The following is a 239,964-nucleotide window of genomic DNA, read 5'->3' as shown; positions in this document are numbered from 1 at the left end:
ACTACGAGTTGCAGGCACTACTTGAAGAGATTCCTTTCGTTTACCTGGCGAAAGTTAGAAGATTATAGTGGGTCGCTTACGTCCCAAAGATGCCGGACGACTGTGCAGTGAAATCCATTCTCCTCAAGAACCCCATCGGCACCAGGAATAGAGGGGCCCAACTTGCTAGATGGCTCGACCAGGTTGAAACCGACTTGCGTGTGTCGAGACGCTCAACGAAATGGCGATGCGAAGCTCAGGACCGAGTACAGTGGCGAGGAATTCTTGATAGGGCAAGCCACCCCGGTTCTCTTAAATGTCAATGGTTTTCTGTTTTGGAGTTGACCCTTATAAAGTTTTCCGGTCGATTTGTGCCGTACCTTACACTAAGACATAGTCCAAAGTCATAACTTCTCCCTTTATAAAATGGTTCATTTTGTAAAGTTTTTAATTCAAAATGCTGAGCCGCTATCCGACCTTTTGTATTTTAAAATAGCATCAAACATTGTTTTTTGATTGTTTCTGTTAAACCCGGCCCTGAAAATGTCCATATTGTGTGAGTTTTCGTGCAATATGACAAAGCATCTGACATCATCTTGGATTTATTTTCGATTTTTTACAATTTAATCAAATTTGTGTAATGTTTCTAATATATGTTTGAATTATGACCACGGATTGCAGTTCCAAAAGATAACTATTTAATGTCAGTTTCAGATTACATATGTTTGCCGCTCTCTTAAACTAAAACTGTTTTGGAAAGGATTTCGGCATTAAATCTATGAACTCTTATTGATTCCCACAAACCAAGTGTACTTACCTACCAAAAAATAATTACAAAATTTCAAAACTGTAAGAAGCCTCTTCCAATAATTGTGCTGAATGTTATTTTTTTTTTGCTGAATTACGGAAAGAAGTCTCAAACCAACGTGATTCCAATATGAATTGACCTCTGCGGAGATTTTTTTTCGGCGGAATAAATCAATACCTACCCACATTCGGCGCTAATGTATCCCTTAATAAAGCCCGTGCTTTAAGTCGATAAATAAACACTGGCTTTCCACACCATGTAAACAAATCGGTGCAGCTATACATTACGTTAATAAAATCATAACTTTTATCCCCGTTTCGATCCTGTGCCACGGCCGACCGCGTATTGGTTGGACTCGACTCAAGTGAGCAGCAGCAGCAGTCTGACACGATAGGGGTGCGCAAAAACAAGACCAAATACAAGGGAAAAATCCTTACAACTGCCTCTTTGGCAGTAATGTTTGCTGCACTGCACTTACATAGATTTTCATTCCCGCATAGTGGAGTGTAGTACCGAGTGATTTATCGTGCGTAAAGACTTGCTCTTAGCAAAACGATTCCTTCGTAAATAAATGTTTTTACTGCCTCGATGAAATATGACAGCGGGACAATTTATATCCTTTCAGCCGGGAGAGCAAAGAAAACTCTTTTCTGCCATTATTCGCTTCGAGATAAATATTCGTTGCAAAAATAGTGGAAGAAGAGCACTTTATGCTATATTTTTTCTGTATTTTTTTAAGATCTTCCCCATAGAACCCGAAAACCACTTGATAACACCCCGGGGAGAACTTTCTGCTTCGGTTTGTCACAGGCAAGTACTATCTTGTCATCGGGCATTTAATTTTTCCCTATCGTATTCATTTATCGCCAGCGCGATTTACATCATCACTCTGAAATAGTAAAAAAAGAAGTTGACACAAATGGGGTGCGGGCGAGAAACGACAATAATGAAATACGGATGGGAATAATAAAAACATTAAATTACGAGTTAATGACGCCTGGAAAATCAACTCGAACTGCCCGAGTGGTTGCGCATTTTGGCGTGGTACGGTCTAACTTTTTGAGGTTCATAATTACTTTCGAAACGCGAATGGTCCATCGAGGGTGATTATCGAGCGGGAGAACGAAAGCGGAAGACTTTTTATGATGTGCCAGATGTGGATGGATGAATTGGTTGAAATTTATGGCTTCAGGAGTTTGATGAGAGATAAACGAGTTTATTTGAACAATATTACATTTATTTCCGATAGTCTGTTAGTTCCGGATTCGTCAAACAGATTGGTGCAATAAAGCACTGCTTTTCTGCTTTTGAGAGTTATTATTTTAATTACGCACATCAATTATTAAAATTACATGTGGTTAAAGCAGACTCTAGATAATCATAAAATGAACAGTATTTTATATCTAATTTTTGAAATTTTCATCCTATCAGAGCTTCCATCAGCACCCCACACCCTACTTTATTAGCTTAGATTTCGTCAGTAACTGCCCCCTGGGGAACAGCACAATGAGAGGCACTATTGCTTTCCAGTTTAGCAACTCATTTCCTGCCGCAGTCTACAATTAATTTGAAACGACTCAAATCCAAATTACACCACATAAATCTGCAAATTACCACTGCCACTTGAGCGGGAGAGAGTTCCTGTTCGCATTTATTTGCACCGAGCCAACCACCCGAGCTTACCACGGTAATCCCTACTTGTCACCAAATGGCGGTATCTTTAGTCATCCTACTCCTATCATACAGGCTAAAAGACAGAAATTTCAGGCATTTTCAGTATCATAATTATGGTGTGGCAGAAACATTCCCCCTCCGGGTTTTCGCTATGGTTCTCCTTCCGCTGTGCTGCCCGCACGCTTATGCATCATCAAACAATCGATGAAGTCAACAGTCCGGTGATGCTGCGTGTCATCCGAGCCGAGAAGTTTGATCTCGATCCTTTTATCCTTGTTCGCAGCTCGTCCTCCTTTCAAACGTAGCAATTATGATTCCGTACATCGAGGCGCACCGACTGCTTCGGCAATTCCATCTCAATGGATGTGGAATTGTTTTTCCGATATAGCTAGCTGATAATAAACAAAATAAATTTATTTTATTGCTTGATTTCTTATCTGATCCACAAGATCTGCGTCGCGGGCTGCACTTCCATAAAACAATTTTTGTCTGCCTCTGCACATCTCAATGAAACTTAATGAAGTGGGACGGCTGGATGTTTTGCAGTGCTTGGCGGCTGTAAGAAGGGTGAATAAATTACAGATCCTTTCGCTGCCATGGTAAATGAAGATGAATACGTAGATCCTTCGCTCGGGATGACTAAACGGGAAGCTGCATTTCAGCTCGACGGTTTCTTCCTGCCGAGTGACGTGTTTTGATGATCTTCATTGAACTGATGGGATGATTGTTGTTTTGCATTCAACCACCGGGAGGCCTGCTACGGTTCACCGCACATGGACAAGTTACCGTTGATTGGAATTTGTCCCAACGAACAGTGATTAACGGAGTGTGATAAAAATATGTCTCATTTCTCTATATTCTTAAAAATTCCCATAACTTTAGCTGCACGCTTTAAACGGCATTAGTTTCGATGGCGAATGTCGAATTTGTCTCTTACATTAAAATTTATTACCAGCGATAGATAATTTTCAACGCTCGACTGACTCCCCGCATTCAATTCGCTCAATCTACTCAAAGGATCTCCCCGAATCAGACAAAAAGCGAACGGAAAAATCTTCCAGTCGTAACGAATCGTTGTGAATCGATCCCACCAAACATAAAATCTGCAATAAATATAAACAAATCAATTGCTTCCATCTTTCGGTTTGAGATTTTCACCCTCGCTGTTCGATTTCTGTCTTTATCATAGGAGATATAATATAGGCACACAAGCATAGAATAAAACATTTGTTTTCTCTTTTGATGCTGACTACTGATTGCAGAAAGTAAACTCGAGTCGTGTAAGAAAGCATAATTCAGACAAATGTGCTGCTCGTTGGGTCTTTCGCCTCTTTGTACAATGTTGCTGTCTCAAAACAAGAATAATTATTTCGGTGTAACCTTTGTTGAAACGGTTTTCAAATTATAAAACTTTTGTGCTTGATTTGTTATAATGGTTATAAAATGAGAATTATATTTTAATAACTCGAACTTCAAGAAAGTAGAATTTCTAACCAACCTTGAGATGTACAGGGTGGTAGGTAACGTGGTGCAAATATTTCAAGGGGTGATAGAGGATCATATTTGACGAAAAAAATTGTCTGCGCATATGGTCAAATCATTACAGAGTTGGGGTTTATTTCTAATTCCCGTCGTAGTAAGTAAAGCCATTCTAATTTTCAACATTTGTTGGATGGGTTTAATGAATACAACAAACGTTCTTGTGTTGATTTGACTAAAACACACTTACCTTCCGATCCGTGAACTTTGAAATCACTGAAAAGCGATTATTAAAGCATATTATTGAAATTACGCAACTGACTTTATTTCTTAAATTCGTCGTACCGTTTTAAAATCCGTCCATTAAAATTTGTCATCGTCCAAACTAAAATTCACAACAATGTTTACGAAGCTAACGCGCATGTATTTGTGGAGGATGGCATGAAAAATGTTATTCTGCCAAATTTCTGCAGGTTAGGCAAGTTTCCCTGGCTGTAGAATAACGACAATGCCTTGCGTGAGCTATTGTCATTTATGAATGACGGAAATTAAAACAATTAGTCGACATTTTCTTCTTCGTCGCACGAAAAAACGTAGGAAATTTGGCTGGTAGGACTTCTTTAATGATAAAAAGCATTTAAATAGATCTCAGCTCACTTTGATTGATCGCGTATGATAGACAACAAACTAAAATATTAGGGAATAACTAGTTTTGCATTGTGTGTCATAAAAATGCTGATATTTTTAATAATTTGCGGTGGATAGGACGGGAATAAGCAATTACAACGAAGCAGCAACATATCCTATTAAACATTTTTAGTTTAGTTTTTTTTTAGGTTCTATGTGCATTAAATTACAAAAAGTATGCCAGCTAGTTCAATTCTGTTGCTTTCTTTTGAAAGCAGAGAAAATTTGTACTGAAAATTATCAAACTTCCTACTTTACGAAATTTAGACACTTTTTAGAAGTAAGGCGCTTTGAAATAAGTAACGATCTACAATTTGTTTTTTAATGAGAAACGGATATATTTTTTAGTTTCGTTGCAATTTAATTTTAAATGTATCGTTTTCGGTGCTGAATTACTATCTGAAAACCGCACGAATTCATACATCACGCATAGCACGCGGCTTATAACACGGTTAATTCATAACACCTGCTAGTGTGATATTGAACCGGAGACAGGAAATACCATCGCCTTGTCGAAGTCTTCTGCATGTCTCAAACGGGTTTGATAACGTGCCCGGTATCCTGACACAGCTCTGTACACCATCCATCGTGGCCTTAATCAGTTTTGTCAGCTTCCCGGGAATGTCATTTTCGTCCATAATGTTCCATAGTTCTTGACGGTCGATAGTATCGTAGGCGGCCTTGAAATCTATGAATAGGTGGTGCGTAGGGACTTGGTGTTCGCGACACTTTTAGAGGATCTGTCACAGTACAAAGATTTGATCCGTTGTCGATCGCCCGTCCACAAAACCAACTTAAAAACTTCCCATGGATATACTTGCTAGCGGCGATAGACAACGAAAGATGATCTGAGAAAACACTTTATAGGCGGCGTTGAGAATGGTGATCGCTCGATAGTTCTCACATTCCAACTTATCGCCTTTCTTGTATATTGGAGTAATATGCCTAATTGTAGTAATATCTTCCTCCTTCCACTCCTCCGGTAGCTGTTCTGTTTCCCAGATCCTGACTATCAACCGGTGCAGACAGGGAGCCAACATATTCGGGCCCACCTTGATAATCTGTAGCTAGTCATTAGCCCTGCTGTCTTGGTATTCCGATTCCGCGCCATCCAGGTGCTCATTGTAGTGCTGCTCCCACTTTTTGATCATATCACGTTCATCCGACAAGATCTCTCCGTCTTTATCCCGAGATGCTCCGACTTGTGGCACAAAATCTTTCCGGAATACGTTCAGTTACTTGTAGAATGTACGCAATTCTTGAGAAGGATACAGCTGTTCCATATCCTAGCACTCTTTTTGTTTCGCTTCGGCGGCGCTTCTTATCCCGGAAAAACTGGGTTTCCAGCCTATATCACTCCACCTCGATTCCTTGCTAAAGCATCAACGCCCGCACTGCATTCTTCTCGTCTAACGTCCTCTAGCATTCCTTGTCGAACCAGTCGTTACGTCGACTCCTCTAACCCAACCCAACCCAAGCTAACCCAATGGCACTTTCCGCTGCGCCGTTGATGGCTGCTTTAACGTTCTTCTAGCAGTCCTAGAGAGGGGCTTCGTTTAGCTCTCCCTCACTCGGCAGCGCAGTCTCAAGGCGTTGGGCGTACTCAGTAGCGACCTCAGATAACTTGAGTCATTCCAGATTGTACCGTTTGCACCACGATAAGTTCCAACGTTGATGATATCCGAGAAGTGCCTTCCATCAATCAAATTGTGGTCGATTTGCGAGTTCGTCAGTAGTGGTGATCTGCAGGTTTACCGATATGGGAGGCAGTGCCGAAAGTAGGTACTTCATATTACCATATTTTTGGAGGTGGCGAAGTCAGTTTACGTTCGTAAGCGGGTTTGCGCTGAACTTTCCAATAGCAGGTCTGAATTCTTCCTCCTGGGCAACCTGAGCTTTAAAATCTCTGATGACGATTTAGATGGCATGTTTTGGGCAGTTGTCGTATTCACGCTTAAGCTGCAGGTAAAAAGCGTCCTTATCGTCTTCATCACTTCCTAGGTTTGCACGTTGATAACGCTAATGTTGAAGGAAGGATCTATAATCCTCAACTTGCACTTGCCACCACCCAATCACGCGCTTATACATGTCGCCTATAACGATAAAAACTATACCCAGCTTGTTTGTATTGCTCTGGTAAATGCTATATCCATTTCTATACGAGTATGCCGTAGACCCCTTCCAGCATACCTCCTGCAGCGCTACAATGTCGAACTAACGGGCCCTCAATGAGTCGGAAAGAATGCGGGAAGTTCCCAGAAAATTTAAGAGACTTGCAATTCTATGTTCCAAGCTTCCGATGGTTAGTTCTATTTCGTTGCCTGGTTCTATGCCGATTGTTCCGGTTAAAATCAAAGCAAATCCATGAGTATAAACGTCCTTAATAACTTGACCCTTCTTTAACGACAAACGTGGCAATTACGTGGCTGATGCAACGATCCCACTGACTCTATAAGCAGCACCGCACAGTCGAGATTCGAACATACGATGACTGGTTTGTCAAGGCCAGAATCGTACCTTGAAAGTTGAAACTAACTGGACAGAAATGCTTGGCGACGGTGACTGAGTATTTGTGAATTTAGCTATTTGACAAATCAGGGTTGCTGATGCACTGGTGCACTTTCCAATTTAATTTTCGTTAGCTCGCCAATAACAGTGACGACTAACCTCTCGTTGTATACCAGAACAATAATCGATGAAAAGGTTCGGCGTAAATAATGAAATGGCAAAGCTTACAAAAATGTAATGGACATGGGATGGGATGGTTGTACCTAAAAAATGTTGGAATAAAACAAGGGCGCAGTTGCTACGGAGCAAGTCAACGCAACAATCAAAATGGCACCGTGGAAAGAGGAAGAAGAAGAAGAAAGCACAGCATCCCGGATGGCTCGTTAAAATAAACAAGGATAAGTTAACGCATAGTGGACCCTCTACCTATAATTGACCCTCGGGTGCAATATTTCTGAGGATATAGGTAACAGAAAGTAGTAACTCACATTTTAGTTTATACATTTTTAGCTGCATTTGATTACTAATGCTAATTACTAATGATATTTTCAGCAAGTGAGGGTCCATTATACGGTTAACAAGGCAAAAATGTCGTCATGTGTGGCCTTCTCCATGCAAAATACATTAGAATTCCTAGAATGGAATTCCAATTACGAAGCGAGGATTTCTAGTTAGACAATGCTGACAATCCTAAGGGTACATAAGCACTTAAAAATCAATATTTTGAAATCCAAATATTGAAAAACGACCAGGAAACCCTTAAGTTATTAGTGTTTACAACATGACTTCTTTTTGAGTTAGATTTTTTGGAATGACCTACCTTAGGCCTTGCTAAACCTTGCCGTAAGACGTAGAGTCTTAAAATTAGCAACCATCTTCGATTTGGTCGCCATATTGGATTTAACAAGACAATCGCCTTTTAGCTATGAACGCACCAACCGGTTTTCAATTTCTAGCTCACCATTGGAAAGTCGAAAAATATATCAAATTTCAAAGATCCTTTGAAAATAATCCGAAACAGCGTCCACAAATAACACTTCTCCAGATTTTTGGGCACAATTTAAACTATTTAAACTATTTAAGCTACATTTTTTGGTTTTTATTTTGATTTTGCAGTTTTAAAAAAACTTCTTGAAAAAAAACAAAATTTTTTTAAAACTTTTTTGAAATAATGTTTAATGGAAAATGAAGCCTTGCGTGGTTTCCAACATATCAGCAAAATTTCATTCCAATCAAAAATGATCAAGACAAAAATGGCTTTTTTTCGGCGTTTTGAGCAGGAATGGCTCTATTATGATGGAGATAGGTTTATTGTCCAGTTGATGAAACTATTTTTGCTGCGCTCATATGAATTAAAACGATTTCCACCATTGATATTAACCCACCCCCCATCTTGATTATAAATCTCCCAGCATATTACGTAACCATAGCAGTAGCCAAACCTGGGCTGGCATCACTCAACCACTGCTGTAGCAAATGCTACGGAATTCGAGAACCATCGCAACGGAGCAACGAATTCATTCCGACGCAATCTACGTAAATGATATCTAAATTACCTTCCATCCAATCCATTTACGACAAAACACCATCAAAAGTTACGATTGCGATCAGCATAACTTGAGGCCAAGAACGTTCGAGAAAATGTGCACACACCGCAGCTATATGTAGCTGACTTGGGTCGAATAAAGATATCGAAAGATGAGGCAGGCTCCTTCCAGATCTGCCGCCATCGAAGCGAGGAGGGCAAAGCGACAAGAAAAATAATGGAAAAATCACACAAATAAACGCTAAGAATAAAACTGCTCGCAATAAACGCGGCGCCCAGTTGGCGGACAAGTTTTTCACGCTGTCGCTTCTTTTCCCCGGAGAAGTCAACTCACTTGAAAGGATGCTTCGTGGTGCCGGCCGCGCCGCGCCGCCCCGTGCTGGCAAAGATAACTATTTACAACAAGCTGGAGATGGTTCGAAGCGCCCGGGACCGGGACGACGACGACGACGACGACGACTCTAACGTCGAAGGGATTTCCCCAATTGCATGACGCGCGGTTGTTTTGTGATCCCACGAAATGGTTGAGTGGTGGCTTTATGCGCTGCTGAACATGTTGGTTATTGAACTGGAAGTAATAGATCCTGAGTTTCATTTCAGCCGCCAGCCGGACTGGGGATATGTAAATTTTCCAATTTATAGCCTAAAGCTATTTGTGGTAGAGGTATTATGCATGGCTCGAAACGGAAATGAACAAACGGATGTTATTTCTAATAAAATATTCTTTTAGTCAATCAACAAAATGCCAGTCGAACCCGTTGCAATTAGCACGCACGTGACCATTGGAATCCGGTTGGTCAGTTGTAAACATTACGGGCGCCATGTTGGCTGGGATCCCAGTCAGGCGTCTCATCATGACCTCCGGGAAGGTCATTGTCAGGTGAGCATGCGTCGGTTTATGTTGGGGACAAAAACGTGACGCCCTTTTGAAATCTGACCGTACTCTTATCTGGATGGAAAAGTTTGCAGCTAATGGGATTTTCATGATTTTTTTTTTATCTCCGATGGGTAATTTATGTATCTGAGTTTTGGCTATATTTTATCTATTATACGGCTGAGCGAAACAAAAATATTTTTTTCTCGGTAGAAATATCTTCTCAAATAAAAACAGACGCTATTGTAGTCCTACAACGGGGAAGTTTTCCAAAGGAAGTTGCAGAATTTGTACGCACATAAAGAAAATTTATAGTTCTGAGTAAAGTTTATTTACTGTTTCCTTTGGGGGCAACGTTTGTAAATTCCAGTTTCTTTTCGGCGGCTGCAGTGGCTCCTGTATTATCTCTCTTATATGTCAGTTTGTCTATATATAGTCAAGGGAACCCATCCTCCCGGAGGGAGGAGATCTTTTATGTTTCGGGTTGTGAATTCTAGTCTGCATGTGCGCAGCATAGCATTTTCCTCGAGGATGGGGGAAAATTCGGCTGCCATTTCCAACGTATTGTTCTGCTCGCTCGCTACTGGATGTTTCCGCGATTCGTTTTATCTAGCAACCATTTTACCTTGTTTTTTGTTTCGTGAGTGTTCTACGGCAAACGTTTACAGCAGGGTGAGCCACTGCCAGGCAAGGTGTTCTCGGTCACTTGTAGGCTTGTGGAATGGTGGCTAGGAGACATCAATGCGCAGGTAAGCGAGTGATGTGGTTTGAAGCGCTTTGAGATGTCGATAACATTTGAGGAAAACAAACATGCTTTCAAACACTGTTTCACAGAAGCTCTATTCGACACACAAACTTGTGTATTTGCTATAAATTTTATCGTATTTCATGGTAAAAAGTTGATTCAATTCGCTGCTTCGTTTCGCTTCTCTTGTACTTAAAAAATACCAAAATAAATCACAATTGCTTGATTATAATTCTTTAGTATTTAAGCATCATAAATTACTTAAATAAAAAGAAGTACAAACATTCTAGATAAGTAATGGATTAAAATGCAATCTTCATAAAAAACTTTTAGCAATGAACTACAAAAACAACTAATATCTTAGACCAACAAAAAGCTCATTATGATTGTTATTAATTGGTGAAATTTAGTTATGGATGAAGCACTTACATATTCTTGAAAGACATTTTCATTGCTGTACTATAGAGAAGGTCGGGTCTCGGGCTTAGCGCAAAAAATTCACCCGGGTTTGAGCCGGGATGGAGTTCGAGTAATGAGAAATCGGATCATCTTCATATTCAACTCGTGTAAAAAAATTAGATAAGCACTAATTTAGTGACATTTAATATCACTCAAATATCAGCTACACCGGACTGGTCGCTTGTTACGTGGATTAGATTTTGACATGGGACTACATCTTTGTTTATTATACTGGGACTGGGTAGCACTTTGTGATTACGAAAATAGAAGTGTAACGTTTGAATGAAAGATTTCAAATGGTAATAACTACTAAACCACTGAACAAAACTGAACAATTTATATGTCGTTGGACAGATAAAATAATCAGCAATTTTATGGAGGGGGTAAGAGAGCAATTTTATGATGGGTGGAAGGGGGGCTCCTATACAAATGAAGCACAAATTTCTTCAAAAATCGAGAACTAATCAAGCAAATGGAACCAAATGTGGCATGTGAGGGTTTTAGAAGGCACGATTTTTTTCTATGGTGTACTGAGATCCTTTCCCTTTCTAGGAGGGGGGGGGGGCTTCCATACAAATCAAATACAAATTTCTTCACAACTCTAGAGCTAATCAAGCAAATGAAACCAAATTTGGCATTGGGGGTTTCAGAAGGCAAGAATTTTGTCTATGGTGAAATGAGGGGGAGGGGCTCCCATACAAATGAAACACAAATTTCCTCACAATTCTAGAACTAATCAATCAAATGGAACCAAATTTGGAATGTGGGGTGTTTGGAGGCATGAATTTATTATACGATGGTTTGAGACCCCTCACCTTTGTGGAGGATAAGGACTCTCATACAAATAAAACAAAAATTTTTACGTATGTGCCATATTTTCTGCTATGTAACAAGCGGTAAGCTGTGAAAGTAAACTAGTAAAACCTTCTTGGAGCAAAAGACAAGGAATCGACGGCACTAACTTACATGCCTGTTGCCATTCATTTCAAAAGAGAAGGACATTCGAAGGGTAGGGTATGTTGCTACATCGTCGTAATTGCCTATTCCCGTCCTATCCAACACAAATTATTAAAAATATCAGCATTTTTATGACACACAACGCAAAACTAGTTATTCCCTAATAATTTACTTTGTTGTCTATCATACGCGATCAATCAAAGCGAGCTGAGATCTATTTAAATGCTTTTTATCATTAAAGAAGCCTTACCAGCTAAATTTCCTACGTTTTTTCGTGCGACGAAAAAGACAATGTCGACTAATCGTTTTAATTTCCGTCATTCATAAATGAAAATAACTCACGCAAGAGAGTTATTTTCATTTATGAGGGGCTCTGTAGCCGCAAGGTTACCGAGTCTGCTTTGACAAGCGAAAGGTCATGGGTTCGAATCTTAGTAGAATCAGGCCATTCGATGTCAAAGTGACTTTAGCATGGGTTTATTCTCAGGCCCCTCATCGCCCTTCCTTCATGCTGAGTTCTATATTATCCCGATATGGCCTATTGACAGTGCAAAAATGAGACCCTTATAGTAAAAATGCACTGGTTTGCTACGCCAGGGATGACTATAATTGGGGACTGTGCGCTGTCATGTGGAACGAGGTGGGTAAAGTAGAGTAAAGTATTGAAAGAAGGGTACCCAATTACACACAAGCACGCATAAAAAAAAAAAAAAAAAAAAAAAAAAAAAAAATTCAATAAGCATATCGCTCACTCAATAGCGACTATAGCCAAAATAAATGCAGTGCGGGTTATACAACAAACACCCGGGCGATATCACAATAGATCTAACCATAATGGTCGCAGTGATGAGTCCATACAGGAAAAAAAAAAAAAAAAAAAAAACTCACGCAAGGCATTGTCGTTATTCTACAGCCAGGAAAACTTGCCTGACCTGCAGAAAATTTAAAGAAAAACATTTGTCTTACCGTCCTACACAAATACATACGCGTTAGCTTCGTAAACATTGTTGTGAATGTTTAGTTCGGACGATGAAAAATTTTGATGGATGGATTTTAAAACGGTACGACGAATTTTAGCAATAAAGTCAGTTGCGTAATTTCAATAATATGCTTTAATGGTCGCTTTTCGGTGATTTCAAAGTTCACGGATCGGAAGGTAAGTATGTTTTAGTCAAATCAGCACAAGAACTTTTGGAGTATTCATTAAATCCATCCAACAAATGATGAAAATTAGAATGGCTTTCCTTATTACGACGGGAATTAGAAAAAGACCCTACGTCATATTTGCGATGAACGTGCTTTGGCTTATTTGTAACCAATGGCCCTTTTAAAGGCCACAAGCGAGTTAAAGTAAGATTATTGAAACCTATCAAGCTACGCATAATCATATTTCATATAATAATCTGTGGGCTGGTCATTCGTTACTATTTCAACCTTTATGTGTGTAACATAAGTGATTTTTAAAAGCAATCGCTGTTTTAATGGTTGTAGGCGTTGTACTTATGAACCCCCGTCCACGTATTTTCAAAACCACCATTGCATTGTATTCAATGAAAAATTGAATCTGCATATTTCGCTCTTCTCTTTCAAACATTCACTTAAACAATGGCACTCACAAATTGTTATAAACATGTACAGATACATATGCCAGAAAAGCAGTTTACATTAGTCTGTTGGTGTCCGTATTTTGAAAACTGTCTTTGACCATTAGATACCGTTATCTATCTATACCTATAATAAAAATGGATTTCTGTCTGTCTGTCCGTATGAATCAGAATCGATTGGTGTGAAAATTTGCATGTAAGGGTTTTTGGGGCCGGGGAAGGTTTTCATGATGGTGAGAGACCCCTTCCTCTAAGAGGGGACGCTCCCATACAAATGAAATACAAATTTCCTCATAATCAGAAAACTAATCAACCAAATGGAACCAAATTTGGCATGTGGGGGTTTTTGAAGGCAGGAATTTTTTTTAAGATGGTTTTAGACCCCTCACCGCTGTGGTAGGGAGATAAATTTTTCGGCTCGGGTCGTGTTCGGGTTTGGCAATTATTTGAAACCCGACCATCTTTTACTATTACAATGTTGTTTCAAACTTGTCGCAAATTATTCAAAGTTTATATTGGTTTCCATATTATAAATTGAAACCTTAATTACAACATTTTCGCTTGTTGCTTGTTGCTTCGTAAGGGCACATAAAACCTATGACCTCGGTCAATTAGGCAAAGATTTATAATATTTTTGTTCCTGTCTCTTCGCCAAAAACGAATAACCGACGGTATATCAACGGAAAATAGAACAGCTTGAATTTGCGCTTTTTGTGCACCAATGGATTTGATCCCAACCATAAATGCAGCAGATATAGCAGTACTTAGTTGAGTAATATGTTATTTGTATATAATAACTAGCTGACCCGACAAACTTCGTATTGCCACAAATTAACCTGTGTTGTACATAAATCATGAATCTCGGATGATCTTTGTCACTTCTCGAGTTTTGCAAGCCCCCCAGTGGGCGGCGCTTCCGACGGCGGGTCACCGGCAACACTCGCGACCGGCTCGTCCTGAATGATCTAGTGTTACTATAGATAGTTTTTGTGGTCTTGTTATTGATTAATGTTTTATGGAAGAGTCTCGAATTTCTCGAGTTGGATTAGTTTTTGAGTTTCGCAAAAATTTCTGTTTTATTTGTATGAGAGTCCATATCCCCCTACCACAGGGGTGAGAGGTCTCTAACTATCACAAAATAAATTCAAGACTCAAAAATCTCCTACATGCTAAATTTGGTTCCATTTGCTTGATTAGTACTCAAATTATAAGGAAATTTGTATTTCATTTGTATGGGAGCCCACCCTCTTAAAAGGGAAAGGGGTCGTAATACACCACAGAAAAAAAATTCTGCCATCTAAAACTCTCACATGCCAAATTTGGTTCCATTTGCTTGATTAGTTCTAAAGTTATGAGCAAATTTGTATTTCGTTTGAATGGGAGCCCCCCCCTCCTAAAAAGGTAAGAAGTCTAATTCATCATGGGAAAAATGGTTGCCTCCAAAAACACCCACATGCCAAATATGGTTCCATTTGCTTGATTAGTTCTCGAATTATGAGGAAATTTGTATTTCATTTGTGTAGAAGCCCCCCCTCTTGAAGTGTGGAAGGATCCTAATTCACCGTAGAAAATATTTTTGCCTCCAAAAACCTCCACATGCCGAATTTGGTTCTATTTGCTTGATTAGTTCTCGAGTTATGGGGAAATTTGTATTTCATTTGTATTGGAGTCCCCCCTCCTAATGTGGGAAGAGGTCCTAATTCATCACAGAAAAAATTCTTGCCTCCAAAAACACCTACACGCCAAATTTGGTTCCATTTGCTGAATTAGTTCTCGAGTTATGAGGAAATTTGTATTTCATTTGTACAGGAGCCCCTCCTCTTAAAGTGGGGAGGGGTCCTAATTCACCATAGAAAATTTTCTTGCTCTCGAAAACCTTCACATGCCAAATTTGGTTGCATTTGCTTGATTAGTTCTCGAGTTATGAGGAAATTTGTATGGAAGTCCCCCCTCTTAAAGGGGAGAGGAGTTATAATTCCTCTTATAAAGAGGGGAGGGGTCTCAATTCACCATAGAATAAATTCTTGTCACCAAAAAAAACACCCACATGCCAAATGTTGTTCTATTTGCTTGATTAGTTCTCGAGTTAGGAGGAAATTTGTATTTCATTTGTACAGGAGCCCCCCCTCTTAGAGTGGGGAGGGGTCCTAATTCACCGTAGAAAATTTTCTTGCCCTCGAAAACCTTCACATGCCAAAGTTGGTTCCATTTGCTTGATTAGTTCTCGAGTTATGAGGAAATTTGTATGGAAGCCCCCCCTCTTAAAGGGAAGAGGAGTTACAATTCCTCTTATAAAGAGGGAGGGGTCTCAATTTACCATAGAATAAATTCTTGTCACCGAAAACACCCACATGCCAAATTTGGTTCTATTTGGTTGATTAGTTCTCGAGTTATGAGGAAATTTGTATTTCATTCGTATAGGAGCCCCCCCTCCTAAAGTGGGGAGAGGTTCTTATTCATCATAGAAAACATTCTTGCTTCCAAAAACACCCACATGCCAAATTTGGTTCCATTTGCTGGATTAGCTCTCGAGTTGTAAGGAAATTTGTATTTCGTTTGTATAGGACCCCCCCCCCTCTTAAAGTGGGGAGGGGTCCCAATTAATCATAGAAAAAAATTTTGTCTTCAAAAACACACACATGCCAAATTTGGTTCCATTTGCTTGATTAGTTCTCGAGTTATGAGGAAATTGGTATTTCATTTGTACAGGAGCCCCCCCTCTTAAAGTGAGGAGGGGTCCTAATTCAACATAGAAAATTTTCTTGCCCTCGAAAACCTTCACATGCCAAATTTGGTTCCATTTGCTTGATTAGTTCTCGAGTTATGAGGAAATTTGTATGGAAACCCCCCCTCTTAAAGGGGAGAGGAGTTATAATTCCCCTTATAAAGAGGGGAGGGGTCTCAAATTACCCTAGAATAAATTCTTGTCACCGAAAACACCCACATGCCAAATTTGGTTCTATTTGCTTGATTAGTTCTCGAGTTATGCAGAAATTTGTGTTTCATTTGTATGGGAGCCCCCCCTCTTAGTGGGGGGAGGGGTCTCTAACCATCACTAAAACCTTTCCTGGCCCCAAAAACCTCTACATGCAAATTTTCACTCCGATTGGTTCAGTAGTTTTTGATTCTATAAGGAACACAGGACAGACAGACAGACAGACAGACAGACAGAAATCCTTCTTTATAGGTATAGACTAGCTGACCCGACAAACTTCGTATTGCCACAAATTAACCTGTGTTGTACATAAACCATGAATCTCGGATGATCTTTGTCACAATCTCGAGTTTTGCAAGCCCCCCAGTGGGCGGCGCTTCCGACGGCGGGTCACCGGCAACACTCGCGACCGTCTCGTCCTGACTGATCTAGTGTTACTATAGATAGTTTTTGTGGTCTTGTATTGACTAATGTTTTATGGAAGAGTCTCGAATTTCTCGAGTTCGATTAGTTTTTGAGTTTCGCAAAAATTTCTGTTTTATTTGTATGAGATTCCATATCCCCCTACCACAGGGGTGAGAGGTCTCTAACTATCGTAAAATAAATTCAAGACTCCAAAATCTCCCACATGCCAAATTTGGTTCCATTTGCTTGATTAGTTCTCAAGTTATAAGGAAATTTGAATTTCATTTGTATGGGAGCTCCCCTCTTAAAAGGGGAAGGGGTCGTAATTCACCATAGAAAAAATTTCTGCCATCTAAAACTCCCACATGCCAAATTTGGTTCCATTTGATTGATTAGTTCTCGAGATAAGAGGAAATTTGCATTTCATTTGTATGGAAGCCCACCCTCTTAAAGGGGAGATGGGCCATAACTCGCTTTCTAAAGAAGAGAGGGGTCTCAATTCAACATAGAAAAAAATCTTGCGTCCAAAACCACTTACGTGTCAAATTTGGTTCCATTTGCTTGATTAGTTCTCGAGTTATGAGGAAATTTGATTTTCATTTGTATAGGAGCCCCCCCCTCTTAAAGTGGGAAAATCCATAGAAAATATACCACAGCAAATATTCTTGCCTACAAACACTCCAGAACTAATCAAGCAAATGGAACCAAATTCATCATGTGGGTGATAAATTTGGTTCCATTTGCTTGATTAGTTCTAGAGTTATGAGGAAATTTGTATTTCGTTTGTATGAGAGCCCCCCCTCTTAAAAAGGTAAGGGGTCCTAATTCATTATAGAAAAAATGGTTGCCTCCAAAAACACCCACATGCCAAATATAGTTCCATTTGCTTGATTAGTTCTCGAATTATGAGGAAATTTGTATTTCATTTGTGTAGAAGCACCCCCTCTTAAAGTTGGGAGGGGTCCTAATTCACCATAGAAAATATTTTTGCCTCCAGAAACCTCCACATGCCAAATTTGGTTCTATTTACTTGATTAGTTCTCGAGTTATGAGGAAATTTGTATTTCGTTTGTATAGGAGCCCCCCCTCTTAAAGTGGGAAGGGGTTCTAATTCACCATAGAAAATATTCATGCCCTAGAAAACTTTCACATGCCAAATTTGGTTTCATTTGCTTGATTAATTCTCGAGTTATGAGGAAATTTGCATTTCATTTGTATAGGAGCCCCCCTTCCTAAAGTGGGGAGGGGTACCAATTCATCAAGGAAAAAAATTTTGTCTCCAAAACCACCCACGTGCCAAATTTTGTTCCATTTGCTTGATTAGTTCTCGAGTTATGAGGAAATTTGTATTTCGTTTGTATGGGAGCCCCCCCTCTCAAAGTGGGGAGGGGTCCTTATTCACCATAGAAAATATTTTTGACCTCGAAAACTTTCACATGCCAAATTTTGTTCCATTTGCTTGATTAGTTCTTCAGTTATGAGGAAATTTGTATTTCATGTGTATAGGATCCCCCCCCCTCCTAAAACGGGGAGGGGTCCCAATTCATCATAGAAAAAAATTTTGTCTCCAAAAACACCCACATGCCAAATTTGGTTCCATTTGCTTAATTACTTCTCGAGTTATGAGGAAAATTGTGTTTCTTTGGTACAGGAGCCCCCCCTCTTAAAGTGGGGAGGGGTCCTAATTTACTATAGAAAATATTCTTGCCCTCGAAAACCTTCACATGCCAAATTTGGTTCCATTTGCTTGATTAGTTCTCGGGTTATGAGGAAATTTGTATGGAAGCCCCCCCTTTTAAAGAGGAGAGGAATTATAATTCCCCTTATAAAGAGGGGAGGGGTCTCAATTTACCATAGAATAAATTCTTGTCACCGAAAACACCCACATGCCAAATTTTGTTCTATTTGCTTGATTAGTTGTCGAGTTATGCAGAAATTTGTGTTTCATTTGTATGGGAGCCCCCCCTCTTAGTGGGGGGAGGGGTTTCTAACCATCACTAAAACCTTTCCTGGCCCCAAAAAACCTCTACATGCATACTTTCATCCCGATTGGTTCAGTAGTTTTCGATTCTATAAGGAACATACGGACAGACAGACAGACAGACAGACAGACAGACAGACAGAAATCCTTCTTTATAGGTATAGATTAGTAATTCATCGCCGTAGAAAATCGAAAATATTCCTATGAAGTTTTTTGGGGAAACAGGGGAGCTCAAATTTTTCAAATATTGTTTTAATTAATAAGCACTCCCAAGTAACAATTTGGGTTTTATTACACACTTATGATGGCATTTAAGACCAAAATTGGTCATGAAGACCGCCATGAGAGTACACTACTTGGGCTTGATACACATATACTATTGGGGATTTTTTTGGTCACTGACAATTGAAACTCGAAAAAGTTGTTAATAATGTAAAGTCTATCGCTGGTGCTATTTTGTACTGATTGACCAGCATTGGCGTAGCTAGAAAATATCCCTGGAGGGGGCCTAGCGATGTTCTTCCAAAAAAAATTCATTATGGTCCTGCACAAGGCTTTATAGTTTTGTAGGTTTTTTGAGTCCCACATGGTAACTTCATGAGGGCTCACGCAACTACGGACTAGATGGTTACCATCCGACAGATCTTGTAGAAATGTCGGTATGTCGGGAGTACAACATGCTCACGCATCACATCTTTATTGATTTCAAAGCAGCATACGATACAGTCGATCGAAACCAGCAATTACAGATAATGCAAAAACACTGTTTTTCGGATAAACTGACGCGACTGATCAGAGCTACAATGGATAGAGTGCAGAGTGGTGTTTTGCGTGCGCTTCTCGGGGACACTTTCGACTCCCTTTGAGACGCGGCGAGGATTACGACAAGGTGACGGTTTATTTTGCTTGTTATTCAACATCGCTCTTCAGGGGGTGGCTCGATGAAAGCGGAATCTAGGAGGATTGAGCTAAAAACGAATGCGTCGAAGATCAAATAAATAAAAGAAAGAGACTCAAAGGAGATAAACGCATGCCTTCCACGACAGTAACTGTTGACGGCGACGAACTAGACGAGGTAGATGAGTTCGTGTATTTGAAATCGCTGGTGACCGCGGACAACAACACTAGTAGGAAGATCCAGCGGCGCATTTAAGCGGGAAATCGGGCCTCAAATACCATACTCCGCCGTACAAAGAATAGTTCTTTATGGACTTGAAGCCGTGACACTGTTCACGGAGGACATACGCGCCCTTGCCGTGTTTTCGTGGAAGGTACCGCGGACAATATTTGCCGAATACAAACTGAAAGCGGAGAGTGGTGGAGACGTATGAATCATGAGTTACAAGCACTGTTGGAGAGATGCCCATCGTGCATTTGGCGAAAGTCGGTAGGTTACGTTGGGCCAGACACGACGTAAGGATGCCGGACGACGACAGTGCGACGAAAATGTTCTCTTGAATAACTGCACCGACGCCATGAACAGGGGGGGCTCAACATGCAAGATGGCTCGACCAGATCGAAAGTGATTTGCGTGACGCCTGAGACGATTAGGAAATTGGCGACAAGTGGCCCAAGTTGAACCTACACAAGTGCTTGAAACAGCATGCGCCGAAGTGGCTACTAGGCTACAGGGTAGCTATTAAAAATACATCCACGCAGTAGGAACATATACATTGATTTTTTCCGGTTTTTAATTCTAATGGGGAAAATTTCTAGTGGGGGCCTGCAGGATTCTGCAGGGGGCCTGGTTCCCCAGGCACCCCCTCTAGCTACAGCAATGTAAGTAAGTAACTGATCACATCTGTTCTTTAGCGGCATCTTAGTATTTCTCCTGGCACTATCAAGACGCGGTGAGGTATATCGTTTAACAAACGGATATCACCATTGGCGGTGGCAGTTTCACCTTCTTCGGATGGAAGTTAGTCCATGTTCTGTTATCCCACCTGCCACCTCCAATCTTGTTTAACAGGCCTCTTTGATTCGGCGCATCGTAAATGGGCAGCTGGCTTAGCTGCTTTGTGCTAACTCAATGCCTGCCTACGCCTCGCGATACTTCGATCGTCCATCAAGTTTCATTCGGCTTTATCACGTGACGAAGATGTTCTTTGCTGCTAGTACATTGTTCTTCTACGGTTCCACCAAGTGACAGCTCCGAAGTTGTTTGACAAAGGCCCGTCGGCAGACGTCGTAGCGAATCTAACTTTCTCTTCCCGTCGTTGATCACGTGTAACGCGTTACCGTAGCACAGCGATAACAAGGTGATGGTCCAATGCAATATCGGCGCTGCACTTGTTACGTACATCGAGAAGGCTCCTACTCCGCTTTCGCCAGATGTAGATGTGGTCAATTTGGTTTGCTGTTCGATTGGCGCGGGAAACAGACGTGACATTTTGTATTGGTGTATAGTGGAAGAGCGTTCCGTACGATGGGAATCTCTCTAAGCAGTGGCTGTAGCTCGTGATTCATACGTCTACGCCACTCTCTGCTTTCCGCTTGTACTCCACCAAAAACAGTCCGCTACACATTTCGTTCAAATACGGCAATATGGCACGTCTTCCGTAAGCAAAGTTACTGTCTCAAGTCCGTAGAGGACCGGTCTGATTGCTGTTTGTGGCATCACTGGTAAAATTCCAGCTGGTAATTTGAATTGGAGCTCTATTTTTGTATCTGTGAACATGGTTTTGCCTATTTCATGAGTTTCCTGATCAGCTTCATTAATTCCAAAACTTGATTCGAAAGACTCCCGAGCCTGATTGGTATTGATGGCAATTGATCCCGGAGAATGTTTCTCCATCATGAGGCTCAGTGTTTCATTACAAGGAATAGTGAAGGATGCGTCGTGCAACTTTTTATTGCATTGTGCAGTCGCAATGTCTTCCGAAAAAGATTTTTGTAACCTTGCAACCGCTATATCTAGTTTGCTTTGCTGTCTACAGTTCTGATTACGTTATTATTGCCATTAATATTTTATTCTCAAGATTTCTTGCAAAAGTATCCGATTTTGGCAATATAAAATAGCTTGTCTACCAAAAACATGTTAAAATGATAACCCCTTTTATTATGTGTATTCTAAAGGAAACAAAAATCCATGATTTTATGATCGTGCTTACAACAGATAAAAATTTCAATTTTTTAGGAAGAATATAATTGCTATTTCTGTTCTATTTTTTATTAGTTTTAAGTTATATTAGTAGTTCATGATTCGAAATCGAAAATATTCTTATTCAAAGTATTGTAGCAAAAATTTCCCTAACGTAGTCTGGGCATCAAATGGGGAAGGCAACTAGGAAAAAGCACCCAACATAGCTCTAGCCATTCCAAGTCCCTGCCTTGCGCCTCCACGTGGCCATACCTGAAAATACTTCAATTTGTATAATTAAGTAGCCAAGCTTGGAGGTGCGGCGTCGTGGTGTTCCTAACCTTACAACTATAGTTTTAGGTAACCATTGAACCACACGGTTTTATTTTGGCAGACTAATCTATTTCCAGAGCTGGCGGAGTATCACTTAACCTAAAATAGCAAAGATACTCCCAACGACTGTAAACAAAGCCTTATCTATACATGAAGCGTTTGGTACGGGAGATCCACGCTTTCTTCTTTTCCCTGTATTTCAAGAAGTTGAATGGAATTAGGTATTATTTCTGGTTCCACTTGATGCCTCTGCAGTACATGCTGCGCAGTTGGCCTGGCAGTTTAAAACGAAATGATTGATTGAATGAAAAAGGATTGATTCAAGTAATCCTCATTTTCCAGGATGCTTTCAAAAATTGGCTGCGTTAATGTGAGATTAGATTAGATTAGAAAAATTTGTCTAACGTAGTCCAACGTATACAAAGATGTGGATATTGAAAGGCGACTAAAACACGTCAGGCTATAATGGGGTGGCCACGGAGCAACAACAATATTCAGCAGAGAACCCGACAGTGCCGGCGGCTTCGAGGCTAGACCCCATTCCCGTTGGACGGTTCCTGAATTCGGCACAGATTCGATAAGCGGATTGTCGCCGAAGAAGTGAAGCGAGTAAATTCTACGTCAAGCATACGAGTTTTCCAGAAATAATCCTAGAACAACAGAAAAACGCAATCGTGAAATGTTTGTCACTGAAGAATAATAAATCAGCCAATTTAGATTTGTGGAATATTCAGTTGAGTCAAAATAAATTAACAAATGATTAAGAATGAATAAATGAATCGACGATGTAAAGAGATCTTTTTACTGACACACATGGCACGGCGATGTAACAATTATTTGTTTTACGGGAATCTTGGCATGATATTAAATTCTGTGATCCCAAAAGCAAAAACCCGAATTAATCCACCTAGCGGCGTGACCTAGCCTTTCTACTGTCACAATAATCATCATTTAATTTCTCAGGAACATCTATGTATAATTAACTTGACTATATTTTTAAATATCCGTTCCGTATTCCTCAAAATCCTTATTTGCCAGTAAAATTCACAACGTATTGCGTAGAATAATTAAATTTTCTTTCCTTGTGTGCGTAAATACTTGTAACACCTTATTTAGTTTTATAATCGGACGGCCTAAACTTTCGGGCTTCAGAGCCACATAGGAAACTTGTTTTGAATTGACAATATGAAATATGTGTTCAGAACAGATTTTTTGATAATTAATTAATACCATGTGTTCAAAAGTTAGCATCTTTGAAAAACAAGAGTTCAGAAAAATTATTATTATACTTCGCCTTTGAAGACAAAGAATATCGACAACAAAATGATTAATCTCAAAATTTTACTATTAGTTTGCTTGGCTTCAATTTTGCAGTATATCTGAATTAGAAAAAATAACTGAATAGAGCATTAGATATGAAAAAGAGAAATTGAACTTTTTCTTAGCTGACGCTCCTTCAGATAATTATTTTTGCATGAAAATCAAAACTTATGCTTTTTTTTAATGTACTTTCATGAAAAGATAGTCATTAGCTCGATCGCATCGTTTTTACAATGTTGGAGGGTTAGGAAAACAAGAGGGTTGCAAAAGCTGCGCCTTAAACATGCTTGAGAATGGGAAATATGATCGATATGATTTTCAGTGCTTGTCATTTTTGATTTATTTGTTGAAACATGATACATGACATAAGACATCTGTCCTTTAAAATGTCATTAACGAAAACAAATCTTACAAAATTACTACCGTGCAACGTTTACTTCCTATTTTTCATATAACATTTCTAAGCTCTAGTATCTATTGATTGAAAAGAGCATCTATTGATGCGCAAAATTTGTTTGAAATTTGTATAAATTTATTTGGAAAAATCAACTCATTTTCAATCCTATACACCACCATGAAGGTATGCTTAAATTAACTGCTTTTCTTCGCTGTTTGCTTTTCGTGTACAATTGTGAGTAACAGCAAGTGAACAAAATGACAATTGAAATCTGAAATCAAAGAAAAGAAAAAGCTTTTCGATTGAATCCCATTATTTAATATTTATTTGCAACAGATACGTAGTTCGCCTACGACGTGCAGGCTTCAACAGCGTCTTATTTCAAAGCGTATACGTATCTGTTGCGAATAAATATTAAATAGTGGGATTTAGTCGGTAAAAGTTTTTTCTTTTCTTTAATTTAAAATTTCGTATTCCACTAAGAGGCTTCAAAAATTTCTGACAATTGATTCAGAAAAGTGAGAAACATCTTTTCTTGAATTTCAATGCAAATTTAAAAATTGCAAATTGTCATCCCAAGTAACAATTTGAGTTTTATTACACTCTTATGATGACATTCAAGACCAAAATTGGTCATGAAAACCACCATAAGAGTACAATCAAACTCACATTGCTGCTTGGAATCACATACACACACATACATACATACATACATACATACATACATATATACATAATATATACATAATATATACATACATACATTCATACATACATACATACATACATACATACATACATACATACATACATACATACATACATACATACATACATACATACATACATACATACATACATACATACATACATACATACATACATACATACATACATACATACATACACACATTGAATATAATCAACATTTGTTTTGAATTCACACGTTTTAACGGTTTAATATACGGTGCTTAAGTGTTAAAGTTTAAATAACTTTTGAATGAACTGTCCGATTTTAAATAACTCGGTTTCGTTTGATAGATCTCAGTAGTAATTTTCAAATAATAATAAAATGTGTGATGTTTTTTCATTGAATTAATGCTTATATGTTACAAAAATATGTTTTAAATACTATTTTTTCACATTTCTTTATGTAACTTTCAAACTACAAGGCCAATCGTCATGAAATTTGGAAGTTAAGGGTTTGCAAGGCTCCTCTTTCATATGCAATCAATTTTGTTCAAATCGGTTAAGGGACCTATGAGATAATGAAGTCCCATATTTTTCATATTTTTATACATAACTTTTGAACTAAAAGTCCGATCAGTATGAAATTCAATAGCGACCAATGGGACACCTAGACCTTTCATTTGACACTAAGAACATTAAAATCGGTCCAGCCATCTCCGAGAAAAGTGAGTGAGATTAAAAGCGTCACACACACACACACACACACACACACACACACACACACACACACACACACACACACACACACACACACACACACACACACACACACATACATACACACACACAGAAAATGCTCAGTTTTCGAAACTGAGTCGAATGGTATATGACATTCGGCCCGCAGGACCTTCTTTCCATTTCCGGTTTTCCAAGTGATTTCTATACCTTTATACTATATATTTATATAGTAGAAAGGCAAAAAGAATATGGAATATACGCTAATTCCAACTGGTAAGTTGCTTCAATTTTTAATAAAAAAAATTGGTTTCTTTGGTATAGCTTTGGTAAGCAGAAGAATGATAGTAAAGGAAAGAGTTGAATCCAATAGTTATCATTCGTGCACTTCAGAGAACTTGTTAAACTAATTTTATTTTGTTTTTAAATTCCGTAAACCTTATATTTGATCATACAAATCTACGACGTGCTTACCTTGATATTTTTTTTTATGAAATTACGTGATATCGTGGTTCAATGGTTAAAATTTCAGATTTACATTGTATAATTATGGTTAAAAGTATGAATTCTAAAACAAACGTGCAAAAGACAACTCAGAATTAAAAAAGCGAAAACAAAGAATAATTTATTTCCTATGAATTTTAGCCTTTTAAACCAATTTTGGAAACTCCTTCAAAACTGTGCATCCATTTTAAAATAGGAGTAAAAACAAAGATCTACTTATATACGGCCCCGATCTTCTGTAGTAAATGTTAATTTTTGTAAATTTAGTTCAATTAAATTCTGAAAATTCGTTGCCTTTTCAGAATTTTTTTTTGTCAGTTCCTATCGAATGGTTATAGATTTTTATATTCTTATCTTATATTTAAGCTGTTAGAATCATTAGAATTTTATTGAGTTCGAAGAAGAACAGCAGATAAAATATAATAAAATGTAACCTCTCCTGAACGTTTGCGCGCAGCTAAACCCTCGTGCAGCCGGACTGCGAGTGTGCGAGTGTGTGTGTGTGTTCGCTTTTGACGTTCTCACCGCTGTCAGCGGCAATATCGATTTTGACGTTCCTGCCCTGTTCACTATATTCATAATTTCACCTACACAAAGCTTTTCGGCGGACTGTCGGCGCATGAACCGTGCGCACACCAGTCGGCACACATCGACATCGTAAATACGCGTAATTACATTCATGCTTTGCTCTCTTTCTGCCCGTGGGTATTGAATGGAAAAAGTAAACATTCAGCAAAACACAACACTACACTGCTGCGAGAGAAGCGTTGATTGTGTGGAAGAACGACATGAAAAAAATAACTACTGAAGGATTAAAATCAGCTCGTCTGTGTGTATTGTGAATGCCAGTTTTAAGGCGTTTTGTGTCAAAGTGGTACTATTTCCGTGTTTTTCCTGCAAAAAAAGCCGAATGGCTCGCTAAAAAAGGTACGTGGACATTTTTGAAGTGCAAATCTAAGCATGCTAAGTGTTTTACCAGTCGGAATCGGTGAAGAAACGCGTAAATTTAGCGTCAAATTTTGCATCTGGCTGGTACCGATCGGATCCGAACCAACATCATCCGCCATTTTTTCCTGTCTCTTTCCGATCTCGGTGTGTACTGACAGAGGTGCTTTTTGCACAGACAGGCAGTTTTTTTTCCGCTGAGAAAAAATATGTGATAAAAATGTTAAAAATAAATGGCAATATTTTACGACCGGGTTCCGTGCGGCTGGAGTGCTTACGTAAACAGCGAACGGTGGATAAAAAGTCCTCTTTCGATGGCGAATTTCTAACATTGCCGCTGCTAGCAGCTTTAATCGATTCGCAAATATGTCAATTTACGGTAAATCTCCGATGGGTACCTTATTTGGACACGGAACGGTATGTTGTGGGATGTAGCTCCAGTAAGCTGGTTACTTCCTACCTCTAATGTGTATTGCGCTTGATACGAACTTTGATACGAAAACAAATGAAAAAAATAAGAATTCCTATCGCTTTCGCCGAGAAGTTCTGAGGCAACTGCTTTCTATTCCAATAGGAAAATCAGTATGCTTTTTTTTTCACCCGTGGCTAAGCGGAAGTGAAGTGATTCATAATTCGCGTCATAAAATTGTGATTACTACATGTTGGCATGTCATCAACAAAGAGGTACGATACAAAATAGTAGCTTGAAGTAAAAATTTTCGGTGGTCGCTTAGTTTGTACAAACAGCTTCGCTGTTTGCCCTCATTTCTGGTTATCGTATACGTATCTAGGTGTATGATGTTGCAAAGATATCATAGAAAGACTACATTAAGTTTTAAAATGCTGATCTAAATAGCTGCTATATGTTCTTCCTACTGATTGATGTCGCGGTGAGAACAGTTTTTGTTGAAATATTAAACTTAGAAATCATTTTTCTTGAAGCTCAAACATCAAATAAGCCACTTGATTGTTTATTTTGATGCAATGTTTACATTAGAAGTTCTGTTCTACAAATAGAACGGTAGTTTTCAAGCAAAGCAATGCTCTTTCGACTTACGCACTCTCAGTACACACTAACAGGAAACCCTACTATAAGTCGGCCCAGATGCTATTTCACAGAATTTTAGATTTTTGTTTGTCTCGTTGACTCAGGTTGAGATAAATAATTCCAATATGAATTCTGCTATCACGGTTTATCTTATTTCTATAAACGTTTATATTGACAAAGCCAACTTCTTAGCTTCATTCTTTAATTGATGACAAATATTCTTGATAAAAAAAATCTTGCGGCGTCTTCGAGCAGCAGCAAAAATTGAATGAAACATCGTTACTGGCGTCCGTCGTTGGTACAACGAGATCAAAACGACTGAGCGCCGTCGCGTAGCTTGGCTTAGTGCTACCGCTACGTTTAATTATAGACGAATATGAAATCATTTGCGGTTATTTTTATCTCGGGGTCAGAACCAATTCAACACCAAACTTTAATTCGATGTATTACGCATACGTACATGGTTGTTGATAGGTGGTTCTTTACATTATGTGTGTTCTAGAGATTGTAACCAAAAGGAGGTTGAAAAATTGGAGATGAATTACGTGGCAATTTTTGCATTTCTGCATTCAAAGAAATTGAACATCGTTGATGGGCCAACTGTACTTGCGACGACTGCAACTACTGCCTGTGGAACCCCGAGAGAAACAGGACTATCACTTTTTGCGACAATCGACCGGTTTGCCTTGTCAGGGCCGCCACCGCTGGCTGCTACACTGCACTGTTCCAGTGCACATGTTTTCGTTCCATTTGTATTAACGCTTATGACCAAACGAACCACTTTCCTTCACCATATGGGACACGCTCAACTCACTTGTGCATTGTGCACTTGGTGGCTGGGCTGGTCGTTATGAATGGAGCTGATGACTTTTCCCCCAGATCGGTTGGCCAGATTTATCTGAGAGCTTGGCGATTTCGAACTCGGGATGTGGTGAGCAGGGGATGAGCGTCAAGGTGGTGTTAAATTCCGCAACCGCACTCTCCACAAACTTGCACTTGTGACCGTGTGTGCGAGTATTGATCCAAAACTCGATCAACAACCCACTTGATTGCAATCGTTGCAGCGAATAGTGGGTAACGGAGCAAGAAACGTACTCTGAAAGAATAGTATTGTTTTCTTGCAGCAGAAGCGTGACTCACAATCGTACTATTTAACCCACTATCCAATGTCTGTAGGGGAAAATCATGTGCACGACTGGTTCGGTGAAATTCCGCGAGAAAATCGTTCCATCCTCGCTATGGAACGAAATGAATTCCGGGCTTGGAGGCCCGGAATTTGAAAACTAGAGCCAAAATCCTACTCCCAATCGTGAGAAATTGAAGCGTAGGTCAAACTAATCAACCGATTAATGATACCGTGTGAAGCGCAGTGGTTACAGGCGGTCATGACGATTGTCCCTCCGCGATTAATATTTAGAGCCCAAAATGGTGAGATGAACCGCCGACGAGTTAGTCAGTTCAAATGTGTCGGAAACGACGCCTGAACGTCGTTGATGACGTCGCTCGTCTCGGCTAAGCGGAGTGGTTTTGCAAGAATTGCGATGATATCATGCTATCCGCTGTTTAATGATTGTATATCGCTGATCACTTAACATTTTTTACGCGCGGTCATGAGCACTCACTGGGGAGACAAATCATTTCGTACGAATGGTTGTTACTGCAATTAGTGATTGGAATGTAAAAGCATTTGTCATAGGTTGGGCCGTTACTGTTGCTGGTGTGTTTATCAACAGTAAACTATGTACTCATTTTTATGCTAATTATAGCAAAGCATTGCTCGTTGATTGCATCTTGTTGTGTTTAAGCTTGAACTGTTATATAATTTGCTCGGCTCGAAATCGGACGAGTAGAAAAGTACATGGCTGTGTGTTTGTTTGTCCCGCCGAAGCATTTATCGTTACTATCGGTATCTTGAGTTTGCATTTTATTGTCGGTAGAGTGATTTTCTGGTTTTGCATAATTCATATGATTTCATCTGTTATATAATATCAATAGCTAAAAGTTTAAATATATTTTAACGTTTATCATAAGTTTGTAACTAAAAAGAAACTGATAATAATTCACATTTTTCCGGAATTCAAAAGAAAAAGAAATTTTCAAATTCGGAATAATATTATCTGCACTAAAAATTATAGCTTATAAAGCGAGCAACGTTGAATAGGTTTATTTTGATGGATGCAAATTTACTCTGCAATTTAGAAAAAGAAAATTATAGAAATAAATTGCAAATAAAGTGCAAGAAGTAGGCAAACAACTTAAGAAAACTGCTGGAAAAACTTTCTCTCCAAATAGATTGCTAAGTAAAGCCTTGGGTACATCCGTCTTTAGACATTACCCTTTTTATCGATAGACTTCGCACCCGATTATTAGAGTACAGGCCAATTGCGGGGAAACAATTGACTCTAGCAGCACCTTCCAGCCGAGATTCGAGCATACGACAACTGGTTTGTTAAACCAAGATCGTATCTCGAAGCTAACTACGTGGGCCAAATAGATTGACAGCTACCAATTTAACTCAATTTTGCATTTTGCATCAACATTGCATTTGATATGAAGATAGAATTTACATAGATATTATACGGAGCTGATCATTCCAATATCGACCATCGGCAATATCGAACCTCAGCTATTCTCTACAGTTTTAAACGACGTTTGTTATTATCATCCCAGGAGGATGCCGACGATCACAAACTGTTTCTTGTGATACAATCCATTGTAGACGATGTTGAACTCCTACGGTATCTTGATGGTGCGTTTAAAAGGTGCTTCTACGATTGGCTGATCCTCAAGGCCCAGAAAAAAACATCCCAAATTGGGGACAAGAAGCAGAAGAAGCCATGCTGTAAGGAGCGATAGAGGCCTAACATTTAAAATATTAGCTTGTCGTAAAAAATAAAATGGTTGGCTTCTTTTACCGATGGTCGTTCTTCTCCGTTCGGCGCCCGCTCGCTGAATAACACACAGAAAAGTTTTTCTCCTTGCCGCAACCCTCTGCATGATTCGAAAGGACTCGAGAGTAACACGCACTTAGCACATCACTCGCTCCAGGATATCTTTAATTAACCGCGTCAGTTAGTCCGAAAAGCCGTTCTCGTGCATTAACTACTATAGCTGATCGCGCTCGACTGTATCGTATGCTGCTCTAAAATCCACGATGCGTTGGACATTGTACTCCCGACATTTCTGCAGGATTTGTCCGACAGTGGAAGCTTGATCCGCAGTACCAGGGGCCCCCATAAAACCAGCCTGATACTGCCTTACGAAATCTCATGCTGTTAAGATAGACGACGTAACCAAATCTGCGAGTGTTCCTTCTGGCGGCGTTGATCAGCGTAATATCATGGTAATTACAGGTCGATTTCCGCGCGCCCTAAATGGTGATGTTCAAGAAAAACCGGTCATCGATGAAAATATGATAGAATTGGTTTAAGGCTTTGGTAAGCTGATCCCCAGGTGTTTTTATTGTGACTATGCTTGCGGGGCAAAAAGTGCTTCTGATTATCAGGCTTCGGGAGGCAGCAAAGTTGATGTTTCATCGGTCGTTATCATTCGTGTCGGTGTGGACATTCATATACTCGACGACAACCTTCACATCCTTTGATGAACAGCTGTCTTAGATCGTCCCGAACTGCGCGTAGAACGCTTCCTTCCCGTCGTCCGGTCTACCTTCGTGTGGACAGTGTACATTTACCAACTTGTTGGACGCTTCACCATTCCGATAACATTGGTCCTTGCCCTTTGTACCTTCCCGCCTGCACGATAGATCTTTTGCAGTGCTACGATGCTGAATTTCAGGAGTTCTAGCTGTTCGGGCAGGACCCTGTCACCAGCTACAAAATTCAGTGATCTGCAGTTCCGGGTACCATGCATCCATATCATATTCTCATTTCGTCGCCTTTGTCCATACCGAACCCATTTTTATTGATTGTTCATTACCTCATTATGGCCACGTTACCGATTCTCATTACGGTACACGTTTCTTAATTTAGCCGCCCACTCTGGATCAGACGCTGCCCTGAGCCGCTCATTAGGGTGAGGAAGCGTGAAACCATCAAGAACCGTTCTTAATATGGTTACAGACACTCATGGCTACTGCTCGTATTAATACTCGGTATTCGCACGGGCGCCTTCTTTCCTGTCCGTATAAGATCATAGTTTCCTCCGAGGTTGGTTACCTCTCCACAAAGTTTGCTCGTACTGCATAGGAGAGAGGGATAGGAATTGCTAGATAAGAGGCTAAGGACCATTCCTACAGGACCGTATTGGTGAGGAAGTAAAATCGGTGCCATTGGTCCATTTTTGCACGAGCCGTCTGCATCTGTTTTAAGGTGAATGTTTAACTAAAACATACTAAACTTTATCCACTACGGACGTAATTGGACAAACACTTTGATAAAGTATTCATTTCCACCCGAAAAGTAGTGAATAGCAAAAGCTCGGTAATACGGAAGAGGAGGGGGTTCCACGTGGGAACCTTGAGGGAAACCGGAAGTAACTTCATTCGAACCTTTTAATAAATCCTGGCTCAAAATCAATCTTTGTAATTTAAAGAGAAATAATTTTTTGTTTGAAAACTTTAAATTGGTAAATTTTCCAACTTTAATATAATGATACAAGTTTTTCTTGCGCACGCCTGTTTAAGCTTCCTAGACCCACCAAACCATTTCGTAGACCTCGCAGAGAAATAAGGAATTTTTTGATGAAGTAATATTGAGACTGGCGTGCAAAATATTTCAAGCTGACGCTTTGGCCTTTTTTATTTTCATTTGGTCATATTTTATTAAAGCTCGTTCTTGCCTGTTACTCCATTAGATCATAACCACCAAATGCCCCGCATATCCATGGAAAGCGTAGGTTGCATTAAGGCCAACAAAGGCCCATTGGTTATGTACAGTGATTTCACCGAAAACAAGGTTGTGTGTATGAAAATGATGAGCGAGTGAGAAAAAACCGCAATGTATTAATGAATGATTGTGCAAGGATTTCATTAACCTTTAGCTTTTGTTACAAATTCTTTTAAGTCAAAAGACTGAAAATCGAAAAAGAGTCTCCTTTAATTCTTTATAAATTTACTAGCTAATTGCTCCATCTTACTTGGGGACCCTTTGTGTGTCAGTCGCTTGTAAATCTGTTATTGTAACGAAAATTCTCATAATGCAAGAAACAAAACGCTTTTTCTTCATTTGAATATGTCTACCCTTTGTCAGTTCCACCCTTTTGTTGTCTTCCAGCTACTTGTATATTTGTCTTTCTCTCGGTAATCCCCATTAAGCAAGACAAAGCTTTTTATTACGTTTTTGAACCTCCCTCTTGTCAATGGTCATCCTATTCGCCCCTTCCAAATGCAAATGCAAATGTCATCCTACTGCTATCGTTCCAAATGCAAAAGAAACGCACCTTTTAGCCATTTGAACCTTCCTCCCCACTTGTGGGAGACCCCCTCCCACTATTGTCAATACCCTTGCATGGCCCAGCTAGTACCAACTCGTATATCAATGTACGAAAATTATCGAAAATATCACAAATTTGAAATCGTAACTAAAGCTTGAAAAAGTGGGCCCAAGTTGATTTTCCATCGTATATAAAGATAATAACTGACATACATACGATTTTCAGCACAAAATTGTATAGCATTACGAAACGAGTCGCGCTTAATCGGGTATTATCGTATATAAATACTTATAAATACGCTTATAATTATTTCTAATCACGTATATCGCCTCCAAAATAGTACGGATATGCCAATTTTGCGCATCAAATACGATTCATATACATGCTAAGTACATCTGTACGTAATGCTGATTTTCATCTTTTATATACATACTAGTTGAGCCCGGTTCTTACTATCCGGAAAATATAAATGTCTGTTCAGAATTCAGAAAACTGCCATTGGCCAGTGTTTGCGAAGATATTTAATCTTTGTATTAGTTCTTTTATTTCTTATATTGCATAATAGAGCTCTAAGATGTTGTACATAAAAGAGTCAAAGCCGGAAACTGCAGCAAATAGTTTTTATGCTCACATTGGATTTTATTTTACTGAATAAAAAAATTTTGCGACTTGGTCCGGTATTATTTAATACCGACCATATGATATCGCGACAAGCAATCGAGTTGAGCAGGCGAGTCGAGCAGTCAAATCAAGCAATCGAGTCAGTTGGATCGAGCAGTCTAGTCGAGCAGCGGAATCAAGCAGACGAGTCGAGCAATTTAATCCAGCAGTCAAGTCGAGCAGTTGAATCGAGCAGTTGAGTCGAGCAGTTGAATCGAGTAGTCAAATCGAATTGTTTAGTCAAGCAGTCTAGTCGAGTAGTATAATCGAGCAGTTGAATCGAGTAGTCGAGTCGAGTAATCCAGTCGAGCAGTGGAATCAAGCAGTGGAATCGAGCAGTTGAGTCGAGCAGATGAATCAAGCTGTCCAGTAAAGCAGTCCGGTCGAGCAGTCGAATCGAATAGTCCAGTTGAGCAGTTCAATCGTGTAGTTAAGTTGAGCAGGCGGGTAGAGTAGTAATCAAGCAAATGTGCCAAGCAGTTGAATCGAGTAGTTTAGTCGAGTAGTCCACTCGAGCAGTTAAATCGAGCTATTCAGTCGAGCAGTCAAGTCGATCTGTTCAATCAAGCAGTTGAGTCGAGCAGTCGAATCGAACAGCTCAGTCGAGCAGTTCAGCTAAGCTGTCCAGTCAAGCAATCAAATCAAGCAGTCTAATGGACCAATCCAGTTGAACCATCGAGCAGTCCAGCAGTCGACCTGTGAGGTGACTGAGAATACAACCCATTGCCCCGAAAGCATGACGTCCTGTCAAGAATCTGTTTTAGTTACCGATAAGCCTCTTATGACGTCCTGTCAGAGACCTGGGGTGACATTTCGATTCTCGTTTCGAGTGATTTTGGTTCGTTTCGCCCATTCGTTTAACGTGGTCGAAACGAACCAAAATCACTCGAAACGAGAATCGCAATGTGACCTCTGGTTTTTGGTACAGACAAGCCTCTTATATAAATAGATAGAATGAAATGCCTTTATTCCTCGTCCCCCTGTAGGGTATCACGTAGCTAATTATGCATCTATTTGCTCTATGAAAACTCCTTTAGCGGAAGAGAAGCAAACCCTTTTCTTCATATATCCCTCCTAGAGCCCCCCCCCTCCTTTCTAACCCCCCTCTATAGGACCCCCATTGATAGGTAGCACTCTATTTTGTTAACCCTCCAGTGTTGATTATCTTATGTCAAAGAACATGTGTCAAGTTTGGTGAAGGCGGTTCAATCGTTCTGGAGTTATAGCGGAACATAAAACATACTCACGTTCACTTTTATATATACATAGATTAAGATATCCATTTTCATCCGTTTTATTTCTAAGAAAGCTTCGTAAACACCTAGCAGCAAAGCCATGGGTATAAACGGCCTTAAAAACTTGACCCTTCTTTAGCGACAGACTTCGCAGCCGGAGTACACGCATTAGAGTACGGGACAACGATCTTACTGACTCTATTGGTAGCACTGCCCAGTCGAGATTCGAACATATGACGACTGGCTTGTTTGGTCAGCATCGTACCGGAGCTAACTGGGCCGTAAATACCTAAAATCATCTAACTAGGTTTTCTAAAAACTTTTAGAAATGCTAAATTTGTTTAAGATAGAGGGGATGGATACTTAGACAGTTTTTCCCAAAAAATTATCTACTATTTTAACATTTGAAATCAAATAAGAAATGAAGAAATTGTACTTACTTACTTAAATCTAGGAATACTATTGTTTTGGGAATGAACCAAGTGAACTACTAGTAACTTTCGAATTAGATCCAACGAGAATCTAAAATATATTATCTATCGACAATTGCATATTATTTTTTTTAATTATGAAAACAAAGTTTAATTTCACATAGAATAGCGTAATGCGAAGAAGCTGCGCATGTCTTATTAGACCGCTAAAGTTTGTTAGAATAATCAAAGACATCTCCTAATTGTTTTGCAGTATGATAACCCTGTCTCACGTATGTGTAAACATGGCACAAACGATAGAGTAAATATTTTGCAACACGGTAAATACTCTCCTTGTTTGCATTATTTCAAATTATTACCCAATACTCTTTGCGAAGTTTTTGGCAAATAATAAAATTTTTTATCGCAGGGAAATTTTAATCCAAACCACCAGAGTAATTCAATTATGCGGTATTTTATGCTATTTCTTAATCCTAAACACCAACGCAAATGCTCCCAGGGGCTCAGCCATTGGATCTAAATGTTCATTCGAAATGTAAACTAGTCGATAATGTAAATCAGCCCATATGGAACAGAAAAAATAATACTTGCAGTCCCAGATTCCATACGATTTCGTGAACTGATTCCGCCTGCACAGCGTTTTCACATATGTCTGGTCAAAGTCGTATCCGTGGTGTCTCTCAACGGCATGCACTGACTACACTCAGCACTTAGCACTCACCGCTAAGTCATCGCCGTCATCGCCGACATCATCGTCGCCGTCGTCATCGGTGAACGAGCGCGCATCATCAGCCAGTGCCAGTAGGACCTAAGTCACTTGAGCTCAAACCGCGCCACGCTCAGTAACTGCCAGCACGTTGAGTTAGTCGCGCGCGATTCTTGTACGGCTCCCGCTCCAGTTGGGTAGTGTTTATTCATTGTAGCCATTCGCTTCCTGCCCATCACCGCCACCCATCGGGGTCGGTTCACCCCCGCACGATCCCATTAGTGTGTATCCCGTGTCGTACGTTTTGACGGGGCGCGCGTGCGTGTGTGCTTAAATAGTGTGAAGCAATCGGTGCATGCCACCCGAGCGATAATAATTGTGATGATAGTGAATTACGGTCCTTTTTTTCTCAGCTCCAGAGTCGTTAGAAAAATGTGCCCTTGAACCGATCAAACTGCCCAGAAGGGAGTTGCCATCCGTTGGGTTATTGACGACAACGACGACGGCTGCACAGAGTTGTTATCGCGGCTGCATACTTACCATATCGCAACTCCGCGAGTTGTCAATATTTAGCTTTTAGTGTTTGCGACGTGACATCGCCCGCTGACGTCATTGTGATGTATTTTATTGTTTGATTTTGCGTTTTTAGGTTTCATTGCCAAGAAGTGATTTTTGTGCTGTCTTCGATGGCGCTTTACAAATGATTTTGTGATTTATTGAAGAAACGATCGCTGTAGTGTGTTGAAAATTTTGTAATTGATTGTGCCAGTGAGTGTGAATTTCGAAATTAAAAATAAGCGTGAAGTAAATCCGAAAGGTATCGGATCGAGTCAAATCAAATCACCTACTCCTACGTGCGCACACATATACCTACAAGTGTCGGATTTACCCACGTAAACATCAACCGAAGGAGGAGGGAACTTTGCGAGCCGAGCTGAGATCCTACCACGCACCAACCGGCGCGGCAGCGGAGGCCCCAAGGTAATCCGATCGACGAGCACTCGAGCAGATTGCGCTTAAAATTGGACCAAAATACGGTGAAAAAATTATCCCGTCCTATCGCGGTGCACATATGAGTTTACCCTGCAGCGGGCCAGTACCGGGTGCACACTGGCACTGGTGGCGAATTATTGATTTTCCACACGGCGGCGTCGTCGTTGCGAGGTTTCACATTATCCGGCCACCGGGTTTTTACCCGTTCCACTAACTCACTACCACCGGCACCACGCCGCCGCCGGTGTGGTCGCATTTGACTCTGGGTTAATCTTTTGTTTTCTACTTTGAAGTACGGTGCAATCGGGGTGATTCGGTTCGCCACCTGAGAGTAGTCGTCGGGGGGATCGTCGAGCTAGTCAATTTTTAGATAAATATACTACCTCCGTAAACTTCACCACAGTCAAGCAAATTAGAAGAGATGGATGCTCCCTCAAGAACATTAAAAACATCTCAGCTCAAACCGTTTGCGCTAGATGAACCCCTCGATGAATATCTGTTCTATTTTATTTTACGTTCGAATCCACCTACTCAAAATATCGGATCGATCCGGTCGAAAATGGTATAATATCAATGCAATAATGGTGGCAGCTGAACTGGTCAGTAGCATCGTTGCTGTTGTTGTAGTCGTTGATGATGATGATGATGCTGATGACGATGATGATGGGTAAAATATTTCGAATCGATCGGAAATGGATTTTCTAAAAACAAACTCACTTTCCGAAGAAGCACAAGCAGGGAACATAAACACGCCCACTGAGCGAGTGCGAACGGGCGGCAGTATGTCAGACCCCTGGCCCCGGTGTATGTTTGCTACTTTTTGAAGGTGCTGATATTTCTCAATTGACTGGGTTTATTATACCTAGGCTGAAGTAGCGTTCAGCAAACTTTCGAGTGGGTAGCGTAGATCGGTGACAATTTTGCGCTTGTTTGACAAGCTGCAGAGTTAGTTCGCTGCTCTGAGCTGAGCCTACAAGCTCTGCGATCGACTTTTAGCCATTTTTGCAGGGGCGTGCGGGGTCTGCGAAGCCATAAGGTAAACAGATATGAATGAGATGGTTTGTAAGTCAACTGCGTTCGCGGTAGGTATGTAAATATATGATATCATCTTTTTGGCGGTTGGCGATGAATGGTATTTTTTTTTCTGAGGAAACTGAATCATCTGCATCGGAAAACGATCAAACAGACATTTTTTGAATAAATCGATTTATTCATCGATTGATAGAATGTGAAAGTTAAATTAGAATATAACATATATTTATCTAATTTACATTCGTTAAAGTATAACACTGGTAATATTTCAATCACAAACTCGGTGTCGAGTGTGTCATAATAATAAAGAAACAGAAGAAGTTAAACGAATGCTGCACTTTTCTCAATCCTTTTTCAGCGTGTAACAAAAATGTAACGAACTTCATAACAAATAACATTACTGATGACGTCATAACACAATATTTTCAGTTGGATTGACATTAAAGTTGTGGAATTTTTCTAATATCAATCAAAGTTAATATTGTTGGGGACTTGCCACCACGACCATTATTTTGATCTATTGTGGTGTGTCCTCTTTTGTTTAATGCCATGTCCCCTAGCATTTTCCTATGCACATAAAAGTTAAAAATCAGCATTACGTACATATATACATGCTAATAAATCGTATTTGATGCGCAAAACTGGCATATCCGTGGTATTTTGGAGGCGATATACGTGATGAGGAATAAACATACGTGTTTCTTCGATATAAGTACCCGCCCGAGCCGCTCCGTACTGCTATACGATTCTGTGCTGAATATCGTATGTATGTCAGCTATTATCATTATATACGACTGAAAATCAACTTGGGAGGACTCTATTAAGGTTTAGCTACGATTCCGGATTTGTTAAGAGTTATTTACGATAATTGATTCGTTTATTGATGTACGATTTGGCGCTAGCTGGGTCGTATCAGTGAGCTAGCAAAGTTTGATTAACTACCTCTACAACTGTGGGCATTTATCCCAATCAGGTGATGCATTCCGTATGAAATTTTTCACCTAATTGGGAGCAGCATTCCAAATATCGCAGGGCTGAGTCAGCCCCATATCAAGATATCTACATCGTTTCTGATATAGTGCAACACAGTCGCACAACAAATGTTCGAAGCTTTTAATCTCATGATTACAAAAGCAACAGTTTTTTAGTTCATCGATGAGTTTCAGGTGATACTTACAAGAACAATGTCCTGTTATCAAACCGGTGTATGTATTCAAGTCGGATTTTGAGAGGTTTACTAGTTTTTGTGTATGAAGAGATGAAGAGATGACAGATACAGACGATTGGTTGTGTGCATCGTATGAATCACAATACAAACAACATGTGTGACCTTTTTTCTCGCAGCTAGGTAAAATGTAACACTGTTTGTCATTGGGGTGCTCCGTAGCCGCAAGGTTACCGAGTCTGCTTTGACAAGCGAGTGGTCGTGGGTTCGAATCTTAGTAGAATCAAGCCATTCGATGTTAAGTGACTTTAGCATGGGTTTATTCTCAGGCCCCTCCATTTCCCCTTCCTTCGTGCTGAATTCTATATTTAACCCTCTGAAGCCTCTTGACAGTGCAAATGTCCCTCCTATAGTTAAGTGTACTGGGTCAGAGGTACGAATGAGTCCTCGCCAGGGACGGCTATAATATGGGATAGTGCTGGCAGCGAGGAATAAGTGGGTAAAGTAGATCAAGCATTGAAGGAAGGGTAAACCCCAATACACGCAAGCACGCATACAATTTAAAATAAGCATATCGCTCATTCAATAGCGATTATAGCAAAAAGAAATGCAGTGCAGGTCATACAGCAAACACCCGGGCGATATTACAATAGATCAACTATACTGGTCGCAGTAATGAGTCCACACATGGAAAAAAAAACACTGTTTGTCATGATCTGTACGGATCGTGATCTGTGAGTGTGGCGATAACTCACAGATTTTATCAAAATCAAAATCCCTGACCTCAACCAATTAGCTTACAGAGTACTTTGCGAGTAATATAGAGGCCGTATATGTATTATTTATACATTTCTATAAATCAATCATTGTACGGGCAATGTGGCATGATACGCCATCTTGTTGAAACCACAGCCTCTCCACATTAATATCACTCAATTATGGTACAAAAAAGTCGGTGATCATGGCACTGTAGCGGTCAACATGAACTGTCACGTCAAGGTCAAGGTACGAAAAATTCTACAATAAACTGACAATAGCTAGCTTCTGGTGCTAGAGTAATCCAATGCCAATCAAAATTTAGACTTTATATTTCGAGTATCTAAAATTCTAAAGAGTTCAAAGATCCGTACTGTTCCTTGTAGCAAATTCATATTTTATTAATAATTATTCTGTACTTACCAATTACATTGAAAATATTTTTGTCAAGCAAGTGGGGGTGCTGTGGCCAAATATCCTCGCTCAAATTAACATAAACGCTGCTCCACGTGTCCTTCGCAGCGCAGAATTTCTTCGGCCGTATTTCAGAAGAACCGATTACGGACAAAATGAGCCAATTAGAGCTACGTGTTTTATGTTCAATCGTGCATATTGTCACTTTAATTTCAATTGTTCTGCTAATTGTTTTAGACACCGCTTGCAAAATTTAAACGTACTCTAGTTGATATGTATATTTATTTTAGTATGTTTTATTTCTGTAGACGCTGTTGTCAGATGGATTGACGTAAATAAGTGTAAATGGAAATGTAAATGTGATGTTTATAGTCCATACATACTAGCGGAGGTAAGGTAAGATGTTGTTAGTGTGCAAATCATTTAGCATCATTTAGTTGGATAGTAGCGGTGACGCGAGCAGGGGCGGACTGGGAGCCAATGGGCCCACCGGATCTTTGAGATTAGGGGCCCCAGTTTGCAATATTTCTCATGATAGTAAATTAACACAAAAAACGACATCTACTCAAAAGACATTTGCGTTACAAGGACAGTAAATCGAATGAATATGGGCTCTATTTTGTAAGTCATGTCGTGCAACTCGATTCGACTCAGGCACTGTCGAGTGTCGAGTGTCGAGTACCGGGAGAACGGGCAGCATAGCGGCTGGATGCTCGAAACAAAACAAACTCAGTCGTTATTAGGACCGAGTCACCAGCTTTTAGCAAATGCGGTTCACTGTACTTTAGTTCGGACGCATTTTTCTTCAACCCAATCTTCGCTACTTTGAGTTTTAGTTTGTTCAGCCACCACCACAGATGTTGTTCTATCGACAATATCCATTTCATTGGCAAAGCAGACGAACTAACTAGATTTGCTGAAGATTGTGCCTGTGTGTTGCTCCTTTCATAATAGCCTGTAGTGGCATGTTGAACAGCCCACATGAGGAACCATCACGTTGATAAAGTCCCCTGCGAGGTTAGAAGGGCCATGATTTTACGGTCGATGGTATCATACGCAACTTTGAAATCAATGATATAATTGTGCGTTGAATTCTGTATTCATGGACTTTTTGGAAGATCTGCCGCAGCGTGAATATTTGATTCCTTACTGACCGTCCTTCAGCCAACCCGGAAGAGCACTTTCCACATTTTGACGAGTGCCACTGTGCATCTTTCCCACCAATGCAACGTTTTCCTCATCTATCACCCATTTATATTTCTGCAGATTTTAAGTTATAGGGTTAATTACATGCAAAATTGCAGGTATCAAATATGATGATTGTATAAAAGATAGGATGTCCAAAGTTCAATATATATGAGTAGCTTACTGCGTCTATACGTCAGAACAGAACAGGTCATAGTGCAGACGATTCCCGTGCCTAGTTATAGCTATCCCTGAGATTCAACTCTTGGATTCTCCTATAAGAATCCTGCTTCTATAAGCAAGGTATTCTGTGCGAATCCTGTGCAGAATTTCTTCACACGATTCCAATGTGAGGAATCCCAGAGACTCTCCGCGAATCTTTTTGGTGCGTCCTGGTAGAGCTGCTGAAAAAAAGAACTCACCGTCTAAAAACGCCAGTACGAAGAGCACGTGCCCGCTAGTCCAGAGGAGAGGTTCACCACCCAAGCAACACAGCTTGTTATAGAACAGTATAATATTACATATATCAGAACTTATCTATTACCTGAAAAGCGCAAAAAAATTAAGTCTAATGAAACAAGTATTGAAAGAAGTATGTATCAGGTTATTTCGTACCAATTTAAAACGTTATTATAGCATAAGCTACAACTTGTTCTTCCAGTAGTTTAAATTTAGTAATGGAGACATAATAAAAACTTCGTGTTGACATGTTGACAAAACAAACATTATATATCTGATATGAGCTGTCAAATAAATTCATGTTATCCCAAAACATCTCAAAACTTTAATAATAACGACATATGTTTTCACAGTACGTTTATAGTATTCTTAAGCTACTACTTTCCACGAATATTATTTTCTAACTTGTTTTGTGTTTTACTTGGGCAGCAACGACAAACGGAGTTTCTACAAAACGGTCAGGTGCAAAAGCTTTGCCATAGGTGATAGGTGCTCTCCCTGTCTTGTGTTTTAGACTGAGATCGTTAGCGGAGTTCTTCGTCGGCGAGTACCAAGCTGGTTTTCATGAAGGTCGCTTCACGATGGATCAGATATTTACCCTGCATCTAGTAACTGACGAGTTTCGGGAGTACAACTTGCAGACTCATAATATTTTTATGGATTTTAAAGCGTCATACGATTCAGTCAAACGAAATGAGCTGTGGCAGTTAACGCTAGGACATGGTTTTCCCATAGAACTAGTTACGTTGATTCGTGTGACGCTGGATGAGTAAAAATTATGAGTCAGACTAGCAAATGAGACCTCACATGCTTTTTGATTTTGCGGATGACGTCGATATTACCGAAATCAAAAGTAGAGCAGGGAAAGAATCCTTTAGGTCATTTATTGAGAAATTGGGACTTACCATTAATACCGCCAAAACGAAGTACGTGGCGTGGAAATCCAAATGGTGTTGGTGCCGAAGAGGAACTGAATATATTTTGGTATGCTCGTGACATGTGACAACGATGTAAGTCGATGATTCATGCACGCTAAAACATGCTGATCGACGAATGCTTGGGATTTTTACGTAAAATTTTGCAAAATCCAAAATGGAGTGTAGCGCAGATGTATGAACCACGAGCTGTATTAAGAATGCAAATATGCCGTTATAATGAAGATAGTATAGTGTGGCAGTCTGCGGTGGGCTGGTCACGTGGCTAGAATGCCCGACGAAAGGGTAGCCAAAATTATTTTAAGCAGAGAATCAAGAAGAGGCCGTAGACTTCGGAGCAGACCCTGCAACTGATAAATGTGCGCTATCGAGGATGATGCACGTTCAATTGGTGTTCGAGGGGTTTGAAGAAAGGTAGCCCAGGATTGAGTACTGGAGGACCATAATTCATTCGGCGCAGGATCGATAACGATCCGTCGCCATTAAAGTAAACTAAGTATGGAGCCGACAGTTCAATATTTATGACTAGTCAAATGACTGCGCATGAAATACTAATTCTACCTTCAAAATTCTCAGAATTGAAGCTGGTAATATTTTCGGAGTTCGGACCCCAACAGCTCTACTTAAATGATTTCATGAATCATGGGGCCCCAGCAATTGAACATTCGTGAGTCGTAGAAAGAGTTTAACTGGAATACAAATTTTGAAAAATCTCATTTTGTGTAACGACGAAATTTTTACTGGGGTCTACCGGGCATTTGCCCGGTTGCCCGGTGGGCCAGTACGCCCCCGGACGCGAGTACATAAGACGATTTTAAATTGAACCTTTATCGAAGAATTCCGGAAAAATTTGTTCCTGAATGGATGTCTGTTCTCTGTGTTACAAACATCAACAGCGTGTGGCAAGTTTCTTTATTGAGCACTTATCTCGCCGGCTCATAAAGCTCACCAGACAGTGACATACTTTAGGGTTTTATCGTAAAGCATTTTCCATACGTATCCGTCAGCTTAGCTTCTTATATACTTACTTTATGTTACTTTTATGGCGTAGTCCGCAAATCGACCATACCGATTTTCCAATCTCCACGAACACTTGCTGATCGAGCATCATCGATGGGTTGCAGGGTCTGTTTAAAAGTCATCGGTCTTTTTTACTCCCTCTTTGGAATGCTGCCCTCGCTGGTCGTTCATCCGGCATTCTCCCTACGTGGTCAGCCCATTGTAGCCTGCCGTCTTTTACTCAATTCAATTGACAACATCTACATATTTGTCCAGCTTTCCACGAGAGGGAATGGCGTATAGCCAAATGTTTAGAAATATGGCAGGTATGTGAGGTAAACACGACATTTAGCAGAAACAGGATAAGAAAATGTGAGCAATAGCCAAACTGTTAAGGTAATCAGTGAGCTGAAAAACGGTAAGGCTGCGAAGATAGACGGCTGAACTTCTTAAAGCGAGAAGCGGATGGCTGTAAGAGACAACCCATCGGATCATTGTCCGGATTTGGAAGAACAAACTAATGCCGGACGAGTGGTTGGATGACCTCGCTTGCCTTATTTTTTGTTTGATTATAGTCACTTTAACAGCTTGGGTCATTCGTGACTTCTGTGGGGTTCGGATTTGAGCTCGAGTCCTCGAGGTGAGAGGCGTGAATACTAACCACTATACCAGGGTAGACCTCTGCCCTATCTTCTAAAAAAGGACGTCGACTCGAGTGTAAAAACTATCGAAGCATTGCATTGCTCACTGCTTTCTATAAGGTGCTCTCACGTATCCTATTCTGTAGACTGAGACCGTTAGTGAGGTCCGTCGTCGGCGAGTACCAAGCTAATATTCGAGAGGTAGTTTACCCTCCGTCAGTTACTAGACAAGTTTCGGTAATACAACTTGCAGACTCAGCATCTGTTTGTGTACTTTAAGACGGCGTACGATTCAGTCAGACGCCTTACATTTGTTGAATGGGCTCAAAACGAAGTTACACTTGATTCCGAATTTCACAAAAAAAGTTGCGTTCACCCATGAAGCTCATTTTTGATCAAAAGGATATCAGCCACTACTCGCATAACAGTCCCATTTAGGTTAGAAACTCAATAGAAAATGGGACTGTTAGTAGCGAAAAGCAGCAGATATGTCAATAGGGAAAACTGTTGCATTTGTAGTGAAGTGAATTCTCGTGAATAGAAAATACCAGGAATGTAGCGGAAGTGTAACATAAATGCAAAGGATAGAGCAATACTTAATTTAGCAATATTGTAGATAATAATCAATTCTACATATGTTCAACACAAAGCTTGACCAACTTTTGGTTGGCTGGGGCGCAAGCAATCAAATTCAAACTCAATGATAATGAATGTCAGTTTTAAAAAAGTTGTACCAGTTAGTGTTTTTTTGCTTTCTCTCAAATAATTGATTTGTCGGTAAAAAGCAACACATCAATTTCGCTCAGCGAGCAACTCATTTAAATGGATGCCATTAGAGGCTGAGGAACAAAAAAAGCTTCCTCTAGACATGTTCACCACTTTAACTGAAGGCTAACCCGACTGCAGCAGTCGCCCTCGTTCGTCGTAAGTAGCATATCAATTGCATAGCGATGAACCCACTGCACTGCCACGGCGCGCCGCTGCCGTTGGCGTCTGGTCGCCACGGCAACACATCACCCTGAGCTATGCCACTAATGCTCTTTTTTATCGTTGAAGGACAAACACGTCCGGTTGGATAGTAATTTCATATTTCAATACGAATACAATATCGCGCAAATTATTTATTTTCTTCTGCTGTGTTCGCTTTCCCTATGCTCCATGCTGCTGCAGCGCGCTGCGCTGGCTGGGCCGCCGGTGTGACCGGGCGAGAAAACTGTCAGCTTTGCTGGCTTTGCTTGATCCACGTATATTTACTTTATGGCAAAAAGATAAACATACTATCACATTTCGAAAAAGGGACTGTCTGCCCGGCTGACTGATTGACGGCGAGTGTCGAACCCGGTGCGGAATGCGACTACAGTCAGTCAGTACCAGTGGTGGGTTGCCGTTGTGCCGTACATATGCATTGGGTGGAAGCAATCTCAAGTGGTGGGTACAATGTTTTGCTGAACTCACGAATGTTCTGGTGTTTAGGTGGATGCGTTTCGTAATGTCAGCCGATGATAAATGAGAAGCATGCCCTTATGGTCTACAATGGTGGACTGATGAAGTTTTTCTAGCGATATTTTTTATTTGAATTCGTCATGATTAATCAAATGAATTGAAGTTAATCGTAACTGTTTGGACGCCAGAAATAGTCTTTCCAATTATACACGGGAATAGAAAACGGAAAAGGTAATTCTTTCAGTTCTGCTTGTAACACTACCCCAACGAAAATATTGTTTCAGACGCAAAGTAAACACTTTTCACTCATCACTGATTGCATCGGGGCAGACAGGTCCGTCCCAGTGCCAAGCTGCACGCGCAACTCTCGACTGGGCACACCAGCTGGAGTGCGCAATGTTGGCCCAAATCTGCCGGCACGGCGACCCGCTTGAGTAACACCAACTTCCGCTAGGCGGTTTCCCAGCGAAGACCGTGTGCGCGTTCGCGGGCGATGTTAAAAATAGACCACCCGTTTCAGGCAGGAGACCTCCTGAAGAATATAATTTTGTGCGTTTTTTTTCTTTCTACTTGCTCACTAACTAACCGTGTGAGGGGGAAAATCATGCAAAAAACATCAGCACTTCCTGCTGGCCTCATTGGCAGTTGTTCTGTTTCCACGTCATCAGCTGGTTGATGACAGACGGAACGGAGTGTCGCGTTGGTTGTGGTTCATTTTTTGCTGCGTCTGATGCAATTTGCGGTTCTTTATTTAATTAATTTTTATTGTTATTTTGTCATGCCATCACAGCATAGGTTGAAGTGTCGAATTTTAGGACTTGTTGGTTGATTCATTTCTTCGAGTGGAGAGCAATTAATCACCAAACAAATTTAGAATTTCTTACAGCAGATTTATCTCGGACCGATTAGTTCCACAACGTCACCGAAACGTATGACCCGCTTCGAAGAACCGAATATATCAACAATTAATGATTCATCACCCGAAATTGCTAACGCCGAGCTGAGAGCAAAGTCACATTTGACCGAGAGCCAAAACCAGCGAGCGTCACCCGTGTGATTCGCTGCTAGACCGTCTCGTGTCTGGCGGTGTCCATTGAAACGTGCTGCTGGCCTCAGGCCATCTATTTATATTTATACCAAACCATGGTAGAGTGACCGGTAAATTTTATTGCTCACTGACAATTTAAAGTCTTAAAAAGTGTTCTGAACCTTTAAGTTTTTATCTGCTGGACTAGCTTCAAGAAAGAAATCTTCATTCAGTATATTTACGTTTTGCAGGACGCCCTTTTGAAAAGTTGGTGCCGATTTGACCAATAATAGATGGTTATTCATTGCATACACTTTTAGATATTTTCATCCATAGATTGATTGGATCATCCCAAAATTGATGAAAACTATTTCGATTTTTGTGATAAAAAGACAGCTTGATTAAGCTAATTTTTTGATAACACAATCTTGTGAGAAAAAACTTTACCACATATAATCACAAAACTGTGCGCATCAAAATGGAGTAAACCATACACAAACGTTAGAAATTTCATTTCTTTCGTTAGGTGTATGATAAGAAAGTAAGATAAGTAGACACACAAAAGCATTGATAAACACCTTAGTTGTCTGATGCAATTTGACCAGTAATGCTTTGTTGCAAGCGATAATTAGATAAACAAGATAAAATAAAGGTAAAATAAGATAAATTTCAAACCTTATTCTTTTGAACGCCGCTGAAAGTCCCAAAGTAACAACAGACTACAAGCCAGCAGCGAGGGAGCATCGAAACATAGGTTGCATGCACAACTTCCGCCCTGCGGTGAACAGACTTAGATAACGTTATCGCTCTGCTTCGGTGTAAACCGATGTCATCGCCCGTAGTGTTCAATTATTCTATATTTATGACAGTCAAAGAATTCGAAAATACACTGGTATTGATTCGCGTGTTATCGCGTTTGTATATTTATGTTAAAAAAATCCATACCTGGAGTGGAAATCGGCTCTAGATACAGCACCCCGAGAACCATAAAATTTATGAATAGTTAAAATTTTTTTTTTTTGCAGAACAGCCTGCAACGTTGTTGGTGGCATACAACTCAATTACTTTTGTTCCGTAAGAGCAGGTACCACATCTGACCAAAACAGTACGGAACAATCATGTTTTGGCTTCAGGAAAGGGAGAATTTCAATTACAGTAACTTTTATGTTGCATAACTAATGTATATAAAGGGTGTCTCACATCAAATTGCGTCACGGAAGAAACGCTGTAGAAATAGGGTATTTTGTTTTGAAAATTAGGGTAGAAGTACAGGGTGTTCAATAAGTTCAAATACAACTTTTCATCGTTGTGTAAGTGCGCATCATGTGCATTCTGTGTATTGGTATTGATGTCAGCTTTAGCCTCATATATAGACTAACCGACGCGTAAGGAAGCTTCCACTGGTGTTTATCGAGAAAAACGTGAAAATCAACGCCGCGTACTATAAGACCGAGGTTCTGGAGAAGGTTGTGGCCCCGACACTTCGTGACCTCTACTGGAAAGATCATTACGTCTTTCAACAGGACGGCGCACCGGCCCTCACGGCGAATATCGTCCAAGCGTGGTGTCGGGACAATTTGACTGATTTTCTCGATAAGACTTTGTGGCCTCCCAGCTCCCCGGATCTTAATCCCCTGGACTTTGATGTATGGTCGTACATGCTGGCCAAGCAGAGCGAATATAAAGTGATCACTATGGACCAATTTAAGAAGCTCATTTCCAAGATCTGGGACGAGATGCCCATGGACCAGGTACGTGCCGCGTGTGATTTTTTTGAGAAACGACTCAAGCTCGTCATAAAGCACAAAGGGGAGGGTGCTTCCACCAAATATGCCGTATAGGTTCTCAATAAACACTGCTTCTATAAAAATCGACTCAGAAAAGAATATCTTGTATTTTCCTTTTTTAAACACATTTTTAAAGTGTATTTGGAATTATTGAGCACCCTGTAGTTTAGAGTGTATTGTTTACGCGGTCACGGTCAGTTTTTCGAAAATTGGAAAAATGGCGTCTCCCGAAAAGCAACGCCGCGAATTGATTTCGCGCAAGCAGCTGGAAAATCCTCAACTCTCTCATCATGGATGATGAGACTAACGTCAAGGCGGACTTTCGGCAGCCTCCGGGGCTACTGTACTTCATCGCCCAGCACAAGTTTGATATTCCAGAGGAAGTAAAGATGCAGAAACTTTCAAAGTTTGCCAAGAAATACATGATTTGGCAAGTGATTTGCTCATGTGGCAGACAGAGTGCGCCGTTCGTGACTACCGGAACTATAAACGGGCAGATCTACTTCAAGGACTGTCTTCAGAAGCATGTGCTTCCTCTGTTGAAGCAACACGAGGGTCCTACGATCTTCTGGCCGGATCTAGCTTCGTGCCACTATTCAAAGGATGTCCAGGAGCGGTACGAAGCCAACGGGGTTACCCTATCCCCCCAACGCACCGTAACTAAGGCCCAATGAAAAATACTGGCCTATTATGAAGGAGGCACTATGGAAGTATCTTAAAGAGGTCAAATATGAGGAAGACATGAAGAAAAAGTGGGTTTCCGTACAGAAGAAGCTGCAGCGAGACGTTCCACAAAGCTTGAAAAGGATTGGTCAATAGAAAATTACCTATTTCTACAGCAATTTTTACATGCAATTTGATGTGGGACACCCTTAAGACATTTTCTTAAGTAATGAGATAGCAAAACTTAAAAAATCTGTTTAAAGGGTTGTTAATCAAATGAAAAAGAAAAAAAAACTTGAAAAATGGGATGGACTAAAATTGTACTAAGTATGTGTTAGAATAAAACAAGGGCTACCTCTCCGCAGTGCTGCGCAGTTGCTGCGGAGCAAGTCAACGCAAACCATTGGACCATTGAACCATTGGCACCGAAAAGCAATGGAAAGCAACCAAAAGAGAAAGAAGAAGAAGAAGAAGAAGAAGAAGTGTTTCTGCACGGCATTCCGGTTGGTTCGTTACAATAAACTATAAATCATATTGTGCTCCAGTTTTCGATAAGTAGCTGTGAAATGGAAATTATGATGAACGCGTTGGTGCAGGAGCACTCGTTACTTGGTGATAAAGCATTTGGAACTGGCAGGTTTTGCCGTTTGCGAAAACAAGAAGGTTTCAAACCTATGTCATTTGCAGCTGATCACCCGTAACGACAAACAATTGAGTAAACTTCTGAATGGGATTGCGATTGACGAAGGTGATGTATTGAAGAACAATCAAGCCATTATGCTGCTAAAGGAAACCGAGAAGAAAGCCCGAATTCGTAACAGTGTTTTATCAATTACCAAAAACCGTTCTTTTCAAAACTAATACATTTGTATATGAATATATAAACAACCCTACTGATCGTAATGAAACTTTCAGTTTTTGGAGTAACAGACAGTTTTTATTGAAACACAACACTGAGGTACCGTATGTTTTGCCCTTGGAGAGGTACGTCATAGAAATGGAATCACCAACAAAGAATAATATTGACATTTGTGACATTTTCAACATTTTCGAATTTTTGGTTATTGTTACCAGTTTGACAATTTTCACATGTTTGAATTTTTTTAACATTTTCGACATTATGAAAAATTTTGCCATTTGTGGCAACTGTGAGTTTTCTGGTATTTTGTGTTGTTTTTAGCACTTTTTTTATTTTTGTATTTCTGAATTTTAACGTCTAGAGTATCTGTTTTCACCTCAAGTAACAATTCTAAGTTTTATTTCGTTACTCTATTGGTTATCATGTCTGAAAATGAATAAAACAGGAATTGAAAAACTTCAATGGTTTTCAAGACCAATTTCATAAAACCGCTAATAAAACTAGAAACCAGAGATTTTCGATGACCGCTATAAAACTGCGTTCCGAGGTTTTTTTTAACCAAACCAAATCCAAGGTTTTTTTAACCTCTATAAAAATCAGATTATAAGCTCAAATAGTCTTAGCACACTTGGCAGAAAGCAGAAATAAAACCGATTATGCTTTCTCTGTTTGACAGCTACCACCATAATTTAATTAAGCTTTACGCTACAAAGGTATAAAGCAAACAGCTTACTCCTGTCAAAAGCCGAATCCGTCTGGCAGCTTTGTTAACCCGTGAGCAGAAAAGTTGTCCGATCATCTTGATCAATTTGGTTTATTGTGACCGTGGTTAAATATCCCGTAGAATAATTAATAAATTTTCAGCAGTCTCCACTGATTTGCAGCATACGCGCATTAAATTTTATCGTGTATATTGAAATGATAGCTGGATAAAACCAACGTGTCATCGAAATTTTGCAATTTTCGAAAACTAATTGTTTTAACCAAATAAATATATTCAGTTAGTCGATCTCAATTTCTAGAAGAATCATTTTATTTTTCTGTGACAGGAAAACTTTTTTTCTGCAAAACACTTTGCAGAATTAGTAGAAGACGAACCTTGGAATTAAATAAAAAGAAAACTTATCCAATTAAATTCTACTATGTATATATTCTTGATAGACACGTATTTCGCCTACGACTTACAGGCTTCCTCAGTGTCTGTTTTCGACAGAGTTCGAATATATAGTAGAATTAATTTGGATAAGTTTTCTTTTTATTTAATTCCAGGTTTCGTCTTCTACTAAGATGCTCCAAAAAATTCAGTCACTTTGTTTTAGCGAATTTTTGTTTGTGAGCAAAACCAGATGCTACAATATGGCAATATGGCCTTACCCAAAAAACATGATTTCGGTGCTGAAATCTAATGTTCTTCATAATAGCCGCAATAAATCTGATTGGTGTAGGAGTTACGTTTTAATGGCTCTAAAAAATTAACAGATTTATTGCAATTTGACAAGCAATCGTAGTAAGATCAATTTGTATTGTATTGCTGCGCCACACGTATGGTAAGTTTAAAAGAGACGTGGAGCAGGCAACTAGTTTTATCGTGGTAATATAAGCAATCAGCTTAAATTTGCTTTATTAACAGTTTTATTATGGTTTTAGAGCCAGCCATAAGTGTGTTTTGACTTTTATCCTCTTGGTATTGTGTAATACCATAATAAAACCAAAAGTAATCATTATTATCGCCATAAAACCTTCATAAAATTCAAGTGAAACCAAGTGGCTTAAGAATTGTTACTCTAATAACCGGCTGCGAAGTCTTTTGATAAAGAAGAGTCAAATATTAGACATTTACACCCAGAGCTTTGCTTTTTTATTGAAGGGAAGATTTGAAGTACAATATTTGGATGCGGTAACATAACGTATATTATGATTAAAATTCTATAATTGACAAGGGTCAACCAACGAAGGAATTTTTGCCCATGAGAATGAATCACTAGTTGCCTCTGACAAAGCTGTATTCACGTTCTTGCTACAGAATACGTTTTTATAGAGATATAGAGCAGTGGTTCCCAACTTTTTTCTGTCTCGCGAGCCCTCTGGCGGAAAAACGTACACTATTTTGCTGCGAGCTAAATTTTGGGCAAACCCGCATTTGGGAAACGCTGGTTTAGAGCATTAAGTTTGTAAAACTGTTTGATATATGCGTCATTTAGGCAACTATCTTTTGTGTTTAGTTTGATTGACCATTTCAATATGAATAGATTGACAGCTGTACAACGCCTGTATACTGTACAATTGTGTCGAATTTTTGTGATGAAAACCATGGTTCCATTCGAGAAACTCATCGCGCTCTTCGTTCATTTTATTGTCGACTTAGTCATTCCTCAGCACAATTTGATCCAGCATCTACGTGGAACAATTGCGCACCAATTTTACTCTACAAGTTCCTTCGCCTTCCGCTCTAGAGTGTAGTACCGAGCAAGACATAAACATGTTCGGGCAGAACGTAACAGACAATCGACTGTTTTGTATCACAATTGAGTACCCTCTACGTGGAGGTACTGTAGTTTCAACAAGACAGTGCATCGTGCTAGACTGCGCGTTCCTTCATTGATTTACTTAAAGAAAACTTTGGCGAGCGAACAATTTTGCGAAAAAAGTCCGTGCTTTGGTTTCCAAGATGGTGCGATTTAACATCGTTGCATTGGAATGTTTGTTGGTATCGTTTGCAAAAAGTGATCGTTGTTAGAACAAACGAAGAATTGCTTAACATTAGTAGCGCTAGCAAGTTGGTCATAAAATCCCCGATCGAATGTATTTATTTATTAGACAAAAAATAATTCTTAAACTAGATAGGTACAACTGAATGCCTTTTCCGAAAATCATGAGATGTTTTTTAATTCAAAGTAAAACAAAGAACTACTTTGTGATCAAGATGATAGCTTAATCTTAAAATCGGGACAATGGGAGGTAAATTTGCATATCACCAAAAACAAGTCACAACCTTTGTTGTGACGAACCTGTTTGCTAAAATAAACCTGTTGTGCGTTGATCTGAGGCGCATTCTTCGGCGTAGTTCATTAAGATGCTATATCCATAAAAACGAGTTCCACACCCAAAAAACGCAGATTGATTTCATCATGTCTTTGATAGGCGAAATATTTTTCCCTGGAATATTTTATCCTGGATCTACTATTTTAATGTTGATATATCAGCAATAAATTGTGACACGCAAATAGTACAGAAGAACGCCTTAGCAAGCGGACAGTGAACCATATGCACGTTGTCCGGGCGCTTTACTTTTCGATTCCATACGCGAGCAGACGGTGGCCGATAAAACTGCCACAACAGCAAAAATAATGACAACGCGATCCGGTTACTTCGCTAAATTTGCTGAAACAAGGATTTAGTTGAACATTGAAACGACTGCGAGTGAGCGAGTGAGCGCGCCCGCTCGTTGTGCAATCCAATCAATTGACGGCTACGTGATGTCTTTGCGATAAACAAACAAAGCTCGTTGGTTTTTTTTCTATTTGGCAGATGAGTCGGCTCAGATCCGCTTTGTCTGCGTACAACGATAATCACTTGAAGTCACAATTATCCATCCTTCGTTAACATTTTGCAACCTCTTTGAACCTCAGACGCATGGCAAGAGACCGGCGAAGCCGGTTCCGCAATGAACTGCCAAAAGTTGCAAAATCTCACGTCGCTCGTCAGTCATTCGTGTCCCAACCCGTAGGTGTTTGGTATTTAAATAAACCGCTGCAATTAGCCAACGGTGGATTCTGTATGCAGAACGCTACAAATTTCATGCACTCGAAACGCTACTCAGGTGTGCAGTGCGATACGTACTTCATTAGCCAACACCCAAAGAAGTGGGACGCTTCTCTGATGAGCTCGGGGAGCTCCCACTAGTCTAGAGCTGTGCCGATCGCCACCACCAATCGGACACACAGCATAAAACCGGTTCAACAGCCGTTCGTTTGGGCTTTACCGAATCTCGAATGCCTACTGATCGAAGAATCGGAAGACCTTGGTCAGTAAACGGTTGCACCTGTACGTAGGCGCTGATGTCAGCCAGCAGCGGTTAGAACTGCGCCCATATGGTGTTTGGTTGTTCGTAAGCCAAAAGGTTGACCACCTCCGCCAAAGCCTTTGACAATTAAATCTGTTTAAAATGTTGAAATATGTCCCTATTAGTGAGGTGTCATGATACTGTGAACGTTTACAATTATGGTTGTCTAAATGACATTGGACAATAAGAATGGCATTGATGTTTGTTTCTCTGTTCAGCAGACACAAACTTCTGGTTAGATTCAAACTATCTCATTGGTGCGGTGTGGTGGACTATGCCGTGAGGTTCCATTTTTAACCGCAACTTTTCACATTGCGCAGGTTATGAACGAACTGTGTTTTCGAAACTGTAACGAAAGTTGAGAAACGAGACCGGCCAGACCGGGAGGACGCTAATATAGTGTTGCCGATTGGCCGTGTATTTTTGTTTCGTGTGGGAGGCCCAGAGAAGGAGGCCGACCGCAGAAACGATTATGCTACGCCAGAGGGAACATGTTGGCATATGTTTCATCTTCCCGACACCAGCTTGAGTGTTAAATAACTTCACATTACGGGAATGTGAAAATAAACTTCCGAGAACAAACTCGTACATTGTTATATTTATGTACAGAAATAATAAAATTGCAAACACGTTTTCCAGCACGAGCACTCTTCATTTCGCCTCCCGATTAGTTTATTGCATATTAAATAGTCCAGTAGCTCTGTTCGTGACCTCACTCACGCGTGTAGCGAAACCATCAGAAGCAGCTGCGGTGACCGTAATGAGGGCGGCACGGCACACCCCAACAAAGATTGCTGTCCTCCATCGTCCGGGGCCACCAGCCAGTCAGTCAGCTACCAGCGGTCTGGAATGCTTACTGTCGACACCGCAGTAAGTGAAGTGCATCGGCACTTTGCTCGCAATATGTTGTTCGCGTTTCGCCCCCTTTTTTCAATTGCCGTAGACACCTCCTGCTGGTGCGCCAGTATCCTCACCTCACCATTCCTCGGAAATCAGTGAGTGGCTTTCCGGCTTTCTGTTTGTCAGTTCGTTCTGGGTGAACCGATCGGCATTTTCGTTTTGCAGGAGAAAATCGGTCTGTTTGTTTGCCACATTTTGCTCTGGAAGGATGTGCGGCCGTAACGATAAAATAGATCGTTAAAGTGAATGTGTGAAAATTGCGCACCACAAAGTGGTGCAATCGATGTGTCGAAAAAATCACCATTTCAAGAGTGTACTAACCCCAATCCGGCATTGACAAAACTAGCATCGTCAGCCCTTGCTGTATCGGTTTGCTCAACCTGATACATCCGTCCTGTGTTGACTTTCCGATTTCGGGAGCAAACTGGCCCATTACTGCCAAGCCTGCCAGGCTTGTTTACTCTCATGTGATCCGAAAGGCTTTCACTAAGGAAATTGAAACCCACCTCCGCCTCCAGTCAAACGAACATATGCATTTGAGCCAGCAGCAGGACACTTGATGCCCCCTGTTGTAGTGTTGCTAATGAAGGTTCACCATACTGATTGAGTTCCATTCCAAATATATAGGTTGCCAGTAGCCGCAGCAATATGGCCGTGTCATTCTCCGTGTCCGACAAAAGCCACATACTGCCCACAGCTGCTGATGGACGAGACAATATCGGCGCAATTCTCGGTCACACAGTCAGTGAGCTGCCAATGATAACCATTATAATGTGATTGACAAATTGTCGTAGGGAAAGCGTGACCGATGGGAATTATCAAAATTTCTAAACTTTATGTATATTAATGGAAAAAACCCATACTAACATGGGCTTTAAACTAATTTAGTTTCAAATAAGACTTTGAAAAAAATAAACATTGACTCTTGAGTAGCTCATAAAAACCCAAGCTTCTCTAGCTTGCTGAATGATTTGTTCAATTGCGAGGTGTGTCGCCTCTAGATAAAAGCAGCGTATGTATACTGTAATAACTTTCCAGTTGCGGCCGTCCGCCGCCGGTATTGTAGCACATTTGAAGCAATGTCAATTGAAAGTGCGATCATAAATTAATCATCCACATACGCACACACATGCCCTCATGTGCCTTAAATGGGTTGAAACTTTAACTGTTTCCAACGTTTAATTGTGGTATTGTGCGTTATTGTTTGATTGTTTGACCGAGAAATTGACATCAGAATCAACGGATGCACTAAAACAACGCTCACGTAATTTCTCCTTCCGGGCGTCATAGATTCTATGCGTCGCCAAAACAAAGTGATTATTATGTTATGTTTCTAAATTTACCGTCGGACAAAAAAAGTAGAACCGTATTTAGAATTTTATGTATGTAAAACATATGGCTCAACTTTAATCATCCACTTGATATGAGTACAATAGTCGGAAGTATTAGCCTAGGAAAGGAAACAGAAATAGAAAAACTACTCTAAATCAATAAAAAAATTAGAGATTTGTGGAGGGAATTATTTGTATTAAATTGTGGGATATCAATTGTAATTTGACACCCTTTCGAAGTAACAAGTCCTATATCGCTGTAGGAGCACTTCTTGATAGTGAATTTGGCTTTAAACCTTTTCATCCTTTCTACATTTTGACTTTTTTCTATAGCCGTACAAACATTTCAGGTTTAACTTATGAGCCAGATAGGGTAAATTAACCTTTAGTGGACCAGTGAATGCTTGAGTAGATTTCTTCCACGAATTATTTTAAACTGGTAACGCTAAACACGCAACCGTTGACACTACAATGCGAGTAGCTTTCGATTAAACCTAAAAGATATCAATTTATGTTGCGAATTGGTAGATTGGAATGTCCGTTTTCATTTTATGGTCCTTGTGGTTTACAATAGGATAGCGACCGGGTCCATTATAGGAATTCTAGTGTATTTTGCATGAAGATGGTCCACTAATGGCGACATTTCGCATTGTTAACTATAAAATGGACCTTAACATGTTGAAAATGTCGATTTTAAGGCATTACTTATTGAATTCAGCTAAAATTTTATAAACTGAGCCGTGTGGTATGTTTAGTACTTGCTGTTTCATGTCATATATCCTCGAAAATAAAAAGTATAAGCTAATAAACGCTGAAATTGTTCCCGAAGTCCATTGTAGGTTAACTTACCCTAAATTTGAAAACGAAAATTGTGTAATAGTTCACACTATAATAGAATAAAATGATTTTTCATTAAATACAGTGGCTATTTTCTATAGTTATATTTCAGATTTAAGATTCAGTTTCATGCCAACTCGTCGAAGGGGTTGACAACACCCTCTCAGATTTCAATGAAGCTTTTTGTGTGTTAAGAGTTCATGTAAATAAAAAAAACTTTGCATACTTAGTTTTTCAAAAATTGGTCTAGACTAACTTTTGGAAAGGGATTGTTTTTTTCTTTTTTATTATAAAAAAATATAACTCGAAAATTATAGGATCTACAAAAAATGGCCTATGGCTGACTTTTAGAAAATCTTCTGAATTTTTATAAAAAAAATACTGAAAAAAATAAAAAATAATTTCAACACTGAGAAAAAAGCATTTTAAAAACTAAAAATCGAATTTCCAAAAAAGGCCATCGCAGAATTTGATGTAATTTGTTTTGAAGATAGATTATTATATGGCCTACAATTCTTCCATACATTGCAATTTCTATCAAAAACTTTTTTCGGAAAAGAGATATTTCAGTATTTTCGAAAATTATAGCACCTACAAAATATGATCAATAAATAACTTTTTGAAATTTTTTTGTATTTTCATAAAAAAATACTGAAAAAAAAATCATTTCTACGCTGAAACAAAAGTATTTTCAAAACTAAAATCCGATTTTCTAAAAAAGCCCATCTCGAAAATTGATTAATTTTTTTAAGGTAGATAAATATTTGGCTTACAAATCTTTTATACATTCCAAAATGGACATGTTTAAGGGAAAAAAGTTTTTAAAAATGCCTCAAATATGCCCATTTTATCATATATGAAAGACTTGTCGGTCATATAATTAGGCCATTACAAATATTTTATAAAGTTTTTGTCCTTCCGGTGTTCGGCCACTGAAGGGGGGGGGGGGCGAAAAAAAACAAAGTGAATTTTTTAATTGAGCAAAAAAACATGGATTTTAAGAATTTTTATTTAAGGTTTAAACGTGAAAACCGAATCTATTCTTGCTTATAATATATACGTTATTATTTTCTATGCAAAATCTACGAAAAAAAAAAGACAAAAACGAAGGAAAAATTTTTGGACGATTTTCGGAAATTCCATTGTTAGTATTTCCATTTCTGTTTCGTACTAGAAGCGTTAATTCAACTCGGAGACTCATTTTTCGAGTTTTTTAGACTGTAGAGCCCACAGACAACTGATTTTATAAAAAGAAATTTGACTCATATCCTACAAGTTATTTTGTTGCCCCCCCGATTTTTCAAGCCAATTTCCAAGGGGGGGGGGGGGTTGACAAATACTTTAAATATGATTTGCAATGGCCTTATCTATCTTAAAAAAAATTTCAACAATTTCCGAGATGGGCTTCTTTGGAAAATCGAATTTTAGTTTTTAAAATGCTTTTTTCTCAGTGAAGAAATGATTTTTATTTCTTTAGGTATTTTTTTATGAAAATACAAAAAATATTGAAAAATTTAGTCATTGATCATTTTTTGTAGGTGCTATAATTTTCGAGTTAAATTTTTTATAATAAATTAAGCCCTTTGCAAAAGTTAGTCTAGACCAATTTTCGAAAAACTAAGTATGCAAAGTTGTTTATTTACGTGAACTCTTTACACACACAAAGTTTCATAAAATTCTGAGAGGGTCATGCCAACCTCTGGTCGAGTTGTCATGAAATCCGTCAATACTAGCTGAGTGCCCAATCTTACTCGGGGCACCTTTGTCTCACAGCCACTTGTACATCAGTTATTGTAACCGAAATGCTTATAATGCAAAAATATAACGCTTGTTCCTCTTTTGAATAACTGTCCACTTGCGTATAAAACCCTATAAAGAAAAACAAACAAAGACATTTTGCCTATTTGCACGAACGAACGAACTGTTACGAACCCTACTCCTCTTATCAACCCCCATTGCTGATTCCCTTATATCAAGGAATATGTGTGTCAAGTTTGGTGGAGATCGGTCAAGGCATTCTGGAGTTATGGTGGTACTTACAAACAAACATAGTCTCGCTCACTTTTATATATGTTGCTGGTTATTCCCTAATATTTTAGTTTGTTGTCTATCATACGCGATCAATCAAAGTGATCTGAGATCTATTTAAATGCTTTTTATCATTAAAGAGTCCTCACCAGCCAAATTTCCTACGTTTTTTCGTGCGCCGAAGAAGAAAATGTCGACTAATCGTTTTAATTTCCGTCATTCATAAATGAAAATAACTCACGCAAGGCATTGTCGTTATTCTACAGCCAGGAAAACTTGCCTGACCTGCAGAAATTTAACAGAATAACATTTGTCATGCCGTCCTACACAAATACATGCGCGTTAGCTTCGTAAACATTGTTGTGATTTTTAGTTCGAACGATGAAAAATTTTGATGGACGAATTTTAAAACGGTACGACGAATTTAAGAAATAAAGTCAGTTGCGTAATTTCAATAATATACTTTAATAATCGCTTTTCAGTGATTTCAAAGTTCACGAATCGGAAGGTAAGTGTGTTTTAGTCAAATCAGCACAAGAACTTTTAGAGTATTCATTCAATCCATCTAACAAATGATGAAAATTAGAATGGCTTTACTTACTACGACGGGAATTAGAAATAAACCCTAGATAGATTTTCAACAATTCAACGATGATTGACTCAACTTTGATTCATTTGACAGTACCGTCTCAGCCAAGCAAAATTTGACAAAGTTATACATGGGATATTTGTAGAACCAGTTATTAACTACAATTTTGCTGAATAAAGTTTTACTGTATCTTTTGTATTTACGATGCTGCAATGCTAGTACCTCGTTTGTGACTAAATGAACATTCATTTAGTTACTAGTGACGCACTAGCATTGATTGTAGCATCGTAACTACAACAGACACAGCAAAATTTTATTCAGCAAAATTGAAGATGATAACTATAGTTCTACAAGTGTTTCACACACAAGTTTGTCAAATTTTTCCCGGCTGAGACGGGACTGTTAAATGAATCAAAATTGAGTCAGAGTGAACGAACTAGTCCAGCCAAAAGCATAAAACCCATTTAAAGCCATTAAACTGAATCATCGTCCGAATCTGCAACTAAGAAAGTAGTCTAGATCTTTTCGTAGGTCTTGCTAATAGCCCGTAAAGTCAGCGGGGCCAAATTGACTACTAGAAATTCGTACTAGAAAAGATATTCTACAGAGGAATCAGAGGATTGTAATCAGGACTGGTAGAAGGTCAATCAATGCAGGGCAATCGGAATGTATCTTTGAGAAAACCATGCCTTGAATCGCTTGAAAACATTTATCCTCAGCAGTGTTGTTGGTAATATGACCAATCGAAACGTCTTCCAGTACTGTCAGGAACATCTCACAGCCTATTTAGGTAGAAATAAAACCAACAAATGGTTTTTTATGGAAGGAGAAAGCTTCCCAAAGAATCAAATGTGATCCCCATAATTCTTCATAGACATCATGACGCTCTGTTGCTTCAGATCGTGCCAATAACAACTGTACTTATGATTCCGGATTCGTGTGAAAGCACAACATTTCATCATTCGGATACTTTTGGGAGAATTTGATTTTTTTCTGTTTGTGGGCGGCAGTCAGCTTCGGCTTGCCTCCAAATTTCTTCCACTTGATGTTTCGCGATAAATTCGGAATACATGTAACAAGAACATTTAAAAAGAATCAGGCTCTTAACGCACTAAAAATCGTATTGACCACACTTACGGCACACCAGAATAACTAGAAATATTTTCTGATCATCAGCATCACAAGTCTGCAACCGATAGCCAATAGCAAGTGATATCGTTAAAAACAATGAAAATTACATTGGTGCCATATTGCTACTTTGCGGAACTCCTAAGGTAATAGTGTATTGGTGAAGTAAGCCATATGAAGATTGAACGACTGAGGCGCAGAAGGCTGCCAATGTCTCTAATTTTCGAAATGTTAGTGTTGATTGATCCATCATGTGCACGGCTTACCAAAATGGAGGATATTTTTGTTTTTCTGGGTTGACGAGTAGTGGTGAATTGGATAGCAAGCGTCTGTTCGGAATGGAGTCCGACCTTTAATTTTGTTTCTGAATTAAAATTTGTTTTATTTAATTAAAACCATCTGCCTTTTTGTTTTTCACCGTCCGTGTTTTTTTTTTGTATGGGCTTATCACCGTACACCGTCCGTGTTACGGGTATTATTCTAAAATTGCGTGTGTCATGAAAAGTGATAGTTTTTTTTGTATGCCAGATGGGCATTGGGTTAGGTGATTAGGTTTTGAACGTTGAACTTTTTTCAATATTTTAAACACCGATCGATCGGAAAATCTTCTACACTAACTAATCCTCTAGTGCAGCGGTTCCCAACCTTTTTTGGTTCGCGTACCCCCTGACGGATTTCCCTATACTATTCTGCAGCGTACTAAAGTTTTGGCGAACCCCTGGGGGTTAGCAAATCTGGGACAAAACACATTCGGACAGAACGGAACAACATTGAATGATTGAAAAACAGATTGCTATTCGATCATAGTCGAAGTGCAGCTGCAGACGGACGTCCTTTTTCTTCGCGATTTTTCAACTTTCCAAGCACAAGCGTAGACGATACAACTATGCATCGTCTGACTATTTTGTCAATTATGAAACGGAAAAAATAGTGCGAGAGTGAAATTTCGAAACTCGGCATTCCCCGATTTATCATCTAGCAAAAGCATTCATGTTTGGAAATATAAATTAGCTCGTCTACCCTATGTACTCTAAAAGACACGAAAATTTATGTTTTTATAGTAAGCGTGAACAATTGTTAATAGTTTTGATTTTTTAGGAAGAATACAATATTATTTTCATGTTTTTACGCTATATTGGCTGTACATGGATCAAAGTTTTAAAAATCGTTTTTTATTCAAGGCTTCATACATTTTTTCCACATATTTCTTAACATTTTTATATCCATTTTTGGATTAGTTTTTAATAATGATTTGTACTAATTATTTCTGCACTATATTTAAGATATTCTTAAAATAATAAAGATTCACATTGATGGAATAATTCCATGAAAAACCATTACGGTTCTATCCATAATTTTATTTTACGATTTTACATTATTTTATTTTACGATTTTACAGTATTCCTGATCGTATTTCTCGCAATAACAAGTATGATTTCACCGGTTAACCATTTCGCTCTGCACATATAATTAGAACATTAATGCTGTTTAATGCAGCTTTATCAGAAGCAAAATAGTGATTCATTCTCAGAAGCAACAATTCGTCGATGTTATGCTGTTATCAATTACCGAATATTTTCATAGTGATTAAGCAATACTTCTCGTCGATTTGAACGAACCGCTGAGCTTTCTCTAAGGCAGCTCTTATCCTTTACTTCAATGCATTCAGGAGAAGATTGTCTGCGTTTATAATCTTGTCTTGCTTCAGAAATAATCGATATGCTGTGTAAGCCAAGTGTAACTTTAGTATCCCAGTAATTCCAATGTCACCAACTGGGTCTAATGTTAGCCAAAACGGCCAAAACTAATTTCTGTGCATCACCTTACACAAGTCTTACGCAACCAATATCCAATAGTAGAGGGACGTTGGTGAAAAACATTGCAAAACGCCATGGTCTCTCAGTGCTACCTTGCGGAACAATTGAGAAATTGCGATGAAATACATGCATAAAACGTATAAGACGTATAAAACTAAACAAAGCTGCCAAATTTTTGAAATAATAGCTTTGTGTCGACTTGATTCTAGCCGGTATATTGGAATGGAGTCGGTTAGTTACTTGAAAAACGCACTGATTTATCCTGTTCTGTTTCGTTATAAAATTTTTGAACCAAAATCATGGAAAATTGTTAAACTTTTTTGCAGTTGTTTGACGATTTTTAGAATATGTTTTGTTCTGTGACGACGGCCCATGGTTGTTGATTTATGAGGTATGAATTTTTGGAAAGAGCGAAGTCCAAGAAAATAGGAATATTTCCTTTGCAGTTTTTTTGGGAAAATTGGAAGCCTCGAATTTTTTAAGTGTTTTCGTTCATACTTGCACTAACTATGCACATGTACAAAATTTAACGAAATTGCGGGACCTCTCCTGAAATTGCCCTATTAAAAATTGACAATCTAAATGTCATTTCAAAAATTTTTCTTTCGGCAACGCTCTGACCGTGTTCCAATTTTTTCCAAACCTTGCGTACTTGTTTCTTTTCGGAAAATTGCAGATTCACAATTTTTTATTTGTCACTAACGGTCCTGCTTTGGAACCTCAAAAGCCATCCGTTTTGTCTTGAGATTTGTTTTAAAAATTTGTAATCTTGGGATTATGATTTCAATGATTTTGTTTGCAAATGAAAAGTATTTTGATAGGCTTTTCAGCAAAAATAAAGACTTATTGCTAACCTTTGCCCAATTATTTTCTTTTCTGTGTAATATCGTGAAGGACCAAAACAGCCAATTCTTTTCATATTTTCTTCAGAAAATCTGAGACTTTCTTACATAACATACCATAGATATAGAAACGTATTTTTTGTTTTTGAGACACATTTTTTAAATAAATGAAAGAAGTTCCGATGGTACAATGGAGGCGCAATGTGCTTTGGTTTTCAATGCAAATAAATTCTGGGATTTTATTACCAGATATATCTGTTCAATTCCACGTAAAATTAAAACAGCAGGCTATGACTTAATTTTATTAGTAAAATTTTCATTTGAAAGCTGTACGTTTAAAAGTGTTTGAAACTTCATTTGAACGGCTTGCATCGGTACATGATAAACTGCACTTCGTCGTTTCAAAGGCTGGCCGAACGTAAATTTGGTACTTCACAGCCAATGATTTACTTGCATTGAGAAAATTTGCAAGATCACCACATCGAAAATATAATCCAAAGTACAACCCCCAACCGAGCCAATCGTAAAATATTCTATTTACAACCGATAACGCATCATTGCCATCGGTTTGCGATTGTAATGTCGAACGATATTCCCAAATATATTTTATCATGTGCAATATAATCGTACTGTTATATTCTTACGAATCGCTTTTCCGCTCTCGAGGCAAAACTCTCTACATCATCGCCATGTGTAGCGTGCGCTACCCAACGGTCGAAATCGCATTAAAAGCTCTGCTGGAAAACTTGCTACACAGACCTTGGCCCGAGCCGAAAGCAGCGTACGGATTCCGGCGGATAAACGGGGCGTCGTCGTCGCGGGATGCTGTATATGCCGGCGCCAGCCAGACGGACGCCAGATAGTTGCTACGACGGCATCCTGATGGAATCTGGGTTTCCGATTTTGCTAGCAACGACACTCAACCATCTCCAGCAAAGCATCCGCACACACGACGGTGGAAGGGCGGCAACAGTGTGTTTTGTTATATGGGATCAGCCGGGCCGGGAATGATGGCGACTTGGGGATATGTTGTTTGGACGAAAAAAAAAGAGTGTTGGCGTGCGTGCTCTGCGCGTTAGTGGGGAGCTTTCCCGGTGGAGCTAATCTAGCAGTTAGTCACAAGGGCGTTCTCGCTCTTTGGCGACTTGCTATTGCGAATATTAATAGCTGTTCTAAGCTGCTCCTGTTGTATTCAGCTGTACAAAATAAAGACACTAAAACATCCTTTGTGAATGTCCAAAGTTCTGTCAATGGAATTTAATTATTCTGCTCTTACAATTCATTTTCATCAACATCTATTAAGGTATGATATCTAACAACCAAACTTTATTTCTTCTCATTGCAGAAATTCCACGAAACTAGAAAGTACCACCACTTGTAAAAAGTTAAAGCAATTCGTAACCATCCCCAGCGGTAGTAGCATCGACGATAGTACATAACATCATAGAATAGACACTAGCGAAACACGACAACGGAAAACAAAAATATCGACTCGGGTACAGCAACAGCACCAATCATCAGCGCAGGTGGCAGACAATTTTCATTACATCGAAGGTAGGTGGAAATTCGATCAACTATTCAACGACAGACAAACCCTCAAAGTTGGTTGGTGAATGTTTCCCGTCTATTGTTTTCTTCCCATTTGTGAAGCCATCACAAGGGTACAATTTTTATACCGAACTAAAACTTGATTGTATTATTTTTTCTCAATGGGAATAACTCAATTTTGTCCAGCACCTTTGGTGCGGAAAACATGTGATGAAAAATAGCCCGTCTTGCTGCCTCCTGATCGGCGCAAGCAACTGTATCGTTAGTAGCAACAACACGTCGGTCATGCGACCATCCACCAACAAACGCTCTCTTTGGGTGGCCTTCAGAGTGAAGCTAGTGCCACCCTAGCACAAGCTGCCATATATGAGATGCGACCGAATGTGCTTGCCTCGTTTCCTGGGTTCGTCCTTGTAGTGACCTGCGGGGGTGGCATAGCTCTGTACGAGCTCGGCCGGCTGTTGCGGGTGGTTGAGTTTCAGGGCCCGTAGCAGAACAGCCAGGACTCCTAGCTGGTGGCGCCAGGCCGTCGCGACACACAGCTTCCGAGTGGTTTTTCCAGCTACGCTGTTGCCGCTACTGGTGCACCACCATTGGATACTATACGGCAGTACGCTGCTGTTGAAACGGTGGCATAGTAGCTGACAGCATCATTTAATGGTATACGGTGCCAACCGACAGACTACCGAAGTTGCTCGGCAATGCAGCTTTTCACGGTAACCGTTGGCTTCTGGCGTCTACCAAATGGGGTGCTACTTCCGTCGCTACTACGCTACTGCATGTGAAAGTTTCGGTTGTTTGGGCTTTTAGCATAATTAAGTATTCCCGCTAATTTAAGGCTTGCTTCAGCGCAGCGTTCAAGTGGAACGAATGTACCCACCTGATCGGGTGTCTTCCGAACGGAGCGTTATCGGGAGATGAGAGTATGATTCTCGTGTAGCCTAAATTAGAATGGAGCAAATTCAAATCTAGATTTGAAAGACACAAAATAATGGCGAATAAAATATGTTGTTTGTTTCGAAAGCACTTAAAAGTGCCTTGTTTTTGGGGGACTATAGTTATTAGCGTTTATATTAAATTTATACAAACTTCTGCCGTATGTTAATTACGACAACATATTTTTCCGAACTCGATCCAACAGTTCAATGAACGGAACTAGATCAGGTAAAGTGTTGATATTTTTTGGATATGTTGTGCAATTATTAGGAAGGACACACGCAGTAGAAGTTTTCGATTTTTTCGTTTCTTCAAGGAAAGTTGTCTGGAAATTAAAAAATGACCACGTGTCGTAATAAGCACAGAAAACTTCAATTTTCAAAAAATATTTTTGGTTATGAGACCGAAAAGTTCCTGTCCTGTAAAAAATATATCAGCTCTCTAATTCATTTTTTTGTTAATGCAAATAGTGGAAAATAACATTTAAACTTGATATATTTTGTTTTATGTATCTTATTATGTTGTCTTTAAGAGGTTATATACAGTTAACGGGAGTCGTCGTATGTTCGAATCTCGGCTGGGCGGTACTTCTAGAGAGAGCCAGTAGGATTGTTGCACTAACCCCGTAGCTGTCCTATACGCTAATAGCCGGCTGTGAAGTCTGTCGAATAGCCGGTTGAAAGACGTTTAAGCCCAAGGCTTTGCTTTTTGCAGCTAAGAGGCCATTTTTTTCTAGAATTTATCTAGAGAAAACCGTTGAGCTGATTAACGTGAAAATATAAACACTTATTACAGCAACGATAGCCATGTACCATCAATTTTTCTGCGTGTGTACTGGAATACATGTACACATTTTTTTTTTTCAAAGTATTAAAAATGGCAAACGATACAAAATGATAAACTAAGAACATGAAATGAAGTGTTGGGCCGAATGGGACAAACATGTCAGAACTCAGTTAGAATTTTGGAAAAATGTGCTGCGTTATTCAAACTGATGATCTGATCTCATCTGAGCGTAAATAAAAAATCATGTTCATGTCGGTTATTTACTTATCCTGGTGCGATGTCCTTTACAATGTTCCGCCAATAAACTCGTTCTATGGCTGTTTGTCTCCAATTTCTCGAATGTCCCACACTTTTCAGGTCTTACTCTTCTTGGTATAACAATCGAGCACAACATGCACCCTTCCGGCTTAAGCGACTTTCTCGGTACGCCGAAGAGCTGCACCAGGTCGTTGTTTATCCTTCTCCTCCATACACCGTTCTCACATACACCGCCAAAAATAGTCCCAAGCACACGACGTTCAATAACGGCCAACGCTTTGGAGTCCCCGTTGAGCATTGTCTACGTTTCGTGCCCGCAGAACACTACCGGTCTTATTATCGTTTTGTACATGGTACATTCGGTACGGAGGTGAAGCTGGTATTTAGGCTTTTACGTCTGCGTATTTCTCTGCTGCAGTTGTTATCCGGCGTCATCAACGGGCCGAGGTATACAAATTCATCCACCATCTCTAACACGTTCCCTTAGAGTACCACACTATTGCCTATGCGAGCTCGATCGCGCCCGGTTCCTCCTGATTTTGGACGTATTCGTCACTAATCCAATCTTCTTTACTGCTTTACTGGGATACTGCTCAGCAACCACCTGGAGCATCCTTCCGAAAATGTCCACGTCGTCAGATAAATTGGCTGGATTTCTCGAAGGTCGTGCCCCGCATGTTTCATAACACCTTGTGGCACGATTATAAATAGGAGACCGAAAATACCACCGCGTTGTCGAAGTCCCCTACGAGTTTCAAACGGGCTTGATAACGGGTCCGAAATCCTCACACAGCATAGCTCTTGCCAGTTTCTCGGGAGGGCTGTTTCCGTTCATAATTTTCCATAGCCCATGACGGTCGATAGTATCGTAGGCGGTCTTGAAACCAATGAATCAACACCCGCGAGTCGCGACACTTTTGGAACATCTGTCGCAACACAAAAATTTGGGCTGCTGTCGATTGCCCATCTGCAAAACCGGCTTGATAACATCCCAAGAATCTACCTGCTAGCGGCGATAGATGATGAAAGATGATCTGAGAAAGCACTTTGAATGGTGATCGCTTGATAGTCCTCACATTCCAACTTGTCGTCCTCTTTGTATATTGGGTATATTACTCCCTCCTTCCACTCCTCCGGTAGCTGTTCTGTTTCCCAGATCCTGACTATCAGCCGGTGCAGACAAGTAGCCAACCTATCCGATACCACCTTGATAAGCTCCGCCTCGATGTCATCTTTACCAGCTGCCTTGTAGTTCTTGAACTGTTTGATGGCTTCGGTCACTTCACCTATTGTGGGGATCGGCACATCACCATCATTCACCGTACTGATGTAGTCATTACCCCTGCTGTCTTGGCACTTCGTCTCCCTGCTATTCAGGTGCTCATTGTAGTGCTACTTCCACCTTTCGATCACCTTAAGTTCATCCGACAAGATCCTTTCCGTCTTTATCTCGACATGTTTCGGCTTACGGCAGAAAGCCGTTGCGGGATACGTTCAATTTCTTGTAGAATTTACGCGTTTCCTAAAAACGATACTGCTGTTGCATGTTCTCGCACACCATTTCTTCTAGGCATCGCCCACGCCTACGCTGTATTCTTCTCGTGTAACACCGTCTGGCATTCCTTCTCGAACCAGCCGTTATGTCGACTCCTTTTTCCGAAGCCAATGGCTGCTTGCGCTGCGCTGTTGATGGCTGCTTTAACGCTATCCCAGCAGTCCTTGAGAGAGGCTTCGTGACAGCTCTCCCTTACCCGCCTCAAGGCTTGCACATACTAGCGACTTCAGTTAACTTGAGCTGTTCCAGATTATGGACTGTGGTGATCTCCAGGTGGCCCGATTAGGTACTATACCGAAGCTATTTTAGGTAAAAATCTTGAAACAAAAATTACGATGAAAATCGTCGTCTAAGACTTGATCCGATTCGTCTCCATGAAACGGTCACGAAACGAAATCATAATAATCTTTTGGGATCGTTTTCTGACAACTTTAGTAAACTCAGTTAGGGCGACATATTTTTTGTAGAACTCAGTCCAAGGTTTCAATGAGCAAAACTAAGTTAGGAAATTAGCAACTTTTACTGTAAATCGTGACTCTCATTTCGATGCCCGCTCGTTAGAACACTCCCTCTAGAGCGATGTTGAATAGGATAAGTCGTCACCTTGTTTTAACCCTCGCCGTGCCTCTAAGGGATTCGAGAGTGTCCCCGGGATTCACACGAAATACATCACTCAAATCATCAGCTGCCATAGCAGGTCGTGATCGACAGTATCATATGCTGCTTTGAAATCAATAAAGATGTGATGTGTGGGAACATCGTAGTGTCGACATTTCTGTAAGATCTGTCGAATGTTAAAAATTTGGTCCGAAAAGGGGGGGGGGCGCATGAAGTCCACCTGATAATTCCCTACGAAATTTTGTGCTGTTGCTTACAGCCGGCGTAACAGGATGTGGAAAAGTATCTTGTAGGCGTCGTTTACCAGCGTTATGCCGCGATAGGATCAGCACTCGAGCTGGCTTAAGCACCGTTTTTGTAGATGGGTCAAATCTCTGTTTCCATTTATTCCTCGGGTAGCTTTCTTCCTCCCGAGTTTTGGAATCAACCCAATGTAGCACCGTTGCCAACGTTTGTCGGCCAAATCCTTATCGGCGGTATTGTTGGTTTTCAGCAACCCGATTTCTTATTTGACTTCTTTGAGATCAGGTATTAGGACATTACCCAACAAACACCGAAGCTGAATCAAAATGGTACTGATTTGGTTACAGCTGATTTAACTCTGAATACAAGTGGTAGACACTGAATAGATTTCAGCAAAGGCCTCTGAATTCTATAAGTGTTTAAGCAGCCAACGAATGCGCTGTAAATCAGCTGCTTCAAATAATAGTGTCACAAGCAGATTAGGCGCAACTTCAACCTCTGCAGAACCCGTCAATATTCTCAATAATTGTGCTATACTAGCTGAATAAACGATTGGTCATCTTAATAAAAAAGCCCTATGCGCTGATTAAACATTTTAGCAGCCATTATTATTCAGCCATAACTGAATATACATCGAATAAAATTTATGTAAACAATTCTACAATACTTATTCAACCGAAATTGGAGAACTTATACAACTTATTTCGTTTGAGGCAGAATAAAAACACTTGTTAAGCAATTATATCGCCCTTTATATAACCTCTATGCGCCTTGTTTCCAGCTTTGCGCAAATTGGTTATTTAAAGACGCGCAAAAGCCTCTATTAAGATGCTTAAGAGCTGAAAAAATGTTTTGATTTCTAAAACTAAACCATAGTTTAGCCACAAGTTGAATAAATTCAGCTAAAAAACGTTTGACCAACCTGAAATTGTTACTTGGGTAGTTGTTTTCAAAGTTGCAATGGACGTTAATTCAGGCTTTTGCGTGTTTTAAATAATCAATGCTTAACAAGTGTTTTTTCTGCCTCAAACGAAATAGGTTGTATAAGCTCTCCAATTTCGGCTGAATAAGTATTGTAAAATGGTTTACATAAATTTTATTCGATGCATATTCAGCTATGGCTGAATAATTATCGCTGCAAAAATGTTTCTTCAGCGCATAAATGTTTCTTGGGTATTATTTTCCATGGGCACTCCTAGGTTAACTTTCATTGCGTATCTATCAGTATGGAGTCTATTTTATACCTAGAGTGGTTCATCGTACGTTGATCATGTGATCACCAGTTGACTTAGTAAATATATTTGCGTGGGAAAAGTTATAGCTTGTGTCGCTGTGCAGCTTATGGGGCCCTATCGCCGGTATATACTCTCTTCCCTTTCCTACCTGGACGTTCATATCCCGATGACGATCTTGATGTCGGTACGTGGCGTATTCGAAAAAATGCAACGGAAAAAAATGATTACCAGAAATTTATTTTATGACGGATAGTTTGAAATTCTTAAGGCCGGATTTCACTACGTTGCGGAAATTTGACAGAAAACCCATGTAAAAACTGTCAAATTGCCGCAACGTAGTAAAATTCGTATGCATTGTGTTTGAAGCTTTAAAGAATGAATTAATTCATTTTAGCTATTTAGCTATTTAGATGTTTTGGCAGAGTTAACTTTTCTGCAAGGCCAAATGCCCGTACCTTGGACTTAACGCTACCCATCAAATCCTGTGCAGCACTTGCGTCATCTTTCTTACACACTTTCATCCAGTGTTTTTACTAATCCTGGTCGTTTTTGAAGACCTTCCGTGTTTTCCGGAGCTCGCCCAGAATTTTTCTATTGGACGAAGTTCTGATGAGTTTGGTGGATCTGCCTGCTTCGGTACAAAAACAACATCGTTGGCTTCGTACCACTCCATTGCCGGTTTCGCGTAATGACACGAAGCCAGATCCGGTCAGGCGCTTCTGGAGGCATTCTACTGTATATATTTGGCAGTTGATGGTGCCGGTTGTAGTGTACGGCTTGCTGAATTTGCCGCACCCACAGATCACCTGTCACACCACCGGAAAGCGCAGGTGGGACTTACCGACGAACAACTCCAGGCCGGGCATCTGCTTGGCGTCCGCTTTAATGTATGTCTCATATCCAGAACGATGCATTTCGGCTTGCTGGCCCGAGATTTGGTAACTGTTTTTTGTTTATCGGTTTGGTTAGGCGTTTTCCTCACCTTCAAGGTATGAAGTCCGGCCCATTTCATTGTCTGCTCTACGAGCCAGACAGAAAAATGGACCTTCTTGGCTACGTCCCGAATCGAAAAGTTCGGATCAAGTAATCCCGCACCTTCCTTGCCTACACGGGTTGTCTCACTTTTCTTCCGCTACCAGCTCGCCGCTGGTTCGTCTGAGCCTCCAAAACGATTTTACAACAAAGGGCACGGTCGAATGGTCGATTCCCAACTGATTCGCAATTCACCATGCCCATGCCCATAATTTTTTGTCAAAGTATTTATTGCTTGGAAGCCATCTCTATAACCACTTGACAGATTGTGATAAAATTTGGCATATATAAACATTACACTCTAAGCTAGTTCTACTCAAAATTTCATAAATTTTACCCCGACACTAATGCACTAACATGTGTAATGTGTAACTAATAAAAGACAATAACAACAACAACAATCAATTTTTACCCATCCAATAAAAAGTTATATACAAAAGGAAACATTTTTTGAGGACAATCTTTAGCATTGTTCGAGCTGATCAGGCTTGGTATATGCTCCTTTTACTTCGATTTTGTTCTCTTGACTATAGCATCTCACTCAAACAGAATTCGAAAAGTGGTGTATAACACAATTGTAGAGATTGTAGAGTTGAGCCGCTCCTAACCTGGAGCGCAAGTTCTCTCTAGTCTGAGGAACGAGGAGCCGTCAAGAGCCGTCCCCAACGTCCCCGTTCACTAACCGTCAACCAAATACATTTATTTTTTATAATTCATTCTTTATAATAGAGATTTGGTAAAAGTTTTTTTTCATAATTCGAAATGTCTAGTCTAAACAACTAGATTTAGCGTCAGTGTCAGCACAGAGTAACTTTAAATCGCATCTAAATAAAAATATGATTCCATCAGAATGATAACATCCACTGATATAGAGATAACGTAAACATGAATTTTTAATTTTGTTTGACTTTTTCGGGGAAAACAATTCGCATATCAGTAACAGCGTCACAACAATAGATAAACTTTATAATTTATCCGTACCAAAAATTATCAACATGATACTCTGTACACCGCGAGACAACAAACCGCACACAGATAACTGTCAACGTAAATCAGCGTTGAGAACGTTTGAGCTGCCACGGGTGTACGCTATGTTTATCGTTTGTAGTAATGAGTAAATGACTGTTTTTTGTTAGGTTTAATGTCTAACTCCAAAGGTCAAATAATAAGTGTCCGATTGGTAATTTTGAATTAAAGTGCAATATGCACTCAAATGACACACTTAAATTGGTGATATACAATTGTGAAAAAGTTTGTGTAGAAAAGTATGTAGAAAAGAAAAACTTATCTTGATTTGATATAAATGAATGATTTGCAAATGGAAAAAACTGCATCAACAAATCTGAATCAACTTCATTTCATTCGAAGTTTACAAATAGTTTTTCAAGTTATTTTTACTAGCTAAGCTAATGAGAACATCAACCTCTATTAAAACAGTTGGCAATAGGCATTATTCGCAAATTTAATCAATCTATTTCTGCAATAAAAATTGTTCAAGACAGAGACACTAAATTATTTTTATCTTGTTTAACCATAAAACTGAGCCATTTTCGCAGACACTAACGACTGTATTCGGTAAAAACAAAATAATCAACTTTTTTTGGTTTATACCGATCCTCACAATTACCAAGATCAAATAAGTATTGTCCTACGTGAAATAGTTTTCCCTTCCAGGACAAGGGAAAAAAACAAAAAAACAATCCAATCCGTAGTGGGAGCCCCGCTACCAAACCAACCAAATGGCGAGCTTTTGGGACAGAGCAGAAGCACCAGCAGCAGCAGCAGCAGCAGCAGCGACCTGAAACAAAAGTGAACACCCCGCGCGCGCGAGTGAACATAACAGCGAGAAAACATAAATAGCCTGCAAAACTTTCATCAACCTTTCGGGGCTGGCTGGCTGGTGGGTTGGTGGCCTCTGGCGGGTGGATTGCTCAAAGCAGATTTACCTACCCATCTAGATTTTTGCTACACAGCCAACAAACAAACACCATATCAATCCGTCTTTGTGGCTTTATGAAAGCGAGAACAAACATCGCGAAGCTCCGTTCCATTTTTTTTTCTTCTCGTCTACTTCTGTTGCCGACCGAACGACCGTCGTCTGCTGAATGTCTTCAAACATGGGCATCCCATTATCTTACAACAGTGCGGGTGAGTCGAAAAAAAAGGAGAAACAAAAATGCATTATCATATTTTGACAATAAGGAGACTACTCACTAGGCTAGGTGGTGAGCGGCTGTGCGACGAGCGCGGTGAGGCGTTGGGAATGGAAACGAGGGTTGAAAGCATCGCCTACTGTCACCCACCACCAACAGCCCACAGCAACATTGTACGACGCCGTGCGTCGCGTTGTCCGCACGGACGGTACTACTCTGTGGATGACGAAAAGCGCTTGTATGAGTGACTAATGGGATTTTCTTTCCTAGTGTTTCTCAACGAGTCTGTATGTGTGTGCGTGTGTGTTGGTGAGTGCTTTCACCCCAATTTTTCCATCGCCAGCGATGGGTTCGCAAAGGGTAGTTCCGAAGGGATGATAAATCGACTTGTGCATGTATGTAATGCTATTACACATATCGGTTTAAATGGATGCAGAACGCCGCCGCGGGGACGAGGGAGCGATTGTAACGCGCCGTGGAAAATTCACTTCCTTGCACTGAACTAGGGTGACTCTTCGGTTAATGCGTGTGGTGGTGGTCGTGTGCGTATGTGTGTTTTCAGCAAGTGCAGTGTGTCGTCAGGGATGGTGCTGGTGTTGGTCGGGATGGCTCGCACTGTTGACAGGACAGATGAGAGTACTGGAGCTTAGATTACTTTCTAAATTTGGACTTACATGGCAGTATGTCTGGGTGGACACTAGGGGGAGTTCGATTGTGGAGGGAGATACGCCTGATACTGTGGATACGGTTGATGGTGTTGGTGTACTTGGAATGTAACGCAAGCGATTGTACTCTCTCTCTCTCTCACTTAATCAGGCCTTAGAAGTGCGCCTGTATTTTCGCTCTAGACAAGTAAATAGACGATAGATAGGAACGACACAGTCGGGAAAAGAATCGGAAAAACGTGAGCCCTTCGTCAGCATCCCTAGTCTACCGTCATTCTAGGCCTAACCGTTGTCCCGAGAGGACATTCTAATTTATCCCTGGCCTCACGGTTTCGTCCGGAGGATCTCCTTCGAGCCAAGTTCAAACAAGTTCAGTGAATCAGTTGTACGGTTGCCAAGTGCCAGACAAAGTGTGTGTTGTGTTGTGCTGGAAGGTCAAATTTTTCCACCGAAAGTGCCCAGTTGTTAGATGTTACGTTTTAAGATTTTAACTTCCTAGGAGTACTGTTAGTCCTCAAGTGCACTTATCGTTAAACACCATTTGATAGAGTTTACTGTTGTACAAGTGAGTGATGCTTTGGTGATTCTCCTTTGGTTTTCTGTTGTTTTTCTCACTATCAAACTTAATGTCTGGCCTGTTTGTTTCCAGCGAAAAGTGTCCTCCATTCTCTTTTACCGCCTACAAAAGGGACAAGTTGAAAATGGTTCAAATTAAGAATCAACCATGTGGAAATTGATTGTTCTCGTGATTCCGTTCCAAGCACCCGTCCTTCACTTTTCCGCTTGATGTCAATTGCTCGTGTATCCTGACGTGAGGGTGTTTCACTGGAAGTGGGATGGAAAGCGGAGAATATGCCTTTACGGACTTCTGCCTTTTTTTTCGTCCAAACCTCGGCCCGGTGGTTTCCTTTGCTGGCCACATAGAAAAGAACTCCGACGATAAAGGTTGCTCCCCAAGATAAATGATGTACCGTACAGTATCGGGGGAGCGCGAAAAACTTTGCACCACATTTTCCGACCCGGGTTCGGCCGCATGTGGAAACTTTTCACAGTGAAATCACAGAAGCGCTTTTCTAGGTGCTCTCGCTGTTAAATCACACACATTGCCCCTTCGCTTCGCCGGCTGAATGGGAGTGAATAAAACACTTCAAAACTAATTTACAGAATTTAATAAAACTTTCCTCACGTTTCGTTACCGCTCATCGGTATTTCGAAATCCGGGTGCAGCAATGCGACCCCCTGGGGGTAAAGCCATACGAGAGCGGTGAGCAGGTGGCGAGCCGCAGTGAAACTTGAGCAAATAGAACAGCCCGAGCTACACCTTCGCATTTGGGTTTCTACCGGGAAAATCGACGGTGGAAAGCCGGGCGGTAGCTATTGTTTGCCGATTTGCCATTTCATGTTAAAGTTTTTTTTTCGCCAAAGCTCGGAAATGGTGGATTTGGATTTGGAAATGTACGAAGGAGTAAGTTTTGAATTAAAATCCTCATGCAAGATAGTTTTTTTTAAAGCCCCAACAGTGATAATAGTCGATTGTCGCATTTCGGCACGTTCACAAAATTGAACCTGTTTCCTGCGGAAACGGACACCAACCGCACTGGACAAGTAATGGAACGAAGCAAATCTTTCGTCATGCACTGTCACGCGGAGCAATAAAAATGGCAAAGTTCAGCGCCACAATCATCCGTCTTCTCTGCACCGTGCGATTTCGCAATCCTTTGCAACATTCTGTTGCACAAAAAGGGAAGAAAGCAAACCGCGAAACAGTAAAGCCGGGACGGGATTCAGGCTCGCATCCTCGGTGGCATTCCGCTGCTATCAACGCAGGCAGCGTACCTACAATACAGCACGGCGACGGAACGTGACGAAAAGTCTGTGTACACTGCTTAGCAGGCATAAGAGTTAAGAAACCTTCCGCAGGAAAAAAAATATCTTCTTGATGGGCCTCAAGACTCACGGCGACGACGACCACGACGGCCGAATTGCCGTTGATCCGAGCGAGGTCAGATTCACACACTGACACATGCGACGGTACGAGATCCGTACCGAGAGACACACTCATAAAATTAAACAACTTTCCACACAAGTTTCCTTTTGTGGGCGGCTTAGGACTCTTCCCCCTTCGTTCAAATAGAACAATCGGAAAAACTGTTTGCTAAACTTTGACATCCTTCCGCTTTTTGAATTGCCATCGTTTTTTTCTCTCCCTATTTTGCTTCGCTTTCTTTCTTTCTTAACCGTTACGTCACTTCCACAGGTTAGAACGTTTGTTGGCGACATCCATGCGGATCAAGCGGTGTATGTTATATATGGGAATACTGCAGAGTGCCTTATGTTACATAATACTTTTTTGCGCGGAAATTTTCATCATTTCCCACATTCAAACTCGACATTTTTCCTGTTTGAAAAGCTGGGTGAAATTACGAACGATGAAGCTCAAATCGGGAAAATAAATACGCTGCTGGGAAGAATGAGTCACCGAATCCTATATTCCGGTGGGGGGACACCACTGGCAGCAGGTTGAATCGAAAGATATATTAAATAGCGCGCGCACAAACACACACACACACACGCACACGCGCATACCAACACGTGACGGGAGGCTTTTTCCGCATCCGAAAACCGGGCAGGAAGTTGGAACAATAATATGTAGCGGTAGCGTACCGTACCGAAGTGCGGCGTGGCGGTCGGTGGTGGCGGGACAGCAGTTGGTGATGTGCGACGAAACAGAACAGACCGTAACGATGATGGCCATGCCTCGTGCCGTTGCTGCTGAAGGCGCTCCGGTTGCCGGTAAGTGTTCGGGGTGATTGGGCGATCGTTTGTCGTCGTTTCGGATTGAGGAACATAGAAAATCCTTGGGATTGAGCTTTCAATTGAGTTCTGTTTTGGTTCAATAGTTGCAAACGGGTTTTTTTCCAGCAACATTAAGGTAGTCAACTTTGATTGATTGGTTGCTAAGGTAATTTGACGGTAGAATATGTGATAGCTCAGTTGATCTTGACACATTAGTTTATTCAAAATTTTTTGTGCAAAAGTCTCAGTCGAAACTCAAATAAACTTTTCGTGGATGGATAGGCAAAAATATTCAGAAGAATTGAAAAGAAAATTTAATATGCAAGATTTTTGAAGGTTATTTAGCAGAATTATTCATTGACGGAGATATAGTTCAGCCAATTAGTTCAGCAACTCCATGAAAAAAATTGTAATCAAAATATAAAGTACTCTGATTTTGTTCGAAACACGTGCACTTATTTTAAACAAACAGGTCACCAAACTCCTCGTTCTTACAATATGGATGTAATTCTGTTCCGCTGACTAGTTTCGGGTAAATTGTTACCCGTTTACGTGGAATAGGAAGTCTAGTGTCCAGTTTGCTTAAGATTTGTCACAGTTCTTATGTTAGCACAAATTAGTAATTAAAGTTAAATTTGTGTACTTGTTCGTTTTTGAGAAAATTTTAGATTTAGATTTAGTGCTTAGATTGACTTCTTCTGAGTTAGCTGGTCCCAAAAATCATAAATTCATGAGTTTCAAACTACGCGTTGAAGCGCTTTTATTAATTTTGATATGAAATGACAGATATTTCAATTTTTTTTATAGTTTTCTTGAAGTGAATTAGGATAAGAGGACTTGAGTTGACGATAGGCACTCTCAAATCTGTATAAAACCCATTATCTTACCTAACTTGGATTTACATTACATTAAGTTTCAAATACACAAACTTAACTTAATACATGAGTTTTACGAAGTAAAATATTCCGTAAATTACAAAACAAAATAAATCATGCGTTTTATTTTGTTTTAGGGACAAAAACACCTGAAGTTGATGTTGTGTTATAAAGTATATTGAAAAATGTGTCACTTTTTGATTCGAGTTTCGACATCTGAACGGATTCGCATGGTGTTTTATTTTGCCTGCAAGGAACTAAGTTTTATCGTTAAAAAGAAACCTGAAATACCTTTCTGTTTCTTTGCTTTTAAACCACGTTTAAATAGTCTTCATTTGATACATAAATTATTCAAATTGGTTCAGTGCTTATGATTAGTAACTTATCAGTTATCATATGAGTTACTTTGCTGCAGTTACGGACAGCTCCTTTGTTGCAGTTATGGTGCGCACCATCCGGATCCGGGTGATCCAGAACCGGAACCAATTTCCATAAGGAAACATTTCATTTTATTGTTTCAAAACATCAGCACTCGACAAAGTAGTGATTGGCGACAAAATCATGTCTCTCAGAGACCGTATGAGCAGCACCGGACAAGTTTCTTTTCTGATCCAAACAAGGAACGAATTTCGAAGGAACTTGTCCAGGACTTGTAATCGGCCATATGGCCCCTGAGCAACGTGAGATGTTCGCCAATCGCCAATAATGAAATCACAAATCACAATTCTAAAACATCCCAAGTAACAATTTGGGTTTTATTATACTCTTATGATGGCATTTAAGACCAAAATTGGTCATGAAAACCACCATAAAAGTACAATAAAACTCACATTGTTGCTTGGGATGGGTTTATTTGAATTTTATAAAGGTTTTATTGCGCTATTAGCCATTTTCTCTGGTTTTATTATGATAATACGCATTACCAAGATGATAGAAATCAAAACATACCTATGGCTAATCATAAAACCATACCAAAACAGTTGATAAGCCTAATTTACTGTGATTGCTTGTATTACCACGATAAAACTAGTTGGTTGCGCCCCATCTCTTATACACTTATTATAAGTAGAGCGTAGCAATATAATATGGCGTGTCAACACAAAATTGCTCTTATTGCTATTACTTGACAAACCACTATAAATCTGATAGTTTTATAGGGCTATTAATATGCTAACGCCCTGACTCTATTTGGTCTATTGCTGCTATTCTGAAGAACATTGCTGGTCTAATAAGACAGTCGTCGTATATTCGAATCTCGGCTTGTTAGAGAGAGTCAAGTTGTACCGTTGCATTAGCCCCGTAATTGTCGTCCTGTAATCTAACAGCCGGCTGCGAATTCTGTCGATAAAGAAGATTCTTAGATAGACGGTTAAGTCCAAGGCTTTGCTTTTTTTATGAAGAATATTAAAGTTCAACACCGAAAACATTTTTTTATGCGAAGCCATATTGCCATATTCGACTATTTGTTTAGCCCCCACACAAAAATTTTTCAAAGTAAAGTGTGAATTACCTGAAAAAAAAAGTTATTATCAACGGTTTTTATGTCACAAAAAGCAACTAGAATCATTTTTCTCAATAGAGAATGGCTAATTGAACATATCAATTTTATTTAGACAACTGATTATCAAAATTAGCACAATTTCGATGGTGCGTTGACTTTATCCACCTGTCATTCCAATATACACGACAAAATTTAATGCGCATATGCTGCACAACTACGGAAACAGCTGAAAACTTAATATTTATTCAATTGGATATTTTGTTTTGTATCGATCTGGATGATTTGATAGTAAAACTTTAACTTTTCTGGTCACGGACATATATTTTCAAGTTAACAAAGCTAGCAGTCTGCTTTAGCTTTTTGCCAGAGCAAGCTCTATGATTTATAGAACAAAGCGAAAAGCTTCATTAAATTATGGCAGTAGCTGTCAAGCAGCGAATAGCATAATCGATTTATTACTGCTTTCATCAGAACTTGATAAAACTACCTGAGCTTATAACCTGAATCTTTTTTTAAATTTATTTATTACTCTTTAATCTTTTCTTTTCGTAGAGCAGGGAAAAACCAGTTGGAGTAAACTCGCTTCAGGTTTCTTCTCCAAATGGCATAAAAGAGATTATAAAAACCTTCTGAAGAGTGGACCACTTGGTTCGAAGGCAGTTTTATAGCGATCATCGGAAGGATCTACTGAAGCACATAGCTTTATTGGTGATTTTCTGAAATTGGTCATGAAAACCACTAGTGGGACGTAATAAACGTTACATTGCTCGTAATTGAAGCAAAGTAACTGATATGACGACAGTTAAAGAATTGTTTAAAAAAATCACATGTTTCAAATGACTTCCAGAAATTAGCCAAAATTATCTAAAAGAAGCCAAGCCGTGGTCCCCCAAAGAACGTCGAAATAACTCCGGCACCTTGTGACATAGGGCTATAATCTGTAGGAATTATGATAATAGATAAAATTTTTGGGAAATTTCCCATACTTGTTGAAAAATATTGAAAGATAAAAAGTCACAGCCATTTCAGAGTATTTTTCGGTTGTAAAAATAATATAGATCATAGAGAGGTTAATGGAACAGCAGTCTGATAAAAGGACAAAATTAAGATGCTCAGGACCCCGAGCGGGAGCGAAGAGCAAAATAATATCAAAATGTGTTATGAAAATCGAATAACCCATATCAAAATTTGGTCTTGTTTTGGCTGACATAGTTGGTAAAATAGCAAAAAATAATATCAAAATATTGCTCCTTTGAGGCCAAAAGAATAACTACTTGTGTTATTTGCATAACAAAGCAATAACATGACCGTATTCAGAGTTTAGAATAACATATTTTAGAATTATTAAGGTATTGAGTAACAAATATCGTAGCATATGAGATATTAAAAAATCCTTTTATAAAAGATTTATAATCCAAAAATTAAATTAATCATTTAAAAAAATATGAAATATTTCGAATGTCATTTTAAGGTCAAAATAAGATATGATAACAAAATCAGTTATTAAACTCATCTTACAACCACTGTTTTAAATCCACTCCATATCTATTCAATAACAAAATATATATTTTCCTGCTCGGGACGTAATGTCCTAATTTAAATTATTATCAATTCGTACATTTAAAAAAAATATTCGTGCATTATGGAAAAGCTCATGAAAAAGCAGTCTAATACCGACACCTATCGGAAAATAGCAAAATCTCGTTTTTCTCTGAAAAAATGCTGACACGATCGGGGATCGAAGTTGAGCTCATTTGTCATATTCGTATGAACAGCCGACGACGCCACGATGACACAGAACCACGATTACTGTAATATGATTGTGAGGTACGTTCTACTCGAGCTAAAGATGCTGATACCTGATACGACTACTGCATGCCAAGTGGGTCATAATTACACAAGTCTATTTTCTCTTACATACAATCATCGCAGTCCGATCTCGTCGATAATGATTGCAAACAATAACTGACCATCAAATCCATTCTGGTGCAAAATGTGCTACGAATATGCTTCCGTACGAAATACGAACCATTCGTAAAAACATTTGCGGTAGACAATAAGAACGTTTTCAAATGGTATGAAACAATTTAATCAGCTACGAATATAGTTTTACGAATAAATTTTCTAAAAAAATACGAAACGTTGCCGCTTAGAGTCGAAATGGCTCGTGCTACACCAAGAACTCGTCTCCATAGACCTCGGTACTCGGGAAATTTGTGATCACTAAGAGATTAGAAGTTGATGAACGAAATTCGAATATTTTAAAAATCCAACAGGCTGAAATAAGTTCAAATTTTTTTTGGGTTACTGAGAAATTTGGCTTATATTTTATGAAAAAAGCGTTTGGTTACGCTTAGGAGATATAAGTTTTTGATTAAAGTTAATTTTAACAAAATTGATTTATATCTACCATGTTTCTAGAACAAGAAAAACGCCTCCATGAATTTCATCCATGAATATTAATATAGGGCTAGGAATTCATGAATGAAACATTTTTTCAAGAAATTTTACGTTTCTCCAGTATATTTTTCCGATTTGGTAACATTAATTGCCGGGTGCGGTTTATCCACCCGGGAGCTTGTCTAGGATGTAGCAACATCGGACGGTGAGCCCTGTCGAATTTCTATAACGGGTGGCAACTAAAATTTTGGAATTTTTTCGTAGCCCTTATGCTCAACAAAAAACGAGCTCAGAGAAAAATGAGAGTATGTATGTGTTAGCTCTCTCTCTCTCCTCTTGGTTCCAAAAACCACGACCCGAAAAATCTGGCTCAGTGCGCCCAATCGAAGATTTCTTCGGGATTTTGAGTTCCTTAGTGTACAAAAATAACTGGAGAGTCACGAATTAAAACAGTTAACTGGTAGAATCAAGAGATGCATTCGCAAAGTTGACATGACGGCCGTACAACGCTCCTGTTTCGACGTCAAACGAAAGCTTCGCCGAACAGCCGATTACGGACCGTTTTCAAATGTACACTAATTTTTTTTCAACAATGAATAATGTATCTTTAATTTCGGTAAATCAGTCTTCTTCATGGATCTTTGTCTTTTTTTGACAGCTTGAGAAAAAAATTCCAAAATTTTAGTTGCCATCCGTTATAAGACCATAATATCCGGTAGCAGTTCCGTTAAAGCGACTAGTGCCGCTTTGTGAACAGCCCACTTTGTTTCTTCGTAGTGTCGTAGTATATTCTACATTTCTCAACTATGACCCCTTTCCCAGTGAAGTTTATAAGAGTGATACTGACTTGAGATGCGTTATGAAAGCTCTTGTCTCTGGACAAACTATAACTAGTCTCCGAACTTTTAGTCACGAGAGAGCGAGATTGGTTGAAAAGTAAACATGGAAGAGAAAAACGGTGAAAACACTGACACTCGAGCAGTTCGCTGAATCCATAGCGATACTGCAAAAAGAACGAAGTGCGGAATACAGAAAATTACACCTAGATGATATCACAATAGATCAAAGATAGATATTAGTCGCAGTGGTAATTATCAAACAAAAAAGCGTGAATTGTTTGTTTATTGGCTGCGCTCTTGTAAATTTGTATTAAGCGTTAGACTAAATCATTATTTTAGTATCTTCTTTCGACCTTGTGGGATGTTAGTAAAAGTAGTATTGAAGGCAGACCAGTTTTTGAAGCTGCGATGTTCGCAAATGAACACAGTTTTTTGAGTAAATTTGAGAAAAAATGCGGTTCATCATTAATTATTTACTCACTCCCTCCACAATTATGGATTACCCACAATTATGGATCACTTTTGTGTTTCAAGTTAAATAACTCAGTTAAACTAACTGTTTGAAGGTATGAAGCATTTTTGCAACGAAATATATCCTATTAACTAGCTTTTAACACGTAAAACATCCTTTAAATCCCGACATTGATACTTTTTCAATAAGCGTACAAAGTTGTTATCGAGAATCTATCAAAATGTCTGTCGTTTTTTCAACCACCATAAGCAGTACGTTCCTCATTCATAAGGTTGCTATGTGACATAATCACCCATTTTCGAGCAAAAAATGACTCGTACATAAAGATCAAGCTAAGTTCTTTACGATTCAACAAAATAATGGTGGTTACCAATAATTTTCCTGTAAAAATAAGTAATTTTCGAAGTGATCCATAATAGGGACCAAAACAAGGTAATTTTTCACAGTTATGGATCACTTTGATTCCAATGTAATTTTTACAAATTCAAACAGTTTAGCACCTATTACAAACATTTTTTAAGCAGAATCGAAAGCTGCACAGAGCTGAGCTTTTGGAAAATGCTGTTTCTGAATTACGCAGGAAAGGAAAACTACGTAAGGCAGTAAAACGCTATGATGGTACATATGCAACGGTTCATCGCAAAAGTTAAGCGACTGTTAGCTCTCATGCAACAATCTAAAACCTTAATTTTTTCCTTAACTTTTTAGAGAGTTTAAATTTACTGGTCCTTTGAGCTTGTGGTCAGATACGCGCGATTTCCTTCTACGTTTATTTTTCATTTTTTCGGTTTATTGTCGCCTTTCCACTGTTTCATACAGAGTCGCATCATAGCAGCGATTGAATTAAACTCTCGCATCGATTAACTTTTCCGAGATCCACTGTACCTACATCGTTAATAACAATTCGGAAAAAAGAAAACTTTATCCTATACTAGTCTTTTCGGAGCCAACGCAGCTGGTGAGCCTAAGATTCTTTTCCAGCACAAAAAATCAGTCATGAAATCGCGAAAAGCATTCCCAAAGGCTGATCGGTAGGTGTCTTCGAAGAAGGACGGCAGGCATCTAAAGACAGACCAAAAGCCACACAAGGTCTTTCATACGATTTGAAACATATTATTTTTATGTTATTACATGATTTGAATAAAGTTCATTGAGTGAATTCGCTGCAAAAAGTGTATTTTTATTTTGATCCATAATATGATGAAAATTGTTTCATAATTGTGACCGCTTCCAAAAGTGATCCATAATTGTGTATTTGATCAGTTATAATATAAGCTTAATTTCCGTAGAAAACTTACACTAAATGGGTTTAATAACTGAATCAAGTGAAAGATTACATATTTCTGTAACTAAAAACATTTATAAACTGCTTTTAAACAATAGTATGCGCTACAATTGATTGTTTTAAAATCATACTTCTGCTTAAATGGTCCATAATTGTGGGGGAACTGTATTCCCTTTAACCAGTGAAAGACACAAAATGAAATATGAAAACTCTATCGAATATTTCCCATTTCCATGTTATCAAACTATTTCAGAAGTTTCTCACAGATCTGAAGACAATCCGGATGATTCAATCCCCACCCTTCATACACCTACGCAAACAACGTATTTCATCCCTTTCATCTTCCACAAATTGTTAGCAGCTGTTGTTCGTTAGTCACATGTATTAGCTAGCTTGCTTCACCTTGAATTACAGTCACTCTGTCAGCAACCCAGTCACTGGCACAACTCTAATGCACCGACCAAATTCGTTGCCAGTGTATGTTTGGCGATGAAGTTCAGCTCTTCGTAAAAGAATTGACTCTAATTAGCTGATTGAGTGCGTGCGGCATCAATATCTCACCATGGTGACGGGGTCCACACTCTGCTGGACTAACTAACTGCAAGAGGGGGATGATGATGTGCTATAATTAACGAATCTCCAGCAGCTTGCTTGATACTAAGCAGATCACTGCTTAGCTACAATTCACGCTGACAACGAGCCGGGCACTAATTGGCGAGAGGAGATGATGGCGGTGATGACGATCATGATGATTTGCGGAACCTTCTCCACACCACCCTTCGATTTACGACTCAGTCAGTCTATTGTCTATCTGTTTGTCTGTCTGTCTAGGTTAAGAAACTTTTTGCTCGGCACGCTTGCGATTAGTAGGAAATTTGATTCCTGACATATCAATCAAGTCGATCATCGATGATGGCGTCAACGACAGCGAGCTTCAAAGGCACGCAACGATCCGTTGTGGGCCGGTATGAACAATGGATTAGTACCCCCCTGATTGACGTATCGCGTTGGCAACGAAGATGGGGAATGATGAGACTCAAGCACAACAAACGTAATGCGCCGGTAATCGATGACTTAATTAATTTTGTCGTTGTTTCTTCTCCTAGCGAGACGAGGGTGTGAAAAGGATGCCGCAGTGGGAGGCCAGAGATTCTAGAACAAAAAAAAAACAACAGAGAAATTATTTTTGACATCCACAACCAACAAGTGGAATGTTTTCGTCGTGACAACATCGTTGGAAAGCTAGGCTCAGCTTCAGGCTCGTGTGTCTCCCATTGTCCTTGTGATTGTGTTCTGATTCGACATCGAAAGCCAAAAACAGACGACACTACTGGAAAGAAATTGATTTTAAAAGGATTATTTTTCCATTAAGTTCAGCTCAAAATTGAATTTGTTTTAATCAGTGTGACATCAAGCTCGACGGGAGAAAAACCGTGTGGGGCGTTCGATGGTACCACCGTCACCGGTCGGTGGTGGTGGTGGCGACGACGGTGAGAGCATGGTCTCGGACGAGATTCTCAAGGTACTGTGACAAAAGTTTCGTCAACGGGTCCCCCGTTGTGTAGTGCTAGTGGCATAGGCAAAGCTGACGACTTGCGAATCCCGGCTAGGACGAGCATAATTAAAGGAATTTGCGTTTTTTCTTTCTTCCGTGAATTATCAACATGACTTGCAAAAGTTTTCACTATTTGGACACGAGACGAGAAAAGTCGTCGGTGCTAAGCCGGAAAGTATTAGACAATGAAATTATCTCGCTGCTAGCTAATGCTGTGAAAAATTAGCGCCAACGAAGGCACTGAACTAACGAACGAACGAACGAACTGATTTTGTCACTATTTTAATCACCGCTTGGACCGTGGTGCTTAGAGCTTATCTTAGAAGAGATTTATATGTGTGCTGTAAATTAAATTGAAATTTAAATGGAAGCTTTTTTTCCTTCTCTGGCCAACGGGATTTTTTATACCATATAAGCTTGAAACAAAATATGTGTAAATAGTATGTCTAATCAATTAATTTCTTTTTTTTACAGGTAAGTGTCAGTCGATAATGAGCATTCCTCTGCAGCAAACATTCTAGTTGACGTATGTATATAAATTCAATTTTTCATTCCAATGTGAGACGGAAAACGTTAATTGCATTGATTTCAAAGTTTTTCCCAGCAATTAAATTACCATTTTTAAACATTTTATTTAGCTTTAATTTTAGTGTCATTCAAAGTTTTCTCAATCTATGGTAGAGTTTAATTACACAAGTATATCTACACATTCCCCGTAGCCGGGTTTTGAATCAATATCCCATTGAATTAATTTCGCTTGTTATTCCATTTATTCAAAGAATTTTACGCTCAATTTAAAGCACTTGATTTAAAACGAAAGCCATTAACATCTATGACACATTCCAGCGTTACGGGACACCATGTCAGTTTCTATTTAACCAAATTCCTGACATAAAACCGGAAAGTAAAGTCTCCTTTAGTCACTAATCTTATAAACTATTTACTAATTTCCCCAAATGGTTGCTAATTGTGTCCCGTAACGCTGAAATGTGTCCTATATCTTTTATCTTCTGGCTTAGTTGAATATTTTTGGTGAAAGCCACCGTCCCCGAAGATATTCTTCCAAGTCAGAAGATCGTGATCACCGCATGTTTTCTTAATTGAAGGAATACACATCTATCAGAAAATATAATGATCATTCGGAATCTATAGTGATATTCGATATTGATAGAAATCTGAGACAATTATCACCACGCAAATTTGAAAAAATCCGTTAGGTTACACCGGAGAATGTGTCATCTAGGTATACTTATAATTATTTTTTATTTTATTCAATTGGCTTTCCATCTTACGACATGACCTGATAAATAAAATTTCAAATCATATCATATCATTCATTTCAATGATCGAAGAGGGATGAATCAAAAAAACTCACTGAATATTTTTAAGCTCGAGTGAACTTGATTTGGTAGATAATGTTTTGAGGTAATACAGTTATGTTCCGATTGTTCCGGCTGACAAAATAGGGAAACTGACAAAATCGGAAAATTTTTTTCTTTAGATTTTTTTTTCAAAATTCAAGACTTTAGGCCTTGCAATATCTAAGACTTCTACTAAAAATTAAATTTTAACCCTCAATTGGTCAACCGAACGCGGACACAGCACACTGGTTCAGAATCTTTTTTGGTGCGCATTAGCTTTGAGCGGGAAAACTTGGTTTAGGTTTATGGAACCTTTGGAAGAGCAAAAAGCGACTTAAGTGTATATAGATTGGCTGTCTTGAATGTGTGATTTCACACTTCTATATTGCTTTTTATGGCATTACGTTGAGTTTCTTTTCGATACAGTTAAACCTTAAACCAATAATGATTGACGCCTTGAAAGACAACATTTCGCAGACCATAATGATGATATTTTGGTAAGGTATACCAACTGATATAATCGAAAATGTGTAACGAAAATCAGACCTTTCAAGCGTAGTTTCGTCCGGCATTTGCATGAAATTATCTTCAAAAAGTAAATGACAGCGACCAGGTTATCAATTCGAATAAAAATTTCACACACGTTTTGCAATTTTCAAACGTACCTCTTAAAATGTCAGCAGCGCATTATTATTTCGGTGATTTTGTCTATCCCAAAAGTACTACTCGCAATACCATCGTGATAGAGCATAATTGCTAACCCGAGAATGCATCAAAAAGGTACATTCTTCAAAATTAACGGAAATACGCACTGTACAAATAAAGTGACTAATTCAAATTTCTAATACAGGGACAACAAAGTGGTTTCTTGGTTTACAAATATTATCAGTGACAATAAGATCTATTTTAAAACTATTTTGTCGTACTCTCTGTAAAAATATGAGGTTAGTTTTCTTTTGAGACTTCAGTTTAAAATACCAGTTTTGTAAACTGATTTTCAATTTTCTGTTACATTTTTTATGTAAATGAAGAATATATGAAAGATACCGCTATGAACTTTTTAATACGAGTTAATCCATGCTGGTAAACTCCAAAAAACTAATCGAAAAAACTATGTTATTTTCAAAACGATTTTTCTTTGGAGTTTTTCACCACTCTGTGGTCCACAAGGAGAAAAAGTGCAACTTTTCTCCTTATGTCGTTTGCTTTCATTTAGGGAATTGTTTTGCATTTTGGAATAATTCTTTACATGAATGGCCTCCATTCATGTAAATGGCCATAATCAGAAAATATCAAAAGTTAGTCATATTATAGCTTATTGTGGTAAAAATCAAAACATAAATTTTTTGTGTTATAAGATAGAAATGGAATGATAGAAATGATAGAAATAGAAATGATTTCTGGTGTTGAAAATGTCGAAGTAAGCAAATTTGTTCCTTCATCGGGTGCAGAGTTATGAGAATTTTCTTTGGAAGTTGCATGAAATTAGTTTTTCATAGTTAACTTTAACTAACAGCATTTAACAAAAATACATTGTTTTAAAAAAAATTATTGGAGCGCTCAAATGTTTTGGAAATCGCTAGCACCTTTCCTTAAAAAAGTTATCATACATTTATTTAAGCTTTATTTTTGCTTAACTTCACCTATAAGGTAGAATGAGGCAAGTGGAGATTAGAAATTAATGTTTCACCTTGAAGCTCAGGTCAAGTACTACAAACCTGTAGAGGTGCTGCTTATTCGCACCCACCTATAATAGAGTAAGGCAAGGATATGTTGCATATGTTTTGTATACGCCATAAGCTCAAAACACGTACACTTTGTTTGTAATTTTTATAACGATAGTCTTTACAATCGACGAAGGGGATGGTAAGAGAAAGTAGTGAAACAAAGATGTTTATAGCACTTCTCTTCCCAAGCTCTGTGGGTCGTAGTTATTAGAGAAATAGGTTTGAATGGTTGCCGATTATAGCTTGGTTCAAATCGCGGGCCTCCTAGTTTGGGCTAAGAAGAACGGTACTAACGGTTCTAAGCGTTGCTTCAATGATCCTCCCCTAACTAATTTTCTGCTCTTTCCCCTTCACTTCTTGCCTTTCCTGAGGTACTATAAACACCTTTGTTTCATTACTTTATCCTACCGTCCGTTCCGTCGATTGTTAGAACTATCGTCAGAAAAAAATTACTTATATGCCTGACCTCATTGAAGGTCAAGACAAAGACACGAGGTCAGTCTAACTTTTTGTGTTAGAGACGTGGTTTCTTCAGCAAAGTTGCAGGAAATGGAAAAGTAAGCTTCCTTATCTGAAGAAATAACATTGTTGTAGACGATTTTCTATGGAAGTTGCTTAAGAGTTACTTAAATTTTGTTAGTTGCATTTTACATCATTGTTCTAAACAATTATTGAAACACTGTGTATATGTTTTGCAGAAGCCTACGAAACTCTAGGCCAACAAACCTGGGGTAAGCAAAGATATGAAATCAGTTCTCCACCTTGAAGCACTACAAACTTGTATATTGCTTTATAACTCTACATCCGATAGAAATAAAAGTGTAATTTCTTCAGCAATGTTGTTTGCTTTTCTATTTTCTACCACTTTGTCGAAGAAACAAACCATAGATCTATTTCTCAACAGAAATAAGTTAATTTTTTGATTTTTATCACACTTCAGCAATGCTGAATCAGCATAGACATGTTCTGTCAAACATACTTGACGAACGTCTGAACGACTGTCAAACTGCATTGCAATCTGATTGGTCCACCCAAAAAGGCCGATTCAGATTAACCTTCAGCAACCGTCAACAACAACGGAACGGAAAATCGTTACAATTTTAAATTTCTGTAATATATTTTTTTCAAGAAATTACTATAATAGCAATAAATAATAATAACAGTAGTTGTATAGTAGAAATAAAATAAGTTTTATATTTATCATAAAAGAAACCTTGTAGAATTATGACGTGTAACCTGTATCAACCTTAAAGTTTACTCGAAATATGGCTCGAAGCATGAGTAAAATCTACCTGAAATTATGCTCATGCTTACCGCTAGATGGACACTAAAGCACCACGTGTCATATTTAGGACGTGAAATACTTTTTAGTTAAAATTTGACAGTTTGATAGTTATTTCTCCTCGAGTGGTTAAAATCAGTTCAGAAGAACCATCGAACTGTCAACAATAACCGTGCTTCACAGAGCAGGGGGCACTTTCAACAGGGGGCGAAATAGCTATCGAACTGTCAAATTTTAACTAGAAAGTTAAAAATTTCGCCCTAATTTCATAGCCCTAGAGTAAACTTTAAGGCTGTTACAGTTTACACGTCATAATTTCTTTTCGCTCCGTTGTTGTTGACGGTTGCTGGCGGTTGATCTGAATCGGCCTTTTTGGGTGGATCTGATTGAGATTGAAATACAGTTTGACAGTCGTTCAGACGTTCGACGAATATGTTTGACAGAACATGTCTATGCTGAAGCTATCTATGAAATTTTTCAGTTTTTGAAGATCTATTGCAAAAATGATTTTTTAATAGTAGTTATAGCACAGAGAACAGACTACCAGGTAATCGAAAAAAAGTGTGTAAAAAGGTTTTTATGTAATCTACGGTCAATAGAGCACCCCTCGAGCAGTAAGTGGCAAACTAAATCTTTATGTCGCTGCCATCGCTGCTATGTAACTCCAGCACAAAGTAATATTGATAAAGGCACATGGATATTTTTTGATGCGTTTGGCAAACTATTTCTGGAGGGCGCCACCGACAGCTTTTACACACAAAAATTCGATTACTTCCTTCGAGCCTGTTAATCTGTTCTCTGTGGTTATAGTTATTCTGTATTACCAAATAAATCAATTGAACCCCTGAACGCCGAAAAAAAATTCAAAGGAATATAAAATTGACCAATTATTGTGACAAGTTTTTCCAGGTTGTACACAATTATGGTTCATTTTTCTGCAGATTACCATAAAAATTGCTGTCGAAAATTTCGTTTATTTTGATGTTAGCTAATGGAAATGTTGTGTTAAAAAGCAAGAAGTTCAATACGATTTAGTCGACAAATAGAATGGCAAAAAACGATTTCTTGGAGATTTGGATTTTTGAAAGCAAAGCACTGCGAAAAACTCGGTCCATCACTAGTTTTTGAAAGTACAGTCTTATCCAACGCAATATATTTTGCGTGCATAAGGAGAATTTGAAGCTTTAATAGTTAAAAAAATAATGGCGTTCAACTTAATGATAGGGATTGAAGGCACAGTTTTGCAATAAAATTTATAGCCTGACTATAACCGTACCGAAATCAAATTAGGAATGCCAATTGTAGAGAAAAAATCAAAATAATCTGAGTGCCTTAAATTGGTACAGTTCGAATTTTGTTCCATAATTCTGGTTTTAGTTACATCCGCACTTTTTTCTTAAAATATGCAATTTAAAGCTGAAATACTAGCTAAAATGTGTTTGAAATAATAAATCGAACATTTTATTATTAGATAATATTAGGCTTATACAAATTTGAAAAAAAGTTTATGTCGCCCCCCCCCTTCAAAAATTTTCGAAATTTGAAGGGGCAAAAAAATAAAGTGCAATATTATTAAGTTACATTCTTTAGTGATGAGCAGATTTTTTTACAGTTCAACGAGTTTACATCTCTAAATTACCCAATATGTGCAAAGTTAAAGTAAATATCCGGTTAGTCTCCAACAACTTTCCTTCACCAACTAAGCTTTCTGATTCCTGCTACAGGCAAGGTTGCCAACAAGTTTTCCCGAAAATCTGGCGAACACGAATAAAAATGTCTGGCAAAAATCTGGTGGTCAATTAGTCCGATGGGCAGGCGTTTTCCTGAAAAAATCATGCTCGTTTTGCTCACTGTAGATGCAAAATTTTGTCCAAAATTAGAAGTGATGACCTTTTTGCAAGACGGTGGATCGGAAATCTGACAATAATCTGGCACATTGCCAAATATCTGGAAGATTTTGAGCTTTGTCTGTTTGTCTGGCGCTCAATCAAAATTCTGGCAAAATCCAGATTTATCTGGCATACTGGCAACCGTGGCTACAGGTCACAAGCGACCATTGTGCTTAACCTTTAAATCCCGACGCCGAAAATTGGGGTGCTTGAAATTAGACTTTTGGCTCCATTTACTTTCAATTTTATTCCATTTTAATTCAACTTGTTTTAAAAGAACCGAATTAGATTGAGGCATCAATAAACTAAACAATATATTATTGAAATTTGGTACCGCTTTTGACGGAGATATTCTGAATTGCAGTGGGGTTATTTTTTGCTGTCATAGGTAGTAGATAGATTAAAATAGAAATACAACAAATTAGACACTCCGGAATATCAGCTTCCAGCGCTTTCGGGGCTCCAATTGGTCGTTTTATTCCGTAGTATCCAAGAACCTACTCTAATTATGGATGTTAGGGGCGTAAAACTTACAATTTTACCTTATAAATATAATAGTTTACCATGTATTGGATGCATGCAGAAAGGATGTCAGTGAATTGTTTGAAACTTTTCTGACTATTGTCATGTTGTCAGTGGTGGCCCCGACCATAACATCAAATCAAGTCATGTCAAGTTATATGTATTGCCTTTTTACTGAGCTTTATCTTCTTCTGCTTAAAAATGGAGTTTTAGTACGGATTATGGAAATGTGCGAAACTGGAATTAAATTGGAATAACATTTTCATTGCTGGGCAGTCAAATCGTTTAATCTCTCCAAACATTTCAATGATTTGCGAAATCCTGGAGTTTTCGAAGAAAGATCTAATCATTTATACTGGTCTTATAACAGGACATTGCCCAAACCGCTATCATCCGAAGCTTAAAAAAAGACTCGTGACATCTGTTATGCCGATGTCCGGCAAGGTTTAATCAAGGTTCTTCGACAGAGGGCTGTTATAACCCCTGATATTTAGAGAACAACTTCCACCGCAATAGTGAACTTCATCCGAAGTGCATCACCGGCCTGGACAAATGCTGTTAGTCAAGCAATGACAATCGCTTCTGATAGTGTTGCGTTTGCATCTTTAATATACAAAGATAAATACGTTATTGTTGAGAACTAGCAGGAATGACCTGATATTCATATGATTAAGAGGTTGATCAAGAAACAAGCGGTTTCAAACGTGAATAGTGTCAGAGATTTTTTACTTAAAAAATGTTGGTAGCACAGCACATGCAAAAAACTAAAGCCATAGGTATAAACGTCCTTAAGAACTTGACCTTTCTTTATCGACATCCTTCGCAGCACAGTACATGCGTTCAAAGTAAAAAAAGTTAAGGCAAACTAAATTGCCATTTTTACAAGATGATTAGATTCCGATACTATTTCGTGGTTACCGAGTTCTGAACTAGTAGTGACACGGATTTGTTTTATTCTAAAATACAAGGTAACTAACCGAAAGACACGCAAGTTCAAAGTAAAATTCAAATGAAGGTTAAGTTACACGCGTGCAGCTCTTTAAGGTGATGCTGTGGCACTTCATTATTATAAAGTTGATTTATGTCTACTAGAGATGGTCGGGTCTCGGGTTTTCAGACCCGAAACCCGAAAAAAACCCGAACCCGTCGGGTTCGGGTCGGGTTCGGGCTTGACACTTTTACCAGGTGTCGGGTTCGGGTCGGGTTCGGGTTTGGTCAGAAAAAAATATTCGGGTTCGGGTCGGGTTCGGGCTTAGCGAAAAAATAAGTCCGGGTTTCGGGTTTGGGTAATGAGAAACCGAACCACCTCCACATTGTTCTTGTAAAAGTATTATTTTAACATAATAAAATAAACAGTACTTCAATGATATTTAGTATGACTCAGATATCAGCTACACTGGACTGGTTGCTTATTAGACGGTTTAGTGTAAAGAAACTGACTAAAGAAGTGACAGGTAACTCATTTTCCGTTCGTCGAAACCAAGTGCGCATGAATCTCGATGAAACCTTCTGAATCTTTTGCTCGAAAACTTGTGGAGTATCAGTCGATGAACGCGGCAGAAAATAATGACTGCAAGCAAACGGCAACAAATATCATCGTTTCATCACGAAATCGATCCGTGCTGCCTAACGAAAACACCAGGCAATCAAATTTGTATCGTACGGATCATAAAATCGCCTAAATATTGAACTCCAAAAAATATTGTTCGAACTTTTCCTAGCAACTTTGAACAGAGTCACGTACAACAATCATCGTTGAGCAAATCAGGTTTAATGATGACAGGAGGCCGCGAGTGACTGAGCTCCAATGTCTTTTCTTTAGTCAGTTTCTTTAGTTTAGTGTTTTCAGATTTAGATCGAGTTTAGACTAAAAGTTATATATTCCAGAATTCGTTAGTTGGATCATGTCATAACTGCGCCCAAACTAGTGATTGGGTGGACTGACAGAAGACTACAGTTGTTTGCTATCATAAATTATTGGTTTCTATTTCGATTTCCAAAAAGTTTCGTGCCTCGGAATAGTTGTAAGTTTAGCTGTCTTTAACACTAAACATATCGTCGTGAAGGGGTCATTTGACCCATTGCTTTTCCGGTCTTCTCGCGAAAAATATTTGTAGAGTGAAGTCGGTATGTTTAGTGTTAAAATCAATCCCTTTTATGTTTGCTACCTTTAAACTAAGGTGCTAGTGCTTTAGACTAAGAACTAGCTTTCAGCTATTAGATACCGGTATAACATAATGAAACAAGATCCAAGCATTTCAAAATAATTTTTCATGTAAATTTTTCTTTTCGCTTTTTACAGATTTCATAGAAAACTTAAGAGATATTCCCGCGAAAAGTAAAAGAAACGATTCTAGTGTATACTTTAATTTTTTAGAATTTTCAATTCAGTTCCAAAAGAAAGGTGAAAAAAACCTAAAATTTTAAATAAATTTTAGAGCTCGAACGTTATAGAGAATACTAAAAGAAAATTGCCGAGATTTAAATCGAGGTGTGAGTTTTATGAAAATTAATATAAAATTCAAATTCAGGGCGGGATCAAATTTAACATAATATAAAAATTGGGGTTCGGATCGGGTTTTGGTTTGGCCGAAAAAAAAATCGGGTTCGGGTCGGGTCGGGTTCGGGCTTAGCGAAAAAAATAAATCCGGGTTCGGGTCGGGTTCGGGTTTGACCAAAAATAAAATTTCGGGTTCGGGTCGGGCTCGGGTTTGACATAAAATAAAAATTCGGGTTCGGGTCGGGTCCGGGTTCGACAGCAAAAAAATTTTCGGGCCCGGGTCGGGTTCGGGCTTGGAAAATATGAAACCCGACCATCTCTAATGTCTACCACAATGCTTATGTGATTGAATTGAAAAATTTTGAAGGTTCGGTTTGAACTGAAATTTAAGTACTGTACATAATTTTTGTTTAAAATTTGTATTAATATAGACAAATAAACACTGGTTTCTTCTCCTTTGTTTAGTTATTGAAGGTTTGAGGTTATTATTTTTTTCTTGCCCCCCCCCTTGAACAAAATTTCGGGACCAGGACATAAACTTTTTTCCAAATTTGTATAAGCCTTATTAGATATTAGATATTATTAGATAATAAAACATGATTAGTTTTAAAAGCGGTGATAATTTATTTTGCAGTGCGACGATTTGTTAAATGACCAAAAATTGCAAAACGACTGTTACAAACATTCAGAAATGTAAAAGTTTTTATTGTTCCTAGCGGTCATTACTGTAGAAGGTTGCAAATTTCTAGACACGAGTTTTCGACACTCACGTTATACAGAAAATAAAAACAAATTTGTTGCAGAAACGAATTCGAAATAATAATATCATTCAGCTATATGCTCTTTTATATCACTTTAGTAATCAGTGTATTAAAATTCAAGACTTAAGACCTTGCAATATCAAAGACTACTACTAAAAATTAAATTTTAACCCTTAATTGGTCAACCGAAAGCTCAATGAGCCGGGCACAGCACACTGGCTCAGAAGCTTTTTTGGTGCGCATTAGCTATGAGCGGGAAACGTGGTTTTAGGTTAAAGGAACCTTTGGAAGACTTTCTTAAAATTAAAAGTTCTATCGTCCAGCGGAATTCATATTTTGATTAATCCACCTAAAAGTGAAATAAAAAGTTTATTTTTCTTCAGTTTCAATATAACACATTGATGTGTTCTGCAAAGTTTTACAGCATATTATTACAAGACGTTTTGCTGAAGACAGTAGCCTTCTATCTCTTCACCAAAGATAGAAAAATCCTATTTCTCATAAACGAAAAATCGTTAAAACCAGTTTTTCTATTTTAGCTGTTTTTATAGTTGTTGTATGACTTTTTCATGTTTTACAAAGCTGTACAAATAGTAAAAATACACAACATTGCTGAACATAGTATACCTCTATCTTTGCTTGTTTAGGAACTATAGAACCTTTACTATAAAAATACCCTAATTTTGACCCCGAATTACTCGCAAGAAGGCGTCATTTTATTCAAAAACTCTCCCCAGAGAATCAGAACAGTTTCAAGTAGGCTGAAAAGTTTTATAAATCATGTTTAAAAGCACAAAAGGTAATCAAAATTTATAGGTTGACAAAATCGTGATAAAAAACTGATAAAATCGGGGGTCCACAAAATCGGAACATTACTGTATAACAAACAAAACAAGTAATAAACCTCGTAGTGAATGCTCGAATCAAGTGGAGTGGAGCAGCTGACTAATTTGATGCTTTAAGTGCCAATTTGTGGTTTGTCAAAAGGAAAATTACCGCTTTACTAAATGAAAATAATTATAGGGCAGCTTTTGGTTTAACCACAAATTATCCTGAAAGCACGACCACATTCCCGCTAGAGAACAAGTTAAACAAACAGTGTTGCTTTCCGGCAGCTCGCCAACAACGTGCATAAAATAGAGTGTTGAATGGGGTTTTCCTCTGGGAGGACACATCACTGCGACTTCCGGGACAATCACTTACAGCAAGTGAGCGAATTAAGGGCTCGTCAAATAAATCTGGCTCCTGCATCACAGATCAATTGTTTGCATCATTTTTATATATTCAGGAATGAGCTTTTGCTTTCGGGCTTTCACCCTTGTAATTTAATGGCAGAACAACACTTTATCAATCAGCCCGGCTATTTGACCCACATAAACCGAATTTAATGGCCGAAAAACACAATAGATTAAATCGGCAGACCGCAGAATAACGGTTCATTAAAAAAACATTGACTTGCGTCGTATTCGTTTGTTTGCATTCATTGCTTAGAAATTCAAAACCGTATAATTATTATTAACCCTTCGATTCCTAGAAGTCTAGATTTAGATCAGTTCACAACTTGAACTGTGCAAAAAGTCAACACAACAATATATATTTTTTATTGCTGCTGACGTGGAATCGTGTGTCTAAAAATAACGCTACAACCGATAGGTTCTAGTTTTTATGACTCCATCAAACGGCACCAGCCAATGAACTACGTTTTTTTTCGCGCTACTTTGAGCTCTTCGCGTCACAGCATCACAGAAGCGTTAACTGAACTCGAACTGTGATGTCCTCTCAGCGAGTTCCTAGTGCCTATACGGATGGTACCTACAATCCAGCTTCCACGCCACCACGGTCGTCATCGATGAAAGTTTACTGAAGCACACGGGCTTGATTGCCACCCACTTACGTTGCGAGCGAGTGCGAGCTTTTCCATTTTGTACACAATCACGCACACCCACGCCCCAGTCGGTCGGTCGGTCGGTTGGTTCGGGTGGTTGCAGAGCAAAGTGCAAAAACAAAAATCCCTACATGTCAAAACATTCTGCCAGAAAACAAGCTTGCCACGCCACTACTGTCTGTCGTCTGGTTGCGCTTGTTGCTTCTGGTTCTGAAGCCTGCCACGAAAAGGCACGCATTATTATTAGGAACGCTGCACTGCTTCTGCGGTGCAAGCTGTGGAACAGAAGGTTCTGCACTGTCGCGGTTGCAGGCATAATTCCGAATGGGTTGAGAAGAGTAGAGTAACCTACTAAGGACGATCAAAACACAGCGGCGAAGAGACCGAAATTGCTGTTTTTCAACAACAGACGCATTCCTGAAGCAACAACATATTTTATTCGGTCATCCTACGGAACTACGCGAAAACTTGTTGCCCACAGCAGACTGAACAAGGAACACAAAACAACAACAACCCCTTCTGGGTAACAAAAATATGCGCGAAAGAAGAGTGGGCCTTCTTCATTATCATAATAGCAATACCCTACTTATCTATTCACTCTAAGCCTGGGCACACTACTGCACTGGGACGACATTGCCTTCAGCGAGTCCATTTACCGAGTCCCACTGAGTCGGTGAAAATATAGGAATGTATGGGGTTCTTCTACTGTGCATAGTGCAGTGCTGACTGACCTCTGCTCTGCTCAGAATAGTGGGTGCACACGATTTGCGGTCACAGCACAGATGGTGACGCACGGTAGCTGGTAGCGGTCGGAAAATGACTTCCATTGGACTGCCTTTGGTTGTTCCGTTCTGTGCGGCGCGGCGGCGGGGGCGACACGAGAATTTTATGGAAGTCCCGTCAAAACCCATTGCTTTTGCACACCGAGAGAGGGTTTGACCGTAACCGTCATCACGTTGCTGGGTCGGTATCGACTTGAACTTATCGAGAATCGTTTTCTGAGAAAACTAACTGCTTTATTCTATTGTCTGGTTTTGTTAGGAATTGCTATCAATAAGTTGAAACAGAAACTAGGAAAGTTTAGTTTGCGAGTAGAAGTAGTACTGACATTGGTATTGCAATTTCTGGGTGGCTATTCGTGATGGCATGTTAAAAATCATTAAAAAACAAAGTTTTCAGGCGAATAATGATTTATTTTGGTTCAAGGAAGGTTAGTCTCAACTGCTTTTAATAAATGGCAGCTCATAAATGTATTCGATCATGTAATAATTTTGTTAGGTCCTCTTGATCGGAGTATCTGCACAGGTGAAATCTGGGGTGACATTGCGATTCTCATTTCGAGTGATTTTGGTTCGTTTCGCCCATTCGTTTAACGTGGTCGAAACGAACCAAAATCACTCGAAACGAGAATCGCAATGTCACCCCTGGTCGTGATAAGCGGTGCTTTCGAAATTATTTACGGTTAACGGATAACCAAAATCTACCATATAATTGCTATTTAACAGCGTTACTTAATTTTCCTGTTACAAACCACAAACTGGCACTTACAACATAAAATTATTCATTCGCTTTACTGCTCTTCACTGCATATGATATTCTTATTATTTTCTGGATAACCGAAATGGCCACTGTTTATACGAAAAATCTGACCTGGAAAACTAGTAACTGGTAACTTCTTTAAAAAATAATTATGAATTGTATCGTCAACATTTATTTTAGTATGCCGAGTTCGGCAAGATAAGTGTTGGTATAAAAATCTCCACACGACTTGTTGGACACTGAATTGCAAAATGAAATAATAAGCATAGATTACTAACCCGAAAATGCTACCAATTCTTCTGATGCTGTAGAAAACCTAGATAAAAAGCCATATTCATAGCTAAAAGCAAACGACGAGGGCTGACAACTCCTCTAGCGCTCGGTTAGCGATAGACTTACTTAGTTACTTTACTTTAGTGGCAACGGTCCGTTGCTGATCCAGTACCGTCGGTCCTGGGCTGCCGTTCTCCAATCCCCACGAACACCAGCTTAACGTGCATCGTCTTCGACAGCACACACCCACCGGGTGCGGGGTCTGCCTCGGAGTCTACAGAATCTTCCTGGTTCTCTGCTGAAAATAGTTTTGGCTACTCTTTCGTCGGGCATTCTGGCCATGTGTCAAGCCCACCGCAGCCTGCCACATTGCACTATCTTCACTATATCAGCATATTCGTATACTTGGTACAGCTCGTGATTCATGCGTCTGCGCCACACTCCATTTTTCATTTCGCCTCCAAATACAGATCGCAGAATTTTACGCTCAAAAACCCCAAGCACTCGCCGATTAGCTTCCTTTAGCGTCCACGATTCGTGTCGTAAAGGGCCACCGGGAGGATTAGTGTTCTGTAGAGCGTCTGTGTTGTGCGAATTTGCAAACTACGGGACTTCAGCTGGCTACGTAATCCGTAGAAAGCCCGATTCGCGGCTGCAACTTGTCGTTTCACTTCGCGGCTTACATCGTTGTCACATGTCACGAGTGTACCAAGGTATATAAATTCCTCCACTACTTCATATCGTTCCCCATCTAACTCCACCTCGATACCAACACCACCTGGGCTCCCACGTTCCCTACCAGAAACCATGTACTTCGTTTTGGCGGTATTAATGGTAAGTCCCAATCTCGCAGCTTCCCTTTTAAAGGGCCTAAAGGCCTCTTCTACTGCTCTACGGTTGATTCCGATGATATCGACGTCATCCACAAAACCAAGAAGCATGTGAGATTTCGTAGTGATAGTTCCATTCCTTTCCACGTTTGCCCTTCGTAATGCACCTTCCAAGGCAATGTTGAATATCGGGTTAGAGAGTGCATCCCCTTGCTTCAGTCCATCCAACGTCACGAAAGCAGCTGAGGTCTCACCCGCTATTCTAACGCATGATTTGGATTCGTCCAGCGTCGCACGAATCAGCGTAACTAGTTTCGTCGGAAAACCATCTTCTAGCATTATCTGCCACAGCTCATTTCGTTTAACTGAATCGTACGCCGCTTTAAAGTCCACAAACAGATAGTGTGTCTGCAAGTTGTACTCCCGGAACTTGTCTAGCAACTGACACAGGGTAAAAATATGATCCGTCGTGAAGCGATCCTCATGAAAACCAGCTTGGTACTCGCCGACGAAGGACTCCGCTCACGGTCTCAGTCTGCAGAACAGGATACGGGAAAGCACCTTGTAGGCAGAATTGAGCAATGTAATTCCTCGATAGTTTTTACACTCCAGTCGATATCCCTTTTTGAAAATTGGGCAAATGAGGCCATCCAACCACTCCTCCGGCATTTGTTGAATTAGAGCAGCGATAGACAGAAAGGTTAAATTGCGGATATTGTTATGTAAGGCGGAAAAGTAGTACACTGAAGTCGCTTTTTATGCGACTATTTTTACGCGAATTTCGGAATTTACGCGGTTTTTTTTACGCAAATTTCGGAATTTATGCGCTTTTTTACGCGATTTTCGGAATTTACGCGAATTTCGAAAATTACGCGGTACGTATCCTTCGCGTAAAAAGCTACTTGAGTGTATATGACATTAGGGTGGACATCATAGCAAGCGAGTGCAAAACATAAACTTTTTATGGCTTAAGTTAGCTGAATAAAATGTTCAGAAAAGTTAAAAAACAATAAATTTTGAATTACTTTGCTAAAGAAATGAAAGTCCTGTCTCTTACGGTTGATAGGACGGAGTAATACAAAGTTTTTCGGACGGACCTAAAAATCCGTTTTTTCTAAGTATCTTCTTTCGTGTTTATTTCTCACAAATTTTGCCTTCTGAGCACTTTCACATCCAATGAAAACGCACATTTTGTTTGAAGGAATCAAGTCGCTATTTCCTTCGGTTCTGGGCATTTTTTCTAAAAAATATGCATTTTTCAAATGTCAATAACGTAAAAACTGCTCAAAAGCAGCCAATCAAATTTAGTATAGATGTTTAGTAATATATTGGCCACCGAAATTAATTGAGCTCGCATCGGTCCAGGTCGGCCCTTTTTTGCTAGACCATAATTTAACTTTGCTGAACATTTTATTCAGCTAACTTAAGCCCTAAAAAAGTTTATGTTTTGCACTCGCTTGTTATTATGGCTACCCTAATGCCATATACATAAAAAAATGCGGAAGTTGAAATAACAAATTTTCTCTGAAGATAATATATACCTAGGACGAACGGGTTTAACGTAATGACTTTTGTCCACCTAGATTTGGGTTTCATCCCACATGGCGCTGACCCAGTTGGCTTCCTTAAACGTAACGATTACTATTCAGTTTACAATAAACACACTTAACAATTACTTAATATTTCAATACCATGGCTGTATTATTGCCAGTAGGTGAGCGATTTTGTAGGGGTGACCCTCAGTCCGTGGACTTGGAGTGTTATCACCCATACAATCGGCTGTATTCCATCTTGGTAAAGCCATCCGGCGTGAGTGACCACTCCATCCATAGACTTGAAGTGTTATCACTCACACAGTGCTCGCTGGACTCAGGAAATTCGAGCAGCTTGAGATAACCCTATCAAATTGACGAAGTTAATGTCATGTGACATTTTTAGATTACAAAATGGCGAAAGCTTAATCCTATTTGGTTTTGATGAAATCTCAAACTTTTCTTCGAATACCCTTGATCATATGTTAGACACTCTGTTGGCTAACCTGAACAGCCATTTTGTTTCACCACCTTCTGTCACCTGCCGAGCCACCGTCCAACTCTTTTTCAACTTCTGTTTGATAACTGCCCAATATTTCGCAATTGGACAGTTTTTTCCTGTATGGACTCATCACTGCGACCAGTATCGTTGATCTATTGTGATATCGCCCGTGTGGTTCCCGTATAACCCGCACTGCATTCTAGTTTTGCTCTATTTGCTATTGAGTGAGCGATATGCTTATTGAATTTTTATGCGTGCTTGTGTGTAATTGGGTACCCTTCCTTCAATGCTTTCTCTACTTTACCCACCTCGTTCCAGATGACAGCGCTGTCCCCAATTATAGCCATCCCTGGCGCAGCTAACCAGTGCATTTTACTATAAGCGATAATGTTGATTTCAGATATTCGCCGCCACCGCAATGTTTATTCGATTTAATCGACGTTTTTCGGCGAAATAAGTATGAAGATTTTAATTACCAGTTAGTCCGGACGTTTCGAGCTACTACTGGTCTTCACTCATCATCTGCGGACAACTTTTTCGTCCATTAGGTTCTACTTGGTTTATTATAAAGATAAATGGACGAAAAAGTTGTCCGCAGATGATGAGCGAAGACCAGTAGTAGCTCGAAACGTCCGGACTAACTGGTAATTAAAATCTTCATACTTATTTCGCCGAAAAACGTCGATTAAATCGAACAAATATAAGGGATAATGTAGAATTCGGCATGAAGGAAGGATGATTCAGTGTCCTGTTTGGCTGCTTACTGGTCCGAAACGATCGAAGTCCTTCTCGCAGACGAATCTTTCTGACGGTATTTTGGCTGGCATTGAGCGTCTTTGCGATATTATAATCTGAGAGCCCTGGGTTTGCCTCAATCGTTTTCACCACCCTGAAATGCAACTTCCGATCCGTAGTTCCACTGTAACGCTTGCTATGATCCTGCCGATCGATAGTATGCCGTTCCCGAAAATGTTTGAGAACGATGCGCATGGTTGATTGTGCTAATATCAATGACTTTGCGGTTTTTCAACATGACCGTCGCACTACCCGACATATTTTTATTCTATATCGAAACTTTCCAGTTCATCTAAAATCATTCTACGCATCAAACACTTCCTCCCTTTCCAAAATAGTTTACATGTCATGACTGCGTATAGAATCATATATGAGTAAATAATAAAGAATAAAACACTTGGTGGTGGTTTATTCACGAGACTTGCCGGAGCGACTGTCGGCAACGCACTGCTTGTTTCTATCGCATTGGACAGTAATATAAAAATAATATCGTCACTTAGGAGTGTGTGAAGCGTATACATTGAAATGATTGAATTGGGGTTTCTTTTCACGAATCCAAGTATTGCGAAACCACTGCTAAGGTCTTCGCAATACTTGGATTCGTGAAAAGAAACAACAATGAATTCCAAAATATATACGCGCTTAAACCGTTATATTGTGCACTGGTCCGCAGCCTTCTGGACTACGTAGTTGTTGTGTGGGCACCATATTATACTATGCATATCAACAGGATAGAGGCCATCCAGAAGAATTTTCTAAGAAATGTCCCGCGTCTTCTGCCCTGCAACGATGCAGCAAATCTACCAGCGTACGAGGAACGTTGCAAGCTTATTGATCTGCATTCGTCAGCTTCCAGTAGAAAATTACTGCAAAGGCTTTTTGTCTTCGGATTACTGAGTCGAGATGTCGATTGCAGCTCTCTCTCTCTTAGGCCAGGTAGACAGTCATGTTCCCCGAAGGCAGCTCCGAAATCGTATCCTACTGTGACATCGCACAAACTAAAGGTATAACGAAGCTTGGGCCATGTGCATGTGCTGCCGTGTTTTCAATGAAGTTGTGTGAAGGTAATAATTTTCAAATAATTAAAACTGTTCATAGACGTAGAATCCAATCATTAGATTAGTAAATTCTCTGTCCAACTATGTTGAAGATGTAATAAATAAATTATGTTGCCGAATTGTTGGGTGTTGCGTGTGAGCTTCAGCTTAACACAGCGAATGCGTTTACCACGATGCGATGCGATATGTTCCGAGAAGGTCAGCCTACTGTCCAATATGATACCCAGATCTTTGACGATATGAACTCTGCGAATGACATCAAGTAATTGTAAATGATTGGGTTGCGCTGACGGAACGTTATGATGTGACACTGTTTTACGTTGGCTGCCATTCCATTACATTCAAGCCATTTCAATAGCAGGTCAATGTCTTCCTGGAGTGCAATATAATCAGCAACTGAAATAACCACATTGAAGAACTTAAGATCATCTACGAACCTAAGTTTCAGTGCTCTGAGCAAACTGCATAAGTCATTTACGAACAATACGAAATGTAACGGGCCCAGGTGGCTGCCCTGCGGAACGTCAGAGTAGATATCGAACGGCCTCCATATGGTGCTTCCAAATGAAAAAAACAAGATATTTCAAATTGTTCCTATGCCTAAATCCAGTTTGTTCAAATTATCATTTTTCTTATCAAGCATTTAATCTTCCCAAGAAAGAAAAGTTTAGCAGAAAAATGGCGATATCTGCCATGAAATTGGTTTTATTCGATAGACAATTCGTTATCATTTTAATATGAATACGATTTTCGGCTTATGGCTACCTTGGCTGGTTCGGAGGAATTCTATTGTCCTCCAAAGCATTACTTGGCTGCGGCTTATTGGCGTAGACCGTTGGCTTGATATAGCTTCATAAAAACAACACAACGGTGTTAAAATGCATGATCTTGGAGGCCAATTCATAGACTCAATACACGATATTAATCGTTCGTTTAACGTTTCTTCCAGTAAATCAATTGCGCCACGCGTGGTGTGGCATGTTGCACCGTCTTGTTGAAATCACAGCTCTGCCAGATTAAGGACCATATTATTCCATATTATGGTCCTGTGGCGGTCACATTACTGAGTTTGACACATTCAACAAATTAATTGACTAAAAAAAGTTTTAATTGGATGTATGAGTAAAGTTATGGATTCAAACTGTAAAAAACCTGCAATTTAGGAAAGAAAATTTTTTTCTTCGAAAATAGACACTGATGAAGCCTACAAGTTGTAAGTGAAATACATATCTGTCGTATATAAAATTAATGGTGGAATTTATTCGGAAAAAGATTTCTTTTGTCTAATTTTAGGTTTCATATTCCACTACAACGCTCCAAAAACTTCAGAAGAAAACACATCCACATCGGAAATCCTATTGCATAAATTGATCTAAAAAGTTCGCTGGAAATCGTCCAAGTGTTCGATGCGACTCAATAAATACTCCAATTATGCAAATTAAAACAAATCAGCGTGTTCATTGTCTAAGTACATTTGGCAGTGAATCTGACAATAAAATTTTATAATGTAGAAAAAAACCTTGAAACAAGCTAGAAACAATTGAAATTAAAACGAAAAAAATTTCTCATCTTCGCACCGGAAAACTTTGTCCCATCCTGGCAGGACTCCTTTTCTCAGTTCAATTTCTAACATCGAAAAGCGATTAACACTTTATGCTGCGTAACGTGCTCGACCTTACCAATCAACCGACCCACCCACCCAGCATAACACCGAATTGGGGCACGGTTTCATCACACTCAATCCACCTCCTGAGCAGTATGTAGTGATTGGCTACAAAATTCGAAAACATTCCAACTCTGTGCGAATCCTTCGCCCAGCCTTGCGTTCCACCGATTGATGCAATTAACCCGCACTTTGGCGTAAATCATCCAACTTTATTAGCTTCATTCGTGGTCGGTTTCAAGGCTTGCCTCTCTGGAGTGGCTGCTGGCGCCTGTTTCTGGCATGCAGCTTTTATGCTGCCCTGCCTGGCGCCCTCACCGCCCCCTCCCGCAAAATGAGTTATGCTTATGCACTTTTCGCCTTTGCCGTTTTCGTTGCCTTCCGCCGTTGCCGTTGCAGGGCGCGGGCGGCGCATTTCTTTTGAGACCGAAAATTTAATTCCTGCTCCCGACAGATGGCGCTCACTATCTCCCCGTAGGCTGGCTGGTAGGTAGTCAGGGGATGCGCGGTGCCGCGGATACCGCTCGCTGATTGTGTGCTCTGCTTGTGTCGGGAAGATAAATATTGTTGTTCATCCTAACTCTTTGCGTACTTTTCGTGCGGCGGTGCGGTGTGTGGAAATGAAAAGAAAAGCCCGAAGAAAAAAGGAGGCTAATTTATGTCCCTGATGTATTTTTGTAACGTTAATGTGGTCTTGGCGTGGTTCCTATGGCTAAGATTTTTTTTTCTCGTTTTGTCGTACGCAGGCAGGGCTATCGAAAACCTATCAGAGCTAGAGAATTGAAAGATGGTTGATGAAAAGGCCCTCTTCTGGGGAGGATGTTTTGTCCTGTGGAGAGCGGAAAACGTGCCGAAGAAGATCCACTTGAGAGGCAAACTCCTTCGAGGCGGTATTCTCACGTTCGAGTGGATTCCACCCGATGTCGATGTCGAACCGATGCCAAAGGGTGTGGGAGATAGGGGGAGGGAAAGGTCTCTTTTCGTTCGAGAGGGATTATGTGTGGCTGATTTCTGAAGCGTGAGAGTGTCAAAGCTAAAACTGCGGAGGCAATTTTAATCCTGCCGTTAATGGTTTTGAAGCTGGCTGGCTCTCTCAGAATGATGGATGAGGAGGAGAAGGAGGAGGAGGGTGGCGTTGGTGGTCTATTTACTAGTGGAAATTGATGGTTTTGGTTGAGAGATCCTGCATGTGCATTCTCGACTCCCGCGGGAGCAATTTAGAGTTTTTTTTGAGGGAAATGCACAATCTCCCACACACACGCGCCCGCGTCTGAAAGGTTAAGGTAGTGTTTGTGAGAATGTTTTGCTGCTACAAGTGTGCGTGGTGGCAGGATTCGAAACTCGGAGTCTGTGCAGTAACATCCCGCTACGTGGTTCTGGCGAGGGATGCTACACGGCACCAGAATAAGGTATCAGTTCGTGCTGTGACTTGGTCGGAACAACTGATGGTTCGGAAAAGTTCCCATCCAATCGAAGGAAAACCGAAGACGACGGGCGTCGGTTGTGACGGGTAGCGTGTGAAGAAAAGTGAGTGTTTTTGCAGATAATGTTTGGTGTTTATGCGACTGCCCCGATTGAAAACTTGGCACGGGCGCTGTGTCCTTGCTCCGATTGTGGACCATTTTTGCTATTGAGGACAGCACGGCGCCGAAAAAGTGCACCGGATTTACGGCGTCGATCAAGCGGTTGGTCGTTTCGGCGACGATCGGGATATGAGGACTCGGACCAGCAGCAGGACAACGAATTCGGGTTGGATATCGACGCGGGTGGTTTCGAAGAGTGGGAGCGTGACAGCACTCGAAAGGTGACCAGTTGGAAGTAGCAAAACGTCCATCGCCTGTGAAATTTGCAACCCTCCCAGTAGATGCTGCGGGATATGTAGCATAAAAAATAGCTTAGAATAGCTAGAATAGTCGTGGTTTATATGTGCGTCCTTTTTTTCTGTAGTGTTTTTTTTACATTTTAATCTCAATATCTTCGGGCTGTGGGGCACCAGTCATCGTCATCAGCATCATCACCACCGCCATGATCACCAACAACTAGAAAAATAGGCTAGGCTTTTTATCATTGTCGCAAGGAAGACAAACGGGAACGGCACAAGGAACACATATGGGGGCAATTTTTATTACGTTCTAACGGGTCACGAAATGACGAGATAAAAAAGGCGGCTGCTGTTGCTACTGCTGCTGCATCTGCATACCGTTCAGGCAAAATCGTCCTTTTCCTGGAACGTTTCAAATTATGATAATTTCATGCCACCTGCTTTTCTTTTTCGCCACCGATTGTACCCTGCCGGTTGCTGGTGATTTATAGAGTTCTATTCTTTTTTGCCTCGCATATTTTGCTTGCCGATTATGCTGGTGAACCTTTTGCGACCTGAATAATGGAACAGTCAGCAACGTACGGATGAAATTGGTCCAGTGGCGCCTGCAGTTGAAGCTGGGTTTAAAGTTATCAACGTCAAGCTCCGGCTGCTGAACGATTAAATAGACCATCATGTGCATACTGAGAACATTTGCACTACGTACAGACTTCAAGAGAAACTTTAAGTTGGTTACACAACCGGAATCAGTTCCTGTCAGTTGCATTGTCCTTTCATCGTACTGCATCGACTGGAAGACGTGTAAGTAAGTATGAGTAGAAAGGACTCTATCGAGCAACTGCAAAGCAGGCTTTGACTTCAGATGATGGTAACACTTGTCATGCTCAGAAAAACGCAGTGCACTTTTTGATGCATTTTGTTGTGACGTGACCGACTGTGAAATTAGTTTGTGTTTTGTTTAATGCAGGCGATTCAATCGTAGCTTGAGAAATCGAACCCTTGCCAGCATTGGAAAAGATTTTCCGGAAAGCTGCTGCAATCCCACCCACCCACAAGTCGGTGGTATATAGCGCACACTATACACAGTTGCCACATTTCTCGGCGTCGCCGTGCAGAAGAGCACGACGACGACGACGACGGTGTCAAACAAGTGCTCACTGACATAGAAAAGATTCGATTTTCCGGAATTCGAGACGAGTTATATTGAGTTCTTTCTTGTGTCATGTTAGCTGGGTGGTTCTGTGACGGGTGGGCGGTGCGTTTCACGTTCCGTTTTGAGAGCACACACACGGTAAGGTTGTTCATTATCAACGGAGAAAAAAGGCTTGGAATTTTGTTTTTCACAATAAATTCTCCTCGTAATTGACACTTTTGTTTAGATTTCTGGTTTTTAACGCCGTCAGTAAAGTCAACGAGGTAATCGTGAAGGACTCAGTAATCATCAGCTCAGTTTTATTAGATTATTTCTTCGTCATAATTTTTCCCTTATTTTTTTTTGTTTCCCCCACAAAGAAGAAGCCGATAGCTTCCATCTCGTTTGTCGACAGCTCATAATGGTTTTGGCGCATCGTTCCAGTGCCGGTGTACCGACTGAATCGTGCTTCACATGCCTCGAAAGGGATTACAGCAGCAACCGACCGGACCACCGGAAGTGATGGTGACGACGACGACGACGACGACCTGCTCTTCTGCGAACGGTTCATGGTCGAACGGCGACGCCGTCGTCCCTTTGGCGAGGAAAGCCACAGGAGTATCCTTCGAAAGTTTCCGGACGTGCTCCACCGAACTGCTCTGCCGTTTCGGTGGTTTGGTTCCACTCACCGTTACAACAGGAACAGTGATATCGGAGTGGATATACGGATGAGTAATTACCTTGATCCTTGAACCTAGCCCAGTTTATATGATTTAGCCCGGCTATCTGCCACTGTTCAGAGCTGGATTAGAAAGTGAAATTAATTAAGTTCAAAACTCATTAAGAAGCCATATAAGCGAGTCCATTAATTTGAAGCTTTCTCTCACCCGCCCACCCCACCAGGAACGATTGGGCTGCTGCTTCGTACTGGATTTATCGCAATTCTACAATTTATTCCCGTCCTCCTTCACTCTTTTTCACTCGGTCAGGGGTCAGTGTCTGCCGCCTGCGGATGGTTTCGTACGGCTTCTAATTGAATTTCACTGAAGGAAGCTTTGCGTTTTTTTTATTTCAATCAATTCCAAATCACGTGGATTTCAAGTGCGAAATGTAATGCAATCGTTATACAGGAGGTTTCCGGTAGCTCTGGATGTTTTGTAAGCAAAAACTTCAGTCAAGCACATTTAGTTCATTTCTAAGACAACTAATGCACCTTTTGGAATTGGTTAGAAAAATTCGATGAAACGAAATTAGTGGAATTTCGTGGCAGCACAATGCCGAATGCAGAATTTCACACTAACCGTACGTTTGATGCAGTGAAACTTGACCACTTGACCACCACTTTAAGTTTCTAAACATTTCAAAAATTACAATCTCAGTCATAAAAGGTTTCTGTACATTAACTCGCTTTCGGAAAATAAAATTAAATGTCTTTTAGTCGTCAAATATATTTTTGATATTAAAGCGCACCTCAGCATACCTCTAAAAACATTATATCTAAAAAATTAGGATGCAAAGCGGTATTCACAATTGTTCGTTTTAGTTCAGAAAGTAAAAATCTCAAATTTGGTTGGACCTCCTCTCGAGTAAGGGAAGCCTCTTCTTTTCTCAAGAAAAAATCCGTTTCTGTCAAATTCTCTTATTTTCGTACACTTATATCTCCGGAAATATTCGATTTAGAGAGAAACTATTTTCACATTTACTAAGAAAATTGGTATTTTTTAGCGACCGTGCTGCCATTTTTTTAAATTCGATTGGCAAAACTGCATTTTGCACACAACTCCAGCCTATTCACGATAAATATTTAATATTCATTATTTGAAATTGAAGACCTCACAATATAGATTTTCTTAGAGCAGCGGTGCCTGCCAGAAATCAAAGCAAACGTTTGACGCCATTTTGAAATCCAAGATGGCGAGGGCGTGGTTCGGCTTATGCGGCGGAAACTCTACAATTACTACTTTTTCGGCACGGTTGTGACTAATAGAAGTCGATAATCGATATTTGGCGGCATTTTAAAAATCCAAAGCGGTAGATGGCAGTTGACCAACCTAATCGTAAAGGATTTCATGCTGTTTGCCTTGCCAAAAACGAGCCACTTGAGTAAGCCAAAGTCCGCCAGGCTAAATAAAATAGATAAAATTGTTGAGTGCGTTTTCAATTACACCACTCAGCAGATGGCAGTTAAACATCCAGTTGTGTTTCGCTCGGCCAATTTGTGAATTCTTCACACCTTTACCCATTATAAGTTCAAAAATCTGAATTTTTACCAGTTACATCTAATAGAAACATAAGAATGTGAAATCAAATCGTTAACTCATTCGTTTCTTGGCGGATTAACAAGATTTTCAATTTCACAACTTCCCAAACTACCAGGGAATCAAAATATCATTGTTCCTCCCAGAATTAAACAACAGAAAACAAACATACATATACGTATAGCAATCAGAATGTATCACAACAACAAAATGAAGGGAAAAATGTCGCCTCGCGGGGATGAGTAGGTTAACATTAGGTGAAAATATATTTTGATACACACTTGCTCTCGCAAGTGCTTGGTTTGGTCTTATAGGTATAAAATAAATTATGCGTTTGTCGCAAGTCGGCTGGTTAAGGGCAATGCTTTATCAGCAACTTGAACAAAAGGGACAAACAGCAACTTTAGCAACAGTAACTTTCACGCAATAGTGACCAACTTTCATCACACATTGTCCCAACATTCTGAACCAGGGACAATATCATTGTCTGCTGTGCGTTCGTGATTTTTGATTCTCTCCAAACTACACGTGCATATCCCAAGTAACAATTTCGGTTTTATTGCGCTCTTATGATGACTTTTATGACCCGAATTGGTTACGAAAACCGTGATAAAAATGAAATGAAACTTACACTGTATTTCAATGCATATTTTCAAAGTCATGAAAAAATTAAGTAATAGTAGGATAGTAAATTTATTTATAAGCAAATAATTAACTTATCGCATAAATCTTAACCAAGGGGTTAAAATCTCTGGACTTCCAAGTCCAGTTACGAGATTTTTTAATATTAAATTCTCTAGAGAAGGTGAAAAATGGAACACCCTACTAGCACAGTTGTTATAAACTAGTTGTGGTAACCGATTAACGACTAATTTCAGTCATAAATAAGTTGCTGCAACCAGAAATGAGGGAAGTGTGCTGCTTGGGCACGCCTAGGGCTAGGGCTGTCAGTGAACATATAATTGCGTTTGAAGCGAATGTTAAAACTTGACCTAACATTCGGTTAAAATTTGGATATGTACTTGACTTTGGACTACAATTTTGGAATTGGGCTTTTTAGAATTTGACTTATAAAAGGGCTTAAATTGCGATTTGATTTACTTACTGCTACTTACTTTTAGCAACTTGGAACCGGGGTGGCTACTGCTGCATCAAGAATATCTCTCTGAGTTAAGTGGTCCTGGGCGTCTCAGTACATTCAAGTCGGCTTCAGTCGGTTCGGTGCCTTTATTCCTGATGCCGGTGGGGAATTCTCCAAACTCTCCAAATAGTGCCCACCGCTCATGGTTCATATGCCTGCGCCACTCTCAAATTTCTGTTTGTAGTCCAAAACTCATTCCGTTCGAATACGGTAAGTGCATGTATGTCTTCCGTATGCAAAGTTACAGTCTCAAGTTCGTAGAGAACTACGTAGAAAGAAACTGAAGTCCTCAACTCTCAATTGCCGGTCGAGTGCGTTTCTAATTACACCAACGTGCAGAGTCTGATATCAAGTTTTGTTTCGTTCTTCAACTTGTTAATCCTTCACACATTAACCTCTCAATTAATGAATTCAAGAGCTCTTGAAAAGCTTTTCAATACCAGACTGGGTTTTGCTCAATTTAAGCATACAGAGTCAGAGCAATCTGCTTCTCACAACGACCAAGAGCTTTCGTTTTCTGTTCAACCGGTTGCTCTCCCTCTGAATGATACCTGAAAACTGTTTTCTCTTATAACCACTCATCTTGCACAGAAGGAGCCCAACTACAAGCAGAACTAAGCTTTTCTTCACGTATTGGTAACAAAAGACCACTGAGAATATCGGAGAAGCAATTATATGGATTGAAACGATTTGCTCCGTGACCTTGTGAGCATGCATTCGGTGGCTTCGGCAGAAAAAGAAACATGAACCAAATTTGGTTGAAATCGGATGTGGTCAACTACAACGGATATGATCACTTGAGAGGGAATTACCCCTAAATAACCTTGAAAATTGAATTTTTCAAAACACCCAAGATAGAATATTTTAAGACCTGCTCTAAATTAATTGTTTTGATTAATACTAACATCCTGTGAAGAGAAATCTGAGGTGCATGTAAGTTAAATAATAAGTGCCTTTAGACATAGCGTGTGACGTTCATTCGGGGGCAGAGCAAAGTACACAAAGCAAAAGCAAGACAACTCGTCGATTATCGGAAAAGGTAACATCCGACTGAGAGAGAGAGAGAGACAGAGCAAATCGATGCGTCTTCTGAGCTTTGCCAGTAAAACGCCGAGCATTGAGATTTTTTTCAAAGCACGGCAGAAGCCTGCTCAACATTCCCTGAAACCGATCTTAAAATTTGTAATTCTAACCTTTCATAAAACGACCATAAAACACTTATAAAACTAGGGACACGCATACTAAAGAAGGTTTTCAAAAAAGATTTTAAAGATCCTCTTATTTTTCGTATTCTTAAACGTTCTTCAAGACTGGACACTTCTCTATCGACAGACTTCGCAACCGGCTATTAAAGTACAGGACAATTACGGGACTAGTGAAACGATCCTACTAACTCTATCTAGCTGCGCTGCCCAACCGAGATTCGGACACACGGCGACTGACTTGTTAGATTAGGATAGTAGTCCGATGCTAACTGGGAGGTAAAAATCCTCTTAAAACTTGTATCTTCTATCCATATTTGTTTACAGTAGCTTCCAAGAGCCGCTTAAAACTATAATGAAACTATCGGAAGTGCTGATAGTTCTATGTTTCTCCCCTTAAAGAACACTTACAAGATATTATATGTTTCAAAATGGCTGTATATACTGGATCGGCTTACTGATAAAGACTTTATTTTATTATTTTAAAAGAGCTATGAGAGAAAAAAGTATCCACAGATCCCAATGAATATTTTTGTTGTATAATAGCTTATCAAGCCATAGCTTATTGTATAATAGGTTACTGTTTCACGGGTATTAGCGTGCTTGTTGGGATATTGCGTTTGATTTGCATTCATTTTTTGGAGCACATTTTTCATGCCACGCTCAGCTTCTTGATGATTTGTGATAAAAAAGTCAAAAAATTTCAATGCGCCGGTTATTTTTCCCAGACTATTAATTAGGAACAACCGCCCAGTTAGCCAATAAGGCCATTACAAAAAATATATAGAGTTTTTGTCCTTACGATGTAGGGCAACTGAGGGGGGGCTTTCAGTTCAATATTATAAGACTCTTCTATATTCATACACTTATGATATTGGAGATAACCAGATTTATAAACGCCCATGTTAAAGGTAGTCAAAACAGCCTTGTTCGCCTTTTTCCACAGGTTTTAACTGAATCCACCATGTAGCGCTTATAAAACTAATATTTCTTGCACAAGACAAAGAAGATTTTTACAAGAGTGTGATAAATTTATCTATAACTAGGAGACATGTGAATAATGTGCCCCAGCTGGACAATACGCCCCTATTGTATTCTTCAAGAAACCAAAATGCGCTTGAATAAAATTTGTTCCAATTAAAACAGTCGATGTGAAAAATCATTGCAATGCAATAGGTCACATAGGGTGCGCGACATTAAACATACGGATGATAGGTATATGGACATTAGGCATAACGGACGGAATTCGTGATTTGGCCATTCGAAGGTAATTCGATTCACCCTGCCTATTTGCAATACTTTTCTAAACTGAGTCGATAGGACCTTTTGCAAGCTAACGGCAGATTGTTTAACTCCCATTATGCCTACCATACATTATATCTATCATCCATTATGCCTAACGTCTAGAGTGCTCAAAATATTGGACAGGTTTTTGCTTGATTTTCGTTTAGAAGATCCCCATTTCTTCAATTTGCTTCAGGTTTTGACGTCCATTTTGACAGCTTAGTTATTTATGCTAGAATGTTCTTTCTAACTCGGGAAACTAGCAGTCATTAACTTTTCGTTGGAGTGCCTAATTTCGGTTGCAGTTTTTGGGCCCAAAAGCGGGGTTCCGTTTATAGAAATCTATTCATTGCATTCTTCTTGCCCATCTGAACACAGCGAATATATTTTCATGAACAAAATGACAAACATGTCAAAAGAAATGTTTGACTATAAATAATCTACCTAGTCGCAGACAACTGATGACAGCTGTCGTGGGGGGGGGAAAATCTTTCCGAGGATCTATATGTAAGGATCCTTACTAAAAAGGTAACATAAGCGTTTCGTTGATGTTATGCATTTAAAATTTAATTTAAAATGCTTAGAATAGAAGTTGTTATTCCATTTTATAGATTACGCATATGATTTGTGTTTGTTTCAAGTGCTATTAGGAGATAATTTCATCGTAAATTTATTCATTACTTAATTTCCAAGGCAAACCTTTCAGTATGCAATTGTTGTATAACACAAAGTGCTTAGGTGGAAGCTCCGAAAGTGGAATATACATAGCGTTACACAAACTTAAGCAAAAAGCCTTCCAGGCAGTGCACCACCACCAGAGCGCCAGGGCGCGCCAGCATTGAGCATTGCTTCAATCAAACATATTTGCTTGTTTTCGCGCTTCCGGAAAAGATACGCGTCTGCACAAGTACGTAAGTGCAGAGCGGATGTTGGCTTGCTTGTTTGTTTGTTTGTTTATTTGTTTGAACAGGACGGACCAGAGAATGGTTAGGGCAATATTTGGCTATAAAATTCAATTAGTTAGATTGAATTGGGAATGGGCAAATCGGGACGGGAAGTCTCTCACCGCCGAACAACGGTGCGGTACTCGCTGGTAATTGTGTCACGTTTCAAACCAACGAATGAGAATAGAGTTCTAGGGTTGTAAAACATTGTTATTGTTGTGAAATAAATATCAGGAAATAAACGATCAAAATTATTCAAAAACAATTCTTGCTCTATAGTCTCTGAATATTGTATTTTAAGACTATCAAATGTTGGACATAATTATTACTTGATTTTTATTGCCCATAACAATCAAGCATGGATGTTATTTCACGTTCAATTTCGACTTTCTCCACAATGCAGGTGTGAACGTCGAGCCAAACCAGACATAATGTAACCATTTTTCCTAATAATTTATTGCTCATGCTATAAATTCACTGGATAAAAACCCAGCATATCGCATATTTCCATAGAGAAGAGCTACATCCGTTCGCTTTAACCTCGGTGTAACAACTATCAGTCAGTCGTAAAATCAACATTTGGTGTGCAGATGCCGTATGATTTCATGGGTTAAATTGGGTCTGACACCACCACCTGTACCTATCAGAGAAAGCTGTCAAACAAATCCTGTCGAATCGCAGATCAAATCACGACTTTGATATAAATTAAGCAAAATCGTCCTCAGGTCGAGGCTCAGAAACCAACGCCACCCGCCTGGAAACCGTCCCTGGTGGTGATGACCCTGTTGCCTGCCGTTGACATGCTGCCGACTAACTGCCTCGTTGTGGGAAGTTGCGTGCAGCTCTTCGTCCCACGGACGGGCTGACCGGCCGCTGCCGGATGGCGGTTGGGCTATCGAGATCATTATCACGGTGACCGTATCCTTCAATGGTGCGTGAGAATGATATGTTTATAGTTATTGCGTCCGTTGTTGCTGTCCTGCGCACCCGCCCGGACGGGCTTCATCTCGCATCTCGTTTGTGAGTGCACACAGTCTGCGGTCCAGCAGCGGCAGAATCGCTCTGGTTGTTTATCGGAACGCGTGAATGTTACCAGTGTTTGGTAAATGAAAGTTCGATGGAACTGAAGGGGCATACTCGATGCGATGGAACCGACAATACAACCGATGATTTACGATTGTTCCCAGGCACCGGATTGTGCGTGTGTGTACGCAATAATCCGTCGTGCCGGGCCGGGCGGGGGGTTTGGTTCACGTTCGGCTGTGCCGAAAATTTTCCAGGCCAGGCTTTTAGAATGGGCGGCGAAACGTGTGGGTGATAAATATCACTGTTTTGACGCCCTGTTGACATTACATGAACACGGGATAATTGGACAGACACCTCCGGTCTTCGCCGGGTGTTCTCCGGGGACCCGGGACCCGGGAGATACCGAGTGCCGAGTACGCGTACCTGATGGGTGGTTTACAGCGGTTTTCGATTAATCATTGCGCGCCCGTTCGAGGTTAGAGTGTCATAAATCAAAGTACATACACACGCATGTTCAGGGAAAATCGGACATTTGACGTGGCTTGATTGATGCCCGGACATGGCTGCGGGGAAAGACAGCTACAAAACACAAGTCAGGGTGGAAAAAACGGTTGTATGTTTAGTAACCGTTTACCGATGTTAGATAAATTGTTTTCCGCTGTTCAAATGGTGGTTCAAAAACTGATGTAAATTTTTGGTTGCTTTTTGGACTCCCTACTACAACCGACATCCCCTACTACTGAAAGGAGGTGGAGTGTGAATGAAAAAAGCTAAGTTTTTCAATGCCCTTTGCAGAGAGTGTAAACGAAAACAGGAAATTTTCCTTGAAGATTTTAGAAAAATTGAAGGCCTCGAAGTATTAAAATACTGTTTAAAAGTTCACCAAATATGCTCATATACTATCCGGAGAGGTTGCTTAGGATAAGACCTGCCGAGTTACTATTAAATACCACGACGACTCTGTCAAGTATTGAAGCATTCAGCAATCAGCACAGCTTAAACCTTTGTCATTGAAAAAACCTTTTGTCAGTGCAAGTTTATAAAAACGGCACTGGCTCGAGGTGCGTAATGAAACCTTTTGTCCAAAAACAAATTGTTCGGATAAACTAGCTGTAGAGAGTAAGATTAGTTAAAAAGTAATAAAACAAAATGGATGAGAATAAGTGTGAAAAATACCAACACTCAAGCAGTTCGCTCAAATAGTAACACTACTGCAAAAAGAATAAAGTGTGGAATACAAAAAAAAAATTACATTTGAACAAAATCAAAATATTGCTCGCAGAGGTAATCTCCATACAAAAAAAAAGTTCACGTCCAATTTTTTATGAAATTCTGAATCCATTTGGCCCATTTTATGCGATAATTCTGAAAAATTCTCATATATAGGTACACACTACTCATATTCCAGTGGTCCAGACTGGAGCACACGGAAGCACGTGCCCCAGCTTATAATAATATGCCTGAAGGTGTAACCAGAAAGTACGGAGATTTAAATTTAATAGTCTGATATTTTTACGATAAGCTAACTGCCTTAAAACAGATTCAGTCTCATATCAAATTTTGAGGTCCAATTTCAAGTACAACTCCAACTATAATGTCGAATATAATTTCAATTCCAAATTCAAGTTCAGTTTCTAGTCCAATTTCAAGCCGAATTTGATCTCCAATTTTACGCCAATTTCAAAATTAATGTTCTGTCCAATTTTAAATAAAATTTCAATTCCAATTTAAGTCCAATTCCAAGTCCTATTTTATGTCTGATTCCAAACCCAATTTGAAGTTCAAATTGAAATCCAACTTTGAGTTTAATTTTAAGTTCAATTTAAAGTCTGACTTTCAACTCTATTTGAAATAAAGCTTCAGGTCCAAACTGTTCCAAACTTCACTCCCATTTCATGCCAAATTTAAGTTCAAAATTGTATTATAAACCTAATTTGATTGCAATTTCAAATTCTGTTTCATGTCCGATTTTATGTCTAATTACAAGTCTAATTTTAAAAATAATTTAGTTTTTATTTCAAGTCCCTTTTCAGTCAAGTTAAGTTTAATTTTAATTTAGACTTCAATTTTATGTGCCAGGTATTTCTAGTCTAATTTCTAGCTTACTTTTCAAACCCAGTTTTAAGTAAAATGTTAAATTTGTGGTCCGATATTATGTTTAATTTCGAGTAAAATTCACGTTTAATCCCAAGCAGCAATTTAAGTTTTTTAACGTTCCTCTGATGGATTTCCTGACCAATTTCATAAAACCGCCAATAAAACTATGAACACCACTAGAAGATTCAGATGACCGCTATACATCTTCCTTCCGACCGAGAGGCCTACTCTATACAAGATTTTTTATAACCTCTTGAAGTGTCAGGTCATAAACTTAAGTAGGTTTATTACGCTCTGCCGAAAGCAGCAATAAAACCGATTGTGCTTTTCGCTTTGTTCAACAACGCTATAAAGGATATAGCTATCTATACGCAGTATAGAATATATGATAAATTTTCGGCGGTTTCCGTAGTTGTGCAGCATATGCGCATTAAATTTTACCGTGCATATTGGAAATTTTGCAAGTTTTAAAAATTTGTTTAAACAAAGTAGCTCTATTCGATTAGTCAATCTTAGTTTCTGGCAAAATCATTCTAGCTGCATTTTGATATGAAAACCGATTGATATTAACTGCCTTTCTGCAACTCACAAAGTGCTTTGAATTGTTGTTTGGCGACAAAAAATGCTAGTAAACGGCAATATAGCCTCGCATCAAAAAATGATTCCGCTTAGGAGATCCAATATTCTTCACAATAGCAGCAATAAATCTGTTTGGTCAGTGTGATACCATATTAATAGTATCATAAAACTAATAGCTTTACTGCGATTTGACAACCAACCACCAAGTAAGATCAACTTTGACTGTTGAGCCATCCATATTGTATTGCTACGCCCTTCTTATAGTAAGTGTATGAGCGATGCGTCACAGCTAACCAGTTTTATCCTATTTTTTTAAAGAAGTATGACAAACGAGCTCAGTTTGATTCCCGATAAAATCAGCTTTTTTCAAAGATAAAAGAGATTTCGCTATTTTTCGTAGTATAGAATACTGACACCTATCGGGAAACAGTGGAATCTACCCAGCTAGCACCAACTCGTATATCAATGAACGAAAACTATCGTAAATATCTCCTAACAAACTCGAAATCGTAACTAAAGCTGGATAAAGTGGGATCAAGTTGATTTTCTGTCGTATATAATGATAATGACTGACATACATACGATTTTCAGCACGAAATCATAGAGTAGTACGGAGCGACTCGCGCTTAATCGGATATTATCGTATATAAATACTTATATAGTCGTAACGCTCAAAATTATTCGTAATCACGTATATCGCCTCCAAAATAGTACGGATATGCCAATGTTGCGCGTGAAATACGATTTATTTAGCATGTATATCTGTACGTAATGCTGATTTTTACCTTTTTTATACATACGAAGATGCTAGCTGGGTAGTATTATTTTTATCGTAAACTTTTTCGTACATTGGTAAAATCTACGAACCATTTTGTAAAATGCAATATTTCGTAGGAATATAGCTTTGTTCATATGTATGAAACATTCAAGACCGATTTTACGAATCTACTTCGTGGTAGAAAACAACGAAAGATTTCGTACAGCAAACGTCCGTTTTCGTACTATAAACCAAGTTTTATTATCAGTGTACGGAGCATCGTGATAAAACTAGAGGTCATACCGCAATAAAACCTGCATAAAACTCAAATAAAACCAAGCGGATTAAGAATTGCTACTTGAGATTTAAAGTATAATTTCAGCTCCGATTTAAAGATCAATTTGAAGTTCGATTTCAAATCCAATTTCAAGTCCAATTTAAATCCTATTTTAAATTCAATCTCATGTGCCATTTCAAGTCCTATTTGGTACTTGATTTCAATTCAAATTTGAAATCAAAGCTTAAGTCCAATGTAGAGTTCAATTCAACGCCCTATTACCAGTTTAGTTTGAGGTCAGGCTTCAAGTCTAAATTGGCCTAAATTTTAATCTAATTTCATGTCCTGTTTTAAGTTCAACTTCAAATTCTATTTTGAGTTCAAGTTCAATTCCAATTCGAAGTCCAAGTTGAAGTCCAAATCCAAGTTCCAGTTTAAATCCGAATTCTAATCTAATATCAAGCCAAATTTTATGTCTAATTTGAAGCGAACTCGGGGGTGTCCAGGCTCGGGAAAGCGTCGGCCGTCTGCTCTTGGAAATTTAATATAAAAAATCGTCATGGTGTAACCCGCAAGATCCGAGTTTTTATTCTGATCGACCGATATTTTTATGATAAGTAAATTTTGCGTAAACATTTATTTAGACCAAAATATGCTTCCGAATGGTCAATGCGCCACCTTTTGTTTCTGACTGGGTACGCAGGTGTCATACATAAAGTAAGACGAATTCAGACAAACGACGCGTACGATTTCTATGTGACGCGCTCAAGAGAATCTAGGTGAATCTTTTATTAGTCCGGGGAGTGTTCCTGTTCTAACCATTCTTGACAGGAGTTCTGTAGCCGCCAGATTACCAAAGCTGCTTTGACAAACGAATGGTTGTGGGTTCGAATCTTACTAGAATCAGGCCACTTGATGTAAAAGTGGCTCAATCATGGGTTTATTTTCAGATCCCTCTTACCCTTTCGTCATGCAGAATTCTGTATGATCCCAAAGTAGCCTCCTTGGCGGTGCGAAAGTCACTCTTGTAGTTAGTGACTGGTCAAAAGAACTGAGTGAGGACTCCCCGGGGACGGCTATAATTGGTAATAGCATTGGCGTATGAGAAACGAGGTGAGATTGAAATCCCTAACCTATTGCAGAAAATCATTCTTATGGTTTCCAATCAGAACCTGCAAGCGATACTATGTCAAATCAACCTTCCTCCACGGTAGCGCAATGCCGAATGCAGAGTATATTTTCAAAGCTCTGAACCAAGTCGGCCGAAAATGTACACGAAGCTGAAGTTCTGTTCAATAAACTGACTTAGCTGACATGGATCATTACTACGTGTTGACGTAATTTGTGCCACCGCCCGTTGTGTGCGAAAACAGCTAGATAACTTCAATAGTAAATGTGCTCTTTGAAAGGTGCTGCTTCACAAAAATCATGAAACCTAACACAGAATAATACAATAAATTCGCCATACACTCAAACTCAAATCATTTTTGTACGAAACATTGACAAAGATACAGAATATTTGTTTCCGAAAATCTTCAAACGAATCCCATGGCATTGCGTTTCATTTGCTACAACTCTGGCACGTAGATAACTTTTCACATCCCACGCTTTAGCCGTGCGATTCCATAGAATATCGGAACAATCACCGTGAATGAACCATTGTTGTACACATCGAACCGTTATCAACTTTTCTTACCTTGATCCTGGAGCGTTTGCTCCAACCGAGCATGTGAAGTTCTTCTCAAATAGTAGATACAATTACCACGGGCGGGTGGCGGCGACGGGTTGGAAAACGGCATGCCAGTCGTAAAGGAAACCCAACAGCGCGAAGACCGATTCGATTCGCTGTGCGAAAAAGTCCTAGGGTAAAACGTACACGACCTGGACGGATGCGAGTTCGAATGTATGGGTATGATGGAGCAAACAAGTACTAAATTCCAGCACCCTCTCGATTCGAACCACCCCACTGCTACTACTACTACTACTACTGTTTGCGCTTGCTGCCAGTGAGATAAATTGCTTTTCAAGCCTGCCGCCGACCGACCGACGGAATGGCTGTCGGACGTCGTTGGAGGGTGTGGGGTTGTTGTGGAAACAGGCCGCGCTCCTCAGGGAAAACAGATTGTGGGGCACGAGGAAATCGCCGCCGCACGGTAGCAGCTAGCTTCGATGATCGTAATGAGTTTTGATTACACGGCTGCCTTTCCTCTCATCATTTCAGACATTCCGAATAGGGATTAGGGTGCTGATAAAAATGTTATGTAATTTACTGAAAGCACAAGCTTCTCTAAGCCAAAACGATAAGAAGGCTTCGGAAGTATCAAATTACCGTTATCCGGCCAGCTTTGCTGGCTGCTTTAGATTGTGCTTCTCCACCCCCTTCCAAAGTTGGTGCTTTCAACTTGCCTAAACTCTAGGCAAAGTCATGTCCATTTTCCGCTTTGGTTAAACCATTTAGTAATTTCAATTTGATTGCACTCTCAGACTCAAACATACACACACACATTTTGCAGTATTAATGAAATTCTTGTTAGCATTGTTCACTACATACCGCGCACCTGTTCGAACAACCATCAAACTTTCCACCGAAGCCATTCTCATTTACGCCAAGACAAATGACGGATGACGGGCGATTTATGCGAAACTTTTTCGCCCGTTTTCCACCCGCTCATCATTCATGCTTTAGTGGCTGTGCTGTCGTCGTCCCATCATCATTCCGGTAGTCCCAGCATGGGCGTTGTCATTAGGACCAGCTTCAGCTCCCCCCGACCGTTCGTCCGTCCCAATTTTGTACCCTTCGGAACAAAGAAAAAGCAACAAAAAAAAAGCTGAAATGAAACTTCACGTCAGGGCAACAGCACACACAATGTGAGCCGAAGCCCGCATTTAAATTTATCGATTTTCATTCATAATCTAATTTCTCCCGTCTGTTTTATTCCGTTTTTTCCTTGCAGTGTCACTCACGAACCGCCGCTCTCTGCCGTTGCTCCCGTCGCCACTACCAACTGCCAACGATGTCGACGCTGTCGCTTCGCATCAGTCTCGAGGGTGGACGGGTCACGAAGACTATCCAGTTCGATCCGAACACGACCGTCTTCGATGCGTGCCGGATTATAAAGGACAAATTCGCCGAAGCGGTGCAGGGACAGGCCCAGGAGTTCGGGCTTTTCCTGGCAGATGAAGACACCCGGCAGGGTGTGTGGCTTGAACCGGCCCGCAATCTCGGTTACTATCTGCTGAGAAATCACGATGTGCTGGAGTACAGACGAAAGCACCGAAATCTGCGCGTTCGGATGCTGGACGGAGCGATTAAAACGATCCTGGTTGACGACTCACAACCGGTGTCCCAGCTGATGGTTGTCATCTGTACGAAGATTGGTATCACAAACCACGAAGAATACGGCTTGGTTCGAGAGGATCCGGATGCTCAGAATGAAAATCTACCGGATAACAAATCCAACACCGGAACGCTGACGTTACGCCGAAAGGTGGCCGAAAAGGAGCGTGACTCCAAGATGGAAAGTTTGCGGAAGAAGCTGCGCACAGACGACGAAATCAATTGGGTCGATGTGGGTAAAACGCTCCGCGAGCAGGGCATCGACGAAGCAGAAACGGTTCTGTTGAGGAGAAAATTCTTCTACTCCGATCAGAATATTGATTCGAGGGATCCGGTGCAGTTGAATTTGCTGTATGTTCAGGCCAGGGATGCCATTCTGGATGGAACGCATCCCGTAACGCAGGATAAAGCCTGCGAGTTTGCCGGCATTCAGGTGCAAATTCAGTTCGGCGATCACAACGAATCGAAGCACAAACCAGGATTTTTGGAGTAAGTTCTTTATCCATCAATTAACGATATTTAAATACCTTAACTGTTGTTTTGTTTCATCAACAGTCTTCGAGAGTTTCTGCCCAGCTCGTACGCTCGGGGGAAAAATATCGAGAAAAAAATCTTCGCCGAACATCGACATCACGTCGGTTTATCGGATCTGGACGCCAAGTACTTGTACACGAAAACGGCCCGTGAACTGCCCACCTACGGTGTGACGTTCTTCCTTGTCAAGGAAAAGATGACCGGCAAGAACAAGCTGGTTCCGCGGTTGCTGGGCGTCACCAAGAGTTCCGTACTTCGGTTGGACGAGCACTCGAAAGAAATCCTGAAGACGTGGCCACTGACAACGGTGCGCCGCTGGGGTGCTTCTCCGAATACGTTCACACTGGACTTCGGTGACTATGCCGATCAGTACTACTCGGTGCAGACGACGGAAGCGGAACAGATCGTACAGCTGATTGCCGGCTATATCGATATTATTCTGAAGAAGAAACAGGCCAAGGAACACTTTGGTATAGAAGGTGACGAGGGATCCACCATGGTGGAGGAGAGCGTGGCACCGTCAAAGTGAGTACTTAATTGATGATTTTCTAATCCTAGGTTATCTCTACTTATCAGAACATCAATTCAGTAAAAAAAATTCTGAAAGTTTGTTTCCATGAACATTTTACTAGCTTCGTACCTACTTTTAAATTCTATCCATGATATTCGTTTACTATGAATGTCTACTATCTACTGGTTAATCAGAAGAATAATGGAATTGTGTAAATGGATATGTGCGCCATCTGTTAAGACTAGCTGAAATTTCACGCTCAGCCAATGGTAACTCTTTTTTTTTTCAACTTTACAAGATATTTTGTTTAGTCAGTCAGATCTGGAAAACAAATGCTCAATTTTTCTAAAAGTCCACCTAATCTGAACAAAATTATCAGGATCAAAGTTCTATAGAACGCTAGTTTTATGAAAGTTTGTAAACTATGAAAATTTAGGGAATTACGCAATATTAGCAGCTGCAATTAATAGCATCACTTCTCGGTTTTATGTCATTTTTGCGCTAATATTCTGGGACTCAAACGTCTTCTTTAAGTTCAAACATCTCTCACAGCCCTATCGGTCGATCGCGATGATATATCGGTGTCGTCCGCAAAACTAACAAACATGTTATGTGTTTGTTTACTTTTCATAATGCGTACTGCACAGCCATGTAGAACATCACTTTGATTTAGTCCATCCCACGTCGCGAAAGCATCTGAGATCCCTCCCATTTTCTGTACGACTGAATCGTACGCCGCTTTAAAATCCACTAACAGACGATAAGTGTGCAGGTTGTAGTCGCGGAATTAACGCAAACCAAACATTTGGTTAGTTGTGGAATGATTCCCTCGAAAATAACCTTGGTGGTTGCCGACAAAGGCAAACTAGGATATAGAAGGCAACTTATAATATAGTAATGCACGAAGTAAAAGATTGTTGCACCCTTCGCACCCTAGTTTTAGAAATCCGGTCGCAGTTGCTGTCAGTTGCTTGCAATCCTACTTTGTGTTATTGTTTGTCAGCATTGAGTAGTGCCTGAATGTGTACATTTGATCTGGCGATTACCATCGGTTTGTTCTTATAATTACATTTTACCAGTAGAGAATTCTGTCTGTCTTGTACTCGTTCTTCCTACTGTTCTGCGATCCGATGATTATGTTCCCTGACACAGACTGCCACAGAACAAGTTAAAATCCAAACACGTACATGCTACCTACTATACTAACGAACCTGGTGGTAGAGTGAGCATTTTTTCCAACAAAAAAACACACGAACACACACGAGAGCATATATCAGTGAAAGGAAAAGAGTGTTAGAGACTCTGTTACCACTTTTTGGTCATCGCGTTGTTCGAACTTCCACTTCTGTTCTGTACATCAGCCTTCAAACGACGAGGAATTGATCGATGTTGATATTTTATCCCCGAAAAGACCTCACTTCGATAATATCCGAAAAGTGCCGATCGATCAAATCACAGAATGTGGTTCTCCATTTGGATGTTCCAAATAAAATTCCAAATCCAAATGGAAAGTAGGTCATCAGTTCCATTTCTCAATGGCCAGGCGGACGAGCTCCTTGCAATTGCTTTACAAAAAAGTCTTTGGACGCTGACAAATGAAGGTTGAGGACCATTCAACGCGAAGTTAACGTCGTTGAAATGAATAAGAAAAACAGCGGTTCCAAGTACGAGACGGATGCTTGAGGAAACCAGCTTCGAACTTCTGTAGATAAACCCAGTCTGACACTAATCTGACTAAAACAAATCATCACGTACTAAGTGAGTGGAGTGCTAGTATATTGGTGGACGTGGAACAGTTGGTCATGAATCTGTGTTACTCATCGGTGACGTACTGCTAGGCGAATGAAGAGATTGGCACGATCATTAAGGGCACGAAAAATTCCGATAATGCACATGAAGTCACATCCCTCTGTAATTGTTAACGTTTCTTTTATTACCCTCCTGATGTACTAAAAAGATATGTAGGGGAGTGTCGTCGTGGTTGGGCCACGTTTTGGAATTCGCCCATAACTTTCGTTGCAAAAGGAATTTTGGAAATCTAAGGTCTAAGAAAAAGGTATATTTCCGGAAAGTTTTGAACTGATTGCTTGAAAAAAGTTATAGGCATTTACGTGAAGACAAAAAATGTTGTCATAGTCGAGCCATGTTGTACAGGTTGGGCCTCCGCAGAAAATGTACGACATACGTATTGAAATTTTATATAGAGACATAAAAAGAATGAATTCCGTGAACAACGGCTCAGATAGGTATAAATACCTTATTTTTAATTGCATTTTTGCGAAATTTTGGCGATCTTGTAAAATCAATGTTCCTACAATGGCCTTTTCCGAAGTGTACAACTACAATGAAAAACACCAAAAATCTAGGTTTTTACCGTATTAATTATGCTTTATTTCATCACATTTTACGAAACTGACATTCTCTAGCGATTACTGCGATTCTGCGCTTAAAATTATGGTGGCCCAACCATAACTACTCAAGTGGCCCGACCTGTGCAAATAGCGCTTTTCTAGTATTTTACCTTAGCCTTCCCAAACACCTTACTGGAGGGGATTTTTCTATAGTCTTCGTTTGCAGCATAACACACTTCATATATATTCAAAATTTATCTCAATAATTGCATTTCATGAATCATTTCTTGAAGAAAAGTTCATCGCGCCTGGGAAACTTTTTTTCTTAGATTTAGTCACTGAATTCAGTACGGGTGTTTTGACTACACGATTGAAACTCACAATATTGTGAAAAGTTAGCTGTCACAGTAAGAAGTTTTACAATGGTTGTATGATAGATATCATGAGTTACTAGAACTGTAAAATCGTGATGGCCCGACCATAACAGTGGCCCGACGATAACGACAATACCCTACAGATATTCGCATAGAAGCGAAGGCACTTGAGCTGATAGATAACATAAAGGGATGTCGAATCGGAGCAAACAAAATGTTCTTAAAAAAAATCGAAAATATCTAGCTTTTTACGAGTCATAATGGCGGACGGCGTAATCCGTGTTTTATGGTTAGTAAACAGCTGGATACCGTCCTGTCCAATGGATTGGTACACCACGTCTAAGGAAGTAGTCGACTCAATCGGTGCTGAACAACACACCCACCTTGAATATCATCAAAATCATCGGAATATCAATTTAAGTCGTAGTAAATAGATGACTTCAGTCATTTTGGTTGTTGAGTGTTTTGACCGACAGCTTGATGAAAGTTGCCAATGCTTTTTTAAAAAGTGAAAAGAGAAGTAGTTTGACGTTGCTCCACTGCGGTACGCCCCAGAGATGTTGCAAAATCGGTGAGATTTATGCTCCAATCTATACACAAATATAGCCACTTGCCGAACGGTAAAAAAAACTCCTTAGATCTCAGGTCTTGCAAGGAGGATAATATGATTAATGGAATCAAACGCGGCTTTCGATGGCATGCTAATTTACAGAGATGATATACGTGTTTAGGAATAATTATAAGCGTTCCGACTGTATAAGTATCTATATACGATAATATCCGATTAAGTGCGACTCGTTTCGTAATGCTATACAATTCTGTGCTGAAAATCGTATGTATGTTAGTTATTATCATTATATACGATAGAAAATCAACTTTATCAAGCTTTAGTTACGATTCTGAATTTGCTTGGAGATATTTATGATAATCTTCGCACATTGATATACGAGTTGGTGCTAGCTGGGTCCACATTTGTATGGGGCAAATGTCCCAAAGGAATGGGAGGCATAGTAGTGGGAAGGAAAACGTCTCAAAACATTTAAGTGCATGAAAAGAATTCCTGCAAGAATATTTATCTCACTCAGCAGGTATTCCTAGGTTCCAAGGATTGCGCAAGTTTATCTTGCTTTGAAATAAATTGAAAGCCTCATTAAAAAAGTAGGTATGAGTGCCAGCATTTTTGTCAACAAGGCCCAAAGCCCAAGTCTATAAAACAGGCTCCCGGTACAGAAATAATATTCTTAATACAGTGTTGTCTGCTTAACCGAAGCTCTACAAACCTACGAACCATCGAACCATCACATGTGTCAGTGTAAAACTATGTTTTGCAAGCTTTGATACCAACTTCATGATAAACCGTATATGTCAAGGGCCTCCAACGTTGTAAGATAGAACCCAGCACGTAGAAAGGGTCATTGAGGAGACTGGGCATTAACCCATGCTTAAGTCACTTGACCTCGAATGGCCTTTATTCTACTGAGATTCGAACCTGCGACCAACTGATTTGCTCGTCAATGCAGACTCTATAATCTTGCGCCTACGGAGCCCCCTTCCAAAGTACAGCTTTGTGACTTGGCAGTGAAAACTTTGAAATGCGTGCAGAGTAGAAATGCTTCCATGTGCGCTTGCGCTGAGTCGACATGCCTCCAATAACGGGTGTCCCACATTCAATTGCATCACGCAGAAAACGCGGTAGAAAATTACCCACTGGATATTTTCTCTTGACGACTTGGGTAGAAGTAGTTTAGAGTGTATTGTTTATACTGTATTTTTATCGCTGTCAGTTTTTCGAAAATGGCAAAAAATAGCGTCAACCGAAGAGCAACGTCGCGAATTGATTTTGCGCAAGCACCTGGAAAATCCTCAACTTTCTAATTGGGACATCGGAAAACAACTCGGAATCGTGCAGTCAACGATGAGTCGTACGATTAAACGTTACCACGAAGCTTTGAGCATCGAACGGAAGAAGAAATGCGGTTAGAATGGATGTTCTATTAGCGATCAGGATCACAAGCGTATCGTGAAAGCGTTTAAGCGGAATCCCCATGGTTCGATTAGGGATGTGGCCAAAAAGTTGCCACCGAAGCCAACGGGGTCAGTTTCGTAGCCAAGGACATGAACCGACCCAACACACCGGAACTAAGGCCCATCGAAAAATACTGGGCTACATGGAGAAAAAGAGGGTTTCCGTACAGAAGAAGCTGCAGCCAGATGTTGAACCTCAGAACCTCATGAGTGGAGTTAAGCGTAAAGCCTAGTATAGAGTTCCGAGCGAAGTGAAAATCCCATACAAACCGCTCAACTTTTTCACTAGCGCAAAAGCCGCATTTCACTTCACTCGGAACTGTAAACAAACATGATCCACCGAAATTAAAGATTGTGGATGACATCTTTTTCACTTGGGTACTATTCGTTCGCACGCGCCTACGCTCGTGAACAAGGCTGCAGCTAGCGAAAACTTGACGTTTCAAGCCAATGAGTGTGTAGAGGTGTGGAAAAGGAAAATATTTGTTAATATTGGCGACAAAAACTTCATGACTCCAAAAACATACCGCAACGAGCAATGCGGACTTTTTTGTAGAATTGGACGTCACGCCTAACCGTTATTACTTGTTTTTCGGTTCCAAAAGCGTATTGATAATGTTTTGCGCTACACTTAACTGCTGCAGCACCATTGCCCCACTTGTAAATACCGCATTGGTTTTAAATTTATTTTCTCTTCGCTCGAACTGTGAACCCTTCAATTCACTTCGCATGAACTGTAAACCGAAAGCTAATGAAATTATTAAGAGATCCACAGTCTTTATTTTCCGCGAGCGAAAAGGGACGCTTTTTCACTTGTTTCAATTTTCACTTCGCTTGGAACTGTATACTATGCTTAAGGTGCGAGCATACGATTACGGTATTGAAGTTGAATAAAATATATATGCCAAAAGTTTGCCAATGGGTTACAGTCTAAATGTTTGAAAAGCGCAGCACGTGTTAATGAAAGAGTTGCTAAAGGAAGACGTTGCTTGGACTGGAATTTTGAAAAGCCCGTTCCCTACCACTTATTCGCAGGACCGGGACGACTGTTGTTCGCTAACAAGAATAGCGTGACTGCGGACGGAAGGTCGTGGCTTCCAAGATTTCGAGGTCATTACATCCCGGTATTGAATCCGACGTCGATATTGATGTGGTTGGTAGTGCTACGTATCGAATGTGGTCAGAAAACCCTGTGCATCTCCCCCCTCTCTGGAACGAGAGCGTCCCATACAACTGAAACACAAATTTCTGCATAACTCGTGAACTAATAGAACTCGAGAAATTTTAGACTGTTCCATAAAACGTTAGTCTACTACTAAAACCTACCTATAGTAACACTAGATGATTCAGGGCGAGACGGCCGCAGACCACGAGGCTTGCCAGCGACCCGCCGTCGGAAGTGTCGGCCGCTGTGGGGGGTAGAACCCACGCAGGAATTTACTTTGTCTGTGTTTATTTGTTCTCCTAAGTCCACAGACGATTATTACTTTCATTCAGTTGGGACTAAACGAGCGACAGCAAGTAAGGAGGGGATCACACCTGCGAAATGGTACTTTCCGCGATAAGGTTTTCCGTGACTACCACTGCCGCAAAAAAAAAACACTATATTAGGCGTTATGGTCAACCGAGAATTCATTTTTCGCGAAATGGTATTCGACGAAATATTATACAATCACGGCGAATATTTTAATGCTATCTGCTTTATTTCGGCCATTCGTGTTTCGGACTTTCGTGATTCGGCCTTCTGTGTTTCGGCCATTCGGTACCAGGCCGATTTGATCGACTATAAATTAGTATTTTTTCATAGAATTTCTGATATATAAAGATATTTGATGTTCATGGATTCCTGAAACATCGTAACTTCGCTGACATCTCGTTTTTGTTTTGTCAATTCGTTTTTTTCTAGGGCCACCTTTCTGCAGCATGAAGAAACGACTCCTTCCGGCAAGGTGGAAACACAATCGATTGCGAAACCAGCAATCATGCGCGGATACGACGGTAAGTGCTAGCTCTGTTGTTTGTTCTTTGGTTACCACCCACAGTTCTACATGACCTTTGATCCTTTCGAAATATGTAGTTGCAAATGATGTTGACAGCAAAACATTTTCAACATTTTCCCCGCAAAATAACAATCTGTATGCAATTGGGTACTGCATTGAACTTTCAAAGCTTCTGTAATTTGAGTTGTGTAAATGAAAAAAAATCCGTTACAATCACTACCAGTAAGGCATACTTTTTATGAACCTCATAAAGAATATCTCGAGTTAAAGAATGATAATCCTACAAATATGGTGCGAATAATTTAACGCCATATCGTCCACACGATTCACCACTAGCTTTCGAAATGTCCCCCTGGAAGCAAAGAGCTCTCAGTTACCACATAACCAACCCACACGAAAGATACTTCCTCAATTCGCACCAGACAATAAAATCCATCATATCACACAATAGTAGCGAACCCGTGAGGCCAGATGCCTCCCACTGGCCTTTGAGCATCAGAGCAGCACCAGATGAGCAGTGTGAAGCACCCAATCTCGGGGTTTGTCATTTTACCGTTGCCATCGGCAGAACCTATCTACTAGCGTGACACGTTCTGCTACGTATCACCACATGACAACAAGCTGTGACGCTTCCAGAGTCCAGAGCTTCAACTTCAACTTCGTTGGCAGAACGCAATGGGGATGGGAATGGGAATGGGGAGTGCAACCAGCCGAGCCCCCTGGCTAGAGAGCTCTACCACCGGATAATGCGGAAAGGATGTTGGCTGTCCATCAAACACAACTCATCGGCAGGATCAACGGGCTGAAGTCGTTTCTCATTTCTGAACAAAAAACACACATACTGAAACACACACACACACATATTCGAATATGTTATTCGTTTCATTTCACCTATTATCTAAGTTTGCTTTTCCGCCCAATAGCAACGGGTGCAAAGCTCCGTTTCTGTTTGATTATTTATGTGCAGTTTTATTTTGTATTCTTTTCTTTTCGTTTCATTTGCTCCTGTTTTCCGGTTTAATTTGCGATGCTGGTTGGCTTGATTTGCAACCTTCGCGCCGCAGGCGAGCGTCCCTACGGCACCGGGGAGATGCAGTCCATGCAGTACGGTGCAATCGTGGGACAGGTCAACCTGGCCCATCAACCGCCCATGGTGAGCAGCGTTACAGTTCTTTTATTTTTAATATTAACACACATACACTTAGGAACTTGGTTTATACAGTTTTCAATAACGGTTTACTACTATTAATTTTTTTAAAACAACTTAGCAGCAAGTTTTGACAAAATTTAAAATGATTTTCGTTTTTTTCATGCTGCTTTGCCAAACTAACGATTGACTAACGCAACCGTCACTGCACAGGCGTAGGTGAATTGATTTTCTTATCTTACTCTAAATTTCCCGTAGTGTTATCAGACAGTAGTGATTGGCAAAATTACTAAAACCTGCCATTAACAGCGGCATTAGATATATTTTAATCCCCCCGTTTTTTTCGCACCCCCAGTTGCAGCAAACTCGCATCAGCACGGTTTTGTCGGAGCCACAGCGGGCCCTTATCGGGTACATTTCCGCCGGTCAGGATGCGATCAACAAAGCGGAGAAGGATCTGGAGAGCAAAGCGCAGCTGCCACCACTGGGAACGGATCCGGGTTCACTGCAGTGGCGCGAGGAAACACTGGACACGTCGAAGCAAACGGTAACCACCCATCTGGCCACGATGAACGCCGCTACGGCTCAGGTTGTGACCGCTTCCCAGCCGGATGAGATTGATCACGATGCCGTGGGAGCTGCCGTGTCACAGATCACCCAAAGTATTCCGGAGGTGACCAAGGAGGTGCGTTTGATTGCTGCGCTCATGGATGATGATTGTACCGGGGATAAGTTGCTGGAAGCAACCCGGAAACTCTGCGCGGCTTTCAGTGATCTGCTGAAATCGGCCGAACCGGAAAGCAAGGAACCACGGCAAAATCTGTTGAACGCAGCTAGTCGAGTGGGCGAAGCCAGCGGACAGGTGCTCAGTACCATCGGCGAGGAAAGCATTGAGAGTCGTGAGCTGCACGATATGCTGCTGGGATTGGCTAAGGCCGTAGCGAACACAACTGCGGCACTGGTGCTGAAGGCCAAGTCTATTGCGGCCGTTACGGAGGATGAAGCAACTCGAAATAGAGGTAAATTGGAGACTACAAACAAACAAACACCAATAAAGGATGTAATTAATCAAATCTATTTTAATTTCAGTGATTTCCGCTGCCAGTCAGTGCGCACTGGCCACAAGTCAATTGGTGGCTTGCGCTCGGGTCGTGGCACCCACCATCCAGAGTCCAGCTTGTCGTGAGCAACTGGAAGCAGCTGCACGGGAGGTCGCCAAGGCGGTAGCCCACTTGGTAGAGGTATGCAATGAAGCAACCGACAATCAGCAACTTCGTGGTGATTTGATGGCGGCTGCCAAAGATGTTTCCAAGACCCTGGCCGAACTGCTGGAACACATCAAGTTGAGCTCCCGCGAAAAGGCTCGTCGAGTAGACGAAAACCCCGTCGAAGAAGTTCTGGTCGCAACGGACATCTTGGTCTCGTCCACCGACCCGCAGGAAATGATCCGCCAAGCTCAACAGTTGGGAAAAGCAACTGCCCAACTGATTCAAAGTATCAAGGGAGAAGCTGAACGACAGGACGATTCCAACATGCAGCGCAAGCTGCTGGAAGCAGCAAAGCAACTGGCGGACGCAACAGCTCGAATGGTCGAAGCTGCTCGACTCTGCGCAGGAAACCCTCACGACTCCGGTCACCAGGAATCACTGCGAGTGGCAGCCGAAGAGCTCCGGGTAATCACAACAACCACGGCCAATACCCCGGCGATCAAGCGTAGGTTGATTAACCGTTTGGAGCAATGCTCGAAGCAAGCAGCGTCCGCGGCCACACAATGCATTACGGCCGCTCAAAACGCCTTGATTCACAGCAACGACGTTCAAACAAAGGAAATCCTGTTGCAGGACTGTCAGTCCGTTGCGGATCAAATTCCACGCTTGGTGGCTGGCGTAAAGAACACCCTTTCGCGACCAGATGACCCGAACGCTCAACTTGGTTTGATCGATGCTGCCGAAATGTTCTTGGAACCCGGAGCACAGGTGGCCCAATCGGCTAGGGATCTTCAACCGACCGTCATGGATCAGGCGGCTTCACAGCAGCTTTCTCGCTGCGCACTGAACTTGAGCCACGCAATCCACGACCTTCGTTCGGCTGCTCATCGCGCTCGGGAAGCTTGCGGAGGAAACGAGTTGGATGCTGCACTAGAAGCCGTGCGCAACTTTAGGAACGTTTTGAACGATACCCGTCGAGCTGGTCAGGAAGGTAACCTACGTCCGTTGCCGGGTGAGACTGCGGACAGCTGCTTCAAGCAGTTGGCAGCCGCTAGCAACAGTGTCGATTCCACACTGTACCAGCTGATGTCGGCTGTTCAACAAGGTAATCGAACGTACGCTGGGGTGGCTGGAAGAGACACCGCATTGGCATTGGGCGAGTACACGAAGAGTGTTCGAGGAGTTGTGGCGACCACAAAAAATCCCGTGGTAGTTGATTGTGCTGATGAGGTGATTTTGGATTCGATTCGGGTGATTGAAGAGGCGCAGAAAACTTTGCTGAATCTAGGTAATCAGGATCAGCTGGTGCAGGCGATCAAGCGTACGAAGAGCTCGTTGGGAAGAACTATCGATTGTTTCCCCGGTGTGAAGGATATTAATGATGCTTACGAGAATATGGCGGATTTGCGTGCAATTCTGGACACGGGAGAGTATCCTCCGTCGAGCCGTGCCTTCGGGCAGTTGCAGACGGAGCTGAAGAGTGCAGCGGAGAAGTTGAACTCGGCTGGTGGACAGGTGGCGCATTCTTATGACAGTTCGATCAAACTGGCTAACACCAGCCAGCAGTTCTATCACTCCTACAAGGAGTTGATGACCGTTACACTGGAAATGGCCGGACAGACGCCTGAAGATCGTGCTCGTGAGGAAATTGTTAATTCGCTGCGAGGAGTGTCCAACCAATCGATTAGTTTGCTGGGAACGGCTAAGTTTGTTGCGGGAGATCCGGACAGACCAAATGCGAAGAATGAGTTGTCTTCAGCAGCACGAATGGTTACGGAAAGCATTAATCGTTTGGTGGATGTGTGTACTCAAGCCGCTCCGGGCCAGAAGGAATGTGACAGCGCCATTCGAAGTATCGAATCGTTGAGACCATTGCTAGAGTCGGCTCAGGAACCGTTGACTGATCAGGGTTACTTTGATTGTTTGGATACGGTCATGGAAAAATCCCGAACCCTTGGAGACGGTATGACTGGAATTGCCAACAATGCCAAGTTGTCAAAGCACGCGGAGTTTGGACATTCGGTCGACTCGGTTTCGGATTCGATTCGTGGTTTGATAGAATCTGCCGGACAGGCTGCCTATTTGGTTGGTATTTCCAACCCAACAAGCGTCGGTGGTCGACCCGGATTGGTGGATCAGACTCAGTTCGCTCGCGCGTCTCAGGCGATTCGTCAGAGCTGTGAAGTTCTTCGCGGGCCTGCCTCATCTCAGCAGCAAGTCCTGTCGGCAGCCACAATCATCGCCAAGCACACGTCGGCTTTGTGCAATGCTTGCCGTAACGCAAGTTCTACCACAACCAATCCCGTTGCGAAACGCCACTTCGTTCAGGCCGCCAAGGAGGTTGCCAATTCTACCGCCGATTTGGTTCGTGAAATTAAGGCTTTGGATAAAGATTACAGTCCGGTTTCCAGAGCACGTTGCTCTTCCGCAACGGAACCCCTCTTGGAAGCAGTTTCGTCTTTGTGTCAGTTTGCGAACTCCGCTGAGTTCATCTCTATTCCGGCAAGGATTTCTGCTGAAGGCAGAAAAGCACAGGAACCGATTCTACAGGCCGGTCGCGGAATTTTGGATGGTGCTGTTGATATGGTGAAAACGGCAAAGGTGCTAGCCATGACTCCAACGGACCCTCCGGTTTGGCAACAGTTGGCCATTCATAGCCGAAATGTTTCGGAAAGTATTAAGAAGTTGGCTTCCAGTATTCGTGAAAAGGCACCTGGTCAGTTGCAATGTGAGCAGGTTCTTGAAGTACTAAAAGCCTGTTCTCGGGATTTGAACTCTGCGGCCCTCGCCGTCGGCGTTGATGGTCTCCCTCAGCGAAAGGAGAATAATCTACAGGGATTCACCAATCAATCACTGAATGCTGCGTCGGAGTTGATCGATCGTCTGGAACCGGTTAAGTCATCGGCTAAGAAGAATGCTGAAAGTTTGGGCCATGCTGTCAACCAGATTGCCAAACATATTGTGCCTCTGACTAACGGAGTTATTGGAGCCTGTTCCCATGTAGTACACTCCGGTCAGCAGACGGTGCTGATCGATCAGGTCAAATCAATTGTCGAATGTTGCTCACAGCTGGTGCAAGTTGCTAAGAACGCAGGAGGAAATCCTCGTGCCTCCCATCTGCACCCGGAACTGGACGAAGCCGTTGAATCGACCCGTGAAGCCATTCAGGAACTTAACGCAACGGTTGAGCGTTTGTCTACCGAGAACGGTGTTGTGACTGGACTTATGGAACAAATTTCCCGCTCAATGTCACGTATTACCGATAAGCGTCAGTCCTTCTTGGGGGCTTCCATTAACGACACATACGTCGATTATCAGACCCGCATGGTTCAGTCCGCTAAGGAGATTGCTCGCTTTGCAAACGAAATCAACGCTAAAGCAGCCGTCGATCCTTCCAAGCTGGCTCAGTTGTCCGTCGAGATGACTCATCACTACACACAACTGGCTCAAGACTCGATTGGTGCGTCTGCTTTGACCACTTCTCCGGACGTCGCCATCCGTATTCGTAACACCGTTCAGGACTTGGGTCGCTCGGTCAACGTGCTCATCCAGTCGACAGCCGGAATCCGTAAAGATGACAGCTCCGGATTGGTCGAGATTTCGCGTGGCGCACGGGACGTTTCGGAAAAGGTTTCCCAAGTGTTGGCTGCCCTGCAGGCTGGTTCTCGCGGAACACAGGCTTGCATCAATGCTTCCAGCACGGTTTCGGCCATCATCAGCGATTTGGATACGACCATTATGTTCGCCACAGCCGGGACACTGCATTCGGAGGATAGCGAGAAGTTCTCCGACCATCGGGAGCACATTTTGAAAACGGCCAAAGCACTGGTTGAGGATACCAAGATTCTGGTGGCCGGAGCTGCCGGAACTCAGGACCAGCTGGCTGCTGCTGCGCAGAATGCTGTTACTACTATTTGTAAGTATCCTATGCACTTCTGAGGATTGGTCCAGAAACCTCCAATAAGAGTGCAATAAAACTCAAATTCTTACTTTGTTACTTTTTTGCAGTACAACTGGCGGAAGCAGTAAAGCATGGCGCCGCTTCGCTCGGCTCGAACCAGCCCGACTCGCAAGTGATGGTGATGAACGCGGTGAAAGATGTCGCTGCAGCACTCGGTGAGCTAATAAACGCTACTAAGCTTGCATCCGGTAAACCCATTAACGACCCGGCTATGAATGATTTGAAAGATAGCGCTAAGGTATGTTGTTTTTTGTACTTGTTTTATGTCCCTTGCTCTACTATTCTGCTATGTTCCTACTACAACTCAACTCTGCGTACTTCCTTTTACTACTCGATCCAAGCATAAAACCCTCTCCAGCAAAACAGTTTTTAATCTTTTCTTGAATCTGTCACTTAACCCACTGTAATGAAATCATATTTACTCCGACTCGTTGTTGAGTACTGACAGCTCCGATGTTGTGATTAATCCGATTCCGTGTTTAATACTTGGTGGCCTAAATCGTAGAGAGCTCTCTCCCGGTTCATAACTGCAAGTACTAGTGTCCCAAAATTTACTCGGCTTTTGTTGATCCACAATTAAAAATAAACAATAACAAACCAAAAAGTTACTTTAACTACAATAGTTTAGAATAACAAGCAAACAAAACAAAACAAAAACAGCTAACGCTTTCCTGCTTGGTACTGCATTAATTGGCTCTAGACATTATTTGCTGAAGTACTAGAACAATGTAGAAGAACAATGACAGTGAGTGATAACGGCTTCCCTCTCACGCACACACACACGGCACGGGTTACGTCACAAGACCAAACCAAGATTCAAGATTGTGATTAAACACAGGCCACAGGCTAATTTATAATTTCACCTTGGAATCGAGATCGAGACACGAAAAACAGTTAATCGATAATTTACCGCACACTATCGCCTACCGCCATTTAGGAGCTCTGCGTATTGTTATTCGTCTTTTTACAGTTTCGCCCATCTGATTCTGCTCGTTGATCGTTGGATGTTTCTTAGATACTCGGTGTGTTATTTCGCGTCAGTCTTCAACAGTAGATCGTTTTAGAATACATTTAAGCAAATTTATCACAACATTAGACACAAAAGAATGCAGTCGTTCGAATGTTTTGTTATGAACTGCGCGACCTCTTCCGATTCAACACAGTTGTTGCAGCAGATGACAATCAAAGAACATCTAACTAAGGTAACCTGTTGCATGTTCCTCTCCAGTGCTGGAAAATCTGAGAATTTGCACGATATAACAATTAACATGTTACTTATAAGACCAAAAAATATAAGACCGTAGAAGAAGAAAAATTCCACGGATAGCTTAGATTGTCATTTAAAATTTTTTGTTGACAGAGGTTGTGAAGAAAATTTTATACTGAAATGTGAAACAGATTAAATACACCAGATCAATAAGAACAAATCAGGTTTATGTGCATTGTCTCCAAAAGCAAATAATTTGCTCGTCATGTTGATTATGACATTTGAACCATTTTTAGTTTGCACGTCGTGCGAGGTTCAAACTAAAAAGTGGTCAAACGAACTTGGGTCCATGGTACCTTGATTTGAATTTGGCAGAATGATTTGGTTTACAATAAATTTTATAATAGAAAAGGGCGGCAAGAGCCCCAGTGCATTCTAGTACGCCTCAGTCTGAACACGTCAGTGATTTTGGATAAACGAAAGGCAACAAGGTGGAATAAAATACCCTCGTTAGAAGTTCTTTGAAAGCTAAATGAAATCGAAATGTCATCTGTACTTGTTTCTGCATCCTTTTCCATTGGCATACATAATTCCTGAACGATGGCTACTTTGATGAGGAACTGTTTGACGATGTCACGGAGTAGAATAGAAGCCAAAAACAGCCGTTTTCAGCAAGCTACTTGTTCTCGGAACAACATTAATCCTAGGTTTTCGAGTAGATAAGCATGCAGCAGAGCATTGGGTAATAATTGGCTAGTTAGTTGTTGCGCAGTGCGGTTTGCATGTTCAATTTGCTTGCGCGCGGGTCGTCGATGCGATTTTTTTTCCGGGGGTGTGTTGAATGGAAAATACAGAGAGGGTGGTGAATGAAATCGGAGCATCAAAATTGCGCCAGTGCATGCTGTACAAAAAAAAAAACAAATATAGTCCGCTGAATTTGAAGCACAATTATGCACAATTGTATCTTTATTATGCTAACAAAATTTGTACCTATATATAATCGTATAGATCTAACCGCATCCCAATGTTGAAGTAGTCAAGCTCGTCCCATAGTGCAATTGTTCGAACCATGATAGAGAGAGTATACCGGGTACTAACCGATGATGCCTATAGCATTGCCTGCGTATAATGCCAACAGAAAAGGGGTCCAAAATGTTTCCGCAAACTTTGCTTAACTTACATTAGATTGTTTCGATCAAGTTACGATCAACTCACGGCGCGGTATCTTTTTTTCCTAACCGGTGGAATGCTTCATGGGTGCGTTGGAACTTTCTTTTCCTCCCATTCCCATCGTTCAAAGCTTAGTCCGTATTTCCGACGGTTTTGTTACCGCCACTCTTGTAATTTTTCCTTATTCTTTCACAGATGATTAGTGCGCTTTGCCTCTCCCAGGTATCCGAGTACCGCGAGAGAAGGCAATTTACATCCACTTCATCCACTAGTAGCGTTCTTAGAAAATCGTAGAAGAAAAGCCATTTTTGGACCATCGTCTGTTGACTCGTGTGTGCGTGTTTCTTTGTATATGCGTTTTGACTCCTGCTCTCTTTTTTCCACATAAAACGAACTCATATGCAAATGATCAGTCCCCGTTCCTACGAAAGCTTAGTTAGTCGATGGAAATTTTTGGACGAAAACAAAAAACAAAGAAAATTATTTCCGTGTTTCTATATTCAGACGGCGTTACAGGATGCACTGGCGTATAAGGCAGGCACTGCCTGGTGGCTGTCCGATCAGGAAGAGGAATTTTTACGGGTCCTCGCCACGGCACCGACACTGTTCGACGGAGTTTTCTAGCCTAAACACAAAATTTTTACCCTCTAAGCATCTTAGTGCCATATCTACGCGAAAACTTTGTACTTTCTTTTATTTCGCGAAAAACGAAAACGAACCTTCACTCGTATTATTACACTCTAGCTTTATAGTAGCATCTGACAGCTTCAAACTATATTTGATGTTTTACGTATATATTTTACCAACATTTCTTATTTTAAATATTCCATTAAATGTTTAGCGTCCCAGTATAGTAGTACTTAAAGTGTTTTTTTCAAATCCCAGTATTGTAATCCAACACATTAGACGAGTTGCTTATCAATAAAAAACAAACAAACAAAAAATCCGCATTGGAAGCTTACTGTATCACGCGTTTTGTTACACACCCTTGCACCACCGCCACCGGCCTCGTACCTAAGTGTTTGATGAGCTCATAATTTTTGTGCCCTTACCCCTCGCCTTGAAATACTGTTTAACACTGTTGACCCCCCGCCCCTGCCCCAATTGCCCGCCCTTCCAACTAGAACTGCGAAGTACGAATCGCGAATCGCAATTTGTGTAGACCCGTGGTTTAGCTAAAGATAAACGGCGAACGTGTAGGTAAACTATTGATTAATTGTTTTTTTTGTGTGTGTCCGTATATATCTGTTTCTGTTATTTTGGAAGTAGACCTTTGAAGGAGTCGTGATCGGAAGGAGTACCACCAAATCAATTTGTAGTTTAAAATGACGGAAAAATTATCTGTCGAAAACTATTTTCAGTTCGTACTCTACGTTATCTATTATTACAGAAATTTTATTTGAAGATTTTGGCAGCGATGTCCGCTGATTCTCTTATGATTGATGCTCGCTGACAGTTTTAATAAATTAACATTTTTATTGTTACATCCAAGGATGGTTCGATCACTTTGACTCAATTTTGATTCATTTGACAGTACCGTCTCAACCGAGCAAAATTTGTTGAAATGAAGTATTGAACATTGGTAGAACTAGTTATTATTTACAATTTTGCTGAACAAAATTTTGCTGTATCTTTTGTAGTTACGGTTCTAGAATACTAGTACCTCTTTAGTAACTAAATGAACGTTCATTTAGTGACTAAAGAGTTACTAGCATTGTAGCGCTGTAACTATAAAAGATACAGCAAAACGTCATTCAGCGAAATTATTGATAATAACCAGTTTTACAAATGTCTCATACATCACTTTGTCAAATTTGGCTCGGCTGAGGCGGTACTCTCTAATGAATCAAAATTTAGTTAAAGTGATCGAACAATCCCTGGTACATCAATGCTATTTTTTCTTTAGCACTGTAAATCTGAACTTTCTTGAGTTGAGTGAGCACAGAGTAGAACACATTAGTTGCTGTTCTAAGCATTTTCACAAAAATCCAATAATTTCTGAACAACGAACGCAGCACTCTTTGGTGGGTATTTTTAAGCCCACTTGGTAAATAATAAGAAATGAAAACAAAAGTAAAACCACAATCTCCAATAAGTTTCATCCTGCTATAATTTAGATTATCATAAGGCACAAAAAAAATTAAATTTATAAACATAGCGCTTCTTGTAAATAGAGTAAATTCACCACCATTCACACCAATCTTGCATTGCTTTTGACTGATGAGAAGGAGCAGGAGTGTTAATTTTTATTCCCGCTTCGATGAAAATAAGCGAAAGATGGACATTCGTGAAATTCCCCTCCAAACCATCACTCTCGTCACATTTTGAAATGGATGAATGACTAACTTATTTTTGTGAATATCAATTCGAATAATCGAGTCCGAAAATTAACTAACATTTCGGGTTCAGCTTAAACGTTACTAAATTTTTCGTCGTCTACGCAATGAGAATGATAAAGAGCTTTCACTGAACGAACCTTTCGTTCCCATGCGCTTTCCATGTGGGGAGCCAACGGTGGGTTTATGTGCCACTCGTTGTCTACCTTAACGAAGGTTCCAGTCACAGTTTTATCAATTTCGAAAAACTGATCAAACCTAGAGTCGTTTCTGTATTAGTTTCCCAGCAAAGATTTCCCTTAATTTGTCGGTCAATATAGCTGAAATAATCCTTTTCATCGACCATTTTTGTTCTGATAGATGCAGAAAACTGGTGCCTTCAAATCGCCCGCTGTGCGGACTTAAATATGGCCCATTTAAGTAGTTACATGTTGGTAATACCTGCGTGGATCTGCTCCTATCTCAAACATAATTGTTATTGAATCGATCCAAATGAAATCCAAACAGAGATTGTGTGCTTCTGTGCCAGCGATTTCATGAGCCGCTCTTCAATGATTGTAGCAGTTGACTCTTTTCCGGAGACACTTTACCGAGTTTCTGACTTCAGCTGTGTAATTTTTACTATCGGTGCAACCTGACATCCCTTACTAATACATACTAGATTCTTGTTTCAGAATCAGTAAAGATTCACAGTAAAGAGGATTCTTTTACCGAGTTATGGGTATCTTGGGGATGTCCCCAAATGTAGCATTTCGCAACTTTCACTTGCGAAAGACTTGACACTTCGTCAATCAAGCGCCGCCTTAATGTGAGATCTTTAATCAACGAGTTATCCCATTATATGCCTGATCTCTGCACTCTTTGTATGAGAATTCGGATGTGAATACCGCAGTTCGCTTCGATACCGAGAGGATCGAAGAAGCTCATCACAACCCACAGTGGATCCTCTCCATACAAAAGCTGGACAAAAATAAAAAAGTTGTCCAAAGATGCTGAAAATGCCACCTAAGGGTAATTTGGGTCGCTGAATCTGATTTTTGCATCTAAAATGTTCTAAAATTACCATATGAACGTCTAGGGTTGATTAAAATATTATAAATACTGTAAATCATATACTTTATTTTTCTGCAAATACCTTTTATGTATTCTTAGTGTTTTGCAACAAACTGAACTACTAAAATTAAAATAAATTGGGCAAGCTCATGTTTCCAATACATAACTGTGTTTCAATTTGAAGTATTATTTCATATTCACGTATGTTTTAAAACAGATTAAAACTGTTTTTTTGGCAATAGTGTTTCTTGATATCCTTGAAATTTTGAAGCAATTTGAAAGATATTAATGGATAACAAAAGTAATGACCTACTATGGAAGCGACATATGAATCAGAGAAAGATTTCGTTCGATTTCAGATATTTAAGATGATAAAGAAATAATAAAGAATCAGGCATGGCACAATCATTTTGATTCAATCACATTCATTTGACAGTACCGTCTCAATCAAGCAGAATCTGAAAAAATTATGTATGTGGCATTTGTAGAGCTAGTTATTATTCTCAAATTTGCTGAATAAAGCTAGGCTCTATCTTTTGTATTTAAAGTACTATATGGTTGCTACCCCGTTGGTAACCAAATGAGCGTTCACTTGACTTGGAGCAGCATTGTAGCACAGTGAATACAAAAGATACAACCCTGCTTTATTCAGCAAAATTGTAGATAATAACTAGCTCTTCAAATGCGACTTACACAACTTTTTCAAATTTTGCTTAATTGGGACGGTACTGTCAAATGAATATGAATTGAGTCAAAGTTATCGTGCCAACCCTGTTCAGAATTCATCAAATTTGAGACCTTGGCGCAGAACGGCGCAAGATGCCACTATGAATTTTGAAAACTACACAAAATTTCCTGTAAAATGAAACATGAGCGGTCGATGCACTAGTATGCACTCCTAAGTAGATGGCGTCCTACAGACCGAAACGATGTTTAAAAATCAAATAATAACGTGTATTTCATATTGTAACTTTTATAACAATGATGTTTTGTGAAATCTAAAAATTCCGTTGGATTTCCAAGAAAATTTCCTATCAAAACACATTTTTGCATGGACTGGTGTTCAATATTTTAAACTAACTAAAACGAATTGAATATCACAGGGTGTAAAGTTTTCGCAATGCGAATTTCAACAAATTTCACTGACTTTGGTATCTTCAAAAAATTCTACAAGCTTTAGTTTTTACTCGATTTACTTAAAAATTTGGCATATATATATTCAATGATAGTACATTTAAGAAAAAATATGAAAACAATAAAAATCGAAAATCTATTTTGGCATTTTTGTCCGGCTCGGCCCCTCTGTGCAACCTGGAGCCCTTCTTGTTTGCTAGCAACAGCCTGGTTGAAGATCTGCGGCTGGAGGTCTATCCGGAGCCACGGTAAAAACACCAAAATGTCCTCGCCAAAACGCCCCGTAGTGCCTAGTATTTGCTCGGCCGCTCTGGTCTTTTCCACTGAAAAATTCTTCATTGCATCTTGGCAGTCTTGCCCGATTTATGAGAGGCACTTGCTTGCTTTCCTGAATGCCAATTTCGTGTTTCAAAGTTTACCTCATTAGCACGATAAAGCCCGATCTGTCTGACCCAAATGAGCATCTCGCAGCCTGCATCCATCACAGTCGTCCCAGTGCTGCAGTTCTTCCAAAAGAGGGATCTTCCTGCCTGCAGACTCAGACAAGTACTTATCATCTGAGGACGTTATATTGTCTGGAGAGTTTCCTTCTTCGAGTAGCTTCGTTCAACTTCTAAGGAGCATATTTCACTCACTCGTAACTTTTTTTTATCAAAATGTTCGTGGATTGCCAACCAAGCGATTTTGGTCAATTCATCAAGTTAGGTGTGAAATGGCATTAACTAAATAAAACAATTAATTTTCTGTAGCAAGATATTCCATTATATGAGAGTTGTAAACTGTGATACATATAATTAATTGTTTCATTTATTTAATGCCACTAGACATGTAATTTGATGAATGTTCCTTTTGACATTTTTTCTCAGCTTTCCGATGGTGGTCTTGAAATTAAAATCGGTTGAGGAAATCATGGCGAAAACGGCGGTTTTTTGATAAACTCTAACATGGCAGCCAAATCCAAGATGGCCGTCGATTTTTTTTCACTTCGTTTGTAAACCCTATCTCTCCTCTTTACAAAACCGTGTCAGTTTGTTTCATAGCAAATTTTGGAAATATCAGAAAAATTATATGAAAACTGTGAACCTTGCTTCAAACAACTGGTTGTTTTATCCGGTTAATGTCATTACACACCTAATTTCATGAATGTTTCTTGTAGCATTTTTTTTCAGCTTTCCAATAGTGGTCTTAAAATGAAAATCGGTTGATGGGCTCATGGCAAAAACGGCGATTTTTTGATAAAATCCAATATGGCGATCAAATCCAAGATGGCAGCCAAATTTTTTTTAATCTATTTGAAAGCCATGTTCTTCTTCTTTACAGAACCGGGCCATTTGTTAGTTGTTTCAGGGCAAATTTATGAAATATCACATGATATAGATCTCAAGATTTGCTCAAAATTCAACTTTTTTTCAACCTGTTAGGCCCCTTGGCGACCGAGGGGTCCACTATTTCGAGGTATCAAAAGTGAAATTCTTATTTTTGAACCATTTTCAACCAATTAAGCGCAAAAGTTCCAATATTTGAAGACCTCGTGTCAGTAGTGGCCCTGTTTCAGCGAGAATTACTCATATTTGATAAGAGTGAAGGTAACTGGTCACACAATGAGTGAAGGAGTTATCACCCTTCCTCCTTATTGCAAAGGGTATCTGATCAGTATTAAAGATCACATTAGTTCCATCGAGGGATCGAGGCTTTTTACTAGGACCTCCGCCTTTCTGACTTCACACTATTATTTAGCGATTATAATCAATCCGGCTGCGCACAGTGGGACGGCTTCAAAAATAGGCGGACATCAGCTTTTGCGTAGAAACTGCTAAGTTTTCTGCATTTGTGTCCTCACAAAAGTTTCTTGATTTTCGAAGTACTTTTCTGTTATATCAAAAAAAAAATTGCATTAAGGGGGTGGGTCAATAAATAATCAATTTAACTTTTTTAATGAAAGCTAAAAATAAACAAAGCCGAAGAAAAAGTTATACAAAATGTTATTAGAGGAGTCTTCGTCGAAGAAAGAAAACTTCTATCCCTTAAGGGAAAGAAGTTATAGTGCTGCAAACTAATGCATCCCCATAATACCAGTTTTTTTTTGGTTATTTTCATTTCTACGCAGTTTTGTTGTTCCGCGAATTTTAACATACTATGAAAATACGAGCGAAATGAAAATACGCGAAGTTTAACATACTATGAAATTAGTAATTTCATTCACAGTTTTCTCAACTGTTCCACCGTGATCCACTGTAACATACATATGAAATGAAACACACTACATTGCAGTACGTAAAGTGGCGGAGATTGGCTGCGCATACCTGCGCCCTTTTAAAATAAAGCCCCTTCAAAATTGATTCAAAATTAGACAAAAGCTGGAATAGCTCGAAAATCAAGAAGGGTAGAGCTACACTTCTTTCAGCAAAAAGGTGTATTTTCATAGTATGTTAAACTTCGCGGAACAACAAAACTGCGTAGAAATGAAAATAACCAAAAAAAAATTGGAAAATCTGGTATTAAGGGGATACATTAGTTTGTAGCACTATAACTTCTTTCCCTTAAGACATAAAAGTTTTCTTTCTTCGACAAAAACTCTTTAAATAACATTTTGTATAACTTTTTCTTGGGCTTTGTTTATTTTTAGCTTTAAATAAAAAAGTTAAATTGATTATTTATTGACCCACCCCGTTATTGCAATTTTTTGTTGTATAACAGAAAAGTACTTCGAAAATCAAGAAACTTTTGTGAAGACACAAATGCAGAAAACTTAGTAGTTTGTACGGAAAAGCTGATGTCCGCCTATTTTTGAGGCCGTCCCACTGTGTAGCGTTCGATGTTTTACTGGAAATGGATTGTTTATTGGGGTATCTTAGTAGAATATCTGAAAAGTTAAGAAGCTATTGTTCGCCTAGTGGCAATGTTGTCAGAATCTACGTCCCGTATCGTGGAAAAAAAATCGATCATCGATCATGTTGAAACTAAGAGAAATGTGGAAAATTATCGTGGTACTACTTTGGCACTTTGTGCCTGCACGGAGGTGTTGTAAATCATAGTCCACGACGCACTTTTCATGTGTAGTACGCTATACTTGTTCATTGGTCAGCATGGATCCTTTCTTAGAAGATCAGTTGCCGCTAATTTAACGCAAATTGTTTCATTCTGTTAAAACAACATGGAATAAATTCTTTTAATAGTTGGTATAAATTTGAGTTATTTTGAATAAATCCCATCTACCTGCGAAGCTATTTTGATTTTCAGCTTGTATAGAATATTGGAATAGATCATGTTACAATTTCAGAAACGGTGAAAGGTACCTATGAAATAGTACTTTATGTAGAATTTCATTCCAAACTCATTTTATCTTCATACCATGAAAATATTGTTAATTCTGCAAAAGTAAACGTAACTTAGAATAGAAAAAAAAATCCAATGACGGCGTAACAAATTTTAAAATCAAATAATGGCCCTTTCCAAGTTCCACAAGATTTTCTTTACACATTGATTCCGGTTTGGTTTTCGCTTCCGATCAACTCCTGCTCTTGCTCAACCATTTACCAATCAAAAATTTTCACTAATATATTTTTTTTCTTCTACCTTTTCCCCCGTTTTACACACTTTTCAACCCACCCATGGAATAGGTCATGGTGATGAACGTCACCTCGTTGCTGAAAACTGTTAAAGCCGTCGAAGACGAACACACGCGGGGCACCCGCGCAATGGAAGCTACCGTCGATGCCATTTCGCAGGAGATCCGCTCGATGCAGTACGCGCCGGACATGCACCGGGCCAGCATGCAGCAGCTGTCCCGGTCGGAAGATTTGATCATGGTGACGAAGCACGTCACGGCTGCGACGGCCAAGGCCGTATCGGCCGGTGCTTCCAACCTGCAGGCCGACATAGCCGCTGCCGCCAATCTGGGCCGGAAAACCATCTCCGACATGCTGACGGTGTGCAAATCGGTCGCTTGGTCCTGTGCCGAAACGCAGGAGCTTCGCCAGCGAACGCTGGATGCTGGCTCCGCGGTGGCCATCGCCTACCGGGATCTGCTGGAGGGAGTCCTGAACCACTGCAGCGCAGACGAACGAATGCAGCTCTCACGACGCGTGGCAAAGTGCGTTACGGATCTGGTTGGCATGGCACAGCTGCTGAAGGGTTCGGATTGGGTGGATCCTGACGACCCGACCGTGATTGCCGAGAATGAGCTGCTCGGTGCGGCTGCCTCGATCGAAGCTGCCGCCAAAAAGTTGGCTAGCTTGCGACCACGCCGGCAGACGGAAGTTAAGGTGAGTTTCGTTTTCCACTACGTTAACGTTACATTTAATCATAAGAAAGTGATAGTGAAACACAAAATAGAACTGGTGGTTGGGTACGATGTAAATTGTTATCAAGTTCACTTTTCCCCCTTCTTGGACTATTCTGTATCTTTCCTGGTGGAGGGTGATTCCGGTAAGATATGTTTGATATTCTTGGTTGTTAAATTTGCTTATTATCACCCAGGAATCAAACATATTATTACCGTGATCATCATTGATCTTCGTAAAGTGCAAGTGTAAATAACCGATGGTAAAATTTTCGAAATCGTTTTATACATGTTCAATTAACAAATGTTTGAGTAAAAAAACTTATTTTTAAAGTTTTCTTGTTTTGGTTTCGGATTTTGGTTTCAAGTAGAACATTTTGTTGATTATAAAATCATATGTTTTCTCAAATGGAAAGCTCAGTTTGAGTCAAACACCTTTTGGGCCATTTTTTATAATTTGATTAGTACTTCTTGTTTAAGTAATAAATATTAAACATCCAAACTAATCCTTCATTTTTTACCTCCACTCCACTCCACATTAGGAAGCTGATGAAAGTCTCAACTTTGATGAAATGATTTTGGAAGCGGCGAAGGGAATTATGGCTGCTTCGTCAGCGCTGGTTCGGGCAGCCAATGCTGCCCAACGAGAGCTGGTCGATCAAGGTAAAGTGGCTCGTCGCCCGCTGACTTCGTCTGACGATGGCCAATGGTCGGAAGGACTGATTTCTGCTGCCCGATTGGTTGCTGCCGCAACGCACAGCTTGGTGGAAGCTGCTCAGCATCTAGTACAGGGAACCGGCACCGAAGAGATGTTGATTTCAACCGCCAAACAAGTGGCCAGTTCCACAGCTCAGTTGTTGATTGCGTGCAAAGTGAAGTCTGATCCGAATTCGGAAACCGGAAGGAGGCTACAAGCTGCCGGTAATGCTGTTATCAAGTCAACCGACAAACTGGTACAAGCTGCTCAGCAAGCAATCGAAGGTGAAGAAGAGCACACATTGAAACTTAACCGGAATATGGTCGACGGAATGGCACAGGAAATCAATGCTCGATCGGAAATTTTGATGCGTGAACGACAGCTGGAAGAAGCGAAAAACAAACTGATTGCCATTCGTCATGCCAAGTATCGCCAGAAGCTGGCCGGTGGTTTCACCACCGACAGCAGCGACGAAGGTGGTATTCAACCACCGACGTTCACCGGTTATCAAACCGTTTCCCCAAAGCCGCACACTTTGCCCAAGCCTGGTACCTATTCTCCAAACACTGTTCAGGGATCACAAGCTTCAGCCACCGGAACGTTTCCACGACAGCAACAAAGCCAACAGCACCAATCCAGCACCGTAACGAACACCTCCACCTTCCAAAGATCCCCGCTCCTAACGGCCAACGCCGTCCCAAAGCCATACCAATCGGATGCAATCAAATCACCGACAGCACTGGTTTCACCATCGATTCTGAATCGATCGTACGAAACGACTCGGGTTGAGAACTCGAATCTAAACGCCAGCAAGTTCAACCGGGTACAGTTCGACGCAGCCGTACAAGATTTGCATAACAAGGTTCAACCGTTAAGCACTTTCCGGTCGTCACCCAGTCCACAACAGCAGCAAGCAAATTACGGAAAAGGTTCATCTATCACAACGATCACCACCAGCAATGGAACCGCAGCCCCACAAAACTATGAAGGATTTACGACGAGGTAAATTATTAACATATCATCTCATCATCACGTCACATCACGTAACTCAGCTAGTGCACTGAATAATCACGGTAAACAGGGTAAATTGGTACCAGCACACTGCGAATACACCAAATAAGTTGCTAACATTGCACATTGTTGATTGCATTCCTGGTTTTTAACAATAATGAATTAACGGCCAACAACGTGGAGATAAAACAGCTTTTATCTTCGATAATAAACTCTAGGCAGTGCTTGTAGCCAGGAACCAATATCGTGGAAATAAAACTGAATTTCTCCTTAATTCATTTGGAACATTTTTTTCGGAGTACCTACATACCCGATGCCAAATTTTCAAAATCTATTTTCTTCTATTTTCGATTAAGTAGAAAATACTTACTACGTTACTAGAAAGAACATTCTGTTAAACATAAATGTGGAGAGCTGCAATATTTTAGGAAAACTCTATTCAATTCATGTATCTATTTATGTATGCTGGAAAAACCATCGATTTAAGTACATCAAAGCTTAGCATAGCAGGCTGGTACTATATCCAGAAACCGTCTCAATCGAACTCTAAGCTGGACTATTTACGACTTATTTATGCAAGTTTTATCAAACGCAAGTCACCATTTTGCATAAATATTTTTTTGGTGCTAAAGAAGTTACAGAAGAGAAGCAGTTTAGGGTTCATGCAGCTTCGCCATTTTCTATCTTTCACTTGTACCCTTCTATTTATAAAGCTTCTGATTCTAAGTGGAATGTATGTATATAAATCTGTAAATCAACATCCTTCTCATGTACTAAATTCTGCATTACCAACAATTGGACCTTTCAATGTAGACAAGACTAGTTTTAAGAATGGTACTGGCTCGAGAACCGTAATGAAGCCTCAGGTCCAATGACAAATAATTAATTTCCGCTTGTCCTGACTTTAGGAAGGAAATTGGTGATGGAAAGAAGCAACCATATGAAGGAAAGAGAGAAATTACCGACACTCAAGCACGTATAAAAAGCAGTTTGCTTGCTCAATATCAATACACGCAAAACACGAAGTGCGGAATACAGAAAATCCCCCAAACCCAAAGGATGTCACAGTACCGGTACAAAATAGTGGTCTGTATGCCCATACAGAGTAAAAATCACATATGGAATAACATATGGAATGTTATACCGATTTAGCCTTGATTACTACAGTTTCCAGAATCTCATCACTGAAGAGGTGAGGATGATGTGCGATCGGTGTTATCGCCGTTTATACCGATCTGACCATGCGCTCCCATGATACTCCCATGCCAGCGCAGGATTGTTGATAAAGGAAGTTAATTCCTTTATCGTTGCAGAATATCTTTCTCTGTGAACGTTTTTGCTAGGAATGGGAAAACAGCAAACGGAGTAGTCCACTCGTTTTCTCTCGCTCTTATGCTTTCTACCGCCAAGGGCTGCTAATATGGAACCAGGGTAATTGTAACCGTTTTTGAATTTCGACTTCCACTTCCGTTCTGTACCGTGCAGGTGCTCTACACTGTCGCAGAGATTCGTACGATTCGTGTCGATGCCACCGTACCACACCCTCAAGGGAGATGATGTCGAAGGGACTCAAGAGTATTCCAAAAACAAGGTGTCGCCATTCTCATACATGTGATGTGTTAAAACGCTTTACTCACAATAGTTACGAGTTTACGACTCACGAGTAGGATCTTTAGCACGACCTACCATGAAATCAACGTGGCCGACAGATTTGTTAGTTAATGACCATAGCATAGACATCAGAATAGAATTTTTGACAGTATATATTCGACGGCGTAGATTAGCGTGGTGTCTCTATAGTTACACTATTACGCTTGTTATTGTAGATGGAGCAGGGGACTCCCTTTATTAACTCTTCCAATAGATTTTCTCCTAAAAATTCCGGAAATAACCCAGTACAGAGCTTTAACAAGCATTTCTCTACCATCCCTGTAGAACACACCCGGCAGTCAGACCTTACCGACAACAATCTCCTGCCGGATCTTGTGGTAGCCTGGGACTGGTACTCAGTCATCTCCTGCTGGCTTAGTTTTTTACGTATTCAAAAAAAGACTTCTGTGGCTGTACACAGAGGTAGTCCCCAATTACTACGGATCAAGTCTGTTCCTCGTCAGTCTTGTAGTTTGCGCAAAGTCCGCATCTGATATCGACTATTTCTACCTGATTTCATCTACCTGAATCGGTAAAAAGCTGATATGTGGCTACATGATGACAACATTTGATAGTGTGGTAGCAGGTTGTGTAGAATTACTGCATTACTTTTTGATTAGCTCCGTTTCAAGTGTTCGATTAAGTTGTACTTATGGTTTTACTATTGTAAAAATGTTCCCAATTAGGTACTACATAGTTGATGAAATCTTGTTGGGATTGAGTTTCCATACAGAGTATGGAGTTAATAGATAGCTCCTAAGAAGTTGTACTTAGGCACAATAGCTGCATAAAAGTAAATGCACTGAACTTTCTTGTTTTGAATTTTGAAAAGCGGCAAATGTTAGTTGAGGCCTTGCCGATTCTCTTTAAACGCTAAAGAGAAGGACAATATTCGGCAAGGAGCCCTATTTGTATTTTAGAAAGGAAGTGTCTAAATTGAAGAATGATTAATGAGATGAACTGAAAAATTTCGATATAGAATAAAAATATATCGGGTTGTGCAATGGTAGGTGGGGCTCGCGTCCACGTCCTTTCAGTTGGTACCCGAATGTTTTACTCACTAAACTACTGCTGCCCATTATATTAGGTAGGTAATACCTAATATTGTATTATTCTCCCAATTCTATCATCCCCGCATATGTACCACTTATTTCCCTTGTGACGATAAGATTTTTGTAGGATTGCTCTTTGTTTCTACCGTCGAAAAGATAACCCAGCCGATCAGTGGTCGAAATTTTCCAGTTCATCCAATTATCCAATTCAACCAATCCAATCATTCTTCGGATAAGACACTTCCTCGCTTTCCAAAATAGTTTATGTCATGGCCGCGTATAGTCATATACTAGTAAATAGGAAAACACCACACCCGGTGGTGTTTCAATCACGAGACTTTCCATGGGACAGTCGACAACGCACTGCTTTGTTACTATCGCACTGACCGAGTAGGCAACATTCTATCTTCTTGGCGGTAGTAACGAAGGGCAGGAGGGCCATGTGGCCACAAGGTCGTAAGTTCGAATCTTAGTAGAATCAAGCCATTCGATGTTAAGTGACTTTGGCAAGGGTTTATTCACAGACCCCTCCAAATTCTTCCTTTCTGCATTTACCAATAATAAAGCCTTTTAACATGGCAAGGTATAAGAGTGGTACTTGCGTGAAGTGCGAATGAAGCCTCTTGTCCAAGGGCAAATAATAGCTAGTCTCGGCAGTTTCTGGTTAGAGAGCATCGATTGGTTGAAATGTAGTAAAAAGTATATAAAAGTATAAAAAACACGGACACTTAAGCACGGATAATAAGCAATTCGCTCACTCTACAGCGATACTGCTAAAAGAACGAAGTGCGGAATACAACACTCGTAGTGATTATGTCCATACAAAAAAAAACAAAGAGCAGTCATACAAAAAGCATGGAAAGTTTGTGCTGCAAATAAAAGGGATGATGGAATTCGGGAGAGTCAAACACAATTATATATTAGGCTACCTAATATAACGCGCGGCAGTAGTTTAGTGAGTAAAACATTCGGGTACCAACCGAAAGAGCACAGGCACGAGCCCCACCTGCCATTGCACAACCCAATGTATTTTTGGTCTATATGGTCTATTGGTATATGGTATATACTTCTGCTTGGAAAACGGTGGCGCAGTTTTCTAGTAGAAGTGCTTCCCTTATCCGGAGATTCCGGAGCCCGTACAGGCTCTCATATTTGATCTAGCTACGAAGAAACAGGTGGTACTGGATGGAAGAACGAGCCTTCCATTGTTCCATAGTGCGATCTATATCAATCGCATTAAATGGAACATACATGTTTTGTCGTGCCAAAGCAAGTGGGAGAGAAGGAGGACTCGAGGACATCCATCAATCGCAATGAGGCAGTGGTTTCCCTGCTTGATAGCATTGCTTGAATCATGCTCATTGTCGTATAATCGGTTCTCTTATTAATTCATTGAAACAAAGGACATGTTATCAAAAGCGCCTGCAATATCAAGAAAACCACAAAGTATCGTCACTTGATATTTGATGATTTGATGATCAACTTGAGAAGCGTTGATATCTAATTGAGCCAACGGCTTTAGATGTGGTTTTACCTTTCTTATCTGCCAAAGTAAGTTCCAACATAAAGTTGGAACGAAAGACATTGATGAACTCGGACGTCGCAACATCTCATCCGCTTTTGTACGAGGACAAGATGCCGTCCGGACTTGGAGACTTCATTAGTTGGTTCAAAAGAACGGAGTCCTCGGTTGATTGAAACCTCCGTAAGTAGTCGGCGCCCAAGTAACAAATTCAATTTTATGATGCACTTGAAGAGGTTTCCAGCATTTGCTCCTTAAAACCGATCATAAAACTTGTAATTCTACAAAACTGTGATAAAACAGCCATAAAACCCTTATAAAACTAGGGAGGCCCACACTAAAGAAGGTTCTCAAGAATATTTCGCAAGATCCTTTTAAAACTTGTAATTCTTATCGATATCTATTTATAGTGATTTTCAAGAGTCGCTTAAAACTAAAAGAAAACCACCACAAGTGTTGATGATTTTATGGTTGTCTTCTCAAAGAACACTTGCAAGACAACATACACTTTTCACAGCCTTGAATTTTTTAAAGTGATTAAGAGCTATAAGAGAAAAAAGCATTGACAGATATTGCTTTTCCAAAATGGATAGAAATAATAAAAATGGTAATAAAAGCAGCTGCTAGGTTGCCCATAAATGAGATTTTTTTCGTGCCACGCTCAGTTTGTCGATGTTTTGTGACATGAAAGTTAGAAAATTTTCACGCGCCGGTTTTTTTTGCTAGATTATTGAAAAATTTAATCAATTAAAAAATTCTATCATTTCATGATGAAGTTGATAACTACCAAATTTCTAACAAATTGCGGCAAAAAGCCTTTTACATGTCCAAATATTTATTTAACACTTACGGAATTGTAAAAAACCATATTTATAAACACCCATATGCAATTGGTTACAATTTCAAAAGTAATCAAAACAGCCCTGTTCGCCATTTTTTCAATGATTTTATCTAAATCAACCAGAAAGCGCTTATTAGAGTAACATTTCTTGCACAAGACAAAGAAAATTTATCAAAGAGGGCGATAAGTTCATCTATACTTATTGCATTCTTGAAGAAGACAAGTTACGCTTGAATAAGAATTGTTTGAATTACTTCAGGGCACCAAGTTTTTTGCAAGATTACCATTCTGGTATAAACAAAGAAAACGTCGACGTGTAACGTGCATTGAGCTCAATATTTTTAAAGTATAGCAGTCATGTTGATTATCAATTTAAATTGATTTTAAAAATTAAAAGAGGACTGCACGACAACGCGTCTATGCGCAAAGTTTAATCAACAAAATTTTTAATGTGCTTATCTTTACTATCGCTATTAGATAATATGCTTCGTCTGCTGCCCTCCAAGCATTTTCCAAACAAAAACACTGGCTAATAAAGTTTAACAAATACGAACAACTCTAGAGGAAACCCGCACCGCCGCTGGTAAAACACAATCGAACCAAATTTATCCAATTCATACAAATCTACTAGTGCATCATCACCGGCACCGTCCTTCCCTAGCTTACCTAGTCAGCACACCATAGTCAGTTGTTCCTGATATCTTCATTGTTTTGTTGCTTCCCTGATCGTTTATATGAAAGAGTTTTCAAAACATTGGACAAATTTTTGCTTAATTCTCGTTTAAAAGATCCAAATTTTTCCAATTTACTCTAGGCCCATTTTGACAGATTGGTTGTTTACACCAGAATGTTCTTTCTTAAGAGGATTTCTCTTTCAAGAATATACGGTTTAAGAGAATTTTATGGCAGCATTGGTAAGATAAACCAATCTTACAGAAGAATGCCTTAAATTTTTGTCAAAACTATTGTTAAGTTTTAAGGAGCATCGTTTCTGGGCAGAAATCAAGTTTCCTTTAAAACCGCTTATACGGTGAATTACACTTATTCATAATGCAGTTTTATGGATGTTTCTTCAAGTCTCCTTCAGTCATTCTTCAGAAATGTTAATCAAATAAGATAAAATTCACTTGAGGAAAATCATTATAAAACCTGATAGACTTTGCGATGCTCTGATAAAACTACAATAAGAAGTGAATAAGACCAATTTGCTATTGGATTGTTACTTGGGCGTGTAAGCAGCACCAAGTTGTTTGACGCATTTCGAAAAGACTCCTCTTATTGTTGCCCGTCAACGTCGCATCCAGTCGAACCAGATAAATGCGTGTTCATAAGAACTACCAAAGTTTTACTGGTAGTAACAGTAAGCCACCGATCCTCGTTTTTTAATAGACCTAAGTCATTGTCCGGGGGGGGGGGGGAGGTGGGGGACGTTTTGGGGTCGCACAGCCTTAGGCAGACTTTGGATGCTCTCGCAAAACTTGACACTGAACTTTCTTTTGGTCAAGCGAAGCTCTGCGATGTATTTGCTGAAGGATACTCTGTAGGATTCCCCTCTGTAGACGTCATCGTAACACTATTGAATAAGCGACTGGTTTTCTGACGAAGGTTCCTAAGTGTTTCAATTCACCAGGGCACGTCACGACAAACTGTCTGTATAACTAGCGGAGTGACCTACTCATTGATGCTACTTTTTAGGTCACTAGTGGGAAAGCTAGTATCTCAATATAACAGCAGTTCTTAGAGTTAGACAAATGTTTCTTGAAAGAACGCGTTGATTTTCTTTGGGTTCCTCTACTGTTCTCTCCTAAGAAAGTTTTCCTCGATATCAAAAATAATATGTCTGCAGTCCACTAAACTGGGTTTATCAGAGACATGCCAGTTTTTAATCTTCTCAGCTATGAAAATGAGGTCTAGGACTTAATCTCTGATACAGTTAACAAAGGTTCCCTACATTACATACATTGACATTGTTGGAAGCTAAGTATTCAAGTAGGTACTCACCGCTATTATTTGTATTAGTGCTGTGCTGCCACACACCGTGTCGTGGATGTCCGCAGCCCATCAGGAACGGTACGGTGATGGCCCTGCAGTATCGCATGAGCGCAATTCGGAATGGCGGTATGAATTCTGTAATGGGAAAAAAATTTATTTCTTTAACCCTTTTTCGGAAAGAATAGATGTTTAATCTGAAAAATGAAAAATTAGACGAACTAAAAAATCTTGATGCTAGACTAAAAATATTGACTAAGTAAAGAATTGCAGTCGTCGATTTGGACTTGAACTTTTGATTTAACCTTCTAACGAGTAAGGCCGTAGATGGCTTTCATTTTTAGCGCCTCACAATCACATGCAAAATTGTATCGTATGGGCAGTATGAAAAATATGTTTAGAACACATTCCTTGATATTTTATCTTCTATATTTCAACACTCTAAGCATTTGTTCACGGGTTACCAACTCTTTAAAGCAACACTCCCTTTTAAAGCAAAAGAATATCTAGAGCAAAATTGTCGACTTTAATTTTTTTTGTAAGTTCTTTACATGTTTTATTTGAATTTTGCAATAAATCCGATTTGAAAAAATAGTTGGACAGAGGTAAACAGAAATTCGAAATTTACTGAATCACCTGTCAATCAACCATCAAAAATTCTTTAAAAAATGTATTAATTTCCATCCATGCAAGTAACTAACGTGCTGTGCCCTCGATTACGTCCCAACGCTCCAGCCTGCATAAAAGCTGTGCTACAGACGAAAATTATTATCACCATAACCGCATCGTACTATTGCTAATAGCCTTCTCATCGGTAAAATCCCATTTTCTGTTCTCTTTTTTTTTGGTATATCTTCGGCGCAACAGATACGAAACCCGTGTCTTTCCAGCTACCACTACTAACCCGGCCCCTAATACCCTAATCAATGTCGAGCAGCAGTTCGCTAAACTAAACCTAGAGAATCACCAGCAACAGCAGCAGCAACAGCTGCAGCAGTACTTGCACCCGTCGCATTCGCCATTGCACCAACCGCACCAATCGCACCACCACCAACAACAACAGCAACAACAGCTACAGCAGCTCGTTCAGCAACACCAACAGCAACAGTATCAGCAGCAATTTAGTAGCAGCGGTAGTAGTCTCAGTAACCACCATCAGCAATATCACACCAGCCCACTAAATAGCACCGCACCCATTAGTGGTAGTAGTCCTAATCACCTACTAGCATCCGCCGCCGGTAGTAGTAACAACAATGGTACACTTAATCTACTCGACAGCAGCAGTAGCAAGGTGGAGCAGCGAATTTCCTCCCAGCAACAGCAGCAGGTCATTACCAAAAAGGTCCACATGACCACCTCGTCGTCGACGATGAAATCATCCACCACCAGCAGCAGTTCCAGCGGGTGGAAGTAAACCTTTCCGGTGCGGTACGTGCCGTGGAACCAGCCGGAGCAGAAACAAAACCGGTAAATTGTTGTATTTTTCTAATGATGAATTTTGTTATTTGTATAGTCAAGCGCGACCGAAGCCCCCAAAATGGGAAATTAACTCCCACATGTGCCTGTTTTTGATTGTCGGACTAATCGATGTTGTACTAAAATGAAAAAAAAGTAGCGAAACGAAATGGTTTAAATCGATAGCTTCCATTGCGTTAGAAATGTTGTTAACAACTGTGTAGAAAAATTGTCTGTTTGGGAAAATTAAACGCAAACACTAAAAACGCGAGTCTGCCAGCGGATTCGATATAATATTACTTATACGAGCCTAGAACTTAAGCGAGCCGCGCAAACACCTTAGCGGGTATGCGGCTGAATACATAGTAGTGCCTCCAAAAAAAGAAAAGAAGCAATTGTCTTAATAGAATTATTGTTATTGCGGAAATATTTTTTGTCTTTGCTAATACTTACAAAGAAAATCACAAAGTGCCACACGTACACACAAACACAGTTTTGGAATTTTACGAAATTATAAATATTTTACTTAAGTCAACTTTTACTGCAGAATGGTTTTTATTGCAACCACAAATGTGCCTCTTCGAGAAACGAAAATTAAAATTTTCAGAACAAATTACAAAAGTATACCGACTAATAAAGTATATACAATAGAAATCTTTTTCACCGTTTGCCTTTTCATAAAATCTAACGACGAAAGTTTAAACAAAAAAAAAACGATTGCCAATATTAACTGTGTGCCATTCTCTTGATTCGTCTAAAAAAGTGTTTTTACTTAAATAACAAACAAAAAAAAAATATACGCACAGATTTTTGAAGTATCTTTTTTTTTATACGAAGCATTGGCAAATTCGAAAACATCTGCCCTCCCAGCGAAAGGAGCGAGTAAATCAGAGTAATCAAAGTTTAAAAAAAGAACAGCACTTAAGAATGTGAATGCTTCCCATGATAGTTTTGTAACGTAACAGTAAAAAAGCCAAATTTAGGATCGCGCATTCTGTAAATGTAGTGTAACAAAGTCAGTCCCGCGTGCGTTGCACAAGCGTAAGCAAAAGGAAAATAATAACTGAGAATAATATTTTTTATAACTAATAAAACAAAAAATGGTGATTTTTTCACGCAGCGCCACAAACAATAATAATCAATAAAGCCAACACACAGCGAAACACTAGTAATAGCATATAGCAGGATAATAGTAAGCAGCAGCAAGTAACGAGTAACGAAACCGTAAATATGAGTATTGTTTTTTCTCTTCTTCTATAATGATTAATTGATTGTATTTTAACGAAATGATAAACGCAAAGCATAGCATAAAGCAGAACCCTATACCTACCTACAGTTTTTTTCTAAAAATCGTTCGAAAAAAAACGACAATTAGAGTTCATTCTTAGTGCGCTAGTTGATAGCAAGTACATAAATGCAAACAGCAGTATAATGAAATAAAAACGAGTAAATTTTAACCAATAAAATGCTTTAATTTAATTAATGCTGGATTATGGTTGTCACTCTGAATGTGGTGAAATATCACGGCTTTGTAGCCGGAAATATCAGGAGCTCCAATGCCTCCAATTGTCTAACAATTGAGAAATCTTGGGTCGAATTTAGCCGAAAAATCGAATAACATTTTTTTCATAATGCGGATCTGTCTTTCTCGAATTCTCGATCATCATGAAGACCTTTTACCACCAGCCGGAATCATTCATAATTTACTTCAGCCGTTATCCGATAGAAATGATAGTTTTCCTAAGTTTGGCTGTTTTCGTCCTTCCGTGCGTCTATCCACAGTTTGCTAACGTGGCGATCACCTACAATTCTTGTTTCTATGATCTTCAATTCGTCTATCACTGAGGATGTGATTACTGAAACTGGTACTACCTGGGTAATAAAATCAATGACCTTTAGGGATTAGGTCTTTAGGAAGGAAACTACCTAGATAAAGCGATATACCCGTAATTGCAGAGTAGATGCACTGAACTTTCAAGTTCGGAGGTTTCGTCATTCAACATTCTTTGAATGATAAGGAGCGAGACAGTTTCTTGTTAGGAGTCTCGTGATTGTGCGTAGTTCACTACGAGTTAAATTGAGTAGCTTTAGCTACTGTAGGACTGTTTAACTGTCTAAAATCCTGCATTTAATTCCAACGGGATGCTTTCTTAGCAGCATTAGTGTAGGCGGACAGTTTAGTTCAGCTTTTATCTAGGACTACTACGAAGAGTTTGACTTCATTACTGATGCTCAGGAACGTACCAATCAGTATGTTTCCTTCACCTAGCGAATGGATAACGACTGTCTTTGTGTGGTTTATGTTAAGCCCGCCTTGTAAGCATCATAATATGGTGGGTTTTAGAGCTCCTAACATACGACTTGACAGCACTGCCTCAAACTTTCTTTTGCTGATAAATTCTACGTCAACGGTCTAAATAATAGTCTGAAGCTGCAATAGCTTGTGAAGGTGTGCGTCGACCACCAGTGTCTATAGGCAGGGGTTTGTGAACATCATTTGATCACCGAAGTCGTGACCGACATATCTCCCAATGATGCTGAGATTTTTCTGCTCAAAAGCATTGCTTCAATCTAATTGATTGTAGTGTGGTCGATTCCCTTTTTAAAAGAGAGCCTTATTAATTGATTTGAAGGACGTGTTATCGAAAGATCCTTCAATATCAAGAAAAGCACAAAGTTCCGTCCCTTGATATTTGAGTGATTTCTAAATTAACGCTGTGATTTTCTCCATTTAATTAACGAGAGATGAAGTCAGACTTATTGGTCTGAAAACCTTATACATGGTTTCCTCTTATTTTTTATCTCCTTTAATTGTGAACACCACCTCTACTTTCCGCCAAATCTGCCGGATATGAAATTGACTCTGACAGAAATTTGTTGAACACGAACATTATAACGGGCTTCATTTTTTGTAAGAAAATGAGTGGAATACCATCAGGGCCTACAAAAGCTAAGTGCCCATTTCATCGAAACCTCCGTGCGTAATCGGCGTGTAATCAGAACCGAGTCGTTTGGCATATTATGTAACGACCAACGTGGGCTAATTTAAACGATTTTTTCTTAAGACTTTACACTCTACATTTGAATAAAAGAGAAACGGAAACAATAACAATCATGGAAATATTTCTGAACTGCCAATTGTGTTGTGTACAGTCAGGGATTGGATTCACTGGAATTTTTAACATTTTTCTCTAGTCATCATCAAGCGCGAGGCTCCGTGCAATCGCACGGGTTTGCCGGCCTGAACGCCGGCTCCGACTGAAACCTGAAAAACTATCGATTCATATATCTGGAAATATACACTCGTCGTTAGTAAACTACAGAAGTATTTCAATTCTGAGTTGTCTGTCGAAGCTGTTGGAATCAATTATCCATGAAAAGTTTTACGCGGCTGTCCGTACAATGCTGTCAGATTGTCAACATGGTTTCATTAGAAAACGCTCAGCTGTTACAAATCATATGACATATGTGACATATGTTAGCTTTCTTAATTTTTTTTTTTTTTGACAAGTATCAAGACAATAACACAGGCCTATGTTCCACCTGAAATAGCACTGTTGAAACTGGACTTGCATGGATTCTCCGCGTGGATTCTCAAATAACTCCGCGCGTAATTGTGTAGCAGATCAGCGTACGCGAAAATTGGTTATCATCGATCCAATATATTTCATACATCTTCCGATGTATCCCAAGGAAGCCATCTCGGCTTGAAACTGTTTCGTGTCATATTATTCGCTTTAGATTGTGCTGGTTTGCAAGGGAATTTGCGTCGGCTCGAAGATAGCGCCGGGCTTGAATAGTATGGAAGAATTTCACTCCACGGTACTCGATCCTGGGCTACTCGTCGCCAATTCGTTGAGCATCTCGACACACGCAAGTCGGCTTCAACCTGGTCGAGCCATCTAGCACGTTGAGCCCTGTTACCGTTTCACATCTTTACCCTATACCCATAGGTACGGTTGCAGAAAAACGCAACTAGATAGCAGTATACTGAAGTTCAGTATGAATTGATTTATATAATCTTAGAGGTAGGTTGGGTACGCGTTTAATTTGCTGTTAAAATAATATTGTTATAAATTAAAATGAACATAAGTAAACTTAAAATCCTAGAGACTAAATGAAATTTATACAGTAGGAAACGATTAAAGCTAAATTAAAATTCCTCCGAGTTATCATAAGTAGTCAAAATTAAGCAGGTTAGGAAAGCTCACTGTGCTTAACGAAACTCCCATAGATCTCCATCTAAAATAGAGGGCGTTGCAAAACGCAAAATAAAATTGCAGTTCAGTGGCTAAAAGAGCCTGAACTTACTACGAAAAGGATCCGGCCATGGAAAAATGAGAGTCGATCACTTCAGATCAAGTAGTCGATAGAGCGAGGTGTAAAAACCTAACTCGCTGCATAATATATTTTTATAATTATAAAAGGTGTCAGTACGAAGTATAAAAGTGACAATAGATGTGTGATAAACTCCAAAAGGAGATTAAATCATCTAGTATTCCAGTCAGGTATGATCAGTGGCAAAGTTTAGGGCGAATTGCACCCTACCCTGCACGATGTCACGCTAAAGAACAATTATCTTTTCGTACTAGGACCCATTATTGCTATTATCGCAACAGCCGAGAGCATAGTAGCAGCCGAAAAGCCGGAACGGAACCGGTAGTCGTTGGCGAAAACCTACACGTATGCAGCCACTTGGCACACGTGGCCCCAGATAATCATCCGGATATCTCATATACACCGCATCTTCGAACAATCCCCGCCTTCGAGGTTACGTGCGTTCTAGCCAGAAGCCGTAACGGGCCTGGGAGCAGTATCGATTCTGTTTCGACGTAAGAGCTTACTCCACACTCGCAGACGTTCCCCCCCTTCGAGGTCACATGCACTCGCGCCAGAGGCTGTGACGGGCCTGGGTACACCGGACCAGTGTGGCAGTAGACCACCGATATTTCTACAATACCTGCCGTCTAACCCCGCCTTCGAGGTCACGAGTGCTCTAACCAGAGGCCGTGACGGGCCTGGGTACAATTAAGATAGCTTTTGGGTTTAATGCTGCGCTTACTGTCGTCCCATTGAGAATGCAGTATCATCGTGTGAATTGGTCGGCCGACCATGTGAAAAGCAAATGCACAGTGAGTTTATAAAATCTTGAATAAAAGTAGTTTTGTAAGTAGTTATAAGTAGTGTTTTGATTCCTTGATCGAATCAGTAGACCCGGAGCCGACTCTGAGAGCCTTCGTGCTCCTCACAGCCGAGCTAGCCAGAGAAGAGGCCGTGAGAGCCCAGCCCCGACACGGTTCCCAGTGGTTCGACCAGGAACCTGGGGTGAACTCAGCTGAGGCCCCTCTGGCCTCAGCAATAACAGCCCTTCTATTCCTACTGCCGGTGATATTCTAGAAGAGACCAGATTTCACAGCGCAGTCGTCTGACATTATTGCAACGTGGCCGACCCATTTCCCTACTTTCGCCAGATGTACGATGTGAATCACTCCAAGTAGTGCCCGCAGATCGTGTTTCCACTATCCGTTTGTACTCACTCAGCCAAAAACAATCCGCAATATCTTTCGTTCACATACAGCAAGTTAACGTATGTTTTCTGTGAACAAAGTTACTGTCTCAAGTCCTTAGGGAACTACCGGTCTGATTAGCTCCTTGATCGAAGAATCTTGCGCAGAGAAAAGTAGGCTCGATTTCCAGTTTAAATGCGTCGTTGAATCTACTTACTCGTATTATTGTCGGTACAAAGATCCCAAATATACGAATTCATCAACCACTTCCAGTTCATCGCCCTCAATATTCAATATGTCAATATGTCCAAGGGAGGTGTACTTTATTTTCTCTGGAGCCTCTTACTACTATTACTACTATATTTGGACTCTGATTCAGAGCATTGATTTGTAGCCAAACCCCCCTAGCCTACGATTTCAGTTTAGCGTAGATTGCCTTCTCCGTCCCAATCTAAGGTTTCTCGTAATACTGTCGAGGGCATGGCTACTTTTGTTGAAGATCGTTCCTCTCGTCTCGATGTTCGCTTGCCGATTCGCCCCTTTAAGGGCGATGTTAAACAGCATGCAGGATAAGCAGTCAGCTTGTCACAACTCTCGCCACATCTCGAAGGGTAAATTGTAAAAATCTTCATTATTAAAAATTAATTTATATACTTGACCTCATTTCAAGACAAAAAACAACTCGGTTGGTCTTAGCGTCTTCTGCATCTTACTAGTTCGACATTTTACTTTACTTTAGCAAATGCAGCGCTCAAAAACTATTATCGGACAGTCGTTGGTTTTCCTCACTTTGAGAATTGTTGTGTCACGTCACATGCACAAATATTCCTTCAGCTCTGTTTCGTGCAAGACATCAGTTCCGAGCGAATTCTTGCTGTATTCGTATTGACAGCATTGAGTTTGACGTTTCGTGTGCGCGAAGAGAAATGTAAACAAACAGTTCATAAAATAAGCAGTTTTCTCAATCATGTCGTTGAATATTTCGAACAATTTTATCCGTTGTATAGCCCTTTATACATGCACTCTCGCTGCCGCTGTGGACATATGATCGCGAGCATCCAGAGTACTTAACTGGTACTGAGGTGCTGTCAGAAAGGGAGGTCGAACCAGTTTAACGCCAAGAGCTTTGCATTCTACTTCAATGCTGAAATCTTTATCGGTCATTACGGCCTCACCGACCTTAAACTCTCCAAGAACTTTTTCGTCAATGACGATTTGTTTATCTGAAGACCTTCCGCCGTATTCGCGGCTGACGTAGGAAATCGTCCAACCAGACGTAACTGCAATAAGATACTTTGCAGTCTTTTATAATGTGAGTATGAGTTTATTCTGCAGTGTAGACAGTTTGGCTTTTTGATTGGGATTTCCGTGCAATCAAGAACAGCGACAACGTCTGTATGATTTGGACGAAAATAATGTGGCATATTACGACTCACTTCTTCCATCGATGGCCATGATATCAACGGAGTGCAAATGAGCTTCAACCACGGAACTGTGCGGTAAAATCCCATTGAAATAGTTTGATAATTTACGTTGAAAATAGTGCTCATGCAGGAGAATGATAGATTTTTTTCATTTTTATAGACAAGCCCTTCCTCTTGTGTAGAAACGGTAGAGTGAGATCGCTTATTCGCTTCTTATAAGCAGCCCTTGAACGCAAACTATTAACGACAGTGTTCAGTATTTTAAAAGATGCTATTCCTGTCCAAGAATTCAATTCGAGATCGTTTGTAAAATGGATAGACAGAGTTCTACGATGACCGTTGAATATTTTATCTAAATCAAGAGTATCCACTTGAACAGCTCCTTCCATCAATTCTGATCCCCCTAGAAATGAGTACTAGTTACACCTATATGGATACAATCTGGCAAAAAGAAAAGGTAACCGCTCACTTTTCTATGATGTCTCACTTTCAGGATATGAATTTGAACTAGATTATGTTTAAAGATAAACTCGGTTGAAGAAAAGGAGTGGTTTTATATTTTAACAATTTTTTTTACTTTCAGGACATCAAATTGGACTAAGTTACATGTTCAAACGGTTGAAGAGGGGTGGTTTTGCACTCTGGCGCAGGGATGGCCCGATCACTTTGATTCAATTCACATTCATTTGACAGTACCGTCTAAGCCAAGCAAAACGTGACAAAGTTACATTTGTAGAACCAGTTATTATCTACAATTTTGCTGAATAAAGTTTTGCTGTATCTTTGTAGTTACAGTGCTACAATGCTAGTAGCTAAGTGAACGTTCACTTAGCTACTAATGAGCTACTAGTATTGTAGTGCCGTAAATTCAAAAGATGCAGCAAAACTTTATTCAGCAAAGTTGTAGATAGTAACTAGTTCTAAAATCGTCCCATATATAACTTTTTCAAATTATGCTTGGCTGAGACGGTACTGTCAAATGAATGTGAATTGAGTCAAAGTGATCGTGCCATCCCTGTTCTGGCGTACTTTCCAAGCACAGATATCAAATTGGTCTAGGTTCAATCGTCGAAAAGCATCTTTGACCTGTAGGGACTGAGAGATTTTGTCACTTTTTTCTAAAAATATGTTAAAATTATGGCGTGGCGTGGTTTGCAACCAATCACGAAGCGAGGATTTACAGTTGGACAATGCCTCATTATTTTCAATTTTTCGATAGTGCGTAGTGCGTTAAAATCCATCAAGAAACCGCTAAGCTATTAGCGCACAAAATCATTAATTTTTTCGTGACGCTCACATTTGTTGAATTTTTGGAATGACACCCTATTCCAAACCTTGCCGTAAGACGTAGTCCCACGTCAAAAAAGTAATTTTTCAATCACCCGATCGGTATTTCACTTTGGCCTCATGACCTTTTTGGCCACTCACTTATTTTAAATCCTCGTCGCCACTTAAAACGTTTGTGCAATCCGTGAAATGGTCAATCCGTGGAATGATCGAAAGAGGTTTTGTTTTATAAGTCCCCAAGAACGTGTGAGATAGAAGTCAACATTGCTCCTTTATTTCGGCTGTTTTATTTGCGACATTTACTCGTTTTAATCGTGTTGGTCGATTCCGACAAGTCGAAGGGTCGGTCTAGAACCATAAACCAGATTCTCCAAGTGCTGCGAATTCCGAGTGGAGGCGCATCACCGCAGACGTTTTGATCGTTCACCAAGCTTCTTCTGAAACCCACTTCCTTCGTCCGCTGCGCACTTTGCCGAGTTTTGTCACTAGTTCTTGGTGCCGGTCCAGTGCTATTCGACAGCTCCACTCTGGCAACTCGGAGGCTTGGTATTCAAGCTGTTCGACAAAGGCCCTTTTCACCTCAGGATTTTCCAATCGACGGACTTCCTCCCCAAGCTTCCATCAAAAAGTAGCGCCGGGTTGTTTGAGCCAACCTTCATCTTGTAATCGCCAGCTTGGTGGATGATGTTGAAGCGACGACAGATTTCAATCAGGATCTAAGGTGTTCAGTTTCAAGATTGTTTGACAGTGGAATTTCTCTCAATTCACGACACAGGTTTTATGTAGACATCTACGATAGAATTAATACATCCATATATTCTCACTTTTTCTCTCAATAAATAAATTGCTAAACAGCACTTTTCCGTTCAGTTAAGTTTCTAAGTACTGCACCGGTCCTGTTGACTGGCTGCTGTTCAGCTTCCAATACGGATAGACAAGAGTAAAAACTTAACAAACTTTTCTCTCAGTGTGTGTGTGTGTGTGTATTTTCCGTGTTCACTTACTTAAGAACTAGTCAATAGATGGAAGGGGGCGGAAGCGCGAAATCCGAGCATAGCGGTTGGTAAAAATAGGCAACAAATAAGTAGTCTTCCTTATTTTAATGGAGTATACAGGGTGAAGCTTAATTTTATTGCTGGAAGTATGAAATAGTTTTAGTTTGTTTCATTGATATGTTGTTGTTATCTCTTGTTGAAATCAATTTAAAATTGACACATAATTTGCTTGGTATGTTGAACGAATTGGCATATCGATTGGTACCGCGTTCGATTGTTTGTTAGTTTTAAAATGTTTTTCGCTTACTCTATCGTTTATGTTACGATTGTCCTGTTACGATATATTAAGTATCTCTTTAGTGTCTAGTTTAATGCTAAGTTTACTCTGTAGCAGAGAATATAACTGCTAGCGTAATAAGTGATAATGGAAGGAAATGTTTGCTTATAAGTAGGTAAGTTAAGTACACGATTACTTTTTAAGTCTTTCAAATTGTTGGCCTTTCTCAAGCACTGATGCGTGTGATACTCTGTGTGATATGTTTAAAATACAGTCCGACTGTTTCCAAGGCTGCGAGCAGGAAGGCTATTAGTTCGAGTGGTAGGACTATCACGGGCCTGCAGTACATATGTGTATAGACAATTAAAGGCTGATCCCTTGATTGAGCTGCTAAAAGAGACATTTAAGCAATGAGACTAACCTGCGAATGTGCCAGCACAATACTCAAGCATTGGACCCACTCCTCCGCTTTGTTGCCATCTTTCGGCTTCAGGATAAGCGTCTGGTCTCCGGTGAAGATTTCGAAAGCTTTCGGTATATTCCTCGCCCCACGGGATACCTTGACGGAGCGAATTTGATTAACATCAATGCTTTCGCCTCCGGCCTGAAACAAATTGGAATTAGCCAAACATAACCACAAAGAAAGAACGTATTAAATTACCGATCCTTTGCACGACAAATGCGCTCCCGACAGTGTGAAGTAGCGTGTTCTCCACCGCCGGAACAGACGCCATTTACCTTTCTTCTCTTTCAGTTGACCTTCGATGACGGGTTGATTGTTACCGTGCAGAAATCCCATCGCCTTTTCCGGGTGATTGCACAGGAAGCAGCCCCACTGAAAGCATGTTTCATTCAGTTAGATTACAACTATGAAAGCCATTAAAAGATTACCTGAAATTGTAAATCCTCACTGCTAGCCCCTTCCGGCGTACTGGTCGCTCCCAGTTCGAACACATCGAAAAATCCGGCGTTTCGCAATTCACTTATCAACGTCTCCTGCTCTTTCACGTTCGGAAACGCACTGGTAACCAAGGTGATGAAGGTTTTGTTCTCACATTTCAACGTATCCCAGCAATGTTTCAACCGGCTGACGCTTGGGTCCCAGCTGCTGAGCGCATTCTGGGGAGCCCTCGCCTGCAGATCAAGGAACATCAGATGGATCCACGTACGAGGATTGCGTGTTCTCATTGTGAACATAGTTCGTGAGTAGAGACAGTGTGGACCCCGCACCTGACAGGCAAAGTGCAGCTTGGCCATTTTCTTTGCCCGCCGTTCCTCGATGATGCACTTAGCCGGCGGAGGAATTCGTTGAGCGACACTTTCGGTGAAGGCCTTGATTTTGTCCAAATGTTTTTCACAGAAATGCTGTATTGTATCCCGCATTGGGTAGGGTTCGAAGACGCTCATCCGCTGATTAACGCTGCTGGCATTTAGCAGTGTTACACTGCGATTGTCGTTTCTTCGAGTCGTTACCGTAGCAGGTCCGGAAACGCTGACCTGGTTGTTGGCGTCGTCGTTCGAATTCAGCGAAAGCGTTGTTAGCTGAGGTGATGTTTGCTGGGAATGATTGTTGAACAAGGTTGGTGACGCCGGGGAAGCGTGATGTACTTGAACCATTCCGATCGAACCGGTGGATTGGTTAAGACCACCGAGCGAATTCTTCCCAAGCGCTCCGGTCGATCCCATCAGTGTGCTGGGACCCTGCGAATATGGTCGCTGACCACGTGTTGGGGATGTAGTCACCGTCACCCCACCGGAGGTGATTTTCGTCTGAGGAATTCCCCACTTGTTTTCACCCGTTATCGTCACATGTTGGCTCAGTGGTGGCGGGATTGGGGATGAAAAATTTTGCACGCTATTGTTCTTGTTGGCAAATGCTATTGCTACGTTTCCACTGGAATGACTGTTTAGTATGTTACTGTTTGAGTTGGAGCCACCGCCGGCACTGCTTCCGTCGATGCCGCCGCCTCCGCTGACGCCGGCTGCGCCGCTAGCTCCACTCGCAGCACCCTGCAGAGGCTTACCGGTTTCATCTAGTGCGACCATATCTGAAAGTTTATCGTTGGGTAAATAGCAAAATATTAATTTTGAACATTTCCGTTCTGTTTGCTCTTACCACCGTTATATTGGCCGATCAGCTGCGACGAGCTCAACCTCGTCATCGATTTGTGCAAACCGCCCACAGACCCACCGGCAATGTTCAGTCTAGTCATGCTTTTGTTACCGCCCCCACCGGAGTGCAACCGGCCGGTACTGCGCGAGTCACCCAATTTCGCTCGACGGGTGTACCTGCAAAATGGAAGCAAAGAAACTAGAGACGGGCACTAAATGATTGAAAATGAAGGCTTTTTGGGTTAACTTTAGTATTACTTTAATTTAAAAATTGGAAGGTTGCATTGGAGACACAACCGCGTTCTTTACATAGAAATCCATTTTAAATTTCACGGGTAGGCCCAGGCTGGAACACACATCCCGTAATCTCTATAAAATTTAATGTAAAATAGTCCTAATAGTAGAGCTCCGTACTTTGGAGTTGTTAACCTCATGGACCGGAATTTTTGCGATAAATAAATTAATTACGAAAAGAGGTTCGCTATTCTACGATTAGTTGGTAATTTTCTGTCCAAAAGTTGCTTTTGAAAGGTCGCTGCAAGCCACTGTTCATATGCATTGAAAAGCCTAATTTTAACTTTGGTTTTATTGAATATTCTTGATTCAAAAATTCATAATTGATGAACGTAAAGCAAACAGTTTCTTATGAAAATAACAGTAAAGGGGAACAAACGGAAGGAAAAAAAACGGAAAAGAGCACGAACGGAAAAGAGCGCGAACGGAAAACGTGGCAAAAAACTAGATAAACGGGTTAGAAAAAGAGGGAAAACGCACGTGACAAAAAGAAAAAAACAAGAAAACCGATAGAAAAACGTGACCGAATAGGAGGAAACACGAGACAAAAAATAGGAAAAAAGTGGCTAAGAAGAAAACGGGAAAGAAAAAGAAGAAAAACTAGAAAAAACAAAAGACTAAAGAATACGAAAAACAACGAGGAATGAGGAAAAACTTAACAGAAAAGGAAAATACCGGACAAAAAAGGAGAAAAAAGGGATAGAAAAAGAGGAAAAGAAAAAGGAGAGAAGTACAAGCGCAAAAAACTGTAGAAACAAGAACATAAAAAGGAAAACCAGAACAAAACACAAACGAAGAAAAGGAAAGGAAAATGGATGACAAAAGGGACAAAATGAAAGAGAAAAACAGAACGTGACAGAAAAAGAGGAAAAATTAGACATCATAAGAGAAAACACGGAATAGAAAAGAATAGAAAAGGAAATAAAAAGCGAAAAAGAGTACCATGAAAAAGAAAAAAGTTGATGCGGAACAGGAAATGACAGAACAGAGGAAAAGCAGAACAGAGGAAAACAGCGAAAAACGGGATAGGAAAAGAGATGAAGAAAACAACGGGCAAACAAGGAAAAACGAGAAAGAAAAAGTGACAAGAGATTACGGAACAAAAAACAAGAGACATCAAAAGAGAAATAAAGAATAGCGAATGAGAGAAAAAATAAAACCGATAGTGGAAACGAGGACAATAGGGAAAAGATGCTAAACGGAAAATAAAAAGGATAAAAGGAAAATCAAGCGACGAAAACCGGCAAAAATGTGACATAAAAGAAGAAAAGAAAAACAGGACTAAAAGAGGTAGAATAAAAAAACTGCAGATAAAAGAGTAAAACCGCAGCGAAAGGGAAAAAAGTTAACCAAAACAGAATAAACGTGACAAAAAAAAAATAAAAAAAACGAAACAGACGAAGATGGAAAAGGAGAAGGAAAGGAAATAAAAAAAATTGAGACAACGAAAGTAATGGAAAAAGAGAACAATGTAACAGGAAACACGGGGCAGAAAGAGAAAAACGAGGGAAAAACTGGTACTCATTGTATTATGACGCAGCAATGATTGACTCAAGTGTGAATCCGTAGGAAAGCGAAATTTTGAAAAAATCAGAGGGGTTGTGTACAAGACACGACCGCATATATAGGTGACGCAGGACTACGTAAGTCTCTTTGTAGTGCTAGTGGCATGTATTCATACTTGTAATCATTCGATTCTTCATGTATACATGCTATATGCAACATATATACATGCTACATGCGTTGTATGTAATATTTATCAAAGTAGTAACATTGCATACGTTCAATTCTCAAAAGATTGTGCATTTGAAAACAATTTAACAACATCAAGAACACAAACTATTGCTTTCCTGCTACCTTACTGAAATTAAAGATTGTTTTTATTACCCATGGTTCTCCACGTTGAAGGGATTTTACCAATTCAATCCTATTTTATCAACAGCACATCTTTCCACTACACTTCTAATGAAACGGCAAGCATGCGTATTCATACAGAGTCGTATTATAACCGAACACTACAGCTGTAGCACATTTTTCCAACACAGATATCAAGTTCGCCTACGTTTAATCGTCTCACAGTAAAGAATTTGCGATCTGTTGGGACAACGAGCTTGTGTCATTTTTTCTGGCACACTTCCCTAACACAGACATCAAATTGGAGTAGGTTTAGTCGCGTTCGTAAGAAATCTGTTGGCACGAGGGGGCTTCGTTTCTCTCTCTGGCGTACTTCCCAAGCAAGGACATCAAAATGGTCTAGGTTGAACCGCGGTGTTAAGAAATCTTATTGAAATGAGGAGACTGTCACTTGTTTTGGCTTACTTCCCAAGCACAGATATCAAATTGGTATAGGTTTAGATCATCGTAAAGAATCTTCCAACCAATCACGAAGCGAGAATTCTGGTAAAACATAGGTTCATTATTTTCAATTTTTCAATACTTCAACATCAAGAATCCATACTTTTCTTCATTTGGGTCAATTCTCAGAAGATTTTCCGATCGATTGGTGTAAGAATATTGAAAATCGATCGGTAAACCGCAGAGCTATTAGCGCTCAAAACCTTTCATTTTTCGTGACGCTCGCATTTTTCGATTTTTTGGAATGACACCCTATCTCAAAACTTGCCGTAAGACGTAGTCCTACGTCAAAAAAATGTCTACCTTTGATTATACCTATCGTCTATTATGCCTATCTTCCGTTATGCCTAATGTCCGTATGCCTGTCGTCCGTATGCTTAACGTCGCGCACTCTAAAATTAAACCAAAAATTAGTACTTGAACTAAGTTGAACTTGAAATTTTATTTCAATCCGGACATGAATATGAAATTAGACACGAAGTTTTATTTCCATTTTTTCTATTGTCCAGTCCGATTATATCAATCCGATTACTATCACTTTCTTTCCGTTTGTCGCTCTCTTATTTTTTGTTATTTTCTTACTCACCGGTTTTTCTCTTCACTTTTTCCCTTACTTTCGGTTTTTCTAACTTCTTCTATCTCCTTTCCTTCTCATTGTCCATCTTCGTCTGTTTCGTTTTTCGGTTTTTTTCTGGTACGTTTATTCTGTTTTGGTTCTCTTTTTCCCCTTTCCGCTCCGGTTTTCCTCTTTTAACTGCAGTTATTCGTCTTTTTCTCTACCTCGTTTAGTCCTGTTTTCCTATTCTTCTTTTTGGTCGCATTTTTACCGGTTTTTGTCCCATTATTTTCCTTTTATACTTTTTATTTTCCGTTTGACATCTTTTCCCTGTTGTCCTCGTTTCCACTATAGGTTTTATTTTTTCTCTCACTCGCTATTCTTTATTTCCATTTTGATTTCTCTTGTTTTATGTTCCGTAATCACTTTCTGGTTACGTTTTCCCACTTTTTATTTTCTCGTTTTTCCTTTTCTGCCGCTGTTTCCTTTTCTTTTTTCCTGTTTCGGTTTTCGCCCTATTCCTCTGTTCCGCTTTTCGTCTTTTTTCTTCTTTTTTGTCATTTCCTGTTCCGTTTCAATTTTCTTTATTTTTACGGTATCGGTTTTCGTTTTTTTCGCCTTTTTATTCTTTTTCTATCTCGTTTTTCACTTTCGTCTATTCCGTTTTTTCTCTTCTAATGTTCTGCTTTTCCTCCTTTTCTGTCACGTTCTGTTTTTCTCTTCTGTTATTTCCCTTTTGTCATCCGTTTTTATTTATATCTCCTTTTTTTGTTCTGTTTTTCGTTTTTTTGTTCCCGTTTTTACGGCTTTTTGTGCTAGTATTTTTGTTTCTTTTCCCCTTTTTTATCCTTTTCTATTTGGTTTCATTTGCTCTTTCGTTTGTTTGGTATCTCTTTTTTTTCTCCTTTTGATTTTCCTCTACAATTTATAATATTTTTCTTTACAGTCTCCTCGGTTTTTGGCATGTGTTCCCTCTGTTTCTCTTCAGTTTTTTCTTTTCTTTTCCATTTTTTTCTTTATGTCTAATGTTTCCTTCTATTCTGTCGCCATTGTTTTTTTTCTTTGGTTAAGCCGTGTAATGTTTTTTATTTTTTTCTTTCGCGTTTTTCCTCTTTTTCAATCTTTAAAAAAATGTCATCAATTTCTGAGATGACCAAGGGCAATAAGCAATAAGCATTTTAAATCCTTAAGAATGATCGTATACTGCTGGAAGACGTTTAACTGCATCACGTTTTGGTTGTTAATGTTCAATTATGCTTCTTTCTCGTTGTCTCGGGCAATACAATTTCTTAAATATTGAACAAAATGGCAGTGATTGAGCTTGAAAGCAATATAAATGATGGCTTTTGCTCCACATCTACCTCGCAAGTGCAATGGCGTGGTGGTTTGTGGCGGTTTCACTGCCAGAAATACTCGAACGATTTGTGGCTGAAACCTCACGTAAATTTAATAAAATTGTTCAAATGTTTGTAACAATTCCAGCAGTTAGGTATAAAAATTTACCTTTTTATAAAAAAACATACAAAAGGCACATCTAAATTCATTCAGTATTAACTGAAATATTACCATTCAAAATCTTTAATTTTTTCATGTCACCATCATTTTTTATGCAGTCCTGCTGGAATAAAAAATCATCCGATATTCCATCTGTTCTGACCTAGTTTTTACTTTTTAAATGTTTCAACACCCTCGGATCTGGTTTCAAAACATAATAGCTAGTTTTCGCAGCCAGCTTAAACTGCACAACCCACCTAGCTCTACATTTTCTGTGCCATACCGATCGCAACTTACCCGGTGTGCGGAGGAGTTGGAGACACCACTGCTGCAGCCTGACCTCCGTTCACCGCCAGCGTCCCGTTGGCGGAGTTCATGAAGTTTGTCAGCAGCGCGGGATGAATGGTCGACGTTGTTGTCGTTCCATTCGAGGTGTTGATGACGGTAGTCGACACAAGACTGGCGCTGGTGCTGGTGCTGGTTGTTACCGGGCCGGCATTTCCATTACTAATCACTGCCACGTTTGGTGTTTTCGAAAATATCGGACGAGTGTCGACCGTTACCGGGGGAGTTGTCGTTATGGATGCGGCAGCTGGTGCCGCAACCGGTAGGGTGGCCGAGGAATTTAGATTCACTATCGTCACTCCGGCTGGGGTCTGTTTAACCTGATTGCTGTTGTTCAACTGCCGTTGCCGGACAACGGATGTAACCTTGTCGGTGAATAGAACCGGGTATTTGGTGCAAAGTTTCGTTGCCTCATTCAGTAGGGTCGTCTGCAGGGGACGATCTGCTTTCGGGAGATATTCGAGGACAAAATCTAGAGCGACCTGCGCTCGATCTTTGCTGGACTTTCCGATGGCCGACAGAATTTGCGCTGCGAAACCAACCGTCTGCGGTACCGCTTGAGCCGTGCTTTTCACCGCTTCGGTGTACTCACTCATTTTGATCGGTCTAAATTCCGCTAATTTAAGGATCACTAACATTACAGCCGTCGAAATGGAAGATTTCTGTGCCAAATCGAAAAGTTTAGGAATGCAGTCTAGCAGAGAGGACGGTTTATTTTTGGCAATCGCCACCAGCAGCTGAAGGATAACTATTTGTTCTTGATGCTCGCATTTTGGAATGATTTCGACGAACCGTTCCGCCTCGGCGTTGATCGGTTCGGAGGCAGCTTCATATATTTGCGATAGGACGTGACACAAACCGTAGTTTCCGCCGAGAAGCGACTCCAGGATCAGCTCAACGTGGGGCGATAGTAGGTAGGAGTACTCGATCGCCGCCGACGACAAATAACTGGCCAAGTTTCGGGACAATTCCAGGTTGCCTTTGTTCAGGAACTTTACCGCTACTGGCAGTGTTACTTCCATAACATGTTTTTTGTTGTAGTTCTGTGAAAGATTGGCAATTTATTAGTGGATAATTAATGAAAACAGTCTTTGATAGGTACCAGAAAAATGCTTGAGATAATATCGGACGAAATTTTCGCATGAGGCGGATCCGACTCCTTGCTGGATGGCTTCAGATTATACTTTAGGCAGGTTTCTAGCAAACTAACCAAACCAGCGCAGTGCTTCTCGATGGTGTTTGTCTTTTTGATGCATGACGTGACTCGATTGATGCAAATTTCGATCACCGATTGATCGTTGCTATTTTGGAGGTAGTCTTCGTGGCTAATGATGGATGAAATTTCCTCGAGCTAAGAAGAAAAAAGGAATTCTCCTAATCAGGATGAAAAGAATGTACCGTCTCAAATGTACTCACCACATCACTCAAATCGTTAACAATCTCGTAATCGGCGACCGAAAACAGTTCGCCAGCTCGCGAGAGATCTCGCTTCGATAAAACCGTTGTGAATAGATCGTGCATTTTCTAGCAAGCTACTGTCCGATACTAAGGTTGTTGTAAACTGTTCATAATAATCCCCCTCCTAAGCCGCTCTCATCAGTCAGCAGATTGCATTAACACTATTTGTTTTGATTTGAGTTCACTCAAAAATTTTCAGCTATCAACCAACACACGATCACACACTGACTGCTGGTGCAATCTGAAAACCTTTCCCTCACTTCACTTCACTCGCCGGCGGCTTTTATTCTGCTTTTTCTCACTTTTTCACTGGCCTTCGGTGTACTCGTAAACTCTGCTCGACAGTATTGTTGTTTTTCCCTAGACATATCTCTTTCACTGATTGCGTGCGTCGTCCGTCTCCGTCTCGGGCAGCAGCGAACGGCCGGCGCGCTCACTCGCGGTCGCGGTATTAATGAAGTGCCAAACGTCGCGCCGCCAAACGTGCTGCATCAGCCAGCCAGCAACAGCAGCAGCAGCGGTGGCGTCCCGATGACTGGCATTGAGGCGGGAAGCCGCGTCGTGCTCGGATGGGTTTTTAACACCACCACCAGCAGCAGCAGCAGCCGCAGTTCGGGACTCTGAAATTAAATATAACCAGAGCAGAAAACATGGATTAAGTTTGGAGATTAATGACACTCTCGAGACATCAGCACGGTTGTTGGTTAATTATAGAAGTAATCGAGGTTTGGAATTTTCTGAGGATGGGAGGCAGAAATTTTCGCGCTGCTTAGGGGAAACGGACGCAGGTTTTTGGCGTGACAGTACATTCCACTCAAAATTCCGTTTTAACCTATTTCGTTGTGCCCCATCGAGTGTCGGGGAATGCGACATGTTCTGTGAGCAATTCTTAAGTCAACAGCCGAGATACATCCGCTTACTATAGTCATTCTTTCAACGGTGTATGAGAAATGATGTTTTTATTAGTCATGAATAAAATATTTTAGAATTCACAGGTATTGTACTAGAAATCTACGTTCCTAGAATTAGTATTTAATACGTAATAATATACCCTGTTTTAAAAGAAATATATTAAACTAGTTGTTTAGAATAATACTTAGAGCACAACAAAAGGCTTGATACAAACAATAAAAGACACTCGACGACGTTGGCGATAATAAAAAGTGATGGTTTTGAGCGAGGTTTATTTGCTACTAAATTCTACTAGCCATGTGAAATGAGGATTAGGGGAGTGCCGTCGTGGTTGGGCCACGTTTTGGAATTCGCCCATAACTTTCGTTTCAAAAGGTATTTTGGAAATCTAAATACATCGTTGCAAAGGTCTAAGAATAAGGTATATTTCCGAAAGGTTTAGAACTGATTGCTTGAAAAATAAAAAAGTTATAGGAATTTACGCGAAGACAAAAAATGTTGTCATAGTCGGGCCATGTTGTACAGGTTGGGCCACCGCAGAAAATCTAAGAAAGTATTGAAATTTTATATAGAGACATGAAAAGAATGAATTCCGTGAACAACGGCTCGTATAAGTACAAATTACCTATTTTAATTTGCATTTTTGCGAAATTTTAACGATCTTGTAAAATCAATGTTGCTACAATCGCCTTTTCCGAAGTGTACAACTACAATGAAAAAAAAAACACCAAAAATCTAGGTTTTTATCGTATTAATTTTGCTATATTTCATCACATTTTACGTGACTAACATTCTCTAGCGATTATTGCTCTTCTGCGCTTAAAATTATGGTGGCCCAACCATGACTAGACTCAAGTGACCCGAACAAACACTTTACTGGAGGGGATTTTTCTATAGTCTTCGTGTGCAGCACAACACACTTCATACATTTTCAAAATTGATCTCGATAATTGCATTTCATGAATCATTTCTTGAAGAAAAGTTCATTGCGCGTGGAAAACTTTTTTTGTAAGATTTAGTCACTGAATTCAGTACGGGTGTTTTGAATACACGATTGAAACTCACAATATTGTGAAAAGTTAGCTATCACAGTAAGAAGTTTTACAACGGTTGTATCATAGATATCATGAGTTACTAAAACTGTTAAATTGTGATGGCCCGTCCATAACAGTGGCCCGACGATAACGACAATACCCTACGTATGGTTGCCAGTTTGATGACGCTAGTTGGCATTGCTTGATCTAAGACATGAATGGCCCAGGCTTAATTGTAGGAAAGTACTAAAAAATACTCAACATCATCGGTTTGACGTTTGTAACTATGTCAAAGTCCGTCGAAGCCCGCTGCCTTATTGGTTCCACGTTTTGGAAAACAATATTATAAGGTTTGATAAGCTGTAAGTCTGAGAAAGCTCACACTGCCCTGCTGGCTCGCTTTATCTTCTCAGGGTCGTAGAGTGTTCGGGGGACTCAGCACATTCGACTACTTACCATCACAATCAAGCAAAGCGGAACAACGAAAGTAAGTTCAGGAGGAAAAGGGATCGGCTCTTTGAACTTAAAACTATTATTACATTTTAACTATTTATTCATCCGGGTTTAAAGTTCACTAATCACGTTGCGGTACCGATCACGAAAACGACGCGTTGGGGCCCATCGATGACATGCAGAAAACGACGAAAGAGAGAATGTACATAGCTCGACCGCTTCACGGTCGAATAGCTGAGGTTGGGCACGATGGCATATACAAGCGAATGCACGAAATGTAGGCTCTTAGTTTCCACCGATTTCCAAGAAAAACGTCCAGAACATGTAGCAAGGCCTTACGATATTCCGCCGTACAAAAAAGATAACGTTGCTCTGTCCTCTGCTGTCCAGTGTGGGTAGCGCGGCCTTAAAACGTTCCTGGTAACACCCGTGGTAGAATCGGGTCAGTTTCGCCACGCACTACTGTTTCCAAGCATTGCCGCACGACAAGTCAAACCTTTTTACGTTGGTTTAGAAACTGAAGCCGTATAGATTTTCACTTTAATCAGAAGGCAAATCGCGACTTCAGACTGGTCACGCCGTTTGGCGGTACAAGATTCCGTGTACTCTACCATACGGTTCGAGCTCGACTACCCAACTTCTTTTAGGCCTTTCCACAATCGACCTTCCTTCATCCTCTATCTCTCTCGCCGATTATCTCCCTTTTTTCTTCACTAACCGGATCCAGTGGGTGCGTTTGCAGTTACCCGAACCGGTTAAGAGTTCCCAGGGTTGTGTCAGGATCAAACGGTTATGTTAGTGAAATGGCTTAAAACTATGTTAAACAAAAAATAACAAAATTTTAACAAACTAACAACAATGTATACGAGCCGATAAACAAAACAAAACAAAATATTTACAAACTTACGAACTAAAGACGCTAAACTGAACAAACTTTCATTGTGCCGATCGATTTGGTAATGATCGGTAACAGGGCATGCAGGTCACTGTTTGGCAAAACCTGGGGATTGAAACCTCAACTAGCCTTCTGGTCATATACTACTATTGCACGGCCTAGGATAACCTATGCTGCAGTCGTATGGTGGCCAAAGGTGAATGAGGTGACAGCCCAAGCCAAACTAAACAAAGTTCAGCGCCTGGCCTGTCTTACAGTTACCAGTGCCATGCGTACAACACCTACTGCAGCCATGGAGGCAATGCTATGCTTACTGCCTTTGCATCTTCATGTGAAGAAGGAAGCAGAGCTCGGCGCACTACGGTTGCAAAGGAGTAAAACTATACTCGAAGGTGACCAAATCGGTCATCTTCGCATACTTCGGGAATTCAATCTGACACCCTTAGTAACTTCAGTCTCTGACTGCATGGAAGCCAGGCCCAATATGGACGTTCCATATGAGGTGATTGAAACAGATCGCTCAATGTGGAATAATGGAGGGCCAGATCTTCCATCTGGAACTATCTGTTTTTTACAGATGGTTCAAAAATGGGGGCCTGCACAGGCTCCGGAGTCTACGGACCCGGCATCAGCGAAACTATCTCATTAGGAAAGTGGCCCACCGTTTTTCAAGCAGAAGTATATGCCATATACATCTGTGCGACAATATGCTTGAAACGAAAGTACAGGCATGCGAAAATGGGTATCTTCACGGACAGCCAAGCAGCACTACTGGCTCTCAAGTCCGCCAAATGCGTGTCCAAATTAGTTTGGGAGTGCAGCACAGCATTGAGGGAACTCTCCCGCCAAAACAAAGTTTTATTACTTTGGGTGCCCGGTCACTGCGGAATCGAGGGCAATGAATTTGCTGACAACCTAGCAAGACAAGGATCAGCTCAGCAATTTATTGGTCCTGAATCGTTTCTGGGCACCTCCACATCCGCCGTGAAAGGCGAACTGATGACATGGGAAAAGCTAGAAATAGAAAATCAAACACAATCTACCCAAACCCTGCAGTAGCTAAAAAACTACTCCATTTAACTCGTAGTGAACTACGCACGATCACGGGACTCCTAACAGGACACAGCCCCGCTCTTTATCATTTAAAGAATATCGGCAAGGTATCATCTGACACCTGCCGCTTTTGTAACTCTGAACCTGAAAGTTCAGCGCATCTGCTCTGCTATTGCGGAGCTCTTGCATTATCAAGGCACAACTTCTTAGGAAGTTCCCTTCTTACTCCATATCAGGTATGGAGCCTAAATCCCAAAACGGTCATTGGCTTTATAAACCATGTAGTCTAAAAATAAAAAATAAGAAAACTTATCCAATTTAATTCTACTATGTGTATTTTATTCAATGACAGATACGTATTTCGCCTACGACTTGCAGGCTTCCTCAGTGTCTGTTTTCTAACTCCATGTAGTACCGAATTCGGGCACAAGATTACAACTATTCCGCTCAACTCCATCAATGGGTATGAGCGATCCGTAAACTGTGTACAGCAATCGGGGCAAGCCACAAAAGACGATCATTAAGACTGTCGCAGTGGCCTTTTAACCCAATGCCGTTCTGGCATACAAAAAAAAGGTTTGAAAGAAAACAACTGTCTAACATTTTTCCGAAAATATTATACATGTTTTACTAAGGAACTGTTAACGTAATGCCAAGTGTATAGAATTAGGCGCCGCATGGAATTAGGGTACCTTACGATACAATTTTTTTGTAATTATATAAAAGCTCAATTATTTATTTGCTCAATTATTTGGAACTAGAACACATCCTTTGGACTAAGTTATCCGGAGTAGTGCCCTGTCCGCTTACTGCCATCATGTTACTTCTCGCGCCGGCGAAACGAGGGCACATGAAGAAAGCATGCTCTGCAGTTTCCTCAACATCCTCGCATTCGGGGCACGCGAGGGACTCCGCATGCCGAAACTTGTGCAGATATTGTCTAAAACAACCATGCCCTGACAGAATCTGTGTCAGGTAGAAGTTAACTTCGCCGTGGTGCCTGTTGACCAACTCGGATAGTTCCGGGATAAGTCGATGTGTCCACCGGCCTTTTGTGGAATTAGACCATGCCCGCTGCCATGTGGTCATCGAGGCCGATCTTGTGGTACTCCGTATGCCTCTAGTTCCACGGTGGTTGAAGCACTCTACGTCCTCGCTGATGAAGATGCCAATAGGCATCATACCCGCTAAGATGCAGATTGCGTCATGTGAAACTGTGCGAGACGCACTCGCCACTCTTAAGCACATGAGACGATAGGTGCTTTCCAACTTGGCTTGATAGCTTTTGGTACCTAACGCCCACACTAATGACCACACCGGCCCGCCATACCTGAGTATGGACTGAGCCACGTTGCCTAATAGCCTTCGCTTGCTTCCATATACCACAGAGCTATTAGACATTATACGAGACAATGCCGAAATAGCTGTGGAAGCCCGAACTTGAGCTTGTCGTCGACCGTGACTCCCAGCAGTTTTAAGGACCGTGTTGACGAAACCTCCGTTGTAGCTCCAGTTTCCTGGATCGCATCCAATCTTCAACAATGCTTATAGAGTAGGCAGCCGTCAACTCATCCTCTCTGATTGATTCAGCGTAGACTTTCAAAGTGATGTCGTCCGCAAACCCGATAATCACCACCCCTACCGGGAACTTTAGCTTCAACACCTCGTCAAACATGACGTTCCACAACACCGGGCCCAATATGGAACCTTGCGGAACCTTTGCGGTGATTGGAACGCAATTCTGAGCCTCCTCCGTATTGAAGCATAGCACTCGATTCGTGAATTAATTTTCCAGAATTCTGTACAGCGACACCGGCACTTGGACGTTTCCAAGCGAGTTTACTATGGTGTCCCAGCTAGCGCTATTAAACGCATTTCTCACGTCGAGCTCGACAACTGCGCAACAGCGGATACCTGGTCTCTTGCGCTGGATTGCCACCTGGGCTGTCTTGGTGACAGACATTCACCGTAGATTTACCTTTTCAGAAGCCGAATTGGTTCCTTGACAGACCGTTTGTACCCTCAGTGTACTGTACGAGTCTGTTAAGGATAACCCTCTCCAGCACCTTGCCGGCAGTATCGAGCAGACAGATCGGCCTATATGACGAGGGAACCCCCGGAGGTTTTCCCGGCTTCGGCAATAGGACCAGGTTCTGTCGCTTCCATCTGTCCGGGAAGTGGTCATCTTCCAGGCATCTACTTATTATTGCTCCGAATAATTCGAGTCTCCAAAATAGCCGCTTTAATGGCCAAATTCGGGATTCCGTCTGGTCCCGGTGCTTTACTCACCTTTAGGGATTTAGCGATCTCAATGAGTTCCTCGTTCGTAACCATCGCTTCCTCCCCGACCTCTAAACCGCCATCGCCCACGTTACTTTGGATGTTCGGCATGGAGGCCGACTGTCTTACGCTATGGTCTGAGATACTGGAACGTCGGCCGTGGGACGACTCTGTGGCCTGGGGCCAGGGCCTTGGCTCGTAGCGCGGAAAGAGGCCCTCGATGATCCGCTCCAGCATCTTTGGTGATCGCTCTGTGAGTGCCATTACGCCCTTGGTCTTTGCCATTACGACTCTGTAGGCATCACCCCACGGGTTCGCATTGGCACTAGCACATAACCCTTCAAAGCAGGCTCGTTTACTAGCTTTTATCCCACTCTTGAGCGCTACGCGCGCAGCAACAAGTGCTACTCGACATTCAGACCTACCTTCATCTGAACGAGCTCTTTTCATAATTCTCCTCGCGCGAAAGTACGCTCCACGGAGTCACACGCTCGCGACAGCATCTCAACCAAATGATCAGCGTTCGGATCGGGCATATCGCGATCACTGCACTCTCTTCGGATCGCTTCCACAAATACTTCGGGATCGAAGTATGACGTCTTCCATCCACGGGTGGTTGGAGTGTCGGCTCTACACGCCGCCTGCCGCCTCGTTATCTGACGAACACCATAGCAGACCGCCTGATGGTCACTGTGAATGTAGCCATTGTCTACCCTCCAGTCTCCTATCAGACCAGGACTGCCGAAAGTCACGTCGATGATAGATTCTGCACCGTTCCTACTGAAGGTACTTGTGTTGCCGACATTGGCCAGTTTTACGGTAAGCTTTGCCAGAGCCTCAAGTAGAATGCGACCCCTATAGTTCGTGCGACGACTTCCCCACTCTACCGCCCAAGCGTTAAAGTCGCCCGGTACAACCACCGGCTTTTGACCAGTCAGCACAACTGATAGTCGGTCTACCATCCGCGTAAACTGCTCGATAGGCCAACTCGGCGGAGCATAACAGCTGCAGTAGAACACTCCACCAACTTTGGCAACCGCAAATCACTCGTCTGCAGTTGACACAACCTCCTGAACCGGGAACCTGCTTGTTGCCCATATACCCGCCGTCCCACCCCTATTCGGGGCCCAGTTGCCGTTTCCGGTAGGAACGCGATATGGATCCGAGATTATGGCAATGTCCATTGCTGACTCAGAAACTGCTTGGTGTAACAGCTGCTGAGCAGTGCTGCAGTGGTTCAGGTTGAGTTGTGTCACTTGCACTATGAACGTGGCTTATTCGCCGGCTCATAGGCCGGGTACCTAGGACCTCCCGTTACGTGTTTTGCGTCCCGTTTACCGGTACAGATCAGGCACTTGGGAGGTTCCGCGCAGTCCCTTGTTTTATGGCCAGCACAGCCACATCTCTTGCACAACTGGCTCCTATCTGGCCTCTTGCAGTTTCAGGCTTTATGTTCGTGCTCGAAGCACCGGAAGCAAGCTTCCGATTGCTTGAGCACGCTCAGTGGGCATACCGACCACCCCACTTTTAGCCTAGCAGCTTTCAGGGCTTCGTTTCCATCAATCAGCGGAAGTCGTATGGTGGTTACCTGGGCCCCGGCCGAACCTTTGCGTAGGCGAACCGCCTCGGTTCCCACTACCACTCCACTTTGCTCTTTGAGAGCTTGTACGACCTCGCGTTCTTCGGTGATCTCATCCAGGTTTGTAAGCTGGAGAGTCATTTCTAATGTGAGAGCACGTACCTGCCCTCCCTCCCGAGCACTCCTTCCGCTATCGACTTCTATGCGGAACTCTTCTTGGTGGTGTCCTTCTTCAACTCAAGGATCATTTCGCCCGTGCGTGAGCGGCGGATGTCCCGCACGTCCGCGCCCAGATCCTTGAGCAGGGCATCTCTTCTCATGGCCTTCCGAACCTCCGAGTATTTCGACCCGACCGGTTTTCAGGATAAGAGCGTCGCCCTTCTTCGCTCGCTTCCCTGTCGGTTTAGGTGAAGCTTTCTTTTTGGTGGAGCTTCCTCTTTTTTTCCTCTTGGCCTTGACCTCGATCCATGGGCCACCCGTCTTGGTGCTTCCCGCTGCTTGGTCGGTAGGCTCCACCAACTCGCTAGCCTGAGGGCTTTTATCGATCAAGCGTTTTTTGGGTCCACCAGGGGTGCCATCCTCCGGGGTCTGTCTCCGACGCTTGGCAGATGCCTTACCAGATGCTGTTGGTAGCGCTCCACCCTTGGTGGAGAACGTTGGATGCCTCCCCTCGCGAACGGGTTTTCCACCGTATCTGCACTTGCTGTAAATTTGTTTAAAAGATTCATTTTGATTCTAAAGGGTCCCACTTCAAGTCGCTCTCCAAACCCATTTAAAGTAGTCGCTTTATTGATCCCATGGCGATCTATGAAACAGGGAGAACCATGCGAGGGTTGGGGCAGCGCCTTATGGGCAACTGCACCTCAGAGCCAGATCGGCGTAAATCAGGAAAAAGCATCTGAGCCTACTCCCGCCCGGTGGTCGCTGGTCGATGGATTTGAAACGTACTTGAAGGCCTGCCAGGTTTAACGGGACGGAGACACATGCACCGTTTGCCACCTCGCCGTTTCAAGTCGCTACCACGTGACTTTACTAGGGGAGCTCGTCGCAAATGCCAGCCCTAAATCGTCTTGTACATCGTGTCCAAATCATGTCCAATAACATAACCGCCAGTTTACCGAAGTTGTAACCTTACTGGCATCGGCCCCAATGGGTCCCAACGGACCACTCAGGCACCTAGGACCTGGTAGACCAGAAGTCTAAGGTCTAGGTGTCCCTCTCTCCCTGTCTGTTTACAACCACGGGTCCAACCAGAGGGGAGTTTCTGGTTTTACACGGGACTTGGTTGTATTATCAGCTGGCACCACGAGGAGGTAGGGATGAGAGTTGCAATAACTGAAAGTGGTCAGGTTACACTGTTATAGCCATTCACCAGCCTAGTGACCCGATGCAAGTGTAAGAACTGCGATCTGTAGGCACTACTTGACGAGATTTCCACCGTACGCCAGGCGTCCACTAGTCGGTAGGCTACGGTTAGTCGACCACCTCGCAGCGATGCCGGACGACTTTGCAGCGAAATCTTTTCTCTTCGTGAACCCCACCGGCGCGCCATCCATTCTATTTGCGTAAAAATTGTGATTTTGGTAAGTAAAACGGTAATTTTTACTTCAATATTCAATACGGTCTAGCAAAAAAGGGCCGAGTTTGACCGATGTGATCTCAATTAATTTCGGAGGCCAATATATTACTAAACATTTACACAAAATTTGATTTGCTGCTTTTGGGCAGTTTTTACCATTTGAAAAAACCATATATTTTTTAGAAAAAATGCCTGTAGATTCGGAACCGAAGGAGATAGTAACTTGATTCCTTCAAACAAAATGTGCGTTTTCCAGGCGTGTGAAAGTGCTCAGAAGGCATGATTTGTGAGAAATAAACATGAAAAAGGATATAAAGAAAAAACGGATTTTTAGGTCCACCCCGACCAAAAAACTTTAAATAGCTCCAGCCCATCAACCATAAGAGATAGAACTTTAATTTCTTTGACAAATGAACTTAAAATTTAATGATCTTTAACTTTGCTGAATATCTTATTCAGCTAACTTAAGCCATAAAAAAGTTTATATTTTGCACTCGCTTACTATGATGGTCTCCCTAATGTCATATACACCAAAAAATGCGGAAGTTAAAATAACAAATTTACTCCAAACATACTATATACCTAGGGCTAACGGTTTTAGCGTAATTACTTTTGTCCACATAGATTTGGGTTTTATCCCACGGTGCGGCGTCAGGATTGAATGGGCCCAAGGTGTTTGTGCCCAACGTGTAACTAGGTTGAACCTGACTTAAAAATCAAAACATTTAACAGGGTTCATTGCAATTTCGAGACTTTTAAATAAATGATCATATAGCAGCTAACAAAAACCATAACAGGGGAGATATCATAAATAAAATAGAGAAGACTGACTGAAAAATACGTGGTAATTTTTCCAAAAATAGGTGGTCCTCACAGAAACCAATCAGCAAAAGGTAATTATTTCGTAACATATCAACGATATTTTTCATTATTTTTCGTATTATAACAACGATTTGCGCGTTGCATAAAAATAAACATTTTTACGTCATTTATGTTACAACATTTAATTCAGGTTAGTTCAAAACAATTACTTTAATCACTGTGAACAAGTTATGTTTCATCTTAAGTTATGCCTCTCACATCACAGTTATTTTATTTGCAGTGAATATACTGGCACTATCGTAATGTAAGCATTTTTTATTTTCGTGGTGCAGTCAGACATAATGTAATCACACCAGATTGATGTAGCGTCACGTGATTTGAACTCACTCGAATTGCAGTAGACAGTTGCTAATTAACAACAGGGTAAAAACCTTGCGAACATTTTTTTGCTTAGGTACAGGACAATTGCGTAACTGAGCCCTTGTGTGTTCTTACTTATATTAAAAACCACTTCCAGTCTTCACATGCACACACGATGATTTACGCGAAAAAAATTGCAAATTGGTGCTAATTTATTCTTTGAAAGTTTCATCAATTCCAATTTGCCAAAATCAACAACAACCACGCCTCTTCTGCGTTGTAGTTTACCTTCGTCATTTGACACTAACGGAAACTTTCACGCTCACCAACCGGTCTCCTGTTGTCTGTTTTAATTATTGGCCTTAAAAGTCTTACAAATGATCTGGCAGACGATGATACCGAACGATTCTCGATTTGAAGAGTGTCAAAATGATGCAAAGCAACGCACGTTTGAAAACCCATTTTTCTTTTGGACATGCAAAGTAAGAATCGTCGAAGGTGGGCCAAAACACGGGCTGCACAAGCGTAGCTTAGCTGTGCTGAACATACGGTGACGGAATAACATCGTGATTACCCTGTGCGGTCCTACCGTCAGAGAAACGAGTTTTTCGAGGTGAAAAAGTTCACTCAATTTATTGAAGAATATAGGTAACACCGTTTTCCAATCTTAGACGCTAGAACTGGTCATGTACAACAAACCTATACACTAAGCGCCACACCCAATACGTTTAGCATTCTGGTCGGAACAGCTTCATTAGCATAACGGATCGATTGCCATCTCCGGTGTTGCTATCATCGGGGATTTGTTTCTCCGCTGGCCGATGCTCTCGATGCTGCTCCTATCCACGTCAAAAAGCCACCATCACCACCGGGGAAGATGAAGTTCGGACAGAACGAGGCAAGGGAGGTGATTGAAAAGAAATAAATTTCTTCACATACCAACCTGCTCGGAACATTCCGTGGAAGGTATGAAACAACAAAGTGGAATTGAAGTGATTGCATCTGCAGTGTGCCTACATACGTTTAGCACTAGAGCAATCAGTGTTCAAGCCGTGTTGCTGACTGATGTTCGACTTTTATTTGAATCTTTTCTCGAATGATGTATGAAAATTGGGAAACTTTAAGTATAGAATGACAGTTTGACGGAACGTTTTCATCGCAATGAATGTACCAAAATAAATCTGTCTACTGTTTTCATTTGTTCATTTGTTTGCAGCAGTCTAAAATTTGCAGAAGTAACAAGTAGAGTTCAATGACTCGTTCGAGAACGAAAGAGTGTTAGGTATCCACCGGTAATTACCAACAAGAAATAAAAAATCGTTTTGGTGCACGATTTTGAACGGCGCCGTTTGCATGTTTTGCCATCAGTACAGTCAGTATAGTGACTGATGGCAGTAGGCGTCTTTCAGAAGGCATCAATCACGGCGTAACTAAGATGGACATGCAAGTTTTACTTTAAGTAAAATAATGTGTTAGCAACCGAGGGTGAGCTCAGCGTCTGTTCACGAATTCAAAAAAGAAAAATAAAGTTGAACCAGACCCCATCATGCGTCCCATTTTAAACTCAAGATAACAAATTACAAAGGCCAGGAATAGATCCTTTGAATATGGTTTAGTTTTATCTGGACAGTCACAACTACCTTCCTCTGCCACCATACAAGACAGCCAGTATTGGTCAGACAACGACAGTGACAACGAGTGTATGTATTTGGGTTTAATCCCCCAAGAGTTGCCAATTGCTCGTTTACATTGCCCAAAGGCCATGCACGCTTTTTTGATTCGAAAATCAATATTTGTGGATCAGTCAAGCTTGGAGTTGATTAAGCCCCACGTACTTCATCTCGTTCACAACATCAACATCCGAATCATACTAGCGCAGAGCGCGAGCTCCATTGGTAATTCTACGTCTTGAAAATAAGACGATAGATGTTTTACTCGGATTTACCGAAAGTCCAGTTTCTCGACACCACGTTTCCACGATGGGTAGTGCCTGCTGGATTAAGTCAAATAATGTGCTTATGCGCTTTCCAACTATTAGGATGAGATAGTCATCCGCAAAATCATATGACGGATAGCCTAGACCATTGAGTTCCCTTAGTTGATCATCCGCCAAAAGACAAAATAAAAAAGGCGATAGAACACCACCTTGTGGACATCCACAAATAGTTTGCTTCCAAATGCTTGCTTGCCGTAACTCCGAAAGCAGTAATCGATTGTTAAACATTTGTTCTATCAACTTTATGATGATTGGAGGCAAAATAATGATAACGAGCAGCTTCGAAAATGAAACCAAAAGATACGTTATAAAAAGCGCCTTCAATATCCAAAGAAATTCCTAAGCAAGACTCCTTTCGTAAAAAAGCAACTTCAATTTTATTCACCACATCATGTAATAAAGTGGTTGCAGACTTGCCACTTCACGACTACACCACTTGGGCAGTAGTATATTGTACGACGGCGATGAGTTTGAGGTAGTCGATGAATTTGTCTACCTTGGCTCACTGGTAACGGCGGACAATGATACCAGCCGAGAGATTCGGAGGAGTATCATCAGCGGAAGTCGCGCTTACTATGAGCTCCACAAGCAATTGCGGTCCAGCAGACTACGTCCTCGTACAAAGTGCACCCTGTACAAGACGCTTATTAGATCGGTTGTTCTCTACGGGCAAGAAATATGGACAATGCTCGAGGAGCACCTGCGAGTGCTCGGAATTTTCGAACGACGAGTGCTAAGAACGATCTTCGGCGGCGTGCAGGAGAACGGAGTATGGAGGCGGAGGATGAACCATGAACTCGCATAGCGCTATGGCGAACCCAGTATCCAGAAGGTGGCTAAAGCTGGACGGATACGATGGGCAGGGCATGTTGCAAGAATGCCGGACAACTACCCTGCAAAGATGGTGTTCGCCTCAAATCCGGTAGGAACAAGACGACCAGGAGCGCAGCGAGCAAGATGATTAGACCAGGTGGAGCGAGATCTGGCGGAGAGTACTCGGTGTCCGAGGAATTGAAGAGCGGTAGTCCTCAACCGAGTTACATGGAGAAATTTTGTTCAACAGGCTTTGTCTTAGGACGGCAAGCCACCTAAGTAAGTAAGTAGACTCGCCACTTGTAGACATGTTGTATTGAATGAAGAGGAACTCCTACTAAGCTTGTTTCGCCGATGTGGTGGTCAACAATCTACTCAAGTGATTTAAGCAAGAGGGACGTTAGACTGATTGGTCTAAAACTTTTTACCTGCTCGTCCCATCAAAAGATTGCATTTTTCAAGTAACTCCTGGAATTTTCAAGTAAAGTTGAACAACTTAAAAAATTTCACTACAGTTTTCAGCCAATCACGTTCCAGTATCTAGACCTATAAAAATGAATTTCTATCTGTCTGTCCGTCCGTATGTTCCTTATTGACTCGAAAACTACTGAACCGATCGGCGGGAAAATTTGCATGCAGAATTTTGTTATGTGGGTGTTTTTGGGGGCAAGATTTTTTTCTATGGTGTACTGAGACCCTTCCCTTCTAAAAGGGGAGGGGGGCTCCCATACGAATGCAATAGAAATTGCCTCATAACTCGAGAACCAATCAAGCAAATAGAACCAAATTTGGTATGTGGGTGGTTTTGCAGGCAAGAATTTTTTCTATGATATTTTGAAACCCCTCACCCTTCTAAGAGGGGGAACTCCCATACAAATGATATATAAATTCAGTGAAACATTCTGTTATTTGGGCCCAACTACGAAGTTTTTCGCACCGATCGAAGCTCACGCAACCGCTCTAAGTCTTCCGGCGGTGATGTGTTACTTGCAGTGCATCGCAATTTAAAAGCGCATCTGATTGAGAATAGTGTAAGCGAGTGTGTTGAGCAGGTTTGGGTACGAATCTCTCTAGACGGATACTCGCTCTACTTCTGTGTTATATACATACCGCCCGATCGAACACGTGATTTAACACTGCTTGATGCGCACAACGATTCGCTGAAGGCGATATCCGCTCGGGCCCTTCCTGTCGATGAAATCGTTATTGTTGGTGATTACAATTTTCCCGGTTTGAAATGGTGTTCTGCTGAAAACGGCTTTTTGTATCCTGATTCAGAACATTCATCTTTTCATGCTGGCACTAACAGCTTAATTGACTGCTACAGCTTTAATCTATTTACCCTTATTCTGCGAGTCACATGACTCAATACGACAATTGTCACCCGCCGTGACTCGCCACGGCGAGTCGAGTCACCTAAGTGACAATCGTGTCACCTAGGTAAGAAACCCTTGTCACCTAAGTGACAAGGCGAGTCACCTAGGTGACAATTGTCACCTGATTCGCGGTGACTGCAACATAGTCACGTCACTCGCCTCGCAGAATAAGGGTAATTGCGTCAAATCAATCCAGTAGTGAACGAAAATGGTAGAATCCTGGATCTCTGCTTTGTTAGCTGTTCTGATTATGCACCGAAAATTTGTGAATCGCTTTCCCCTCTTGTCAAGAGTGTTAGATACCATCCTCCTCTGCATATAGCTCTCGACGTTAAACGTGCTACTCTCGGCTGTCTAGTTTCCGACATCGTCAGTTACAATTTTAAGAGAGCTGACTACAATAGTATTATCGACATCCTGTTGAACATAAATTGGTTTGAAATTCTTGACAATGACGATGTCAACCAAGCTGTAAATACTTTTACCAATTTTTTGAATTACACCATTGATCGCCATGTACCCAAAAGGGTTACCACAGTTAAGACGTTTAAAAACAAGTAAAAGGGCTGCACTGAGGAAATACACAAAGCATGGTGGTTACATACTGCGTCAGCGTTACGTACAACAGAGTCTACAAGATGACAGCTAGACGCTGTCATACACATTATTTGCAGAACGCCCAACGCAGGCTTAAGTCAGCCCCAAAATCATTTTGGAAATACGTAAATGAGCAGAGGAAGGAACCTGGACTACCCTCAACGATGCACTATGAAGCGCAGACTGGCTCGCGCCCACAGGAAATTTGCCAGCTGTTCGCTAGAAAGTTCGCCCGCATTTTTTCAAGTGAGACGTTGTCAATGTCTGATATATTGCTTACGGTGCGTAACGTTCCCACATCAAGCCAGTCGTTAGATTGTATCGATATCAATGAATGCATGATACATTCAACTATAAGCCGAATGAAAACATCGACATCTGCGGGTCCGGATGGGTACCATCAGTCCTTCTGAAACATTGCTGCGCTGCCTTAGTAGCTCCTTTGAAACATCTGTTTGGCATGTCGCTCACATCCGGAGTTTTTCCAACTCTTTGGAAATCTTCATTTATGTTCCCAGTTTACAAAAAAAAAGAGATAAAAAGCAAGTTGATAATAACCGTGGGATTACGACGCTGTGTGCCGTTGCCAAACTTTTTGAAATGGTCATCTTGGAACCTGTCTTCAATCATAGCCAGCTATATATTGCCGAAACTCAGCATGGATTTTTACCAAAACGTTCTACCGTTCCGAACCTCTTAGCATTCACAACATATGCTACAGACGCAATGTCCAATGGCTTTCAGACTGACGCCATTTACACGGACTTATCGACTGCTTTCGACAAAATTAACCATGCCATCGCGATAGCAAAGTTAGACAAAGTGGGTTTCGGACCTAACGTTCTACGTTGGTTCCAGTCGTACCTAAGAGATAGGCGTTTGTCAGTCAAGATAGGTGACTGTATATCCAAAGAGTTCTCTGCCTCTTCCGGAATTCCGCAGGGTAGCCATCTCGGATCCCTGATATTCCTACTTTATTTCAACGATGTGAACTTCTCTCTTGAATGCCCGCGCTTATCTTTTGCCGATGACCTTAAAATATTCTTTGTAATTCGGACCACCGAGGATGCTCTCTTTCTTCAACGTCAACTAACCGTTTTTGCTGAGTGGTGCCAAACTAACCGTATGAGCTTAAACAACAATAAGTGCTCAGTCATCACTTTCACACGAAGGAAAATGCCAATTCGATTCGACTATCATCTAGCAGATAACGCAATCAATAGAGAAACATGTGTTAAGGATCTCGGTATACACCTCGACGAGCAATTATCTTTTAAACAGCATACTTCCTAGGTAGTAGCCAAAGCATCTCGTTGCTTGGGATTCATAATGAGAGTGTCTAGGAATTTTACAGACATTTACTGCCTGAAATCTCTCTACTGTTCACTCGTGCGTTCAGTTCTTGAATATTGCTCGGTAGTTTGGAATCCTCATTACCTCAACGGAGTACACAGGATCGAAGCTGTCCAACGAAGGTTTGTTCGATATGCTCTTCGGCGGTTACCCTGGAATAATCCACACCAGCTGCCAAGTTACGAAAGTCGTGCACAGCTTATAGGACTTGACTCACTGCAAGTGAGGCGAGAGCTTTCCCGTGCTATGCTGATTGCGGATCTGCTAACCAATCACATCGATTGCCCGTCGCTTCTCGGCGAATTAAATATCAACGTCCGCTCTCGAGCTCTTCGCGATACTGCCTTCTTCAGATTGCCTGTTCGACGTACTAATAACGGAACCCACGGTGCTGTCATCGGTCTGCAGCGAACCTTCAATAGAGTTTCTTCTGGATTCGACTACCATATTGCACGTTCTATAATCAAAGTAAATATTTTAAGTATACTTAAACATCATTGGGACCATCTGGGTCTGTTGATTGGTAACATATAAACAAATAAATAAATATTGCAAAATCGCAAACAGGTAGTGAGGTAGACTATCTTTTAATTAAAGTTAATAGTCTCAAAACTGTTTGTGAACAATATACAAGCTACCTGACATTCCTATTTACAGTTTGAATGACTTCTTCGAAACAATTTCTGAACTATCTTTATGCGAGTCCAACATGTTGATCATGGGGGATTTCAATGTGAATATGCTAAAACCTACCGATCCATCCACGAGAGGCCCTATAAATCAGCTCGATACGGTGACATTCAAAATCGTACCTTCTTTACCCACGTGTCACCGTCCCAACTACCCGGAATCTTGGATTGATTTACTGGTAGGAAACTGTACCTTCAATATATAAAATTTATATCAGTCTTCTTTTTCTCGCGACTGGAAAATCGCTCGTATTGTTCCAATGGCAAAAACTAACAATCCATCTTCTGAAGCTGATTATCGTCCAATCAGCATTCTTCCGGCTATCTAAAATCTCCCAGGGACCAATTGTGAAACAACTGAATGACTATTTAGTGCAAAACAGTTTATTGTGTCCTCTCCAGTCAGGATATCGCAAACATTGCTGCACTACCACTGCACTCATCAAAATCTAAAATAATATCCGTTGCGCCTTGAATCGAAAACTTGTCACAATCATGGTAGGGTATTGTCGTTATCGTCGGGCCACTGTTATGGTCGGGCCATCACGATTTTACAGTTTTAGTAACTTATGATATCTATGATACAATCATTGTAAAACTTCTTACTGTGATAGCTAACTTTTCACAATATTGTGAGTTTCAATCGTGTATTCAAAACAGCCGTACTGAATTCAGTGACTAAATCTTCCAAAAAAAAGTTTTCCACGCGCCATGAACTTTTCTTCAGGAAATGATTCATGAAATGCAATTATCGAGATAAATTTTGAAAATGTATGAAGTGTGTTGTGCTGCACACGTAGACTATAGAAAAATCCCCTCCAGTAAGGTGTTTGGGAAGGCTAAGGTGAAATACTAGAAAAGTGCTATTTGTACAGGTCGGGTCACTTGAGTAGTCATGGTTGGGCCACCATAATTTAAAGCGCAGAAGCGCAATAATCGCTAGAGAATGTCAGTCACATAAAATGTGATGAAATGAAGCGGAATTAATACGATAAATACTTAGATTTTTGTTGTTATTTCATTGTAGTTGCACAATTCGGAAAAGGCAATTGTAGCAATACTGATTTTACAAGATCGCCAAAATTCCGCAAAAATGAAATTAAAAATAGGGTATTTGTGCATATATGAGCCGTTGTTCACGGAATTCATTCTTTTCATGCCTCTATATACAATTCCAATACGTATGTCTTAGATTTTCTGCGGTGGCCCAAGCTATACAACATGGTCCGACTATGACAACATTTTTTGTCTTCACGTAAATGCCTATAACTTTTTTATTTTTCAATCAATCAGTTCAAAACTTTCCGGAAATATACCTTATTCTTAGACCTTTGCAACGATGTATTTAGATTTCCAAAATTCCTTTTGAAACGAAAGTTATGGGCGAATTCCAAAACGTGGCCCAACCACGACGACACTCCCCTACTTCTCGATTTCAGCAAAGCTTTCGATTCCATTAATCACTCGCTGCTTTGTAAAAAATTTAAGCGTTTATTCGCGCGTGAAAAATGTGCTATTGATCTTCTCCACTCATATCTTTCGGGAAGATCACAATACGTTGAGTTTAATGGCATGAAATTGAACTTATTAAACGTAACAAGCGGAGTCCCGCAGGGATCAATTTTGGGACCGCTTTTATTTGCTATGTTTATTAACGATCTGCCTGAGCAACTTCTGCATTGTAAATTTCACCTGTATGCTGATGACTTTTAATTATATCTATCCGGGAAAACTAATGAAACGCGTAAAGTAGTACATAAACTCAATATGGACATCAGCAAAATTAAGGAATGGAGCATCGCCAATGGCATTCGATTAAATGCGACCAAAACTCAAGCGCTCGTTTTTAAAACAAAGAGAATGGTTCTCGATGAGATTGATAATATTGGATTGGATGAGATTGATAATATTGGATTGTGATTGGAGGCAAAATTATCGACTATTCAATGGTTGTCAAAAACTTGGGCATAGTCATGGACAGTTACATGAAGTGGGATGCCCAAGTATCAGTCGTATGTAAAAAGCACAGACAAACAGACGAGACATTCGCGTTAATTCCATCGTCCAATCAAATACCATTCATTTTTCAAAAAATCATGTTTCGCAACATGGCTACACCGCGACGCGTGAGTGTTGCTTCGAGTTTTCAGTATAAAACCATTCAAATGTAAAAACCCTACAGCATAAAACCCTGCAAATGCAAGCTACTCCGCGACATGCATAACAGAGGGTGCTAGTGTGCAAGCAAAATGTGTAGAACGATGGTTTTTAAAGGATTTTCTTCTATGTGCTATGTCAGTTCGTCAGTGTAAAAAGGTTTACGGGTCTATGCAATCATTAGCTGCATTGCGCCATTTCGCTCCTCAAGCGATTCGGTTACAATTAGCTGGAGCTCTCATAATTCCACTATTTGACTATGGAAATTAACTGAACGCAAACGTCTCAAACGAGAACTTTGAAAGACTCAAATTGGCATTCAATTCTGTTACTCGTTACGTCCACAATGCTCGCCGATTCGACCATATTTCAAGGCTCCAGAAATCTCTGGTTAGAGATTTAGATTTTGGCAATAAATGCGTGTTTTATGTTTGAGAAGTCCGCCAAGAGCTATCCGTCCGGTGCAAGCAAGTTTTTGGCAACCTGTGGTAAGACGTAGTCCTGCGGCAATAAAAATATTGTTGTTCAAAACATATTATAACAGCAAACTTTTTTTAATGAACACACTGAGGGCATCATTTTTGCGTCATTTAAAGCATGTATGCGGAAACTGATTAATATTTAAGCATATTTTTGTAAGGGAAACATTTTGGGTTGCCAAAAACGGATACTTTTGTTGCCAAATCCAAGGCATGTCAAATTCGAAATCCCACTGTCCTTTGATTAATAGAGGTTAATATTCCATTAGTCTAATCGAAAAACTGCTTGGCATAAATCCAAAATTGAAAGTCCAAACACCTAAGATTTAAAAAAAAATGTAGATCCAACAGTATTAAAGTCCGGAAATCGAACTGGTCGAAAAGGTCCATAGTCTAAAACCCACCAATGATAAAATTCTAAAAATCTAAAATATATGAAATAAGTTCAAAAATTTTGAATTTCAAAAGCTCAGTAATCCGAAAATCCAGAAATTCAATAACCCTGAGATCCAAACGTTGAAAGTGCGTAAATCCGAAAGTCTAAAAATTAAAAAGTCCTAAATTTCAGATATCCAAACGTCAAAAGTCCAAAGGACCAAGGTGCAAAATTTCGAAAGTTTCAAAATTTAAAAATGTAAATTCAAAAACCTTGCAATCTAGACTTTGAATACTAATTGGTGTTTGAACTTTATTAAAGGGGATTCAAAAAGTTTCTTCTCAACGAAAAATGTTCATTACAAAAAGTTTTATTGACTGCATTTCTTGATGTGAAACTCTCACCCCGGATTGGTTAATGATAAAAATTCAATCCAAACAACATTTAAAACAGTACGTTGATGTAGAAAACGAAAACGGCACAAGTTGTAAATTTCGTATCGAAGTTTCCACTCCGAGATGGACATGGAACATGGAACGGGTGGAATGAAAACAAGAGACATTCGGTGGAAAAGTGGAGTAATGGACGATGCAACTAGCATAGCAGGACCGGTTTTCCAGCGGTTATGTTTTGACATTTTACGTCGCTATATAGGTGTACGACCACAGAAGAGACCGGTCAAACTAAAAATAATATAAAATACCTAACAAGATTGAGATTGGTAACAAAAGTGATTTATTTGCACTTTGCTAGATCGGCGATATCTATGTGGGCACAAGCACATGCAATTTTTACGATCTATATCCAACAGCCTACGAAACACAGTTTTCGTTATCACACCTGCAAGTGCAACAGGTTCAATTTTATTGATGACTAATTGAATCAACATCATATTACAGCGATGCATTTTCCCTCACTATCAAGGAAAAAAATACTGCTTCTAGTCTCTGAATGAAAGTCATTCATTACTATTGTCAAAATCTCCTTTCCAACAGACAAACCTAGAAAATCAAAAATGCTAATTTGGCAAACATTGCTAGAAGATATGCGCAAAACATACAGTTATAAGACGCCCCAGTCAGTCAGTCAGAGATCAGAGTTAACCTATAGCTAAGCCAAAGCCAGAATGAAAACAGCAAAACATTTGTAAACACACCAACACAGGTTCAGTTGCAAAAAAAGTTGCGCTTACTTCATTATTTTGTTGCGATCCGATGATGATTAGAGCTCTATGTGGTTGGTGCACCAATCACACCAGTAGCAATAGCCCCCGAAAAAGCTTTCACGCCAGCCAGCCAGCCAGCGGCTCTTCTCACGGTCTCACGGTGTTGTTGTTGTGTTGTAGAAAGTTGACAGGTGAGTTTCGGATCGCACGCACACCACACCGCTGGACCGCCTAAGAAACCTTTGGCTTTGCTTTACACATCACTGGGTATACACTTCTTTTTCTTCGCACTAACGGGACGGGCCCTGTTTCCACTTTGCAAATCGGATTTTCACTTCCTAATGACTCGGAATCAATCGGAAAACGATTAATAATTAATTATTGATCATTCACAGCACTGGTTGCTTTGATTAATCCAAATGAATTGTGATATAGAATTGGATTTCGACACCCAAAGCGACGACCGACACGATGTACGACGGAACCGACAACGAATTCAACAGCTGTCACTCGGTCGAGTTTTACAGCACGAATGAGAGGATGTTGCGCCTCAAACCAGCGTGAAAGCTCCGTGACCGTTCAATGAATTCGCACACACCTGTGTGCTGTGCTGAGCTGCGATGGACGGACCGAAGTAGCTCAGCTCTCATCGCTTTCGTCGTGTCGTCTGCGGTGTTGTATTCACACACGCGCGTTCTCTTTCTGTCGGCCGCGCGCGCGGAGTTGAACTGCAGCAAGCTTTTTCTACTATAATGCACAAAAATGCACGTGCTTGCGCTCCATTCATTCGTTCATTCATTCTACGATGCAAGTTTGGTTCCGCGCTAAACCGTTCATTGAAGAAAGTAGGTGGTTGAAATGGAGACTACATTCAGGCGGCACCGGCAGTGTGCGTAATTATCGGAGCAAAAGAAAATCTAGGTAGGAACGGGGAATCGTTTTTTACCTTTGTTATACTATAACAAAGGTTTAAAAATTGGTCGAAAAACATGAAGTTGATCCGAGGGCCGAATCACATATACCAATCGATAAGGTTCGACGAATTGAGCAATGTGTGTGTGTGTGTGTGTGTGTGTGTGTGTGTGTGTGTGTGTGTGTGTGTGTGTGTGTGTGTGTGTGTGTGTGTGTGTGTGTGTGTGTGTGTGTGTGTGTGTGTGTGTGTGTGTGTGTGTGTGTGTGTGTGTGTGTGTGTGTGTGTGTACTTTGTAGGATATGAGTTAAATTTTTTTATAAAATCAATTGTCTGTAGGCTCTACAGCTTGAAAAACTTGAAAAATGAGTGTACGAGTTGAGTTAACGCTTCTAGCATGAAATAAAAATGGAAATTCAAGCAGCGGAATTTCCGAAAATCGACCAAAAAAAATTTCTTTCGTTTTTGTCTTTTTTTCGTAGATTTTTGCATGGAAATTAACAACGTATATATTAAAAGCAAGAATAGATTCGGTTTTCACGTTTGAACTTAAAATAAAAATGCATAAAATCCATATTCTCATATATAAAAAATTCTCTTTGTTTTTTCAAAGCCCCCCCCCCCCCCCCCTTCAGTGTCCCAACACCGGAGAAAAACTTTTTACCTTTGTTATACAATATAACAAAGGTTTAGGAATTGGTCGAAAAACACGAAGTCGATCTGAGGCCCGGAGGGCCGTGTCACATGTACCAATCGATCAGGTTCGACGAATGAGCAATGTCTGTGTGTGTGTGTGTGTGTGTGTGTGTGTGTGTGTGTGTGTGTGTGTGTGTGTATGCGTGTATGTGTGTGCGCTTCAATTTTCAATCGCCTATTTCTCGGAAATGGCTGAACCGATTCGTCTGCTATAACTTTTATTTGAAAGGTATTTTTACCTAGTATATCACGATTAAATGGTTTCGTGGTCTGACTTTTAGTTTAAAAGTTATAAGCAAAAATGTGAAATTTACGTGACACGATTTTCTCCGGAACCACATAACCGATTTCATCGATCTTAGTACCAAATAAAAGCTCTTACTATTGCTAAACTTCACGCCAATTTTTATTGAAAACAAACAAGTGGTTTGAAAGTTATGCTTAAAAAACCAGTTTTGACAAGGTTCAAATGATCGCCTGTTTCTCAGAGATGGCCAAACCGATTTACGTGCTATTAGTTTCATTTGGCAGGTAATATAGCCGGATAGATCACTATTGAATGGTTTTTTGATTGGATGTTTAATTTGAAAGTTATGAGTAATTCAATACACCACACCAAAATTAACAATAATTTATAATGATTTTAACCAAGAAAAATAACCTAATTTCAATTATTTTAATATCAAACGAGAGGTTTTCACACTACGAATATATATGCAAAATTTCATAAGAATTGGTTTTGCCGGTCGAAAGATATTAACCCTTGAACATACGCGCCAACTTTTGTAACACGGTTACTCGCGCGCACAATAGCCCAAAACCAAAGAAAACGTGCGCACTAGAGTGTTGACTAGGAAAACTTGGTTTTAAGTTTATCGAACCTTTGGAAGAGTTTCTTGAAATTGAATGCTCTATCGTCTGGTAGAATTTGAATATTGATTAATCCCCCTAAAAGTGAAATAAAAAAATTATTTTCCTTCAGTTTCAATATAACACATTGATGTGTTCTGCAAAGTTTTAGAGCATATTATTACAAGAAATTTTGCTGAAGACAGTAACCTTCTATCTCTTCAACGAAGAGATTTTATTTATTGTATATGAATTTGAAAAATCAGTTTTTCTATTTTAGCTCTTTTTGTAATTGTTGTATGACTTGTTCATGTATTACAAAGTTGTAAAAATAATAAAAATACACAACTTTGCTGAATATAGTCTACCTCTGTGTTTCCTTGTTTACAAACTGTAGAACTTTGATTATAAAAAATATCCTGATTTTGACCCCGAATTACTCGACTACCAACAGACGGATACATTTTAAACATTTTACATTTACTGGTAGTTTTGCTGCACAGACACCATTTTCCATATGAAGAAACGAAAGAAAATTCCAGTTGGGGTCAATTGCGGTACACCTCACATGCTACTTGCTTCGTTTCTGTGATGTCGGTTTATGCTAATCTATTTTCCTAACAATTTAAAGTAATAATGCATTGAATAATTCTGACATTTTGCTCATAACAAGTTTATTGAAGAATATACGTTAGTATATACGTAATATACGATTTGTAACTATATAACAATATGGCATTCAAAAACCTACATATGGTGTACAAAATACAACAACGTGAGTAACTGAAGGTTCATAAAAATTGATGAAATTTATTCAAGAAAACTTTATTGTTGTGAATCAAATAGAATGGCGTTACAGGAAATTATGCATAGTTCAAAAACCTATAAACTAGACCTTTACTACGCAATGTATATGTTAAAGAATAATATTTCAGCTTACAACTTACTTTTACTTGCACTTACCCTCATCAGTAACAACTTACTCAGCAATTTCATGAGAAAAGAAACTATCAAAATTTATAAGTGCTTCTATTTACTTCAAATTTTGTAAACTTATTCAATTTCCAAAAATTTCATGTAAACCAAACGTTTCGATTTCTATCTCTAATTGCAAGTAAGACGGTATAACAAAGGTTCCTTTCACCACTAGGTGGATTAAATCAGGTTTTTAAATATTTGTAATGGTCTTATTAAAATTACGCAACTGACTTTATTTCTAAAATTCGTCGTACCGTTTAAAAATCCGTCAATCAAAATTTTTCATCGTCCGAACTAAAAATCACAACTATGTTTACGAAGCTAACGCGCATGTATTTGTGTAGGACGGCATGTCAGATGTTATTCTACAAAATTTCTGCACGTCAGGCAAGTTTTCCTGGCTGTAGAATAACGACAATGCCTTGCGTGAGTTATTTTCATTTATGAATGACGGAAATTAAAACGATTAGTCGACATTGTCTTCTTTGTCGCACGAAAAAACGTAGGAAATTTGACTGGTAGGACTTCTTTGATGATAAAAAGCATTTAAACAGATCTCAGCTCACTTTGATTGATCGCGTATGATAGACAACTAACTAAAATGTTAGGGAATAACTACACTGAGAAAACTTTTCGTATAGTTTCTATGTGTCCCACACATAGATTTTTGCAATATGCCTAGTCAATGAACCACACAGTTATAATTTATGGGTACGCGAAACTTTTGCACATACTATTCATATGCGTATATTTTTTATGTGTATAATTGCACATACTATTCATATCCGTATAATTTCTATGTGTATTTCTAGGCGGATTGTGTTTATATGCGGCACATGATAATCATCTAGAATTTCATATGGAAATTTACCATTAGTTATGTGCAGAATATTTAGAGTGTAGTTTTGCATTGTGTGTCATAAAAATGCTGATAGTTTTAATAAGGCCATTGCAAATCATATTGTCACCCCCCCCCCCCCCCTTGGAAATTGGCTTGAAAAATCGGGGGGCTAAAAAATAATTTGTAGGATATGAGACAAATTCCTTTTCATAAAATCAATTGTCTGTGGGCTCTACAGTCTAAAAAACTCGAAAAATGAATCTCCGAGTTGAATTAACGCTTCTAGCACGAAACAGAAATGGAAATTCGAACAATGGAATTTCCGAAAATCGTCCAAAAAAATTTTCCTTCGTTTTTGTCTTTTTTCGTATAATTTTGCATAGAAAATAATAACGTATATATTATAGCAAGAATAGATTCGGTTTTCACGTTTAAACCTTAAATAAAAATTCTTAAAATCCATGTTTTTTTTTGCTCGATTAAAAAATTCACTTTGTTTTTTTTTCGCCCCCCCCCTTCAGTGGCCGAACACCGGAAGGACAAAAACTTTATAAAATATTTGTAATGGCCTAATTTGTGTTGGATTGTGTTGTGTTGGACGGGAATAGGCAATTACGACGATGTAGAAACATACCCTACTCCTAGAGCTGTAGTTGCACGTTATAGCGATATTTACGGTAAAATCAATATACCGTAAAACGGGGTAACTTGCAACAGTTCTCAATTATGAGTGAAAGTGAAAACTTATCTGTAGTACATTTGAGGACATTTAATTAATACAAAGTTATTAGGTCTAGCATAGAACAATTTCACATATTGAGAAAAAATATGCGATCAATATTGGCTGTTGTAGAATTTTTTAACTAATTTGTTACTAGTAACCCCTTAAACGGGGTAACTTGCAACAAGCAATATTTTTTGGAAATTGAACGAATTTAAACATTTGTATGAGTTTCTTTTGACTTGAATATGCAAATGATAATCCGACTTGCGATTTTTAATGCTTTTGCTATGAATATACGCATAAATGTCCTATGTCACGTTGGTGAAAATAATTTACGAGCCCCGTAACGTAAATTACAGAAATAACCTTTTCTATTATTCATACAGTTGATATTCCTTGTCTGGATCCGATAGAGCAGCCTTCTATAAGGACCATTCACATTTTACGTAACGCACTTAGGGAAGCAGGAGTTGTGTAACAATGCATTACACGTCGTATATCCACTATACGTTAAAAATCATCCAGTTAAAAATCATCGATATCTCGATTACGTAATATATGGATCATTACGTTACGAGTGATCGTAATTACAGACTTTCATATTGCTGGTCGATTTTCTCAGTGAGGTTATTTTCTTTTTGGCCTCTTCTATAGTCAATTTCAGTATATCCAGAGAAAAACTGGCATATTTCCGACTTACCGAAAGTATCTTACACTCTTCAGGTGTGCTTTAGTATTGTTTGTTGCAAAATTAAATGATAACTTGCCTCTTGAAGCTAACGGAACACAGCTTTTTATATCTACCAGCTGTTGCAAGTTACCCCGTTTTAGTATTTGTTTTACGAATAATGAGGTATCAAGCAAGATAAACAAAACTAGTCATCATAAATCAATTATTTTGTTTCATTTTTGTTTATTTTACTATAAAAAATGTATGTTAGGCTTCTTTTATTTTAAGTGACTGTGGGCGACATAAACGTTTTACTGACGAAAAATAGACGGTGAATTTGACACCATCTTGTGAGATTTTTTAAAAATCACCAAAACAGCATAAAATCAACATACCATGATCTAAAGCTTCTTTGAACTGTTAACAACAAGATTCAGTGACTGATATAGATTAGAAATTGAAGTAACAGACTAAAAAGCTCAGCAAATTGGATCGATATAGCGTTGTTGCATGTTACCCCGCTGTTGCAAGTTACCCCGTTTGACGGTACATAACAAGTGCAACATACATTTTTCTATTAGTTTCAGCCACCCAGTTTTCAGTTGGCATTGTGGTAAGACGCTAGTCGTCGTATGTACGAATCTCGGCTGGAAGAGGCTGTCAATAGGATCGTAGCACTGACACCGCAATAATTGTGCTGTGCCTTAACAGCTGGCTCTACCTTTTTTCGTACGCCCCTTTATCCGAATAATATCGTTTTCGTCGACCAATAGCGTAAGCTTGTTCAGTGGAATTGACTTCTCCAGCGTTATCCATTTCGTTCGTAACGATCCCTATTCCTAATCAAAGTTTGGAGCTCGTCTCGTTTCGGCCTGAACGACATCCAATATATGCCGTCCGCCCTGTTTGAACTCCTTCTGCTTCAATAGCGAGCGCTTTGCTACCTTTTCTCAAAGATTTCGGCGCGAAAATAAGTGATTCAGCCGTATGTTTTCTTATCCCTGTATTCTCTGGATTCTAACCTCTGCATTCGTCGGCATCCAGTTAACCCAGTGCATCCACTTCTCCAAGTGTTCGTCGTTGATTTTCTTGTCTCATACACAATCCGTTCTCCAAAGGTCTTGAACCAGCATCTTTCCCAGCACTGCGGATGGCGACAGGAGTCCCAGAACTGAATTCTACACGTGGAGTGATGGAGAACGGAAACCTATCTTTGCCGGGTCTCAGATAAATTCAAGGGCGCATTCAGTTCCGGTTTCTTTATTTTCGTGAAAATAGACTGGATCTCCACTGTTACTCTCTCCCATCTGCCACGGGAACTCCACCGAGTTGAGCACCCAGTTTCTCATGACGAAACTTGCATTGCGGACAATCGCTCTTGCCACTTCCGGGTGTTCAACATTCAGGTTTTATACTGTGCTGAACACGTGACACAGGTTGCTCCAAAGGTTTCAACGTCCATCACGTGTATCTGAACAAAAAGCGCTAAGGTTGTTTATCCTGTGCTTTTATCATATACTGGTTAACCATCTCTTTGAGATCTTCACCAAATCCAACAGGTTGTTACCGAAGACTGCTACTATGGATGTCAACGAATCCACACCCTTCAGTAACTTCAGCAACTTACTGTTGAGAGACCCTCCGTTAGCTTACGCTGCTGCATCCCACACCAGATGCAATTTACTTGGTTTCTTGGGGTTCACAACTACATTCAGGGCTAGGGCCACACAGCTGAGGGATCTCTGCAAGTGCCTCCCCTTTCAAGCTGTCCCGCAATCGCAATCAGGTTGTCCAAATCGGAAAATCCACAAGCTCAACTCGAGTATTCTTAACTGATTATGAATATTGGCGGCAGGTCAGCTTCACCTCTGAATAGCGGTTTCTGCTTTGATACGGATTATCGGACAGCAATTTATGCTCGGAAAAAGCCTTGTCGGATTAATCCACGGCCCGTTTAAACCTGATCTGTTGCTCATCCAGCTCATACGGAAATCTACCAACACTGTTTTCTCCATGAGAGTCAATCACATAAACTTATCCCCCCTGCAGGTTTGGACAATGGACACCAAATGGCTGCTCGCGAGCCAGGTCTTTCGACAGGGATTGTAGCGGTCTTTTGGATTTTTCGACAGGGGTAAAGGTTCTGTTTTCACTGATTAATTTGGATACCGCAAGATTGTTAACAACAGGTTTCCGTTTACCCTTGTCACGTCCGGAGCTACGTTCGCGGAGCTACATTTGCATCTTCTGGCTGAGAATCTTGTGGCAATCGCCGCCTGTAATTTCTTCTATCTTCTTTGCTCATTTTGGCATAGTTATGCATGACTTGGCCTGCTTTCGCCGCATCGAAATTTTTCCGCAGTTTTTTGCTTCCGCTGCAACTCACTTCTCACGTGCCTAGAATTCCTTTCCTTGCTGCAACTCCATCTCACGTTCTCAAGTTCTCCTTCAAAGTGTAGCTGTTTCTTCACCAGCGCTAGCTCCATTTTGAGCCGTTTTTCGCGCATAAAACGTTCGTTTTCTTGGCCTCCATCTAGTCCTACAACTTTGCGAAGGACTCATCGAGTGTCGCATTAGAACCGCTCAACGAACTACTTTTTGAAATGTCCAATTATTCTTAAACTTTTTCTTCCTATTTATTCCCTATATACCATCGTTTTCAATTTGGTTTTAATATATTTTTAAATGGCAATGACCTCTATCGGTTTTCGGATTTTTACTAAAACAAAATTAAAGCAGACATTATTTTACTTCTTCGGAACTATAAACTCGGAACTATAAAAGCGGTTTTAGGTCTTAACAGGGCAATTTTCTCCTGGATAACCTTCCATTGGAATCCGATCCGCTGCTCCTCGACGTGCAAAGGATAACAAGGTTTGTTCAAGGATACTTCACAGCAGAATTGCCACTGTTGTTACTTGGTTGCTCAATAATTATTCTAGAGCGTTCGATATTTGTTCGTTGATTTGTCGATGTACTTTCATCTGATCAGTTAGTGATGTTTACTAGGAACATTAAAAAATTGAAGGCCAACTGCATAAAACTGGAGAATGCCTCGATTGACATTGCGAATAATCCACCACAACTGATGTTCAAATTTTGCTGGGAATTCACCATAATGATGAGAATCGTGGAACGTATTTCACGATAAACTCGTCGACCAGCGACACTGTAACATAACCTCTGTGGCCAATCCAAGTTATATAGAGTAGATCCGATATTCTCATTCTTAAAATAAATTATTGTTTCAAAATGGACATAAATAGATTTATTATCACTCACCATGCCATTTAGTTTCTCCACCAGTAAACAGTATAAATAACATTCAAGTATAAAAAATAATAAATAACTAACCAATATTGCTGTTTTCATTGACATTTCCACTGATATAACGTAGAACAATCCGATTCCTAACGTTACTAGTTGCTGATAGAACATGCACAAAAAGTACGTGCTCAAAAATCCTCGTAAGATTTGGAAAATTTCTATCAGTCTATTATATTTATTAACCGTAATGGTAATCTCCCGTTTTAAAACATTTAAAAAATAAATCTCTTTATCAACGCTATCGATGCACGGTGTAGTTTTTAATTTGTTCTCAACCTCCTCATCGACTCGGTCAAATATAAACGCAAAGGAATCCGCAATTTCTTGCAAGATGCAATAAGCACCAAGTAGGTAGGATACAGAAATGGTGCTGCAGGCTCCAAATATAATGGAAAACAGCGAAGCGTTTGGGAGAGGAAACCATCTAATAATCGACAGATTGTTTGGTATTTGGACCGCGGGATCGTCAAAACTTCCGGACAGAAACAGTATAATCAAATTCACTAACATTACAATCAAATAAAGCAAAGCAGTGCGACGAATCAGTCGGTATGATCGATTTCGATGCTCCGATTGATGACCATCAAGATATTCCGAGAGATATCGGCTGGCACATCGCAACTTGTTTTGCTGAATTCGGATCACCACAATTCGTACGTATGACACAGAAATGCCACACACTGGGATTAGCATAACTAGCAGCTCATCCATGGAAACTTTTTCCGTTAGACTGACGTAAACACGATCAAAAGGTACCAAAAAGCTTACAATAATCAAAAGTCGATACAAAATGTAAAGGAAGCGGAAAATTAAATTCGTTGAATTTAAGTCGATTCCTGGGAAGAAAACAAAATTAACGAAAAACAATTCTAATCTGACTCCATCGTACCTGCGATAACCGTGGACCATTCTGCAGGTAGGAAAAATTTCCTCTCATCATCTAGCGCAAACACAGTGCGTTTCAGTTGCTTTAGTTTTTCCGATATTCTCAGCACCATTGTTTATAGTAGGACTATATGAAATGTTGTCAGGCAGTCAACTGGCAGTCAAACCGGGTTCGAGCCGATTGTATCAATCCGGCACTTTTCTATTGTGCAATAGGATAGACTGACTGCAATCCACCTATTAGTAACTTATAAGTAAATTCGAGATTATGAAAAATTGTAAATTCGATTTAAAAAGATTCAACACATAAAAACTGATTTACGAATTAATCTCTATTCCTTTCTGTTCCCCCAAAACAGCAAATGCAGTTCGTATCATTTTTGTCGTACAAAATTGTCAGATCAAAAAACTAAACGTTTAACTTCGCTGCATGGGAAAGGAAACATCTGCACAAGGATGGCCAGGTTGATTGCACCTCAAGTAACAAGCGATACACTTTGTGTGCCCTAAAACGCTTTATTCATAATAGAATAGTTGCTTTTAATTATGTTTAATTATTTATTTTAAATAAGTTGCATTTACTTTGAATAGTAAATCGACAAAATGTGTCCCTACTTGTAGATGTACGATCTTAATAACGTGTCACCCTTCCTTATGCTTATTCTCGGATACAGGCTTACAATGCTGGTTTAAAAATTTGTACAAATTTTTTTCAAAAATATGTTTGAGTTGAGTTCAGCTTCCATTTGTTTAAACTGCTTCGTTGCAATGCTTTTTCATTACCCAGGTTAAAGGCGGACGGACCAATGCCAATTTTTGTTTTCCATTGTTGTTTTCGACCGAAGGGATTTAATTATTGGTTGTCCCACATCAAAGTGGAGCATCACGGAAAGAAAACGCTGTAGAAAATTACCCATTGGGTATTTTCTCTTGAAAATTTGGGTGGTAGTAGTTTAGAGTGTATTGGTCACTGTATTTTTATTGCTGTCAGTTTTTCGAAAATTGTAAGAAATGGTGCAAGTACCTGAAAAATCCTTAACCTTCTCATCGGGACATCGGAAAACAATTCGGAATTGTCAACTGTGAGTCGGGGATTAAACGTTACTACGAAACTCTAAAGGCCCAGACACAATGCATACGGATTTTACTACGCTGCGGCAATTTGACAGTTTTTCTATGGGTTTTCTGTCAAATATCCGCAACGTAGTAAAATCCGTATGCATTGTGTCTGGGCCTTAAGTATCGAACGAAAGAAGAAATCCGGTTAGAATGGATGTTCTATTAGTGATCAGGATCACAAGCATGTCGGGTAAGCGTTTAAACGAAATCCCAATACTTCGGTCAGGAATGTGGCCGAAAAGATGAATCTGTCCAAGTCTTTTGTTCAGAGAGCCAAGGACCGGACGACTGCATACGTACAAAGTGCAGAAGGCTCCAAAACGTGACGAACGGCTAAATACGGTGGGAAAGTTACGGGCCAGCCAACTGTTCACCGAGATGCTGACGAAGTCTCGTTGCTTCATCGTGGATGATGAGACTTACGTCAAGGCAAACTTCGGGCAGCTTCCCGGGCTACTGTTCTTCACCGCCCATGTGCTCATATGGCAAACGGAGTGCGCCGTTCGTGACTACCGGGACTGTATACGGACAGATCTGCCTCAAGGAGTGTTTACAGTAGTGTCTGCTTCATCTGTTGAAGCGAGACGAGGGCACTACGATCTTCTGGTCGGATCTAGCTTTGTACCACTATTCAAAAGATGTCCTGGCACGGTACGAAGCTAACGGGATCACTGTTGTACCCTAGAACGCCCCCAACGCAGCGGAATTAAGGCGCATATTATGAAGCAAGCACTACGGAAGCATCTCAAGGAGGTGAAGTCTGAGGAAGACATTAAGAAAAAGTGGGTTTCCGTACAGAAGAAGCTGCAGCCGGATATTGTATAGAACCTTATGAGTGCAGTTAAGTGTAAGGTACGAGCATACGGTTATGGTATTAAAGTTGAATGAAATAAATATACCAAAAGCCTTCTAATGGGTTATATTTTATAACGTCTTTTTCGGTGATGCAATTTGATGTGGGACACCCTTTATTATGATACTAGCTGACCCGACAAACTTCGTATTGCCACAAATTAACCTGTGTTGTACATAAATCATGAATCTCGGATGATCTTTGTCACAATCTCGAGTTTTGCAAGCCCCCCAGTGGGCGGCGCTTCCGACGACGGGTCACCGGAAACACTCGCGACCGTCTCGTCCTGAATGATCTAGTGTTACTATAGATAGTTTTTGTGGTCTTGTATTGACTAATGTTTTATGGAAGAGTCTCGAATTTCTCGAGTTCGATTAGTTTTTGAGTTTCGCAAAAATTTCTGTTTTCTTTGTATGAGAGTCCATATCCTCGTACCACACGGGTGAGAGGTCTCTAACTATCGTAAAATAAATTCAAGACTCCAAAATCTCCCACATGCCAAATTTGGTTCCATTTGCTTGATTAGTTCTCAAGTTATAAGGAAATTTGAATTTCATTTGTATGGGAGCTCCCCTCATAAAAGGGGAAGGGGTCGTAATTCACCATAGAAAAAATGTCTGCCATCTAAAACTCCCACATGCCAAATTTGGTTCCATTTGATTGATTAGTTCTCGAGATAAGAGGAAATTTGCATTTCATTTGTATGGAAGCCCACCATCTTAAAGGGGAGATGGGCCATAACTCGCTTTTTAAAGAAGAGAGGGGTCTCAATTCACCATAGAAAAAAATCTTGCGTCCAAAACCACTTACATGTCAAATTTGGTTCCATTTGCTTGATTAGTTCTCGAGTTATGAGGAAATTTGTTTTTCATTTGTATAGGAGCCCCCCCCCTCTTAAAGTGGGGAAATCCAAAGAAAATATACAATAGAAAATATTCTTGCCTACAAAAACACTCACATGATAAATTTGGTTCCATTTGCTTGATTAGTTCTAGAGTTATGAAGAAATTTGTATTTCTTTTGTATGAGAGCCCCCTCTCTTAAAAAGGTAAGGGGTCCTAATTCATCATAGAAAAAATGGTTGCCTCCAAAAACACCCACATGCCAAATATGGTTCCATTTGCTTGATTAGTTCTCGAATTATGAGGAAATTTGTATTTCATTTGTGTAGAAGCACCCCCTCTTAAAGTTGGGAGGGATCCTAATTCACCATAGAACATATTTTTGCCTCCAGAAACCTCCACATGCCAAATTTGGTTCTATTTGCTTGATTAGTTCTCGAGTTATGAGGAAATTTGAATTTCATTTTTATAGGAGCCCCCCCCTTCTAAAGTGGGTAGGTAAAAATTTCGTCTCCAAAAACACCCACGTGCCAAATTTGGTTCCATTTGCTTGATTAGTTCTCGAGTTATGAGGAAATTTGTATTTCGTTTGTATAGGAGCCCCCCCTCTTAAAGTGGGGAGGGGTCCTTATTTACCATAGAAAATATTCTTGCCCTCGAAAACTTTCACATGCCAAATTTTGTTCCATTTGCTTGATTAGTTCTTCAGTTATGAGGAAATTTGTATTTCATGTGTATAGGATCCCCCCTCCTAAAACGGGGAGGGGTCCTAATTCATCATAGAAAAAATTTTTGTCTCCACAAACACCCACATGCCAAATTCGGTTCCATTTGCTTAATTACTTCTCGAGTTATGAGGAAAATTGTGTTTCTTTGGTACAGGAGCCCCCCCTCTTAAAGTGGGGAGGGGTCCTAATTTACTATAGAAAATATTCTTGCCCTCGAAAACCTTCACATGCCAAATTTGGTTCCATTTGCTTGATTAGTTCTCGAGTTATGAAGAAATTTGTATGGAAGCCCCCCCTTTTAAAGAGGAGAGGAGTTATAATTCCTCTTATAAAGAGGGGAGGGTCTCAATTTACCATAGAATAAATTCTTGTCACCGAAAACACCCACATGCCAAATTTTGTTCTATTTGCTTGATTAGTTGTCGAGTTATGCAGAAATTTGTGTTTCATTTGTATGGGAGCCCCCCCCTCTTAGTGGGGGGAGGGGTATCTAACCATCACTAAAACCTTTCCTGGACCCAGAAAACCTCTACATGCATATTTTCATGCCGATTGGCTCAGTAGTTTTCGATTCTATAAGGAACATACGGACAGACAGACAGACAGACAGACAGACAGACAGACAGACAGACAGACAGAAATCCTTTATAGGTATAGATTATTAGCGAATTCATAAATTAACCTGGCTCAGGTCGATTAGCACTCAGTTTTAATCGAAGTGCTGTCAAAGCGTTCATAAATTAACCGAAATTTTATCTCGGTTAAACTGACAGCATTCAGTTTGAAGCGCAGGTTAAAACTGTCTAGCATTACGGTTTCCGGGTCGATCTGTCAAACTGCCCGTATCGTTCATAAATTTCGGGTTCGAGTTAGCACGAACCCAGGTTAATTTATGAATTCGCTATAAGAGTTTTAGTATATACAATATTGAGCTACTTCTGTTAAACTGGCAAATATTTCATTCCAGCGATTTAGAGCTTCCGAACTAAAATTGCACTTTGAAAATTAATTCCAACTTTCCACCAGAATCATCGGATCAGCGCGCGGACGTTAACTTGCCGATGTCGATTGTTATTGTTATCGTCGTCGTCGTCGTCAACAGTATAAAACCGGGGAGGCTCGTGCTGTTTCAAGTCGTCGTCTCCAATCAACTCGATCTTGGGCCATTAGTTACTAATTTCCCAGGCACCTCCCCAAGTAACAACGGTAGCTGAATTGCAAGAGCAATGGCTGTTTACGGGTTGGTTTAAGGCGATCAAAGCTGCATAAAGTAAGCTCTTAAATGGTGTTGAAATAAGCGATGTTTAAGCTACTTTAAGGTTTTCAAACCAGTTCTCTCCCAAAAGCTGATAAACAAGCTTAATAGCGGAGTTTTCTACTAAAAATCTGCTTTTAAACAGCCATAAACATCAAACCATTTTACGGCTGCTTAAAGGTGTTAAAGTGTAGAGTGGAAGCTTTCATCAGGCTCACAGCTTTCAAACTACTTTAAGGCTGCTTAAAGGTGTTAAAGTGGCTTTATGTGACATTATCGACTACTTCATGCTAGGCGGGCTAGACTTCAGGTGTAAAGATATTCTCACTGTCTCTTCTGCAGATGCAAATGGGACGGATCATAAGATGAGTGCTTATGGATCAAGAGATGACGGGTTCAATTCCCAGGAAAAAGACATGCATTTTTAATTAGCTAGCCTAATTATTCGAATTAAAGTTATTCGAAATTAAAAATATCGCGTTCGAAACATTGTTCACAGCAAAATAAAAAAGGCCGCGTTCCATTTTTTTAAATTTAAAAGTAGACTTTTTTTGGCTGCATAAAAGTTGATGAAGCGTGGATTAAGCGACTGAAAAAGCAGATTGCAAAACTATCCTGAATGCCGCCTACAAAGTGTTGTCCCAAGTCCTCTTTCATCGACTATCGCCAATAGCCAATAGATTTGTGGGAAGTTACCAGGCCGGCTTCATGGAGGGTCGGTCTACAACAGACCAAATCTTCAGCCTGCGGGAGATTCTCCAGAAGTGCCGTGAATTCCGAGTCCCCACGCAACACCTGTTCATCGATTTTAAAGCCGCATATGATAGCGTAAACCGACAAGAGCTATGGAAAATTTTGGACTAAAACGGCTTTCCGGGTAAGCTTACTAGACTTATCATGGCTACGATGGATGGAATCCAGTGCTGTGTGAGAATCTCGGGCGGATTGTCGGACCCATTCGAATCTCGCAGGGGACTTCGACAAGGAGATGGTCTTTCCTGCCTGCTATTCAACATTGCGCTTGAAGGAGTTATAAGGCGAGCGGCGATCGAAATGCGGGGCACGATTTTCAATCAATCCAGTCAATTTATCTGCTTTGCTGACGACGTGGATGCTGTCGGCAGAACATTTGAGGCGGTGGAAGATCAGTACACCAGACTGAACCTCGAAGCAGAGAAGATTGGATTGCAGATAAATACGTCTAAAACGAAGTACATGTTGGCGGGCGGGACCGAGCGCGACAGGGATCGCTTGGGCAGTACCGTGGTAATCGACGGGGATGAGTTCGAGGTAGTCGACGAGTTCGTATACCTTGGCTCGCTGGCAACAGAGGACAACAATACCAGCCGTGAGAGTAAAAGACGTATTATCAGCGGAAGTCGGGCCTACTACGGACTCCACAAACACTTGCGGTCGAATAATTTGAGCCCCCGTACAAAGTGCACACTGTACAAAACGCTAATTAGACCGGTTGTCGTCTTCGGGCACGAAACGTGGACACTGCTAGAAGAGGACCTACGAGCACTCGGAGTTTTCGAACGGCGGGTGCTAAGAACCATCTTTGGCGGAGTGCAAGAGAACGGTGTATGGAGGCGAAGAATGAACCACGAGCTCGCGCGTCTCTACGGCGAACCAAGTATTCAGAAAGTGGTTAAAGCTGGACGGATACGTTGGGCAGGACATGTCTGTAACTAGTGGTTAATACGCCTCCGCTTTCAGTTTATATTTACTTTACTTTTTCGACGACAATCCACTTATCGAATCCATGCCGAATGCAGGAGACGACTTCACGTTTCTCGGTCTTGGGCTGTCGTTCTTCAGTCGCCTCTAACACCCGCTGCTCTAGCATCCTCGTCAACAGCGGTCATCTAACGGGTACGGGGTCTCGAAGCCTCGAAGTCGTCGACCTCTGTCGGGTTCATTGCTAAATATTGTTTTCGCTGGTCATTCATCCGGCATCCTTGCTACGTGTCCAGCCCGTTGTAGCCAGCCGTGTTTTAGTCGCTGCACAATATGCGCATCTTTGTATACTTGATATATTTCATGATTAATGCACCTGCGCCACACTCCTTTCCGTTACTTTCAGTTTATACTCCCCTAAATATCGTCCGCCCTGTTTTCCGCTAGGACACGACAAAGGCGCGTATGTCCACCATCAACGTTACTGCTTCAGGCTCATAAAGACGACCAGTCTACCAGTCTGCGGAGGGCCTGATTTTACGCTTGAATGCGCCGTTCGATCTCCTTAGTAGTGCTGTTGTGCGCGGTCACCAGCGATCCCAAAAAATCACGAGCTCATTTATCACTTCCACTTCGTCGCCAACAATGGTTCCTTAGAGCCTCTTTCTATCATGTATTTGGGTTTCGACACTTTAATTCTCGTAGACTCTGCCGTCAGTCTGGCGTAGATTCCCTCCACCGCACAGTGGTTCAAACAGCGAAATACGTGATCGTTTGATATAGCGCCGAAACGTGAAGTTTTTCGCATATAGTGTCTTTAGGAACATTTCTTGGTATAATAAGCTCCTTCTTGTGAGAAAAATCTTTGGGTGATTAATTCTCTTAAAAGTGAGATACGAAATTTATTTTCTCGTACATTCGAGATACAGGTTTGGTACTTTCAGCAAAGTTGTAGTGAATATCAATACAAACAACTTTGTCAAAGACACCATACTTGTATCTTTTCATGGAAATTGTCTATGAAGCGCTATTCGTGGACAAACCCTTCAAAACAGTTTTTAAACCCTGGTTTATTCTGGTCAACTTTTATGTGTTCATAGTGTTCTAGAAAGTTGTTTATCTTGCTAAAATCAACGTTTTTGTAGAACATTATTATATGCAATTTTCTGCAGTTTCGGAGATTTTGAGCATTTTTGATGAAAAATAGTACTAATTTGAGCCTCAATATTTCCCAAGGTGGCAAATGGTGGCAGACCAAACAACTCCTACTTAAAAGTACAACAAAAAACCTTTAAAAGCAAGTGTCAATTGGCTGTATCCGTTTGTATCCTCAAAAGTTATAGTTGTTTTAAAAATCCATCTCAGTCATGTTTATGGAACAATTAAAATGTACTTCGGATGCAATAAACGCCATTTTGTTTACGTTGATAATCTCTTTCTAACAAGTTGAGTTACCAGCAATTTTTTCGCCTATTTTCGAGTCGAAAATGAATGTAGACTTAAAATTATTTAACGCAATTAATAAGAGCAAGACTTCCAAATAACTAACTTAAGTCTATTTTGTTCAATACCTTCGATTGGTATCTTTTCAAAAGATCACACTCATAATGGGCTGGTACCGAATGGCCGAAACACAAATGGTCGAATCACGAATGGCTGAAATCCAAATGGCCGAATTTCAACAACAGTCACAGAAGGCCGAATTTTCTCGGAATGACTAAATAACTATTTAATTAGAAAACACGAATTAACAAGCAGTTAACAATTAACTTTACTCAAACCAAAAATAAAATAAGCAACACATCTTTTTGTTGTACTTTTAAGTACGAGTTGTTTGATTTGCCACCATTTGCCCCCTTGGGAAATATTTAAGCGCAAAAAAGTACTATTTTTCATCAAAAAAGCTCAAAATCTCCGAAACTTCAGAAAATCACGTATAACAATGTTCTACAAAAACATTGATTTTAGCAAGATAAACAACTTTCTAGAACACTATGAACACATAAAATTTGACCAGAATAAGTCAGGGTTTAGAAACTGTTTTGAAGGGTTTGTCCACGAATAACGCTTCATAGATAATTTCCATGAAGAGATACAAGTATGGTGTCTTTGACAAAGTTGTTTGCATTAATATTTACTATAACTTTGCTGAAAGTACCAAACCTGTATCTTGAATGTACGAGAAAATAAATTTCGTATCTCACTTTTAAGGGAATTAATCACCCAAAGATTTTTCTCACAAGAAGGGGCTTATTATACCAAGAAATGTTCCTAAAGAAACTATATGCGAAAAACTTCACGTTTTGGCGCAATATCACACGATCACGTATTTCGCTGTTTGGACCACTGTGCACCGTTGCCGTCGCAAAATTTCAGGCGATGACATCAGAGTCATGTGCGAAGCCTAGGAGTTAGCTACCTTTAGTGAAAATCGTGCTACAGCATGCGGGATAATCCGTCACCTAGTCTCAACCCTCGCTGCTTCTCGAAGGGATTCGAAGAACCCCGAAATGACCCCGAACGTCGGGATTTGGTCAAGTTCTCATTAGTGACTAAGCTCGGATAACTTTTCCAAGCCATTTTTTCCTCTCTGCCGCTTTTGGCAGTCATCAATTTGGCAATCCTTTCGTATACTCTTGACCTAGTGCCGCAGTAGCGACCATTTCGTTGAACAACCGTAGTTCTCGACAGAATGGGAATTATCTAGTTGATTAATGTTCAACTGAGGAAGGCGGCTTTGACCTCTGACGTGTCCGATTTACGGTTAACAGTTTTGAGCGCACATGTACTGTTATTAGGTAATAGTCAGTGATGATATCCGCACCCTGTAGGGAACGTATTTTCGTGATAGTAGAGAAAAACCGACCATCTATAAGAACGTGGTAAATCTGGAACATTGTACGTTGGTTAGATTATCTTCAAGCAGCTTTGAGGATATCTCTGCGTGGGAAAAAGGTGTTTCAGATCACCTGACTTCGGGAAGGTTCGAAATTTATACATCGTTGACCGTTATTGTTCGTTTCGGTGGGCAGACTATCGTATCATCGGTCTTCAATGCCGATCTGGGCGTTCATATCCGCCAAGAAGATCTTGATGTCTCGTAGTGAACAGCTATTGTACATTGCCTTCAGATGCGCATAGAACATTTCCTTCACGTCATCGGGTCTACCTTCGACACAATGCATGTTCATAATGGTGTAGTTGAAGAAACGGCCTTTTATCCTTAACATACACATCCTCTCGTTGATCGCCACTCAGTCCATCACGCTATCCTGCATCGTGCCCATCAATACAAAGTCCGTTCCCAGCTAGTCGTTGGTCCTTCCATCGCTCTGGTAAAACTGGGCCTTAAACTGGGTCTATAAGTATTCAGCGTGGTTCGTATGATGGAAGAGGAAATGATGTCCAACCTAATTTAAGAAGAGCATATGAGAGAGTCGTGCGTGAGTGCAAAAGGTGAGCATACAATGCTGCAGTATTCCAGTATTGACCTCACATAGTCAATAAATAGTGATTTGATGGTATATGGATCCATAAGAGTATAGATTAAGCGTTTTGTGAAACCTCGTATGTTATTTGCTTTTTGTATTATTTCGTTATAATGGTCAATGAAAGTTTAGAGTCTAAGATTATTCCTAAGTCCCTCACTTTTTTTTATATTTTTCTACTGCTTGATTCTCTAATCTAATTGAGATTTATGGTGTGATTCTTTTTCTGCAAAATGATGTTAGATTGGATTTTATACATTAAGGTCTAATAGAGTTTTGTTTTGTGTGGAATCAGGGCTTCAACCGATCGTTTTCTTCTACGGCAATCACACCACCGCATTTTCAAATTTATACCGTTTGTTTAGTGAAAGAATACGAACGCTATGCGTAATATAACCAGCAGTTCGCGCAGTCATACCTCCGATTGTACAGCAGAACGAATGCATTCTGATCCTTTTTAACATTTTCGTTTCGTTCAAGTAAGTGTAAGTAACTGTAAGTGTCCAATACCATGGGGCTCTCTGTGCGAGCTTTTGGGTAACAGGGGTGTGCTGAAGATTATTTAGAGAGAAAAAAAGTTTTCTTCATCGTTTGGAGCAGTCAATTTCAAAACAACACTAACGAAAAGCAACTGCGTTATCACATGATTCCATGTTACTAAAAACAACCACTACATGTGCATGGAAGAAGTAGGTCGGACACCGTCCGATACAAAGGAATATTATACTTGCGTTGGACCGACATTGGGTGACAAATCTTTACTGCGGGTAGTCGATTTGGAGGGAAAAGAGGAAAGGAAAAAATACTTCTCCTAAATAAAATACGGCTCCCGATCCGTTTGCAGTTTCCATTGCTAAGCGGGAGAACAACTGTTAGCTTGAATTGTAAGTGGCAGATCGACTGCATTTAAAAACGGTCAAATGATCGTTTTTGAAGCGCAAGTTGAATGCTTACGCAATGACGCAGTCACAATCAACTTGCGATCTCTTTTCAAATCCTGTGTGGAATACATTCACGTGTTCTTCATTTATTATTTTCAAAAAGAGTTTCATGTCACCGGCATATACTAGCACTTTAAGTTCCTTGAAAATGCAGGAAATGTCGTTTATATATACAAAATAAAAAGAAAAGGTCCCAAATGAGAGCTTTGAGGAACACCAGACGTAACTTGAACAGGATTCGAGTTCTTTCCGTTAAATTGAAATATTTGTTGGCGATTAGTTGAATATGATTTAAACTAGTTCAGCAACCTTGGCTAAATTCAAACTTTTTACAATTTGACTGTGGCAGCAATGGTGTGTGAACGCCATCAAGTGCTTTGCTAAAGTTCGTAGGAGGGGGCTCTGTAGCCGCCTATATTCTATATTATCCCGATATGGCCTATTGACAGTACAAAAATGACTCTTACAGTAAAATTCACTGGTTTAGCTGCGCCAGGGTGGGCAATAATTGGAGACAGCGCGCTGTCATGTGGAATGAGGTGGGTAAAGTTGAGAAGAGCATTGAAGAAAGGGTATCCAATTACGCATAAACATGTCGCTCAATTAATAGCGATTATAGCAACACCAAAAACAGTGCGGGTTATACAACCAACACCCGGGTGATATCACAATAGATCAACGATACTGGTCGCAGTGATGAGTCCATACAGGAAAAAAAAGTCCGTGTAAAGTGCTTCTACATAGTTTCCATTATCCATTGCATTCAGTGTGTAGTCTATGAATTCTAGTCGTAGCCAAGCGTCCTTTCAAGAAGCCATGTTGGATTTCTGTAATTCTATTTTTAATTTAAAGGAATAATTTTTCATAGATAATTGTTTCGCAAAGTTTTGGACTGCCAGCGATTATGGCAGTACCACGATAATTACTCCGTCAGATTGCCGGCCCGATATGAGGATAAGCACTAGGAAAAGCTTTTCCGTAATTTTGAGAAGATTCCGGATTCCAGCGACATGTCAAAAAGCCAAAATAAAAGAGCAGAAAAGCAAAGCCTTGGGTACAAACGTCTTTAAGACTTGGCCCTTCTTCGTCGACAGACTTTGCAGCTGGTTATTAATATACAGGACAATTACAAGGCTAGTGCAATGAACCTACTGACTCTAGCAGCACCGCTGAGCCAAGATTTGAACATACGACGACTGGCTTGTTAGACCAGCACGTTACTTCGAAGCTAGCTGGGCGGATTTCATCTGCTATATGTAGTGCTCAAATTTTTCAAATTCTGTAGATGTGATAGTTTCAGAATTGAAATTAGACGACAAAAGTTGGTGGGTTCGTTTCAATGAGCGCTGGTAGGTGGATTCGAAATTAATAAATCCTTTTGAACCTAAAGGAAAAAAATAAGTCGTGCAATTTGCTCGACCATCGGTTGACGAATACTTGGTTACTAATTTCGACTGATTATTCGAAAACACTTCATGTAGACATGTCTCATCTGTTGGCATCGAAATTATCGGAAAAACTAAAGCAAATCAAACGCGACTTATTAGAACTGGATGATGGGAGGAAATTTTTCCGACCTGCAGAATGGTCCACAGTGATTGCAGGTAGGAAAAACTCAATCGTAAAACAATTTTTCGTTTTTTTGTCATTTTTTTTTGCTTCTACATAGGAATTGACCCAAATTCAACCAATTCAATTTATCGATGGTTTTACATTTTTTATCAACTTCTGATCATTGAAACTTTTCTGGTACCCTTTGATCGTGTTTACGTCAGTGCAATGGAAAAAGTTTCCATGGATGAGCTGCTAGTTATGCTAATCCCTGTGTGTGGCATTTCTGTGTCATACGTGCGAATAGTGGTAATCCGAACCCAGCTAAACAGGCTACGATCGGCTAGCCAATATCTCTCGGAATGTCTCGACGATCATCAATCGGAGCATCGTAATCAATCATATCGACTGATTCGTCGTACAGCGTTAATTTATCTGTGCGTAATGATACTGAATTTGATTGTACTCTTTCTGTCCGGGGAACTTGACGATCCTGCGATCCGGATACCGAGCAATCTGTCCAGGATGGGCTGGTTGACTGTACCCAATGCTTGGCTGTTTTCCATTATATTTGGAGCCTGCAGTACCGTTACTGTGTCCTACATCCTGGGCGCTTATTGCATCTTACAAGATATTGCAGATTCCTTTGCCTGTCTTTTTGATCGCGTCGATACGGAGGTTGACAACAAATTTAAAATTACTCCTTGCCCTGACGATTCGGTTAAAGAAATTTATTTTCTAAATGTTTTAAAACGAGAGATTGCCAGTATGGTAATAAGGTACAATAAGTTGGTTGAACTTTTAAAAATTTTACGAGGATTTTTGAGTGCTTACTTTTTCTGCATATTCTATCAGCAACTATTAATGGTCGGGATCGGAATGTTCTACATTGTATCGGCAGAAAAGTCGGTGAAGTCAATAATAATGGCTAGTTATCTACTATTTTACATGCTTGAATGTTTTATATACTGCTTACTTGTGGAAAATTTGAATGACATGGTGAGTTAAATTGTGTTTCGTGTTAATTTTTAAATAATAATCTTTTTTCAGAATGAAAATATTGGATTTATCGTGTATGGTTTGGCTTGGCCACAGAGATTACGCTACAATATCGCTGGCAGACGGGTCTATCGTGAAATACGTTCATCGATTCTTATTATTATGGCGAATTCACAGCAAAACTTGAACATCAGCTGCGGTGGATTATTCGCAATGTCAATCGAAGCATTCTCAAGTTTCACACAGTTGGTCTACAATTTTCTAATGTTTCTTATAAACATGACTAGCTGAGTAAATTGAGTTGCAGGATCAGCCATATTTTTGAGGGTAACGTTAAATTAATAACGTAGCAAATAAAAAAACGATTCTTACACTTACCAAAAGGTTTCAATTTACCACTTTATTTACATTTAAAACATTTTAAAGCTCCACAATTTAACATAAGTTATTCCACGGATCACTGAAAATTACTATAATTCTTTGTCAGGTCAGGCACGTTAGGCAATGTTCCACCCTAAAACCCGATTTTCGACCATCAATCCTCTTAAATGACAAAAGGATGTACGTGCCCCGTTGATTTGGTAACCACGCTTCCTACACCCCTCACATATACTTCGCCGTTAGTTCCTCCACCAGTTTGATGTAGGCTTCCTTGGCGGCATCCTGCGAGGTTCCCTTCCGGTCGAGCCACGCCTGCCATTTGGCTTTTCCTTTCAGATCCAACAGACCCGGTTTGTCAGTGTTGTTGTCACCGACGGTGGCTTGCTTGAAAAGGGCGTACAGCTCTAGCAGTTCCTGATCCGAGGGTCGTTTCGTGAAGGTCTTAACCTTATCGGCTGCTTCGGTGAATTTCTGAAAAAAAATGCAAAAAATGGGTTTATTCAGGGTGTGAAAATGGACTCAGTTATCATTTTGCGATTAAGTAAGTGAGTTGACATAAAAGTTGCAATTTTTAAGTGTTTTTGCAATGATTTAGCTCACTGTTTGAACTACAGGTTGGTCTTATCAGTTGATTACATTGATAGATAGTGCCTAATGGCTCAGCTGATTGTATTTCGAACAACGTCCGCTCGAGCAGGGCTAGTCATTAACTTCAAAGTGGCAAAAACTCAATCCGAAATTTGACTTACCTGATCTAGCGACATATTTTTTGTGTGTTGAACTTTGGTTTATGATGTAATCTGTAACAAAATAAAAAAAACTTTCATAACCAAAAAGCTTTACGGAATTAAAAACGAATTAATGAACTGCAACTGCAAAGAAGTTTAGGTTCGATAAAATAAGGCTACCATTTTTGTTGCCATAATTGCATCAGATTTATAAATTTACCTCGATGAATCATACTGAACATGAACTTTGCTTCGATTAGAGTTAGAGTGATATAGATTTGCATTAGTAGGCTGTGGTTCGTACTATTCTCTGACAAGGTTTTATTTCTGAGTTGCAAAAACAAACATGTTTACAAAGTAAATGATACACAATAAATTTTCGTTCAATGATAACAATCTAATTGAACATCAAATCGTGTGTAGGTACGCACCCACTCGCTTAAAGGAGGCCATTATTCCCCGAACAAAAATCAATTTATGCATACCGCGGTGACCTATCGAATTTTACCTTCACGGTAAGTACAATCATGTGCGCATATTAATGATTGTATTATTTAACATCGAGTCACACATTTAGGTTCGAAAAACAAATGGAATCTACACCGCCGCCGCGGCCACCGTAGGGGATCCTGACTAACGCTAGATGCTCAGCAGGCGTCACTTTATTAAATAGTCCTACCCATTGGCGGATCATCGTTTCCCCTAGAGCAAAGACCGCCGATAAGTCCACGTAGTAATATAACGATGCTTTGTTCATAAACCTTTCGTTATGATATGTATGGTACACGTAGCTAAATGTTTATTACGGCGCTGGTTGACAAGCACAAATTGCACCCATCACCGGGCATAGATTAACCCGGCCGCGCCGCGGCGATAACCATCGCTAAATGTTGTCCGAGTTAACGATAGATCGGAGCACGATTTGATGGGCCAGCCAGCCGGTCGAAGCCGGCTCGATTATTATTCTAATCATATTTTTAAAGCACAAAACCGTAAGTGAGTGAATGGGGAACAAAGTCTATCACAATCAGGCTCTTATCAGGCAATAAATGGAAAAGCTCTTTTTGTGTTCATATGAAACACCGATGAAACACCGATGCGTTGGATATAGGAGCAAAAAAAGTCTGGCACAAGTCAACCACAACGACGAAGAGCCGTGTGCGAGTGCGGAAAAGTGCATGTTTGCATGCCCAACAACATCATTGCATTTGAATTAATGTGGTCCAGTTTCGGGTCTCGAGTGTTTTGGCAAAGCGTTTCTTCAAGCTGCCGATTCACTACTCCTTGCTTGTGGAGTTTAAAGACATACAGTCTACTAAAAATATGAATAAATTATTGAAATGATTTTTTTTTATCAATAGGTATTGCTTCAAAATTGTGAAACTTAATAAAAGAAATGCATGACTGAGCAAACTCGTTTTACACAATCAATAAAATAGATTCTAAAGAGTTTCGAAACTAATTTACATGGGATATGTTATAAATTTCATATTGCCCCTCTTATGACTATTTAGACTACTGTGATAATCATTAAATGCAACGTACCGCATTTTGCACTGTTAATCTGACACTAAAGTGGCTTTTAGTTTGATCTTCTAATGAGTTTGACTTCTTTTTCCTTCTTCCCCTTCTTTTTCACTTCATATTCTTTGAGCGAAATCGTGTGCGAGATTCGACTGTGATAATCGTGTAAATCGGGGTAGTCTAAATAGAGGCAAATATCGCAATATTACGCTTACTACACTTCCTGCCGTGAAATCAGTAAAATCAGCTAGCAAAAAGAGGTAAAAGGTTTAACATTGAACTACACATATCCAGTAAGTACCTACTTACTTGCAAACGCACATTCGTAGATTTTGTCTTAAAATTATCACAGCCTGCGGCAAAAGTAGTGGTCACGGCTCCTTTGATTTGATGACTGTCAAACAAAAAAATAACGACAGCGAACACACAATGGTCCGATATCCAAGTGAGCTGGTAAAAATGTCAAAGTTACTTCTTAGCCGTTGGGTGTCATCTTGGGTGTCCAGTCCTTAAAAAGACAGTAGAAGTACTGTTTTTGGAAGGCACCTTCGAAGGCACTTTGCTGCATAAACTTCTGGCAGCGCTTTATATTAAGAAAATAATAGAGGAAGCTAAGCACCTAATCATTTCTAGTGATTGACCGCCATCCCTGCTAATTACAGTTCAGCATAAGGCTTTTCGAACCCATTTCTTGCATGACCTGAAGAATCCTTTTGTAGCCGTGAATTAGCAACTATAATCTCTAAAACAGCTAACCAAACGTTTCGCTGACAAGCAATCGGTCAAGAGACCGGACGTTATGCTAGATCATCTCGAACCATGTGAGGACACACTTCGGACATACGACATGATGAACTTCCCTTACTAGCACAGTTGTTATTAAGTTGTTGTGGCTGCTAATTATATGACTAATTCCAGTTGCAAATAAGTTGCTACAACTGGAAGTACTAAAATTGTGGTACCTGGATCCCGAAAGCCGTCATGTTCATGGATAATGCAGATACTATGATTTGGAAATACCATCGCACTGTTACTGGAAGTAGACACACTCCCACCGCAGCAGGATGTCAGAATCTACTAATCGACCAACCGATAACCGAGGCTTATTGGTGCTACTAAATAAGCACAGTGAAACTTGGTCACTGTCTGACACTATCCGGATCTATCAATCGCTTTGTAGACGGCTTCATTGCCAAAGAACTCAGCTAACAGCTAATAAAAGAGCCACGAATAAAGAATAAGATAGTCTCCTGTATCACGAAGTCGAAGCGTAGGATTCATTAACTCTCTAAAAGCAGCATCGTTACATTTTAAGGAACGCTTGTGTGTGTCTCGTAATCTTGCATGTTTCTGCGCGGAGTGCATTGGCTGCACCACCGAGTCCGCCGAAGTTACCGATCCATGAAGAAAGTGTTTCGGGATGATGAGTTCTGCGGTACGTATGTTGACAGCCTGGAATTAATCATGCCATTCGCTTCAGACAACGTATTTTGCAGTAGGTACTTCGTCGGACAATGTTAGCTCATCGTCTAACGCCTTTCGCTCCCAGTAGCTTCCCATGTGCGGCGCCAATGGTGTATTGAACTACCACGCTGTCATTGTACTGGTGACACTGACTGCCCAGTCCTGCTAACTTTCTGGAGCTCATTATCAGCACCTACTATACTCGAGCGAAGCACAAAGCGGATCCCTGGTGGTTTCGAAACCGGACTAACGTGGCTAATGTGGCGATTTGATCATCTAGACCTTCCGAATAGCTTTCCGATGTCAATGAAACGATGGGTGTGTTTTGAAAGAAGAATGGCAGCTGATCCCAAATTGAAAAAATGCATGCCAGCAAATCATATTTGGAGGATTTGGATTCGTCGGCCGCTTATGGAAAGGAATGGTATCTACCAGTTGGAGTAGTTCGGAATCTTAAAAAACCGAAAAGATTCGCCTAGTTTGCGATGCGGCGGCCATGGTAAAAGGAGTATGTCTCAATAATGTAATCCTAAAAAGTCCAGACTTCGTAGTTGTAGTTGTTGGAGGTGTTGTGTGGATCTCGAGAGCGAAAAGTGGCGGTGACCGGTGACACCAAGCAGATGTTTCACCAGTTTTTCATTCGACAACCAGATAGACCATACCAGAAGTTTATCTTCCGCTGTAATCCGACCGAAGCCATCCAGGTATATGTATTGGACGTGGACAGTTTCGAATCCAGTTGCTCGCCAACCCAGGCCCAGTTTATCAAAAACTTGAATGCAGAGGAGCACAAGGAGCAGTATCTACGGGTGGCAAAGGCGATCACCAAGAAGCATTATGTCGATGACTACCTGGACAGCTTCGATTCGCTACAGGCAGCCGTCAAAGTTTGCAACCAAAGTAGCTACAGTTCACAGCAAAGGGGGCTTCACCATCCGAAATTGGTTATCAAATTCCCAAGAAGTCCTTCGACGGGTCGGGGAATCAATTGCGGTGTCCACCAACCTTTTCTTCTGGAGATGGGACCGAACGAGTCCTTGGGATACTTTGGGAACCCGGAGAAGATAGAATCCCAAAGTATCCCGCGGTTGATTTTGATCTGGAAACCACTTCACCTACCAAGGGGAACATTCTTTGATGTGTAATGCGGTTTTTCGATCCGCTGGGGCTTATCCACGGTAAACTGATAATTCAAGAAGCGTGGCGAGAACAACTGAAATGGGATAAGGAAGTTTCCAGCAGAATTCTAGAAAGCTGGCTGAAATGGATTGCGCTGCTGAAAGGACTTGATCAGGTCCTCATAGACAGTACTCGAACTCAGACCACTCGAACTCCATATCTTCACGGATGCGAGTGAGAATGCATACACCTGCATAGCGTATTTTAGAGTGATGGTTCGTGGACAGATTCACTGTTCTTTGGTCATGGCGAAGCCAATAATCGCTCCGTTCAAAGCCTTGCCAGTTCCACGATTGGAGCTGCAAGGTGCGCTACTGGAAGCGAGGCTGGCGAAAGCAGAGATTTTTGTGGACTGATTCGACGATTGTGCTTGCCTGGATCAAATTCGATCACCCGAGATATCGGCAGTTTGTCACCTTTAGGGTGGGTGAAATACTGTCGAAAACAGAGACTGCCGAGTGGAACTACGTACCATCGAAGATGAACGTTGCAGATCAAGCGACGAAGTGTGACAAGAGTCCCAGCTTGGAGGTAGATAGTTGAACTACGACCCTGTGTTGTGCACCGAGAGATCGGCAGAGTGCAAATGATAGACTTCAATTGGTTTTCGGAGTGGGAACGCTTGTTAAGATGTGTGGGCTATGTTGAACGTTTTCTCTCTAACACAAGGCATCGACACCGGAACCAGCAACGGAGTTCATTAAGATATCTGACTCAGGAAGAGCTTGATTGGGCCGAGAACTATTTGTGGTCCTCGGTACAGACAGAAACGTACCCGGACGAAGTAGCAGCGCTGAAAGCTGGTTGTTCAAAGAAGGCGATAGAGAAAACCTACAAAATCTGCACTCTCCCCGTTCCTGGAGTTCTACGCGTGAACAGCCGCTTGTGTATGGCACTATATAAATCCTACGACTTCAAATACCTGATAGTCCTGCCGCGAGAGCACCGCCTGACGGACTTGGTTATAGATGCGTACCATTTATACGTTTTTACTCGGAAACCTAGAAACTGTTGTAAACGAGCTCAAGTAGCGGTTCCACGTGTGGAGGTTACGTACGGTCGTCGAACGGATGGCTAAGAACTGGCAATACTGTAATTTCGTGAAGGCGAAGCCGATTGTTCCTAGAATGGCATCCCTTCTTACATCTCGACTTACTTCACATCTGCGCCATTTCTCATTTGTCGGGATCGCTTATTTCGAATTAGCTAAAGCGTCGTAAAGAGGTGGGGTTTACTTTACTTGTTTGTCCATACGAGCTGTCCACCATGAGTTGCGAGCAGATATCGAAGACATGCATCAAAATCTGGCCGAAACGTTAACCAATGTGAACACTAAGTGGGTTTTTAACTCACCCTCAGCTCCAACAATTCAGAGGGAGTTGGGAGCGATTAGTGCGGAGCATCAAAACCACCCTCAACAGCCTGTCCAGCTCACGGAATCCAGACGACGAGACACTGTCGACGATTCTCGTAGAAGCAGAGTCCATCGTGGACTTACGACCGTTGACGTTCGTCTCTGTGGTGCCTAGCGATTCAAAAGCACTCATTCCTAACCACTTTATACTTTTAAGCTCTAAAGGAATGGTCCAACTGCCGTAGACGTTAACAGAAGCCGATCGAGCTGCGAGAATCAATTGGGATTTGGCGAGGCAACTGATCGACCAGTTTTGGACAAGATGGACTCGGGAATACTCACTTAATCGCGCACCATTCCAAATGACACGGGGAGTCAGAGACGCTGAAAATAGTAGACCTGGTGGTTATTGTGGACGAAGGAATTCGCAACGGTTGGATCCGAGGTCGGATTGTGCCCGTTATTACAGGATACGTCGGAACCCACCGACCCGTGGCACCTCATTCCTTTTCTATCTGTTTGTCAATCAGTGCACGCTACCGGTCACTCCAGTCAATATAGAGTAATCATCACATTACACACTACAGGCAGACCTTTCAATACGGTATAAATATCACGATACCACAATAAACTCAACGCCTTTATCGAAAGAAATCCATCACCTCATATTACGGTATAAGCAATTTGACAGTAAAACCATAGGAAAACTGTCAGAATAACGCGTTGACGCAGCATTTTGTTTTGCCTTTAAGACTGATATACCGTAAATTTGCGCATAGCATCTCTTCGGATAGCATTAAAGCAGCCATCAACAGTGCAGCAGGAGATGCTATAGAGCTCATCTAACTCAAGCAGCTCAAGTAACGACTCATTCGACGAGGAACGCCAGACGATGTTGCACGAGAAGAATGCAGTGCAGGAGCTGCAACACAGGGTTGACGGTCCCTGTGAACGTGGTGCGATACACACAAAATGGAAGACAGTATAAACTCAGTTCTTTTGGGATAAGAAGTGCCACCTGAAAGAAATAGAGTGCGAGCAAATAGAACAGTTGAAACGTTCTCAGGAAATACGGCGTATCCCGTAAAGGCTTTATGCCATGAAAACCAATTCACTAGGCACCACTTTTTCATCGATTTTCACGTCGCATGTGATAATATCAACCGTGAAGACAAATACTGCTTTTTCTAGAAGTTGACAAGATTGATTCTGGCCATGATGGATGGAGCACAGTGCTGTGTGAGAATATCGGGTGCGTTGACTTTGATAAGGCGTAGATATTTCCTCTCTTGTTCCTCCTCCTGTTCAACATCCCGCTAGAAAGTGCCATACAAATTGTCAAATTACCTGCACAGTTAAAACTGTTTTTATGCCATTTTTTTACTTTGCTTTTATGCTTTTATTAAAACCGTTTTCTGCAAAGAGATTTTAAATATTGTTTTGTGAATTTTTTGAGGATTTATTTTAATTTAATATGTTTTATTGTTACTACAATATTTACAAATGAAAATAATTTTGATAGTTTTGACCGAGCACTAAATCAATCGACCCCACAGTGCTGCCCAGTCCAATGTCACATCCAAACTGAACTACTGGTGAAGAGGTCACCGAAGCTCGCAAAAAAATATGTTGAGGTCGCTTCGAACAGTGCTCACACCACGTCACGGGCGCGGCACAGCGGACGCAAGTCGTAGGTCGGTTTGAATGCAAATTACGTCAGGTTAAATGACGTCACGGATATTTTCGTTCAAGTGGGTACGGAAATAGATATTTGAAGTATGCGAGGTAGCTGTGAACGATGATGAAACGGAAAAGCTGTATGAACTGTGGAATAATTCAGGAGATCAGATCCGTGCTAAGGTTCACTACACTTGAAATTGATGACGATAGCCATTGACCAAGTGTTTGGGGAATCCCGAAAGTGATATACCAAAAGTAGAGTGTAGGAAAGTCGAAGATGGTAGGAGAGTTTAAATTAAAGATTTTAAGCCGGTTTTTAATTAAACCCGTTTTTAAATAACTGAGGAAGAAAGACTCCATGAAAAAAAAAACGCCGTAGTTGAATCAATGGAGAAAAGATTAAAGCATGCTTGCGAAAAAAGATTATTTTCTTTTGAATTGATTGGTTTGAATGTTAGTAATATGTATACAAGACATTATAAAAATCAACCTGCATTAGAGTTCAACGTCCTTTAGACACAATTTCACGCATTGTTAATTAATAATTTGTTGATTTTAATGCGTCACTAATATATTAGTTTTCTTAGTTTATTTTTCTTTATTTCCTTTAGTTTATCGTGTAACCGGAAAACATCTCCATTCGTGTGATTACAGAGCTTCGCTTCTAAAATCAATATTGATCCGCAGTGCTTCAATTTATAGTCACTAAGAACTGCCTGTACCTTACACTTTAAAGCAATATAAATGGCTTAACCAGGCTGTTCTGTCAATATCGAACAACGCTTAGCAAATAGGGAGAAATTCTTTCTGGTACGTTTTGCGTGTATGAATTGCTTTTTCAATCTGATGACTTGCAATTCTGTTAAGAAACTACGATTCTGGTTCTAGAAAAATGACACTAATAAAACGATAAATTTCTATTTGAATGACATCTTGTCGGCTGGCAAAGCCTTTTGTGTCACTCAATTCGGCTTTCGTTGAAAGTTTCAATGCATCATCTAATTAGACGGAAAAATAGCTGCACAATCTTTCTCGTTCATAAATATATATAACGATTCTCCATGTAGCTGACACTTCAATCGTGAATTAGCTCATACTTGCAATTTAATTCAATTCGATGCCACGGTCATTCCAGCCAAACTTTCCGTTCAAGTTACTGGTTTGCTAACTGTTTGAACGCGGAAAGAACTAACACTGACTGTTTGGAGAATCCTAAGCACTATTTTGACAAAATAAAAGGATGTGGAAATTTTTTTTCAATTGAAAGATTTAAGTCACAAATTATAATTTTATAGATAGTATGCACGATTCTCGCGAAGCGAGAATTTCATTGTCTCATCGGCTCAGTCACTAACAGTGAACCATCCGTAGACCCAACGATCCACGGAGTGCGCAGTCAAGCGCGTAACACACTATTTGCACTGTTTTTAAAATAAGCACCCGCGAAAACGGCGCGTGCTAGTGGCTAGCTACTCTAATGGATATGTACAAATCCATCAATTCGCGATTTAGGTACGTAAATGGACGGCATCAATGAAAAAACAAAAACCAAAAAAAACCCTAATTCTATGGGAACTATGCAACACACCTGCACACTGACCGGTGGACTAAACTGAACTAAGTTGGATTCGTACCGATCAGTTCACTGAAGTTGAATTACTGATTACTTACCGGTGTGGTGCTGGCAGTACGTATCTACAGGCTGAGCGCACGTCCAGTCCACGACGCGGCAGCGGCTTTCTAGTAGAAATCTAACAAAGTGTTATCAGTACATATACATATATTCCATCTCGCTTCTTCTCGTTGTTTTTTGTTTGTTTGCACCGGGGAATGGTGTGCTCCGAGATAGGAGAGAACCACTTGCCTGTTAAGTAACAGGCTACTTAAACTGAGAAGCAAATCGAGCCACTTTGCTCCGCAAACGCGGGTCACCGCAGATTCGAAATAACATCCGAAATAACTGGTGATGAGTTGCGTGGTGTGTTCTAGCACACGTTTCCCACGTCCTTTTGTATCAGCTGATTTGTCATATCAACAGCTGAAATTTACTTCGAACAGATTTTTTTTAAATAATATAATCATTCTTATAATAATTAATCTGTCTACGCTGAGTGATAATGTTTACATCACACCGATAATAATTAACCCTCTAACGGGTAAGACCGTCTAGAGACGGCCTTCGCTTTTGGAGCTCCAGAGCCGCATACGAAATTTGTTTTTAATTGGCAATATGCAAAATGTGTTCAGAACAGATTTCTTGACATTTTGATACTAATATCATAACATTCTGACCATGCATTCAAAAGTTATCATTTTTCAAAAACAAAAATTCCGAAAAATTCCGAAAATAATTAATGCGCGAATATTCCCTTTTTTACTTTTGAAGGAAAAGGACATTTAGAACAAAATGATTGACCTAAACAATTTTTCTATGAGTAAATCTCATGCATTATTTTAATTTTGTAATATATCTGAATTGAAAAAATATCTGGGCAGAGTGTTAGACATGAAAAAAGAAAAGGAGAAATTGGACTTTTTCTTACCTGGCGCTCCTCCAGATAATTATTTTTACATAAAAATCAGAACGTAAGGTTTTTTTGTGTGTACTTTCATGATAAAATAGTCATTAGCTTGATCGCATCGTTTTTACGGTGTTGCCCGTTAGAGGGTTAAGACCTGATAGGACATCGAACTTTGCCTTTGCTGGTCGTTTTACTTGTTATCTCCATTTAGCCGAAAAAATGACCATTAACCAACTTATCCCGAACCAACTAAGAAGTTGAAGAAAGTAAAAATCACTTTTTGTCACTAAGTGATATAGGAACACATTTTTTCCACAAACTAAAAAACTACAGGATATGTCATTTGATGAGAGTCCTTATCTTCCTACCACAGAGGGGTCTAAAACCATCATAAAATAAATTCATGCCTCCAAAAACCAAAAATTGGTTCCTCTCGAGTTATGAGGAAATTTGTATTTTATTTGTATGGGAGAAGGGGAAGGGGTGATTATTTGATCAGTTTCGTTCAGTAGTTTAGTAGTTATTAGCATTTGAAATCTTTCATTCGAACGTTACACTTCTATTTTCGTTTTCACAAAGTGTTACCCAGTCCCAGTATAGTAAATAAAGACGTAGTCCTACGTCAAAAAATTATTATCATTTGTCTATATTTTTTAAAAAAGCTGGTCTTTGTAAGAGTGAATCCACATTTAAATATCTTTTCTTAAAACAATTAAAATTAGTTGAGCTATGTATAAATATAGGGGAATGTCCCCGGTTATGAAACAGGTTTTGTTTTTTGGCCATAGCTTTTGATCGGATCATCCAATTTTAATTCTTTTTGAAGCATTGGAAATCTTAAACATATACCTATCTTTTTGCCAAAGGAAGTACATGGTTTTTGTTTAAAACACAAAAATTATAGCAAAATTTCAAAACATGGTTTTTTGTGGCTAAAAGAAAAGTGTCCCCGGTTGTGAAACATCTCGGGAAATCATTAGAAAAGAAAAGAAAATATAGAAATATCGAAGGAAAATCAAAAAATACAATCATTTATTCATGGAAAATACTAAAAATACAAAATCATTAATCAATTTCTTCGTTTAATCATTTAAATCTGAATCGCAATGAATGCATGTAAAAAAGCAAGCAATCATATTGGCGCATTTCAAATGCACTGGAGTGTTACATGTGTTATAAGGAATTGAATTTTTGCTAAACCTAAATGAACCCTGCTGCCATAAAAACTCATAATCCCCCAATTGAAGTAATGTACGATCATTGAAGTATAAAATATTTGATTTTCTAGATGTTTCACAACCGGGGAACTCGGCTGTTTCATAACCGGGGCGGTGGCCATATTGCAAAAAAAATTATATTACAATTTTTGAGTCAATTATTTCACCTAAAATTTGCCTGTGTGATGAAATAGAGGTCCAAAACTTAGCTTATATGCCTTTTTCTGAGCTTTTTTATTCCATTTGGTTCACAAAATAATCAATTGCAAAACATGCGAAAAAACTTTTTTGGGTGTTTTTGCAAACACTTTTCCTGCAAAGCATAGTAAATGTTGAAATTTGACCGCTGCTTGTTCAAAAGTTTTATTACTATGAAACTAGACGTTGGTAGTAACTTAACTGCACTAGGATAATGAAAACGTTAAAAATTATGGGTGTTTCACAACCGGGGCCGTTTCACAACAGAGGACAATCCTCTATATTTTGGCAATGTCATGTAGTACCTATGTACTGCTAAAAACGTCATTGACAATTGAATTTTGATCCCAAAAACTTTTATCGCAGGCCAACTATTTCTTGTATTGTCTTGAAAATCACGACCTGATTTTTCAGACGTAACCGTGCTCTAAATCAGTGGCTTCCAACATGTTTTGATTCGCGAACCCTCTGGCAGAATTCCGTATATTATTTTGCTGCGAGGTACATGTTTGATAAAACCCCATTTTGGAAACGCTGCTCAAAATTCCTAATGCTGTGTCACAATTTTTGATATGATAATTTCGGTTTGAAAGTATTGACTAGATTGGAAAAGTTTATCAAATTGTAATTTATTAAAAAAAAAACAAAAATTTAAACATTATTATCAATTTCCCACCCTTTCGTACGCGATGAATTATAACCGTCGCGGGCGAACCCGTCACCAGAATCGTCGCGGGGGCAAATATCGTTTATTTTGTCAAGTAAATCAATAGCTTACGTGCTAGACAAGCATAAAATATACTTATAACTTACATACAGCCAAGCAAATTCTCTCTGCGACGATTTCAAGCTATCAAAAAAGTGAGCAGCGCGTTTTGTTACCAAAGAAACGGACAATACATGAGATACTAGTCAAAATCAGATTTCAAGATATTTGTAACGTCTAATTGCTATATGTGCAGGTTTTGTTACTCAGCCAACATAAAAATGCGAATGCCAGCAAAAAAATCAGCACGTCAAGTTTACGTGAAAACATAGGTAATTCCCATCCATCTCACTTTTGATGTAACATTCACGTGAATTGTTGGTAACTCGCACTCATACTAACCAGTTTACGTGCGATCCCGGTAAATTTTATCAATTTTCCCATTGACTGGTACATGAAGTTCACGTAAGTTGCTGTACAGAAGTTTACATGATTTTTCACGTGGATGCGACGTGTCGATTTTTTTTAGTGTATGGCACTGTGAGAAAACTAGAGTGGCTGTATAGGGTAAACGATGTATTTTGGCTCGTTCGGTACGCGCACTTTATTTTGGCGCACTCCGGCGAAAATTACCATTAAAATTGATTTGGTGACCACGGCAATTGTGCCATATCATTACAATTCATAACAAATTAAATATTATTACTTTTAGCGTCTTAGCAGAATCTCGAATACGAGTTAAAGAAAAAGTTTTCCGTTTTATTCTGCTACATACTTCTTTCCCATGTCGGGTATTTTTATCACTGCAATCACAATCACTGCAGTGCAATCACTGCAAAATGATCGGGACAGGCATAATTTTGACGAAATTCAAACGACCATAACTTCTACAAAATAAGACTTTTTTAGATAAAACCAATTGCATTTGACGCGAAATTTTTTCTAGTTTCTAAATTCAGAATTGGCAGCAGCCAGCGAAGATATTCCGGGTTGTCTGGGGATATATCAAAAACTGATTTTTTTTCATTGCGCGTATTTTTCTCTGTCATGATAGTTTAATCGTAGGGTTTATTTCTAATTTCCGTCGCAGTAAAGAAAACCACTCTAATTTTCATCATTTCTTAGGTGGATTTAATGAATACCGTCAAACGGGGTAACTTGCAACAGCGGGGTAACATGCAACAACACTATATCGATCCAATTTACTGTACTTTTGATCTGTTGCTTCAATTTTTAATCTATATCAGTCACTGAATCTTGTTGTTAACAGTTCAAAGAAGCCTTAGATACTGTTATGTTGATTTTCTGCTGTTTGGGTGATTTTTAAAAAATCCCACAAGATGGTGTCAAATTCATCGTCAATTTTTCGTCAGTAAAACGTTTGTGTCGCCCACAGGCACTTCAAATAAATGAAGCCTAACATACATTTTTTATAGTGAAATGAACAATAAGGAAACAAAATAATCGATTTATGATGACTAGTTTTGTTTATCTTACTTGTTACCACATTATTCGTAAAACAAGTGCTTAAACGGGGTACTTGCAACAACTGGTAGATATAAAAAGCTGTGTTCCGTTAGCTTCAAGTGGCAATTTATTATTTAATTTTGCATCAAACAATACTAAAGCACACGTGAAGAGTGTAAGATACTTTCGGTAAGATGAAAATAAGCCAGTTTTTCTCTGGATATACTGAAAATGGCCATAGAAGAGGCCAAAAAGAAAATAACTTTACTGAGAGAATCGACCAGAAATATGACAGTGCCTAATTCGATCACTCGTAACGTAATGAACATTCATATATTACGTAACCAAGATATCGATGATTTTTAACTCTCCCGCTCCACTTCATGACGTGATTTTGCATAGTGGATATACGACGTGTAATACGTTGTTACACATCTCCCGCTTTCCTTAGTGCGTTACGTAATATGTAAGTGGTCCTTAAAGAAGGCAGCGCTATCGGATCCAGGCAAGGAATATCATCAACTGCATGAATAATATAAAAAAGTTATTTCTATAATTTCCGTTACGGGTCTCATAAATTTTTTTCACCAACGTGACATAGGACATTTATGCGTATATTCATAGCAAAAGCATTGAACATCGCAAGTTGGATTATCATTTGCATATTCAAGTCAAAAGAAACTCATACAAATCTTTAAATTTGTTCAATTTTTAAAAAATATTGCTTGTTGCAAGTTACCCCGTTTAAGGGGTTACTAGTAACAAATTAGTTAAAAAATTCTACAACAGCCAATATTGATCGCATATTTTTTCTCAATATGTGAAATTGTTCTATGCTTGATCTAATAACTTTGTATTAATTAAATGTCCTCAAATGTACTACAGATAAGTTTTCACTTGCACTCATAGTTGAGAACTGTTGCAAGTTACCCCGTTTGACGGTACTCCAAAAGCTTTGCTGCTGATTTGACACAAACACACTTACCTTCCGATCCGTGCCTTTTGAATTCACTAAAAAGCGATTAATTAAGCTTTTGATTGAAATTACGCAACTGACTTTATATCTTAAATTCGCCGTACCGTTTTAAAACCCATCCTTCAAAATTTTTCATCGTCCGAACTAAAAATCACAACAATGTTTACGAAGCTAACACATGTATTTGTGTAAGACGGCATGACAAATGTTATTCTGCAAATTTTCTGCAGGTTATGCAAGTTGTCCCGGCTGCAGAATAATAACAATGCGTTTCGTGAGTTATCTTCATTTTATGAATGACGGAAATTGAAACGATTAGTCGACATTTTCTTCTTCATCGCACGAAAAAAACCGTTGGAAATTTGTCTGCTAGGAATTCTTTAATAAAAAAAAAGCATTTAAATACATCTCAGCTCACTTTGATTGATTGTGTATGAGAGGCAACAAACTAAAATACTAGAGAATAACTAATTTTGCATTGTGTCTCATAAAAATCACTGATATTTTTAATAATTTGTGCTGGATTGGACGGGAATAGGCAATTACGACGAAGCAGCAACATACCCTATTCATATTTTATCCCAAAACTAGACTTCATTTCCAGTCGATTGGTGAAAAGAGGACGGAGATCCGTCGAGAAACAACTAAGTTGCGACCATTTCCATGAAATCCGTACCAGTAACATCTATTGCTCTGACCATTTTAAGACATGACGCAAACCATATCAATATGAACGTCAAACATTAAGGTTTTATAAGCTACTGACACTGGGAGGAATTTCAGGTCCGCAGTTTGTCATGGCGACTCTCTTTAATTGACATCCATACTGGTATGGTTTCGGTCATGTTTTAACCCTCTAGTGTCTATTCCCGCCAATTGGGGGGTAGGAGTATTTCTCTTAAAATTACCATAAAT

The 239,964-nt window shown here is 40.3% G+C and overlaps 3 protein-coding genes across 10 annotated transcripts; 1 reads left to right on the top strand and 2 right to left on the bottom strand.

Moving 5' to 3' along the window:
- Window positions 1-26,554: 26,554 nt before the first annotated feature.
- LOC128738464 (talin-2) lies at window positions 26,555-161,719 on the top strand. 7 transcript variants are annotated; one of them, XM_053833628.1, is made up of 13 exons: window positions 36,266-36,312; window positions 36,765-37,096; window positions 65,354-65,562; window positions 124,353-125,224; window positions 125,291-125,794; window positions 132,437-132,528; window positions 133,595-133,683; window positions 134,033-134,696; window positions 134,767-138,801; window positions 138,894-139,084; window positions 149,367-150,011; window positions 150,571-151,727; window positions 159,658-161,719. In XM_053833628.1, the coding sequence occupies exons 4-13, from the start codon at window positions 124,413-124,415 to the stop codon at window positions 160,202-160,204; spliced, it is 8,736 nt and encodes a 2,911-aa protein (XP_053689603.1). In that variant the 5' UTR covers window positions 36,266-36,312; window positions 36,765-37,096; window positions 65,354-65,562; window positions 124,353-124,412; the 3' UTR covers window positions 160,205-161,719. The 7 variants fall into 7 exon arrangements, with proteins under 7 accessions (XP_053689606.1, XP_053689603.1, XP_053689602.1 ...); XM_053833627.1 differs by having other exon boundaries at window positions 36,285-36,512; XM_053833629.1 differs by having other exon boundaries at window positions 36,286-36,396.
- Window positions 161,720-169,276: 7,557 nt separating this feature from the next.
- LOC128733384 (protein melted) lies at window positions 169,277-200,781 on the bottom strand. Its single transcript, XM_053826939.1, has 9 exons — window positions 200,345-200,781; window positions 178,308-178,969; window positions 177,994-178,242; window positions 176,844-177,934; window positions 171,852-172,024; window positions 170,627-171,783; window positions 170,397-170,570; window positions 170,157-170,339; window positions 169,277-170,073 (listed from the first exon to the last, which is right to left on the bottom strand). The coding sequence occupies exons 2-9, from the start codon at window positions 178,410-178,412 to the stop codon at window positions 169,999-170,001; spliced, it is 3,207 nt and encodes a 1,068-aa protein (XP_053682914.1). The 5' UTR covers window positions 178,413-178,969; window positions 200,345-200,781; the 3' UTR covers window positions 169,277-169,998.
- A 23,248-nt stretch (window positions 200,782-224,029) lies between these two features.
- Window positions 224,030-233,652, bottom strand: LOC128734604 (acyl-CoA-binding protein homolog). Of its 2 annotated transcripts, none has more exons than XM_053828884.1 (3): window positions 233,635-233,652; window positions 224,784-224,834; window positions 224,030-224,505 (listed from the first exon to the last, which is right to left on the bottom strand). In XM_053828884.1, the coding sequence occupies exons 2-3, from the start codon at window positions 224,796-224,798 to the stop codon at window positions 224,257-224,259; spliced, it is 264 nt and encodes an 87-aa protein (XP_053684859.1). In that variant the 5' UTR covers window positions 224,799-224,834; window positions 233,635-233,652; the 3' UTR covers window positions 224,030-224,256. The 2 variants fall into 2 exon arrangements, with proteins under 2 accessions (XP_053684859.1, XP_053684858.1); XM_053828883.1 differs by lacking the exon at window positions 233,635-233,652 and adding an exon at window positions 233,552-233,599.
- Window positions 233,653-239,964: the final 6,312 nt, after the last annotated feature.

Source organism: Sabethes cyaneus, chromosome 2, assembly GCF_943734655.1.
Source record: "Sabethes cyaneus chromosome 2, idSabCyanKW18_F2, whole genome shotgun sequence".
Classification (NCBI taxonomy): domain Eukaryota; kingdom Metazoa; phylum Arthropoda; class Insecta; order Diptera; family Culicidae; genus Sabethes; species Sabethes cyaneus.
The sequence above is the reverse complement of the archived record's forward strand: the minus strand, read 5'-3'. Positions and strand labels throughout refer to the sequence as shown.

What these genes read in the sequence shown, in the direction of transcription:
- LOC128738464 (XM_053833631.1), top strand. Translation starts at nt 124,413, where the DNA reads ATGTCGACGCTGTCGCTTCGCATCAGTCTCGAGGGTGGACGGGTCACG. An exon ending in AATCATGCGCGGATACGACG is followed by an intron (nt 132,529 to 133,594) that starts GTAAGTGCTAGC and finishes TTCGCGCCGCAG; the next exon opens with GCGAGCGTCCCTACGGCACC. An exon ending in GAATGCTGTTACTACTATTT is followed by an intron (nt 138,802 to 138,893) that starts GTAAGTATCCTA and finishes ACTTTTTTGCAG; the next exon opens with TACAACTGGCGGAAGCAGTA.
- LOC128733384 (XM_053826939.1), bottom strand. Translation starts at nt 178,412, where the DNA reads ATGCACGATCTATTCACAACGGTTTTATCGAAGCGAGATCTCTCGCGA. An exon ending in TTAACGATTTGAGTGATGTG is followed by an intron (nt 178,243 to 178,307) that starts GTGAGTACATTT and finishes TTTTCTTCTTAG; the next exon opens with CTCGAGGAAATTTCATCCAT. An exon ending in TTGTGCTGGCACATTCGCAG is followed by an intron (nt 170,074 to 170,156) that starts GTTAGTCTCATT and finishes TATGTACTGCAG; the next exon opens with GCCCGTGATAGTCCTACCAC.